Here is a 288,358-nt window from a genome sequence, read left to right as displayed (position 1 = left end):
TTTCCTGGCCTTTAAGAGGTCAGCCAAGGTTTGAGAATTGTGGGTATGCTTATGATCTAGCTCCAGCTTTTGAATGCGTGTGAGTAGATCGTTGATTGCGAATGCTCTTTCTTTCTTTAACCGCGCTCCCTGTTGGATAAACACTCCTCTAATTACTCCCTTTAAAGCCTCCCACTGATAGGGAAAGGCTGTGTGGTCTGATTTGTGGAAGTCTATGAAGTCAGTGATGGCCGTTCCGATTGCTGTCTGGCATGTGGGGTCTTTAAGGAGGCCAGGGTGTAACGACCACGTCCATTCCGTAGGGGCCAGGTCCGGTAGTCGTATGGACAACAAAACGGAGGCATGATCTGACCAAATCATCGGTCCAATCTGAGTCTCTGGGTGACATGTTAATAGTTTGTGACTGATCAGGAAGAAGTCTATCCTACTATAGGAGTCATGTATAGCTGAGTAGTAGGTGTAGTCGCGTGTAGTGGGATGAGTCAGTCTCCAAACGTCCACTAGTCTAGACTCCACTAATTTGGTCTTTAGGCTCTCCAGTTGGGACGGGGGTATGGACGACCTACCAGACGATGAGTCCACGGACCTGTCAAGTACAAGATTGAAGTCCCCACCGGCAATCACCAAGCCCTCGGCGAACGTTGCGAGGCAATTCAAATATGCTCTACATGTCCGAGCCTGATCCTGATTAGGAAGATAAAAATTAGAAATAGTGAACACACCAGCAGCCATTTTCAATTTTAGAAATAAGAACCTGCCATGGGGGTCCAATTTAGAATCCAGTACCTGAGCCTGAAGGGATTTGTGAAGTGCAATACTGACCCCCTTTGATTTAGATTCTGGGTTGGTACCATGGAACCACTGTGTGTAGTACCTATTCTTAAGGGCCGGTATGCGGTCTGATCTGAAGTGGGTTTCCTGCAGCAGGAGTACATGGATATGTTTCTTATGCATATGGTAGAGCACTTGGGAGCGCTTTTCAGGAGTGTTAAATCCCCTAACATTCAGTGAACACAGATTTAAAGTTGCCATATCAATATGCTATCCGAGCCGAGGGAATAGTAACAGCGGTGGTTGGTAAAAGGTTGGAGGGGGAAGGTTTACACAAGAGGGAAGAAGAAAGATGGGAAGAAGTGGAAAGAAAAAAGAAGTAGTAGATATTAACAGACGAACAGCAAGAAATTTTCAGACAGGAGGAACTTTCCTGTCAAGACAGCTCCCAGGTCACTATGCCTGGGAACTGGAAACTATACAGAGGATACTCTGTAACGTAGTGTCCTTAGACACTCCCTAAAGTGGGGACTGACTGGGCCAGGGCACTGAGACTCAGCCAAGCCCCCGCAGCAATTCAATAAGACGTTTAAACATAAACACGATTAACTGTAGACCGGCATAAAGGCAAACTGTGTTAGTAACTGTTCCTATTAACAAATATCAGAGAGCTATGAAACAAAACCACAGTCTAAAGTAAGTAACGGGGCTGCAAGGTGATCTACAGATCATATTAGTATATGGAGACTATATAATAACCAGAAAATATAAAATTGGTAATAAGATAGCATAATAATAATTATCAGCTCTTCTCTGGTCACCAGCAGGAACAGAACATCTGTATTGCTCCCGATTTATTAGCCCAGGGTATAATTCCACCAAACAGAGCGTAGTTCGAGATCTTCAGGTAAGGTGGAGAAGAGGGGTCAATGGGGGGAGAATTCCCCTTGAGTCGATCTAAATAAAGTCAAGGGTCCCCATCTTGGGCTCCAAAATCGTGCCTCGGGCCACGTCTCCTCTTCCTATTAGGTCCCGATGGTGGTCTCCCCCCTCCCTGTCGTCCCCACAACAATAAAGGTGATGGTCGAGGCCACTCTCCCAGCTGCACCAAGGGTAAATCCAGAGCAGAAGAAAAGGTTGATAAGTCCGCCGGTGTCCTCAATATCACTGGGTCAGCTTCTCCGCGTACTTGTAGTTGAAAGGGGTATCCCCATGAGTAGTTGATGTCTTTAGTGCGAAGAGCCTCCAGGAGTGGCCTGAGCGCCCGTCGTTTGGCCAGGGTCAGGCGAGAGAGATCTGCCATAAGCTGAATGTTAGAGTCATTGAATTCAATAGCCTCTTTCTCCCTGGCCCTTTGCATAATTTCTTCCTTTTGTCGATAGAAGTGGATTCTGCATATCACATCTCTTGGTTTGTTGGAGTCAGGATTTTTGGGGCCAAGGGACCTATGTGCTCTGTCCATTTCAATATGATCGCCTCCAGGTTTGCCTAGAAGCGAATTAAAGATGTTTTGGATGGCAGGGACCAGGTTTCTATTAGTCACTGTTTCCGGAAGTCCACGGATACGAATATTATTCCTCCGGTTCCTATTTTCGGAGTCTTCCATCATATCAAACACCAGCTGGAATGTCTGGGAGTGATGATCTAGGAGTTCATGTTGGTTATGTAGTTGAGATGCAAGATCCTCCACTTTAGATTCCAAGGTAGTGATTGTACCCTTAAGCTGTGACACTTCCTCTTTAAGTGAGCTAATTTCACCTCTATATACTGCTTCAAGGAGCTGGATATAACCCTCCATGTCAGATTTAGTAGGTATAGCATTCAGCCGGGCATATAGAACCTCATAGCTCATGTCACAGGATGGGAGTCCTCGAGGTGTCTCTGGAGTGATTGAGGATAGCACCATCGGGTCCACAGACTGCATATCTGATATGTCGTGGTTAGGGGACTGTAAATTCTGCATCTCAGTGGTGTTTTGCAAATGAGCCAGGGCCCCAGTAGTGGGCTGAGGAGGCAAAGTTACCTCCTGCTGGACTGGGGAGGAAGGGGTTACACTGCTTGCTTCTTCAATTGCGAAATGGCTGCCTCCTCCCTCCTGCTCTCTGAGACCTGCTGCAGACAGTGAATGTTTAAGTGATGAATATGTGGCAAGGGGGGGATGGGAGCCCCCACTCACTTCATGGGGCTGTTGCTTACAAACTTCTCTGGCCTTTCCCGGGGAGAGCCCTGTCAGAAAGGAGGTCTCTGGGGACCCCCGTAGATCTGGGGAGGGTCGGGACATGCCGCTCACCTTTCCCTGCTTATGCTGAGCATTCTCCCCGAGCGATCCATAATGGGTTTCTCCAGTCACGATTGAGGTACGGCTGGTGACTTTTCCAGAGGACTGGCGTCGCTCTGCACTGCTGCGCTCCCCTGCTTTGTCCACAGGAGAGGAGCGGACCCCTCCTGTTTGTCCTGCTTTTAGTGTCGCTCCAGGAGCCATCATGGCCGCACGGGTAGTAGTTTTTCCCGCTCTCCCCGAGGATGCCAGAAAGCGGGTAATATCTCCATTTGTGGTCCCCGTCGGTGGTTCCTGTGATGCCTGGGATCTGAGGCCACCTTTGCCCTTCATTTGGGAAGGTTAATGTGTAAATTAGTGCTAGATTTCAGCTGCAGGGGCTCAGAAACTGAGGAGCTCTCAGAAGGCACGTCCTCCCAGCACCATGTCCAGGCCACGCCCCCTTACAATGCTATTTTAACATGAGTTTTTACATAGAGCAGTTCTCTATACGGATGTTCAGTGGAAAAATCGCATGGAAATCACATTACACTCGCATAGTACTCTTCCGTTTTTCGGTCCACAAAATCGACCGGTTTTTTTCTCGCAAATGGGTATGAGCCCTTAAAGGGGTTATCCAGGACTATAATATTTTTTTACTATGGGCCTAAGAACTAATGTAAGAAGAAGGACCATACCGCGGGTACCTGTTCTGTGCTGGTTCCGGATTTGTCTGGGCTGTCTCCTCTGATGTACGGGGGAAAGCTTAAGGGACCCGACCAATCCTTGCATGCGGAAGCAGGGGACATAGTTAAGGGGGTACAGCTTCAGCGCAGGCGGAAACAGGCAGACTTGGTGGGAACAGACAGAGCGCAGCAGGGACCAGTGAGTGCTCCGGCCCCGGAGCAACAATACAGTGCAGGCCCGCGCCCAAGCACCGCCACCACTGCCGCTGGCAGAGACTGTAAGGAGAGATGTGCAGTGTGCTCGTCGGTCACCGTGAAGCGAGGTGCCAGACGATACGGGCCTGTGAGTACCTTGTGCGGGACCATTATTTGCACCCTGATTCCCCAGTGTACATCCGTCGGACCATGGAGGGTGCAGACAGCGTGGTGGCCCACACTCTCCCGGCTGCATCAGTATATGGACTAGGGGCAGTGGAAGGTACCGGAGACCGATCGTTGCTGCCAGAAGACGGATCCGCATTAACTTCAGGATCCCCACTGGACAAGTACCACGCCAGCCATTGTGAACACCATCTCCTGCTACGTGATTCATGACATCCTGGGGAACGTCTAACAGGATAAGTGACCAAACAAGAACTGGGATTTCCTTTCTGCTGTTCTTTAACTCTGCATATTACTTATACTTAGAACTGCTTACGCCCCTGTTAACCATTTACCTCCCTGCGTGGAGTATTCCCTGTTCAAGTTATTAACCCTTGCTCTGCCTTCTGTCTGTCACTTCATCCCACTACCTGCTCACACTAACAGGCAGGTAGTTGCTGAATACCTGCTTGTTCCGCTCAGCATAGATCTTTGCCAGCTCAGGCCAGTCACACATCGTTCCTGCCAGTAATTCGGCAGCTTCCGTTGACGTCACAGTGACAGAGCAGTTGCTTGTCTTCCATTGTGCTCTGTTGACGGGCATAACTGCCAATGTCATGCTGACTGACAGCCGGCTCCCTGCTGCCTTGTTGCAGCAAGATAAAAATCATTGTTCTCAGCAGTCAGACCTAGTCAACAAAGCAGCCAGAAGAAGAGCTCCTCTGTTGGTGTGGTGCAGCTGATTTGTCAGCATGAGCAGTCAGTGACTGCTCTGAACTGATGCCGGATAGAACAGGCAGGTAATTCCTAACTAGACAGCAACTACGTGCCTGTTAGGCCACGGTCACATGTTCGTTCTTTGGTCAGTATTTTACCTCAGTATTTGCAAGCCAAAACCAGGAGTGGAACTCACAGGAAAAGCATAATAGAAACACGTCACCACAATTTTTCAAAATTCGGTTCTGATTATTGTCGGCGACAAATATTATTTTTGCAATATTCGCCGAACACAGCCGTATGTCATTGGAGTCAATGGCAGAAGAAATTACCGAATATGTTCGGAACCAATTATCAAACATAAATTCGTCACGAATAGGGTAGCAATATGGCACAAATATGGCAAATTCAGATTCAGCAACTGAATCCGAACATATTCACTCAACTCTACTTACAAATAATGAGGTAAAAAACTCATCAAATACTCAACCTCTGAATGTAGCCTTTATTTTTTTAAGCTCGTAGTAAAAAATAATAAATTAGTCCTGGATAATCACTTTAACCTTGTTCAGCTTGACGAAGTGTTCTTCCCCTGTCCTGACCATGGCATTGCAACTCTACCTGATCTGAAAAACAAAGGGGTCTGGCAGGAACACTACTACGCTTTACAGTTTGCATCACTGTCCCCGATGGGGCTCACAATCTACATTCCCTATCAGTATGCCTTTGGAATGTGGGAGGAAACCGGAGTACCCGGAGGAAACCCACACAAACACGGGGGAGAACATACAAACTCTTTGCAGATGTTGTCCTTGGTGGGATTCGAAGCCAGGACTCCAGCGCTGCAAGGCCAGAGTGCTATCCACTGAGCCACAGTGCTGCCCCGGTAATGATAAGACAGATATGCTCAATACTGGAGTGATAGAAATCAACAAAAGAAAATGGATAATAAATACATTGTATTCTGCACATTACAATCCAGGAGAAAGTATGCTTCATAACAAAACTGATAGAAAAAAGCAACAAAATAGCAGGAATGGATATGCACATTAAAAAACATTGAAAAATTATCAAAAGAAGAGCCCGAGGTCTCTGGCTATGATACAGCAAACAAGACAGCCCCATAGTATACGATATATTTGATGGATAATGTATCATACCTATACTGTACATCACAACAAAAATAAATGTTAAAGCCGTACTGGACACTGGAATAATGCTGTATAGAATATAGACAATAAATACTTTTATATAACATTATTCCAATGTGTCTATTGGGGCTTTAAGGTTTATTCTTGATTTGACTGACAAGTATGATAGTTTTTCCATCATATCTGTGTTTTGCAGTGTACGGAGTGGTCTTGTTTGCCATATCACGAGCAGAGACCTTGGGCTTTTGTTTTGTCATTTCATGATTTTTAGATATTTTTCATGTGTGAACCCATTCTTGTTATTTTGTTCTTTTTTTCCCATTTTGTAACAAGATGTAACCTTTCCTATATTTTCATGCGCGGCGTGCGATGTGTCTTTACTTTTTGTAGGTTTCTGAACTATATTGCAACGTACTTGAAATTCGATATAGTGGTGTTCACATTTCCATAACCACTACAAATCATTATAACTTGTGTTATTTCCCAAACCCCAGCCATAAAGTCCACTGAAATCTATATCTACAGAATATTTTTTATACTTCTGTGTTTGAACAATAAGCTGCCACTAAAAAGAAAGGACAAATAGTAGCTCTACGATAAATTAAAGAAAGGACAAATAGTAGTTCTACGATAAATTTTCATGATGATCCTTTCAATGACCCATTTAGCCGTATGCGGAGGTTGCATTCATATTGCTATAACTGGTGGTGAATATTGGTCAATTGATACAAAAATAAAAATGCATCAGTCTAAGAATACATGAATGTAATTGCATATCCCTGACACATAAATACAGTTGTGCTCAAAAGTTTACATACACTGGCAGAATTTTTGCTTTCTTGGCCTTTTTTCAGAGAATATGAATGATAACACCAAAACCTTTTCTCCTCTCATGGATAGTGGTTGGGTGAAGCCATTTATTGTCATACCACTGTGTTTTCTCTTTTTAAGTCATATTGACAGCCCAAAATATCCAAATGACCCTGATCAAAAATTCACATATTTACAGGGAAATATTGATAGAAGAACTGAGGTCATGAAGTGATTTTCCGCTCCAATAGTCATTGGTTTAACCCCAATCAGAGGAAAAGTATAATAGAAACACGTCACCACTTCTGTATTTATTGCCCAATTCTGGTTTTGGCTTAGGCTAGTTTCACACTAGCGTATGGCAGAGCTGCGGAGGGATGCAGACTTCCTTCGTGAAGCACCGCCACGGCCGCACCTCCTCCAGTTAGCTCCGCTTACGTCGGCATGCGGCCTGCGTACCCTATCTTTAACATTAGATACACAGGCCATGCCGATGTATGCGGATACCTCTGCATGCGTCGTTTTGATGGTGTGGTGACTGCAACAAAATGTAACTCATTGCCGTTCGCCACACCGTCAAAACGGCGCATGCGGAGGCATCCGCATTCATCGGCATGGCCTGTGTACCTGATATTAAAGATAGGGTACGCAGTCCTCATGCCGACGTAGGCGGAGCTGACCAGAGGAGGTGCAGCCATGGGCGGAGATTCACGGAGGAAGTCCGCATCCCTCCGCAGCTCTGCCATGCGCTAGTGTGAAACTAGCCTTACACATACTGATGTAATGCTGACCAAATACTGAATGTGGCCTAAAGGGCAAACTATAAGTTGTCATTTTCCAATAACTGGAGAACCACAGGTCGGGGAACATTGTAATACAACATCTAATAGTTGTTTCTACTTGAAGGAGTCAAATTCATTTGTTCACCTCAAAATTCCATTTTCAAGGCATAATATTACTCCATGCAATACTCTGCAAGCTGCTTCACTGAATTATTTCAATTGCAGTCATTTGTCATGAAAGGCTTTCTCCATTTTGAAGTTTCCTGTTTATGTTCTACAAATAATGTCAGACACCTTTTCTTTTGTGGCAGAATGATATGAATGAATTACTGCAGCATTAATACACAGTTAACCTTTTTTCTAACAATGCAGCAAAAGAGGTTTGCCAGCTGTTAAGCAGTAGGGGTGTCTGCATTATTGTAAGGAGCTTAGCTTCATGATTACAGAAGGGTTCTGCATAATATAGTTATCAGGATTGTGCCAAAGCATGACATAAGCCCAAAAGTGTACATGAAATATTTCTCATTATGTATTTATGTTGCTTTGTGTTATTAAGTATTATAATACTTTCTTGTAAACATTACTAATGTAGATTCTGGCTGCAAAATGAACGGAAACTGAATTTAATTTTTTATATGGAGTTGGATTTATTTCCATCCAAAGATAAAATATTCTTCAGTAATGAATTAATAAGAAAATCAGCCCATAAATTGGACACATATTACAAATCCATAACAGATAAATATAAAATGACCCTGACGCGTTTTGGGCAATACAGCTGAGCTGCGACTAAGAACATAGGTGTATTGCTTGAAACGCATCAGTGATCATTTTATATTTATCTATATTGGATTTTTAATACGTGCCCAAAATAAGGGTGGAAGATTTTTTTACTGTTTCATTGCTGGGGTACATTTTTTCTTTCGAGCTGTCACGATCGTGAAGGGGAAGAGACGTGGCTTAGCTTGGTTAGCTTAGCTAGCTTAGCTTACGCTCCCACGCCGTCAGGCCATGACGACGTGGGGCGTTCGTCCCAGGTGGTAATTGAATGTGGAACCAGTGGACCACAGAGGGGACCCTGGCCTACCCGGATTAGGGAAGGGCAGCGACCATGGTCTGTGGCAGCTGAGCATGCTGGCAAGGTGACGACATGCAGGACTAGACAACACCGCACAACTTCAGGTATGAAGAAACATATAGTTATCTTAAACAAAGTCACAGTACAAAGACAAGACATCACAATGACAGGTTCCCGATTCCGCACATCAAGGAAGGACACACATCCCAGGTTAGCAGACGATGGCAGGAGGTCATCATGGGTTGATGCAGTCCAGGGTCATCTGGCACGGGCTTTCCAGGAGAACCTCTCTCTCTCAGGCCTCTGACATAGCACAGGCACAGCAGGAGAACATCAGACACTGACCTGGGACAGACGTCATCACAGGGCGAACCCCTGGGAATCGCGGCAGGACATCGGGACACATGCAAGATACGGACAGCACAGGTCCAGGAACATCAGCATGGCAGCTCAGGACATCGGCTGGTCAGATCCAGGACTCACAGGCAGAGCAGTCATCGGGAAACAAGGCTGGAGACTCCCAAGGAGCACAGAGGAGGAGTCCAGGGCATCTGGACACCGGCTGGACATTGGGCAGCAGTCATCAGATTCCGGACATGAGACACGACCTCCAGGCACCAGACAGCGGTTGCCAGACCCCGGACATCAGATATGACCTCCATGCACCTCACAGCTATCATCAGGCTCCAGGCACCAGTCAGCGAACACCAGACTCCGGAAATCGGACATGACCTCCAGGCACCAAACAGCGATCGTCAGGCTCCAGACACCAGACGGTGATCACCAGACTCCGGACACGACCTCCAGGTACCAGACAGCAGTCATCAGCACCAGGCAGTGATCACCAGACTCCGGACATAGGACCTAGGAAGGAACTCAAGCGGGATGGTGCAAGTACCGCAGGATTGGACCGGGGCTGAACGGAGCTAGCGCCGCATAGTAGGCAGAGCACAGCGTAGTAGACGCTCAGCAGGAACACCGGACTCCATCTTCAACAGACCAACACAGGTTTAGTCACAGGTTACAGGAAACTCAGTCAATAGGTACATGTTTCAACACACAGAAAGACTTCAGGATTTTCACACAGCAGGAATCCACATTCAAGGCAAGGACTTTTGTACCAACACATAGACAGGGCAGGTCTAGGCACAAAAGACATCAGCTTTCATAGAACTGATCGCAGGCAGAACAGGAGCTGAACACAAGGCAGACCAGGAACAACATGGAGGACCAAACACACATGGCTAGGTTCAGGAACCTAATGTGAAGCTCTGGCAATGTCCAACAGGAAAGAGGAACTTTATATTGGAGCTGCCCCTCAGCAATAGGCTGGGGACAGCAATTCAAGTGCACACACTGCCCCTAACAAAAGCAGGGAAGGTGTGGCCGCACGCACCCTAAGCACAGACAGAAACAGTACAGCATGGCCAGCACAGGAACTGAGGCTTAAGGAACCTGGCAGCGGCTGCAAGCCTGGACACACATGGAAAGTCATGCACCAGCTGTAGAGGGCCTCGCAACCCGCGGATAGTTTCACAGCAGTAGCCAGGGACCGCACATGCGGATGGTCATGCAGCGGAGCAAAGACTCTACAACACATGTACATCTACGCAGCAGAGCAGGGAGCTGAGCAGCATCCATACAGGTAACAGACAACAGTATCCCAGCTGGTTAGGGGGAAAGGAGCAAAGGGTAAGAGCACAGACATGCAGAGTAACGCCGAGTAAACAGGCTACAGACAAGGATACAACGGACACATAAATAGGACTGAGTACAGAATAGGTCAGGTACAGGAATAGGTGCAAGAACTAAAGACGAAGGCCTAGGTATTCTGCCCCAAGGGTGGCGGACTAAGCAAGAACAGGAATCAGGCACGGAAACAGATCTGGGTATACAGCCCCCAGAGAAGGCACCAATACACCGGCGTTACATGAGCACTATCTGAGGTACCAGGACTGCCTCGTGCATGCTGATGGAGGTAAATTAGCAAATAATCTATGTTGGATTTATTTCTAACCCTATCTTCCCAAATGATATTTTCTAGGGTCCTGTGACACTATAAAAGATTACTTTTATCAATATACCATAACAGGCATTTTATGGAGTTTCTAGTTCATGAGACATTAGTTGTCAGGGCTGCATAAAGGTGTTTCTTTTGCTCAATTGCAATGTAAACACTGTAGCCAATCAGCAGCCTCTGACTGGCTGCAGCGCTCCCCCGTTGGATACTGGAACCAGTAGACTGTTAGAGATGTAGCACTAAGTACAGGGGAGCAGTGTCAGGGCAGGAGGTGAGTATTGTCTTTTTTCTTATTTATTCACATCTATAGGTTCCTTATTAAAGGTTTTGACCATTAATTGACAACACTTTTAAGTATTGCCTAGATTACATACATTTATCAGATATGCTAAGTTATTAAAAGTATTCAATTAGTATTTAGAGACTCTAAATGTAAGCAAGACAGCCACATGAGGTTTCAATTTATGGAAAGAAAAGCAGGGGCTTGATAATGGCGAAAACTGAATGAAACAGAAAATTAGGAAGTTGCAATTATTTTTGCTATTCACATCACAGAAAATAATGGCATAATGATAGGATAGGACATTTTGATGCATTAAGATTTTTAGGTGGACGGTCGACCCACACAAATCCTATGATTGAATGGGCCATAGTGCTGTTTTAAAGTGAACTGGTCAGCAGGATTGTGCATAGTAACCTACAGGCAGTGTCAAGCTGGTGCCGTCATACTGATTAAAATGATACATGGGGGTTATAAAATCCATCCTGTGGTTCCTGTGATAGAGATAACCCTCTAAGTTATGTAAATTAAAAGTGTAATGAAAGTCTTCTTTGCACAGGTTTGTGGATGGCATTGAGACTGACTGCAGCTCTCCCACAACTCAGACGTTTGACTTCAATACCAAACCGCTAAGCCAGGAAAACTCGCCGAGATGTTCTAACTCAGGTATGGTAAAACACATAAATGTAACATCTAGTGCACATTCTTAGTCAGCAGCATCCATTATAATCCATTTATAGCATCCATTGCAACCCTATTTTATTACTTCCCAAATAACGTCCCTAAGTAATATAACAGTTCTGACAATCCAGGGGTAAGTACCAACAGCAGAGAATCGCATGTAACAGTGGTACAATAATGCCCCAGATATGCCCAATGGGAGACAAGTCCGGAGACACTGCAAGCCATGGTCACACATTTAGGCCATACAGGCTGCTCACAGTAACATGAGAAACATGTTTCCTGGCACTGCTATACTAAAAAAACAGCGCTTCAGACACTTTCACGATTCCTTGTGTGTTGCCCATGTGGTCTCCACACCAATCTCTGGCTATCATTGCATTCAAGACAAAAGCAGGACTTCTTGGTGAAGAGGATAGATCTCCATTCCAGCCTCCATTGCCATTTTGCTCTGCATTATGAAAACTTTTGAGATCGGTGGCATGAGGTCAGTGGATCAACTGGACATCAGGCTCTTAACCCAATGTCATGCAAACGCCTTCTGATGGGTTGCTTGGACACTGGTTAATGCCTTAAGCCCCCCTTACACACTGTGATATCGCTAGCAATATCGCTGTAAAGTCACCGATTTTGTGACGTTGCAGCGATATTACTAGCGATATCGCTGCATGTGATACTTACCTCCGACCGGCTCCCCCGCTGGTAATCGCTGATCGCGCGAGAAGCTGCTGGACCATTCCTCGTCGGTCACTTCCTGCGGCGCTTCCTGCTGTGACGACGAGCGATGCGTGGAGCCGGGCGGGAGGATGCAGGATCGCCGCGTCTGACAGGTAAGTAGCGATCCCTGTCCCCAGCGATGTCGCTGGTGAGATCTGCCTGAGTGGCAGCTCACTAGCGACCACCTAGCGATGCACCAGCGATCCTGACAGCGTCATATCGCTAGTCGGGATCGCTGGTGCATCGCTAGGTGTAACGGTACCCTTAGGCTTGGTATGTCACGTCTAATGTCACTTTGAGCACAGAATAGATTATTACATGCCATTCTTTGAATTTGATAAGATCACGTGGCTAATCCCTTGAAGGAGGCCTTCTCGAAGGAACGTCACACCGTTCCTTCTCCCAGAATTATGATGTGGTGTAGCATTATGTACAGCAGTTGGACCCTTTAGTCTTCATTCCAAGTAAAATAACAAATCGCCTTTACATTGATTTGGTGGTGGAACCAGTGGTACGAACATTTCTAAAAAGTGAGACTGTGTTAGTGTTACTTCTCTTGAAAGTTTTCAGGAACTGTCTCATGAAGACAACCTTTTCTAAACTGAAGCTGGTTTGGCATTTCTAACCCATGGCAGCCAGCTGTGTGGCAGATCTTTGCTCTCACCTGAGGAAACAAGAGCAAGTGTATGTAAGGCCAAAAAACTTTAACAGCACCTTCTTTGAAAGTTTGATAGAAAGTCTGGTGCTGGGCTCCTAGGAGAATCCTCTGATACACCAGAGCCACTGTGATACAGTTCCTCCAATTCATGTAAACCAGTGCAAGAAGCATCAGGATGTTTTATCATGACTCAAAGAATGCAATTATGTGACCCATCTTGGTATGGCTGCCTACTCAGGAGGGATAACTGATGAGAAGAAAGGGTCCGCCATCATGCACACAGCAAGGGCAAGTGGAGCTGTGGCTCTTTTTTATAGCACTCTATATATTGCCATGTGGTGCTTGTGGACAATGCTGCATTATGGAGATTTTATTGGGCAATGTTAAGGAGAGAATACCTTTATGGTACATCATGTGATGGAACATAGCAAAATACAAAATGAAATCACAGGTATGAAGAGATTCCGTAATATCCAACACAAATCTATCGGCTCTGTATTACAGCTCCGTACTGCGCTGTGAATGATCAGTGACTTTTCCAATGCAGATTATACAATTATTCCATTGATCTGATGACCAGCACCTTTATGTGTGCACATAGTGTTAGAGGGCTGAATTCCACCCACACCAATTACTGATATTCTTTTGTAAGGATATGGTGAAATATTTAATTGTCTGAGTTGCTGCACATACAATGGATTTTGGTCTCTAAGAGACAACCCTGAGATTGCACAGTTATGATGTAATTCATTTACTAAATGTAATTTCTCTTCTTCTCCTTAAAGCGGAAAGTGCGGAGACTAGGAAAAGCATTGTGAAATTAAATCAGGAGGTGAGTTCTCTTTAATATTCACTGAAGTATATGCCATTCGTCTAGTATTATATGGCAGATTTGCCCTTGTTGCACCAGGTGCTCAGCTTTGGGGAAGAAATAAAAGATATTTTGCCCATTTCTCTATTCACGTTGGACCTTTATATGTGACTGATTTTTCAAAAAGTTGATAACCAAAGAGAGAAAACTCAATTTATTTTTTTCAGAAATAGCGCCACTCTTATCTGTGGGCTATGTATGGTGTAAGACTAAGCTGCATTGCCAGACACAGCCCACGGACAAGAGAGGCGCTCTTTTTTGAAAGAAATCAGCAATATTTTCTAATCCCTTAAATCGCCTTTCAGCAACAGTTAAATTTTTTAAAGGGGATATTGAGGATTATTAAAAAATTTTTAACTATGGGCCTAAGAAATAACAGGCAGTTAGGTTGCTAATTTACTGTCTGTTTTGCCTGCCGCCGATTTCTACTAGCACAAAGTGGTCACAGATCGCTCCTGCCGGCGACTGAGCATCTTCCACTGATGTCATGTTGACAGGGCAGCGTTTTTTCTTAGATGCTACTGTGTTGACAGGGCGTGACTGCCGACAACATACTGACAGGGAGCTGCCTGCTGCCTAACAGCGGGGAGCCGTCTGTCAATCAGCATGACAGCAGCCCGGAAGAGGAGCTCTGCTGATGTGGAGCAGCTGAATCACCGGCAGGAGTGGTCAGTGACCCCTCTGTGCCAGTGCCAGGTGGAACAGGCATGTAGTTGCTTGTTAGCATTTAGGCCCATAGTAGAAAAAAAACAATAAAATAGTCCTGGACAACCACGCAACCACTTTAAGGCTATGTGCACAGGGTGCGGATTCTGCTGCGGATCCGCAGCGTTTCAGGCTCTGCAGCAGATTTAGCTGCGTTGTACAGTAACACTGTTTTCAATGGTAAACTGAAAAAACATTGTGCATATGCTGCGGATTTTTCCGCGCGGATTTGCTGCAGGTTCAAATCCGCAGCATGTCAATTCTTTGTGCGGATTCTGCTGCGATTTCACACCTTCTCCATTGTAGAGGTGTGAAACCGCAGGGCTAAGCTGCAGGCTAATTCGCAGGTAAACTGCAGGTCTTTTGACCTGAGAATTTACCTGCGGACTTTTCCAAATCCGCGCTGAAAAATCAGCAGGACCTCAAACTACGTGTGCACATAGCCTTATTAGCATTAGGCTTAGCTTGCATTTTAATATAGATTAATCACCAATCTAATCACTAGCGCAAAGAGTGATTTTATTAAAAGCAGCCCAGTAAGTGACACATCACTGAAACCAGGGTCTCTGCCCCTGCGTCATGCTGCTGTCAGATGGAGAAGCAAGAACCTGGTGACAGATTCCTTTAAGAAATAATACAGCATTGATAAGGAAATGGTTAGACAGACATATGAAGCCTAACCTCATCAAAGAAGCTTTCAGCCATGTTAAATGGATTTTTCCAGGAGATTAACAATCATGGGTGCAGAGGTTGTAGTTATACCCAAGTCTTGGAGTCTACGGTTCCCAAGTGTCCCTTTGGCTCATTTGATAATTATACACTGCTGTTAAAGTCCTGTCATAGATTCTGCATTGTAGCTTCCCGGTATTGCCACTTAGTATTGACTTATTATCATTGTTATTATTGGTTATTTCCATATTATCTTAGGTAGTGTCCTCTGTTCATAACTTATATAGATATTTATGGTGAACAATGAAGTTTATGGAGAGTGCGGTGTCCAGGAACTGTAGTACTGGAACTACCAGATCCCCAATTTTCCCCATAAGCAGGCTAGTAGTGGTTTTGAGAACGTACACTCGCAAATATAGATATATATAGATATATCATGTATTCCTAACAGGGGAATAACCACTTGAAGGAACCATGCAGAGACCATAGATATGTATATGCTTGATTTATTGTATTTATTCTTACCATGTTTTATGTCCTTTTTGTAGATGACCGTCCTTTCTCAACAAGTGACACAGTTAAGTAAGGACCTGAATGAAATGCTTCAGCTTATGAGGCCTGTTCTCATAAACCAGAGCTACATGCAATCTCCCTCTGCTGGCCTCCTTACCCCAACCCTGAATAACACCTACAGCAACAGCAGCGGCTTTTGCAGTGGACAGCAGTCCCAAATTACCATTCCCAGCCTTGTTGGAACATCCTGTCCTGGTCAGACACGGGCAGATGTAGCACAACCTAACACAGCTTGGATGGAGGCCTTAAATCAGCCTACTAAGGCTGCCCAGCCAGAGAATTCATGCAGGAAAAATGTCCACCCTGCCCTTTCTCTGGATTCATTCCTCAGACATTCATGTACTCACCACAGACAGCACAAGAGTTGTGGCCCTATGACTGTGAACCAAACACTGTCCCCTTGCCATAGCCATTTCCCTCAAACACAAATGAACCATGTGAGCCAGGTAATGCATAGTAATTCATCTCCAGTGATGGCTTCTCATCAGTCATCCAGCAAACAAACAGAAGTGCAGAAGCCCAGCCCTAGTTTCACATCCAGCAGATCATTCTGTAGCCCTCAAGACGCTGACCTCTTGGGATTGATGTCGCGCGACTATCGAGAGCCATCTTCAGCAGCTCTCGAACTGGTACGTACTTCTTCTGGAGAATCACAAGGGGACATCATCAGGTTTATAGATGATGAGGGCACAAATGTGTAATACTGGAGATTGTGAAGCCAAAGCACTGACCATGGGGATATTTACCAAAGTGAAGCTCTCCAAGGCTGGACCAAGCTACTGTAGGATAATATTATCTTGTTGACAAGAGAATGTCTAGAATGTCTAACTACTGCCAGATTTTATTCTCCTTGCCACAATACTGCTCAGCAGGCAATGAGAGACTCAATTTCCATCAGTTTTATTTTGTTTTTGTTTGTTTTTTTTACCTAAACTTGCAATTTATAGTGAAATAAAACCATCACTTTCTAAAGTTCGGTCTTTTGGCTGCTAGTATCTCCAGCTGCATCATTTGAGCAGCTTGTGCACATGGACTTTAAACAATTTATTTGTAGCGACTATAGATCGATTTTTATGAAAGGGACCAGATCCAGTACACAAATGGTTAACGGGAACAAAGGTGTCAACGTGCATGGAACTTAAACAGAAAACCATTTCTTATAGCATGATCTTAATATTGTTAATACTGACTTATTAGAAGAATGACTACAAATTTGAGCCAAATATTTTAAAAGGGAACATTTCTGGATGGTTTTCGTTTTTCTTTACCTTATTTTCTGTTTTTGAGTATAAAAGGACCTTATTTTTCTATATTTGCTACTTGAACGTTTATACTGAACTTTTTTTGTTCTGATTTTTTCTTTGTCATTCCAAAGCAGAGAGATTTATTTAACCCTTTCATTGCTAGAGGGGACTTTAAAAAAAAAAGAAAAAAAAGCACATTAATTTGCTATGAGACTGGACCCTCTGGCAGGGAAACATTTACAAAATAAAAGGGATCAAATTAAAGGTGCATGCTGTGCAACGCATGGAGCATTTTCTGGAAAGAGGTATACCTGAGCAACTGGAAGAATCTATTTATTTTGCTTTAATAAAGATAATGTGTTACAAAAAAACTGTTTCTTGTTGATATTCAACTGCAATTCAAGTATAAAATAAATCTACACTGACCACAGCATTCATTCACCGTCAGGCATGCTTCTTTATGTTTTACCACTAGGGATGAGCGAACCTGTGGAAGTTCGGGTTTGGCTGAAATTGAGAAAAAACTTTGGTTCTTTGGTTCTGGTCCGAACTTGACCCAGAACACAATAGAAGTCAGTGGGGACCTGAATTTTTGGTGCTATAAAATGGTTGTAGTAAGGGCTGGGGGTCTACAAAAGGAAGCAAAATGGGGGTAAGAAGAGGACAATCGCAATGCAAACAATTGTGGATAGGAAAATGACTTAAAATAACATAAAATTTTAAAAAATAATGTTGACCCAGGAGGCGGAGGTCCAAGTGGAGCAGTGTGTGTAGTTTACTGTACTTGTTAATAACTGAGAAAAATGATCGGAGTCCCTCCTATTTTTAATAACCAGCCGATAAAAGCAGACAGATGTGAGCTGGTCTTACTATGCTGGGAAGGGGACAACATCCATTTAGCTTCCCAGCCTATTAATATCAACACCCAGCTGTCTGCATGGCCTTAGCCAGTTATTAAAAATGGGGCCAGACTAAAAAAAAATGAGGTGGGGTCCCCCCCCTTTTAATAAGTAGCTAAGGAAAAGCAGACAGGTGAAGGCTGAAATTAATAGGCTGGGAAGGGACCAAGGATATTGGTCCCCTTCCAAACTAATTACATCAGCCCTCAGCTGCCACAGAAATGGCGCATCCATTAGATGCCCCAATTCTGGCTCTTACTCTCAGCTGGTGCAACGGCAAGTAGGGTAATGGTTTTGAGTTGATGCTAGCTGCTGACATCAAGCCCAGGAGTTACTAATGGAGAGTATAATTATAATTAATAACCCCAAAAGAAAAGGTCTAGGTAAATCGCCCTTCCTAACTAACATAAGAATCCAAACAAGCCGGAAGAAATAGCCGAACATCAATTGAAAATAAGTGCAATAAATTTATTAATGCCCACAAATTATTTTTTTTAAAAAGGAGAAGAAACAAACAGGTGTAACAGCGCCATGTACATCACAGTCAAGTTCACAACTTGTGAGCTGTAGAGATATAATTACATATGTGCAATTTGCACAGTATCACATATACAATCAATAAAAAACTCTGGCAAAAGTACAAAATACTGTTTATACAATATAGCATCCAACAACTCCTAGCAATGGGGGGCGTATAAAAACAGATATGCAACCTCTAATGAGGTATATCCCCCCAAAGATACGGTAGTTACTGACAAATGTCATAGGAGAAATCTGGGATAAATTTATTAGAAGGAAAAATCCCACATAATGTAAAGCCAATACACAGATTATTGCACAAACACCAGTTTAAAGTGCAGCCCAAAATGAAGTAAACATGATAATCTAGTAGCAAAGTGTTGTGTGCATACCAGGCGATGAAAAACAGAACCCCGATGGAGGCAGAGCATGGGTTAAAGGGGGTTTAATAATACAGTGGATACTCCACACAGGGAGAAGTTGGGAAAGGGCTTACTTCAGCCGGGGTATTATAACAAAGAAAAACAAGTTTAGGTAAATAAGGCAAGCAGTTCAGAGGTAATAAACTTATTAAACCAGCAACTTCAGCAGTTGGAGTCCTGGGTGTAAACGTTGGTGCCAAGGCCATGGCGCGTATAGGGTCAGGTATAGTCGTGGAGAAGATGGCGTCCAGGATCCTGGTGATGGTGATGATTCCTTGTGGTCCTGGTGAGGGTCTTGGGTCCAGAGGATAAAGGGATGGGGTGGATAAAGTCTCTATCCTGGGCAGAGTTAATCACTGCGCAGCAACTGTATGCGGACTTATCAGGGCACAGTTCAAAACGGGTCACCTGGCTTTCCTGCCAGTATTGTCATGTGTCTATGTTCCTCCCAAATGCCTGTCAGCGGTATAAGAGGCGTCAGCGGTGGCAGCGGTGTCGCTGGACATGGGACAAGAGTCCATCAGCAGTCTCTGGTCATGGCACTGCGGTCCCTCGGGCTTGGGCCTGCACCAACATGATGCTCCAAGGTCTAAGCACTCACAGTGTTCACCTGCGAGCCGTGCTTTCCCGCACGCTGCGGCTTTTTAAGCTTAGCCACGCCCCCTATCACTGAGTGCAAATTCCGGTCTGGAGCCTTAACCTTTCCCTCATGCAACAAAGGTGACAGGCCCGACAGTTCCGGATCCGTCACGGAAAAGATACACCTGACCTGGTTCTTCTCCTTAGACCTGCACCACTCCTGGCAGTTTAATCCACTAAATTCTGCAATCGATAGCGATCACATAATTTAGAAGGCAGGCAGAGGGAGGGGGCCCCCTCTACTCTCTGATCAGCACCCCCGCAATTTCATTGCGGATGCCTGATCAGGTCAATACCCAAAGGCATCATGACAATATCTGGGTCACCAGAGTTAGCAAGCTTGTTACACCATGTTCAGAGCATGGTGTGTCAAGCTTGTATGTCATGGCATCACTGACAGTTCATGACCTAAAACTGAAACGCACTTAGGTTATGCAGCAGGACAATGATCAAAAAAAAAAATCAGCAAGTCAACCTTTGAATGGCTTTAGAAAAGCAAAGTTAAGACTTTGAAGTTGCTTAGTCAAAATCCTGACCTTAGTCCGATTGTGATGCTGTGGCATGACCTTAAAAAGTCAGTTTATGCTGGAAACCCTCCAATTTAGCTGAATTACAACAATTCTGCAAAGATGAGTGGGCCAAAATTCCTCCAGAGCATTGTAAGACTGATTTCAGTTGTTGCTGTTAAGGGTGGCCCGACCAGTTATTAGGTTTAGGGGGCAATCACTTTTTCACACAGGGCCCTGTAGGTTTGGATTTCTTTTTTCCCTTAATAATAAAGACTTTCATTTAAAAACTGCATTTTGTGTTTACTTGTGTTATCTTTGTCTAACATTTAAGTTTGTTTGCTGATCTGAAACATTTAAATGTGACAAACATGCAAAAGAATAGGAAATCAGGAAGGGGGGCAAACACTTTTTCACACAGCTGTATATAAATAATATGACACCCTAGATTATGTATAGGATGTGAAAGATAATGAATAGATAGATAGAGCGATCTGAGTTAGATAGAGAAATATATAGATATCCCCACCAATTAAAATGGCGAAACTGACACTTGGCCAGAGGTGAAGCAGGGGAATTTTTTTTTTTTACTGATTTAATGGTGGCATTGCCCCCTGCAGCCTTCTGCCCTAGACACCTGCCCTCTGGTGCCTAGTGGCAAATATGGCCCTGCTCAGGTAACATTTGCGATCCCAAATGTTATGTAAACTGTTCCTAATGAAAACTTCAAATCAATCCACAAAGAAAAAAAAGTCGCCACTCAGGACCATCATCTGCTATCAGAAATATAGGGGGCTTCCACTGTACTGGTAGTACAAAGGCTCTGGAAAAGTGAAATGGCTCCTCACCCCTCCCCCCACAAAAAGAAATTATGCGCTCCCAAATCCAAAAGCCCTCCTTGCCTTCTGTACCCCAGTGTGCACCTAAACCACATTTAGGGTCCACATGTATGGCATTTTTGTAGTGATGAAAGCCCGCCTAATTTACAGGTACATTTTTCCAGAAGCACTACAACATACCGGTGACTACAACGTCTGTTCACTACAATAGCAGATTTGCAATTTTCACTTAGCAACATTCACTGTTGCTTGTTTCTAGTAAACATCCATGGAGTCAAAATTATATTTACATACCTATAAATAAATTCCTAAAGGTATATAATTTAAAAAATGGGGTCACTTGAGGGGGATTCTGCTCGTCTAGCACTTAGGAGCTCTGTATATGGAGTTTGCAAACTATTCTAGGAAAATCTGCACTCCAGGAGACAAATCGCGCTCAGTCTGTCCCTAGCCTCGCTGTGTGACTAAGTAGTACAGTATAGGCACATATGGGTTATTTCTACGTTTTTCCCCTATATTTAACATGGGTGCACATACGTGCGCATTGGCTTGCGTATGTATGTGTTTTTCGTGCACTGCGTTTTTTTATGGTGTGCGTCCTTAATTTCCAGACGCTACATGTTGCATTTTTTGGTCTGGACAACCACTTAAAAAAACGCATGCGCACGTTTTGCGCAAAAAATTACCATTGTGGTCTATGGGTGCGCATGCGCATGTATGCGTTTTTTTGCGCATGCGTTTTTTTGGTGTCCATTGGTTAGACTAGTTATAAAAATCCCCACCAACAAAACCCTCATGTCTATATGAAAGCAGGTGTCTGCCAGCACTGTACCATAACTATGATGACAGCCTGGAGAGCAGAAAGACTGCAAAAGAAGACCATTTTCAATTCCAGCTTCAGCGGCAAGAATGTGAGTATTATTAAATCTAATAATGTATGCCTTTCCTTTTAAATTGTATATGTACTAATGCTTTGTATTATTTTTACATGCAGTATGTCTTCGGAATCGGAATATTCACCATCCCGGCAGGAACTGGCGCAAGCAGACCGTGAGGTGATTATTTTCGTGCGATTGGTAAGTATATCTGCTGCTTCTCAAAATCTCTAACGTTTGTTGTTTTTTTTCAGACATCGTTATCTTCAGCGGACGCGACTAGTGAGGGCGAACAGCATGAGCAGCCAAGCCAAGTCCCGGTGGTGATATGGAATGTAAGTATCAAATGATTTGTAATGTTCTTTATTTTTTATCTTCTATATTTCCTCTTTTCTGGATCTTTTTTGTAACTTTTTATTCACACAAAATTTGAATATTCTAATGAATGTGTTTTGTCTAGGTTCCACAACGGGAAGAAGACGTCTACCTGGATAATGAGCACCTTATCCGCCTGGTCCAGGAGCGTGCCCCGTTGTGGGACAGCCGTGACCGGCTGTACAAGGACAATGTGGTGACCCGGCGGCTATGGAATGAGGTGGCCACAGCGTTGATGGATGGCTGGGACAGCGCCACTGCATCCTCCAAAAAGGCGTTTAGTAAGTATTTCCCTGCTCTGTTATGCCGCAGTGACTATTGTCCTTGATGGCACTGTTGGGTTTTGTGCTAGATATATTCTAGCAGGAAACCCAACAGTGTCATCTGGCTCAACAGTGACTGCTTTGGGCATTGTATTGCTGTATTGTGCTGCAGTGACTATTGTCCTTGATGGCACTGTTGGGTTTGGTGCTAGATATATTCTAGCACAAAACCCTACAGTGTCATCTGGCTCAACAGTGACTGCTTTGGGTATTGCTGTATTGTGCCGCAATGACTATTGTCCTTGATGGCACTGTTGGGTTTCGTGCTAGATATATTCTAGCACGAAACCCTACAGTGTCATCTGGCTCAATAGTGACTGCTTTGGGTATTGTATTGCTGTATTGTGCCACATTGACTCTTGTTCGTGATGGTACTGTTGGGTTTAGTGATAGCATATGTCGTGCATCATACACAATTGTTAAATGTTGTTTGTTTGTTTTTCCAACAGTGGACAAAGTCCGAACACGTTGGCGCTCGATCAAGGACCGCTTCAACAGTGATGTTTGTGTTGAGGGCCAGGTTCACAGTGGTTCTGCGTCAAGGACAAGAACAAGATGCCGGTACTATCAAGCGTTGCAGTTCCTAAGACCGGTCCTTGCCACCAGATCGTAAGTATTATAATTTTTTGGTTTTTATTTTTATTTATCTGTGTTTTTCTAATCCACAGCTGATGCTTCTTGTAAAGGCATGACAGTAATAATTTTCCTTTCTTCCACAGCACCTGGAGCAGCACCCTGCAACCTGGCCCTGGAACGGTCCTTCATCGGACGACCTCGGACCAATCTCAGCCATCCGACAGCCAGGAAGCACCTTGCACGTCAGCAACACAAACAGCTGCTGACCAGGAAGCTGGTCAATCAGGTGTTCCCCTGTCCCAGGTCTCTGCCTCTGGTTATGTGGGCACTACCCGCCAGCGGCAGAGGGCCTTGGACAGGAATGTCTTGCCCGAGTTTATGCACTTGAGCGAGGCCTTTAATGCCAGCCTCAAGTCACTGTCAGAGAGTGGAAAGCGGTTTTTCACTCATGGAACGTTGTTTTAACCACATGGAGCACCGCTTCCATTCTGTCGAACAGCGCCTTGACTGTCTGGAGGCCGACCTCAACAGACCAGCGCACCTTTTTTTAGTAAGATTGAAAAGGGCATGGCGGAACACCTTAGTCCTAAGCAACAGCTGAGTGTGCTGCAGGCCTGCAACAATGCTTTCTTGCAGGCTATGCAGCATAATCGGTACGGGCAGCTGTCAGTGGTGTCATTTCCAACTGCACGAACACCTCTATTCAAAGCCAGGACACCCACCATTACACCACCACAAGTCTGAGTGCTGCTGGTCACTTCACCGACACCACCATAGCAAGTGCTGCTCCTGTCTGGAGCACCACCGCCACCCCCATGCATGCTTGGAGCACAGCCACAGTAACCACTCCTCAAACGTGGAACAGCCCTGCCGCAAACACTACAACATGTACTAGCCCTGCCACCACCACTCCGCAAACCTGGTCCATCACTGCCACCACCAGTCTTCCTGCAAGGACGAGCACTGCCACCGCCACCACAGAGCATCAGCAGCAGCCACAACAGCAGCAGCAGCCACAGCAGCAGACGGGGGATCCACATTCCTTATTTGCCCCAAGTTCCAGGCAGTGCCAACAATCAAGGCGGGCAGTTTAAGGAGACAAACAGTTAGGACCACTGTAGCTGAACCTCTATCCTCTCCCCCTAGTGTGTCTAGTCCCATTCCCATAACTGGACTCCCTTCCCCCACAAGTTTTGTTGCCCCTTCCCCTAGAACACCTTCATCGACTATAAGCTGTTCATCTTCGGCTAATTTCACACTTGCTTTTTTTTGCAGCGCGTTTTTCCCGCAAAAAAACGCATTGAAAAAACGCATACAAACGCATACAACTGCTGCGTTTTTTTCAAGCATTTTTATGAGCATGCATGAAAAAAAGCAGCGTTTTTATGCGTTTGTATGCGTTTTTAGTGCGTTTTTACCGCGTTTGCGTTTTTTCCAAACATTAGGTGGCCCCTCACACTAACCCAAACCATGACTTTACTAACCCTAACCCTGACCCTAACCCTATCCCTGACCCTAACCCTAACCCTGACCCTAACCCTGACCCTAACCCTTAGCCAAACCATACTAACCCAAACCCTAAACCCTAACTAACCCTAACCCTGACCCTAACCCTGACCCTAACCCTTAACCAAACCATACTAACCCAAACCCTAAACCCTAACTAACCCTAACCCTGACCCTAACCCTATCCCTGACCCTAACCCTGACCCTAACCCTGACCCTAACCCTAACCCTATCCCTGACCCTAACCCTAACCCTGACCCTAACCCTTAACCAAACCATACTAACCCTAACCCAAACCCTAAACCCTAACTAACCCTAACCCTGACCCTAACCCTGACCCTAACCCTAACCCTGACCCTAACCCTTAACCAAACCATACTAACCCTAACCCAAACCCTAACTAACCCTAACCCTGACCCTAACCCAAACCCTGACCCTAACCCAAACCCTGACCCTAACCCTGACCCTAACCCTTAACCAAACCATACTAACCCAAACCCTAAACCCTAACTAACCCTAACCCAAACCCTAACCCTGACCCTAAACCCCCTTAACTAACCCTAACTCTAACCCAAACCCCTAAATTCCATGGTTAACAAAAAAAAACGCATGTGCAAAAAAACGCATACATAAGCATGCCAATGCGCACCCATAGACTTATAATGGGTGTCTTGCTGTAAAAAAACGCATTGCGCGCGCATGCTTTTTTTGAGGCAAGTCGGAAGCCCAAAAAATGCAACAGGATGCATTTTGTGCGCCCAAGCGCATACCGCAAAAAAACGCATGCGCGCAAAAACGCATACAAACGCGTGTGTATGCGCACATAAGCGCATCCCATGCAAAGTATAGGAAAAAAAATCGCATGCGTTTTTTAGCGCTAAAATACCGTGAAAAAAAACGCAAGTGTGAAACCAGCCTTCACTGCACACCCCCAACTTGCAACCATCTGCCCCCAAACGCAGAAAAAAATAAAGTTTTATTATTATTTTTTTGGTTAAAAATAAATTTAAATTTCTGGTTCACCATAACAAAGTTTGATTAATGTTTTTGGCGCCGCCTACACACTGCGCCATACACACAATGCGCCTTAAACTTTGCAAGGTGTCATAAAATGTGTTTTGAGGATTGGCTGTTTTTACCATCCTCATTTCACTTATTGTGATACTAGGCAAGGGGGATTATAGATATACCTTGTAATTAACAACATACTCTTATTACGTGTGTGTTGAATCTACTGATGGGTAAAATACACGTCATATGTTCAATACCAAGGCCTAGTATAATAACTAGAGTTGACCGACTAGGATCTAGTTTCATGAAACACAAACTGGTCAAACTAGGGCAAAAAAAGTCGGAGTTTCATTCAAAACCCTACCACAATGTTAGTTAATGGGAAATAAAAGTCGGCATTGAGCAGATTACATTCATCCACTCAATGCAGACTTTTATTCCCCATTGACTTGCATTGGGGTCGGGTTTTGAACGAAACTCCGACTTTTTTTCCACTAGTCGGACCAGTTTCATTTGAAATGAATTTGGTTTCATGAAACCCGATCCTACCAAAGTCGCTCAACTCTAATCATAACTATTTATCAATCATAACCTGGTTAATACACATCATATTTAACCTGCAGCGTTGCTTACGTACCAATATATTTCACGCAGACTAGCGATGCTGCAGTTTAACTCATATGTGTATTTACCTGTCCAGGTGTGAGAACATCATGAATTCACAGGTATACATGGGAAGTTTTTTATTTTATTGGAGTGTAAAAAACAATGCACTCGGTACTGGTATCAAAACAGGTTTTTTATTAACATACACACGAAAACATTTTTACACCATTTCATCTTGCCAGTGCACCCGTCCTACATCAGAGATAAAGTAGGCCGCAAATTGGTCCCTCATTTGTCCAACTTCAACGGATGACTTGAGAGGGTGCTGAGTGAATTCAGGCAATGGGTTAGGAGCAGCATCATCGTGTTCAAAGGTCGGGTGCTCTTTAGCCATCACAAAATTATGTAGAACCACACACGCCTTCACCACCTCATCCACTGTTTCAAGTTTAAGATTAATGGCTGTGCCGAGAATTCGCTATCTGGAGACAAGAATCCCAAAAGCACACTCGACAGTTCCTCTGGCCCTGGTCAGCCTGTAAATAAAGATTTTTTTGGTGTGGTCCAAGTCACGGCTGGAGTAGGGTTTCAGTAGGTTTGTGCACATTTGAAAAGCCTCATCCCCAACCATTACAAAGGGCAGTGGCGGAGCTTCGGTGTGGGGAAGAGGCCGTGGCATAGGGAAATTAAATTGGTTGCCATACAACTTCCGGCCCATTTCTGAGTTTTTAAAAGCCTGGGAGTCATTACCACAGCCAAATGCTCCAATGTCCACTGCTACAAACATACATCCGGCATCCACAATGGCCATGAGTACTATTGAAAAGTACTTTTTGCCTATGATATGTTATGTCGTTGCACTGTCTCTTCTGATCCGTGTATCTTTATGACTTTATGATACTGCTATTTGTCAAGGGATGATTCCCTTGCTTTTCAGGCTAAAATGTTGCTAGCCTTTAACTATATGTTATGTTATGTATATTCTGTTTTGAGTTCTCCTTCCCCTTTCCTTCCCTCTTTCCTCGTTCCTTCCCCCCCTCCCTGCCCTTCCTTCTCTGTCCCTCCCTACACTTTAAATTTAAAAACCCAATAAACTGTTGGAAAAGAAAAGTACTTTTTGCAATTATAGTACTCAGATACAGTTCTTTTGGGTTTGATGATCCGTATGTGTTTACCATCAACAGCTCCCAAACAGTTGGGGAAATTGCAGACTGTCCAGAATTTGTCAGCAATTTCCATCCACTTTTCAGCGGTGAGCAGGGGCATAAATTCTGGACAAAGAACGTTCCAGAGAGCCCGGCAGGTGTCCGCAACAATTCCAGACAAGGTAGAGATTCCAATACGGTACTGGAAGTGTAGTGAAGATAGGGTCTCCTCAGTCGCCAGTAATCTGCGAAACAGAGAAAGAAGTAAAATTAATATTTCTGTATATGGTTTTTTAAAACTATAAAATAAAAAAATTAGTACATTCACGAAAAATGATTGGCCCAGGTTTTGAATAGTACATGTAAAAAAAAAAAAAACCCATCAGACCCCACCCCTTGGTTTTTAAATATTACGTACCGTAATGTCACCAGGAGCCGTTCCTCAAGAGGAATCGCACGACGGAGCTGTGTGTCCTGTCTCTGGATGGATTCTTGGACACGAGCAAGCAAATCCCTGAAGCTTTCTTGGGACATCCGGATATAATCTGTAAATTTCTCCGGGTTTGCCTGTAGCTCACTGTAGAGGGTGTGGTACGCCCCACGGCTCTCCCGGAGTTCAACAATCAGATGTATCCACATACACCGCCGCTGCCGTCTTCGCTGTCTCTCTCTCTTCCTTTGTTCATGGCAAGCAACTGCATATGTCCTAGCCATCGCGATGTCCAAATCCAAGTTGAAGTGAAAACTCTTCCAGCGCAGATCCATGTTGACACGAGAAAAATCAAGCAAATGTGAAGAATACTGTATACAGGGTCTATATATTAACATACCAAACCGCCACTGACGTCACATTGGTCGTGTGTGGTGCGTTTTTTTCCTGCATGTGCATAGAAATGCTTGAAAAAAACGCAGCGTTTGTATGCATTTTTTTCATGCGTTTGTGTGCGCAAAAAACGCACCACAAAAAAACGCAAGTGTGAAAGTAGCCTTAAACAAAATTTTGGTGGTAAAAAATGTAATTTTGTTTTCTTCACTGCACAATGGTATAAAATTCAGTGACACACCTGTGGTGTCAATATGATCACTGCACCCCTAGATGAATTCATTGAGAGGTGTAGTTTGTAAAATGTGGACATTTATGGGGCGTTCTGCTGTTCTGGCACTTCAAGTGCTCTCCCGGTCAGTCATGGCACCCTGAAACCATAATAGTAAAATCTGTACAAGAGTATGGCTCTTCTCCCCTTCTGAGGTTTGCACTGTGCCTGAAAAGTATTTCCAGATTGCCTGTAGGCTCAATCAGGAGAGATTTTATAACAAACTAAGGTCCATTTTTTCCTACTAGCCCTTAGAATACTTAAAAACTTGGGGCTAAAACAACATTTTAGTGGTAAAAATGTAATTATTCATTCTTCACCGCCCAGTCATAGAAAATTCTGTGAGGCACATGTGATGTCAATATGATCACTGAACCACTAGATGAATTCATTGGGGGAGTGTAGATTGTAAAATTAGGTTTCTGCTGTTCTGGCACCTCAAGGGCTCTGCCAATGTGACATGGTACCGTCAAAGCAGTCCAGCAAAATCTGAACTCCAATATGACGCTTCTTCCATTCTGAGCATTGCTCTGTGCCTCAAAAGTATTTTTTGACCACATATGGGGTATTGATATAGTGAACAGAAATTGCACAGCAAATTTAGGGGTCCATTTTCTCCTGCTATCCTTGTGAAAATAAGAAAATTTGGGGCTAAAACAAAATTTTTGTGGGAAAAATATATTTTTAATTTTCACAGATCAACTTCATGAAATTCTGTAAAGCACCTGTGGGTTCAAGGTGCTCATCACATATCTGAATAAATTCCGTGAGGGATCTAGTTTCCAAAATCTGGTCACTTGTGACGGGTTCCACTGTTTAGACACATCAGGGGCTCTCCAAACATAACACCACCAGACCATTCTATCAAACTCTGTATTCTAAAATGTCACTCCTTCCTTTCTGAGTCCTGCCATGAATCCAAACAGTAGTATCCCCACCACATATGGGGTATCTGCATATGATGCACCACTTCTGGTGCAGCTGCAGGCTGTATTTGTAGGTTGGGAATGTCCCAATTTCCAATGGCGTTTCCAGCCTATTAATATCAGCCCACAGCTGTCTGCTTTGCCTTAGCTTGTTATTAAAGAGGGGGACACTATGTTTTTTTATTTATTAGCTTCCAGCTGGAACCACCTGAAGGCTGTGAACTAAGGTTACCTTGCAGTTATATTTTACTGTACTTGTTAATAAATGGAAAAAATGACATGGGTTCCCCTCCTTTTATAAGGGAAAGCAGACAGTTGTGAGCTGGTCTTATTATTCTGGGAAGGGGAAAATATCCATTGACCTACTTAACCTATTAATATCAGCCCCCTGTCTGCTTTGTTTTTGCTGGTTATGGGTGGACCCTAATAACAAAATGAAGAAGTGGGGTCCCCCCCAGTTTTTAATAACAAGCTAAGGAAAGTAGACAGCTTGAGGCTGATATTAATAGGCTGGAAAGGACCCCTTCCCAGAATAATAAGATCAGCCCACAGCTGTCTGCTTTGTCTTAACTGGTTATTACAAATAGTGGAAACCCCATTTTTTTCAATTCTTTATTAACAAGTACAGTAAAATACACACCCAAGGCACTGCTCCACTTGAACCTCCACCTCCTGGTTCAAAATGATTATTTTTAATTCTATGTTATTTTAAGTCATTTTCCTATCCACATTTGTTTGCTGGGGAATTGTCCTGTTCTTACCACCATTTTGCTTCTATCAGACACCCCCATTACTAACCCAGTAAGCAAAAAGATAAGAAAACACAATGAAAAAAACACTCTCTAACTACTAAAAATAGAGGAAGCCCATGTCATTTTTAGGGGGATTCCCCCTGTGAAGGATGACACCAGAGAGATCATGCAGAATCCCTCCACTGCCTCCATATGACGAACTCGCACCTCATCTGACGTCACTATGCCATTGAGACCGCATGGTATGGTCTCCTCATTTGCACCAATGTAATGTTCCGCACCACCTGGGGACAGGTAAGGTCAGTTTGGCACACACACCCTGTCCACACGGATCCAGGGAGGCACTGGGAGTGAGAGGTTGTGGCCCAAGCAGTCACTGATGTGGCACCATGCTCACTCACAACCCTGACAAGCTGAGAGTCCCCTTTCACTAGCACCAGTGAAATAGAATACTGCCAGTTCATTTGGAATGCCACGATTTCTTCCTTGGATATACGTTCGGTCTGTTAACAGGATTATATTGGGCCAGAAACCAGCCCCGGAAGCGTGAAAAGTTAAACTGAGAAACAGACATATGGATTTGTGAATTGAGGTAAAAGAGCAAACCAAGATGAAATTATATATTTAATCAGAGAAGGAAGATCCGGCACTGAAGACTTGATAAAATCCACAGGAAACTTTATTCACATATTTTCATAATAAAAACAGAAAGGGGAGGAAGACCCCCACGCCTTACGCGTTTCGAACCCCACAACAGGTTCTTCTTCAGAGACATAAAGCAAAATAAATTGCAAACTAGTTATAAACATTCTCAACCAACCGAGAGACTCCACACATGTGTATAATCAAGGAGGCAGGCAATTAAGCCCTCAGATTACCGGTGAAGTCACTCCCTTGCTTGAAAAGACACCTGAAAACCAATAGAAAAAACACACAAAAATATGTATGCATTACGTACGTATAAATATGCAAATACATGACAAATTACAGATAACACATTAATCTTATTCATAATACATAGAAATCCACAATCCTCAAAAGAAAGAGAGAAAAAAAAAACACCTCAGTGCTCAGTAAAAATACATGAGATCATTCCTATAATTTAAACCTTGCGGGTACCGTGCATCAAGCGCAAGTATCCAGAATGCTTCCCGACAATGTAATATATGTTCCCAGTCACCCCCTCTGCTGGGTTTCGCTACCCATTCTATTCCCTTTACTTTGAGACTACATAAATTTCCCCCATGTATTTCTAAAAAAGGTTTAGATAAACCAGACACATTCTTGCGACTGGACATGGACTCTGGATTAGAGGCAGTAATGTGCTCACTTAATCTCCTCTTCAAGCTGCGTGTGGTACAACCAATATAATAAATACCGCACAATGTGCACTCTGCCATATACACTAAATGAGTGGTATTGCAGTTCATATAGGTTTTAATTTTATAAGATTGTTGTGTGCTATAATTAAAAAAATCTATCTGTGATATCCATATAACGGCGAAAGCCGCACAATTTATCGCCACACATGTAATTACCCAAATAATTTAACCACGTGGGTTTAGTGCGATCAGACAAATACAACAAGGGGGACAAAAAAATGACTCCAATTTTTAGCCCTCTTTGGAACACACCTGTATCCTCCAGCTAATATTTGCGATAAGACCGGATCTTGGTGCAGCAGGGGAAGATGTTTACGAACACCCTTGTAATCTGAACTAAAAGCGGTTGAGAAAGTAGGGATATTTTTGTTTTGATATATGATGTATTACTTTGCAATAAACTATTCCTAGTTTCCACTTTCTTAATGACCCTGTCCAACATCCAGTCCTTGTAACCCCTTTTTGATAACCTGGTGCAAATATTGCAGCTTTCAGATTTATAAAGAGCATCATTAGAACACGTTCTCTCAGCACGGATTAGTTCACCCAACGGTAAATTACGTATCACATGTGGCGGGGGTCAACTCTCCGCATGCAATATAGCATTGCCACTAGTTTCCTTTCTAAATATGGAGGTATATATATTCCCTGTGTTAACATCTCCTGTAATGTTAACATCAAGATATGTGGCACAAGCACCATGTATTTCATAGGTGAACCTGATATTTAAGGTGTTATTTCCAATGTAACTGAAAAAATCAAGCATGCCTGGAGAGGGAGATACATCGCTGCGACCGAACCATAACAGGATCACATCATCATTGTATCTCCCCCACCACAGTACATTATCCAAAAAAGGATTATCCATAGTATATATGTATTTAGTTTCCCAAAAGGACATATATAAATTGGTTAAAGTAGGAGAAAATTTAGACCCCATCGGGCAACCACACACCTGAAGATAATACTGAGTATCAAATTTAAAAAAATTTGTGCTCAAAAGATGTTGCAATCTCCATTCAATGTCAGCAAGCAGTTAATCCTAAATGCTATCTCTGTATTTTCAACTCTGCAAGCTTATATCTGGTAATCAGCTTTTCCAATCTCTGCTCTGAATCCACTCCTGTGTCTCCATTCAATGTCAGCAAGCAGTTAATCCTGAATGCTATCTCTGTATTTTCAACTCTGCAAGGTTATATCTGGTATATAGTTTTTTCAACTTACTCTGCTTGTCCCCTTATGTTGTGAGGTCAAGAAACTGTTCAAAGTGCTTTATGATCCATGTAGTGCTGGACATGTGTTTATTTGATCACAACACTTTATTGGGTCCTGGTGTCTCAATTTAGTGTGATTGATTAACGAGAAGAGAGAGAGCCAAAAAAAAAAAAAAACATCCTTAGCCTCCTATATATTCAGACATAGTTTGGGGAAAGCATTTATGCAGGGGGCATTTATGCACACTTTATCGAAGTACAGTTTATCAAAGTACTGGCAGTTATAACATGGCAGTGAGACAGGTAAGACATTTATATACATCTACTCCCTGTACATTTGGAGTACAACAAATATATACCATATGCATTTGTGTAATTTTTATTCTGGCCGCTGCATTCACACACATCCACCGCCCTGGCATTAACTCTCTACACTCCATCCATATCGGCCCCTCGCTCCTTTCCTCTCCTATGTATAGCACTCACGCTCTTTTCACATTGCTAAATTGCACAGATCCAGTCAGTCCCACCATTCAACATCAGAGACGCTCTCACAAATCACTTAACCATCTGCTCACTCTTTCTATCCTCCTTCTCCTAGTCGCAGGAGACATTGCTCCCAACCCTGGTCCCCCATGTTATAGAAAGTCAAACACCCCGACTGCTACACTCAGAATCCCCTCTAATCTTATTAATATTCCCTGCATGCCATCTGTCTCTCTTAATTGTGCACTTTGGAATTCTCGCTCAGTGTGTAACAAACTCTCCTTCATCCATGACTTCTTCCTTTCTAATTCTCTCAACCTCCTGGCTCTTACTGAAACCTGGATCCAGCAGTCAGACACTACCGCTGCTGCTGCTCTTTCATACGGGGGGCTACACTTCTCTCATACCCCAAGATCAGACAATAGAGCAGGTGGAGGGTTGGTCTGCTCCTATCACCAAAATGTACCTTTCAGGTTATCCCTCAAGTACCCTCACTAGTCTTCCCTTCTTTTGAGGTCCATGCCGTCAGACTCTACACCCCCTTCTCCATGCGAGTGGCGGTGGTGTATCGTCCTCCCGGCCCCTCCCATCAGTTCCTGGATCATTTTGCCACTTGGCTTCCACATTTTCTCTCCTGTGACATCCCTACCCTCATCATGGGAGATTTCAACATCCCCATTGCTCTTCCCCTCTCACCATCTGCTACTCACCTTTTATCTCTAACCTCCTCATTTGGCCTTTCGCAGCTTACTAATTCTCCAACGCATGAAGACGGAAACTCCCTCGACTTGGTCTTCTCTCGGCTTTGTGCAGTGGATGATTTTGCAAACTCCCCTCTCCCACTCTCTGACCACAATCTTCTTTCATTCTCTATCAAGAACTGCCAGGCTGTTCAGGTCACCCCCACTGTCCAGACTTATAGAAACATACAGGCCATTAACACCCAGAAACTTATGAAGAACTTGCAGTCTTCATTGGCCCCTATCTCCTCCCTCTCATGTCCTGATTCTGCATTGAAGCATTACAATGAAACACTTCAAAGTGCCCTGGATGAAATTGCACCCCCTATAAATAGAACACCACAACGCAGATGGCGACAACCCTGGCACACGGTGCAAACACGTTTCCTGCAGTGGTGCTCCAGGTGCGTCGAACGTCTGTGGAGAAAATCCAATCTACACGAAGATTTCATCCATTTTAAGTTTATGCTTAGAACATACAACACTGCCCTTCACCTCTCCAAACAAGCCTATTTCAACACCCTCATCACCTCACTGTCCAATAACCCGAAACGTCTCTTTGACACTTTTCATTCTCTACTCAATCCAAGAGTACAGGCCCCAACCACGGAGCTCCGAACTGACGATCTGGCCAATTACTTCAAAGAAAAAATTGACCAGATTCGACAGGAAATTATCTCCCAATCACCTCATACCATGCACTGTCCTCCCTCCCCCACAGCATCTAACTTACTCTCTGATTTTGAACCAGTCACAGAAGAAGTAAGCAGGCTCCTTGCATCTTCTCGCCCAACTACTTGCACCAGTGACCCATTTCCGTCACATCTCCTCCAGTCCCTTTCCCCTCCTGTCACCCCTCACCTAACTAAAATATTTAACCTCTCTCTCTCTTCTGGTATTTTTCCCTCCTCATTTAAGCATGCCATCATACATCCACTACTTAAAAAAACATCCCTCGACCAAAACTGTGCCGCTAACTATAGACCTGTCTCTAATCTTCCCTTCATCTCTAAACTCCTGGAACGCCTGGTCCACTCCCGTCTTATCCGCTATCTCTCAGAAAACTCTGTTCTCGACCCTCTCCAATCCGGTTTCCGGTCTTTACACTCCACTAAAACTGCCCTCACTAAAGTCTCTAATGATCTGCTAACAGCTAAATCAAATGGTCATTACTCCATGCTAATTCTCTTGGATCTCTCTGCAGCATTCGACACTGTGGATCATCAGCTCCTCCTCACTATGCTCCATTCCATTGGCCTCAAGGACACCGTTCTCTCCTGGTTCTCCTCCTATCTCTCCGACTGCTCCTTTACGGTATCTTTTGCCGATTCCTCCTCCTCTCATCTTCCCCTTACTGTTGGGGTCCCCCAAGGATCGGTTCTTGGCCCCCTCCTCTTCTCCTTGTACACTGCCCCTATTGGTCAAACAATCAGTAGATTTGGTTTCCAGAACCATCTCTATGCTGATGACACCCAATTATACGCTTCTTCTCCTGACATCACGCCAGCCTTTCTAGAAAACACCGGCGATTGTCTAAACGCTGTGTCTAATATCATGTCCTCACTATATCTGAAACTGAACCTGTCAAAGACTGAACTCCTGGTGTTTCCTCCCTCTACTAATGTACCTATACCCGACATTGCCATTTCTGTGTGTGGTTCCATTATTACTCCCCAGCAACAGGCCCGCTGTCTTGGGGTCATACTTGATTCCGAGCTTTCCTTTGCCCCCCACATTCGATCACTGGCTCGCTCTTGTCATCTGCACCTCAAAAACATTTCTAGAATTCAACCTTTTCTTACTTTTGACTCTGCAAAAACTCTTACTGTTTCTCTTATTCATTCTCGTCTCGACTATTGTAACTCTCTTCTAATCGGTCTCCCTCTTACCAAACTCTCCCCTCTCCAATCTGTCTTGAATGCTGCAGCCAGGATCATATTCCTCACCAATCGTTACACCGATGCCTCTACCTTGTGCCAGTCATTACACTGGCTACCCATCCACTCCAGAATTCAGTATAAACTTATTACCCTCACCCACAAAGCCCTCCATGGCTCAGCACCACCCTACATCTCCTCCCTTGTTTCAGTATACCACCCTACCCGCGCCCTCCGTTCTGCTGATGACATGATGTGAGATCGTCCCACAACGATCTCACATGTAGAACAGTCACATCTGGAGATGTGACCGCTCTACACGGCTCCAGTGATACACTGACAGGAGGTATCCTCCCACAGTATATCACTGCGCCGCCGTCAGAGGTCACCGGAGTTCATGCTGTCACTTGAGACACCTCTGCATGAGAAAATTCTCACACAGCGGTAGTGCCATAAAGTGAGAGCATGAACTCCAGTGACCTCTCAGTGATGCACTGCAGGAGCAAATATCTCATGTCAGTGTGTCACCGGGAGGTCGGGAAGAGCAGTTTCATCTCCCAATGTGACTGCTGTACACGCGAAATCGTCGTGGGACATTCATTAATTAGGACTACGTCGAACAGGGAGTATTTGTGTTGGTTTATTATTTTATTTTTGTTGCAGAAGATTGAAGGATTTGGGGATTAGGCGATGCAATAAGTATGGTTAATTAAGAGTATTAAAGGACTTTATTCTGGCTGTGTCTTTATTTATCATATAACTATAGGATTAATAATGGATAGGAGTCTTATTGACGCCTCTCCATTACTAATCCGTGGGCTTGATGTCACCGGACAATACAAAGGTGACATCAACCCCACAAATATTACTCCACTTGCCACCGCGCTACAGGGCAAGTGGGAAGAGCGGAGGCTAAGTGCCAGAATTGGCGCATCTATAAGATGCACCATTTCTGGGGCGGCTGAGAGCTGATGTTTTTAGCCAGGGGGGTGTCGATATACATGGTCCCTTCCCAGGCTATTAATATCAGCCCGCAGCTGTCTGCCTAACCTTTGCTGGTTCGATTTTGTAGGGGGATCCCATGTCAATTTTTTTCTGGGGTTCCCCTGTAAACTAGCCAGTAAAGGCTAAGCAAACATCTGTGAGATGTTATTAATAGCCTGGGTACCTTTATATTAACATCAGCCTTTGTCAGCTTTCCCTCTGCTGGTTATGAAAATTACGGGGGGAGCCCCACAATTTTTTTCAATTTTTTTTATTTGAAAAATAAACAGATATTGCGATTCACGCAATATAAGGTGGTAAGTGAGCACTATATGGCAGTATGTAAGTGCTATATGGCAGTATATGAACACTGGCAATATATAAGCACTATATGGCAGTATATGCACTCTATATGGCAGTGTGTGTTCACTATATGGCAGTATATGAGCAGTATTTGGCGGTATATGAGAACTATATGGCAGTATATGCGCACTATATGCGGATATGGTGCTATATCAAATGTTAGAGGAAATATATATATTATATTCACTTATTTTTGTTTTGTGTGTGTAAACATTATATTTGAACATGGTATGTAATATTATGATCTTCAATGGAGAATATAAAAGAAGATGTTGGACAAGGAAATGACATCACAATTTTTTTGTTAAATAATATATCTTTATTTAGCTTACAAAAATGCATACAAATTAGCATGAAAATCCGCATCAAATCTGCATAAAAAACGTGCGGATTTTCAATTGCGTTTTCTGCCAAGAGAGAAAGAATCCACACAGATTTTTACAAGAGCAAAACATGTGCACATACCCTTAATGTGTTTATGTACTGCAATGTGAATGTATTTGATATGTGCTATGCACAGAATTAGGGATAGAATAGAAGGTAGTATAGAACAATAGTGGGATTAAAATAAAGGGGGCAAACTAGAGATAGGGAATAAGAGTATTAGCTTAGGTATAGTCAGCATAGGGGTTTTCCAGACTGGGAGGAATTACACAGTAGTGTAGTGCAGAACAGTGGGGATATAGTGTAGACACTTCCTGGTTAGAGAGCAGAGCCCGGGCAGCCTTGCCCAGGGCAAGAAATGCAGATGCAGCAGTGAGTAAGGACAGTCGGACAGCCGTGAGGATAGAGTTGCTTTGGCAAGAAGGGGCCCCAGGCTGAATGGCATGCAGGTGGTCACCAGCTTGAATAGTAACTAACCTAAAGAGGAACCAGGGACTACGACCGGGGCAGGTGAAGCTGAGACGACGAGCCTGGCAACTTTTCCCAGACAAGCGAATGGTAGGAAGCTGGTGGGCCTAAAGACACGGACGGGACAGGGATTGTTCAGGAAGAGCAGAGATTGCCAAGACGGGACAGGGATTGTTTGGGAAGAGCAGAGATTGCTAAGACAGGACAGAGATTGTCCAGGAAGAGCAGGGAGTAGTTGGAAGACAGGAAAGCCCAAGAAATGTCACTCTGTATGCATTGTGCCGCCTCTGTTTTGAAAATCCTGCTGATAAGTAAAGTTAACCTGTTAGGAATGGACACTGTCTCTGGAGTTGTTTATGAGACGCATGCAGCTGAAGCTAGAATGAGTGAAGAAGAGGCAGTGTCAGACAGGGTGCCAAGGGCCCACCAGTAACATTGACTTTAGGGGACCAAATTTTCACTTCCCTCATTCACAAATTTACCTATGTTTCTTATAGAATAATACACTGGTTAGTTTGGTTAATGAATGATGATATCCTGTTTTTTTCTGTACAGAGTAAATCAAGTGAATTATGCCAAGTATTGCCCATACAGTGAGGTTGGGGGCCCATATCTACACAAGGGCCCACCGGGGGATTCCCCTGTTCCCCTCTGGGCCAGTCCGAGCCTGAGCAGAGGCGACTCCGGTGATTGACCTGAGTGTTCTATTGTGCACGTTACACATACAACAGAAGGGACATTATGTTTCATCTGTGGGGTGCCACGGTGTGGGAATACTACAACCCGCTGCCACGACTACCACCCTGGCTGCCTTACATCTTGACAGAGAAGCTCTTTTCCTTATGCTCTGATGTGCCAGCGGGCGTCACTGCCAACGTAATGCTGATTGACAGCTGGCTCTCAGCAGTTAAGGTACTGTCACACTTAGCGATGCACCAGCGATATGACGCGAACAGGATCGCTGGTGCATCGCTAAGTGGTCGCTAGTGAGCTGCCACACAGGCAGATCTCACCAGCGACATAGCAGCGGTCGGGGGTGGTTACTTACCTGTCAGACGAGGCGATCCTGACATCCTCCCGCCCGCGTCCACACGTCGCTCGTCGGTGCCACAGGAAGCTGACGACGAGAAACCGCCCAGGATGTTCTCGCGCGATCAGCGATAACCAGCTGGGGAGAAGGTCGGAGGTAAGTATCAGACATAGCGATATCGCTAGTAATATCGCTATAACGTTACAAAAACCAGTGACATTAAGGCGATATTGCTAGCGATATCGCTTAGTGTGACAGGCCCTTTAGAAAGAAGGTAGCTGGCTGCCAATCAGCATAACAATGGCAGTGACACCCTGATAGAGCAGAGTAGATGAAAAGGAACTGCTCTTTTGATGTGAAGTCACAGGAAACATGAGATTCCTCAGCAGGAGCAATCCATGACTGCTCTGAGCTCAACAGATTGTCGCAGGGCAGAACAGGCAGGTAGTGGAAGCTATCTGTGGATAAGTTCTTAATCCTATTGAGGAAAAAACCCTTTAACCCTTTTAAATCTAACATCTGGCCATTAGGCCAAGGCAGCATCTTTGAGAGGGTATAAAATAGATGTACTTTCTTCTTTATATTTGGATCCAAACTAATGTCCACTTGTTTCTGGCGCAAGTAGATTACAGGTAATGTATTTAAACCTTGAACCCACACCCAAATTCTAATTTATTTTATTGCCAATTGAGATCAATAGGGAATTTTGCATCACTGTATTAGGTCCTTTCTTCAAATTATGACCTACGTTACAGCCCTAAAAATAGAAAAAATACCAAAATTAATCTTTGTATTAGTAACATTATATAATTTGTAAATAAATTCTTTTTTTTTTTTTACTTTTCTACAAGGGTGTATGTCTGGAAAACAGTATTCCTTATTATAGTGAAAGAAAATGCTTTAGCTTAATATTTGGGCATTTAAAGTTAACTAATTTTTTTTTAATAATTTCATCAAGCATGGAAAGTTATAAAACTTAGCAAGAAAAATATTCAGAATTGAGAGTCCTCAGTGATTGATACCTTTTAATGGCTAACTGAAAAGATGGTAACACATTGCAAGCTTTCGAGACTACTCAGGTCTCTTCATCAGGCATAGACTAATACAAAATCTGAAGGGTCACATATTTATGCACAATACAGCACAGAAAAAATGCAATAGATGAGACAAGTGACGTGAAGCAGAATTATGATTATGGGAGAGGGAGAAACATAAATATTGCTCCAGTTCATAGATAAGGAGTCCGGATGTTTTATTGTCCTCCGATTGGGGTCTCCTAATGTGTTGTGATGCCCCCACAAGGTCTTAGGAGCAAATTCCTTAATTGATGGAAAAAGACATAAATCCATGCGACTCATTCATTCCAGCATTGAGAGTGTCAAAGGTAGTCATAAATTTATACTCACAGACTCTTCTCTCTCTCTGAGATGTGAAGTTACCTTTCAATACCAGTAATTTCATATCCCTGGTGTTGTGGTCCATCATACAAAAATGTTTTGCCACAGGTAGATCCATTCTTTTTTCTCTTATTGTGTGACGATGAGCATTCATCCTTGTTCTAAGCTTTGCCCTGTCTCCCCCACATACAGACCCCCCAGTTGGACATTTAGTACAAATAATTAAGTACACCACATTAGATGTAATGCAGCTGAAAGTACATGGGATCTTGTAGTCCTGATGTGAATTGGGGATACAAGATCCCAGGTACTTTCAGCTGCATTACATCTAGTGTGGTGTCTTTAATTATTTGTACTAAATGTCCAACTGGGGGTCTGTATGTGGGGGAGACAGGGCAAAAGCTTAGAACAAGGATGAATGCTCATCGTCACACAATAAGAGAAAAAAGAATGGATCTACCTGTGGCAAAACATTTTTATATGATGGACCACAACACCAGGGATATGAAATTACTGGTATTGAAAGGTAACTTCACATCTCAGAGAGAGAGAAGAGTCTGTGAGTATAAATTTATGATGAATTTGACACTCTCAATGCTGGAATGAATGTGTCACATGGATTTATGTCTTTTTACATCAATTAAGGAATTTGCTCCTAAGACCTTGTGGGGGCATCACAACACATTAGGAGACCCCAATCAGAGGACAATAAAACATCCGGACTCCTTATCTATGAACTGGAGCAATATTTATGTTTCTCCCTCTCCCATAATCATAATTCTGCTTCATGTCACTTGTCTCATCTATTGCATTTTTTCTGTGCTGTATTGTGCATAAATATGTGACCCTTCAGATTTTGAATTAGTCTAGCCTGATGAAGAGACATGAGTAGTCTGGAAAGCTTGCAATGTGTTACCATCTTTTCAGTTAGCCATTAAAAGGTATCAACCACTGAGGACTCTCAATTCTGAATATTTTTCTATCTACTGGCTAACACAGTACAAAGATATACATCTTTCCTGTATCGTAAAAGATGGTCATTTGGAGAGGTTTCCTTTTATAGTCACTGTATTTATTTTTTTAATTGTCTCTGGAGGTTTTTTGCTATATAAAATTCTTTGTTACACTCTTAGCTGATCCTAGGCGGTACCAATAGGAATTATTTAAGACATACCAGTAATAAGGTGCAGCCGAGCTCCTGTAAGCTTGCTCTCATGCTAAGCCATTGAGCTAAATGCTGTCATTACAACAAACTGATTTAAGAAGACTCAGAAAATTCCCTCAGGGAGAAACGCTTGGCTGCCTTTCCTCCTCTATTTATATTTAATGCGAATCTCCCAGAGAGCTGAAGATTGACGGGATACACTGTGATGTGAACAAATTAGACCAATTTAATAAATATCCACTTTGAAGGTGTCAGACAGGTCTGCAGCGAGTTGCTGAGCATGAGTTGCTAATTCAGGTTTTAATTACCTTAGCTCTCCGAAGTTCTTCATATATGGTGAATGCAACATAACCCTTTAATTGCAAGAAAAAGCTTTTTTTCTTCTTATTTTCCTATCCACATTGTTCTATGGACATGTGAGGGGCTCCAGGGCCGTAGTCGTGGCCCGCAATGGAGGCTGCATCAACACACCCTGGCCGCCCACTCCATACACATAAAGTCCCTTAGAGAGCGTACCTTTTGAATCGTTGCCTGCCCTTCAGGTACCTTTCTGATTCGGCGAGGGTTTCTTTCTTCCTTTACTTGACAAAGACAGGCAGAGTCCAGGTTGAACTTTAAACAGATAAATTTACTCAGTACTTGGCACAGCTTGTTCAGTCCACACACAGGTACAGCACACAGTTCCTTACATAGTATGACTTTTTCTGTCCCTGTGCTGTCCCCCACTTCCTTTGGAACACCGCCGGGTCGCATCGTACCCTTCAGCACTGCAGCATTCTGTCTGACCAGTTTGACTAGGTTTAGGAGTTCCCAGTCCGTTTCACCCCAGACACTCAGGCGTCTGCCTATGTAGCTGACAGTCATCATGACGAAGCTGTCCTGCATTCTTTCCTTCACCTTCTCGGTGATCCGATACTCTTAGGCCCTGGACAAGTTGTGCTTCTTTTTTCCAAATGTTTTGTGGCCCACTGCCCTGCCTGGGCTCCCAGGCCCAACTGACTAAAATGCAGGAAATTCTTTGCCTTACCCCAGTTGGCCCCTCCTAATTTAACTAGTTCCTATCTTATTATTATTTGGTCCTAATGTGCCCCCTCTAGTAGGCTAAACTTATCATTACACTTTCCCTATAATACAATATGCATTTAGCAGCATTGTGAGACATCATAATATAAACAAGCAAATTAGATATACGTAGTAATACATTCAGCATTTACCCAACTTTTAACCGGGACGTGTTTAGGGCATAAGTCAGTCTCTGTATTCCCATACAGACACATACAGAGATTTTATTCTTACGCCACATGCACACGTTGAGTATTTGGTGAGTTTTTTACCTCAGTGTTTACCAGGAGTGGGTGATAAATGCAGAAGTGGTGACGTGTTTCAATTATACTTTACCTCCGACTGTTTCACTCCTGGATTTGACTTACAAATACTGAGGTAAAAAACTCACCAAATACTGAATGTGCAAACACGGCCTTATAGTTTTATTACAAATATGCAAGTAAACAATTGTAAGGGTCAGCCAGGACCATAATCATGGCCGAGGACACCAGGGCTTCTGTGTCCTGGCCTTCCCTCACAAACATACAGTGGGGCAAAAAAGTATTTAGTCAGTCAGCAATAGTGCAAGTTCCACCACTTAAAAAGATGAGAGGCGTCTGTAATTTACATCATAGGTAGACCTCAACTATGGGAGACAAACTGAGAAAAAAAAATCAAGAAAATCACATTGTCTGTTTTTTTTCATTTTATTTGCATATTATGGTGGAAAATAAGTATTTGGTCAGAAACAAGCAATCAAGATTTCTGGCTCTCACAGACCTGTAACTTCTTCTTTAAGAGTCTCCTCTTTCCTCCACTCATTACCTGTAGTAATGGCACCTGTTTAAACTTGTTATCAGTATAAAAAGACACCTGTGCACACCCTCAAACAGTCTGACTCCAAACTCCACTATGGTGAAGACAAAAGAGCTGTCAAAGGACACCAGAAACAAAATTGTAGCCCTGCACCAGGCTGGGAAGACTGAATCTGCAATAGCCAACCAGCTTGGAGTGAAGAAATCAACTGTGGGAGCAATAATTAGAAAATGGAAGACATACAAGACCACTGATAATCTCCCTCGATCTGGTGCTCCACGCAAAATCCCACCCCGTGGGGTCAGAATGATCACAAGAACGGTGAGCAAAAATCCCAGAACCACGCGGGGGGACCTAGTGAATGAACTGCAGAGAGCTGGGACCAATGTAACAAGGCCTACCATAAGTAACACACTACGCCACCATGGACTCAGATCCTGCAGTGCCAGACGTGTCCCACTGCTTAAGCCTGTACATGTCCGGGCCCGTCTGAAGTTTGCTAGAGAGCATTTGGATGATCCAGAGGAGTTTTGGGAGAATGTCCTTTGGTCTGATGAAACCAAACTGGAACTGTTTGGTAGAAACACAACTTGTCGTGTTTGGAGGAAAAAGAATACTGAGTTGCATCCATCAAACACCATACTTACTGTAAAGCATGGTGGTGGAAACATCATGCTTTGGGGCTGTTTCTCTGCAAAGGGGCCAGGACGACTGATCCGGGTACATGAAAGAATGAATGGGGCCATGTATCGTGAGATTTTGAGTGCAAACCTCCTTCCATCAGCAAGGGCATTGATGATGAAACGTGGCTGGGTCTTTCAACATGACAATGATCCAAAGCACACCGCCAGGGCAATGAAGGAGTGGCTTCGTAAGAAGCATTTCAAGGTCCTGGAGTGGCCTAGCCAGTCTCCAGATCTCAACCCTATAGAAAACCTTTGGAGGGAGTTGAAAGTCCGTGTTGCCAAGCGAAAAGCCAAAAACATCACTGCTCTAGAGGAGATCTGCATGGAGGAATGGGCCAACATACCAACAACAGTGTGTGGCAACCTTGTGAAGACTTACAGAAAACGTTTGACCTCTGTCATTGCCAACAAAGGATATATCACAAAGTATTGAGATGAAATTTTGTTTCTGACCAAATACTTATTTTCCACCATAATATGCAAATAAAATGAAAAAAAAACAGACAATGTGATTTTCTGGATTTTTTTTTCTCAGTTTGTCTCCCATAGTTGAGGTCTACCTATGATGTAAATTACAGACGCCTCTCATCTTTTTAAGTGGTGGAACTTGCACTATTGCTGACTGACTAAATACTTTTTTGCCCCACTGTATTTCCTCATGGTCCACATACCTGTGCCTTCTGGTCCAGCTCCTTCTGTTTCTCCTCTGTGCTGTAGGAGTCCCTTTTCAGGCGACATAGCAATAATTGAGGCACAGTCCACTTTCACTTCAACAAGAACAACTTAACTGGGTATTCTACACAGCTCATCCACAATCATCACAGCTTTTACAACAGGCTTCACACAATATTGTTCCTTGCCTTTCCCTACACTTCGTTCATGGTTACATAGCATGGACCTGGGTCGGACCTCCCCTAACGGTTCCTCAGTTTCCTCTCTGTTCAGCCCCGCTACGGATATGCATCCCTTGGCCTGTTTTGCCCCAGACAAGAGATCATTAATTCCCGGAGTAGAAAGCCACTGGGAGAGGGTACTGCCTTTCTGTAATGTACTCCGCACTTGTTCCACATCTTTCCCGTCTGTACTCACTGTATCTGCAGAGTTCCCTGGCCATTTCACCCCAGTCCTAAGTATGTCTGCCCAAGCAATGAATTGCCACATTCTGGATCCACTTTGGTCCCCTGGCTGTACTGACCCTTTGCTGTACTGTTTCTGGTAAAGTGGAAAGCTGGGCTTCACTTCGCTTAACGTTGCGAGACTGCTGTAGTGTCCTGGGCTTATAGCCCATGTGGACCCTTCGGGCGCCCCCGGTCCTTTTCCCAAACTTAGGAATGTCTCCCTGGCTTCTCAGCAGCAGCCCCTCCTACAATTAACCATGTGTGTGATTATGTACATTATCTAGTCTCATGGACAATATGACAATAGGATGCCCCCCACCTAGTGGCCAAACCTGCCACCTACACTGTCCCTGACCTAAAGCACAACAGTGTAGCATTAGCATAACAATAAAGATCTTTTTTCATTATCCTTGTTTTCAATGCCTGTTTATATGAAATACAGTCTCCAGTGTATATATTTTTAAAGAAATGTGTACATATTTAAAAATTTGTTTATATCATTACTAATACACATTTATTTATCTTTCAGCGTTGTTTGAGAAAGACTGTGCACGCTCTTTGATTCTTTTGCCGCATAAGTTCAGATCATTTTTTCCTTTTTCATGTGATATCAAAATTTTTTTTCGTGTATTAAATAATTTTCTGCAAACAATTTGAATGCAGCTGTTTGAACATTTCTCCTGACCTAAAGCACAACAATGTAGCATTAGCAGAGCAATAACAGTATACATGACCGTATAAAACAAGTCATAAGAAATATACATTTAACACTTAATAGTAATACACTTAAGACGTGTAGCAGTACCACAAATATACCTGGGTAATACACCAAATGATGTAGCAATACCCGCATAAAGAAATACCATACAAATTTTACTATTCCCTTACACAATCATGGCACACTCTGCATGTTAGAATGTGCAGATATTACAAAGGCATCATACGGGGCAAATAGAGGCTGCTTGCCTCCATACAGTGGGTGTGTCCCATCATACAGAGCATGCGGGCCGTCAGATAGAGTGTGCGGGCCATCATACAGAGCGTGCGTCCCGTCATACAGAGCATGCGGGCCGTCAGATAGAGCGTGCGGGCCATCATACAGAGCGTGCGGGCCGTCATACAGAGCGTGCGGGCCGTCATACAGAGCGTGCGGGCCATCATACAGAGTGTGCATCCCGTCATACAGAGTGTGTGTCCCGTCACACAGAGCATGCAGGCCATCAGTTAGAGCATGCGGGCCATCATACAGAGCATGCGTCCCGTCAGATAGAGAGTGCGGGCCATCATACAGAGCGTGCGGGCTATCATACAGAGCGTGCGGGCCAACATACAGAGCGTGCGGGCCAACATACAGAGCGTGCGGGACGTCAGATAGAAGGTGCGGGCCATCATACAGAGCGTGCGGGCCGTCATACAGAGCGTGCGGGCCATCATACAGAGCGTGCGGGCCGTCAGATAGAAGGTGCGGGCCATCATACAGAGCGTGCGGGCCGTCATACAGAGCGTGCGGGCCGTCATACAGAGCGTGCGGGCCATCATACAGAGCGTGCGGGCCGTCAGATAGAAGGTGCGGGCCATCATACAGAGCGTGCGGGCCGTCATACAGAGCGTGCGGGCCATCATACAGAGCGTGCGGGCCATCATACAGAGCGTGCGGGCCATCATACAGAGCGTGCGGGCCGTCATACAGAGCATGCGGGCCATCATACAGTGCGTGCAGGCTGTCATACAGAGCGTGCGTCCCGTCATACAGAGCCTGTGTCCCGTCATACAGAGCATGCGGGCCATCAGTTAGAGCATGCGGGCCATCATACAGAGCGTGCGGGCAATCATACAGAGTGTGCGTCCCGTCATACAGAGCATGCGGGCCATCATACAGTGCGTGCGGGCTGTCATACAGAGTGTGCGTCCCGTTATACAGAGCGTGCGTCCCATCATACAGAGCGTGCGTCCCGTCATACAGAGCGTGCGTCCCGTCATACAGAGCGTGCGTCCCGTCATACAGAGCGTGCGTCCCGTCATACAGAGCGTGCGTCCCGTCATACAGAGCATGCGGGCCATCAGTTAGAGCATGAGGGCCATCATACAGAGCGTGCGGGCCATCATACAGAGAGTGCGGGCCATCATACAGAGCATGCGTCCCGTCATACAGAGCATGCGGGCCATTAGATAGAGAGTGCGGGCCATCAGATAGAGCGTGCGGGCCATCATACAGAGCGTGCGGGCCACCATACAGAGTGTGCGTGTCGTCATACAGAGTGTGCTCAACTTTTGCTGAATGGCAGAGAACAAACAGTTGATTTCTGAAGGAAAGCTCTGGGCGCCACATAATAGATGAGGAAATGGACTCCGCTCCAACAAGAAGGGAGTCAATGGTACATGTAAGGTTGCCACCTGTTTGGTAGATTTCTAGCAATTATACTTGGAGACTAGTAAAAGTAAAATACTGTTATGGACAACAGCGAGTGTCTGTATTTTTGCATTATAAACCAGTCTGTGTATAATCAAGAGGCTTCCGATTTGAATCACCATTTCTTTGCCATAACATCCGGTTTTCTAAACATCAGCCATGGCAGGACTAGATTGAGTGTGGGATTGGCACCAGGAAGAAACTAACGGGCAAGGCGACAAAGAGCCAGAAGCCTCACACTGACTGTCTATACAGTCATATGACTGGAAAGCAGAGGAGGATAGCCACTGGAAGGGACTCTGACAACACAGCATTGTGCATCACGTGACCAAACATTTAAGTGTACACTCGCTTTTACTTATTTTCCCTCTGCCTCCACTCCCATCTTTGATTGACAGCTCTAGGTGTGACCTCAAATGTTTGACCACGCAAGGGGTACATTGAGCGCCTGTATTTGGTTTCAACAGTCTTTGTGTGCCAACAAACTCCCTTTTAGTTACTTTTACACTGTGCGATATAGTCCATTAGCTGAATTCATCCTATTAGCTCCTATCACCGGTATACTTTTAACTCCTGTAAGGAGGTTTTTTTTTGCACCAGATGCGTAATAAAAAATCACCCAAAACCAGCTGGTGTAAAACACCCTTAGCTCGGGCAATATTTCCAGGTGGCATATGTGACAAACCAGGATATAAACGGACAAAATTGTCAGTGACAATAATTCACAGATCAAGGTGTAAGAATCGCTCTCCTTACTAATCCTCACCCCAAAACCCTTTTTGACCCTGGACAGTATTTTTGGGTGAAGAACCAGACAATCATAGTTGGGAAAATTCAGAGCAAAGCTGGAATGAAGTTGATCGAAAGATGGCAGAGTTTATGAAGAAATGGAAAGTCACAGAAATAGAGTGGAACATGGAGTCTGTGGCTTCCTGGTTCTGTTGTGGCACATTTATGGTAAGTTCTGCAAAGCTCATAGACACCCAAGTCAATCTACATGCTCTCTTGGGGCTGGGAGTCAGGCAGCAGGGATCACCGTGCAGGAGTAAAGAGGGCGACTGTAGTTGGATACCAAGAAACAGGAGCAGTGCAAAGAGAGCAGCCAGTGTGGAGGAATGATTGAGACTGAGCGTTACAAATACAGAGAAAATACACAGACTGTAGTAATTCCTGCACTTGAGGCCATACTCGCATGCACCAAATCAAAGGAGTTACAATTGGAGACTGAGCCAAATATTGTTAGGTACAATCGAAGTTGCCATACTATTGCGGTCTGACAATCATGGTATGACTATGTTACTTGACTGCCTTGTTCCTAAACTGTTGCCGAGTCTGTAACCAAAAGGCAGCAGTTAGCCACTGTGGGGTCGGAGTTCACTGTCAGTGCAGATTCTGTGCTGGTCGAGGATTGCCCCTTCATGTCCCATATAGGCACTTAGGTGGCGATAGATGGGTGTCTAGGGGTGTCAAACTCTGGCCTTGATAACATTTGGCCTGCAAGGAAGGCAGCCCTCCCACTTCTGTCCTGTAGTCTGAATGAGCTGTGAAAGAGACATGCAAGTGCCCTGTGCACAGTGAGTGTAATGTTACTTTCCCGCCACTTCTTCAGACCGCCCACTGCACTGTCCAATCAGAAAAGAGAAGTCTTACCCTGCTCACTGTGAGGATTCTCAGCTGTCAGCGCTGGGAACAGTGATCACGTGACTACAAGTCTGCGATATGCAAACTCCTGGCCAGAACCTGAATAGATTGTTTTTGGCTTGCTCAATATTAGTACATTGCACGAGGATGGAAACAATCTAGTCAGGTTCTGGCCAGGAGTTTGCATATTGCAGTAAGCAGTGTGCACTGGGTGGATTCAGAAGTCTGCTATCACACGGAGTGGCTACATACTTGTTATTTTAGACCAAGCAACACCTTTTACTCCTTCACAACATACAACATACTTAGTTTTGTTGATAAGGAAAAACATCCTCAATTGTAGACATTGTTTTAATAAATAACAAGGTCGGCCCGCGACTTTGTCCAAGTTTTTCATTTTGGCTCTATGTGTATTTGAGTTTGACATCCCTGAATTATGGTGATACCCAACGTGTCCAGGTTTTTTTTTATTATTTTAGTGGTGAAAAAAAATCATACGTTTGCCCAAAAAAATGTGGGGGTTTGAGTCATCATTATCCGAGACCCGTAACATTTTTATTTTCGGCTGATGGAACTGTGTGACAGTTTATATTTTGCAGGGAGACACGCTGTTTTAATTCGCACCATTTTGGGATAGATGTGACTTTTTGATGTTTGTTATAGCGGCAACCAAAAAAACGTAAATTTGGCGTTCTTAAATCTTTTTCCGCTTACAGTGTTCACTGATCGGGTTGCACGGCCTGACTGCACCGTGAATTCGCTGGAGCAGCCAATCCTGGGAAGGTTGTTCGCTGTCTTGAATGTTTTTCACTTGTGAATAATCTTTCTCACTGTAAAATGATGGATTATGAACTGTTTGAAAATGTCTTTGTAATCCTTGCTTGATGATAAGCAACAACTGCTTCTCTAAGAGCATGACTAATGTCTTTCCTCCTTGGCATTGTGTTGACAAACACCCAATTGCTCCAGGATAGCAAACAGCCAAAATTTGTGCTTTTACAAATGTGGTCACACTTGCTGGATGAACAACTAACCCCTTCATGACGCGGCCAATTTAAACTTTTGCGTTTTCGTTTTTTTCTCACCTTCCCAGAACCATAATCATTTTTCCATCCACAAAGATGTATGAGGGCTTGTTTTTTTTTTGTGGGACGAGTTGTACTTTTGAATGACACCATTTATTTTACCACATAGTGTATTGGAACATGGGAAAAACATTCCAAGTGGGGAGAAAATGTCAAAAGAAAACCCCCGCAATTTTGACATTGTTTTTTTGAGAACTGTTTTTACGGTGTACACTGTGGTACAAATGACCTTGCAATAGGATTCTCCTCATCAGGACGATTACAGCGATATGAAAAATGTCCTTATTTTCTTTATTGTTTTAGAACTGAAAAAAATCAGAAGTTTAAAAAAAAAAATTTGTGGGGTTGTGGCATTATTTTCTGAGACCTATAAGATTTTCAATTTTCGGTCGATGGAGCTGTGTGATGGCTTATTTTTTGAGGGGCGAGACTTTGTTTTTAGTGATACCATTTTGTGATAGATATAATGTTTTGGTCACTTGTTACAGCATTTTTTGTTTACCGATCAAATTAATTACTTTTTGATAGCTCAAACTATCCTGAACATGGCTATATCACGTGTATTTTTTCATCTTTATTTTTAATGGGAGGTAATTTGATACTTAATTTTTTTATATTAAAAACCCTTTTTTAAAAAAAAATTTTCATTGTACTTATTAGTCCCGTTAAGGGGACTTGAAGCTTCAATCTTCTGATCGATTGTGCTATAGACAGCAATGCTGTTTTTAGCAAAAATCACGGTCTCCTTTGAAGCCTGACCAAAGACAGGGTTTAAAGGAGCTCCATAATGACAAGCACGGTGGTCTTCAATAGACGCCCCCCACCAACTGTCAAAGCAACTCATCAAAGACTGGCGATCACATAAAATGACATGCCCCCATGACGGCGCTCTTAATGAGGTTTTCAGAGTTTAAAAGTTAGAGGCAGGTCCTGGCTGCAACACACAGACTTGCTGTTGATAATCAAAAGATGTTTTTACCCAATTTTAAGACTTTCTAGACATTTTTTTTTATTTCGTCCACATTTGGAACAGCATAGAATGCAGAGATGATGTACGGTACTTACTCCATTTTTCCTTATGACTGCACATATGTGCTTAAATGAATGTGTATTGCTATTTGGCAATACCAGGCATCACAGAAATGTAGATCATCCACCCTAAATTCATTTACTTCAATAAGCTAATGCTATTCAGGAACTCAGTAAATCTGTATAATCACACACTGGTGTACTTAATAGACATCTATCCATTGTAGGATAGATATAATGCTGCATACATGCTACATACCTGATGAAAGATCACATAACCCGTACACCATAATCACTGCGTCTCCCACACGATGTTTACATAGGCACGGGTTAGGATAGCCGCTGTCTTTGCCGCCAGGTGCGCTCACAAAATCTGGCAATTTGCCTGATGAAACAGATTGCTGTATGCTGATAAAGCCACTAACCAGAATTAACAATCACAAACATGAACTGATGATACTGGGTATTTACAGGACATCTGGCAGAAAAGAAAATTTAACATCGAGAAAAGCCGACTGAGAAATTTAGTCTTTCACAGCTAGGGGTTTTCGGACAGTGTTCACACTTCTGACATACACTCAAAAAACTGCAGTTATAAATATCAGACAAACATACTTTATCCTCAAGTCCATACATATATTTTTTTAAAAAGGGAAACATCTGGCACATTGTGAAAAAGACACATAACCCTATTTACATTAATGGGAGTCTTCATGAAATTTTGTATGAAATGTAACACTGACACATAAGTGCAGAAGACTTCCGATCAAGAGCAGTGCGCGTCTCTGACCCTGGGATGCATACACTCAATGTAGAGAGGGAAAGAAGTCAAGCGCATGCGCGAGGTTTGTATAATGATGGCGCCAGCGCTTGTAAGTCAGGTTTATACGTCAATAAGGGACTGAAAACATGCTTAGTGGCCGACTAGTCTAGGGAAGCTAACGCCCCATCGCTAAGTCAAAGGCTTCATTTACTTTTTTTTTCTAAAGATGTGTTTGTGTGTAATGTAATACAAGGACTGTTAGGAAGGGAATTTACATATGCAGACACAACTGCTGGAGGCTGTGGGGGCACGCGGGACCTGACAAGTTCCTTTTAAAGGGTAAGGGTGCAGTAGTGTTCAAAATAATAGCAGTGTGTTCAAAAACATGAGATAATCACAAAATCTTTATGCTAGTTTTTATTTCCCGCATTGGAACCATTGTACACCGTTTTCTAATTCAAAATGTCAATAGAAACAGATAATTTTTAATTACTTTACAGAAAACAACAAAATATGAATATTAGGGTGATTAAAAAATAGCAGTGTCTGCATTTGTCTTTACAAACTCACAATATTTTACTTTATTTTTGTGGATTTAGCATTCCTGAGAATCACTAACCTAATATTTAGTTGTATACCCAACAGATTTTTTGAAAAATAAAATGCAAAGAGAGGCGCAATGAGTGTACCTGTGTTTAAATTAATTCCCTAACTGAATCGACAGGGTGCTCACCTTACAGGGTTGTGCCACCCTTGCACAATCACGGTGTGAACGTGAATGGTAGTTGGGGAGCGTGTCCTCACAACCCAGAAGGGCACTGTACGTGGCTGTCAGCAACCTCCGCTCTCCTGGTCAGTCCATCTCTCACCGACTTCCGGATGTGAAGTTGAGACCGATCCCAGCCGTAAGTGAACACCAAGGATCCCGGAGCTTCCCAGCACCGCCCAGCAAATGCAGGTTCTCCCACAAGCAACTGCCCTCCAAGCTGCTTCTGCCGCTGATCCTCAGAGAGGAAAATTCAATGAGAAGCAACAACAAAAAAAGCGGTTCCACCTGAGGAAGACGGCTGTGACAGTAGAAACGCGTTGTGGGTATTGGAGGAAGAATTAAAGCGGAGCTTTTTACCCTTTTTTTGGTTTCTGCCTCTCCTTTAGCGCTCCTATAGACCGCTTTTTTGTTGTTGCTTCACAACAGATTTTTTGAACTGCTTCACATCTATGTTACATAGAGTCAACCAACTTCTGGCCCCGATCACCTGTTATTGCAGCCCAGGATGCTTGGATTATATCTCACAATTATTTGGCATTTGCTGGCTTTGCCTCTGAAACAACTTTTTTTATGTCACTCCACAAGTGTTCTATTGGATTAAGGTCTGGGAATTGGTCTGGAGACTCCATAACTTGAATTTTGTTGGACTAAAACCAAGGTTTTGCTCATTTACTGGTGTGTTTAGGGTCACTGTCTTGCTGAAACCTCCATTTCAAGGGCATTTCCTCTTCAGCGTAAGGCAACATGACCTCTTCAAGCATTTTAATATCTGCAAACTGGTCCGTGATCCCTGGTATGCGGTACATAGGTCCAGCACCATAGTAAGGGTACTATGGCCATATCATGATCCTTGCCCTACCATGCTTCACTGTCTTCAGAGTGTACTGTGGCTTGAATGCAGAGTTTGGGGGACGTCTGATGAACTGTCTGCGGCCCTTGGACCCAAATAGAACAATTTTAAATTTCATCAGTCCATAAAATGTTTCTCCATTTCTCTTTAGGCCAGTTGATTTGTTCTTTGGCAAACTGTATCCGCTTCTGTACATGTCTCTTTTTTAACAATGGGACTTTGCAGGGTCTTCTTGCTAAGAGAATAGCGCCACACAGGCGTCTTCTGTCACAGTACTCACAGGTCACTTGAGCCTGTCTTTGATCATCCTGGAGCTTATCACTGGCTGAGCCTTTGCCATTCCGGCTATTCTTTCATCCATTTGAATGGTAGTCTTCAGTTTTCTTCCACGTCTCTCTGGTTTGGATTTCCATTTTAAAGCATTGGAGATCATTTTAGCTGAACAGCCTATCATTGTCTCCACTTCTTTATAACGTTTACCCTCTCCAATCAACTTTGTAATCAAGGTACGCTGTTCTTCTGGACAATGTCTCGAACAACCCACAATTCTCAGGCTTTCAAGGAGAAATGCATGTACAACATGTCCTGGCTCCACCCTTAAATAAGGGCCACCTGATTCACACCTGTGTCTTCACAGAATGATTGACCTCACTAATTGATCTCCTCGCTGCTATTATTTTGAACACACCGCCTTTCAATTAATTATTCTAATAGACTCAAAAACCTGTAGATCATGAATGCGGAGTTGGTTGATTTTCTACTGCACCAACTAGTCAATTGTTTGACACGTGGTAATATAATTTATACTAAAATCAGTGATTAATCTGGTCATATTGGACTGCTATTATTTTGAACACTACTGTATGTTCACAAGTGGTGGTTTTCCAGAATTTTTTATGCTCAATCAGTATGCGATGTTTGGCATGGTCTCTCCTTGCTAGTTATACATTGCTTCATACACTCTGTTGAGCCCCTTGTTAGTCTCAGAGTAAACAGGCCCCTGCAGACGAGTGTATGAGAAATTGCACCAGTTTCATCCAGAAAACTCGTTACTTTTATTTCTAGTTTTCAAATGATTTTCATCTGTGTCTCATTATTTTACCTCCGAGTGACATCCATGTGCAAACGGTTTTCATACATCTATACTAAAAAATATACATGATCAAAAAGTTTTCAGGTTCATAATAGAAATGTATCCTTAAAAATCGGATGCCACTCAGATAGTCCTTGTGGAATCCATTTTTTTTTTACGCTCCTATAGACTCGAATCGGTGAGTCTCATTGAAGACTCGAAAGAAAGTACACGGAGAGATTTTTTTCCTCACAGATAGTTGTACAGAGAAAAAAGATTGTTAATCTGAACAGCACTGTCAAAGAAAGGTAACAGCCAGGGGGTGTCACACAGAGCCCACCACTGCCACCAGTTTGTCACGGATAACACCGGGGGTCGCACAGATCTCACTGCTGTCACTAGTTTATTAGGGGATGCAACTCTGCTGCCTCCAAGAGTAGACAAGTGCGTAATTGGTAGATGAGTGATGGACGAGGCCGCAGCTGCTTCCACTACTGGGCCGATTATAGGGGAATTCAGTGAGCGTATGGTATATACAACTCTCATTCCAGAGCATGGAATATGAATATGTACGCGCACACACCTTGGTGCATTGTAATATTACAATATTCCATGCGTTGGAATCATACGCTACCTGGTAACAGGTGTCTAATCGGCCTGTATAAATAGACAACTCCACGATAACAAAATGAACAGTTGCCACCACCAATCGTTTATACAGGCCGATTGGCAACCCAATACAAGTAGCTTATGGCTTCAGGAGTGCGGTTTACAGAGCAAGAGGAACAGAGCTATTACATTTTATATATTTAATCCAGAAATGTTGGCCGTGTTTATAAAAAAAATATACAAAGATGACAAAAATGGGAAGAGTACAGTACGATATATACATTTAAATAAAATGGTGGTGCTTCTTATAATCCTTAATTTTTTCTTTCTGGGGGGTGGTCGCTACTAAAGAGGTAGGAGTGGGGTGATGCTGCAGGCTGGGATGAGGGGGTGTTCCGATTTGCAGTGCGCCGCTGCGGGTGTCTGGTGCTGGTGTCCTGCTGCGGGTGTCTCCGCTGCTGCTGGGGCTCTGCTGACATTTTGTGAAAGGCCAGAGCCCCGGCAGTTCTGGTTTCCTGGGGAAAATGGCCACCGGGGGCGGTGCATGTGCAGATGGAGATCTCAGCACCAAGATCTCGGGAGATGCGTTTTCAGCGCTGAGATCTTCTGCGGCCATTTTTCCCCAGAGTTCACCGCACAGAAAACCATGGAAGAACTGCCAGGGCTCTGGTCTTTCACAAAATGTTGGCAGAGCACCGGCAGCAGCGGAGACACCCGCAGCAGCACCAGGCACCCCAATTTTCCCCTCAAATTTGGAGGAAAAAAGGGCATCTTATAATATGAAAAATATGGTACATAAAAGGGTTCACTAAACCTGATGTTGCAGGAATGGCGTTCATCTTTATGGAGGGAATAGCTCCGATTAGGAAAATGGAACGCTCTCACAGAGAACTAGGTCTTCCAGAATGAATGACAGACAGCTAAACTCTTATTTTTATTAGATCATGGTTACACTCTTATACCTCCCATTGGTGAGCTCATATGGGGGCTGGTCATGGGATGTGCTAGGTCACTTAGAATTTTATGAGATCCCTAACTTTCAGGATATCTTCATCCCTGGGGGTCTCATGAGGTAAATATTGTCATCAGGTTTCCTATTGCTATTTTACTTTTCTAGAGATGAAACATGGCGTGGATAGCATTACTCATCGGGCCAATATTAAGTAGGTGGGGTTAAAATGGCATTATGGTGATGTGAGTGAATTCATTATGTTCATCCATTTGCTATGACGCTGAAAATACATCTCCCACAAATATCGAATCGATGCAAACTCTAATATTCATCACTGACCACAGGCTCCAAAACGTCTGGGGACCAGTGCTTTGATCAGAGGAAGCTCATGCCTGGGAAACGTACTTCTCTACCCCTGGATGAACAAATCACAAGCTTAATGTCTGGCTCTCAGAGTGGATCTTTGCCATCATTACCTGGTCACTGCAGGAGGTCCCTATTTCAATAATTGAGATTGAACTGTTAGCTATTTTTCACGTTCCCAGTTATAATTAATCTCATATGTTCAATGTGAAGGCCTACTCCAATGGAGGTTGAAGTGTCAGTTCTTTCTCACCTCACTATAGTTAATCCCATGCGTTCAATGTGAGGGTGATATGTCTCCACTCTGGAGAGGTCTTTATGGATTTAATTTTTGTCTACGACAAGCACCATTGAATAACACGGGTCAGGGTGCCATCCGATTTTAGATCCGATAGTTCGATTTATACGATTGTCTGCATGAGCAGTAAACCAGAGCTCGGCTGAGCGTTTCTGCTCCTCAGTAATCGGCAGGAAATTTATTTCCTGAAACAACAACCAATAAAAACATCTAAAACATCATGGTTTTATGAGGAATGTTTTTTGAAAGTTTAAGTATTCTTCAAACATGGAGACAATGTATTTGTTTAGTTAATCTCCTATAGTAACAGTTTCACTTGGACAACGATGGCAACGCAATGCTCGGACTTGTCCATTGACTCTCACGGCCCAAGCATGACAGCATGCATTTCTATTCAGCTGTCATTCGGGTCAGGAGAGCGGACAGCCAGTCTGAGCACTGCCTTGCGATCCTCGGCCGAATTATATAGTCATGTGACACTTACCTTACATTTCAAGTGATTCCAGATCCACCCAAAAGATGATGTGTCGGCCGGATGGTCATAACTATGGTCATGTGGTGTAGAAAAAGATCAGAACAATGCTGCGAATGGAAGGCAGTGATCGTTAAGTATTTTAATATGCACACTTTACGCACAATAACTACGGCAAAGGGGGGTCGAGAATAAGCGTAAAATGAAAGAGCAGTGATTATTTTGGCACATTTTTTATCTTTAGTTTTTAGACAAATTTATAAAGTTGTGAACCATTTTTAAAGCCTTTTGTGCCAAGTCCGTCATTTTTATTTTTAATTTATCAAAAGAGGAGGGTCCCCAGCCTTTTCATAGCTTTAGCCATACTTATGACATGTAACTCTAAAAATGGAGCAAAATCTCTCATGAGGATGGCAGAAAAACTGGAAAATCAGCTCTAAATACAAGTCTTAAATCTAAAGACGCGCCAGATTTCTCAAACTTCACGTACAATTTAAATTTGGTGCAGATAATGACAACGCAAGCAGAAGCAAAGAAAATTCCCCTCAATGTGTACAGAACGAACACAGAACACGTGTCCTGTAGGTTCACACACAAATCTCTCTGCTCTCTCCATATCACTGGGACAGCGAATGGCATTGGAGGTCATGATCCATTCAGCCATGCTCTATGTATGTCAGCATTGTCTTTTGATTCCTCCCCTGCCCAGGAGATGTGGTATGCTCCGTACACGGTCAGCCGAATGATTCACTGCACCTGAGCGGAATTCACATAAGTGCTTGCTTATGTGTAGATCAGCGATTTGTTATTTCAGTGAAAAATTCAGAATATACTGTTTCAGAAAAAGTTCATATATGAGTTTTTAGAATTATAACACAATATTATGTTTTGATATAATTTCTCAAAAACCTTACGTGCTAGGAAAAATCTGAAGTCATTTCTGAAATCAGCATGAAAAAAATCTATCAGGAACACTCAAAATTGTCTGAGGGACAAAACCTTGGTAACACAGGGGAAATGTGGCCATTGGAGAGAGCCAGTCTGATGTACCGGCCTTATATTGATAAAGCGTAAAAATCGAGTTGCTAGCATCATCAACAGATATGTATGTAAATGTTTTTGGAAGTCCATGAAAATCTGAGATTTTGGAGATAACGGCAATATTTTTTGCTTCCTATGATAAAGCTTATTAAAGGGAACCTAACACTCTTAGCTTGTCCCACAGCACCAATGGTTGTGGTGAAGAATCCAGGTCTTACCCAGATGACCGCATTATGGTCTACTTGCAATGCTAGGGACCTGAACTAACAGCATCATTGATCTCTATTGTGCTATTTTGGATCATAAACTTCACAGACGGAATGTGTCATGAGGATGCAATGTCACATTACGAGGATCTGAAAGAGGCCCAAGTCTGCATAAAAATCTGCAGGGGTAAGCATGAAGAATTTGAAATAGATTTCACGCTTTGTAATAAGAAAAAGGGAACCCATAGCAGAATAGAACAGTAAAGCTATGATCATTCATAGTATGTTCCTATATCAGCACATTTTCTGCATTGTTTAAAAATCCCATTCGCTTTATTTGTAGTGTATGTACCCTTGGGCTTGTATTGGGGACAGCAGAGAGGCCATTCAGAGATACACAAACCCGGCATGACCAGCTCTAAGCATCTGCATGACTGCATCTTCCATTCACCCAGGCATCCTCTCTTCTAATGCTTTGCCTGTAAAAGTAGTTCAGGCAATTCTTCCATTATATTCCAAAGCCATGAAACTTAAGAGGATTAGCGATATTGGTACCTTAAATGGGAGACTGATACAGTGCACAATATTGTGGGAAGACAAATGATGAGCATTTACAATACAAGACTGATTTGCTGCATTTGTGATCTACTGATTAACCATGATTATTTGCAAACCACTCCATGCGCCAAGTACCTTCATTTTTTAACATTTTCCATAGCAGTAATGCAGTTACATTTTCATATATTCAATGTTTGCATATTATAGGTTTACACAGTGCAGCTGGATTTTCTTGGTTACACTGAATAGTCGTGACGGCTTGCACCTGTTCACACTTGCCATATTCTGTTTGGAGGTGCTGGTCAGTTTTTTTTATACTTTTAATATACGCCTTCTTATTGCGCTCAGCTCAAGGTGTTTTTAATCAGAGCTGGATCCTGCCTGTCTTTAAAATGTTAGGCTTTTAGCCCAGGAGAGGCATTTTAAGTTAGGCTCCCATCAAAGGGTATGACTTGTCGGGGCTGATGGGCTCTCTTGAATTGGGCAATTTGTGCGCCAAGTACCTTCATTTTTTTAACATTTTCTATAGTAGTAATGTCATTCTAATTTCATATATTCAATGTTTGCATATTATAGCATTTCCGAGTGCAGATTTATTTTCTTGGTTACACTCCTTTTATCAGTACTGTAAGAGAGCATAAACCATGGCATGTGCAGCAACGACACTTTCTAAACTGGCAAATTGTTTTTATTTCATTAAAACACTGGCAATAATTAGAACCAAAAACAGGATTTTTAGTTGCTTACCGTAAAATCTGTTTCTCTGAGCCTTCATTGGGGGACATAGGAAACCATGAAGGTGTATGCTGCTGCCACTAGGAGGCTGACACTATGCAGAAAAAAAGTTAGCTCCTCCTCCGCAGTGTACACCCCACCGACAGGAAGTAGGATGTTCAGTTAGTGAGAAAGCAGTAGGAGAAGCAATCTGTAAACGATATAAAACCACAGAAACACAAATCCACACTGTAACAATATTATACAGTAAACGGAGCTGTTCAACTTGGGAGGGTGCTGTGTCCCCCAATAAAGGTTCAGAGAAACAGATTTTACGTAAGCAACAAAAAATCCTGTTTTCTATATCACTTCATTGGGGGACACGGGAAACCATGGGACGTCCCAAAGCAGTCCCCAAGGGGAGGGAACAGCAAACAACTCCAATCAGGACGAGGAAGTCACCCTCGTCACCTGCAAGGTCACTTGCGAGGTCTTTTCACCCTGACCGGCACCTGCCGAAGCTAGGCATAGGCTCTGAAAAATCTCATGGACCTGTGGAGGACATATCATCGCACTGCAGAGGTGCCAGACAAAGGCCCAAAGAGTACCGCCAGGAGGACACACACTGCCTGGGCAGAGTGCGTCGTACTGAAAAGAACGCAGTCCTTCCTGAGCCGGCAACCCTACTGTCGACCATATTCCGCGAGCAGACGCTGACCTGGAGGCCAGAGGACCTCTATACTTCAAGCCCGAGCTTGATAAGTACCGTTGCTGTAGCCAGGTAGCCTGATGAGAGAGCGCCATGAAGGAAAAGTCCGAGGCGGACGAAAGAAAGGGAATCCAGAATGATGGAGAGTGGACCCGTGCACCACAGCTGCTACAGAGTCTGTGAGGCCCTAGCAGCGGTGGAGAGCCTGAAAGGGAAGGCTACCAACTGAAAAGGAAAATTAACCCGTCCGTTGCAAAAGCAGATATCGCCAAAGCCCTGAAGAAATCAGGACTTGGATAAGAGCTTCATGGAAAAATCATGCGATTCACAGGAGGCAAATGCTGAACGAAGCAAAATTTTCTTCCTGAGAAAAACAAGAATGGATTCAATCCTAGATCCAGAAAAGGCATGCTGAGGAAAATGCGCTGAAGAACGACGAGGATCAGCCTGAGGAAGGAGAGCGCTTGTCCTTCCAGTGACCTCCTCAATTATTTGGCATATTGGAGCCACACGGAAGGAACGGAAAGTTGGTGAGGGACTTCTTTGGGGATAGTTTCGCTCATGAAACCCAAAGCCAAATGAACCCCTAGATGGGAATGATGAGGCGAAAACCAATGTTTCCATGCAAGAGAAAATTTTTGGACAGTGAGGAAGGTCAAATCTTCTGACCGGTCTCCAGAAAGAATGCTCTGATGAGCAAGCTAGGCCACGTGACTATAGAACTTTGCAACACGGGTGGAGACTAAGGCAGGACACGATATAGCGGCGGGTGGTTTCAAGGTTGACCTTGCCAACTACTGTGTGAATTCGCCGTTGGAATCTCTGAGGGATGCACTTCTGGGAGAGGAAGGACCGTAGTAGTGGAAGACTTAGAACTGGAGGGTTCGTAGTCGCAGAAGTAGTCTAATTTGCGAAGCGCTCAGGAGAAGAGAGATATACTAAGCGCCCTCTTGTTTGGAAACGGCTGAAGTCCGTTCTGTGAAAAATGACAAGACCCGAGAGCAGGCCACTGAGAACCTGCGAAAGAGCCGAACACTGAAAACGTACTGAATGGAACATGGGGATAATCTGGGTCTCATCGCCGCAATGTAGGCTCAGGATGGCTAAGGCGATAGAACGAAGACTACTGGATGACTTTTGAGATCAAAAGGAAGATAAACCCAGCGTACAGGGATAAGGGTGGATTTGGAAAAAAAAAAGTTAGTCTAGCTGGACTTAGAAAAGTGATTAGTCGAGCAAGAAAAGTCCATGCAAAACATGTATGTCAACTGTAAGGAAAGTTGGCTCTAGGTATATCAAATAGACACCAGAAGACAACTAGTCTGACGAAAGGCAAGTCAATCCGTATGACGATGTAAACGACCGAATCCATCCTGGACTTTCTGGAGCAGGGAGGGGATTACGGTGTGTAGACCCGCTTGCCCAAGTCTAAGACAACACACGTCCGAGGATAACAGTGAAAAGATACAATTGTAGCAGAAGGAAGAAACACGTTATCACCAGACTCATCCTTAGATCGAAGACCGGAGCAGCTTTCTACCCTGGTCGATACTTGCGCAGAGTGAGATCCCACTCCTGTCTGAGGTGGGATACTTAAAGGAAGGGAAAAAAGGCACCACTGCAATAAGCGCACACTAAACCACATAGAATAAATTTTATTGATGCAAAAGGTAATACATTAAAACCACAATAAAACATGGTAAACCACCCACAATGTATATAAGGTCAAACATGGCACATATAACATATCAGACCCAATACAATAATCCATATGCAATCTAACCCCACTATAATACCCATGACCAATGCCCTATATTTAGGCTCATGGAGACCAAGGGCAATTGTTGCACAGTAATACAATGTTTAATGCAACAAGCCCTGCATAACACCTGATAATGAATGTATACCACATGCGGCCACAACACAAGGTGGCCCAATATATAACCAACATTCAATTATGCCCCATAAACACTAAAGGTACCACTAGGGGAAAGTGAGGCTGCAATAAGAGATATAAAGAAGTGGGTGCTACCCCAGGACCATACCCCACGCATATCGCCACAACCCGTGTGGCTTCGTCAGGGGAAGTAACTAACCATGGTCCAAGCTCCTTAAATACCCTGCTAAGATCCAGGTGGAAAGAACATGCGTCACAGGGGGGGCCGCCACCCCCATCTGGAAGTCCATCGGTAAACAGAGGGAAAGCATAGACCGGCGTCCCGGTCACATGAAAGAAGATGGCCGCCACGCATGCGCGGTGTGCTCTGCACGTGACCCTGAGCACAAAATAAAAACCGATCCACCGCGCATGCGCCCAGTGGGACGCAAAAGCTTTCCCATGGAACGCAAGCCGCATAGTAAAAATGGCCACCACGCATGCGCAGTCTGCTATGTAGAACCGAGCATACAATACGCAAGCTATGCCGCGCCTACGTCCAGCGGGACGTAACAGGCCTGCCCATAGCACGCATGGCCTCACACCAATGCCGTGTCCATCAACACGGCGCAGAAAGCAGTGACACCAGGGCCATAACGCCACGAGACACAAAATGCTCCCAAGAGCGGGATGGGATGGGATTCCGGTTGGGCAGTTTCTGCGGGTGCGCAGAAATTGCACATCGGATGATGTGTTTCGGGAGGAAGCCCTTAATCTCACCAAACGCTTTAAGAAGAGGAACTACCCTCGGGGGAGTATTTCACGAGCGTACCAACGAGCAATTGGATGTACACAGGATTCCCTTTTGGCTCCACGGGAGAGGACTCGAGATTCGATGCCTCGGTTCATCACGCAATACAATAACCAATGGTCACAGGTGAGAGAAATCCTTGGGAGACATTGGGGCATACTTACAACGGACTTGCAGACATCCGCTCTTGTATCGGAGCGGCCTTGCATCACAGCAAGAAGGGCTCCGAATTTTAGGGATATTTTGACGAAGAGTCATTACATGAGGCCAACTGTTGGGTTGGATAGGGGAATAACATTAAGGGGGTCATTTGCATGTGGCAATTGTACCATATGTCCCCATATGCATTCTACCCGGAACTATTTTGTGAATCCAAGAGATGGTACCAGACACAGATTAATGTCATATATTAATTGTAAAACTACTTGTGTGGTTTATGCGTTGATCTGTCCATGTCATCAGGTATACATTGGCCAAACCTCCCAGGAGTTACGTAGGATTCAGAAACACTTCTCGACAATCAATTTGGCACGTATTGATCATGCTAAGGGTAAGACCTTGACATCTGTGGCGGCCCATTTCCTGACCCACCATGCCGGTAAGGTTGCTGGCACCATGGTGGTTGGATTGGAGAGGGTAGTGTTATCAAGTAGGGGGGTTCACCCAAGAAATTACTACTGCAAAGAGAGTCCAGATGGATCTTTAGCTTGGACTCATTGAGTCCGAGGGGGTTAAATGAGGATCTCTTATTCACGGGGTTTTTAGGTTGACTATCTTGTCTCCCCCTTTCCTCTTTCCTTCCCCCATGCAGTCATTTGGTCTGGATGTCACCACCAATGCCGAGGATGGTTGGTTCCTTACTCCCCTGGATCACCTTCGGGATTTGCTGGGACTGGATCCTGTTTTCCCTATATGTACTATTAATACTAATAAAGTTTTGGTTACCGGCTGCTTCCCTTTTGTCCTGTTAGATATGTTATTGGATGTTCTGAATTTTGGATGGGGGGGTCCTGGGGTTGTTATGCTGGCTCTGCTGATGCCGGGCCAGTTGGATCTCCGCAGTTGATACCTACATTATTGGGATTTTTGTACTGTGGGGTTGCTGTAGAGATCTATTACTATTGTTTCAGTAATTATATTGGACCGAATTGCGCTTTATAAACATTAGATTTGGGCTCATGGGGACTGTTTGGTTGGTTTTGGTTTTTTGATTGTTCATCATGGGGGTCTTGTGTTGATTGGTACAGGGTTGTATCTTGTGGGGGGTGATTGAATATGTTGGTCATGCACAATGATGTATATATGCTTCATGCGTATTTATCCCCTTCTCATTTTGGGGGTAGTTTATGTATGCCCAGTATTGGGGACTAAGATGGTGACATGGATGCTCTATGGACCACAAGTTCGTTTCGTGCATGGGTCTCTGTTATTGATCCATGTGGATTTTGCTAATGGGGACGTATATGTATTAAAGTGGTTGGTAGTTGCTGGCTGGTCTATTCTAGTCTACCTTTTATTGTAGATTGGGGTCTAGGTTATGCCTCGACTTGGGCCCTTTTTTTTGCCCACCCCTCATACCATCGAACAATTTTGTATCATGCTCTTGTTGCTACTATACTATCATGCCCTCCTTCTTTGTACATTTGGAGGTTAGTGCCATTTATTGGCCTTCTCATTTCTTTCCCCTCAGGCTGCATGTTCTTTGTCTCTTTGTTTCCCCCCCTTATGTACCTGTGCATGTGGTGTTGTCTGTGTCTGTCCCTATATGTCGCGCTCTTGGGAGCATTTTGTGTCTCGTGGCGTTATGGCCCTGGTGTCACTGCTTTCTGCGCCGTGTTGATGGACACGGCATTGGTGTGAGGCCATGCGTGCTATGGGCAGGCCTGTTACGTCCCGCTGGACGTAGGCGCGGCATAGCTTGCGTATTGTATGCTCGGTTCTACATAGCAGACTGCGCATGCATGGTGGCCATTTTTACTATGCGGCTTGCGTTCCATGGGAAAGCTTTTGCGTCCCACTGGGCGCATGCGCGGTGGATCGGTTTTTATTTTGTGCTCAGGGTCGCGTGCAGAGCACACCGCGCATGCGTGGCGGCCATCTTCTTTCATGTGACCGGGACGCCGGTCTATGCTTTCCCTCTGTTTACCGATGGACTTCCAGATGGGGGTGGCGGCCCCCCCTGTGACGCATGTTCTTTCCACCTGGATCTTAGCAGGGTATTTAAGGAGCTTGGACCATGGTTAGTTACTTCCCCTGACGAAGCCACACGGGTTGTGGCGATACGCGTGGGGTATGGTCCTGGGGTAGCACCCACTTCTTTATCTCTCTTATTGCAGCCTCACTTTCCCCTAGTGGTACCTTTAGTGTTTATGGGGCATAATTGAATGTTGGTTATATATTGGGCCACCTTGTGTTGTGGCCGCATGTGGTATACATTCATTATCAGGTGTTATGCAGGGCTTGTTGCATTAAACATTGTATTACTGTGCAACAATTGCCCTTGGTCTCCATGAGCCTAAATATAGGGCATTGGTCATGGGTATTATAGTGGGGTTAGATTGCATATGGATTATATATGGATTATTGTATTGGGTCTGATATGTTATATGTGCCATGTTTGACCTTATATACATTGTGGGTGGTTTACCATGTTTTATTGTGGTTTTAATGTATTACCTTTTGCATCAATAAAATTTATTCTATGTGGTTTAGTGTGCACTTATTGCAGTGGTGCCTTTTTTCCCTTCCTTTACTGATTGTTTTTCCCACTGTTGCAGCACCTAGGCCTTGCAATTATATACTGGCTTATTCACACAGCTGGTGCGCCCTATTGGTTATATTATCTTTGAGGTGGGATACTTGCCGCAGTCACGGTCAGAAGACACATGTCTGAGCTGCTGGAGGCTTTACTCGGCGTCTGTAAGAAATAGTTAAGTTCCGACAGATAAGGAGCTTAGGTATTGTGGTAGCTCGAAGGCCCTTAGTAGTTTATAAGTTCTAGCCTGTCCTATTTGCCAAACATTAAAGATAGGCGGAACACACCGGCAGTAAGGCTAGCCTTTGGACAGTACTGTAAACTGATCAGAAGGTGTGGCTAAAACTCCTGTGGAGCAACTCACACTTAGGGTACAGAGCATGCCGCAGTAAAACCGCGACCATCCGTACCTGACACGAGAGAGTCTGACCCACCTGAAGGTGGAGTATCCAGTTATGTTGCTACCGAGATCTGCTCTGTGGGACAGAGATCTGTTCCGTTTGGACATGGTAGTGCTTACGTTTAACTGTAAACAAACCACAGATGTTATTGACAATGAAATATGCAGCTGAAAGATGCCTTTGACTCACCTGGACGCGGCCTGTAACCGCAGCTGCAGCCCGCCATGAGCAATAAATGCCGGCACCTCACGTCGAGTGGTGATTAGACGGGAGCTTAAGCAAAAGCTGCAAAAGACCGTGAGGAACGAGAGAGAGGACACTCCTGACTCACCTGAAAATGGGACAGTAGAGCCGGGTCGGTGTAGTTGATGGCCTCGGGTACGTTTGAGTTACCAGAAAGACGGCATGTATTGACTAAACATGTCTGGTAGAGGACTATTCAGGTGCTCGACAAAGGATAGAATACTGCTGCAATAGAACGCGAGGAACCTGAAGGCGAGAGCGTCTGACTCACCTGAATACAGTACAGAACACCAGTACCACTGAAGCAGTCAACCCCAGACATGTCTTCACAGTAATACGGCCGTTTGAACTACTGTACCTGGCAGGTGATGCGTCTGAAGCCTGGATAGCGGATATAGCACAGCTGCAATCGGCTCTAAGTATCCTGTGCACAAATCAGCGTGGAGAGAACCCAGAAAAGGGAGACAGCCATTTCTGAGTTGCGGTGCGGTCTAGGTCTGGATACCTGGCGACATTAGGCAGAATAACGGCTTGTGTGTTGCGGTCTAGGAACCTGACGGCATTAGGCAGAATAATGGCTTCTGTGTAGCGGTCTAGGTGTGAAAACCTGACGGCATTAGGCAGAATAATAGCTTCTGTGTTGCGGTCTAGGTCTGGGTACCTGACGACATCAGGTAGAATAACGGCTTCACGTGTAATAAGCCGTGCCACGAAGTCTGTAGTAAAGTAGATTCTGACCAGTCAATTCTTCTAACGGTAGAACAGTAGGCCTGGGATCAGAAAGAGACTAAACACTACTCTCTGTTGCGCGCCAGGGTTCCAACTCCTGGTCTGCGAGATGTGGTCAGCTTCTTTATCCACTGAGCCACAGCAGATAATTACCAGGTAACACGGACTTCTATCCAGCTGGAAGTCCGGCCCAAACACTGGAGACGTGAAGAGATAGAAGCAGCTCATTATTCTGCTTATAGCAGTATGAAACCAGCGTCTGGAGGGGGCTGCAGAACAAATGAAGGGCGAGTGCCTGAGAGCAGTAGCTATACCAGGGCTCCAACATCTTTATGTGAAGCAATGGTTGAGACTTGTTCTGCTGAAAATCAAGGCACCTATCTGTAATGGCCGAAAACACAACAACCGTGTGACAAAATCAGATCTCCGAGGAAAAAAACGTGTGAGTGAAACCTCCTACCAGGCCAACGCCATGCGGCAAATACAGAAGACAGCCGCGTGGCTCTACAAGGCTCTGTGTGCTATGACACCAGACATACTGATGCACTAGAGACTGCGCGGCAGAAGATCACAATTACGCCAGTAAATTACACGACTCTAGAGTACTACAAGTCCGTGACTGTACAGCTCTAGAGTACAACTGGGGGCTCCTGGACGGTGGGAGAGGACCACAGTGGAGGAAGAGGAGGAAGATGGAGAACGAAGTGGCTTAGAATTAGACATGAGAACAATCCCACTAAACGCTGCCAGAAGGTTAGGGGACAGGAGAGCAGAGGAGGGTGCCAGTCTGCAGTGCAGAGCTACTTACGGCAGATGTCCTGTAGGAGACTTCCTGGCTGTAGAGTACAGGCAGGTCCCATAGATTTAAGGAAGCGACTGATGTCATGCCTCAGGTTTCGATTCGGCAGTCCTTCGGCTTACCTGTACACCAGCCGGAAAATGGCGTCTGCCAGGAGATGCAGGGCAGAACGCACGCGCTGAGAGGGGAGAGGGCGGCCAGAAACTGGGAAGCCCGCTCTCAGCTAAACGCGGGGCCCGGAGGAGCAATATGGCGGCGGCTCCAGCCCACAGTGGAGGCTGCGGGTAGTGGGCGGAGCTTGACGCCACACAGGAAGAGGGGAGAGAGGGAGACACAGGCGGGAAAAAAGCCCGCCCAGAGCCGAGAGGAAGGGGGGCAGAGGCAGCTCTGTAACTAGGCCCAAGATGAAGCCGGGACCCAGATTACAGCCGGTGGCCGCCGGAGCGGGAGGGGGGGCCCGCGGAGGTCATAAAATAGAGCCAAACGTGTCTCCACAGTGGCGTCAGGGTGCTAAAAGTGGCACAAACAAAGCGTCATGACGCCGCTTAGACAGGCTGCAAGGGAGCACAAAGAACAGGAAGCCTCTGTGTGCCAAAACACCCTCTCTTCCCCAAAGGTTCTGCAAAGCAGTGCTGAGGCCCCCTAAACCAGCCGGAAGGTATGAACTGCGCTAGCCGCTTGAATAAAGGGTTTTTTATTTTTCTCTTCTTCTTCTTTTCCTGTTTTCTTCTCCTCTTCAGCACCTGAGGAGAAAAGAGGGAAAGTACCTCCCCATTCGCGAAAATCGGACGTTATAAAGAAAAAAGGTTAACATTAATAGGGGTGCCCAAACTTTAACATATGACTGTATTACTCAGCATTATACGGATTAAGTTATTGCATAAGTCATAAAATTTGGACTAGTCTAGTGGAGCAAAGACTGTAAAACAAATAAACGCCATAGTGCAAACAATTTCTTTTAATTTAATTTCTTTAATTTATGTACCACATCACAAATGTTCAGTATATATGAAAGTCTGACTTCAGAATGGATATCCAAATCTTTATCTGACAGTTTCAGCCCACATCATTGCAGAACAGAAAACATAAGATTCATCCAACTATGCTTATTCCTAGAAGTCTTAGGAGAACAGCTGAACATAGCGTGATCCAAAAAAAAAATTACATAAAAAGTTTACATAATGTGCATGAGAATAGTAGATAAATTAGCACCACATAGAAATTAAAATGTCTAGTGCAACAACAAGCAGTCTTGATTTAGGGTTTCTCCAGCTCTGCTTCTCCTAGAGTACTAGAGAAAAAACAATTTTTTTAAGGGGTGTTATTCAAGTGGTTGTGGAACCACTGACACACAGTCCGGGAAGAGCCTGGAGGGGCGTAACTAAGAGAACACCTGGTTCTTCATTGTAGCCTGATAGTGTGTTTAGACTTAAACCCAATGGACGCCAGGTGCTACTCCAGGACAGAACCCGGAGCCATGGGAGCTGACCTTCAAAAGGGGCAGGGAAGAAAGACCGGCCATGAACTGGTTAACAGAAAGACGTGCGGCTGGTAGAAAGAACTGGTTCAGCAACAGGACTATATGGCTGGTAGGCAGAACAGGTTCTGGATCAGGAACAGACACGATAGGTTCAGAAACACAGGGCGGACTCGGGTTCAGGATCGCAGGTTCAGTTTGGATGGGTGAGGATAGTGGTACATGTGCGTACAAGTAAGATCAGACTCACGACTGTGTAGAAGCAGGATAGACAAGGATCAGGTGGGGACAGGTACCTTACAACTAGGTAGCAGGATACACACTGATAACTATAGTTGATAAGACATCTTCCAATAGGGGGAGGGTGCCTTAAATAACAGGCTTCTACCAGCCATTGGCTGGGGATGTTTTACAGAAGCGAGCGTGCTGCCCCTTTAAAAGATAAAGAGCGAGCGTGCCCTACGCATGCTCCCAAGAGACCTGCATGCTGTGTGTAGGTCCTGAGAGGAGACCAACGCTGCTGGGTGCGGGCGAATAAATGAACAGGCTGGGAGGAGGAAGGGGACTCATGCAGGGGCGCTGTCATTTTTCTAACACGGGATCACACTGTGTTCAGCTGTCTTTCTTAGCTATGCAGAAATAAGCATTGTGGGATGAATCTTATGGCGTCTGTTTTCGTATGAGGTGGAGTGAGACTGTCTTATGAGGATTTGGATATGTATTCAGTAGTAATACTTTCACATACAGTGGAGTTTTGTGAAGTCGAGCATTAGTGGTTATAAAATAGAGCTTTTGTGTGGAGTAATCGTGACTATATAATCAATAAGTAGAACCAGACATATAAATCATCTTTACAAGCTTAAAAAGAAAATCAGCGAAAAAAGATCGTAAAGAAATTTTTTTTTAATGAATTCAACAGGCAAACAGTCACCCATTTATCTGTAGAAAACCAAAAATATATACAAAGACTCACTTCAGAAATGCATATAGTTTACTTACAAATATCTGCACGCTCAAAAATTTAACATAAATTTTAGGGGCACTTATTGTCCTGCACGTCTGTGCATGTATATATTTATATATATTTATATTTTTACACTTTTTTTTTAAATAACATTTTTACAAACTTAAAAGGTCTTTTTTTTTTTTAAAGCAAATTCTTTGCTCTGGTAAATTAAAGTGGGACAACAAAAATAATGAGAGGGTCCATGTTTCCTCAAGTTCTCAAGAAGTGTGCAAGTATATAAGAAAATGAAAGGGTTGAGGTATTTAGCCACGCCAAAAGGTTGCAGCAACAGCATTAAAAATCTGTAGCTCAGAAAATCCCAAAATGAGAAATAAAAAGAAATTAATACTAATAACCCACTCGGGGCAGGGTCGTTATATAGGAAGTAGTCAGTTCTGCTGAGGCAGCTTATATCCACTTTACATGCTCTATAGAGCAGTCCAAGGTGACTGTGTGCACTAAAGAGACAGACTAGTTGCTTGCTCATCCATAGGTGAAAATGTGAAAATGGAGGCGATGTAAGAAAAAAGTCAAACGGAGACGATTCTTGTCCAAGATCATGCAAAATATTGCTGTAGTGCCGTTTTTGCCCTAGGAGAAAGAAAAATTACAATTTATATATGAATTTCACATAAAACCACACAAAGCTTAGGAATACTAGGTATGCTGAAACACAAGCTCTAATGGAAAGATTGTTACCACCCATTGTAATCCTAATGGGTGATCGCTAAAGAAGAGCTGTCACTTGTTCAACTGAGATAGATAACTTGTAAAACTCCCGCCGAGTCTGACAATCTTTACTGCTTTGCGCTGCATCGCTCTGTTGCAGAGATATTCACATTTGTATCTTTTGGAGCACAGTATGTGAAATCTCTGCTGTGCAATTCAGCTGGGTGTTTCTTTTCTGGGGTGCATGCACTTTCACTTCTCCCTCCCACATGGTGACAATCACAGCTTAACAGCTTCCTAGACTGCTAGATCAGCTGCTGAACTGACTGACAACATCTAGGAGTGAAAGTGCATGCCCCCAGAGAAGAAACACCTAGCTGGACTACATAGGAGAGAATTCACATACTGTGCCCCAGAAGAAACAAATGTGAATATTTGTGCAATGTAGTGACGCATTGCAAAAAGGAAAAAAGAGAGAATCATAGGAGCTCAGAGGTTTTTAGAAGGTATTTGATTTGCTATTTTTGAGCAAATGACAGATCCTCAGTGAAATTTTGGTGTACCCTGCGGTCTACAAATCCTACATTTTAACACCTTGAGATACAATCATTTATAGTTTAATTTGCTTTCTCCTTTCCTTTCAAGAGCCATAGCTTTTTTATTTTTCCATGTATATAGCTGTTTGAGATTCTGTTTCGGCAAAAAATTCAAAGTGGGATGGAATTAAAAAAAAAAAAAAAAAAAAAGTTTTAACAATATCTTGAAAGATTTAGATTTTCTTATTCAGCATTCACCACATGAAATAAATATTCTATTTGTTTGGTCAATTACGCATGTAGCGATACAAAATATGTTACCTTTTAAACTTTTCAATTTACGTTTGGGGAAAAGGAGACTGATTTCTATTTGCTGAGTTTTAGGTTTTTTTTTTTTTGTTTTTTTAACTAAAACCTGCAATCGCTTGATTGCCTGTAGACTGTTATACTTTATATTGCAGGGTACTGTAAAATTGACAATCTCCTTCAAGGGTGCACTAACATAGAAGTCACAGTGGACTTCAGTAGACCATTAAGGATACATTGCAGGGGCTCACAGGTCCTGGCTGTCTGTATAACACAACTGGCACCCATGCACTAGGGAATGTGTGCAGCGCCAGAGCCTGCTCCATACATGAAGAGCACTTATTCGCCGTACCTACACGGTGGATGTTTTTAAAGGGATTTACAAAATCGTGCCACCAAGGCAGCAATCAGGATATGGTGTCACTTTCTGATATATTCCCTGCCCTACATCAAAAATGTAGAGGCCTCCAGATAGCGGTAAGCCAACGTGTCCATTATTTTACTGCATGTTTTCCACATTCATGGTAAAAAAATAAAAAACATAATTGGGATAGAAATTTTAATTACATGAAACAAGCTTCTTATAGAACAAATCTGTGTATAGAGATCCAATCATGATTTACAGCTATAAGAAAATGTATCTTTCTATATTGTGCATCTAGCATTAAATGGCCATCATTAAAGGGATTATTCCCCTGTAGTTAAATTTCTCCCTTGGTTGCAGTTTACTACTAAAAAAAAAACAAAGCAAAACAAAACTGTGCTGTACTTGCCTTCCCTGGGTCCATCGGTAAATCTCAGCCGGTGTTCCTGGTGTCTAGCACTGGCTGTGGTACTGACGTCACCATTGCGCATCAGCCAATTATTGAGCTCAACAGCTTAAGTGGAGTGTTCGCTTGGAGTCAGAACGCCCCATTCAGAGCTGCTGAGCTCACAGATCGACTGTCGCGTTGTCGATGCGATGTCAGAGCTGCAGCCAATGCCAAACACTGTGAACAGCGGCAGAGACTTGCCGGTGAAGGTTAGTAAAGCCCACTATTGTTTTTCAGCAAACTCAGGGATACAATTAATTGAAAGGAAACAACCTCTGTAAGATGAATGAGCATCTATTATAAGTACAGCTGGACTATGCCAGAGCTACTTACTTGTCACATAGGTTTGGATCTGTTGACTGACTCAACTTATGGAGGATTTCAACAATTCCGATTTCACGGAGCTTGTCTTGTCGTTCTTGTGAACCTTCCAGAGCAAGAAAACCAAAAACAGTTCTAATGAGATTAGCAGATGTTTTGCACACTTATGGGGTCCAGTGATCTACTCTGGGTATAATTAAAGAATAGCTATCACTTTAAGAAACGCCTGACATGTTCAAGGAACAGATGAAAAGTTTTTACGGTTGAGGGACTTGGTGGACTTTCAGCTGTCATTGGCATTTTCTCCTTGCAGAGCCATCAAGAGGTTTTTCAAAATTATTAGTAAATCTCTATATATTTCAGGTCTATAGACAAAAGATGGGATATTCCATGCGGTCTGCGTAGCTACAGTATTGTTTTATCAGCAGACAGTGGGGGAGATTGCTCAAGCCAGATGTGACAGAATTCTGGTATAATTTGCACCAAAAGTGAAAACTGTCTTTCAGGACTTGCACCACATTTCTGATGTGTTTATTTAGACACTTTTGGACCCATTCCGACATTGGTGCACAATCTTGAAGATGAGGGCTCATTCAGACATCCATGCAAATCAGTCCGAGATTGGCTGCAGTGCTCTCGAACAGAACAGCTTCATGTATTTCTATGGAGCGGACAAGCTCGGGTCGCTAGAGCCGTGGCCAGTCTATGCATTAGCAGTCTGGCCTCGGACTGTTTTGCACAGATGTTTGAATGAGCCATAAGGTAAAAAGTAATAATTTATACAAGACTGTAGCGTGACAAACCTCAGCATTAAACCAGACAGTGTCTATGGACTGACTGACCAAATGGTTTACAGAAAACGATGTGCTGTACGTTCTGCCTACCTGCAGCCAATATTTAAGGGAGTGCAGCAGCTTATTGCCTAGTGCAGCAGCTGATTGCCTAGTGCAGCAGCTGATTGCATACTGTTTTACATGAATCTGAATGATACCACAGTGTACAGAGACCTCCTATGCGCCTTCTGTAAGGCCCCATTCACACATCTGTATAAAACCTGTCCTGGAAAAAATAGTACCGGTGTCATCAGCATTTGGATCAGTGTGCCATCAGTATTTTTCCGGTATGGATAACGAAAGAAAGAAATTACAAAGCTTCTCCTAGACTTTGCAATGTTAAACCTTTACAGCACACGGATGGGACACTGATGCCATCCATGTGCTGTTCGTGTTTTTCACGGACCCATAGACCTGTATTGGCTTTATCATCTGTGCTGCCAGAAAAAAATGGACATGTCTGTGTGACTTACACGGACACGCGATCCATGTAAAAAATATGAACATGTGCAGCATAGGTTATAAAGAGAACATGTGGCATTCGTGAAAAAAAATGTATGCCATATGCACTGGAAACACGGACATGTGATGGGACCTAAAACAGTGAGAATGACTAAGGTGGTTTTCATTACCTTCGTCTTCATTCCATGTGAGGTTTGCTATGCAGAACATTGCAGCCAGCTGAAGCTTCAGGTTGGAATGACCCTGAGAAGAGGGAGCAGAATACCAGAACGTATGAGCAAGTGTTTCCAAATGCTTCACATTTTGCTTTTTATAAACTACTTAGGGGGAACCGATAATTGCACAGAAAGGTTATATTTAAATCAAAACACAAATCATATACAGTGCTGGCGTCTAACAAAAACTGAGAAAAATCACAATACTTAAAGGGAACCTGTCATCTGATTCATGCTGCCCAAACTGCGAAAAGCATTAATCAGACACGCTGCACGACTGCAGCCAGGTATACTTTTCTCTGAAATGTTCCGGCGTTTCAGAGAAAATACACACTTTCAAGATCTGGCCAGGGACTATAGCTAGAGAACAGATTAGTCTGGCTCTGGTCTAAGTGATTGACAGGTCTTGACTTCATGCGTCCAAAGGGAGAGACCTGGCAATCACCTGCACCTGTGCTGGGAAAAGCCGAACTAGTTTGGTCTCCGGCAATAGTCCCCAGCCAGATCTTTAAAATATACTTTTTTGGAAAAGCAGGAGTGTTTCAGATTACCAGTTCTCTTTCAGGAAAACTCCGATACTCCCTTGTTAAAGGTTCATTACTCTCAGTATTTATGGCAGTTGCCTAAATAATCATCTTCTCACGACTGACTTACTAATATCAACCTGTCCTAACGGTAAGAGGCACCTATTAACCTATGTAGACAGGCAGACTTCACTTCCATGTACAGAACGAGTATCAGTGTAATTGTTCTGTGGGCATAAAACACCAAGGTTACTTACCAGTAGCCTTTCTTTCCAGAACCCATGACAGCACACCAGAGAGGCATCCACCCACCAATGACAAGAAACCTATGGAAATAAAAGGGTCGCACCAGTAGCCTAGCTACCAGGGGGGGGAGGGGGTCAGAGGGGGCGGTGGCCCTGGGCCCCGCACTCTGGGGCCCACCCGGAGCTACGCTATGCAACTGTATCGCGTCAATACAGTTACACTCTGCGGCAGAGCAGGGAGAATCGATCTCCCTGTTCTGCCTCCCGGCCGCTATGGAACCCCTGAGGAGGCGGTGGGAGGCCCGGTGCCAGCAGTAGGCCCCCCGCTCGTCATCGCAGGGTCAGCTGTATCAGCTGGATGCCGATACAGTTGACCGCATTGATGAGAAGGAGCGTTACGCTCCCTCTCCCATGATCCCCTCTCAGCGTCTGACATCACCGACGCTGACACTGACAGAGGGTCGCAATGGCTTCAGTACTCAGCGCCCACTGTCAGGAGATGAGCGGGCACTCAGAGCACCGCGGGAACAAAGAGGAAGAGAGGGGAGTATTGGATTTATTTTTTTTCCATCGGGGTGCATTATACTGTACTGGCATCCTATGGGGGTGCATTATACTGAAATGGCAGCCTATGGGGGTGCATTATACTGTACTGGCAGCCTATGGGGGTGGATTAAACTGTACTGGCAGCCTATGGGAGTGCATTATACTGTAATGGCAGCCTATGGGGGTGCATTATACTGTACTGGCAGCATATGGGGGTGCACTATACTGTACTGGCACCCTATGGGGGTGCACTATACTGTACTGGCACCCTATGGGGGTGAATTATACTGTACTGGCACCCTATGGGGGTGCATTATACTGAACTGGCAGCCTATGGGGTTGCATTATACTGTACAGGCAGCCTATGAGGGTGCATTATACTATACTGGCTGCCTATGGGGGTGCAACATACTGTTCTGGCTGCCTATGGGGGTGCATTATAGTGTTCTGGTTGCCTATGGGGGTGCATTATAGAGTTCTGGCTGCCTATGGGGGTGCATTATACTGTACAGGCCTATGTGGAAGCGCATTATACTGTACAGGCCTATGGGGAGCACATTATACTATACTGAGGACTAGCTGGTACATTATACTATACGGAGGCCATCTAGGGGCCATCATACAGTGCGGGGATTACAGTGAAGGGGCCATCACACAGGGGCTACTAAAGGGTCAGTATACTGTGTGGGGGTACATTACAGTGAGGAGGCATCATATATGTATAAGAAAGCATCATACTGTGTATAGGGGAGCTGTCCAGGGGGGAGACTCGGGACATTATTTAATGTTAAGTGGGCACGCATTGTTATAGGGGAACGCAGGTACTGTGCCTATCAAAGGGGCACACAGAGCACTATTACTTTCTAGGGGGCAAATTGTAGGCACTGTTTTCTAGGGCACTTGCACCTGTCATTACTATATTCTAGTGAGTTGCTTTAGAATTTAGAGGGCACAAAGAACCACACAATAGGTGCAGTAATAGGGACATATACGGCAGCAGCATTGGGGTACCAGTAGGATGAGAAGTTTGTGCAGGTTGGGAATAGATTGTGACATGCTGAAAATATGAGAAGTGATGTGTCTTTGTTGTAATCTCTGCAGACGAGTTCTGGGTGGAAGAAGTTGTGTCGGTCTGGGACAGATGGAAAAGAATGGAAAAGTGAACAACTCCATCAGAAAGAACGTCAGCTGTAAAACCCTATCTGTAACTCTGCTGTAATCACTTATATGTTCTGCAAGACTGGTATCTACCACTGACCATATGGCGGTAATATCAATGTTGGTCTTTGTATAGAGATTATTTATCAGCAACAATGCAGTCATTTGCTGAGGTTCTCCTCCACTATTGTGTCACCCAGTTGTAATCAAGGTTACCTTTTTAAGGCCCACTCAGAAGCTTCACCCCCCCCCGACGAATCAAAACCCTAGCTACGCCTCTGGGTGGCACCTCTCCCACACATCAGTTGGGTTACAGATCATGAGAAGACCTCCTACAACATTATATACATAACCGACACCACATCCAATCTATAGTGCACACCCATATATGGTGAGAAAAGGGGGGGGGGGGATATGGGTGCGGTCATGGGTTCTGGAAAACTGGCCACATGTAAGTAACCTTGGTGTTTTCCCTTCACCCGTGACAACACACCTGAGAAATTTATGGAGAAATGAAACACTTTAGGGAGGTTCCTAAAGAAAGTAGAGGGTGAAGACCAGGAAGTAGCCTTACAAATCTGACAATGGATACCTCAGTTTTCTCTGTCCAAAAGGTCGCCACAGTTCTGGTGGAGTGAGTCTTGATGCCATCAGGAACCAGAGCACCGCTAGCAGAATAGGATAAATGAATGGCGTCCCTGATCCATCTTGCAATGGTACATTTGGATACACCGTACCACTTTCTGCTACCCTGAAAGGCTACAAACAACTAACAAGGACTGGGCTTTCCTCCACTTACTAGTTAAAGATATGTACTCTAACATATCAACTGTGAAATATTTCCTTCCTTTCCTTCCTTGTTCCTCCCTAGTGGTCTGACATGACACGGACGTGGGGACCAAGGAGGGAAGGAAGATAGCCCGTTAGCTCTCTTTCTACAGCCCACAGTTCTTTCAGGTTTGACGATTGATCCCTCTTGAAGAGTGACCAAGAATCCTGAATTGTACAATCCCTGAGGAGTGCCCTCCCCCCCCAACCAAAATTGCTTGAATCTGTTGTGACCATATTGCTTACCGATTTTAAGCATTGGACCCCTGATCCTAGGTTTGCCCTATTTGCTCACCATGTCCTTTTAGCAACCACTGTGCAGACAGAATTTCCCATAGAAGCTGCCTCGTGTGGAGCTGGGCCCATGTCACTGCTGGGATGCAGAATGTTAGGGTTCCTAACCGGGACACTGCCTTCCTAAGGCTAGTTTCACACTTGCTTTTTTTTGCAGCGCGTTTTTCCCGCAAAAAAACGCATTGAAAAAACGCATACAAAAGCATACAACTGCTGCGTTTTTTTCAAGCATTTTTATGAGCATGCATGAAAAAAACGCAGCGTTTTTATGCGTTTGTATGCGTTTTTAGTGCGTTTTTACCGCGTTTGCGTTTTTTCCAACATTAGGTGGCCCCTCACACTAACCCAAACCATGACTTTACTAACCCTAACCCTAACCCTGACCCTGACCCTAACCCTTAACCAAATCATACTTAACCCTAACCCAAACCCTAAACCCTAACTAACCCTAACCCTAACCCTGACCCTAACCCTGACCCTAACCCTGACCCTAACCCTGACCCTAACCCTAACCCTGACCCTAACCCTTAACAAAACCATACTTAACCCTAACCCTGACCCTGACCCTGACCCTAACCCTTAACCAAACCATACTTAACCCTAATCCTGACCCTAACCCTGACCCTAACCCTTAACAAAACCATACTTAACCCTAACCCTGACCCTAACCCTAACCCTGACCCTAACCCTTAACCAAACCATACTTAACCCTAATCCTGACCCTAACCCTGACCCTAACCCTTAACAAAACCATACTTAACCCTAACCCTGACCCTAACCCTAACCCTGACCCTAACCCTTAACCCTAAGCCTGACCCTAACCCTGACCCTAACCCTTAACAAAACCATACTTAACCCTAACCCTGACCCTAACCCTAACCCTGACCCTAACCCTAACCCTGGCCCTAACCCTTAACCAAACCATACTTAACCCTAATCCTGACCCTAACCCTGACCCTAACCCTTAACCAAACCATACTTAACCCTAACCCTGACCCAAACCCCAACCCTAACCCTGACCCTGACCCTAACCCTAAACCCCCTTAACTAACCCTAACTCTAACCCAAACCCCTAAATTCCATGGTTAAAAAAAAAAAACGCATATGCAAAAAAACGCATACATGAGCATGCCAGTGCGCACATATGCGCATCCATAGGCTATAATGGCCATTTTTAGCGCAAAACGTGCGCATGCGCTTTTTTGCAGGGCCAAAAAATGCAACATGCTGCGTCTGGAAAATAGACGCACACCCCAAAAAACGCAGCACATGAAAATCGCATACATGCGCTTACAAGCGCGCAGGTATGCGCACCCATGTTAAATATAGGGGAAAAAACGCATGCGCACATATGCGTTTTTTTCCAGCGCTAAAAAACGCAAATGTGAAACCAGCCTTAGGGTCATTTTTGGAGGTTCTATCACTGCCGAGGCAAGGTTTACTACTTTGTCTATTTTCTCTTCGGGTAAGAGACAAGCCTTAAATTCAGAATTTAGAATGAGGCACAGGAATTACTGTACTCTTACAGGTTTTTGCCTCGACTTATGAGTGTTCACCATCCAGCTAAGATCTTCTAGTATAACTCTTACATTTCTCAGTTGTGTTGCACAGTGATTCTCAGATTTCCCCACTATAAGGAAGTCATCCAGGTAAGGAACGATAATGGTGTTCCGGATGTAAAGGTAGGTAGTCATTTCAGCCATTATCTTGGTGAAGATCCTTGGAGCCACTGAAACTAAACTGAATTGGTAATGCTTGATTTCCCCCTGTACGTACAAGGACCAATTTCAGGTACCTCTGATGGCCAGGATGAATCGGGATGTGATAAGTATCATTTAAGTCGACGACCACCATGAAACAATTGTGAAACAGCAGTTTTATGGCTGTGCTCACCGATCCGATCTTGAAGGTCTGATCTTTTTTATCCATCAGTTGAGGTTCTTCATATTGATGATGGTTCTGAATGAAGTTTTTTTTTTGGTTTTTTTTTTAACAAAAAGAGGGGGGATTGAAATCCCCTTCCCTTTTCTTCCTCTGGAACCTCGCACAGAACCTGTTTCCCCACCAAGTCCGAGATCTCAGTCTGTAGGGATAGCTGTTCTTCTGATTACTTCCTGGGGTGTGTCACTACAAAGGTCTGACACAGAAGATGATAAAACTATTTTTAGACCTTTCCTGATTAGGTCCAGAATACAGCAGCTGAAAGATGTTCTCCCATGTCTGGATGAAGATGGAAAGCCTTCCCTCTATTCAGAGTCTGGTGTCATTGAACAGGACTTTTTGGATGCTGAAGAGGGAACGCCTAACATAAATCCGGGCTCTTTCCTACTTTTGAACTCCCACTTTCTTCTCTCCCCCAGAGGACGTCCCCTGTTACACGATTTCCTCTGAAAGGAAGTCTTCCTTGTGTAACCTGTGAACTCAGGAAAGCCCCTAATAATAATAATAATAATCTTTATTTTTATATAGCGCTAACATATTCCGCAGCGCTTTACAATTTGCACATATTATCATCACTGTCCCCGATGGGGCTCACAATCTAAATTCCCTATCAGTATGTCTTTAGAATGTGGGAGGAAACCGGAGTACCCGGAGGAAACCCACGCAAACACGGGGAGAACATACAAACTCCTTGCAGATGTTGTCCTTGGTGGGATTCGAACCCAGGACAACACTGGACACCACTGAGCCACCGTGCCGCCCTAAAGATATCGTCCAATTTCTTCCCGAACAAAAATTGGCCATCACACAGGATAGAGCATTGTTTGTTTTTAGACTGACGGTCTCATGGACAGAGCCACAAAGCCCATCTTGCCGCATTTGACAAACCAGCAAACCTAGTTACTAGCCGCACAGAGTGTGCAGAAGTGTGTGCCAGAAATGCTGTGGCTCCTAAGGCTGGGGTCACACTGCGTTATGGCAGTCCGTTAACGCTGCCATAGACCCCCATCATGTGGCGCATCGCGACACATGCCGTAAAGCGGCACGCGTTCGCGACGTGCCGTCATTCACTGACGGAGCCTCGGATGTGGGCTGCAGCGTCCGAGACTCCGTCACCGCATATCGCTTTATGCTATAGCGTTAACGCAGCCCGTCAACGCTATGCGTTGAATGGGCTGTGTTAACGCTATGTGAACCTGGCCTTATAATAAAGTCAGGTTGGCCAAAATCTTATCCGTGGAGTTTTATTTCTGAGCTGTTCCTTCACGTGTTACATCCAGATCATAAGGGAAAGGGCGGTGCAGGTTCCAGCAATCACTGGCTTCAGACCCCGTGTTGCTGCTTCCCACGTATGTTTCAGATATCCATCCGCTTTTTTTTTTTTTCAAAGGGATCTCTAAAGGTACTGTCACACTAAGCGATATCGCTAGCAATATCGCTATAACTTGTGACGTTATAGCGATATTGCTAGCGATATCGCTGTGTGTGATACTTACCTACGATCCGCTCCCCCGCTGGTTATCGCTGATCGCGCGAGAACGTTCAGGACTGCTTCTCGTCATCAGCTTCCTGCGGCGCTTCCTGTGGATAGACGAGCGACGAGCGTGGAGCCGGGCGGGAGGACGCAGGATCGCCTAGTGTGACAGGTAAGTAGCGACCCCCGGCCCCAGCGATGTCGCTGGTGAGATCTGCCTGTGTGGCAGCTCACTAGCGACCATTTAGCGATGTACCAGCGATCCTGACTGCGTCATATCGCTGGTCGGGATCGCTGGTACATCGCTAAGGTGTTATTTAATTTGTGCACCTGTGTTAAGCCTGCATCGCCCTTCATCTGTGTTTGCTGGTCGGGCAGTGTGTGGAGGTTTAACCTGAGATGTTCAGACCTGGTTGGCCTTTATCTGCACTTGTTTCATCTGGCTGCATGGGAGCGATTCAGACATGTTTCAGGTACATTTGCAATAGATATGGTCTTGTTTTTAAAATATTCAGGAGGCCGTAATGGCACAGTGAATAATAAAAATGTAGAGTAGGACCCCCCACATGAGATTGCCTTGGTGCGGCGGCTCAATTTATTGATCAATATTTTGCCAAATGTCTCATATTGAATACAGTTAGATGTTAATATGTGCATTGCACTTCATGTTATGCGTTCTGACCACCGGCAGCGCTGGCTTCTCTCTTTTTATATTTGCATATTGCGTCGTGGCTGACCACCACTGTTGCCGTGCGCGCTGGGTTATGTTCGCCATTTTTGCTGTGTTCGCTATATTTGCTGTGTTCATTGTGATGGATCTAGGCTGCTGTGCACACACACAGCAGCCCCGCCCTGCCCCCGGCTTTATTTAATTTGTGCACCTGTGTCTGAGCCTGCATCGCCCTTCATCTGTGTTTGCTGGTCGGGCAGTGTGTGGAGGTTTAACCTGAGATGTCTGTGTTCAGACCTGGTTGGCCTTTATCTGCACTTGTTTCATCTGGCTGCACGGGAGCGATTCAGACATGTTTCAGGTACATTTGCAATAGATATGGTCTTGCTTTTAAAATATTCAGGAGGCCGTAATGGCACAGTGAATAATAAAAATGTAGAGTAGGACCCCCCACATGAGATTGCCTTGGCGTGGTGGGGTGGCTCAATTTATTGATCAATATTTTGCCAAATGTCTCATATTGAATACAGTTAGATGTTAATATGTGCATTGCACTTCATGTTATGCGTTCTGACCACCGGCAGCGCTGGCTTCTCTCTTTTTATATTTGCACATCGCTAAGTGTGACAGTACCTTTAGTATCCCAGAATGTTCAACAGGTAAGGTCAACCTTTGAGGATTTTGATACAGCCCCATCAATCCTAGGGAACTTATCACATAGCTTTGAGTCCTTCTCCTCGTACAAAGGATATCTCCTTTTTGAAAATGAGGGCAAGGCATCGGTTTTCTCAGGTTTTTTTTTCACTCTTTGTTAATGAGTGCCTGGATCTTACTATTAACAGGAAAGGTAAGTTTCATTCTCTGCTCTAAAGGTACTGTCACACTTAGCGATGTACCAGCGATCCCGACCAGCGATATGACGTGGTCAGGATCGCTGGTACATCGCTAAGTGGTCGCTAGTGAGCTGCCACACAGGCAGATCTCACCAGCGACATCGCTGGGGACGGGGATCGCTACTTACCTGTCAGACGCGGCGATCCTGCGTCTTCCCGCCCGGCTCCACGCGTCGCTCGTCCTCACAGCAGGAAGCGCCGCAGGAAGCTGACGACGAGAAACAGTCCAGGACGTTCTCGCGCGATCAGCGATAACCAGCGGGGGAGCCGGTCGTAGGTAAGTATCACACATAGCGATATCGCTAGCAATATCGCTATAACGTCACTAGTTATAGCGATATTGCTAGCGATATCTCTTAGTGTGACATGCCCTTAACCCTCCAAATATCACATCTTCTAGGGATTTAGCCATATTCTCCTCTTAAGCCCATTGTTGACCTAACAACATTAACTAGTCTATCTGTATCTTCCACTGGAAAAAAACATGGTCTGCCCCCCATGTCCCTGCCCGAGGTGGATAAGGATGAAGACTCACTGAGATATTCCCCTTCTGATAAGAGAAATGTCAGATTCAGAAGAGAATGCTCTAGATTTTTTCTTCTCTTTTTTAAATAGGGAATTTAGAAAGCCTTACACCTGAGCCCTGATGACAGATCTGAGGCTTATGGCAAAGTCCAGAGTCTGCTCACTAATTGTGTTGTGAATGCAATCCTCCCAGCGTATTGAGCCCATAACGTTAGCGAAGGGCGCCGTCATTACCTGTGAGTTCTGGCAGCCTTCAGCATGCCACACAGAGCGGGGGGTGGTGGTGAGGGTGACGCATGCCGGCATTACTTTGTGGCTTGTGCTATAATTGGAAGCCACACTGTAAAAGTGAACAGAGCATTCCTGGTATAATAATGAAGCGCTTTGAGGGAAGATTACCCAAGTATGTTACTTACCACGTAATACTTGATTTTCTGTAGGATATCATCATTTGTCATGATGAGGTCCTTAGCCGTTGTTCCATCAGCAATGTTTGCAAGGATGCATAATGTCTGAAATACAAACAATGTAGGTAAAGGTAAAGCTTTTTCCAGTTTTGTTCCTGTGATATCTTCTTCAGGAGTGTACTGATCCCCTGCCTTACTGCTTCCCAGGGGCAATGTGCTCCATAATGATCGATTGCTTTGACCAACAGCATTATTGTACTGTCCTAAACTTTGCACTCTACCAATGCTGCTAGCAGAGGCAACTTTACCTCTGCAGCACCAGGGGAGCACATGAATATTTGTTGGCCAGGTCCAAGAATCTGGACAGCTTCAGAGCAGCGCTACAAGCTCTGTAGCAAAGAGCTTGCAAAGGCGCTCCTTGCCTAGGATATCGGCCACCTTTGACAGATTGCAAATTGGCTGGTAACTAACAAGCTGAAGCTAAAACAGAATAATTTTTAATAAGCAGTAAATGGCAAAGTTTTTTTTTTTTTACAAGCACTTTACAATGTAACCATTTACGATAATAAGTAAACCTCTTTACTGTCAATAGGACTGAACTGCAAAATCCTAGCCAGTAGTCAAGAGCCATTACTACGGTCTCACAATGTTATTAACCCTATCCAGTAAAATGAATGCACTCACTTGAATTATTACTTTAGATTACATTTCTTAAAAGGTCTTCATAGTCTGGCATGGGCTCTGTTGGCAGGAAACTGATGACATACCTGTTCCTTGACCTCTATATTATGCTCCCCTTCTAGAATGAAGGTCACTGCTTGCATTATCTGCTTTCCATGCGTGCTCATTATCTGGTCTATATGCTTAAAGTTCACAAAAAAGAAAAAGATGAAAAAAAAAATTAGAAAGAAAAAGCCTGCAGGTGCTAGAGTTACATTGTATACATAGCCTAGCAGAAATAACCATAATGACTGAAATAATTAAAAAAGACACCACATGCATGAAAACACATGGATATCCTCAGGTAATGAGATTACATCCACTGAAATGAATCCATTGCTAATATACATATAGTGTTAATTGTAGGACAGATGTAATTGCTTAGAAATCGTTCTTCATTCACCCATGACAGCACCACCTGAGAGAGGGGATCCGCCCTTCATGGACAGGAAACCTACAGAATAAAAGGGAGGAACCCCCCGTTTCCTGTCCTTGATGGTGAGCCCACACACAGTGTCCATTGCAGAATAAACAAAATAAATCTCCAGGTTGGATCAGAGAGGCCATTAATTTATCCTATTCTTCAGGTGATAGGGTAGTGCCAGGGGACCTGAAGGCTCACTCCACTTGGGCCACTGCAGCTTCCTGCATGAAGAAAGCATATGTTTCTATTGATCATATATGTAAGGCTGCAACATGGCCCTCTCCTTCTACATCCTATAAGCACTATTGGCTTGATTTATCCTGCACCACAGATTTATCCTCTGGGAGCAAGGTACTACAGGTGCTGGTCTCTCCCTAAGGGGATTCAATTCTCAATGAATCTCTTAGGTGGTGCTGTCATGGGGGAAAGAAAACGACAAATTCACTTGCTGGTAATAGGATTTTGTAGAACCCATGACAGCACCCTAGTACACCTCCCCCCATCACAGATAATGGGTGTACACCAACTGAAGTGTAGGTGTAGTTCAAAGTATAAGAAAAAAAAAGTTGTTGGTAATGGTATTTATGTTGATGTTTAACTGTTGATGGAGGTTCTCTCATGCTCTGTAACCCAGCTGATTCAGGGGGAGAGGTTTTGCCCTTTTATTCTGTAGGCTTCCTCTCCTTGAGTGGATCCCCTCTCTCAGGTGGTGCCGTCATGAGTTCTGGAAAATCATATTACCGGTACGTAATTTAGTCTTTTCCATGTTTTAATATTTATAAGACATTTAATTATCATGTCTTATCAGAAAGGAGGATCCATACTGGAATAAAAAAATGGCAAAAATTAATAAGTAATTAACCCATTAGCTTCGGGGCCATTTTTTTTTTTTTTTTAAGGCATCCAATGTGCGGTAAAAGTTAGCTAGTAACTTGAGTCTTCAGGTCTGTACGATTACAGCAATACTAAATCTGTATAGTCTTTAAATATTTACATATAAACTGTTTTTCCCCAAAAATAAGACCGGGTATTATATTATTCTTTGCTCTGAAAGACGGGAGGCCTATTTTTGGGGATGTCTTTTTTTCTCCATGAACAACAATCCACATTTATCATAAAAAAAATAAAATTATGTCATCAGACATGCACACAGACTGCACGCGCACACAAGTGTATATATACACACACTACGCATCCACATGTATACACACAATCTGCACATACCAGCCTGCCTCTTCAGTTCCTCTAGACTCCCGCAGTTAAAGTATCTTTAGTGGCGCCCCCAACGCCGGCCCTGACTGTTACTAGAGCTTGTATTTCAAGCGTACTCCAAAAATCCTGCAAAATTATGCTAGGGTTTATTTTCGGGGTAGGTCTTATCTTCAGGGAAAAACGACACACACGTAACCATTTTCACACATATACTGTACATAAACACACACACATTTATTTTCAGAGTTGTTTTTTTAATACACATTTGTTAAAAAATAAAAAATGGAGTCCTGTAGCTATTTTCTGAGATCCATAACTGTTTTTTATATATATTTCTGTCTGTGGAGGTATGATTTGTGCTACTTTTTGCATTTATTTTTGTTGGGGGGGGTGGGGTGCAAGTGGGGACATACACATCAGCACCCCAACCAGTTAAAGTCATGTAGAACTTACTGGCAGACTTTGCTCAGGATCTAACCCCTTAGGTGCGACTGTGATTCTGAGCGGCATTTAAGTGGTTAAACAAAAGAAAGCTAGTTGGCGGCGTATTACACAGATTTTGGTGGTACACTTACAGGACGTGTAGATAACAAGTTTCTGAGAAGTCCTAATGTTTTCATCAACACATTAACATCCGAGTCAGAGAGTAGTCGAAACAATTGTTCTGTGCTCAAACCTCTTAAAATGTCTGATTTAATCTTCTGGTCGGCTTGAAACGCCATGTTCTAGAAAACACAACATATTGTTGGTAAAATGCAATAATTCGTCACTCGCTTGTGATGAGAAACACTTACCATTAAAGCCCAGATCCCATTGACTCGCAGAGCTGGATTCTCACTAAGCGTCAGACTACACAGCAGGTCTATAGCTCCGGACTCCAGAATCGGCTGCAGGCAGAAAAATACGACATTGGACATAGCTATATTACGTGTGTAATTTTTTTGGGATTTCTTTTATCTTCAAACAGGAGAAAAAAAAAAGTGATTTGAATTTATTTTTTAAAAACATGCATAAAGTGAGTGTTTCAATGCAATCCTATGGCGGCGGAATCGCCGCAATTCCGCAAAACTAATGGACATGCTGCGGATTTTTCTGCAATGCAATTCCGCAGCGGAAAAATCCACAGCATTGGCATAGCAAATGTGGAATCCCATAGGATTGCATGGGATGCGTTTTAACTAGCGTTTAAGCGTTTCCGCAGTGGCAAAAACGCAGCGGAAATGCTTAAAAAACGCAATGTGGGCACACAGCCTTAAAGTCTTCTTTACTCTAAAAGCAAACAATGTAAATAACACAAAAAGCAACGCACAACTGGCCAGTGCCATGTGGGGCTACAGGCCAAGCTGAAAGGTCGCTACTGATGGATCGCCAGCAGTAACGGAATACCGCTTTGGATTAGCATTTTTTTGAAGTAACAAAAAAGGAAAAGTTTTTGCAAATTTACTTCTTAATAAAAAGTCACCATGTTTAAAGTAGATCTCTATGGATATCCAGAGGTAACCTGCAAAATGATGTTCAAAATGAAGCTACACTTTCATACCATAGGTAATGGGATAAAAGTAATAGAAATTGTGCAGGAATGAACCATGGGCATTATCCAGTGTGTGAGAACGCTGAACTATCGGTCTTCAAATCTGTGTCTACGTTCGATGTAACCTGGTTACCATCCAACTAATGCTCAATGTGGATTGGTCAGCAATGATGTAAGGAAACAGGAGTTTATTGTAAAGCGACGCTAATACATGATGCACACTGTCCCGCTTTGTATGCAGCATACATTCATAAGAGCAGCAGCATGGACTGGTCCATATACTCATCGAGACTGTAGTAAATGAACCCACACTAACGAAAGGGTTAAATGGGAAACGGCTGACTCACGCAGATGGCTTCCATTAATTTTCCCTACCCAATTCACTAATTTAATTTATCATAAAAACAAAAGTACAGGATGTCTCATGATGAATGTTACTCGTAATAATGGAAAACAAGATGGTGATGTAGTCATAGTGCTCACTGGGGAGTCATTAGAGGTCTCTACACGCGTCATTCCTGCAGCTCCTTCCCAAAAAGCACAGGGATGTGTGGTTCACCTGGGTCGTGAATTTTTCATACTGTCAAACCCATTTTCTTCCAGATGCTTTTGTAATATTCAGAAATTAAGCTCTGGATTTCATGGGAGTTTCATAAAACAAAATCACTTTTTGCTTTGTACAGTGATTTATAAAAAACAAAAAGAAAAAAAAAAAAAAAAGGTTGGGTCAGAAAACTCACATCCCCACGGCGCTCACACTCTCAGGAATGTACAACTCAAACCCAAGCACAATATATATACACTGTACACTCACTGGCCACTTTATTAGGTACACCTGTCCAACTGTGTGTTAAGACTTAATTTCTAATCAGCCAATCACATGGCGGCAACTCAGTGCATTTAGGCATGTAGACATGGTCAAGACAATCTCCTGCAGTTCAAACCGAGCATCAGTATGGGGAAGAAAGGTGATTTGAGTGCCTTTGAACGTGGCATGATTGTTGGTGCCAGAAGGGCTGGTCTGAGTATTTCAGAAACTGCTGATCTACTGGGATTTTCACGCACAACCATCTCTAGGGTTTACAGAGAATGGTCCGAAAAAGAAAAAAAATCCAGTGAGCGGCAGTTCTGTGGCCGGAAATGCCTTGTTGATGCCAGAGGTCAGAGGAGAATGGGCAGACTGGTTCGAGCTGATAGAAAGGCAACAGTGACTCAAATTGCCACCCGTTACAACCAAGGTAGGCAGAAGAGCATCTCTGAACGCACAGTGCGTCGAACTTTGAGGCAGATGGGCTACAGCAGCAGAAGACCACACTGGGTACCACTCCTCTCAGCTAAGAACAGGAAACTGAGGCTACAATTTGCACAAGCTCATCGAAATTGGACAGTAGAAGATTGGAAAAACGTTGCCTGGTCTGATGAGTCTCGATTTCTGCTGCGACATTCGGATGGTAGGGTCAGAATTTGGCGTAAACAACATGAAAGCATGGATCCATCCTGCCTTGTATCAACGGTTCAGGCTGGTGGTGGTGGTGTCATGGTGTGGGGAATTTGTTCTTGGCACTCTTTGGGCCCCTTGGTACCAATTGAGCATCGTTGCAACGCCACAGCCTACCTGAGTATTGATGCTGACCATGTCCATCCCTTTATGACCACAATGTACCCAACATCTGATGGCTACTTTCAGCAGGATAATGCGCCATGTCATAAAGCGCGAATCATCTCAGATTGGTTTCTTGAACATGACAATGAGTTCACTGTACTCAAATGGCCTCCTCAGTCACCAGATCTCAATCCAATAGAGCATCTTTGGGATGTGGTGGAACGGGAGATTCGCATCAGGGATGTGCAGCCGACAAATCTGCGCCAACTGTGTGATGCCATCATGTCAATATGGTCAAAAATCTCTGAGGAATGCTTCCAGCACCTTGTTGAATCTCTGCCACGAAGAATTGAGGCAGTTCTGAAGGCAAAAGGGGGTCCAACCCCTTACTAGCATGGTGTACCTAATAAAGTGGCCAGTGAGTGTATATGTTACTATCAAACCCAGCAGAGGTGTATGTGCATGTATACCGCACACTGTCCTGGGAGAAGGGGATTATACCAAGGACTACAGGTCTTTCAAACGAAACGTGTTATATACTTAATTCTAGTTTTATTAAGAGGGGCTGTATGACGATTAAATAAAAGAAACAGAACAAGTCTCATCAAATCCCATCACGCCAGTCTCAGAGGGTGGGGGGGTAGGTATAGTTTTTATTTATGTTTTTTTTTTTACTTTTATAAAGACTTCCAACAGTAAATTTAAGAAGAGCAGAAATCCCCTTTAATACCGTGTCTGGGAAGGGAAGTAAAGAACTTTGTATAAAAGGTAGCTAGCTAATGTGCCATCTAGACCTCTCAGAGTACAAGAGAGTCTCTGTGCCATTAAATCTGGTCCCTTTAATAATGAAATGACTGATCACTTTAGCGATAAGCCGCCATCAGGGAGGTCTGTAAGGGCTCAACTGGAAGAGCGAGGCAAAATAACTACTGGCCGAACCACTGCCCAGGTGACAGCGTTATAAAGCGCATGGAGGGCTGAACACAGGCATGTGTGTTATATACCATTTGTCTACATATGGTACAATATATAACATTCCCTGTAAAACCTCCATGCAACACTGCTGCTTCTACCGTCATCGTCTTCTATTATAAGCAAAATGTAGGGATTTGGGGCTCCCCCATAGTATCTCAGTAGGCGACTGCGATGACATTATACACTTTGGGATGATTCTGTTAAATGTTATCAGAAATCATCTCATTTGCAAGCCTTACGACGCGGCATAGGGAGCGGACACAAACTGTAGCATTAATGTTAATGGGGTGGGCTTCTGCAGGGACATGTCAAACTAAAAGAGGGTAGGCAAGTGCTGGCGCATTGGATGCTTTCATTAATTCCTCCCTTTGGCGCAGCTGCAGGGGCACGGAGCATTTCTACAATCTCCCGGTAATACACTGCAGCGATAGCAGCGATCAGCGCACGCTTCACGTAGTGCGGCCTCATTTACTTGCAATACAATTATGTTGTCTTCATTTCTCATACAGATAAGCAGCTCAACGTTAATTTGGTTTCCAGAGGAAACATTAGAGGGGGGAAGAAAAAAAATAATCTTTCCGTAAGACTCCAACCCACAGTCCGTCAGAGTAGACACATTAATCTAAGAAAACCACTGTGTGTCAGGGGCACGTAACAAGGGTGCAGGACGACGACATGTCTAGGGAAGTCTGATGTGGAGGTTGGGAACTAAAAGAGAATGTGTCACCTACACGTTTTTCCTAAATAAACCCAGGTAGAAAATAACAGATATGGAAATTAGAACATGTTTCCTTGCTCATAATATTTTTAATTCTATTTTCTGGGTAGCTTTTCTTTTTTGCCTGGGCTGCTAACCGCATTCAGGGCAGAGTAACAACAGACATGGTTTCCAGCCTTGCAAGCCATTTACTGCGACTGTGCATGTGTGACCAGCAGCTTCCGGCGATAACATATGGACCTTCTTCCAAGGGGCATCACTTTTTTGAGGACTTTTTTTTTTCCGGGACGAGTTGAACAGCACCATTGATTTTACTATATATTGCAGTGGAAAAAGGGGAAAAAAAATTCCATGACAACCAATCGACGCAAAATCCCACCCCAAGCTCACATGACGGGAGAGCCGATGGATGGGATTAAAGATGCGCTTCTGGCCGGTGCATATTAAATATTGCTGTGAGTAATTGACGGTGAGATTTAACAAGCTAACAGACACCCGCGGCTGTTAAAGGCACTTAACGGCTTACTAAAATCAGCCATGAAGGGCGGGGAAAGATATGGGCTCGGCGTGCCCGCATCAAAGGAAGGAACACTACCTTTGATGTAAATATACGCCAAAGGTTGTGAAGGGGTTAATGGAAAAAATGTTCCCTCAGAGACCTTGTATGATCACTTAGAGGACACATGATGTAAGAAATAAAAATATAAAATGTCTGCAAAAGAAATAAAAAAAAATAAAAAAATGAAAGTCCAGTGAGCAAAAAGAAAAAAAAAAATTTTTTTTTTCCATATAAAATACATTTTCGTACATACAAGAAAACTAAAAACCATAGTAATTACCATGCTAACATAAAAACCTGCTGGAGAATTCAACGCGTTATTTAGTGTGAAAAGTGAACACTCAAATACATAAAAAAAAATGTTTCACAGAAAAATAACACCAGCTCACAGCGGTCTGCTTTCTCTCAGTTGGGTAATAAAAATAAGGGCGACCCCATGCCATTTTTTTTTTCTTTGATTTCTTTAATTTATTAGATAAAAACATGTATACAAAAATACACATGGATTAGATATCTCACTCACATATTGCTTTCTATCATCTATCTATATCTGTATTTAAGATTGCTTTATTACTTTGTAAACTAGTTTGAAATGACAAAATTCCTGTCTGTAAAAGCTGACGTCACGGTGCTTGCGCTGACGTAAGCGAGATGAATGGAGTTTATTTTTTTGTGGGGGTCCCCCCATTTTAAAACCAGTAAAGGTTTAGTATACAGCTATGAGCTGATATTCATAGCCTGGGAAGTTCCATGTGTATTACCCCCTTCCCAGGCTAAACACATCTGCCCCAGCTGTCTGCTTTCCATCTGCTGGTTAAGAAAATTTCAGGGGATCCCACGAAAAATGTTTTCAGAAATGTATTTATTACTAAATTACATGTACAGCAAGCTAAACAAGCACTGTGATAATTATAAATGTCACTGACATCTTTATATCTACTTATTCTATGCAAAATATACAGCTCTGACAAAAATGAAGAGACAGCCACAACAAAACCCTGTCATGGGCAGCCCATTCTCCAGACCTGAACCCCATTGAAAACCTCTGGAATGTAATCACGAGGATTATGGATAGTCACAAGCCATCAAACAAAGAAGAACTGCTTACATTTTTGCGCCAGAAGTAGTGTGAAAAACTGGTGGCAAGCATGCCATGACGCCTGAAAGCGGTTTTTAAAAATCACGGTTATTCCACAAAATATTGATTTCTGAACTCTTCCCGAGTTAAAACATTAGTATTGTTGTTTCTAAATGATTATGAACTTGTTTTCTTTGCATTATTTGAGGTCTGAAAGCACTGGGTTTATTTATTTATTTATTTTTAATTTTGACCATTTTTCTTTGTCAGAAAAAAAATACAAAATTTATTGCTTGGATATTCAGACACATGTTGTCAGTAGTTTATAGACTAAAAGTACAATTAACATTTTACCCAAAAATATACCTATAGAGAGAAAAATCAGACAAACTGAACATTTGAGAGGGGTCTCTTAATTTTTGCCAGAGCTGTATACAGTGGGGAAAAAAAGTATTTAGTCAGTCAGCAATAGTGCAAGTTCCACCACTTAAAAAGATGAGAGGCGTCTGTAATTTACATCATAGGTAGACCTCAACTATGGGAGACAAACTGAGGGAAAAAAAATCCAGAAAATCACATTGTCTGTTTTTTTTTCATTTTATTTGCATATTATGGTGGAAAATAAGTATTTGGTCAGAAACAAGCAATCAAGATTTCTGGCTCTCACAGACCTGTAACTTCTTCTTTAAGAGTCTCCTCTTTCCTCCACTCATTACCTGTAGTAATGGCACCTGTTTAAACTTGTTATCAGTATAAAAAGACACCTGATCACACCCTCAAACAGTCTGACTCCAAACTCCACTATGGTGAAGACCAAAGAGCTGTCAAAGGACACTAGAAACAAAATTGTAGCCCTGCACCAGGCTGGGAAGACTGAATCTGCAATAGCCAACCAGCTTGGAGTGAAGAAATCAACTGTGGGAGCAATAATTAGAAAATGGAAGACATACAAGACCACTGATAATCTCCCTCGATTTGGTGCTCCACGCAAAATCCCACCCCGTGGGGTCAGAATGATCACAAGAACGGTGAGCAAAAATCCCAGAACCACGCGGGGGGACCTAGTGAATGAACTGCAGAGAGCTGGGACCAATGTAACAAGGCCTACCATAAGTAACACACTACGCCACCATGGACTCAGATCCTGCAGTGCCAGACGTGTCCCACTGCTTAAGCCTGTACATGTCCGGGCCCGTCTGAAGTTTGCTAGAGAGCATTTGGATGATCCAGAGGAGTTTTGGGAGAATGTCCTATGGTCTGATGAAACCAAACTGGAACTGTTTGGTAGGAACACAACTTGTCGTGTTTGGAGGAAAAAGAATACTGAGTTGCATCCATCAAACACCATACCTACTGTAAAGCATGGTGGTGGAAACATCATGCTTTGGGGCTGTTTCTCTGCAAAGGGGCCAGGACGACTGATCCGGGTACATGAAAGAATGAACGGGGCCATGTATCGTGAGATTTTGAGTGCAAACCTCCTTCCATCAGCAAGGGCATTGAAGATGAAACGTGGCTGGGTCTTTCAACATGACAATGATCCAAAGTAAACCGCCAGGGCAACGAAGGAGTGGCTTCGTAAGAAGCATTTCAAGGTCCTGGAGTGGCCTAGCCAGTCTCCAGATCTCAACCCTATAGAAAACCTTTGGAGGGAGTTGAAAGTCCGTGTTGCCAAGCGAAAAGCCAAAAACATCACTGCTCTAGAGGAGATCTGCATGGAGGAATGGGCCAACATACCAACAACAGTGTGTGGCAACCTTGTGAAGACTTACAGAAAACGTTTGACCTCTGTCATTGCCAACAAAGGATATATCACAAAGTATTGAGATGAAATTTTGTTTCTGACCAAATACTTATTTTCCACCATAATATGCAAATAAAATGAAAAAAAAACAGACAATGTGATTTTCTGGATTTTTTTTTCTCAGTTTGTCTCCCATATTTGAGGTCTACCTATGATGTAAATTACAGACGCCTCTCATCTTTTTAAGTGGTGGAACTTGCACTATTGCTGACTGACTAAATACTTTTTTTCCCCACTGTATATCTATTCCATCTTGACTTGTCACAGTGATTTTACTGTACGCGGCTGATGAAATGTTGGGTTTTCAAGGAGATGGGCGAGTAAAAATCTGAAGGCACTCGCATGATCCGAATGCCGTGTGATTTTTAATCGCACCCATTGACTTGATTTGGTAAATCTCGGCCAATAAACGAGGACAATCGCAGCATGCTGCTATTTTTTTCTCAGCCCGATCTGAGAAAAAGAAAAAAAAAAAAAACCGCAGATGACCAAGGAATCAAAGAATAACATTAGTCAGAGTGCAATCCGATTTTTTTATAGAATTGCACTTGTCCGTTTTTCTCGCAAATGAGTATGAGCCCTTACAATGAGGGACAAATCACAAACCTCTTTACTAGGTGAGAACTCAAGTAGAAGGTTGCATAACGTTGATGAAGCCACCACGAGAATATCATCAGGAGCATTCTGTAAGACCTACATAAAAAGAAAAAAATACTGAGTTTATTAATGTTTGGTTTGTTGAAGGGGGTTTCCCACAAACAAAAGCTCATTTTATTCACTAAATCTTGGAATAAAAATAAGTTATGCGCCCTTGCTGTGTACTGTGTAATGGCTGTGTCTTACCGTTACTGCACAAGGACATGGTCTGATCATGCCACAGCTCCTGGGCAGGGGACGAAAGAAAAGGAGTACACAGACAGGACAGCACTGGATCACAGCTGATTCTTTTTTTTATAGGTAAAATATTGCAGTGAAATGTTTTACCTCAAAATAAGAACCAGCTGTGATCCCGTGCTATAATGTCTGTATACTATAATATCTGTATATTCTCTTTTCCTTCCTCCCCTGCCCAGGAGCTGTGGTGTGATCAGACCATGTTCCTGTACGGTCAGACACAGCCATTACACAGCAGGGGCACATTTATAAGATTATCTCAGCACAGCAAGATTTTTTTTTAACTGCTTCCTATTGTGGAACTTAAGCCCCCGTCACACACCGCGATCTCGCTAGCGAGATTGCTGTGGAGTCACAAGTTTTGTGATGCAACAGCGATGTCACCAGCGAGATCGCTGTGTGTGACACTTATCAGCGACCGCCCCCCCCTGCTGGGTATCGCTGATCGTGCTGGAATGGCCAGGACATTTTTTTGATCGTTGGTCTCCCACTGGCCAGCACGCATCGCTGCGTGTGGCAGGCGGGAGACCAGCGATCAGCGAGCTGGAGCTGATAACCAAGGTAAACATCGGGTTTCTAAGCAACGCACGGCGCTTCGGAACCTGATGTGTATGTTAGATACCAGCGTGCTGGTGCAGGGAGCTGGTAAACATCGGGTTTCTAAGCGCTGCGCGGTGCTTAGAAACCCGATGTTTACCTTGGTTACCAGCTCCCTGCACCAGCACGCTGGTATCTTAACGTACACTGCGGGTAACTAAGCGACGTGCGTCGCTTGTTACCCGCGTGTCGCTGTCCTGATTGCTGCGGAGATCTGTCTGTTTGGCAGCTCACCAGCGATCATGTAGCGACTTACCAGCAATCCTGACAAGGTCATATCGTTGTCGGGATCGCTGGTGAGTCGCTATGTGTGATGGGGCCCATATTCTCATTCCAAGATCTAGTGAATAAAATGAACTTTTGTTTGTGGGAAGACCCTTTTAAGGGCACAAAATAAAACTTATTTACTGGAGACAAAATTTACAGAATGAGGAAATTTGTAAATACAACAATTAGGCATCCTACTGTATTTATGTCCAAGTAAATGTCTTATTACCGTAATTGCTATATGAAAAGGAAAAAAAAAACAAAACACAATTTTGTTAATGAGGAATTACCTTCATTAGCGGCTTCCAAACTGCATGATCCTGAAAACTGGTACGAAGTTGTTGGACTGATCTGGATAAACTATGTAAACATCTAGAGAGAAATCTACAATTAGATGGTTTCCAAGGGTGCGCTATGCTATATGGTGAAGGCATTTCATAAACTGGGCTGCACTATGGTCTCAAAGACAATACAGCCTGAAGAAAAGTAAAAGGATATTCCCAGATGCCTCGCCGTAATTTATGATATTAGACATTTTGTTTGTTATAGCCGCCTAATAAATTAACTTAGAGTTCGGATTAGTGATGAGCGAGTATACTCGTTGCTCGGGTTTTCCCCAGCATGCTCGAGTGTCCTCTGAGTATTCGGATGTGCTCGGAGATTTAGTTTTTGTTGACGCAGCTGCATGACTTGCGGCTGCTAGACAGCCTGAATACATGTGGGGGTTGCCCGTTACGGAATCCCCACATGTATTCAGGCTGTCTAGCAGCCGCAAGTCATGCAGCTGCGCCGACAAAAACTAAATCTCCAAGCACTCCAAAATACTCGGAGGACACCCGAGCAACGAGTATACTCGCTCATCACTAATTAAGACCATTAAGTGCAATTAAGATTCCTGTTTAATATTTGCTATGAAGCTATTGTGTTCATAGGATAGAATCTAGTAGTGATGAGCAAGCATGCTTGGATGCTGAATGACTTCGGTGTGCTTGAATAATATGTTTGTGTCCCCGCACCTGCATATCTCACGGCTGTTCGACAGACACTCGGCTAGCACCCGAGCATGCTCGGATAACAGCTTATCCCAGCACGTTCGCTCATCACTAATAGAATCCAATGCACTAGATTTGCTGCAGAGAATTTTAGCTGCAATCTGGCGAAAGTCAAGAGAAATCCACATTAATTTGTGCGGTGCAGATTTGTCTGGTTTTCCAGCCATGATTGGCGGGGTTTTTTTACACTATTATTTTAGACCAATCTATACCATTTCTCAATTTTATGCTACTCAAATAGTAATGGTAGTGTGATCCGATGGCGATTACTAATGACCACTGAAGACTATGACTGTCTGCAGCGGTCACGTGTCTACAAGATATGTCCTCGCTATAACCCGGGTTGTAGAAACTGGTCACGCACCAGGTCAGCATCAGCATGGGAACTGCAGACGTTTTTAAAGATATTTAACACTGTCCTGATCCTACAGGTTTTGTTGCAGATCCACAGTAGAGTTAAGCAAATCTTTTGGGTTCCCTGCTTATTCGGCAAGCTATATCACTTGCCTAATAAGCTACAGCGAGACTCCGGCTTCCTGGATCGCGCCGGCTGAATAGCTGATCGCTGCCGCAGCTGCATGTGTTGCGGCTGTATCACTGTCACAGCACAGGCATGGAGAGCTTGTGTGTTGGGTTCTCCATACATTTGCTGCAACAGTGATACAGCCACGACACATGTAGCTGCGGCAGCGTTCAGCTGTTCAGCCGGCGCAATCCAGGAAGTCGGGCTCCCGCTGTAGCTTATTCGGCAAGTGCTATAGCTTGCTGAATAAGCGGGGAACCGAAGATATTCACTCAACTCTAATCCACGGTTCCTGTATTCTGTAGCAACATTTCAACAATTTGATTTCTAAATTGTGGATGCTGACCTTTTACTAAATGAGGGCGAGAGGGAAAAAAAAAAAAAAAAAAAAAGCAAAAAAACAAGTAGCCATGCTGTGGATTCACAAATCTCCACTGCAGGTCAATTTCAGCTCAGAACATTTCTTTACCAAGTGGCTGAGATGTATCCACTGTTACTGCTATATTTTGCTGCAGATTTTATGTTGGGCTACGTTCCCACGATGAGTATTTGATGTTGCAGATTTTCAGCAACACTTCTGCACCTATTAAACTGTGTTCCAAATTATAATGCAAAAAGAGTTTAGGAGTGATAAGGTTAGAATTTTTTTGTTTGTCATTTATACTTATTTAAATTTAAATTGTGGAGTATTTAGGTCAAGGCATGACTACAATCAACATTGCCAAGACACTTCATTGTGATCATCGCACAATCAAGAAGTATGTAGCTGATTCCCAGCACACACGTGTGCGTGCTGATAAGGAAAAATTGAGGACTCTTTCCAACAGGCAATTGCGTCAGGTTAAGAGAGCAGCTGCAAAAATGCCTTGTCATAGCAGCAGACAAGTTTTTGAAGCTGCTGGTGCCTCCAACGTCCCCCGATCAACAAGATGCAGGGGTCCTTCAGAGGTTTGCAGCTGTGCGTAAGCCATCCTGTCGACCACCTCTATCCACTGCACACAAGCAGAAACGGCTCCAGTGGGCCAAACGATACATGAAGACTGACTTCCAAACTGTTTTGTTCACCGATGAGTGCCGTGCAACGCTTGATGGTCCAGATGAATGGAGTGGAGGATGGCTGGTTGATGGACACCCCATGAAAACACGGCTAAGGCGCCAACAAGGAGGTGGAGGAGTAATGTTTTGGGCTGGAATCATGGGGAGAGAGATTTTCGGCCCCTTTAGGATCCCTGAAGGGGTAAAGATGAACTCCATAATCTATGCGGAGTTTCTAAAACAGCACTTCCTGCCATGGTTCAAGAGGAAGAACCGTGCTTTCCGCAGCAAGACCATTTTCATGCATGATAATGCACCGTCTCATGCTGCAAATAACACATCTGCATCTCTGGCTGCTATGGGCATAAAAGAGGACAAACTTATGGTGTGGCCACCATCTTCCCCTGACCTCAACCCCATTGAGAACCTCTGGAGCATCATCAAAAGGAGTGTCTATGATGGCGGGAGGCAGTTCACATCTAAGCAGCAGCTCTGGGAGGGTATTCTGTCCACAGGCAAAACAATTGAAGCATAAGCCATCCAAAAACTGACAAATTCAATGGACGAGAGAGTTCAGAAGCTTCTTTCCAACAAGGGGTCCTATGTGCAAATGTAACATCACCTAGAATAAAGTTTTGACTTGAAAAATGTTGGATTTCATTTTGTAATAAGCTGATAATGCTTATAATTTCACAATTGACCATTTTTTTGTTCAAAATAAAAAAGGTTGAAAACTCTGCTGTGCATAATAATTTGGAACATGCATTTTGAGTGTTTCTTATTTTTAAAAATATACTGTTTTCATAGGCAGTGGCTTTGTTTTTGACACTTTAGTATATGGCTTTGGCAAAAACTTTATTGCTACAGTACTCTTCAGTGAAAGTACACTAAAAACACATGTGTTTTTTTTTTTAATTTAATATGTGGATCATCTGCATCTAGTTTAATTCTTCGGGGAAAATCGTCACATAGCTTAGTGTACCCACAAGAGAAACTGACATGTCGCAGCTTTGAAACATGCACCACAAGTCAGTTTGCTGTGCAATAAAAAAAAAAAATAAAAAAAAGCGGGGGCCTGAGACTTCTATAACTCCCATCTAGTTTACTGGAACTGTAAGGCCACATTCACACATTCAGTATTTGGTATTTTATATCAGTATGTGTAAGCAAAAACCAGGAGTGGAACAGTCAGAGGAAAAAGTATAATAGAAACACGTCACCACCTCTGTATTTATCACCCACTCCTGGTTTTGGCTTAGGCCGGTTTCACATTTGCGCTTCCGGGCGCAGCGACTGCCTGCGCACAGCCGCCAAGCCCCGCCCCCGCCAGTAGCTCCGCCTCTCGGCGCATGACGCGTCATGCGTCCCCTATCTTTATCACTGAGGACGCAGGCAGTGCGCAGTATGCGTTTGGCGGCGCCTGCGTCCTTTTGACGCTGCGCCGAGCGCAACCAAATTGCAACAGGTTACGTTTGGCGCTGGTTGGCGCACTGTCAAAAGGACGTAGGCGCCGCCAAACACATACTGCGTATGGCCTGCGTCCTCAGTGATAAAGATAGGGGACGCATGACGCATGTAGCGTCATGCGTCGGGAGGCGGCGCTACCGGCGGGGAGCGGGGCTTAGCGGCGGCCGTGCGCAGGCCGTCGCTGCGCCCGGAAACGCAAATGTGAAACCGGCCTTACAAATACTGATATAGAATACTGACCAAACACTGAACATGACGATAGGCCAGGATCACACTTGCGAGAAACTCGCACAAATCTCTGGTCTCAATACCCGGCACTCGGGACCGGAGTGTGCAGCTGCAGGTATTTCTATTCCGCTGAGCACTCTGGTTCCGAGTGCCGGGTATTGAGATGTGAGACTCGGACAAGTTTTTCTCAAGTGTGACCCTGGCTTTATACTGATTATGTATTTTCATTGCACAAAACAAAGACTCATTGTGGGAATTTAACCTAAGATCCCATTCAGAAGATCCACAGTGATTCCTATATGTGGGAACGCACCCATAGTTTCCAATGGTAGAATGCAACCAATGACCTTTCAGCCTCCGTATCATTGGATCTGCTTTCCTTTGAAACATGCAACATGAGTTCAAAAGACAAATGAGTAGACGGAGAGCATGTACTGTGAGAACCATACCTTACTGCAGCTAATCGCACCTTGACACTAGTCTCAGACAAGCCATTCACAATCCGGTCCATCATATGCTCGGCCTCAATGATCTAGAGGGAGATGTCAATGCAGGATCAATAACATCATGGACGCCTGCTGTACACATGCCTATCCTGCTTGGGAAATTTCATCCACTTTCACGTTATGAAATCGGTAAGGAAGGTACATGCCTATTTGCTCATTTCTACTAAAGCTTTTTGGTATTGAGGCTTTTCACACTTTTTGTTACCGAAAGCACATTGTTAGAATTAATACACAATCAAAAGCAAGCAATAAAAAGAAAATTAATATAACTAATTAATATCCAAATAATACAGTAATGCCATAATTACATTTTTTTTCTCAAAACTCTTGGGCTGCTTGCCCACGATCAAGAGCTGCTGCAGGTTTGATGCTGCGTATTTATGCAGCGTCAAATCCGCAGCCGCCAAATGTCACAGCACAGTGGATGGGATTTCTGCCGCCTACAGATCACCCGCGGACACCGTCATGTGGCGCATCTATCAAGACCACAGCATGTCAATTTCTCTTGCAGAGACATAAGTCATCGCAAGAGAAATGATACTCATAGAACGTATTGGACGCGGTGAATCCGCACGGTTCAGTGAACACATGCGGATTTATAGACGGCAGCGCTTTAGATGCAGGGAACATGCTCTGCGTCTAGAGTGCTGCTACTTCCGGATCGTGTGCACCCGGCCTTATGAGTTGGTCACAAAAGCCATGAATACAAAATTCACGTGGGGACCAGTATAAGTGCAACCTCCAGAATAAGACAGAGTCCCGCATCCTTGAGCTATGTTGCGGCTTACAGCTATTCAACTGATCTGAAAACTCAATGAAAAGGAAAAAGAAAAACCAAAACAAATTGCTGCAAAAAAACAAAAAACAAACAGGTTCTTGATATGGTAAATATTTTTGTAACAAAATTAAAAAGGGATTGTCTTGTTTTCCTTCTCCAGGAGCGCACCCAGGACACAAGCTGTGCCCTATAGAATGACAGCCATCCATTCTTGAGAACAAAGAGGATTTTTAATAGGTTGATTGTAATGTCGCTTGTTTTTACAAACACTTTGCAAAGTTAACCACATAAGAACTTCAGATAATTCCTTTAAACTAAATTGTAATACGAGGCTTCTTTACACCCAGTGTTATCATTAGTATAACGAATTGTATAACATTAGCCACAAAATAATATTGCTTTAATAGAAGTGTAGCAAATATTCGCTGGATTACCCTTTGTGTCTGTTTTATTTTATCGCCAGAGTAATATCAAGATCTAGACTCCAGATCTGGAGATGGATTTAATAATAACCTTATTTCACTGTCAAGAAGAATGGATACAGGCAGACAAAGCTATAGAAGATGTAAAGTTAGTAGTCACAACTGAGCCCTAGTGTTTGCTAAATATGAAGGTGCCAGTATTAGAAATGGCATATAGTAGATGAGAGTCTAGAAATTCATATTAAATGGTCAATGTTTGTGTTAAAGAAGCACTGATCCTCCCATCAAAGTTTTTATCCTCTTAATATATTGCAGTCATCATATATAGCACTGTGTACTCACTATTGCTCATTCTGCCTTTCTACCCAGTTAATTCTTCTCTTTTCTATGCTCTATGTAGAAACAGGAAGTCTCTTGTCCCTGCAGAAATCATTCCTCTCTTTAACTCGTGCCCCTGCTCCTTCCTCCTCCTCCTGGCAGGGACTTTTTGCAGTGACCCATGACTTATACAGGGAAGATTGACCTGCTGTTTCTACAAGAGAATTTAGAAGGATTCAACTTTTCTGTTTTTAATCGTGTGAGGTCATTGACCCAATGGAAAAGAGAATAATTAAATATGTGGAAAAGCAAAATGAGCAATTGGAAGTCCACAGTTATGGATAATATAATTACTGAAATATAGTAAGAGGATAAAGACTTTGGTGGGAGGAGTGATCCTTTAACGTTCATAAATCAACAGTACAAGCAATTAACAAAATGAAAAAATAGAAACCCTAAACTTTTAAACTTTATAATATACTTTATCAGCGCGCTATGTTTCTTTCTCCACTCCAGACACTTCTCACCCTCATTCTTAGGGCTTGTGAACACAACCGATTAAATCGGACGAGTGCTAGCCGTGGATTTTATGAATAGCACTTGTACACCCATGTTATTCTATGGAGCTGTCAAAACGTCTAATTTTCACAGACCGATATAATGGAGAAGATGGAGGAATTTTTCTCTTCGCCTCTGAGAAAATGGGATTCCACTCTGATCAGCATGATTAGCATAACCATATCAGTTTTCTCAAATGGAGAAAAAAACATCCGTCCCTTCAACAAACAAATCAGTCTTGGTCAAAATAAGAAAAGAAGACTAACTGCTAGGTCACTGAGGGATCGGGCTGCACCTTCTATTATACTCTATGACAAGTGGAAGGAGGAGGAGAGTGTTGCGCAGGCAGGGAAGCATGCGCACATATCGAACAGCTTTCTAGCCAGTGGTTTAGCTGAATCAGCAGTGCAGTTTCTTTATTCTCAGGTATTGGGCAATCACCGATCTCCTAGCAATAAGCCATCACGTTTAAGCAGATGAATATAGCCCTTTAAACGTTAACTGTATAGTGTATAAAGAAGGGGCCGATCTGGAAGTGTAAAAATACATTGAGATGACTTCCCCAAAAACACCAGTGAAAATGTATTGTAGATTAAGGCCGGGGTCACACTTGCGAGAGTGATGCGAGAAACTTGTGCAAGTCTCTCGCACCAATACCCGGCACTGTGGACCGGAGTGTGCAGCTGCATAGGAATACATGCAGCCGCACACTCCGGTCCCGAGTTTCGGGTATTGATGCGGGTTTCTCACATCATACTTGCAAGTGTGACCCCAGCCTTATACCAAGAACTCTAGATGTGTCCTAATTCACTATGGTCTTAGAATTCCAGTGCAATGAAATCCTATACCCATATTTATGGAAAGCAATGGGACATTGGCAATAGTATGTTGAATACACATGTTTACACATATATTGCAATGTTAGTTGCTACTCGTGTGATCTTATCCATAATATACCACAACCGTCTGAAAAGGTCTGGGGAAAATACTGAGAAAGCACAAGACGTCCAGAGTTGTTCAGTGGGGTTCACTCTTTATTTCATTCTCCTCAGACATACATTGAGCACATTTAATCAAAGATAAGTTTTGCAATTTACAAAATGGTAAAATCCATAAAAAAGGACAATGTGCAAGGCAAGCATTAATAACGGATATTGTTATTTAGAGCATTATTATACAAAATTAAGGAAGCAAGTTAATAGGACATCTAAATGGAAGCTGTACACTTTGTTCCCAGTTCAAAGCATTATGTCATGAAGTTTCTGCTTGCTTGGACCTATTGACACAGTGTAAAGTAGGCTTGTCTTGTAATTATGGCTTTCCAGCAAGCATAAATGTACAGCTACCCGAGAGTTGTAAAGCCTTCTGTTTTAAAGAAAAACCAAAATCGAAAGCAGGTGTATTTTCTGAAATTGTCTCATTCTCTAGTTTGCCAAGACCCAAAATAATGTAACTTGGAGATTCAAAAAAGGTTAATTTTCCAATGAAAGACTCGCTGCCCGGAGGGAAAGAGCCCAAACCTGCTCCGAAATTATACTTACGTGGTCCCCGCCAATCAAAGGCTGTTGTTTTCTGGCAGTCAGCTATTAGCACAAGTTATAGATAATAGAGTCTTATGAGAACAATAACAAGTGGCAAGTTGTATTTTCAGTCTTTGCCAATGTGATCACTTTAAGGCTGCACTCGCACATCCGTGTGACACGTCAGAGAGCTACAGAATTGTTTTAATCTGACTTCACGCGACTCATTGAACAGAATGGATTTATTCAGACATCTGTTAAAATGACGGATCTGAGAGTGAGATCCGTGAAACTCCGAGCATGGCCTGTCCTGATCAGGCTTTTGAGGCCCAGAATTGGACATGCTCGATTGGTCTGCGAGCTCTCAGACAAAACAATAGATAAAATATCGGACAGCACTCAGGCTGCATTCACACATCTGTGTGAAATGTCTAAGGGCCCCATCACACATAGCGATCTCGCTAGCGAGATCGCTGCTGAGTCACAAGTTTTGTGACAACAGCGATCTCACCAGCGAGATCTGGGTGATACCCCCCTGCCGGTATCGCTGATCGCTGTAAGAAACCTCTGGACATTTCTTTTGTCGCTGGTCTCCCACTGGCCAGCACGCATCGCTATGTGTGACAGGCGGGAGATCAGCGATCAGCTGGTAACTAACGTACACATCGGGTATCTAAGGGACGCATGTCCCTTGGATATCCGATGTGTACCTTAGTTACCAGCTTCCTGCATCAGCGCGCTGGTAACTAACGTACACAGCGATGTCGTGCACTCGGCGTCGCTGGTGCTAATCGCTGGTGAAGCTGTCTGATTGACAGCTCACCAGCGATCACATAGCAACTCACCAGCGATCCTGACACGTTGATATCGTTGTCGGGATCGCTGGTGAGTCGCTATATGTGACTACAGCTTAAGTGTGGGATTTATGGAGAACATTTACTTTATTTCCTTTTCAATCTTTTGATAAATCTCCCCACTGGGATCCACTGTGGTCTCTGAGCCCTTAAATGAACTGTTGTTATTTATGAGCTTTAATTGCATTCATTGCAAATGGTTTACCAGGGGCTGCATTGATTTGTTGTGACAAATCTGAGAAACTGGCACAGATTTGTCCAATTTGTTCCCAAATATATTGGATCTGTTTTTGTGAAAAACTTGCTGCATTTTTCTATGTCATCTTATTTGTTTTCAAAATGAATAATTTATTTTTTACATGTGGTTTGAAGGTGTTTTTTGTAGGTGTCCATCTGCTCTATCTAAATAACACATGTGCAACTGGATAAATTAAAAGGACACACTATTTATACCCTTGTCAGACACACCTGTAGAAAAAAAATTGTCCTTCTCACACAGCCTCCGCAATTCCACTAATAAAATCGCTAATATCACATCTACTTCCTAACCATACATCTTCTCACTTGCCTACTACTGCAGATGCTCCATTTCTCCTCTCATTACCACTTCTTCACTATTCACTTATGAGCACGAGCCGGGAAAGCTGCTGAGCACGTGCGGAGAAGCTGCTGAGCATGAGTGTCCACCAACCTTCCATGCAATAAAGGAGGGGACACGACTACAGATATAAATGTAATGTATTTACAGACCTGCATACTATTTTTAATGGAACTATATTGTAAATACTCTTTTTTTGATAAGCTGTAGAGTTTTTTCTTTTTTTAAGAATACTTTTTATGGGACAACAACTTTCCATTTCACGAAAAGGTTTGCTCCCTTCTGATGAGCCATGCTGGTGCCCTCAGATAGGCGTGAGCAAGCACAGCCGAATCAACAAATGTGACTTTACATACGTCAGAATATACAGTGCGGCTTTCCATGGGCTCCAGATACAGTCTCAGCTATGTGTTATGTGTCTGGCTGTATTCTCTGTGCTACAGGAACCAGGGCTGTGGAGTCGGTAAGCCAAACCTGCGACTCCAACTCCTCAATTTCCCTTACACCGACTCCAACTCTGACTCCACGACTCCGACTCCCACATATATTGCTTATATTTAAGTGAAAAATTTATTGTAGTACAATGTGAACATCAGACATTTAATCATTTCTAGGATACAATAATGAAGATATTTAGATAGAACATAATATCTATTTATTGGAATACAACTTTAGAACACAAAAAACTGTAATAAATTGTAAATATGTAACAATGTATAATATCGATTACATACATACGGTACACACCAAAGTTTGGACACACCTTCTCATTCAAAGAGTTTTCTTTATTTTCATGACTATGAAAATTGTAGATTCACTCTGAAGGCATCAAAACAATGAATTAACACATGTGGAATTATATAATTAACAAAAAAGTATGAAACAACTGAAAATATGTCTTATATTCTAGGTTCTTCAAAGAAGCCACCTTTTGCTTTGATTACTGCTCTGCACACTCTTGGCATTCTCTTGATGAGCTTCAAGAGGTAGTCACCGGAAATGGTCTTCCAACAGTCTTGAAGGAGTTCCCAGAGATGCTTAGCACTTGTTGGCCCTTTTGTCTTCACTCTGCGGTCCAGCTCACCCCAAACCATCTCGATTGGGTTCAGGTCTGGTGACTGTGGAGGCCAGGTCATCTGGCGTAGCACCCCATCTCTCTCCTTCTTGGTCATATAGCCCTTACACAGCCTGGAGGTGAGTTTGAGGTCATTGTCCTGTGAAAAATAAATGATGGTCCAACTAAACACAAACCGGATGGAATAGCATGCCGCTGCAAGATGCTGTGGTAGACATGCTGGTTCAGTATGCCTTCAATTTTGAATAAATCCCCAACAGTGTCACCAGCAAAGCACCCCCACACCATCACACCTCCTCCATGCTTCACGGTGGGAACCAGGCATGTAGAGTCCATCCGTTCACCTTTTCTGCGTCGCACAGACATGGTGGTTGGAACCAAAGATCTCAAATTTGGACTTATCAGACCAAAGCACAGATTTCCACTGTTCTAATGTCCATTCCTTGTGTTCTTTAGCCCAAACAAGTCTCTTGTTGCCTGTCCTTAACAGTGGTTTCCTAGCAGCTATTTTACCATGAAGGCCTGCTGCACAAAGTCTCCTCTTAACAGTTGTTGTAGAGATGTGTCTGCTGCTAGAACTCTGTGTGGCATTGACCTGGTCTCTAATCTGAGCTGCTGTTAACCTGCGATTTCTGAGGCTGGTGACTCGGATGAACTTATCCTCTGCAGCAGAGGTGACTCTTGGTCTTCCTTTCCTGGGGCGGTCCTCATGTGAGCCAGTTTCTTTGTAGCGCTTGATGGTTTTTGCCAATGCACTTGAGGACACTTTCAAAGTTTTCCCAATTTTTCGGACTGACTGACCTTCATTTCTTAAAGTAATGATGGCCACTCCTTTTTCTTTACTCAGCTGCTTTTTTCTTGCCATAATACAAATTCTAACAGTCTATTCAGTAGGACTATCACCTGTGTATCCACCAGACTTCTGCACAACACAACTGATGGTCCCAACCTCATTTATAAGGCAAGAAATCCCACTTATTAAACCTGACAGGGCACACCTGTGAAGTGAAAACCATTTCCGGTGACTACCTCTTGAAGCTCATCAAGAGAATGCCAAGAGTGTGCAAAGCAGAAATCAAAGCAAAAGGTGGCTACTTTAAAGAACCTAGAATATAAGACACAGTATTTTCAGTTGTTTCACACTTTTTTGTTAATTATATAATTCCACGTGTTAATTCATAGTTTTGATGCCTTCAGAGTGAATCTACAATTTTCATAGTCATGAAAATAAAGAAAACGCTTTGATTGAGAAGGTGTATCCAAACTTTTGGTCTGTACTGTGTGTGTGTGTGTATATATATTATATATATATATATATATATATATATATATATATATATATATATATATATATATATATATACACACAAACACATATACACATACACACACAGAAACACACACTATGACTTATCTCGGCTAAGATAAAGCCTAGATCCTCAGTCTAGATTCACACTATGGGTGTAGCCAGGATCAAACCTGTGGGGGGGCAGAACCTCATACTGTTCCGCAGAATTTCATACTGCACACCTCAGCTGCTGCAGAACCTCATACTGCACACCCCTACACTTGAAAATAAAGCCTGCACCTTAAGACGATGTGGTGATGAATGCAATCTATTTATTCCAACTATCAGTTGATGTTGATGTTACAGAAGACGAGCAATGCCTGTCCTGGGCGTCCTTTTGGGCAGCTATGAGGTGTACCTGACCGATGCTAAAAAAAAAAAAGGAGTGGTAGTCTGTGTGCTATCCGGCTTTCATTCTTTTTGGTACAGATATGATATGGATAAATGGATATATAGATAGCGCAGATTTCTAATCTGCTTTTGCAATTGAAAACATTATCTATGAGCTCAAAAACCTTTCAGGTGATGGGGTTTTTTAAAAAGCTGATCTGCTTTTGCAACTGAAAAACGTATCTCAAAAAATGCAGGAAAAATGCTGTGTGTGAATGTAGCCTTAGATCAGGAATAGAACAGTCATTTATAGGACATTTCCCAAATTCCTATGAAAAAATATTCAGCACATTCTGCATTGAACTACTGTACCCAATTTATTATATATTTTAGGAGTCGGAGTCGGTCCATTTTATACTGACTCCAACTCCGACTCCACAGCCCTGACAGGAACAAACTGTTTTGGCACAGACATTAAGGTATGACATCACAGTTCCAATTGGAGCTTCACAGTCGATGTTGTCCATGTTTTGGAAGACTGAATAGTTAATGTGATGTAATTATTCAAGATGGAAAAATCAGATTTGTGCCTTTAAAAGAAAGTCACTTATCTTTACGCTTCGGAATTTCCACAATGAATTTACATTTCAGGTGAGGCACCATCAGATGTCTTTCTCCGCAAGGCTAGCTCTATACAGCACTACACGGTTTAAACTGATGTAACTGGGAACAATGCCACGTAGATTATGAGCCCCAATGGGGACAGTGCCAATAATGTCTGTAAAGCGCTGTGGAATTAATGGCGCTATATAAATGAGTAAAATAAATAAAAAAACTTAGATACCTGTATATTACTGGTAGTACAGGAAAAAAAGAACATGCATCTCAAAATAGAACGGCACTTTACACAGGTTTAGTCTTGTGCCGCGGAGATACCTACACACTATTTTCTTAGGCATTTTCAGTTACTGACTTCTTTTTTCACTTTGGGCAACATTATATATTACAAAGATGAATATACATCTTATAGAATGAATACTCACGCAACCCTAGAGGAGAAGCAGGGAAAGAGAGAAAGCTAAATGTACACCTCCCAACCAGAGAATGGCCTCCGAATCAAGTTTTCCACAGAGTTTGATACTCTGTCATTACAGAATGTGATATTCTTACCCAAACTTCATATTGGACAAAAAGTATTCACACACTACAGGACATCAGATAGGTTTGATTTCCTACGTGCCAAGACTGAGCTTCCCACAATCTAGAATTTAACCCACCACCTACCTTCCATTCTTAGATTTAAAAAAAAATAAATAAATAAAAAAAAATTCAATGAAATCTCCAGAATCGAGGCTGCCTCACTTTTGACAACGTGAAAATTTCACCCCAGAATTGAAGGAATGATTCACATCACTATAAAGGATGAAGCAGATCCCTAGACATCACACAGCCCCGGCTCCGCCAGTGCTCTGGCACAGCCCCGGCTCCGCCAGCACTATCACAGCCCCTCCAACAGCGCTCTGTTACAAAAATACGTGCTCAACGGCAAAATATATATATTATTTTCTTACTAGATGTGTGCCCGATGCTATCGCATTGGGAGGGCAGTAGCATCACGATGAGGGCAGCTTTGTGGCGCTGGGGGTGGCGGCCAACCCACCTCCGTGCAGTCACAACCGGCAGGAAAGACTGTGTTTTGCGTCCTGTGCTGGAGATGGTGTGCGGCGCCACCAGAGGGTGGCCACACCCAATCTCCAGCACAGGCCTCAAGCCGCGGTCTTTCCTGCCGGTTGTGACTGCACGAAGGTAGGTGGGTGGGCAAGCAGCGGCGGGATCCAGCGCGTGTAGTAAGGCGGTGGGTCCTGGCGGGGGTCCGGCGGCGTCATCCTTCTCATTACTCCCCCCCTCATTACACCCTCTCATTACACCCCTCTCGTTACACCCCTTTCACAGCCTCGTGATCGCAGTGGCGGCCTAGATCTGAGCAGCAGCTGGGATCTGAGCGGCGGCTGGGATCCAAGCAGCGGCCGGGATCGCAGCGGCAGCCTGGTTCCGAGCAGCAGCTGGGATCGCAGTGGTGGCCTGGATCCGAGCAGCATCACTTGGGTGTTCCAAAATGGCGGTTGGCGTACTTCCGATGCGGCGCAGTGGATTGTGGGATTCAGGGACATCCAGACGGAAGTGGATGACAGACAATTTAAGGCAAATTATATATATATATATATATATATATATATATATATATATATATATATATATATATAAGACATGGGGAAGACAGCAAGTATTTTTGACATATCCATGCCAAGACCAGCTCTCACTTCTTTTTGTGAATTCCTGGTGGAGATCACTTTCCCAAATGTATTTCAGTTTTTCTCTGGGGTTCTTTAGAAGTAACTGCCTATGTTATATTGAGGGTGTTTGTGCCCCCAAACACCCCATTCCCATAATGCCCAATCCCCCCTCCTGTCACATCTATTTAACTTGCTTTGGCAATGCTAAATGTATTTTGGTCCAGCCAACAAAGCCTATTTGAGTTTGAGAGAGTTCTTGTTTGCTGGGCTGAATTGCTGCCACATTACATAGTATAGGGTTAATGGCACAGTTTGATTCTACCACTTTAATATTCTTATTTTCAGCACCGATTTAGCCTTTTGATACCAAGGAGTGCATGGTACCCAGGTACAATGACATTCCAAAGCGTTGATCTCAGGGTTATCGCAAACTGATAAGACCACTGTTTAATCAGAGTATTCAACACAAGGGGGACATTATAAGGTGTGAAGGGTATAAAGCTCTGCCAGATAATGAAAAGGTTCAGTCCAACTGAAGACTGCAAAATGGAAAGTCTACTCTTATGTCCATCTGGGTCCAGGCATCGAGTGGCGGCCCCGGATGTAAAGGCTGAGTATAATACAAGTTTGTTGTCTGTTTGAGGTCGTGCTTCTTTTGATATCCTGTATAATTTGTATTGCATACATCTTTTTCTATCTTCAATGAATACTATATATATATATATATATATATATATATATATTTTATTATTATTATTATTATTTATTGTTATAGCGCCATTTATTCCATGGCGCTTTACATGTGAGGGGGGTATACATAAAAACAAGTACAATAATCTTAAACAATACAAGTCATAACTGGTACAGGAGGAGAGAGGACCCTGCCCGCGAGGGCTCACAATCTTCAAATATATATATATATATATATATATATATATATATATATATATATATATATATACACACACACACTCTTGGGTGTAAATTCTCATTATTTCAGTTCTGTATTTCATTGAGCCATTGACTGTGAATCTATTTATCTTGCATCTTCAAATTCATTATAAAACAAAACATACAAAGTTATTTTCTAGGGGATTTTCATAACTAACTTTTATAGCCACTCTACACTTAAACTGTACCTTTATTTTCTGGGTATTTAAAGGGATCGTCACACTGGTAATAGTGTACGGAAGACAAGCTTGTGGCTTTCATTACAGTTAGTAGCTGGTTAATTTTGTTTAGGAATTTTAACATTGTATAATCTCCAAGATGGGAAACAAAAAATCAACTTGCTTGCTTAATATCTTATTTCCATATCCTAATTGCATTTCTACCTTACTAAACCGTTTTGATGGGATAGAAAGATCCCGTAATGTAAAAGGAAACATTGGTTTACGAGACCTTTCCTGTGACAGAGATGCTTGTTCCCTGGGACTAATAAGGTTTTCTATAAACCATCTCCACCTCGGAGACTATTAAATACCACGCTTTATCCTTCGGCCCTATACCACCAGCACATACTGGTAGCCTGAATATCTGTCCGATCTTTCTAGCAAATGTGACACTAGTTATTAAAGGAAAAGATCATATAGCTTTCAAATGAAACAGGATTTTGGGGAGCATATGTATTGCAAACGTATGGATGTTATCTACCCAATACACTTTGGAGAATCAATAAGAATCCTTTCTGACGGCACATAGTAGGAGAGACTGGTGCAGTACGATCATCTCCATGGGATTAGCCGATATAGTAAGCCAAGGTAGGCCATTAATTTACTGAGGCCATTGATATAATAGTTGGTTACATTTTGATATGAATATGGAAATTAATTGCAAATATGTCACAATTGGAATAAGGGCCCCGTCACATATAGCAATCTCGCTAGCGAGATCGCTGCTGAGTCACAAGTTTTGTGACACAACAGCGATCTCACCAGCGAGATCTCTGTGTGTGACAGCGATCGGCCCCACTGCCGGTATCGCTGATCGCTGTAGGAAACCGCTGGACATTACTTTTGTCGCTGGTCTCCCGCTGGCCAGGCAGGAGACCAGCGATCAGCTGGTATCTAACGTACACATCGGGTATCTAAGGGATGTGTGTCCCATAGATACCCGATGTGTACCTTAGTTACCAGCTCCCTGCATCAGCGCACTGGTAACTAATGTACACAGCGACGCAGCGCGCTCGGCGTCGCTGTGCTGATCGCTGTGAAGCTGTCTGTTTGGCAGCTCACCAGCGACCACATAGCGACTCACCAGCGATCCTGACACGTTGATATCATTGTCGGGATTGCTGGTGAGTTGCTATGTGTGACTCCAGCTTAATGGCCTTTACCTAATAATCCTTTGTTTTATCAACAAATAATAATTTTTGATTTGAACAAGAAGTTACAATATTACCTGCATAGAGGGCGAAGATAGAAATATTAGAAATATGTAACAAGCCTTAGCAGTCCAATGTATGTAAAACTATGGTTTGGCACTTCCATCAGCCATAGATTAATGTAGTGGATCATAGCATTAGTTTACAATCTGGAGACTCGGCTACTTCTATAACTTAGTAGGAGTGCTACGCAAATTTATAAAGAGCTTGAAGAATCCAGAAAAAAAAAAAAAAAAGTAGGAAAAAAAAAAGCATGCAGTACTCTCAATCAATAATAAAAGGTCCTTCAAGTTAGGCATGTCAGTATACATAAAGGCGGCAACAGGCGTTTCACATGTATTAATGCTTCATCCAGGTCTGGTTGAGGTGTTGATGCATGCAGAATGGCCAGGCCCTGATGTAACCATGCGAAACAATCATTGCTTAGTGTTAGTAATCAGTGTCAGGTATACCCAAATAAAATATATTTTACTATCAATGATGAATGCCGCATACTTTCTTCTACTTTTGCTGGACATGTTGGGATCTCTCTCTTCAGGAACATCTTAATTTGGAATTATTTGTCTCAGCATGTTGGAAGCAGATATTTTCTTCATTGGTTTTGACTGCTTTCTAAGACTTTAATGAACGTTGTCTTTGTGCAAACGGTTTCATCACGGTCATGGCGTAGCTCCGTTGTACCCATGCTCCTGCAATCCGTGAACCCTGCTGTCTGATCACAGCTGATTAACTTCTTAGATGGTACGGTCATTTGTTACTTCTACCTCTCGTTTGCTTAAGCTTACACATAATGACCAAAATGTGGCTAAGTAAAATTTAACTTTCTGTGTGTTCTTACTATAAAGGCCACTATTGTATCTATTATTAAGAAATGTACTAGTAACACATAGTGATGAACGAGTATACTCGTTGCTCTGGTTTTTCCGAGCATGCTCGGGTGATCTCCGAGTATTTTGGCGTGCCCGGAGATTTAGTTTTCGTCGTCTCAGATGCATGATTTGCGTCTGCTAGACAGCCTGAACACATGTGGCGATTCCCTAACAAACAGGCATTCCTCACATGTATGCAGCCTGTCTAGCAGCCATAAATCATGCAGCTGCGTGACACAAACTAAATCTCCGAGCACATCCAAATACTCGGAGATCACCCGAGCATGCTCGGAAAAACCAGAGCAACGAGTACACTCACTCATCACCATTCACACATACGACACATGCAGGCACTGTAAATAATCAAATAAAGAATGTAGACCACTGCTGAGGAAATCTGCTGGGAGAAATGCATGCGCAAAATATCCCATTTACAGCACGTTCCTGCCAGCCCTCAAATTCACTAGCACAGAATGGAGAGGTCGAATTCGGTTTTACCATGTACCCATTGGACTGCAATAGAGAACAGATTCAAGGATATATGAGGATATAATGGCAATGCTAGGCGGGTTGTCTCATCTCGTACGTTTATAGCACATCCGGAGGTGGGACTCACATTGATCAGGCACATCCTTTAGGTTATCTGGATTTGGAAACCCTTGTAAAACTATGTAAAAATATAGATTTTTGCATTCTTAAATAATGAAAAAGGTGGAATTTGGAAAGGTTTTGAAAAAGTAACCACAGGCTGTTGTGTTCTGGGTAACAAAGTGTGGTAACTTAATAGTGGGCCAGTTTTAGTGTTGCCTAAGCAGCCTCTCTCCTCCACCTAGGGCGCTGATGTTTGCACAGCTACTTCCAAGCAGACAGTGTAATCTTACACAAGGCTCTTATGCGCCACTAGCCCTGCACCTTGGGATTCATAATGTCTGTAGAAATCCCTACTCAGACAGTTGATAATAGGTCTGTAGAGCACTTTATGGTAATTGAAAATATAAGTGCAACATTAAAGATTTGCAGAATACAAAAATGACAGGAAAAAAATTAAACAAAAAACAAGCATGCACATTTTGTGTCGCTACAAATCGGAATACAAACACTGTCCATTACAAGGTCATAAACAACAAGTTTTAATTGCACAAGAAATATTAACGGAAAATAGCAAAAATTGCTCACAAACAAAGCAAACATCCAGGAAAGGCCAGACCAGAAGTACACAATCCTGCACGTCTCATAATAAACGGTTTCTATTGTCATAACACGTTATAACACAGGCAATCAAAGCAGGTCTCTTATAGAAAATACTGATAAAACGAGATACAAAATCATAACACCAAGTGCTAGAAAGAATTCATGGTAAGAACCTGTAAAATCACCTAGTACGGAATATGGAAGTCATACTTCATGTGTCAGCAAATCAATGACGCCGGTTAATAAACCCGTGCTACAATCATGAATCTGAGGCAGCGAAGAGTGAGATCACACAACAATTTAAAAAGAGATAAGCGGCTTTAGAAAATCCCATATTAAGCCCCCGTCACACACAGCGAGATCGCTGTGTGTGACACTTAGGGTACCGTTACACTTAGCGATACACCAGCGATCCCGACCAGCGATATGACGCGGTCAGGATCGCTGGTGCATCGCTAGGTGGTCGCTAGTGAGCTGCCACACAGGCAGATCTCACTAGCGACATCGCTGGGGACGGGGATCGCTACTTACCCGTCAGATGAGGCGATCCTGCATCCTTCCACGAGTCGCTCGTCGGCGCCACAGGAAGCCTAGCAGGAAGTGGCCGACGAGGAATGGTCCAGGAGCTTCTCGCACGATCAGCGATAACCAGCGGGGGAGCCGGTCAGAGGTAAGTATCACATGCAGCGATATCGCTAGCAATATCGCTATAACGTCACAAAATCGGTGACTTTACAGCGATATTGCTAGCGATATCGCAGTGTGTAACGGGGGCTTTATCAGCGACCGGCCCCCCTGCCGGGTATCGCTGATCGTGCTGGAATGGCCAGGACATTTTTTTGATCGCTGGTCTCCCACTGGCCAGCAGGCATCGCTGCGTGTGACAGGCGAGAGACCAGCGATCAGCGAGATGGAGCTGGTAACTAAGGTACACTTCGGGTTTATAAGTGCTGCGCAGCGCTTAGAAACCCAATGTTTACCTTGGTTACCAGCTCCCTGCACCAGCGCACTGGTATCGTGCGTCGCTTGTTACCCGCGTGTCGCTGGTGCTGATCGCTGGTGAAGCTGCCTGTTTGGCAGTTCACAAGAGATCATGTAGTGACACACCAGCGATCCTGACAAGGTCATATCATTGTCGGGATCGCTGGTGCATCGCTATGTGTGACGGGGCCCTTAGACTGACCCAGACTAAAATCATTGAACGCTTATGTCCTACGTTATCAGAGTTGCTATCTGGTGTCCTACTTAGACGGTGGGGCCGCCAATCTATTAGATGGTACAGGCTGATCCCACCCCTTCCCAGCAGGTATCGGCACATGCGATGTATCCGCTCACCCACTCACCATCTGATGTGGAAGTGAGCAGAGCAGGACCAACGTTTTAACCCACAAATTTTATAACAGGGCATTTCATGTGTCCTTAATAGCCAAACCATCTTAAGGCTATGTTCACATGTTGAAACACAGAAAAACACAGTATAACAAATAAAAATACTCTGTTGTAAAAGAGTAACAGTAAACAGCAAGTGCCAGTTACTTTTTTTGACGTTTGGTAGAGCGGCTTAGTATACATTTTTTGGAAAAAACGTATCAACCAAATACTCTGTTTTGTTATCTTTTTACTGGCACTTGCTGTTTACTGTTACATTTTTACAACAGGGTATTTTTATACGTTTCTTATACTGTGTTTTTCTATGTTTCAGTCTTTTGGTGGTGTAAACACTGTCCCACAGACTTGTTCACTGTGTGCATGGCCCATGTGTTTATATGTTCACATGTTGTGGGTTTTTTTCTGCATTTTCCAGGCACATCTGTCTCTTCTGCATGCTGATACAGTTCAGTGATGCTACTCCTAGAGTTTTCGGCACCAAAAATGCAGCAAAACCTGATACCTTTTGCACTTACTCATTGCTTTCTATGGGTGAAAAAAAACACTCAAATTCAGAAAGAAGTGACATGCTGCAGTTTTAAAGACAGCAGTTTTCCAATTCAGTCAGTAAAAAAAAAAAACTGCATGAAATTTAAAGTAGTCACATAGCTTTTGCTGGTACTGCTTTTAAAATTGCATAAAAAACCGCAGCAAAAATGCAAAGTGTGAACATAGGCTATCTCATTATTGAGAATGTATTCATGTAGTGAATAAAACCTTGTGGGCAATTTCTGTATCTAAGCAGCCACACACAGGTGCTTCTCACAAAATTAGATAATCAAAAAGTTATTTTATTTCAGTTCTTCAATACAAAAAATGAAACTCATATTATATATAAAGTCATTACAGAGTGATCTATTTCAAGTGCTTATTTCTGTTAATGTTGATGATTATGGCTTACAGCCAATGAAAACCCAAAAGTCATTATCTCAGTAAATTAGAATAATTAACAAAAACACCTGGAAAGGCTTCCTAAGCGTTTATAATGGTCCCTTAGTCTGTTTGAGTAGCTCCACAATCATGGGGAAGACTGCTGACTTGACAGATGTCCAGAAGGCAGTCACTAACACACTCCATGAGGAAAGTAAATTTTTAATTTCATTTGGAAATCAAGGTCCCAGAGTCTGGAGGAAGAGTGGAGAGACCACAATCCAAGCTGCTGGAGGTCTAGTATGAAGTTTGCACAATCAGTGATGGTTTGGGGAGCCATGTCATCTGTTGGTGTAGGTCCACTGTGTTTTATCAACACTAAAGTCAACACAGCCGTCTACCAGGAAATTTTAGAGCACTTCATGCTTCCCTCTGCCGATAGGCTTTTTGGAGATGGAAATTTCATTCTCCAGCAGGACTTGGCACCAGTCCACACTGCCAAAAGTACCAACACCTGGTTTAAAAACAACAGTATCACTGTGCTTGATTGACCAGCAAACTCGCCTGACCTTAACCCTGTAGAGAATCTATGGGGTATTGTGAAGAGGAAGATGAAAGACACCAGACCCAACAATGCAGACAAGCTGAAGGCTGCTATCAAAGCAACCTGGGCTTCCATAACACCTCAGCAGTGCCACAGGCTGATCGCCTCCATGCCACGCCACATTGATGCAGTAATTGATGCAAAAGGAGCCCCGACCAAGTATTGAGTACATTTACTGAACAGACATTTCAGTAGGCCAACATTTTGGATTTTCATATAAATTTTCAAGCTGATGTTATAAAATATTCTAATTTACAGAGATAATGACTTTTGGGTTTTCATTGGCTGTAAGCCATAATCATCAACATTAACAGAAATAAACACTTGAAATAGATCATTCTGTTTGTAATGACTCTATATAATATACGAGTTTCACTTTTTGTATTGAAGAACTGAAATAAATTATCTTTTGGATGATCTTCTAATTTTGTGAGAAGCACCTGAATAAGCCTGAGATTCTCCATTTCCATCTCCTTTTGCTGAAACTCTGCTTTTATGTTAGGGGACTGTACTTGAAAGTCTAACATGCAGGAACATACTGTGTTATAGAAATATTTGAGTTATGGTAAAGGATCAGTTGAGCATTAATGTCCCCCCTGCCAATCAAGCATACCTAGAAAACCCTGCTAATCCCTTTATATCTTGAACTGTACCTGATGGAAAGGAGTTTGTTGGACGCATGTGTATGGAGCGGGCTCAGGAACTCCATATGTGGTAAGTAGAGTTGAGCGACTTTGGTCAGATCGGGTTTCATGAAACAAAATTTGTTTCAGATGAAACTGGTCCGACTTGGGCAAAAAAAAGTCAGAGCTTCGTCCGAAACCCGACCCCAATGCAAGTCAATGGGAAATAAAAGCTGGCATTCAGCGGATGACATTCATCCACTCAATGCCGAAAATTTTATTTCATGAAATCCGATCCGACCAAAGTCGCTCAACTTTAATGGTAAGTGCAGGCGGTGTAGGAACTCCATATGTGGCAAGTGCTGGCGGTGTTATACAGCTGGTACTTGCCTCTAAAAGCAGCAACTTGAGCTAGCTCCATTCAATACTCTATAGCCACTTAAATTTCCCTGCCACGTGAAATGCCAGCATTTAACTTCAGCGCTCAGAAGGGGAAGGGATCTCATTCTGCAGTGATTGGCAAACCATCGGCACCCTGCAAAGCAGATGGCCACCTACTGAAGCCTCCTGTCGTCACCATCATTCTCCTCCTTTGAAGCCCAGGCTGTGGCTGGACTTCATAAGAAACCATTAGTTTCACCAGGGCTGTGGAGCCTGCAAGTCAAATCACCGACTCAGACTCCTCAATTTCCCCAACTTCTGACTCCACCACACTGGTCACTACTGAGTATGTACCGTATATAAAGTGCAGCACAGATTCATCTCAACTAAAAGCCCAGATCCTTAGATCAGGAACAGAACAGACATTTATAGGACATTTCATCACTTTCCCAAATTCTTATGAAAACATTTACCACACATCCTGCATTGAACCTAATTTATTATATATTTTAGGAGATGGTCCATTTTATACCGACTCCAACTTCACCAAAATCAACACCAACTCCACAGCCCTGATTTTCACCATGTACTGAAACACTGAAGTATTGCTGTGATGTACATAGTGCAAGCATCAAACCTGTTTGATGTATTTCAAGTGCCATTTTGGAAACTTTACAGCCAGTATTAACCCCTTAATGTCCAATGACAAACCTTTTCCAGCACATGACAGCTGATCTGCACAGCTGGCATGTGCCCTGAACAGCCACAGGTGGAATTGCGATTCACCAACGGCTGTTAACATGTTAAATGCCGTTGTCAAACTCTGACAGCGGCATTTAACATGCACGTCCAGGAAGCGCGTCAGTACCTCCTCCCATTGTAGCAGAGACGATCAGATGATCGCAGCTTCTAGTCTCCCATGGAGACTACTGAAGCAATTAAAAAAAAATGTTTTAAAAAATAGTAAAAAAAATAAATAAATAAATAATATAATATAAAAAGTTCAAATCACCCCTCCTTTCGCCCCATTCAAAATAAAACAATGAAAAAAGAATCAAATAAATATACACATATTTGGTATTGCTGCTTTCAGAATCGCCTGATCAATATATAAAACAATTAATCCAATCGGTAAACAGCATAGCGAGAAAAAAAAAATCTAAATGCCAGAATTACGTTTTTTGGGTGGCTGCAACATTGCAATAAAATGCAATAATGAGCAATCAAAAGATCGTATGCACACCACAATGGTATCAATAAAAAAATCAGATTGGCTCACAAAAAGTAAGCCCTCACCCAGCCCCAGACCTCGAAAAATGGAGATGTTACAGGTGGTCTTAAAATGGCAATTTTTTTTTGTATACAAACTGGATTGTTTTCCACGACCTAAATAAAAAAAGAACATAGACAGGTTTCGTGTCTATAAACTCGTAATGACCTGGAGAATCATAATGGCGGATCCATTTTAGCATTTAGTGAATATGGTAAATAAAAATCAAAAAAACAATTGTGGAATTGCACTTTTTTTGCAATTTCACAGCAATTGGAATTTTTTTCCCCATTTTCCATGACATGATCAGTGATGCCATTCAAAAGTACAACTCGTCTCCCGCAAAAAAAAACAAGCCCTCACATGGCCATATTAATCGAAAAATAAAAAAAGTTATGGCCGTGGGAAGAAGGGGAGCAAAAAACAAATGCAAAAACGGAAATACTCCCGGGATAAACTGAGGTTTGCACATTGCCACACTAGGATTGAAGCTATAAAGATCATAATTTAAAATTTGGTCTACAAAAAAAAAATAAAAAAAAATAAAACAGCTTTAACTTTAAGAAAATTCACCATAGGATGGCCCCCCTTATGGTAGATAAAAAATATCAGATTGATTGGAGTCTGACAGCAAAAAAAACAGCCCTTACAACATCAAGAAGTTCAGTGTAGCCAGATCACCACTTCCCCATATACCAACAGGTGACTATTTTTGGGCACTGCAGCTCAGCTTCAAGACGTTTTCATTCATGCATGGACCTTTTGAAGGAACACTGAATCTCTGAAGTGCTCATGTTTTTTTTCTTTTTTGCAAATTTTTATTGTGCAATATAAACATGGAAGCAATTTACTATAAATCAGTGACATCACTAAGACACAGACGAGTCATGGCAAATTCATCTAACACCTCCCATTGGGGTCTGAGAAGGCATAAAATAATGTCAGTTGGGTAGATCAACTTATAAGTTCATGTTCTATCAAAAAATAGAAGTGTTGTCCTGGCGGCAGCAGGTTTGGACAGTCATCACTCAGAGGTACTAGATGCCGTAAACCTCTAGAGTAAAAGGTGCACTTAGACGGGATTATGCGGCACGTACAGGGTTAAAGCCAAAACGAGGGCACAGAAGGCATTATTCTCTCGCTGTCACACTATTCTACCTGTCTATCAGCAAGAAACATTCATTAGTCATTCACTTTTCTGTTACCCTCTTGGTCGCGGATTTGGGCTTTACACACGACAGTCACTGTTCGTTCTCTTCCTGGAGACTTTTCTCAGGTGGGTGTCACACCTTGCCTGCTGGCAGACAGAACTGGAGGCCGTCCCTCTCCCAGACTCACCTTCTTCCGGATGTCTTCATCATTGGCTCCCAGGGATGCATATAGCTTGAAGGCCGCCTGGCGCAGCTCGTGGGCATGTTTTAAGTCATGGTCAAGCTGAGATTAGAAAATAAAAGGATAACAAAGAATAAAGTAAGACAGTGTGCTGAACTCTATCCTAACCGAGCACTCACAAATCTGAGAAGACATCCACACAAACAATTTTATGGTGGTAAGGCAGTAATATGGAGTTTTGGGTTATAGCTGCGTATTATTAGGACTTAAATCCGCAATTTTTGTCCCTTTAAATTTAAAGAGACGATTGCTTATAAAAGCCACTATGCATACATGTAGGCATACTAGAGAGGTCACTGCACCCTTAATACCCCATAAAAAGAGTAAAAAAAAGCTTGTATGGACATCAGCTAAAGCAAATATCACGCCTGCAATAAAAAGATACAGCGCACACACACACACGAAGCGCAAGTGATATTTGGACATTGTCAGGCCGTAAGAGAATGAAACGCTTTCCGTCGCCAATAGCGAGGTTTTTTAAATGCAGCGAGTTATTGAGTACGACATCGGCACAATGTGAGCGTTTAGCAACACATCGAGACGTGAAGTGTTTATTTTTTTATGTGCCAGAAGGGAAACCGCAGATGCGGATCCACAAAAAGAACTGACATGCTGTGGAAAATAAAACGCTGTGATTCCACGCGGAATTGTCCGCAGGATGTGCACAGCATTTTTGCATTTGCCATTCATTAACATTGTGTGCACGCTGCACTGCGGATTTGAGGCAATTCCGCGCGTCCAAAAACACTGCGGAAACGCATCAAAATCCGCAACGTGGGCACATACCCTTACACAAACTTGAATGGTCAGCTTTCGGCTGCAAACCTGGATCAAAGTAGGGTTGGTCTCAATTTGGTGTTGACAGTGAGACAAGAACAAAAAAAATAAAAATAAAAATGTGAAAAGGCACATTTTATTGTAATTGGTCTGTGAGCTAGCCAGTATAAACGGTTATGAGAACGATCCTCTATAGCACATTTTTTAATCATTTTCATGACTGGGCTAGTGCAAGTCTCGCCTGTTTTCTGACCCATACACCCACGCATGAAATGAGCCAAACTTTAATCAACTTTGTAAAAGGTGTGTGATTCACTGACATCTTAAGTTAATTCATATTTAAAGAGGACCAATGTCACCAATGTTCCTATATGGATCTGGACTCACAATGTAAAAGGCGCTGCAGCAGAGAAGCATAATACGTTTTAGTTTTTTCTTAAAGCACCCCTCCAATGTTTTTTTTTTTTTCAGCCAGTGGCGGACTCAGAAAAGGGCCCTTGTGCAAGAAAATAATTTGCAGTACAATATCTGGATAATCATTAGGAATTGTTCGAGGTCGAAATGGGCCCCCTTACCTCGTGGGCAGGTTGCACCAATGGTATTGTCTGCCCCCGATTTCAGTGCTGGAGGTTCCTAAACTCAGCATTATACTCACCAGCCGCCGACTTCAGCTCTTCCCTGCGCCGCTCTGCTCCTATGTCACCATCTTGTGACCACAACTTGTGACTGACTGGAAATCAGAGGTAATGGTCACGAGTTTCAAATCTAAGGGTCCCGTTACACTAAACGATGCACCAGCGATCCTGACAATGATACGACCTTGTCAGGATCGCTGGTGCCGCGCTACATGTTCGCTGGTGAGCTGTCAAACAGGCAGATTTCACCAGCGATCAGGACCAGCGAAGACGCTGGTATCCAAGGTAAATATCGGGTAACAAAGCGCGCGCAGCACTTAGTTACCCACTGTGTACCTTGGATATCAGCTCCCAGTGCGAGCACGCAGGTATCCAAGGTACACAGCGGGTAACTAAGCAACGTGCGCACTTAGTTACCCGATATTTACTTGGATACCAGCTCCAGCGTCTGCTTACAGCGCTGGGAGCTCACTGACCGTAGGTCTCCCGCAGCCACACACAGCGATGCGTGCTGGCCAGCGGGAGACCAACGATCGAAAAATGTCCCAGGACATTGCTGCAGGATCAGCGATACCCGGTGGGGGGGGGTCGCTGATGCATGTCACACACAGCGATATCGCTGGCGCATCAAAAAATCAGCGATCTCGCTGTGTGTGAAAGGGCCTTAAGTCTACGAGAGTCTTGTTCTGGCTCTCACAAACTTATGTTAAAAGGGTTGTCCGGTCACAGCAGGATATACAGCTCTGCGTCACTATGAGCAAATATAGGAATGGCCTCCACTTTCTTTGAGTTGTACATTACGTTTAAAAAGCTCCACATTGCTGGGTGTCCATTAGTTGGGGCCTCAATCCTTCTCTGCCCTTAAACACATGGTAAGGTTTTAACATAACAGGTTAGGACCATCTCGAATAGTGTCATCGTGGCGTAGGGGGATGGTTTTTATGTTTTTGTGATGAAAAATAGGTTATACAATTACCCTATATTATTTTCATGCACTATTGCTATTTATTTACTGCAGGGCATGTGCTCATTTTGTTTTGGGTTTTATCTGTTTGGTGGCTAGTTTGAGTGTACGCCTGTATGCCACATGTGTATTCTGCTTCATTGCTTGTGATATTGCAGCTGGAGTGATCTGGCAGGTCAAAAGCTGCAGAAGCGCGAGCAAAGCAGCAACAATAACAGATGAAGATACAATACTAGGGGCAGGGTGCTTAGGTTAGTGATATCACTCCGAGGGGGGGGGGGGGCGGACACACTGGAGTGGTGCTTTAAATTTGGCCTCTCTGCTGTGGAGACATTAGTTATCAAAATATTTGGCACCTAAACAGTTATTGTGTTATCCAAGTGGGAATTAACAGAGAGATTTAAATGTGGGTATGTACGTTTTTGGCTGATTATAATTGGTCAGCGTGAGATAGAGGAAGCAGAACATATCCCCCACAATAGCACTGACGATCGGTCTGCTCTCCTCACTATACACTGATGATGTGCTGGAGCGCAGCAGAGCCGAGTGTGATTAACAGCTTCCAGCTCTCTTCTCTGACAGTCAGTGTGGTTGGAGTAGCAGTGCTACAGAGCTAAGTCTCATAACAAACACTTCTTGTAGCTTTCCACTCAAAGTGCTGCCAGCTCTGCCAATTCCTGCATGCCATTGCTCTTCAGACTGTTTGTCATTGCTATTTTGGGGCAGTGTTCTTCTTTCCCCAGTGTGTTACAGCCTGCTTATGACTGGTCAATGTTTAGATGTACACGCCTCCAGTAAAATCTCTCTGGTACTGCCCTTAGGATTTAAAAAAAAAAAAAAAAAATTAACTTTACATACAAAATTATTGGATAGGGAATATTTTTGCAACGGAGTGACTTTTTTTTTTTAAAGAAGCTTTATTCTGCTTGGCAGCTCTTTTTATAGTGTGTGTCCATTTCAACTGAAAGCATGATAAATGTAGACACTATAAAGAATGTGATAAAAGGTCCTCTGTAAGGTGCAGCTCCATTTAATATAATAATAAAAAGGTTAAGTGTTGAATACTTCATGTCATTAACTTACCTTCTTTTCTTGTAATAGATCACTTTAATCTGTCATTAAACTACAAATCCCAAAGAGCTCTGCTCAGCTCACTTTAATGACCCTCCAACTATAACCAGACTGAGCATTCAGGTGAAGTGTCACATGCCATGCCCAAAAGAGGAGAAGTTTCTTTTACAACCATTCCACCAAAACATGGCTACAAAACTGATCAAGTACATACATAAAAACCATGCCCAACACACGGACTGACTTCTGTTGATGTATGCCTACATTCATGTCATACTTTCTATGCACTGTATCGAGAAACACAGCATTCTGCACTTTAATGAAAATCCCCCAACATATGGAGCTCCTTGTATATGCCTGCCTACAAAGCCTATAAGCAAATAGATATGCAAGTTGCGATGTGCAGTGAGTGAAGCCTAAATTGTTACTATATTAATTTGCTTGTTTCATTATTTATACCAAAAAGTGGTTGACAAGTGGAGCTCTACTTTAAAGTGAACCTAAACCAGACAGGCTGCAGGGTAAAACTCAATAAAAACACTCAAGATCTCATTATCTATAAATATTAAACTAAGGAAAAGTAGGCCTACAATTTACCATAATGCATGGCCTGGTACCTGCGGTGCACAACATGCCATAGAGAAATGACTCTAGAGAAGCAGTATAATATATTTTAATGGATTTTAACTTTTGCTTTTTCTGATGATCGTTTACGCTGCAGCTGCAATGATGCCACATACACTCAAGCACCTACCTAGCACACTGTACAAGTAACACATACTTACCTTTTCATCTGAAGTCGGTGGCGAGACAAGTTGTGTTTGCTGGGTCATTTGTGACAGTGGAAAGGTTAGAAAAGCTGCAGTGCACTGGGATTCCTCTATAGCCCCTCTGGAGTCTGCGTCCTCAGTGTCAGATTGCTCTGTTTCATGGTGCTGTAAAACACCCGGGAAAGAAGAGGGGGAAAGAGGACAGGTTTGTGCTGACTACGGAGCAGAAACCCAGGGGACTAAAGAGCACCCTCTATGCACTGCAGTCTAAACATACAAGCACAAATAAGCAAAAACCTCTGCAAACGGTGGAACATGAGGATACATCTAGTGCCTTACCGTAAACTACTTGTAATACCTTTGTGGACTGCTCTGCCGCTCGTACCTTTTATATATTGATGGTAGGAGTAACTCATGTACTGTAAGCTCTTGCAGCCCATGGGCTTACAGGAATGACTAGACTCCAATTCTTAAAAGGTTCTGTCCTAAGCTTGGGTTTTACTCGCCCTCCCCAGAGTCCAGAGCCGAGTCTCTCCTGCTGCTCCTAGTATGTGTTATTGTTTGGCAGTGCTCCCATCACGTCACCAGGGCTGCAGCCAATCAGTGAGCTCAGCAGCTCTGCTGAAGTTAACAGCACAAGCCTCTCAGCTCACCGATTGTCTGCAGCGCTCCCAACGTGAAATCAGGGAGGTAGACAATAACTGAGAATTGAAGCATTGGAGAAGGCTCTGAGCTAGACCCGGGTAGGTGACCACAGCACAGTTATTTCAGGTAAAACAAACTGCATCTGGGGTACCGGGGATTCAGAAACTGGAAAATGGCTATGTGCTATATATTACGTACTGGCAAGCCTCCTCCTGTGTATGAGGAAACTGCAATGTAAACAATTCCCGGTCTGTGAAAATGACAATGATTAAGGTAAAGGGGAGTGGAGTGTCAGGGAAATCAAACTGCTCCCACTGCCTCAATGGAGGGATTAGAGGGGCATCAGAATGAGTCTCTGATCTTCTACATTGAGAAGATAATCATCGGGTAAGGAGCCCGATTTCTCCAAGGCTGCGGTAACTTATTACCTAACTCACTGCTGTTTGCAAAAGGGAGCAATTTCTATCATGAGTAACCGACTGTGGGGGAGATGAATACTGGAATACTTGATGCATGTTGGCAAACGCTGGAAAATTACATCAACTCTAGCCATTGGCTGGAATTGATCTGCAATTGAATTTCGGACAAATCTGACTTTAAGAATAATAAATTTGTCAGTCCGTGCTTGGCCCTCCTCTCTTCCACTAAACACTGATGTTTACTTTTTTATTTCATTATTTTTTTAGCTAGATGGCGTGAGCAATGAAAAAAAAAAAGTTGCAAATCATAGAATAATATGGCATGCACCATAATTTGCAACTTTTTTGTGCCAGCTTCTGGCATAACTGCAATTAAAAACGTCCCACAACATGCTTAAAGGGATTGTTTGCTGCTCAGACAACCCCTTCTCAATTACTATGGTCCTCCCAAGTAATGTAATGACCCTTATATACTCCCCTCCTATGCCATTCCAGCTCTGACTCTTCCAGGGATCCTTGCAGTCGATCAGCGCTCGCCCTCACTCTCCTCTCCTTCGGACAAATAAGACATTTGAAGGAAGTGAGAGCTGCCGCTGGTTGCTCATTTCCTCTGGGTGTCAGAGTGAAGGGGAGCCCCAGGAGAGCCAGTGCAGACAACGCTGAAACGGCGCTCGCACCCAGGGGATAGCTGTACAGAATAGCTGCTATTTTATAAGGGGGGCACATGGTGATTGAGAAGGCGTTGTCAGAGTAGTATATATTGTATTGCTCCAATGCATAGTAAAAATGCACTCACTTTGAAAATAGTTTTGATAAAAAAATACAACTGTGTGTAACCCACAGACCAGTTTTCATTGTTAGATAACGGGGAGGAAAAAAAAAACACCCCGTATGTAGTCCGATTCAGGAGACATTTTGCCAGTCTCTTCCAACAGACCCCGGCTTTTTGCTGCAGGCCTATAATTTGGGAGTAGAACGTACATGAGACAAAGGAGGGATTTATGAAGAAAAGTGCAACAGAACTCTGTCACAAGCTGCACCAAAAAACACCAAAACCAACTTTTTTCCTTGTACTTAGCTGACAAGAGGGAGTGGACTTGATGAAAAACAGAATGGTTAACAATGATAGGGGTCTGGCCTACACTGAAGCACTGTCCACCAAAAATCAAGCCAAAATTGTTGGCAAAAAATATGTCAACTAAACATGTAGTATGAACTTACACTTCACTGCCCCAACCACTGTGATAAATCTGCCACACAGTGTAAGAATTAGACAGTATCGATAGGTGTGTATTTTTATAGTAGATGCACTGGAGCAAGATTAGTTGCAAATATACAGAAGAGCATAAGGGTGATCTCCTGCAGACCACCACTTATACAACAGGCGCTCCACTGGCGATCAGCTGATTGCCCCCCCAGTCCACTGGGGATTGTTTAGGCGTCTGCACATTTCTACCAGAGCAGCCAATTTCAGAACAAATGTGGTATCACATGGGGACCATTGAAATGAGCGTAACACATGGTTTCCCACTGAGGATATGGACAGGGATTTTTCTAATTGTGTTTTTTGCATAAGGCCTCAAAACACTATAGATGTAAACAATTAATACATATTTTTGCATAGCACAGATAGTTCACTTGAAAACTAGGACTATACACACCCTCTTGATATCAGTGATGGCACTAACTGAGCTTGGGTACTTAAAGTAGTCGGCCAGCATGGAGATGAGGTGGTCTGTAATGCTTGCGATCCGCTGCAGCTCCACATCAGGCTCGATGAGATAAGCGAGAGTTTCTGCTCCTTCCACTCTCTCCTCCAGAAGGTGTTCTTTGCTGCACATTCGTACCAAACAGGGAAGAGTCTGAAAGATTTTGAAAAATTTTTATTTTCAGTAAAAAACATTCATTTCAGTAATTTTATAACTTAAAAGTTTACATTAATTAAAGGCAATCTGTCAGCAGGCTTTTGCTATTTAATCTGAGGGCGATATAAGGTATGGGCTGTGACACCAATTTCAACGATGTGTCACATAGGGCAAGTTCACTTGTCACAAGAGGTGGTGAGTTCTCCTTCAATGGAAGTCTTCAAACAGAGGCTGTACAGACATCTGTCTGAGATGGTTCAGTGAATCCTGCATTGAGCAAGGAGTGGACACGTTGTCCCTGGAGGTCCCCTCCAACTCTACAATTCTAGGATTCTAAGTAATAATCCTTTAGAACTGATGAAGCAGCAATCCGTTCACAAAAAAAATAAATTATTCAGACAACTTTGTCAGCCTGAAAAAAAAAAAGACTGATTTCAGCTGGATCTGTTTATTTTTTTAACAATGAAGTCTGTGGAAAACACAGAAAACCATGGATGTATGCTGCTGTCACTAGGAGGCTGACGCTATACATAAAAAAAAAAGTTTGCTCCTCCTCCGCAGTGTACACCCCACCAACCAGCTATAGGTTAAAATCAGTTCGTGAGAAAGCAGTAGGAGAAGCAAACATATAAAAAGAGAAAGAACACACAAACTCAAACTGTAACATTATAATACAGTAAACAGAGCTGTTAAACTTAGGAACACGCTGTGTCCCCCAATGAAGGTTCGGAGAAACAGATTTTAAGGTGAGTAACCAAAAATCCTGTTTTGTCAATCGCTTCATTGGGGGACACAGGAAACCATGGGACGTCTCAAAGCAGTACCCAAGGGAAGTTAACAGCAGACAACTCCATTCAGGTCAGAGAACGCACCACTGCCGCCTGCAAGATCATTTTATCTAAGCCAGCATCTGCCAAAGCGTAGGTATGGACCCTGTAAAATTTGGCTACATGTGGATGGGTTGCCACTCTGCAGAGATGCAGGGTGGAGGTGCTATGGCGTACAGCCAGGAGGCGACCACTGCCCGGGTAGAGTGCCTTAAACTCAGGAGAAGGCGCTGTGCTCTGACCTGGCATGTCTCCAAATTGCTGTCTGGATCCAGCAAGCAATCGTTGCTCTGGAGGTAGGAAGGCCTCTGTGCGCACCCTCAGGAGAAAGAAAGAGTCCAACTTCCGAAAGGGTGGCGGCCTTACCCAGATTGACGTACATCGGTCTGACAAGGTCAGAGTCCGACTTCCGACCTGACCAGGTGTAACCTGATGAGAGAACGCTACCGAGGATGAGTCAAAGCAGGACGAGAAGGGAGGGAAGATAACATTCTCATTTAGGCGAAAGTGGAACACCAAGCTGGTAAGGAAAGAAGGCATTAGATCGCAAAGCCACCTCACCCTGGTGGAAAAAAAGCTAGGAAAAAAAAAAAAAAAAACGGGGAGGCGACAGGAAAGAGCCGCCAACTCTTAGATGCGCCTAAAGGAGATGATGGTCACAAGAAACATCACCATCCAAGACAGAGAGCCTTCTCGAAGTGATTCAAAGTGTGAACTCCTAAGGGCCTCCAGGACTAATTGAGGTCCCAGAAAACCACAGAAGTCAGATACAGGGGCGCAGCATGCGCCATCGAGAATTATGGTGAAAGATCGGCCCTTGGGAAAGAGAATCCAGTCTAACTGGGAACCTACAGGGTGTGTCCGCAAGAAGATTGATGACGACTTACATGAAACAAGATCCACTGAGCCAGTCCGGTGCTAAAAGAAAAACCGGCACCCCTTGAAAACAAGAATTCGAGAACGATGGACAGGACTTCCTGAACCCAGAAAAGGGACGGAGCAATGATGACAATGTCGGAGAGGTACGGAAAGAGCACTGGACCTCTGATCCTCAGAATGGGCAAAACTGCTGCCACGATCTCTGCGAGGACCCCGGGAGTGGTCCTGAGCCCGAAAGGGAAGGCGACAAACTGAAAATGGTCCTGTCCACCGCAAAATGCAGGCATCTCTAATCCCCTGAAGAAAACAAGGACATGGATAAAGGCTTCCCTGGAGAACAATAACTCCTGCAGTTCCAAGGAAGCAATTACTGAACGAAGAGATTCCATCCTGAAATGATAAGACAGACTTCTTTTGTTCAGTAATCTTAGAACCAAGATGGGTCATGCGGAAGAAAATCTACCAGGACTGGTACTGGGGGATCTACCCTGCGCATTTGCGCATTACAGGAACGCCCAGAGGAGGGGGAACCTTTTTCCTAACCCAGCGAGCCTGTGGCTTCTCTTGATGGGAGAACTCATCCGTCGAAGGGAACCGGTGAAGGGGCTGAAAGTACCATTACTCAGGCATCAAAGGAAAACGGCGAGGTTTGGCCTGAGGAAGGAGAGAGCTCTTCCCTCCGGTGGGCTCATTAACAATTTGGTCCAACTTGGATCCAAACAGACGGTAACCCTGGAAAGACAAGTTTGTAAGGGACTTCTTTGAGGATAAGTCTGTCTGCCACGCCTTAAGCCAAATGGTCCTTCAGATGGCCACTATATTGCTAGACGCATGTGCAGCACATGCAGTAGCGTCCAGGGAGGCGGATACCATGTATGTTATGAATGAGTCACCGTAGGAGGCAAAAGCAGAAATACAAGCTAAGTCCAGAAAACCAGAGAAGTTGGCAACTATCAGATTGCAGACCCCTGAACCTATCAACACAACTAGCAGTAGCCGTGGGGGGTTCCTACAATGCCCTAGACCCCTCGATCACAGCCGGAGAATTACATAGGCCTAAAGAAAGAAAGGGGAAATCTAAACTGCCCCAGAGCAGACCCAAAAGCAATAGGCAGCCCCCAACATATAATGACGGTGAAGCAAGATGAAAATACTAACACAGACAGAAAGATAGACTGAGCAAAGACGGGGCCCAAAACTACCTAGATAGGAAAGGACAGGAAGGCTGCTGTCTGCAATCTGCCAAAACCCTATCAAAGACATAAGCCAACAAGCTGATATGAAAAAGGCCCTGAAGCAGCTAGGCTTCAAAAACTAAATCAGCACTCAGGTATTTTCAGAAGACAGAGCTAAATGAATTCAGCAAACCCCAGCAGGGAATGGCAGAAATCCAGAAAAACAAAGCAAAACAAAGTCAAGGCACCAAAGCAAAAGGCCGAGCAGCAAACTTAGCTTTAGAGGAGGAGGAATTCAGACTGGTCTCCAAGGATCCCACAGAGAAATCACCCGCAGGGCAGAAGGGCGTCGACAGCCTTATATCCAGTCAGTAACTTCACTCAGCCAGTCATCATCATCAGCCTCAGGTGTTTCATAATCAGGCTCACTACCTTTCTTTACCAGAAGAGGGAGTTCCTCGGGCCTCAGTAATGAAGGGGAAAATGAACTCACAACACATGTACCTCCCTGCATGAACAATTTGGTTCGCAAGGTCAGCCAGTTCCTATGGACAGGCTCCAGAAAGAATGCCCTGACAGAGCCGCTTAGCCCAAGTGGCTATAGACTTTGCGACCAAAGTAGAGGCAAAGGCAGGGCACAAGGTAGAAGCGGCTGTTTCAAAGGCTAACCTTGCAATAGACTCTATGAGTTTCTCATTGGTTTCATTGAGGGATGCTCCATTCGGAAGAGGAAGAACCGTGTTGGTGGACAGTCTGGAAACTGGAGGGTCCACAGTCGGAGAAGTGGTCCAGTTCGCAGTGAGCTCAGGGGAGAAGGGATATAGGATGCAGAGTCGCTTCCCTCTTTGGAAGCGGCTGGTTGGGTTGTCCCATTCCTTGGAAAGTACCTACTCAAATTCCCTATGAGGGGCAAAGACCTTAGAAGTTGATCTCAACCGTCTAAACAAAATCACCTGTTCTGCAGGTACCGTAGTGGTATCCTTAATGTTAAAGGTCTGGTTAACTGCCACAATGAGGTTCTGGACCATGTCTCTCCTATTAGAGGCCCGGTCAGAATCTGGGTCTGAGTAATCCTCGGACAGTACATCCGAAATCGCCACGGCTAACTTCGGGGGAAGAGGATCGGGAAGAAGTTGCCCGTCGACAATGGCCAGGGGGAGAGAGGGAGCAGGAGGAAGACCTAGAACGACGCTCCTGCCTAGATCTATTACGTCCCATGTTGGAAGACACAGCCGGTGAGATTGGGCAATCTGTCAAAAAAGGATACCAGGGTCTGCGACACCCTGGTGAGGTCCATCACAGACTGCGACAGAGAGGTAGCCCACACAGGGATCGGGGCACCACTCTCTCCTGGGGCAGAAGGGGACTCCTGGGTAGCAGGCATGGGGGGGCTGCTGCAGACTTGACAGAGAGGAGAGTACTGACCTGAAGCGAGTTTGCATTTACATGAATAGCAGACAAAGTGCCTGACAAGAGCAGAAAAAAAAGCAGGAGAGTGAGAGCACTCTCCCTTATATAATTAGGCATGGTAAGAAGCAGACCCACTAACTAATGCCAGAAGGTTAGGGGACAGAAAGATATATGCTGAGGAGAGTGTCAGTCTGCAGAGCAGAGCTACTCACAGCAAGATGCAGGTCCTCAAGTCAGCTTCCAGGCTGCAGAGGGGAGCAAGCAGGGCTGCAAGGAGAGATGCAGTCTGCAGAGCAGCCGAGAACCCTGTAGAGAGAGGTCACCATCTGGGTGCAGAAGCTGACAAATGGCGCCCGCAGGGAGAAAGAGAAGGGCAGAGAGGAACAGCGTGCGGAGGTGGCACCACTAAGAGGAGAGGAGGGGGCAAGTTCAAAAGGGCCCACGATTGAGGTGAAGAGGGCGGGTCTAACTGCAGGGGGTGGAGCTAACCGCCGGAGACAGGGAGAGGAGGCATGCTATTGACGGGCAGGAGAAAGACCGCCAGAGACAAACGGGGCGGGCTAACTGCCGGAGCTAAGAGAAGAGTCAGTCCAAAGACGGATGGGAGAAAGCCCGTCAAAGTTAGAAAAGCCCACCAAAGATGAAGGGAAGAGGGGGCGGAGCTAATTGCCTGGACTAGGCCACGCTGAAGCCAGGGCCTAGATTTAGAAACAGCGGCCGCCGAAACAGGGGATGATAGTGTGGAGGCCAAGAAATTACCTGTAAGGTAAACCGGCGCCCCCAGTGTAGATGGAACTAAAAGGGAAACCAGCCCCTCATACTGTAGAACAATATAGGTCTATAGAGAGTTAAAGATTAACAGGGATTTGGGGGGGATAGAAAGACTTCCTCCTTACTATTGTTCTCCGTATTCACCCTTGTGTTTATTTTTTCTTCATCTTCCTCCGTCTCTATCATCTTTTTTTTTTCTTCTTCTTCAATATCTTCTTTACCAGGGTCTTCTCTATCACCTCTGGAAAACCTGATGAGAGAAGGGAGATGTGCCTTTCCAGAAGGTGCATCTCTGTCTCCTAAAACCGACAGCCTCCGGTGGGCGAGTGGGTAGGAGATGGGGGCCAGGACCACAATCGGATCACCTAAACATTCTTCTGTGCTAGGATCCTGCCGGCTAGACATATGAGAATATGGGGTGGCAGTACACGCCGTACTCATAGTCTCTACGTGGGAGTACAGTTGTGACTGTTCACACTGTATCCTTCCAGAGGTAAAGGAGAAGAGCCCTCTGAAAAGGATGAGACGTTACTTGAAAACAACAAAAAGCGAGGTAGATATGGGTCTAATGAAAGTCCCGTGTCCACCTCCTACTGACACTAAGCTAAACTGATTAACCTAGTGCCGGTCAGTGGGGTGTACACTGCGAAGGAGGAGCTAACTTTTTTTGTGCATAGTGTCAGCTTCCTAGTGGCAGCAGCATACACCCATGGTTTCCTGTGTCCCCCCAATGAATCGATAGAGAAAACTCTGATTGTATTGCAACTGCTGCACCCAGTAGAGTAAGTGACACATTGCTGGAATCACATTATGCTGCTTGCAGATGAGGTAGCAAAAACCTGCTGATCGACGCCCATTAACCCAAAAATAAAGCGCTAACCCTTCCAAGAAATTGAGACAGTAAGATGCTTTTTATACTGGTGTTACAAGAGAATTTAAACAATCCAGCAACACTCATGCTAATTTTTTTCATGGGGACTTTCAAAAGCCGCCCTTAAAATGTTTCACAATTCAAACTGCATACGTTACTAAATAGATCTCAGTATTCAATATAAACCCACCCAGCCACCCCACCTGACCGACAGCTGCAGCTTGTATTGAGGTGAGATTTCAGCAGCAGAGGAAGGGCACAGATGAGCTGTCAATCAGGCCAGATTATGAATCATCTGACTCCGATCTTTCACTCGTATTCTGGACTCAAACTTTCCAAATACATCACCCAGGCATTCTGATGAGGATTTTTAAAGTAATAACGTATACCAGTTACACTGAAAAAAGATCACATGTAAGGCAGGAACGTGCATTTACTTGTTTGACACATACGATAATCTCCACCCCTGAAAAAAAAAATTGTTTACCTGTAGCCTTCATGGTAATCTACCGGTAAACACTATGTTAAACATGTACAGCAGTTTCATTACAATTCTGCCTGTAGGGAGAGATTGAGTTTATATTTTGCCTTCAGATGCTTGCTCTCAATCATTGGGGTGCTGCCAAAGGTGGTGAATAATCAGTGCAAACTACATAGGTCATGCACTGTAATCAAGACCCCTCTTTGACTGACATCCTGCTCTGGAGTTTGTGCATCGCGTGTGCAGAGTAAGAAGTCAGTCAAGGAACAGTGAGAGTGACTGCACCACACTTGCTGTGTAGAGAGCGTCGACTGATCACTGCCCCAATTACTGGCAGCGAGCAGCTGCAGGGGTAATAGAACTTAATTTTCTCCCTGCAGCTGAGCTTTCAGTTAGTTTACTGTGCACGTTTAAAACAGTATTCACCTGCATATAACCACCATATTTGCAGTTAAATACACATGATCTCCTTTAAACATAAAGAAAAAAAAAAAAGGAGAATGAATTCTATTCTCACCAATCAGCAACCATTTAAAAGATCCTGTAGAAAACTTGAACTTACTTTTAACACAATGCAGTTGTCATCTGTTCTTATAGAGCCCGCTCTGCACATATACGTTAAGCTGAAAGAAAAGGATCTTTGATGTAAAGATTTACGTTACGAATAAGTGTAAGTCATGGAGGATATTATATTTTTAAAAAAACGCATTATATGTTTTTAACTGATCAGTTATTAATACAATATGCTACAGATGTTTTAAAAGAACAGATCTGGTGCACTGCGCTGATATTGGAGTAGGACCACACAATTCCAGAGGATCAGTCATTTACTTTGTGTAAAACTTGCATTGCGATTGCTGCACAATTTACACTGAGTAATTAACTATCTGGAAATCTGCATTTGTATTTCGCTTTTCTCTTATATCCTAAAATACTTATGCCAATGTATTGCTTAAGTCAATTTTTTTTCTGATGTGTTCTTTATCCAACTAGAAGCAGAAGTGTTTTTCAAATGGATATTTTTAGTCAAGAGACTTAAATTTGACTAAAAAAAACCCTCCACAATCTTTAGTCCCTTAACAATGCGCACCTCCACTACACTCCAAGGATTCTGCAAAGTCTGGGTCCCAGGATCAATAATATATCCCCTATTTTACCCAATGGGGAGAACTTTGGATTCTGCAAATACCCGTTTGACAAACAAATTTAAAGCAAGTTTTGCAAAGACTGTCCAGTAATAAACTAATAAGGTAACGTCCAGGGCCATCCAAAAGAAATCTGTGACAGAAGCTAAAGGTTCTGTACAATACTCTTAAATCTGAAAATATATTTCTCCACTTGCACTACACTGTATATTGCTGCACATTATCAGTAGGAAATCAGCATGCAAACACACGCAGCTCAGTGACTCACGATGACGTGATCAAGTTGAGTTGAGTTCATATCCAATGAACTCCTTTCCCCTCCTGGACGTCACCGCGAGCATGAGAAAGTTTTCATGCTTGTGGTGCCGTCAGAAAAGTCATCAGAGTTCAGAGCCAATGAACTACTTTTCACCTCAATTACGTCAGCGCCGTGAGAAAAGTTCTAACAGCGCTCGCACTGACATAATTGAGATGAACAGAGTTTATTGGCTCTGAGTTCCGATGACCTTTCTGATGGCACCACAAGCACGAGAACTTTCTCACGCCTGCGGTGACATGAGGTAGGTGAAAGGAGCTCATTGGATATGAACTCCGCTAAACTTTATCACGTTATTGTGAGTCACAGAGCTGTGCGTGCTTGTGCAGCTCAGTGTCTCTGCTGGATGGCCCGCTGTATTGTCGCATCATGCAATAATTCAGCCTGCCATCTAGATGTAGCAGAGCTAGACGCGTCTATGAACAAACTGATTATCTTCATGTCAGGGTCAGGTGAGTGTGATGTTGCTTTATTTTTTTTTTTTTTACATGGGATTCAATGGATTCGACGTTAAGACAGTTTTAAGTGTTCTTGGTTAATTTTAACTCAATAAAGAAGTCTGTCATTTTTTTCAAATAAAGGACTTATCTGAGTGAAATATTTTTGACAATTTGACTATAGGAATAGTAATGGGGGCATTTTATAGACGCCTCTCCATTACTAACCCCTGGGCTTGATGTCAGCTGCCAATACATAGCTGACATCAACCCCAATACCATCACCCCACTTGCCAGCGCACCAGGGCAAGTGGGAAGACTGAGGCTAAGCACCAGAATTGGCGAAACTTATGGATGTGCCTTTTCAGCGATGGCTGAGAGCTGATGTTGTCTGGGACGGGGACAATATTCATTGCCCCTTCCTAGTGTATTAATATGATCCCACAGCTGTTTCCTAGCCTTTGCTTGTTATTAATTAACAGGGGGACCTTGCGTCATTTTTGGGTCCCCCATTTTAATAGCCTTTATTGGTTAAGTACACTGCCGTGAGCGGATATTAATAGTCTAGGAAGCTGCATGGATATTAACCCCCTTTGCCAGGCTATAAACATATGTCCCCAGCTGTCCGCTTTCCCTCTGCTGGAGATATATAATATTTGCTTGGAAAACTATGTTTAAATGACTGAGTAATCCTCTATGTAAAAGCTCATGTTAGAATTGCATTGCAATCAGATCGCATTTGCAAGTCAAATCGGATGTAAATCGGATGCAAGGTGATAAAAAACGCATTGCACTGTTATGGAAATCGCATGACACTTGTCTCACTTTTCTGGACCAGTATCGGACTTTTTTTATGGCATTCGATAGAAACTTTAAGACCGAGATTATGTACTATGGTGCCCATTCGGGGCTTCCATTTTCTTAATTTACACAGCATGAGAAAAAAAATAAATTATGCATGTCGGCCATTATTACCATTTTGCAGCTGTTAGTTGCATCTCAATTGGTTTGTCACGCTGTAACATCTTCACAAAAATCTGTGGCAAGAGTTCCCCATCGACCAATACTAGAAAACAAAAAAAACACAATGGAGACTGTCAATGATAAAAACAATTGTACATAGTTATTAAAGGGGTTTTTCACTTTTAGAAAATGGACCCCAAATGATTCCAGAAAAGTAAGACAGGTAGTACTCTCCCTCCCCCACTCAAGAATCAGCAGGCAATACAGCAGAAAAAGGATTCAGTAGCTGTAGTTTTACATGATGGCCATGGTATACACAGACGGTTCAAGTTTACTAGAAATACACCATACGACATTGATATACCATAATACTCACTATGTTATGTAACCACCATATTTTTTGGTACTATAAGACGCACTTTCTTCCTCCAAAAATGTGGAGGAAAATTGGGGGTGCGTCTTATAGTCCAGATGAACTGGCTGCTGTGGCTAACTCCTGTGCCCGCTGCTAAAGAGAAATGAATATTCACTACGTTCCACGCCCATGGGTGTGGAAGGAAATGTATATTAATTTCTCTTTAATAGCGTCTTGGTATGATTGGCCCCCAAACGTCGATCCTAGTATGCATGGCCCCATCCTTATTTCAGCTCCCACCCCCATCCTGGTATGCATGGCCCCATCAGAAAACATTAAAAAAAACACACCATTACTCATACCTTCCCTGCGCTCCCGAAGAGCAATGAATACTCACTGCTCTCTGCGTACACAGTCCTGGCGTGCAGAGCATTGAGTATTCTGGCAGCTGAGCACTGCACATAAAGCGCATAAAGATTAGGGGGCCACGCATACCAGGATAACGATGAGAGGGCCACGCATACCAGGATAAAGATGAGGGGGACCATGCATACCAGGGTAGGGATGAGAGGGACCATGCATACCAGGGTAGGGATGAGGGGGACCATGCATACCAGAATAAGGATGAGGGAACCATGCATACCAGGGTAGGGATGAGGGGGCCATGCATACCAGGGTAGGGATGAGGGGGCCATGCATACCAGGATAGGGATGAAGGGGCCATGCATACCAGGGTAGGGATGAGGGGTACCATGCATACCAGGATAGGGATGAGGGCGCCATGCATACCAGGTTAGGGATGAGGGGGCCATGCATACCAGGGTAGGGATGAAGGGGCCATGCATACCAGGGTAGGGATGAAGGGGCCACGCATACCAGGATAAAGATGAGGGGGCCATGCATACCAGGTTAGGGATGAGGGGTACCATGCATACCAGGATAGGGATGAGGGGGCCATGTGTATCAGGATGGGGATGAAGGGACCATGCATACCAGGATAGGGATGAGGGCGCCATGCATACCAGGATAGGGATAAGGGCACCATGCATACCAGAATAGGGATGAGGGGGCCATGCATACCAGGATAGGGATGAGGGCGCCATGCATACCAGGATAGGGATGAGGGCGCCATGCATACCAGGATAGGGATGAGGAGGCCATGCATACCAGGTTAGGGATGAGGAGGCCATGCATACCAGGATGGGGATGAGGGGCTATGCATACCAAGATGAGGATGAGGGAGCCATGTGTATCAGGATAGGGAATATTAAATACAGAATTAACCACATTTTTCATCAATTTTCTTTTTCCTAATCTCCTCCTCTAAAACCTAGGTGCGCCTTATGGTCCGGTGCGCCTTATAGTCTGAAAAATACGGTACTTCTCTGTTGATTAAAAAGTGGCTATGGTTTATGTATTAACCCCTTCTTTCGGTGACAAATTTTCATTTTTGCACTCTTTAAAAGGGCATCTGTCAGAAGCATCATCCCTCATAAGCCCGGGCATGTAGGTCATAGGAAGCCAAATAAAATGGTACCTTGATATGTGTTTCGATGTCTTAGAGACAGCCAGGTTTGTTAATCTGTAAATGAGATGTTAAGATATATGGGCGCGACATAAATCTCCATGAGAATCTGCCTCCAGAGCTCATTTTAAAAGAAGGAGGCATTTACATATTAAGAAACAAGTGGATTTCTCTGGAATAAGACATCAGATGGCAGATATCAAGGCATCATTTTATCCAGCATCCTATGACCTACATGCCCGCATAGAGGGGGTGACCTACTGACACATTCCCTTACATTTTTCCCTCCCCTTCCACTTTTTTTTTTAATATTTTTGCAAGCATAGCTGTGTGAGGGCTTGTATTTTGCTAGAAAAACAGGATTTTTGGGTTGCTTACCGTAAAATCTGTTTCTCGGAGCCTTCATTGGGGGACACAGAGACCATGGGTGTATGCTGCTGCCACTAGGAGGCTGACACAAAAAAAGGTTAGCTCCTCCGCAGTGTACACCCCACCGACCGGCAGGAAATTCCTCAGTTAGTGAGAAAGCAGTAGGAGAAGTAACAGAATAGATTGAAAAACAGGACAACTCAACTGTAAATAACCAACAAACATAAGAACAGGAGTTGTAGAACATGGGAGGGTGCTGTGTCCCCCAATGAAGGCTCCGAGAAACAGATTTTACGGTAAGCAACCCAAAAATCCTGTTTTCTCTATCGCTTCATTGGGGGACACAGAGACCATGGGACGTCCCAAAGCAGTCCATGGGGAGGGAGAACAAACTTCCATCAGACCAGCGGACTCACCACCGCTGCCTGCAGGATCCTTCTACCTAGGCTGGCATCCGCCGAAGCGTAGGTGTGGACTTTGTTGAATTTCAAAAGTGGGAACCGATGACCAGGTTGCAGCTTTGCAAAGCTGCAGCGCGGAAGCTCTGTGGCACACCGCCCAGGAGGCACCCACTGCCCGGGTAGAGTGAGCTCTAATTCCCGGAGGGGCCAATCAATGTTTGACCCGGTAGGCCTCCAAAATTGCCGATCTGATCCAGCGAGCAATAGTAGCTTTGTAGGCTAGCTGACCTTTCCGCGCCCCATCTGGAATGATGAAGAGAGAGTCTGTCTTCCGCAAAGGAGTCGTCCTAGCTAGGTAGACCTTCATCGCCCTGACCAAGTCCAGCTTGTTCAAGGAGCACTCCCGAGGGGGAGTTGGACCCAGACAAAAGGACGGGAGAACAATATCCTCATTCAGGTGGAAAGTGGACAACACTTTAGGAAGGAAAGAGGGCGGAGGCCGCAGAACTACCTTGTCCTGGTGGAGTACCAAGAAAGGAGAGTGGCAAGAGGGCCACCAATTCCGACACGCGCCGGATGGAGGTGATGGCTACTAGGAAGGCTACTTTCCATAAAAGGAGAGATAGGGAAGCTTCCCTGAGAGGTTCAAAGGGAGGACCTTGCAGAACCTCGAGAACCAGATTAAGATCCCAAGGAACTACGGGCGCTCGGTACGGAGGAGCCGTATGAGCCACTCCTTGTAGGAAGGTTTTGACCTGAGGACGGGAGGCCAACGTCTTCTGAAATAAAATGGACAGTGCCGAAACCAGACCTTTTAAAGAGCTGAGGGCAAGGCCTGCATCAAGCCCTGCCTGAAGAAAGGCCAGGACAGAAGTGAGCGAAAAACGCATGGGCGGAATGTCGTTGGCCTCGCACCAAGTGAAATAGGCTTTCCAAGTACGGTAATAAATTTTGGAAGACGATGGCTTTCTGGCCCGGATCATGGTATGAATAACTCGATCCGAAAAGCCTGATCGTTTCAAAACCTCGGTCTCAACAGCCACGCCGTTAAATTGAGCGGCCGAGAATTGTGGTGGCAAATCGGACCTTGAGACAGCAGATCTGCCCTGTCTGGAAGCTTCCAGGGGGCGTCCGCGAGAAGGTTGACGATGTCCGCGAACCAAGACCTTCTGGGCCAATTCGGGGCGATGAGGATGACTGGAATTCCTTCCGCCTTGATTTTCTTCAACAGCCTGGGAAGAAGAGGCAGGGGAGGGAACAGGTAGGGGAGCTCGAACTGCGACCAAGGAATGGCCAGAGCGTCGGCGCCCACTGCGAGAGGATCTCGAGCCCTGGATACAAACTGTGGGACTTTCCTGTTGAGGCGAGAAGCTAGCAGATCTACGTCCGGGGTTCCCCAACGACGGCAAAGCTGAAGAAATACCTCCGGATGTAGGGACCACTCTCCCGCCGCGAGACCCTCGCGGCTGAGAAAATCGGCGGCCCAGTTGTCCACGCCGAGAATGTGCACCGCGGATATTGCCGGGACTGAAACCTCTGCTCAATGACGAATCTTGGACACTTCTGCCAGGGCTGAGAAACTAAGTGTCCCCCCCTGGCGGTTGACATATGCCACCGCTGTGGCATTGTCTGTCTGAATCCGGATAGGCAGGCCCCTGAGAAGTCTCTCCCAGTGAACGAGAGACAGATAAATCACTCGTATCTCGAGGACGTTGATCGGCAGGGCTGACTCCTGAGTCGACCATCGACCCTGAACAGTGTAATTGCGGAACACTGCCCCCAGCCCAGGAGGCTGGCATCCGTTGTCACAATCTGCCAGTGAATGGGAAGGAATGACCGCCCTAGGGAAATGAGAGGAGACGTCAGCCACAAATTGAGGGACTGCTTGACCCGGTATGAAAGACAAAATGTGCGATCCAGGTAAAGAACAGACCTGTTCCACTGAGACAGGATGGCATGTTGGAGAGGTCTGGAGTGAAATTGGGCAAAGGGAACCGCCTCTGTCGCCGCCACCATCTTTCCCAGGACTTTCATGGTTGTCCGGAGAGATGGAAGTCGTATGATCTGCAGCGATCGTACATCCCGCTGCAGGGAGCCAATCTTCTCTTGTGGGAGAAAAACCCTCGATCGACGAGTGTCGAACAATAGACCCAGAAACACAAGACGTTGTGTCGGAACAAGGCAGGACTTTTTGTTGATGAGCCACCCGAATTTGGACAGGGTGTCGAGGACGATGGTAAGACTTTGGCGAGCTTGATGAAAGGATGGAGCTTTGATCAGAATGTCGTCGAGGTACGGAAAAAGAACGAGACCACTGATTCTCAACAAGGCCATCAACGCCGCCATGATCTTTGTAAATACTCTGGGTGCAGTGGCGAGACTGAACGGCAGTGCAACGAACTGGTAATGTTCCTGGCGAATCGCGAAACGCAGGAATTTCTGATGCCCGGAGAATATCGGAACATGTAGATAGGCATCTTGAAGGTCTATTGAACACATGAACTCCTGCGTCTCCATGGAAGCGATTACCGACCGAAGAGACTCCATTCGGAAATAACGCAGTCGGACTCTCTTGTTGAGTAACTTGAGGTCCAAGATGGGGCGAACTGTACCGCCTTTTTCGGCACTATAAACAGGTTTGAATAAAACCCTGTGAAACGTTCTGATTCAGGAACGGGCACAATCACTCCAGAACTGAGGAGAGAGGCGATGGACGCAAAGAACCTCAGAACTAAGGCAGGATCTTTTGGAGGTCGGGACTCGAAGAAACGATCCCGGGGACGAGAAACGAACTCTATCTTGTATCCTGATGATAAAAACTTCCCTGACCCAAGCATCCTCTACTGAGGCAAGCCAGACGTCTCTGAAGAAAAGGAGTCAACCTCCCAATTAGGAAGGACCCTCGGGAGTTCGTTGATAGTCATGCTGATGTGGACCGTCCAGATCTGGACCTGGAGGATTTGCCCTGGGAAGAGTGAGATCGCCAGGAGGGAGTGGGTCTGAAAGACACCTTTTTTCTATCCTGGCGTGCCTGCGCTCTCTGTTGGTTAGAGAAGTTGTCTGCCGTATTGAAGCGGCGGAAAGTCCGAAAGGGCCGAAACTGACGTCTTAGCGGAGGTCTACGAGGCTTGGACTGAGGGAGGAGGAAACTCGTGCCTCCAGTGGCGTCCTTAATAATCTGGTCCAGCTGGGATCCGAAGAGACGCGCTCCCTGAAAAGGCAGATTGGTAAGGGACTTTTTTGAAGACAAATCCGCCTGCCAAGCCGTGAGCCAAATTGTACGTCGGATTGCCACCACGTTGCTTGACGCCTGAACTGCGCAAGACGTGGCATCCAAGGAGGCAGAGAGCAGATAATCCCCTGCATGGGAGATCTGGTTGGCCAGTTCGGCCAATTGCTCTGGATGGGCCTTATCTAGGATGCCCTTGCGGAGATCCTCTGCCCAAGTGGTTATGGCCTTCGCTACCCAAGATGAAGCGAAGGCTGAGCTTAGCACCGCTGCAGCCGCTTCGAATGTTGACTTTGCTAAAGATTCTATAATTCTATCATTAGAATCCTTTAGTGACGCCACACCTGAAATCGGGAGGACCGTGTTGTTAGAAAGTCTGGACACGGGTGCGTCTACCGAGGGGGAAGCAGACCAATTGTCAGTGAGCTCTTTGGCAAACAGGTACAGCACACCGAGGCGCTCTTTGAAAGCGCCTGCTCGGATTTTCTCTTTCCCTGGTAAGGATCTTGCCAAACTCCGAGTGGGAGGCGAAGACCCTGGAAGGTGTTTCTGCCCATCTGAACGAAACCTCCTGTTCTGAGGATTTCGCAGGGGAGTCGGAGATTTCGAAGGTGTGGTTAATCGCAGCAATGAGGTTCTGTACCGTAATCATGTCCGCGTCCTGGTCCGAATCCAGCTCTAAGATCTCTTCGGATGACACATCCGAGAACGCTTCACCTGACTCTGGTGAGGAGGCACGGGAGGGCAACTGCTGGAGAAGGACTATGTGGGGATGTGAGGCCAGGAGAGGATCCCGGCCGGAGATCCTGTCTGGGCCTTTTGCGGCTTCTGCTGGTTGGCTCAGATGGAGCTTCATGTGACCTGCTGGACCCTGCAGAAGTGTGCAGGGGCAACTTATCGAGGACGGCTACTAGGGACTGAGACAGCCTGGTGAGGTCTGCCACAGATTGTGAAAGAGACGAGGCCCAACCAGGAATGGGGGATTCGCTTTCACGTGGCGCAATGGATGGCTCCTGGACGGGGTCATGCTGAATGGGATTGCTGCAGTCCAGGCAGAGGGGAGTAGGCTGACCTGAGGGAAGTTTGCGATTGCAAGAGGAGCAAGCGAAGAACTGGACTAGAGAGCCCGTGGGGGCCGGCGGACGGCCACACTTAGCCTTAGAGTTCGGTATAATGAAGGATGAAAAGAAGGACCCTGAAGGAATGCAGGAAGGTTGGGGGACAGAAAGGCAGAGGAGGGTGTCAGTCTGCAGTTGCAGAACTACTCACGGTCCGGTGTCCCCAAAGCGATGTACCAGGCTCGTGAAAATTGCAGGGCCCCAGCAGGGGGTAACTGACATCCGTTTTTCGTCTCCGGCTGACAGGCTGCAAAGATGGCGGCAGCCTGAGGCGAAGGAAAAAGCGCGGTACAGGAAGGACAAGAAGAAAGGCGGAGCTAGCCGCCTGAACCAAGGGAAACCGCCCCCCCTACCCAGCCACAGGTCAAGAGGTGGTGGGAGGGCCTAGGAACGGGCGGGAGCGCGGCCGGCCTATGTGAGTGAACGGGGGGGGCGTGGCCGCGACGAGCGCGAAGGCCCAAAATGAAGCCGGGGACTAAATTTGAGACGGCGGCCACCTGTCAGCACGGGGCGGCGCGGAAGTCCTGCAACGCTGCCGCCCACAAAGAAGACACCGCCAGAACCGTGCTCTAAGATGAAGCCCCCGATGAATACAGGCGGGGGGACAAGGCCCGCACCGCAGCCGGGGCCTAGATGAAATGGGGCGACCGTCGGGAGGCGCGGGCAGCGTATAAGAACCTGTGGCGCTGCCTTGGCGGCGCTGCCTTGGCACCGCTCCATAAAGGTACCTTCTTAATCCAACGCTGTCTGTAATCTTTCCCGTGTCCGCGCCTCGTCCGACCGACAGGCTCTGGTGGGCGAGTGGGTGGGAGGCGGGGGGCAAGGACCATCCGTTGCTGGCACGCACCTGTGCTGAGCTTCTGGTCCGCACGGAGAGCTATGAGGATATGGGGTGGCAGTACACGCCATACTCATAGCCTCTTTGTGGGAGTACAGTTGTGACTCTTCACACAGTATCCCTCCGGAAACCTGAAAAGGAACGACGCACATCGAGGTAGATATGGGTCTAATGAAAGACCCGTGTCCACCTCCTACTGACACTAAGCTAAACTGAGGAATTTCCTGCCGGTCGGTGGGGTGTACAATGCGGAGGAGGAGCTAACCTTTTTAGTGCATAGGGTCAGCCTCCTAGTGGCAGCAGCATACACCCATTGTCTCTGTGTCCCCCAATGAAGCGATAGAGAAAGTTACATTTTTTAATTACACCATTCATTTGCTTTTAACGGTCAGTACGATAACATTAATTCTATTTTTTTTTTTCCACATTGAGCTAATATTTTGATTTGATAGCTATTTGGGGTACAGACGATATTTTGATAGCTTTATATTGCATTTTTTAGGGAGGTGTGAAGACTGACACACTGGAATTCTGCAGCGTTGACCTACTTTTCACATCGTTAACACTTATGTAAATTAATTTTATATTTTGATAGATTGGACTTTAACAATGAGGTGATACCAAATATGATTTTTTTTTATTCCTTTATTTTTACCAGGGAAAGGGGGGGGTGATTAAAAACGTTTTTTGACATCTAACTTTTTTTTTTTTTTTAAGTACTAAACAATGAAATAATCAAGGTTAAGGGACTAAAAACTACAGTATTGCAGTATATAGTGGAAATGACTTTCCGCAGCTGGGCTTTACAGGAGGAGTAAGATGGAAGCCATGGGGCCTTCGTGACAACCTGTCAGCGCCCGGGTTATCACGTCATGGTGGGCAGATGGGAGCTCATGTGCTCACATCAGAAATCGTTAAATTTAAATAAGTTTGTCAGTGATTAACAGTAGCATTTAAATGGTTAAGATGGCAGCGTTCATCCTACGCTCCCGGTCACTGCTGTACCAGACAGATGCCGGCTGTGTGACACTGCCAGGTTTTCTGCAGGCCCAGCTCTTGAGCCCGCTCTATATAAGGCCATAAGATGCAAGACATACTATTATAATCTTGGATGGGAAGTGGTTAAATAATAAATCATTTTTAGTCAGCTGCTATGGGCAAGAAATACCATGCGGCCTGCTAAAAATCTGTCCATCAATATTAGATATTTGGGGGTCTGATTGCCTGTCGATCAGCTGTATGAGAGAGTCCTGGCACTACATGTGGACTTTTCATGGTTCACATTGCTTTTACTGCACTTTTGCTAGCGGCTGTGCTAGGGACTGCACTATAGCCCCATTCACTTGAACGATTGTGAGATATATGTCCACATCCAATAATGCACAAAAATAAAAGAAAATCAGAATCGAAATAACAAGAGAGATGAAAACGCTATGGAAATCTAAGAAAATGAAGGCATTATTGTATGCAATAATACAACCACTTACCATTTACAAGGGTCATGGATACCTGGGGATTGTCAAATGCTAAAACTGAAAAGCACTTTAATGCTTGCATGCGGACCTAGGAGGAAAAGGACAATTTAGTTAGAAGTGAATATTAAGGGGTAATGTAAAGCGTGAATTATTTTCTACAGGAATATTCTATTCCTTATTGGCTATATACTCCTGGCACTTAAACCTTTTTTGGATAATTTCCTCTGGGTTTAAATTGAAGTTTCTAAGATAGAATTAAAGAATTGAGGAAAAGGATGACAGAATGGCTCAGTTTCCCGTTTAATCCTGTGTCGGACGATGATCTGGGATTTCTTTCACAGACTTATATTGACCTTGTAAACCTATCAGGTTCAGTAAGACATTATAAACCTTTTTCTGCCCATCAGTGAAATCCATTACGGCCTAACAGAAGTTAGTAGTACGGTACTTCAAGTCAGGAAACTTCTGTGGTTAAAAGCCACCAACTTACTTTATATGACACCGATGTAAGCAGATGTGCAATATTTTGGACCACCCCATGATTAAACAAAATTGTCTGATGATCTGGAGCCTGTAACAAACAAAAGACGCCTTCAGCCAATGTAACGCCTGACCAATGCATTGCAACTTATTACAGCCTGCAATGGCAAGGCCAAAAATGAAGAATAAAAGAGCATTACTTTGCAGCAGTGAGCGAAGATCTGGCAGATGTATTCCTGTGAGTGCAAAGATCTGCTGAGCAACAACATAAGGTGTGGGATTACAGTCGCGTCCTAGGAAAGGAGGACACAACATGAAGATGCACCAGTGAATAACAATATAAATACACTGCATTACATAGCAGAACAATAAAGCCATAACCGGCGGTAGTTTGTATGGCAGCAGCAATTATTGTTAAAGGTGTTGTCAAGACCTTTTACCTTATGGTCTAGGTTTAAAAGTGGCTACCAATGAATAAAAGCTGACGATCTGTTAGTACAGGAACGTGACATGGCATACATACAACTCTGGTTGTTGCCGCTCAGCCATATTTATTTTAATGAACTAAAGGGGTTATCTAGGACTATTTATTTAGGTAACTACCTGTCTGTTACCAGTCTACACTAGCACAGCGATCACAGACCACTACTGCTGGCGATTCAGTGGCTTCCAGTTATGTCACATCAGCAGAGCAGAGGCTTCTCTTCCGCTCTGTTGATGGACGAGAGAGCAGACATCATGCTGATTGACAGCCGGCTCCCCGCTGCCTAGCTCAAGGAAGAAGGCTGTCGGTCAGCATGACGGTGGCATTCACACCCCATCAACAGAGTAACCTGGAAGAAGGAAAGCTGCTCTGCTGATGTGGTGCAGCAGAATTGCCAGCAGGAGCGGTCAATAGCTGCTCCGTGCCAGCGCCGGATAGAACAAGCAGGTAGTTAGGAACTATATGTCCCCTTTAAAGGGGTTGTCCACTACTTTAAATTAACCCCCCAATGTATCCCCCCGGGGCCCCTAATGAATTTTGTAAATACCTTATGTTGTCTATACTGCCTGTGAGCAGCGCTATCCGTAGCCGCTCACAGGCAGCACGTGAACAGTGTTTGTGCTGCTGCAATCATGGGCAAAGAATTACAAGGGCACCAAAAAAAGGGGTCACATGTGCCTTCCACAATAGAAAACATTCCTGCCTAACCTTGGAGATCATTCTCTGAAAATAAACTGAAACACGAACACATTTTCACATCTGATTTGTACAAGGCCACTCCAGCCATGCTCGTACTGTACTGGTTTAAAGGGAAGTGCTTACTGTGTACAAGAGTTCCACTGGAGTGACGGGGCTGGTGAAAACCGTTCGGAGACATCGCAAACAAGCTTCAATGAATCGGATGTCTGCTGACAGTAAGCCTACAAAAGGCAGAGCCGTGTGTGTCAGAAGGAGAAATGTCAGGCGGGTCAGTACAACGTAGGAGCGCGCGGCAGAGTAGGTCACCACTACCTTGCAGAAGGGCTGGGATTATGTGGCAGTCTAGCAGGGATTTCACGTTGTTTTCTGTGCCCATAGACAGGCTGCCCAGGACCACAGCACATTCGCTCTTCAAGTCTATGCTTGACGTCTCTTGCTGGAGTAAATACAATAATCTGTCAAAGTAGACGATAATGTTAGATTACAAAAAAAAACAACAGTAATAATAAGCAAAGAAAACAGAGGATCTCCCACAATAAGAGTCTTTTTCCGGCTTTGAGAAACTGCTCTCTACCAGGCACAGTTTGTTTTTGTGTTTTTTTAAAAACCCACACATACAAGATGTGGTTTACTTATCCTCCCCAGGTCCAGCATTAAATCTCCACTGCTGCTCCTGGTATCACATCAACAGTGCTGTAAGCCAATCATTGAGCTCAGCGGCTCTTGCCATCTACTCGAGTCGATGAGCTCAGTTAATGGAGTTAGCACAGTCACTGTGATGTGATCAACTCCACTCCACACTAGGCACTGTCCAATCAGAGGAATGCAATGGAAAAGCTTCAGAAGAAGGAAAACTCCTGAAATAAGAAGCATGTCTGGAAACTGTTCCTACAAGACTATGGGTTTAAACAATAACACTTCATGATTGGTGACGCATATTTACGTCATCAGCCGTATCCCGGACTGTCCAGCGCCGAAGCCCGCATCTTTCCCTGCACATGACAGCTGATTTAATCAGCCATCAAGTGCCTCTAACAGCTGCAGGTGGATCCAAGATCCACCCGCAGCTATTAACACGTTAAATGCCATTGTCAATCACTGACAGAAGCATTTAACACAAGCTGGCCAGAAGTGTGTCATAAGTCTAGCCCATCGGCGTCTGTTACATAATCGTGGGGCATCGATGGGTTGGCATAACAGCTGGGGGTCTGCAGAACACCACCGGTCATTGCGAATCTCCAGTGAATGCTGGACTGTGGCCGGTGTTCGTATGAGCTCGTGATTTCTGCTAATACATATCAGGGCTGAAGCACTACTATGTACAGGCGATCGGACAATAGCAGCTTAAAGTCTGTTAAGAGGACTCCTAAATAAAGTAAAAAAAAAAAAAAAAAAAAATTATATATACAGTGGGGCAAAAAAGTATTTAGTCAGTCAGCAATAGTGCAAGTTCCACCACTTAAAAAGATGAGAGGCGTCTGTAATTTACATCATAGGTAGACCTCAACTATGGGAGACAAACTGAGAAAAAAAAATCCAGAAAATCACATTGTCTGTTTTTTTTTCATTTTATTTGCATATTATGGTGGAAAATAAGTATTTGGTCAGAAACAAAATTTCATCTCAATACTTTGTGATATATTCTTTGTTGGCAATGACAGAGGTCAAACGTTTTCTGTAAGTCTTCACAAGGTTGCCACACACTGTTGTTGGTATGTTGGCCCATTCCTCCATGCAGATCTCATCTAGAGCAGTGATGTTTTTGGCTTTTCGCTTGGCAACACGGACTTTCAACTCCCTCCAAAGGTTTTCTATAGGGTTGAGATCTGGAGACTGGCTAGGCCACTCCAGGACCTTGAAATGCTTCTTACGAAGCCACTCCTTCGTTGCCCTGGCGGTGTGCTTTGGATCATTGTCATGTTGAAAGACCCAGCCACGTTTCATCTTCAATGCCCTTGCTGATGGAAGGAGGTTTGCACTCAAAATCTCACGATACATGGCCCCATTCATTCTTTCATGTACCCGGATCAGTCGTCCTGGCCCCTTTGCGGGAGAAACAGCCCCAAAGCATGATGTTTCCACCACCATGCTTTACAGTAGGTATGGTGTTTGATGGATGCAACTCAGTATTCTTTTTCCTCCAAACACGACAAGTTGTGTTTCTACCAAACAGTTCCAGTTTGGTTTCATCAGACCATAGGACATTCTCCCAAAACTCCTCTGGATCATCCAAATGCTCTCTAGCAAACTTCAGACGGGCCCGGACATGTACAGGCTTAAGCAGTGGGACACGTCTGGCACTGCAGGATCTGAGTCCATGGTGGCGTAGTGTGTTACTTATGGTAGGCCTTGTTACATTGGTCCCAGCTCTCTGCAGTTCATTCACTAGGTCCCCCCGCGTGGTTCTGGGATTTTTGCTCACCGTTCTTGTGATCATTCTGACCCCACGGGGTGGGATTTTGCGTGGAGCACCAGATCGAGGGAGATTATCAGTGGTCTTGTATGTCTTCCATTTTCTAATTATTGCTCCCACAGTTGATTTCTTCACTCCAAGCTGGTTGGCTATTGCAGATTCAGTCTTCCCAGCCTGGTGCAGGGCTACAATTTTGTTTCTAGTGTCCTTTGACAGCTCTTTGGTCTTCACCATAGTGGAGTTTGGAGTCAGACTGTTTGAGGGTGTGCACAGGTGTCTTTTTATACTGATAACAGGTTTAAACAGGTGCCATTACTACAGGTAATGAGTGGAGGAAAGAGGAGACTCTTAAAGAAGAAGTTACAGGTCTGTGAGAGCCAGAAATCTTGATTGCTTGTTTCTGACCAAATACTTATTTTCCACCATAATATGCAAATAAAATGAAAAAAAACCAGACAATGTGATTTTCTGGATTTTTTTTTCTCAGTTTGTCTCCCATAGTTGAGGTCTACCTATGATGTAAATTACAGACGCCTCTCATCTTTTTAAGTGGTGGAACTTGCACTATTGCTGACTGACTAAATACTTTTTTGCCCCACTGTGTGTGTGTGTGTGTGTGTATGTATGTGTGTGTGTATATATATATATATATATATATATATATATATATATATATATATATATATATATATATATATATATATATATATATATATATTTTTTTTTTTTTTTTTTTTGACATGTCAATTCTTTCTGCGGATTCCGCAGCGGTTTACCGTCTCCTCCATTGTAGAGGTGATAAACCGCAGGCTAATCCACAGATAAACCTGCGGATTTTGCAAAATCCGCGCGGATCAAACCGTAGCAGAATCCACAGCGTGCACACACCCTCACTTGCAGTACGGTAATTGTTTTCTGTGTGACCATCAGTCTCTCATCATTTTGGAGGAATTGCTGCCCACACAATGCGTGACTGTTCCAGACCAGAAAACCGCTCACATTTCTGCTTTTAGTGAGATGGGAACATTTGCTTATCAACAATTAATCCAGGGCATTGGATTAGCAGCCGCCGCTGAGACTCACTTGCTCCTAATTCCTATAGAAACAGTAGTTTTGTTAAATGAATAAGGACACTGTAATTTGTCCTGTGTAGTATTTCCTCCGAGGTTGGATTCACTCAATTTTAAGACTTTCTAAGGAGCAGATTTTTTTTTCCTTTTCTTATTATATTCTGATGCGTAAAACCAGAGAATCAAAAAAAAAAAATGTATTTAAATTTTTCTCATGACTTTATATCCAGTCCACTACATTGAAATTGCAACATCAATAAGAAAAGTCAGGAGTTATGGAAATTATAGGATGGATAGACGTTTAGTGATATAAAAACAGAAACAACATTTTCAAAATAGAAGTAGGAGGGCCACGCACAGAAGCCTCCGCATTTACACACCTTGGCTGCTATCAATGAGGTTATTAAAGGGAATCTGTCAGCAGGTTTTTGCTATGTAATCTGAGAACAGCATGAGGTAAGGGTTAAAACACAGATTTCTATGATGTCTCACATGTCAGGCAGTTTGCGGTTTTTCTTTTACTTACACCGAAGGTTTTATCACCTGGTGATTGTCATTGACTGGACTAGAGCTGAGTGTGTATGCTAGTCCAATTCCACCCCTTCCTGTGATAACCAGCTCACTGTTTACAGACAATGTAAATATGGGGCCTGGCGGGGGCGGGGTTAGCCTACTCAGCTCTGCTAAAAACTGTGTCAGAACCGCTGAGGGTCTCTGCCTACATCATTCTGCTCTCAGATGAGGTCGCAAAAATCTGGTTACAGATTCCCTTTAATGGTTGTCTGAGTAACACTCCGCCATGCTGAATTCACTTGGGCAGATAAATCATCAAGATCCACTGCTGGCAGCTCCCTTTGCAACTGCTGACCAATGATGTCCCAATGTGCTCATTGGGAGACAAGTCCGGAGACGCTATTGGCCATGGATGTACGTTTAGGCCACGCAGGATGCTTACAATCGCATGATGAAATATGCACCCTGGCGTCATAGTAATGAAGAGCGACTCCTAGCCCACTATGAAGAAATGGCTGTATCAATGGGTTACATGATTAATACATTCTGTACTGCAAGTGAAATTGGATATTATATGTCAAACCTAAGGGATAAAAGTCTACACAAACCATCAAAAGGTGTTAAAAACTGCATTATGCTAGGCTAGTCAGGCATACAACTATTCAAGTGACATGACACTACTGCTCAGCGGCCATCATGGTGCAGAGCAACACCACAAAGAGGCCTTCATAAGGGAACACAACACTGGGCCTACTTCTGGGATTCTTATGTGTGGTGGCAAAATATATGGTAGCTGGAGCCTCTCCATGTACACCAACTGCTCAGCATTACATTGATTTGGTGGTGGAACCAGTGGTACAGCACTTTTCCAGCATGTCCAAAAGACATTTTTCAACAAGAAAAACACCAGGCTGCACATTGCCTGTGCTACTGTGAGCAGCCTGTATGATCTAAACATGCTACGGTGGCCTGCAGTGTCTCCACCAGGCTGGCAACAGCAATAAGAGCTGCCAGCAGCAGATCTTGATGATTTTTGTGGCCAAATGCATTCAATGTGGCAGAAAATTCCACAAACAACCATTTATAACCTCCCTGATAGCAACAAAAAGTGTGCGAGAGTGTGTATTTCTGCGCATGGTGCTCTTACTTGATACTGAAAAGGTTTCCAAAATTTGGTTTACATTATCTGCACAAAATTAACATTTCGAAAATCCCGTGATTTGCATAAATCCACGTCTTTACCTTCTCCATGTTACAATTTCAAAGTTGAGGAGTGTGTGTATACACACACACTTGTAAAAACTTGAAATAATGTTATTTTGTGATGACACATTCCCTTTAAGTCTAGGGGCCCAGTACACTGCAGCAATTGTGCCTACTTTTTACAGTTGTTCATTTAAGCTGTTATTTGACTTACACCAGATTCCTTTAAGTCGCGCCTATTCTGAAGTCTATTTCTTTCCTACCTGGTCGCTTATTTTTTTTATTTTTGTTTGGGGGCTTGGTTTTTGTTTTCCAGATGTATGCGGCCGATTCATCATTTGAATGTACTCCTGTCCCCTCCTGGAATTATCTTTTGCTCGTCGGTAATCTTTGTTCAAATCTTAGTGGTAGATGCGACGTTCAACCCGCATGCGTCATTTTGCAGAATTTAGTGTAAAATTAGAAAAAAGTCACTTAAAAACTCAAAATGATGAACTGAAGCCAATGAATCCACAGCACGGTTTTTCTTTTAAAAACATAAATATAAGGACATATTTAAAAAATCTGTTTCTCTATCGCTTCATTGGGGGACACAGGAACCATGGGGTGTATGCTGCTGCCACTAGGAGGCTGACACTATGCAAATAAGAAAGTTAGCTCCTCCACAGTATACACCCCACCGACTGGCGCTCAAATATTCAGTTAGTGAGAAAGCAGTAGGAGAAGCAATAGAATATAAAGTATACCAACAATTCAACTAGAACTATATCACATAGAACAAAGTAAAGAAGTTGAAAACATGGGAGTGTGCTGTGTCCCCCAATGAAGGCTCCGAGAAACAGATTTTACGGTAAGCAACTAAAAATCCTGTTATCTCTATCGCTTCATTGGGGGACACAGGAACCATGGGACATCCCAAAGCAGTCCCTGGGTGGGAAATAAACTTCCATCAGGTCAGCAGACTCACCACCGCCGCCTGCAAGATCCTTCTTCCTAGGCTGGCATCCGCCGAAGCGTAGGTGTGGACCTTGTAAAATTTTACAAAAGTGTGAACAGAGGACCAGGTTGCAGCTTTACAAAGCTGCATCGCAGAAGCCCTGTGGTGCACCGCCCAGGATGCGCCCACTGCCCGAGTGGAGTGAGCCTTAATCCCAGAAGGGGGCACTCTGTTCTTTGTCCGGTAAGCCTCTAAGATAGCCAATCTGATCTAGCGCGCAATAGTCTCCTTGGAGGCCGACAAGCCTTTTCGAGCCCCGTCTGGGATGACAAAAAGAGAGTCTGTCTAACGGAACGCATCGGTTCTAGCCAAGTAGACCTTCGTCGCCCTGACCAGGTCTAGTCTGTTCAAGGAGCGTTCCCGGGGATGAACTAGAGCCGGGCAGAAAGAAGGTAGAACGATGTCTTCATTCAAGTGGAAAGCAGATACCACCTTGGGAAGAAAGGACGGCGGAGGCAGTAGAACAACTTTATCTTGATGAATCACTAAAAAAGGAGGTGGACAAGAAAGAGCTGCCAACTCCGAGACACGTCGGATGGAAGTAATGGCAACTAGAAAGGCCACTTTCCAAGAGAGAAGAGATAGAGAAACCACCTTGAGAGGCTCAAAGGGGGAACCTTGTAGAGCCTCTAGGACTAAATTGAGATCCCAGGGATCCACTGGAGCCCAATACAGAGGAACTGCATGGGCCCCCCTTGTAAAAAGGCTTTTACCTGCGGCCGAGAGGATAGCGTCTTCTGGAAAAGAATTGAAAGCGCCGAAACTTGCCCCTTTAGAGAACTAAGGGCCAGACCCTGTCCAGGCCTACCTGGAGGAATGCTAGAATCGAAGGGAGCGAGAAAGACATTGACGGAACGCGATTGGACTCACACCAACGAAAATATGCCTTCCACGTTCTATAGTATATTTTGGAAGACAAAGGCTTCCTAGCCCGGATCATTGTGTAAATTACCCGATCTGAAAACCCTGACTTTTTCAGTACCGCGGTCTCAATGGCCACGCCGTCAAATTGAGTGACCGAGAATTGGGGTGGTAAATCGGACACAGACAGCAGATCTGGTCTGTCTGGAAGTGTCCAAGGAGCATCAGCGAGAAGGTTGACGATGTCCGTTAACCAAGACCTTCTGGGCTAATCCGGCGCGTTGACGATGACTGGTACCCCTTTCTGCCTTGATGACCTTCAACAGCTTGGGAAGAGGAAGAGGAGGGAACAGATAGGGGAGAGCGAACTGTGATCAAGGAATGGTCAAAGCATTGGCGCCCACCGCGAGGGGATCGCGGGCCCTGGATACGAACCGTGGAACTTTCTTGTTCAGACGGGACGCCATCAGATCCACGTCCGGAGTACCCCAACGAAGGGAAATCTGTTGGAAGACTTCCTGATGCAGGGACCATTCCCCTGCCGCGAGGCCTTTGCGGCTGAGAAAAATCGGCGGCCTCGTTTTCCACACCCGGAATGTGTACAGCGGATATCGCTGGGACTGACATTTCTGCCCAATGAAGTATTTTGGATACTTCGGCCAACGCCGAGGAACTCCGAGTCCCTCCCTGGTGGTTGATATATGCCACCGCTGTGGCATTGTCTGTCTGAATCCGCATTGGCAGACCTTTGAGCAGCTTGTCCCAATGAATCAGGGACAGGAAAATAGCCCTTATCTCTAGGACGTTGATCGGAAGAGTCGCTTCCTGCCTTGACCAACGGCCCTGTACTGTGAGCTGGCGAAACACTGCGCCCCAGCCCAGAAAACTGTATAGAAGTAGAAAAGCTACTGACCAAAAACAAGCAGGGATCACCAAAACAGTATAGTAAATTTTATTAGACAACCATAAACAACACCAACATAAAAACAATTAAAAGTCATAACACATGACAAATTGTACACTAGGCTCCTAATAAAGCCAAAAAGGCATCCCCCCATATACGTAAGAAAATGGCTAGGCAGTTAAATGTAATATGAAAATGGTACAAATAACCTAAAGAGAGCAGTGTGTAATTTGATGTAAAAATTGTAGTAATTGAGTCAAAAAAACAACAATGTCAACATCCCCTATCACTAACAATTATGACAGTAGTACAGAACAATCACAATTCAATTTAATATAAATACCACTAATGAAGATAAGAGGACAAGCTGAAATAAAGCCAAGGTAAATAAGACCCATGTATTACATCATCTAACGATAGAGGCACAAAATGCTCTGCAAGAGATAAATAAAAAATACTGCCCGCAATGTCCTGATAACATTCTTACATATGGGGGAGCTTGTGGAGTGCCCTGCCCAAGAGTCGCTTCCTGCCTTGACCAACGGCCCTGTACTGTGAGCTGGCGAAACACTGCGCCCCAGCCCAGAAGACTGGCGTCTGTCGTCACCACTTCCCAATGTACCTGAAGGAACGATCGGCCCTGGGCGATAAGAGGAGATGTTAGCCACCAATTGAGGGACAGCTTGACCTGAAATGAGAGTCGAATTGGAAGATCCAGTGAGGAGACAGACTTGTTCCACTGCGACAGAATGGCCCGCTGAAACGGTCTTGAGTGGAATTGGGCGAAGGGAATCGCCTCCGACGTTGCAACTATCCTCCCTAGAACTCTCATGGCTGATCGGAGGGAAATGAGTCGGGGGCCCTGAAGCAAACGAACATCCCGCCGAAGAGTTACTCTCTTGTCGTCGGGAAGGAAGACCTTTGCCTGACCAGTGTCGAAAAGTATGCCTAGAAACACAAGGCATTGTGTTGGAACTAGGCAGGACTTTATGTTGATGATCCACCCAAATCGAGCAAGAGTGTCGCAGACAATGGTCAGACTTTCGAGAGCCTGGGGCAAGGATGGAGCTTTGATGAGGATGTCGTCGAGGTACGGGAAGAGCATGAGACCTCTGATCCTCAAAATGGCCATCAACGCTGCCATGATTTTTGTAAAAACCCTGGGGACGGTGGCGAGCCCGAATGGCAGGGCGACAAACTGAAAGTGATCCTGATGTATCGCGAAACGCAGGACTTTTTGATGACCCAGGAAGATTGGGACATGTAGATAGGCGTCTTGAATGTCTATGGAGCACAGGAATTCTTGTGCCTCCATGGAAGCAATTACTGAACGAAGGGACTCCATCCTGAAATGTCGCACACGGACCCTTTTGTTCAGTAGTTTTAAGCCCAGAATGGGCCAAACCATGCCTCCTTTTTTCGGCACTACAAACAGGTTCGAATAGAAACCTGTGAATCGCTCTTTTTCTGGTACTGGATCACTCCCGACTTGAGAAGAGAGTCGATGGCTGTAAAGAAACCCGGAACCAAGGCGGGGTCTTTCGGGGGTCGGGATTCTAAGAATCGATCCCGAGGACGAGAAACAAATTCTATTTTGTATCCTGAAGATACAACTTTCCTGACCCAAGCGTCTTCCACCGAGGCAAGCCATACGTCCCTGAAGGCAAGAAGACGGCCGCACACCTGGGAGTATGCTCCGGTGTTCTGATTCCAGTCATGCGGAGGAAGATCTTCCAGGTCTAGGTCTGGTAGATCTACCCTGGGAAGAAGGAGATCGCCAGGAAGGAGTGGGCCTAAAGGAGACTCTCTTCCTATCTTGGCGCGGTTGAGGCCTCTGCTGGTGGGAAGTCGTATCTGCTGTCGTGAAGTGACGAAAAGGGCGAAAGGGTCGAAACTGACGTTTCGGAGGTGGCCGACAAGATTTTGACTGGGGAAGAAGGGAGCTTGTGCCCCCAGTGGCATGCTTAATGATCTGGTCCATCCTATCGCCGAAAAGACGCGATCCCTGAAACGGTAAACTGGTGCGGGACTTTTTTGACGATAAGTCCGCTTGCCAAGCCTTAAGCCAAACTGTGCGCCTAATAGCCACCAAGTTGCTTGATGCCTGAGCTGCGCAGGATGCGGCATCCAGGGAGGCCGAGACCAAATATTCGCCTGCATGCGAAATTTGGTCGGCGAGATCTGCCAGCTGCTCTGGCTGGTCTCCAGCCAAAATGCCTTGTCGGAGGTCCTTAGCCCATTTCGCTATGGCCTTAGAAGCCCAAATAGAAGCGAAGGCCGGGCTTAGAACAGAAGACGCCGCTTCGAAGCCTTACTTAGCAAAAGATTCTATGACTCTGTCATTAGTGTCTGCTAGAGATGCTTCCCCAGAAATCGGAAGGACCGTGCTGTTAGATAGTCTTGAAACCGGAGGGTCCACAGTCGGTGAAGCTGACCAGTCTGCAATGGGGTCCAGCGAGAAAGGATATAACACCCCAAGGCGTTTTCCTCTTTGAAAACGCCTGGTCGGATTTTCTCTCTATCTTGAAAGAATTTTCTGGAACTCCGAATGATGAGCGAAGACCTTGGAAGGTTGTTTCGACCGTCTGAAAGAAACCTCCTGGTCCGCGGGTTCCGCAGGAGAATCTTTGATATTGAAGGACTGGTTAATCGTTGCAATGAGGCTCTGAACTATATCCCTCATATCAGCGAATTGGTCCAAGTCCAGCTCCAAAACATCCTCGGAGGGTCCATCCGAGAAAATCTCGCCTGGCTCAGGGGAGGAAGATCTTGATAAGGGAGGCTGTTTGGACGGACTATGGGGCGATGCGGAACGGGAAGAGGAACAGGACCAGTGCTCCCGTCTGGCTCTTTTGCGGCTAATATTAACAGGCTCGACCGGAGCATCCTGTGACCTGCTGGGTCCTGCAGAAGTCTGTAGTGGCAACTTATCCAGTATGGACACCTAGGTCTGGGACACCATGGTGAGATCCACCACAGATTGAGACAGAGAGGAAGCCCACCCTGGGATAGGGGCCTCAACCTCACTCGGGACAACCGGGGGCTCCTGGGCGGTGGGTTCAGTGGGCTTGCTGCAGTCCTGACAGAGGGGAGAGGACTGACCTGATGGAAACTTGCGTTTGCAAGAACATGCAAAATGACTGACTACCACAGAGGAAGAAGCAGAGCAAATTGGTTTAGAATTAGACATTATGAGCTAACCCACTAACAGTGCCAGACGGTTAGGGGACGGAGAGCTGAGGAGGGTGTCCGTCTGCAGCGCAGAGCTACTCACGGAACCTGTGTACACAGCACGCTGAAGCGGAGTCAAGCAGCTCACAGGCTGAGGAAAAAACTGTGAGGTAAAAACGCGCTCCTGAATGCTGTGGGCGGGAATCGGCTCACCAGAGAGGGGGCCGAGCTAACCGCTCTGTCAGGAGCATAAGAAAACTCCCCTCCTATACTGGGAGGAGTGGGCGGGCCCATGCGACACCTCTAGCCCTCAGAGAAGCGATGGGCGGCGCCAGACGGGCGGGAATGTTCCTCACAAGATAAAGCCCGCCTGAAAATGGGGGTGTGGCCTCGCCTCAGAACTAAGTCCGAACTGAAGCCTGGGCCTCGATTAGAAACTGCGGCCGCCGGAGAGTGCAGGGCGGCGCAGAGGTCTAAAGAGAACTGCAGTTTTGCAGCGCTGGGCTAAATACAGGTAATGCCGCTTAAGGAAGCTTGCCCGTTCCCCACCGCCCAGGGGGATTACTATCATGGGAAGGAGAGAGGGGTTCAGCCTGCTGATACTTACCTCCTGCAGTCCTGACTTACCCCATTTCCAGTTGCAGACCGTGTCTCCATCCACCGACAGGCTCTGGTAGGCGAGTGAGTGAGAGACAGAAGGCGAACACGCATACGTGTTCCTGGCCAGTAGAACATATGAGGATACGGGCTGGCAGGTACTTATAGTCTCTTTGTGGGAGTACAGATGTGACTATTCACTCTGTATCCCTCCGGAACCTGTAAAGAAACGACGCACACTGAGGTAGATAAGGGTCTAATGAAAGACCCGTGTCCACCTCCTACTGACACTAAGCTAAACTGAGGAACTGAGCGCCAGTCGGTGGGGTGTATACTGTGGAGGAGGAGCTATCTTTCTTATTTGCATAGTGTCAGCAGCATAAACCCCATGGTTCCTGTGTCCCCCAATGAAGCGATAGAGAAATTCTTCTTATATCCTCATGTGAGCTCACATCCCACTCCTAAAAGGAACATTCTTATAATATAAAAATGACCCTCAGAAGCTGCCAGCCAGTTATAACTTTCTGTCATATAGTGTAGGTATACTGTATATATAAAAAAAAGAAGAAAAAAAAAAAACACAAAATTTCACAAAACACAAGAATGTACCTTGGCACGGCACCCAAAACTATCAAGTTGGCTTTTTGCTTGTTGTTTCCGATAACGGCATTTTTCATATCTCTGTAAATATACAATACAGAATGAGCAATATTGGGAGATAAGTGCAACAATCCACTCCTGAGAACAGAACACAGCTGAATGTATGGGAGAATAGGCAAGATCAAGCTATATAGCAACTAGCGATGTGCTCAGATAAGGTGTTATCTGAGCATGCTCGGGTGCTGAGTGTCTTCTGCGTGCTCGAATAATACATCTGTGAGACATGCAGCCGCGGGGACTCAAACACATTTTTTGAGCACGCCGAAGGCACTGTTAGCACCCGAGCATGCTCAGATAACACCTTATCACGTTCTCTAATCACTAATAGCAACCCCACCTTATTTTAACCAATACAGACACTTTTTGGCAGCGTTTTTCATAATTAATGTGTTTGCATCCCTGCCTTTTCTGGTTGCTGATTTTTCTTGCAGTTTTAACATAACGAGCCCTGTGATTTATAGATCTTGTGAATCCAAGATTCCTAAAATCATCACACAATTTTTGAAGTCAAGAAAACACATGAAAAAAAGCTTTAAAAAAATGGATTGTACATTAATACATGCATGGTGAAAAGGAAGGCAAATAAAAATAACACAACATTAAAAAGTCTAGAGGACAGAAGGTGGTAAATAAAATCATACCTCGCGTATGACGTAATTATAGGCACAGTGAAAAAAAATAAATAAATAAAATCACTATAAAAACCCAGTGGAGGTCTTGGTGCGTAAACTGAAGGGGACGCACCAAGACTGACAGTCATCACTTGTCCACAGGATGGGAGTGATAACTAGAGATGAGCGGGTCACTTTGCACAACTAAGGCCCACGGTCCAGGTCAGAGCTCTCTAGCGGTGAACACGAGCGGCACAATTTCCTAAGCTGGCGGTATTCGACTCGCCAGCCTGGCATGACATCATCCGTGCATGATGTGGCACACAGGAAATGACAAGCCAGCCCAGCAAATCATAAAATGAGCCCATGATTCGAGATGACTGCAGATAGGGTGGAGCAAAAAAATGAATTTTTGATTTTGGCAAAAGTAAAAATGATGACGACCACCAAAATGCGAATAAATCAAATTAATAGAATTAAAGGGAATCTGTCACCCTTTTTTTCGGCTTGTGGCTGCCGTAATAGACATTGGGGGCTTATCTACAGCAGTCTGTAATGCTGTAGATAAGCCTCCGATGTAAAATTAACTATCAAATGTAGAGGGTCTCAAGCCAAAAAATCATATGAAAAAACCCTAAAAACGATGCTTTATTATTAAAAGACCAAAGGTCACACCACAAAGTGAACAAAACAAAACAACAACGTGTCCAAATTAGTACCCAAATACAAAAAACATGTAATGGGGGTTTCCTAGGAGTCCCTATTGACGTCTAATGCTCAATCCTTCCTTGCCGCGGAGGTTGGCACCCTAGGGGGAACGTTGTGGCGCCCCCGCTCAACGGTGGCTGTCCCTATGGACCCTGATGAACCCTGCAGCCACTAGGGATCCCTTCCCCGATGCTAAAGGGGCCCCTATCATTAGACAGAGATCAACTATAGTAAGGAGGACCCTAATCCCCAAAAGGATTAAAATCAAAGGAACACATTAATGTACTGGCATAAAAGTGATGGCATCTCAGTGACATGAGTCAAATAGATACAGTAGAGAAAGTCCACAGCATATAGGGTATCCAATATCATTTACATGAGGTTAGATCAAAATGGCACAAAGATGCAAACTCCACAAATGGTCAATCACTAAATAGCCAAAGATTTGCATGCATAGTGACAATGAACATGCCACCTGACTAGAAATACGGTGCCAATAGATACATAATTCAAACACTCAATGATCAATGCTGCAGATACTCATCATGTCAAACGCCTTCTGCCATGTACGTGAAGCGCCTCGACGCGTTTCGCCCCATCTGGGCTCATCAGGAGGGCCGGTCTCAATAAAAATAGTGTCCTGATGTGGTATAGTAGATGTGCTGGCACGATAACCCTTATTTTATAGTTACCGCCACAGCGTTCGCCAGCTCCGGACGCTATGAAGGGACACACCCCCTTTACACTACTGCGCATGTCCCGACTAGAAAAGAGACTCACCCATTGGTTGTAGAGTGTCTCATTCATTTCCTCACATCGAGTGCGCCTGTCATGATTTAGATAACGCCCCTGTCACGGATGTAAAGACAATCCCACCCTACCCCCGTATTATACTGCGTTTGATGATAGACGCGCAAAGTCACGGGGGGTGGGTATGTGTTAATAAGAACAACATGTATTGATATTTAGTGTGACCTAGTTCCTAACACGCATGTCGCTCATCAATATACCACAATAAGGGGCTTGCGTATATACAACCCGGAACTGATTGTATTATTTCCGGGTAGGTCAAAGGTGGATCTCACCGTGCAGAGCCACGGTCTCTCAAAAGCGCATTCACTGCATCCATAACCCGAAAGTGTCCACCGGGCGGGTTCCAGCTGGGAGACACCACCATCATGAATCCCTATTACTGCGCATGTCCACCACCGGCCATTCAAAGCCCGCATACGTAGCGGGTACATAGCACTCAATGGAAGCCGGCAGCAAGCATCCCGAACAAAGGCACAATAGGGACAGATGAACCCGATCCTCCAGTCCAGCAGAGCAGAGGCAATATATAACGCTAGCACCACAAACGACATACAATGAATGCCCATGTTCATCTCTTTGATTATAGTACGAGATGAAACACATTCAATGTAGATCCATGATAGAAATCATCATGTTAGTAGGTGCATTCTGTCCTCTATTCATATATATATATTTGGCCAATGTGTACATCTATAATTGAACACCATATTTTATATTAGCAGAGCAGAGGCAATATATACTACTATCCTCATGGGTAAACATGCATTTTAAATGCCCGTGTTCATCTCTTAAATATGGTGCCAAATAGGACACCCTGTTAGTAGGTGCATTGAATCCTTTATTAGTGTATGTTACGCCAATACATAAATCTGTGATTGGCCAATATCAGACCTCAAACTACCTTGATCATCTGGGTGGTCTCAAGGCGGGGTGTCAAGTCCCTAGTAGTATAAGGGGGAATTTTTAAGTCATCAAAATAATTTGTCATGGTAGATCCATGTAGGTCTTAAACCTAGACCTTAACAAGAATTTGGAAAACAGTCCAGTCTTACATTTGGTCCTCATAGGAATTATATCTGGGTTTAATGCAAAATTTAATATATAACAGACCCGTGAACAAGGATGAAGAATCACAAAAAACAGGCAAAGGATAGTTGTTCATTTAGTCCCCTTGGTTCACGACTCTCCATCCTGAATATCCATTCACACTCTCTTTTTAGGATGGTTTTATCTGTGTTGCCTCCTCTAGGGTTAATATTCACTACCTCAATAATCGTGAACCTGACCTGGGGACTGTAGCCTCTGTAGATGGATGAAGCCCAACAAATTCTTTTGTAGTGCTGCCACGGGGAAAACCTTCTACCAATGCAATTTCTCAAACTGTAAGACCACTGGAGTGATCTATCTAGCCACTTGCTCTTGCCCTAAGGATTATATAGGGAAGACGAAGAGGGAATTCAGACGTAGAGTAGGCGAGCACATGGGAGATATCAGGAATGGTAGAGACACCCCTTTGGCTAAACACATGCTATTGGTCCACAATAATTCCCTTGCTGAGGTCAGGTTCACGATTATTGAGGTAGTGAATATTAACCCTAGAGGAGGCAACACAGATAAAACCATCCTAAAAAGAGAGTGTCCTATGAGGACCAAATGTAAGACTGGACTGTTTTCCAAATTCTTGTTAAGGTCTAGGTTTAAGACCTACATGGATCTACCATGACAAATTATTTTGATGACTTAAAAATTCCCCCTTATACTACTAGGGACTTGACACCCCGCCTTGAGACCACCCAGATGATCAAGGTAGTTTGAGGTCTGATATTGGCCAATCACAGATTTATGTATTGGCGTAACATACACTAATAAAGGATTCAATGCACCTACTAACAGGGTGTCCTATTTGGCACCATATTTAAGAGATGAACACGGGCATTTAAAATGCATGTTTACCCATGAGGATAGTAGTATATATTGCCTCTGCTCTGCTAATATAAAATATGGTGTTCAATTATAGATGTACACATTGGCCAAATATATATATATGAATAGAGGACAGAATGCACCTACTAACATGATGATTTCTATCATGGATCTACATTGAATGTGTTTCATCTCGTACTATAATCAAAGAGATGAACATGGGCATTCATTGTATGTCGTTTGTGGTGCTAGCGTTATATATTGCCTCTGCTCTGCTGGACTGGAGGATCGGGTTCATCTGTCCCTATTGTGCCTTTGTTCGGGATGCTTGCTGCCGGCTTCCATTGAGTGCTATGTACCCGCTACGTATGCGGGCTTTGAATGGCCGGTAGTGGACATGCGCAGTAATAGGGATTCATGATGGTGGTGTCTCCCAGCTGGAACCCGCCCGGTGGACACTTTCGGGTTATGGATGCAGTGAATGCGCTTTTGAGAGACCGTGGCTCTGCACGGTGAGATCCACCTTTGACCTACCCGGAAATAATACAATCAGTTCCGGGTTGTATATACGCAAGCCCCTTATTGTGGTATATTGATGAGCGACATGCGTGTTAGGAACTAGGTCACACTAAATATCAATACATGTTGTTCTTATTAACACATACCCACCCCCCGTGACTTTGCGCGTCTATCATCAAACGCAGTATAATACGGGGGTAGGGTGGGATTGTCTTTACATCCGTGACAGGGGCGTTATCTAAATCATGACAGGCGCACTCGATGTGAGGAAATGAATGAGACACTCTACAACCAATGGGTGAGTCTCTTTTCTAGTCGGGACATGCGCAGTAGTGTAAAGGGGGTGTGTCCCTTCATAGCGTCCGGAGCTGGCGAACGCTGTGGCGGTAACTATAAAATAAGGGTTATCGTGCCAGCACATCTACTATACCACATCAGGACACTATTTTTATTGAGACCGGCCCTCCTGATGAGCCCAGATGGGGCGAAACGCGTCGAGGCGCTTCACGTACATGGCAGAAGGCGTTTGACATGATGAGTATCTGCAGCATTGATCATTGAGTGTTTGAATTATGTATCTATTGGCACCGTATTTCTAGTCAGGTGGCATGTTCATTGTCACTATGCATGCAAATCTTTGGCTATTTAGTGATTGACCATTTGTGGAGTTTGCATCTTTGTGCCATTTTGATCTAACCTCATGTAAATGATATTGGATACCCTATATGCTGTGGACTTTCTCTACTGTATCTATTTGACTCATGTCACTGAGATGCCATCACTTTTATGCCAGTACATTAATGTGTTCCTTTGATTTTAATCCTTTTGGGGATTAGGGTCCTCCTTACTATAGTTGATCTCTGTCTAATGATAGGGGCCCCTTTAGCATCGGGGAAGGGATCCCTAGTGGCTGCAGGGTTCATCAGGGTCCATAGGGACAGCCACCGTTGAGCGGGGGCGCCACAACGTTCCCCCTAGGGTGCCAACCTCCGCGGCAAGGAAGGATTGAGCATTAGACGTCAATAGGGACTCCTAGGAAACCCCCATTACATGTTTTTTGTATTTGGGTACTAATTTGGACACGTTGTTGTTTTGTTTTGTTCACTTTGTGGTGTGACCTTTGGTCTTTTAATAATAAAGCATCGTTTTTAGGGTTTTTTCATATGATTTTTTAGATAAGCCTCCGATGTAACCTGAAAGAGAAGAAAAACACGTTATATTATACTCACCGGGGTGGGCGGTCCGGTCTGGTGGGCGTTGCGGTCCAGTCCGCCCTGTTGAGGGCAGAGCAGAGTCCTGCAGTGCGCAGGCGTCAGGAGAGTTCCGGCGCCTGCACACTGCAGAATTCTACTCTGCCCTCAACAGGGCAGAGCAGTGCGCTTGCGCCGCAGCCATTACAGGACGGGAGAAGAGGATGTCATCGCATGAAGAAGGGAGGCGTCGGACCGGACCGCAACGCCCACCGGACCGTCCACCCCGGTGAGTATAATATAACGTGTTTTTCTTCTCTTTCAGGTTATATCGGAGGCTTATCTATAGCATTACAGAATGCTGTAGAATGCTGTAGATAAGCCCCCGATGTCTATGCCGGCAGCTGCAAGCCGAAAAAAAGGGTGACAGATTCCCTTTAATCTCCCAGCTCTAGAGGGAGGATCATACTTTTATAGCTGAGAACAGAGATACTGATAGGAGAATAAAGATTTAGTGTGCATGCTCAGGGATCAAAGAAAGAGGAGACAGAACTATAGGGCTCCTTCCTAATAAAGCATAAATATCTTTATAGCCAATGTTTTCAATAGAAGTTAACTGAAATAAAGTCTATAGTCCAATTTTCTTCATAAATAAATATAAAGTGGTGGCACAACCCCTTTAAATACACTGTCACACCCAGAGCACTTAACACCTCATTTCAATATGAACGAATACAATTTCTAAGAACAGATCACATATAAAGTGTCCTGCATGTCCACATGTGCGATTTGCCAGGTTGATCTTCATGACTAACGTTGATCCTAGCCATTGAAGCTCAAAGCCACTGGACACGACAGCAACATCCCTGTGCCATAATAGTATGGCATGCTGTAGGAAGGGGTTAAAAGATTTTGGAAACAAAATGCAGTTTCCAAAAATTAATTACCAGTAACATTCCTGATAATGAAAATATGTACTTACACAACACCCTGTAGAACTTTTTGTGGATCGGGATCAAAAAGTCTGTCCACATAATGGCGACTGCTAGCTGTAACCTCCTAAAAGCAACAAAAGATAGAAATCAGTTTCTCACAGCACAGAGACACCGATATGGATTTATATATTCTAGACATTATGACTTTATCATTAGCTGTATTTCTTTAAATATTACCAAAACCATTACATTTTCTCAAAAAACACACAAAAAAAATTAAATTTTCCATATTTTTGTAACAATGGGGCCATTTAATCTATTATTTTTGTGGGTCAGGCAGCAACTTATTCCCCTCTCCCCATTGATATAAATGTTAACCATTTAAAATGACGCACCTGAACGTCAACCCTGGGGTCACAGTCTGTGGAGAGGGTCAGGAGCTGAGCTCCCTCCACACATGGCTGATGCCAGCTACATACGGTGCTAAGCATAAGTGACTACACCCCAACAGATTTGTCAGAAAAACTTTAAGCTGTGTGCACACGATGCGGATTTTGCTGCGGTTCCGCAGCGGATTTGGCCACTGCGGACCCGTAGCAGTTTTTGCTGCGGTGTACAGTACCATGATTCCCTATGGGAATCAAAAACCGCAGTGCAGACGGTGCGGAATTTTCCGCGTGGATTATCTGCGGTTTTCCATCCACAGAAAGAATTGACATGTCAATTCTTTCTGCGGATTCCCCTGCGGTTTGCCGTCTCCTCCATTGAGGAGATGAAAAACCGCAGGGCAAAACCGCAGAGCAATCCGCAGGTCTTTTGACCTGCGGTTTCACCTGCGGATTTTACAAAATCCGGGCGGATGAATCCGCATCGTGTGCACGTAGCCTAAGTTTCCATTCAGAATCAACATTTTGTATGGGATACTATAATACCAAATACCCCCACAAATATGGGACCAGTGATTGAAAAACAAGAGGTGTTTTGCACGTTGTAAAAATCATATTGTAAAAATGAGTAAGAGCAAAGTTAAAGTTTAGACTACAAATTCTAATCAACAAGAACGCAATCGCAGGTAATTATTCATTAAAGGGAATCTGTCACCCTGTTTTTGGACTACGAGTTGCCGGCACCGACATCAGGGGCTTATCTACAGGGGCCCTACTAAAATTTAAGAAGGGACTGGATGCCTTTCTTGAAAAGTATAATATTACAGGGTATATACACTAGTTTCCTTAATATTGCGTTGATCCAGGGAGCAAGTCTGATTGCCGTATGTGGAGTCAGGAAGGAATTTTTTTCCCCAATTTGAAGATTACTTGTTGCCACATGGGTTTTTTTTTGCCTTCCTCTGGATCAACATGTTAGGGCAAGTTAGGATAGGATATGGGTTGAACTAGATGGACTTAAAGTCTCCCTTCAACCTTAATAACTATGTTACTATGTTACAGCATTCTGTAATGCTGTATATAGGCCTCCGATGTAACCTGAAAGAGAAGAAAAAAAGAGTTATATTATACTCACTGAGCGGCGGTCCGGTCTTGGTCCGATGGGTGTCGCAGTCCGGTCCGGCGCCTCCCATCTTCATACAATGCCGTCCTCTTCTTCCCTTCCTGTCGTGGCTCCGGCGCACTGCTCTGCCCTGTTGAGGGCAGAACAGAATACTGCAGTGTGCAGGAGCCGGACCTTTCTGACCTCTCCCGGCGCCTGCAAACTGCAGGACACTGCTCTGCCCTCAAGAAGGCAGAGCAGTGCGCCTGCGCTGGAGCCACGACAGGAAGGGAAGAAGAGGACTGCAACATATGAAGATGGGAGGCGCCGGACCGGACCGCGACACCCATCGGACCGGACGCCAGAGTGAGCATAATCTAACTCTTTTTTCTTATCCTTCAGGTTACATCGGAGGCTTATCTACAGCGTTACAGAATGCTGTAGATAAGCCCCTGATGTCTATGCCGGCAACTTATATTCCAAAAAAAGGGTGACAGATTCCCTTTAAACAGATGACCAGCAGAAAGTTGACTATAAAAGGGTGTTATTAAAGTAAAACCCATTCCCGCTTCATGCTGTCAGCAAAGGCACCACATAGAAGAGAAATGATAGAAGACCTGAGAAAGAAAATAATTTCTTTACACAAGAAAAGTAAAAGCTACAAGAAGATCAACAAAGCTTTACTATACTGACCACAGAATTCAACACCTAAACAGTAGTCTTCCAATGCGAAAACTGACAAGCAAGTTCACTGCGTTACCTACAGAAGTAGAAAAATCAAAATCGGGACGAGTGTTTCCTATGACACAATACAACGTACACTGCAGAGGAATGGCATGCATGAGTGTCATCCACAAAGGAAGTCTCTTCTAAAGTCCATACACAAAATAGCCCCCTACTATTTGCCAGTCGCTATGCTGAAAAATGTGACGATTACAGGGACTCCATTATTTGGAGCGATGAGAACAAGACAAACGTTTTTGGAATCGATGGCTTCAAATCTGTACAGAACTGGAAGGTGAGTAATACAAAGAAAAATACATGGTGCCTACAGTGACATATGGTGGCGGCAGTGTACTTATGTGTGGTTGCTTAAAAGGGAATCTGTCACCCCATTTTTGGCCTATAAGCTGCGGCCACAGCCATCAGGGGCTTATCTACAGCATTCTGTAATGCTGTAGATAAGCCCCCGATGTAACCTGAAAGATAACAAAAAAAAGTTATATTATACTCACCCTGGCATTCGGTCCGGTCTGATGGGTGTCGATGTTCTGTCCGGCGCCTCCCATCTTCATACGATGATGATGTCCTCCTCACTGCTTCTCCCTCGGCTCCTGCGCAGGCGTACTTTATCTGCCCTGTTGAGGGCAGAGCAGAGTACTGCAGTGCGCAGGCGCTGGATCTCTCTGACTTTTCCTGGCGCCTGCGCACTGCAGTACTTTAGTCTGCCCTCAACAGGGCAGATAAAGTACGCCTGCGCAGGAGCTGAGGGAGAAACAAGGAGGAGGACATCATCATATGAAGATGGGAGGCGCCGGATCGGACCGCGACACCCACTTGCACCCAACTTCGCCCCCCCAGTGAGTATAATCTAACGTGTTTTTCTTATCTTTCAGGTTTTATTGGGGGCTTATCTACAGCATTACAGAATGCTGTAGATAAGCTCGATGGCGGTGGCCGCAGCTTATAGGGCTAAAATGGGGTGACATATTCCCTTTAAGTGCTTCTGGTGTCAAGGAGCTACATTTCATGAATTCACAGATGTACTGTTCTTTACTAAAAAAAAATGCTGCCATCGCTCCGTGCCCTAAGGCCTCTTTCACACTTCAGTTATTTGTGTCAGTTAAAATCTGCCAAAAAGGCGGAAAAGCGGATCCGTTCTTTACTGATGTGAACGGATGCCACCGGATCAGTTTTTTTACGGATCCGCCGAATGAAGAATTTTAAAGGAACCGCTGGCCGGGGAGGAGAGAGGAGAGAGAGGATAGAGGAGAGAGCGGAGAGAGAGAGAGGAGAGAGAGGAGAGGAGAGAGAGGAGAGGAGAGGAGAGAAGAGAGGAGAGAGAATTTTTTTTCCACCACCAGAAAGGATTTCAGGGTTAAATTCCCGGATGACTTCCTTTCTCCGGGCATGAGCATTGTAAAATGCGGATCCTACAGCAAAAAAAAAAAAAACGTTGCAGGGTCCGCCCAGGCATGCCGGCGGACGCAAACATTTTGGCGGATCCGCAAAAAAACATCCAACGGAAGGCCATCCGTCAAGATCCGCCGGTAATGCAATTCAATGGGGAAAAAAAAACGGATCCGCCAAAAAAAAAATGGTGGATCCGTTTTTTTCAAGAACTGGCGGATTTTGACTGATGGTCAAAAACGGAAGTGTGAAAGAGGCCTCAGTAGACGTGCACTTTTCCAACATGACAATGATCCAAAAAATTCATCTGTTGCACTTCTGACGAAGAACAGGGTGAAAGTAATTCAGTGGCCAAGTGTCTCCTGATCTGAACCCAATCGAACACTTATGGAAATTCTGAAGAGACAATTTGATCATCATTCTCCATCCAGCATCTAAAAAGAGGTCACTCTTGAAAAATAGAGTAAGCTAGACACTGAAAAATGTTGCCAACTTGTCCATTCCATGCCAAGAGGACTTGGTGCGGTCCCTAAAAATCATTGAGATCATACAAAATACTAGATGTAAGTTTTTGGTGTGGGGTGTATTTATTTTTGCATCAATTAGAGTAAAAGTGAAGGTTTTGTAATGAAAGTTAGATTATTAACTTGACTTTCATGTTATGGGTTTAAAATGTTCTATGAAACGCCATCTTGTCCAAATTTTTGGCAATTGTTCTCATGTTCTGCAGATTCCGGCACTGAGCTCTGATCGCTGCTCCTAACCATTAAGATGCCACTGTAAATCTTTAACAGTGGCATTTAAATGGAGCAATCGCGTAGGCATTCCCGTTGGCCTGTTGCGATGAGATTGCAGCACACCCATGGACAACCATGGCAGCCAAAGGCTCCTGGCGTTACCATCCTCGCATAACTGTGAGGGCTCAGCCACAGGCCAGGATCACACTTGTGAGTGCAATCCGAGAAACTCGCGCATCTATACCCGGCACTGCCACCGGCACTAGGGACCGGCGTGTGCGACTGCATGTATTTATATGCATCTGAACGCTTTGGTCGCGAGTGCTGGTGGCAGTGCCGGGTATTGAGACGCGAGTTTCTCGCATTGCACTCACAAGTGTGACCACGGCTATAGGCTGAGCTTCAAAGGAGATCTTCATTTTCCCTATATATTGCAATACTGTGGTATTACTGTATGTAGCATAAGGGATCAAATGATTGCAGGTTCACGGTCTCTAAGGGAACTAAAAATGTACTGTAAATATTAAAAAAAAACTCTTTAGAAAAAAAGGTATAAAAATGAATATTGTTTTTATTTTATATATCAAATGTACACTTGAACACAATGAACTTGTATTACATCATACAGAAAAGTGCTTCTCTCCTCCAGGACTGATCATTTTTTCTAAAAATTCTCAATTGTGGAGTAAAATCTGCATTCAGTGAAGACTCTGTCCTATTACTGATGAGATCCCATGTAGAAGGACTTAAGGGGGTTTTACACCAAGCGATATCGCTAGCAATATCGCTAAAACGTCATTGGTTTTGTGACGTTATAGTGATATTGCTAGCGATATCGCTATGTGTGATACTTACCAACGACCGGCTCCCCCGCTGTCCATCGCTGATCGCACGAGAATGTCCGGCTCCATTTCTCGTCGGGCGCTTCCTGCTGAGACTTCCTGCTGTGACGACGAGCGACGCGTGGACGCGGGCGGGAGGACGTCAGGATCGCTGTGTGTGAATGGTAAGTATCGTGCGCTGCGTCGCTGCTGCATCGCTGTGAGGTCTTTCTGTATGAAAGCTCACTAGCGATCATTTAGCGATGCACCAGCGATCCTGACCGGGTGGGATCGCTGGTCGGATCGCTGGTGCATCGCTAAATGTAAAAGGGCCTTTAGACGCTCTGCCTCTAGTTGATCCTTACCCACCACAATTTCCCTTCTACATAGAATCTTATCAGTAGCAGCTGCCATCTCCTCTCACAGTAATGGGACAGTCTGTCTTCACCGAAAATACATTTTACCCTAGAATGGAGAATGAATGGTGAGTCCTGGCCAAGAGAAAAATAAGCAGATTTCCCCAATAAGACCTATTACAAAGCTGCTTATTTTCATGTGCACTATTGATTAATGAAATAAAAATTAACACTGTTAAAAATTTCTCCAAAACCAAGAAAATGGTTCTATTATCCCAATCAGGGTTTATGGCTATGTGCACACGTTGCGGATTCCGCTGCGGGTTTTTCCGCGCGGAAACGCAGGTAAAACCGCAGGTAAAGTGACCTGCGGTTTTCCTGCAGTTTGGTCTGCGGTTTTGCCCTGCGGCTTCACACCTCTACTATGGTAAAGGTGTGAAACCGCACAAACAATTGACATGCTGCGGATTGTAAACCGCAGCAAAACTGCGCGGAAAAATCCGCACCGTCAGCACAGCGTTTATGAAACCCCATAGGGTTTCATGGGCAGCACGGTGGCTCAGTGGTTAGCGCTGCAGCCTTGCAGCGCTGGGGTCCTGGGTTCGAATCCCACCAAGGACAACATCTGCAAGGAGTTTGTATGTTCTCCCCGTGTTTGCGTGGGTTTCCTCCGGGTACTCCGGTTTCCTCCCACACTTCAAAGACATACTGATAGGGAATTTAGATTGTGAGCCCCCATCGGGGACAGTGATGAAAATGTGTGCAAACTGTAAAGCGCTGCGGAATATGTTAGCGCTATATAAAAAATAAAGATTATTATAAAAAATAAAGATTATTATACTGTACATGGTCAGCGGAACTGCTGCGTTTCCGCAGGGCCAAAACCGCTGCAAACGCAGCAGAATCCGCAACGTGTGCACATAGTCTAAGACAAGTGGCACCAGTTTCTCTCAGACATGGAGTAAGAAAAAAAAAAAAAAAAAAAGTTTCCCAATTTTTTCAGTCTGTGAGCACTGGACTGCACTCAGATGTCAGAGTGCGGCCCGTTGTTTTTTTTTTCCCAGAAACTCATAGACTTGCATGGCCGAGTGCGATCCAATACTTAGATCAGACATGTGCAAAGCCCCATAGGTAAGAGTCCTACCCATGACACCACGGCTAGCACTCCTCTGAGAAAAATGGATTGTCGTAAACACGAGCCCTTAGGCAAATACAGACAGAGAGATTCAGATGTTAGTGGAAGGGCAGCTTTAGTTCTTTTACCTTCAGATTCCTCCGTATAATAGACATTTGAAAAGCAACGCATTGCCTCTCTGAAGTGATGAAATATACAGAAGTGACAAACTCACAAATATCAAAAGGCTCTTGGATGTTTTGTAAGATCCATTCATAATATTTTCTCATGTGAAACGAGAGTGTAGGGTTATACTGTCCAATCCATCAAACCAAGGCAATCCCCATAAGCCAGGTAGGGAATGCTCCTAGAAACATGCAACTGAGCTTTTAGGTTATTTTCTAATAATTTCCACTGCTTTTCCCATTGAATGACCATTCTAAGAGGTAAAATTGCTCCTGTTATGGTATAACTGGCTCCTACAGTGTTCAGCAGTGCTTTCTAATGACATTAGATCAGCAATTCGGGCAAGCCGAGAGTTGTGGTCTCTGGACAGTTGGGAGGGCCACCGGATGTAGATCAGTAATTGACCGCATTTGCCCCATCAATCATTTTATTACGTGTCCGGTAGCAGAGAGGCGCGGATCTTCCTGTTGAAGTCGTATGTATAGGAAGTTCTGCAGTCCTGTGGCTACAAAATATGGAATCAAATATGGAAAGGGAACTAGCAAAAGAAACCACATAACAGCCGGGAAACATGAGAACCTTGAATTAATAATGTTGAGTGCAAATCAAAATCTAACAAATGATATTTAAGAGTTTCCTGATGGATGATTGCAGATAATGCTGCTACTTTATAGGAAACCCTGAATCCATTTCCTTTCCATACAATGGATACAGTGTAATCATATTTGGCTGCGAGATATTACAAAGCCCGAAACTGACTTTCTTGAAAATTTACTTGGACCTTCGTCAATTACCAGAGGAAATACAAAACTGATTTCTTCAATTATAAAGGTCTAAACAAGTAACATAAAAAGCAATCAGGTATACACAGACATCCGTGCAGTGTTGGTTGATCATGCGGGTCTCCTGGCCGGAGCATGAAAGCTTCATGTAATTTTATGAGGCCGTCACATTCTGGTTGGGAGACCAGTGGCCATTCCAAAAGCGAACAGAGATCTATGGACGTTTGCGCGAGCCCTAAGGCTGCCACCTCACCTGAATACGAAAGTAAAAGTTTTATTGATAAGTAAGGACATGGAAACATAAAAGACTGCTAACGTTTCTGTCTGTCCAAGACCTTGATCACAGCCCATGTCCTGTGGTTCATAGCAGACTCATAGAACATAGGTGGTGATCAACGGAACACTGGCCATCCCTTCTGTATCCATAAGACTGACTTACTAATAAAACGTAATTGCATGTTTAAGAGTGTGTTGTGGAATTTTGCACTATAGGTTCGGTAATGGATCAGACCTGGGAAAAGAAAAACAAAGAAGAACCCATGCAGAACTTTTTCCATTCTAAACTCGGACATAACAGAACCCAGAAAGATCCCACCGGAGGTAATCTGCCTCTCTGCTTTCATTTGCATCAGTTATGCAATGGATCCGTTTTGGACATGAATTTCATTGGTCTGGTCCTAAAATGTAAGACACAAACATTTCCAAACACAAGTGTGAACACAGCCTAACCATCACCATCAGAGCGCATCTACTTCTGCTGTATAATGTAATGCTGTTCAACCCCTAACCTCGCCAACATGTAATCTACGTCCTAGGGAGGGGGTAATGTATGGTGCTGAATCCACTTTATAGAGAAGGTGTCAACAGACGGCAGCATTCAAGCTGTGCGATCCCACTGGGGAGTCAATTCCAGCTCTCACAAATAAAAGCCAAGCTCACACACCGCTCCATCATTGGAGAAAGAAAAACGTCAAGGTTCTTGGACAATGTCGACTAGCAAAAAATGTTTTACACAGCCACTAAGAAGAACAAAAAATAAACAAACTATAACATATGGTATCACCTTAATATTTATCCCCTATCCACAAGGTTGCAGATAAATATATAATCTCTTGGGGTTCACCTGCCAGGTCCCCACCAATTCCACAACTCCACTGTGTAAATGGAGAAGTGTGCATGAAAATGGTTTTCTACAAAATAATAAAAGTACACACTTTCTGCATTGGAGGCTCTCTTTTGAGCCAAATTTGGCTTGCCCAGAGGGCCCTACTTACCTGCCCTGTGCCCAAAAAGTGTGCTTTTGCCCAAGCCTGGCTACTGTATAGAGTAGCATGATAAAATATGCCGTAGAGAGTATACAGTAAAGATGTATATCAATAGTATAATTTTTATATCTTTCTTTATAATAGGGTTTCATCCACAGAATGACTATAGTGACAACACCGCCATCCATCTATAAATCCTCCTGATACATACAACTCCACGTAAGTAGAGCATAACATTTTCTCTTGTATTTGATAACAATTATCAAAATTTTCCAACTATATCTAATAATTTCTGTCCTGATTTCTTGGTCTCCTGTATACAGGACTATAAAAGTTTGACATTAGTCTGATGACCTATAGAGAGCACTATTTTTTTTTTTGTTTATACATTTAGATCATAAATCTTTCTGACAAGAATGACCACAATCCAACAAAATAGAACAGATTACAGAACGACTATTGCTTTATCATCTTGTAGGAAATTAAAGATTCACGCAGGGAGTTTGACGTTGTCACATAGGTTCACCATCACTGATATAACCTAACTCAATTCCGGGCTATGCTCTAAACCAGAGGTCCCCAACCTTTCTGACCTTGAGTCACATCCAGCTCTGACCCCACTCACAGTAGCAACACCTAGACCCCCCATTACCGGTATAATGACAGCCAAAGCTTTTCCATTAAAGTCACACCAAGGCAGTATACCAAGCTCCAGGGTCTCCTATCTTACCCCCATCCAGATCTGCTCTTCTGTGCCGAGCTACACACAAAAATCACCATCTAGAGATCTACTCTTAATTGCTGCTTGCTACAGCTGGTGCTAAAGCGCTGAGAACCACACATCACAGGCTCTCGAGCTACAATTTGGGGACCCCTGATCTCAAAACTTAGCAAAAGAGCAAACCTTGCACAATTCATCATTCAGCTCTGCACCTGCCATTCCATAATGTGGCTTGTTAACATGGCAAACTGGTGAAAGGTCCTAGTTAAGGCCTCATACACATGTCCGTGTTTAAACACGTGCGTGAAAAAACGGTGTCGGTGTCATCAGTGTTGTACATGAGTGTGTCAGCCGAGTGTCCATTTTTAACATCAGTGTTTTTCACGGATGGATAAAGAAATAAATTAACTTACAAAGTTTATCCTATCCTTTACAATGGAGGGGAAGGCTGCTGGAGGGGAAGAATTCATTACTGTGTGATGAGGGCTGCTTCATGTGGACGGGAGGGCCTGGAGCTACAGAGGGTGGGGTTGTTGCTATAGAGGGCATGTTTGGAGTAGAGTAGGAGGTTACGACTAGTTCTCATTTCATTCCAATAACACCCCCCCCCCCTTGGACGTTTTGTTCAGAATATCTAGAAAACTGTGCAAACTAGTGACAGAAAGTAAATTACTTATTGTCATAATTCTGCAGCCCAGATATGTACTGAGATTATGTGAAAAGCCCGGACAACCCCTTTAACTAAGCGGCTGCCAGGTCCGTGGCATCTGCCAGGTGCCATTCCCAGGGTTGTTGAGAGTCTTGCTGCTATAGTCCTCTGCAGCACGGGGATCCTGTATACAAGTTCAGGCTAAGTCCAGCCAAGTTCCTGTAACTTCCAGACACACTCACCATGTGCCAAACACCAACCTCCATTACATAGCCCATAACCCCTCCCATCACGTGACCATGACATCATCGCATGTCCTGTCTTTAGGGAAAAACCCAGCCAAACATTAATCTGCTGGGAGAAATGTATCTCCCATCCAGTAAAACACCCTTTACTGTACCACATACCTCCCTCCTATGTTCAACCCTAAGGGGGTGGACACATGACATACAGTGAACTCTGGACAGGGCATCTGCATTCCCCTGTAGTCTGCCTGCCCGATGTTCTACTGAAAATTTAAAATTTTGCAGGGACGGAAACCACCTGGTGACTCGGGCATTCCTCTCCTTAGCCTGACTCATCCACGTAAGAGGGGAATGATCTGTCACCAACTGAAATGTTCTCCCCAGTAAATAGTAGCGCAATGACTCCAGTGCCCACTTGATGGTCAGGCACTCTCTCTCCACAATACTGTACCTGGTTTCAACTGGGGTAAGCTTCCAGCTTAGGAAACTAACGGGATGCTCTTCCCCGTTAACCTCCTGAGACAGCACAGCACGGCACTGAGCCCCATCTCAGAGGCATCTGTCTGTACAACAAACTCTTTTTTGAAATTTGGAGTGATCAGGACTGGTGTACCACACAGTACCCCTTTTAACTTTGTAAAGGCCTCCTCTAACTGATCATTCCAGTGGACCATCACAGATTTCCTCCCTTTTAAGCAGTCTGTTAAAGGCGCGGACAGGGTTGCAAAGTTGGGAATGAACCGCCTGTAATATCCCACCAAACCTAAAAAGGCTTTTACCTGTTTTGTTGTGAGGGGGCGGGGCCAGTTCTGAATTGCCTCCACTTTGTTCACTTGAGGCTTGAGAACTCCTCTCCCAATGACATAACCCAAATACCGAGCTTCTTCCAACCCTATGGAACACTTCTTTGGGTTGGCAGTTAGCCCTGCTTGTCGCAGAGAGTCTATCACTGCTTGTACTTCTGCTAAGTGACTTTCCCAGTCGGTACTGTACACAGTAATATCATCTAGATAGGCTGAGGCATAGCGGCAATGGGGACGGAGAACAACATCCATTAATCGCTGGAACGTTGCTGGTGCGCCATGCAACCCAAAGGGTAACACCTTATACTGGAACAGCCCCTCGGGTGTTACAAAAGCCGTTTTTTCCTTTGCCGCCTCTGTTAGGGGTACCTGCCAATAACCTTTTGTGAGGTCCAGAGTTTTAAAATACCGTGCCTGCCCAAATCGCTCTATCAACTCGTCAACCCGGGGCATAGGGTAGGCGTCAAACTTTGAAATGTCATTAAGTTTTCTAAAATCATTACAGAATCTTAGAGACCCATCAGGCTTGGGTATTAGGACTATTGGGCTGGCCCACTCTCTTTGGGACTCTTCTTTGACCCCTAACTGTAGCATAGTTTTTACCTCTTCCGAGATGGCTTGTCACCGGGCCTCAGGCACCAGATATGGCTTTAGTCGGACTTTGGCCTGTGGCTCCGTGACAATGTCATGTTGGATTAGGGAGGTGCATCCGGGGAGCTCCGAAAAAACATCTGTATTTCGGCTAATGAACTCCCGGACCTCCTGAACCTGTCTAGGAGACAAAGTGTCTGCAGTTTTGACTGCGGGATGGGCTTCTCCTGCCTCGCCCAGAGGTGATGGAGCCTTCTCCATCTGAAACGCAGGCAGCGGACTATCCCCACCAAGGTTTTCTCTGTCTTTCCATGGTTTAAGCAATTTAACATGGTAAACCTGTTCTGGCTTTCTCCGTCCTGGCTGGTGTACCTTGTAGTCTACTGGCCCCACCTTTTCCATGATCTGGTAGGGTCCCTGCCACCTTGCTATCTACGGTAGGCACAAGTACCAACACCCGATCCCCAGGGCTAAAGGTTCTTACCCGAGCCCCCCGGTTATAGACCTGAGTCTGTGACTGTTGTGCTGCCTCCATATGTTCCCGGACTAAGGGTAGGACTGTCTCCATTCTTTCTTGCATTTTTGCAACATGTTCTATCACACTTTTGTGGGGGGTAGGTTGGTTCTCCCAGGCCTCTTTGGCTATATCGAGTAAGCCCCATGGATGCCTGCTGTACAATAGTTCAAAGGGCGAGAACCCCATAGATGCCTGAGGCACCTCCCGCACTGCAAACAACAAATATGGCAATAAGAGATCCCAGTCCTTCCCATCTTTGGAAACTGCCTTTTTTAACATATTCTTCAGCGTCTTATTGAATCTTTCTATGAACATAAGGATGAGTGACCTCATGGAGATCAACATCCAACACTGCGGAGACACCATCACATGTTTCTCAACGCAGTGATCTAGAGCAATGCCCCCATCCCTTATGGGAAATATGCAAAAGCATGTAAATCAACAGCCGCGGAGACACCATCACATGTTTCTCAACGCAAGCAATGACTAGCCAGGTCTTTCCCCGGGAAGGAACAACCACGGGAAGGGCAGTCTCCAATGAAGGAAACCACCTATGCCAAAACATGGTATCCATCCACAGACAGCTGTTTCGGGGTATTGCCCCTCATCAGTGTGGAGTAGGAAACTGGCTAGTAGGAGCAATGCCTAGTGAAAGGCTATGAACATAAGGATGAGTGACCTCATGGAGATCAACATCCAACACTGCGGAGACACCATCACATGTTTCTCAACGCAGTGATCTAGAGCAATGCCCCCATCCCTTATGGGAAATATGCAAAAGCATGTAAATCAACAGCCGCGGAGACACCATCACATGTTTCTCAACGCAAGCAATGACTAGCCAGGTCTTTCCCCGGGAAGGAACAACCACGGGAAGGGCAGTCTCCAATGAAGGAAACCACCTATGCCAAAACATGGTATCCATCCACAGACAGCTGTTTCGGGGTATTGCCCCTCATCAGTGTGGAGTAGGAAACTGGCTAGTAGGAGCAATGCCTAGTGAAAGGCTATGAACATAAGGATGAGTGACCTCATGGAGATCAACATCCAACACTGCGGAGACACCATCACATGTTTCTCAACGCAGTGATCTAGAGCAATTGAATCTTTCTATCAGACCATCTGTTTGAGGATGATAGACCGATGTGCGCAACTGTTTAACATTTAGCAAAAGGCAGAGTTCCTTCATAATTTTTGACATAAAGGGGGTTCCCTGGTCTGTTAAAATTTCTTGAGGAATTCCCACCCGCGAAAACATACCCATGAGTTCCTTTGCTATAAGCTTAGCTTATGTGTGGCGTAGAGCAATGGCCTCAGGATATCGGGTAGCATAATCTAAAACTACCAAGATGTGTTGGTGTCCCCTTGCCGACTTATTGAGAGGCCCGACCAGATCCATTGCCACTCTCTCAAAGAGTACCTCTATGATTGGTAAAGGCACCAAAGGACTCCGAAAGTGAGGCTGGGGACTGGTTACCTGGCACACTGGACAGGAATTATAGTACCTTTTAACTTCTTCATGGACCCATAGCCAGTAGAACCGCTGCAGAATTCGATCTAGGGTTTTCTTTTGGCCCAAATGCCCCCCCAAGTACATGCGCATGTGCCAAGTCCATTACCAGCCTACGATATGCCTGAGGTACCAGTAACTGTTCTACCATTTCCCCACGTATTTTCTCCACTCACAGTACATTTTCTTTGACCCGGGCCAAAGTAGGGTCTTGGAGTTGCGCCGTTCCAAAATTGTCACCTGCTACATTTAAGTCTGACAACTCGGGTCCCGGCGGCCAGTCTTCCACTTCTCCAGCCAATACTTCTATGGGAGAATTCTTCCCCTCCTCCACCGAAGGGAAGGTTACCCCTACCGCCAGCACTTCTTCCTCCAGGCCACCAGGTTCATGCCCTACTTCTGGAGAATGTAACCTGGTTGCCTCTGGTGCCGGCAGTTGCTCCGTGGGTGGGACAACAGATGGCTACAGCACAGAAAATAAGGGAAAGTCTCTTCCAATTATCACTTCATAATGCAGATTAGTCACAACCCCCACCTTGTGGTACTGCCTTCCCGCTGGCGTGTTTATCACCACTAGTGCGGTGGGATAGTCTTAAGTCCCCATGTATACATAACACCCCTATTTTCTGACCCATATACTCGCTGGTTTGTATCCAGCTGGCTCGTACCAGGGTTACAAGACTCCCTGAGTCCAATAGCGCCACAGCCGGGGTGCCTTCCAATTCAACCCAACACAAATGTTCCATATTGGGACTTTTCAGGGTGCCCATTGCACACATCTGTTCGGCATAGTGAGACTGGCGGTACCCAAAGTTTGTGTCCATGGGCTCAGCTAGGTGGGGGCAATCAGCTCTCATATGACCTGGTTCCTGGCACCGCCAGCAGATTATGGGGCTCCTTACTTCCCCAGATAAGTGCTGAGAGGCCTTCCTGGGCTCTGCTCGCCGAACCAGGGGTGAAGACTTAGGGAACCTGCCTGTTACCTTCTGGGGAGTCCCACCCTGTAGCTCTTTGGTAGCCCCATACCTTTCTATGAGGTCTATCATCTGCATGGCATTAGTAGAGGATGCCTGTCCGACCCATGTCTGGAGGGAGGGAGGCAAAGCCCTCCAAAACTTATCAGTCACTACGCGGTCCAGCATCGCTGTGGGGGACAACACCTCAGGCTGCAACCACTTTCGTAACAGGTGCATCAGGTCGTAATACTGGGACCGAGCCGGCTTGGAGGGGGTAAACTCCCACTGGGCCCGAACTAATACATTTACAACAAGACGTGCCAGTATCTCACCCTTGACGACCGTGTAGTCCGCCCTTTGCTCCGTGGGTAGGTCCTGATACGCTTTCAAAGGTCCTGAGGCCAGAAACGGAGCAATGATTTCTGCCCACTGGTCCCGGGGTAGCTTCTCTCTCTAAGCGGCTCTTTCGAACATCTCCAGGTAAATCTCCACATCGTCCGACTTCTCCATTTTGGGAACCGCTGTATGAACCGCTTTCCGGACATCATGGATTCCCCGATTAGTTCCTTTTGTCTGCACTGTCGTGATATGCTGTATCAACAGCTGATTGGTTTCCTGCTGCATAGCCTGCTGTCGCATGGCCTCCTGCTGCTGCCGTCGCATGGCCTCTATGAGCGTTTTTAGTGTGGCCTCCATTTCTGGAAAGTTCCCCACCTGGGTCTGCCACTCGTTTCACCCAGGACATAGGCTGGGGTACAAATCAAAAAATAAGAAAAACAGCCTGGCCTGACTGCGTTTGCCCGCATTCAGTCCACCAATTGTAGGGATTCGCTCTGGTAGGTAATGGCAGGGCTGCAGTAACGAGGCAACACACAGGCTTAAAGTCCAATTTCAGTGGTTTAATGTCACAAATACACTCCAGCTTGGAGAACCACTGGTCCCAGAATCGCCCCTTGCATGGGACGGGCTTAACTACGCAGCTGCCAGGTTCACGGCATCTGCCAGGTGCTATTGCCAGGGTTGTTGAGAGTCTTGCTGCTATAGTCCTGCAGCACAGGGATTCTGTATACAAGTTCTGGCTAAGTCCAGCCAAGTTCCTGTAACTTCCAGACACACTCAACATATGCCAAACATCAACCTCCATTACATAGCCCATAACCCCTCCCACAAGTAAGGTAGACATCACATGGGCTGACCACGTGACCATGACATCATCGCAGGTCCTGTCTTTAGGGAAAAACCCGGCCAAACATTAATCTGCTGGGAGAAATGTATCTCCCATCCAGTAAAACACCCTTTACTGTACCACAGTGCTAACAGCAATTATACTAATTCTTGAGTAGAACTGAGCTGTAGAGAATATTCTGACCCGATAGCTAAGGGAATAAATGAATAATTAACTGCACAAATATTGTTAATATTCTAATAATTGTGATTTGCGGAATAACTGAACATCCCTAAATACAAAGATTGGAAAACCTTTAGTCACCAGAGGGCTATGTGGCTGCCGGGCTCCTGGAATCTGCTTATCCCAAAGTAATATCTGAAAGCAATAAGTAACTGTCAGGTTATGGTCGTCTTTACAACCGCAATGGAGGCAAAGATGGATACAGATCCTGCCAAAATATCACTTCATGCTGCTCTATGTTGTCCAAGAAATGCTAGACACTATGACAAGACTAGACACACCCAATTCTGCCATGTCATTTTTTTCATGCATTTTGATATTTTTTTTTTTAGAAGGGAAGGAGGGAGGGAATTTTTAACCAGAATCAGGTGTAAAATAGGAAAAAAACAAAAAACATACATAGCCACAAACACACAAAACTGCAAGTGTGAGCAAATCCTGACCAGCAACACAAGCGGAGCATGTCTGCCCGTCACCCGCTGTAATATTAGGCAGTGGTGACTGCAGTGCGGAGCGCTCTAGAACACTGACTACAGCGCATTCTTTATTGTAGTGAATGAACAACTGTCTGAATAATGAAAAAAGCTGTAATAGAAAAGCAGTGATGCAAGCAGACGAAGGCGAAAACACAAGGGGAGATTTCTAGCCATCTATTCCCACTAGATTACTACTGATGCTGCATTGTTTCTAGAAGATTATATGGGTTTTTGTAAACTGACTGCAAAAAAACTTGAAAATCCACCTGTAAGCATCACCACCATATCCCATTACAGTCAATCGTGTGACAATTCTCAGCATTAGCAGAAATCAATGGGAGCAGCACAGCAATTCCCCAACATCTAATCACAAGGCAAAGAACGACGGGTCTGAAAGAAGAAACATTACAGTCGCATTCCAAAATATAAAAATGCATGCCAAGCTTTATTTCAGTACAATTAAAAAGGACATTCCCAGGCACTTCCAAAAACATGAGACTCCATGGATTATTAGCCATGAAAAAGGACCGTTTTAGTTTGCAACAAGTAGGGAGTTTCACATATTTCTGGATGTACGGTTCCTGAGACTGTCATTTTCAATGCTACTGGAATAAAGGTGTAAAGTTTGTTTATTTTTACATCAGGTCATCATTTTATCCCATCGGGCAGTAGTGGTCTCTTTCATGTCACGGATCCCTAAACTCTCACCTAGGGTGGGCTGGCTCGCACGTGTCTGCACATAATGAATGACTGGGCATGCAGGATTTAACGCTTTCCCTTGAAGAAAGCGGCACCAGTGGTGTCTGTTGCACTTACCGGCAGAGAAGCATTAACAAGACTGATCGATGTTCCGACCAACAGCCCTCTAATTTAATGTCAAAAGCACCATCAATCGCTGTTTAACCCTCTAGATCATGCATGTCAAACTCTGGCCTGCAGGATGATTATATTTGGCCCGCAACACCATATGGAGGACTATGTGGGGCCATTATTCTGGATGGAGGACTATGTGGGGCCCATTATACTGTGTGGAGGGCTGCATGGGGATCACAGTTTGGGCATCATACCATGCGTGTGGAGTGTAATGTGAAGGAATTCACTGTGGGGGTATCATACAGTATTTGGGGGCACTTTAGTTGACATCACACTTTATCAGGGCAATAATAGGAGGAAAATTACTTTATAATGGCTGCAAAGTTGTGAATTATACTTTTCTATGATCCCACCAAATATTAAAGTTTGCTGTTTTTTTTTTTTTGTTTTTTTTTTTTTTGGGGGGGGCACTATTATAACTTCTGCTATGGGACCCTATGATTTCTATGTACACACCTGCCCAAGAGGACACTTCAGTCATGTGGTCTGTCTCTTGAGATTTATTTATTAAAATGTACATTGTGGATAACCCCTTCAAGTTTGTTTCCATATTTGATAAGGAAAAACCTCAACTGTACATTTTTTTTTAATATAAATGTTAGCCCGTGACTTTGTCCAAGTTTTAATATAGCCCTGTGTGTATTTTACATCCCCGCTCTAGATGTTATGGTCAATAGCGAAGGAAACATTTAAAAGGTTGTGGGCGGTATGGGGCTCCCTCTCTTGTCACATGTCATCCCCTGACACAAGATCACAGGGTGAGAGACCGGCGATCAGATTGATTAAGCTAAAACAAAATTTAAAAAATTTAAAAAAAAATTATATGAGAAAATAAAGAACAGAAAAATGTTCCACCAATAAAAGAGCACTTAAAAATTACACTCACTTGGTATCCCAGCACCAGAAATGACCTGAGATATAAAACGGTCACAGTATGTAACCCTTAGGGCTCATTCCCTCTTGCGATAAAATCAGACAAATGCAATCTGATAAAAAAATTATTTAAAAAAAAAAAAAAAAAAATCGGATTGCATTCGGACTAATGTTATTATTATAGGATTGTGTGCTCATCTGCGTTTTTTTTTCCAGCTCGGATCGGATCAGGATCGGACTGGAAAGAAGTCGCAGCATGCTGCGATTGTAATCGGAAATCGGATCGCATCCCACAATAGAAGTCAATGGGTGTGAGGGGGAAAAAAAAAAAAAAAAAATCACAGCACTCAGACTATACCAGTGCTGTCCAAATCTTACACACCGATCGCATTTGAAAAGCCAACAATTCATGTGCCGCGTACAGTAATAACACTGACAGGTTATAATAGGATATATAAACACATAGGATAGGTAGAAATACAGATGTCAGTGGCACACACGTATATGAATATTTATTACATAGATCGATAGAAGAAACGCCGGCAATTCAGCAGCCGCATAGTGTAAAGTCACTGCAGGAGCTAACAGGATAGGAGAGATGGATTACACACAGTAAGTACATATACAATATGTAGATATATAGATGTCTGTGACAAATACAATTGGTACAGTGTGAGTGCAGCTTACTGTACATGCACTTCATAAAAGATTATTTTTCGGAAAACAATGGCGTGGCCTCCCACGCAATATTCGTAATCAGCAGAGGGAAAATCGATGGCTGGGGGCAGATGTTTATAGCCTGGTGAGGGGTTAATACCCATGGAGCTTCCCAGGCTATTAATATTAGCTCACAGCTGTATGCTTAATGCTTAGCCTTTACTGGCTATTAAAATGGGGGACCCCTCCCAAAAAAAAAATAATATGGGGGGGTTCCCCTATAATTAAAAAAAACACAAGTGTTTCCTTGGGGGGTCTATTTTCCAAAATGGGGTCACTTGTGGGGGTTTCTACTGTTTAGGTACATAAGGGGCTCTGCAAACGTAACATGACGCCCGCAGACCATTCCATCAAGTCGGCATTTCAAAATGTCACTACTTCCCTTCCGAGCCCCGATGTGTGCCCAAACAGTGGTTCCCCCCCACATATGGGGTACCAGCATACTCAGGAGAACCTGAACAACAACTTTAGGGGTCCAGTTTCTCCTGTTACCATTGTGAAAATAAAAATTAGCGGGCTAAAAAATCATTTTTTGAGGAAAAAAAATGATTTTTATTTTCACGGGTCTGCGTTATAAACTTCTGTGAAGCACCTGGGGGTCCAAAGTGTTCAATATGCATCTAGATAAGTTCCTTTGGGGGCCTAGTTTCCAAAATGGGGTCATTTGTAGGGGAGCTCCAAAGTTTAGGCACACAGGGGCTCTCCAAACACATGGAGTCCGCTAAAGATAGGAGCTAATTTTCCATTCAAAAAGGCAAATGGCGCTCCTTCCCTTCTGAGCCCTGCCGTGCACCCAAACAGTGGTTCCCCCGACATATGAGGTACCAGCGTACTCAGGACAAACTGGACAACAACGTTTGGGGTCCAATTTCTCCTGTTACACTCGTGAAAATAAAAAAAAAAGCGGGCTAAAAAAATCATTTTTGAGGAAAAAAAATGATTTTTTTATTTTCTCTGCTCTCCGTTATAATCTTCTGTGAAGCACCTGGGGGTTCAAAGTGCACACCACACATCTAGATAAGTTCCTTCAGGGGTTTAGTTTCCAAAATGGGGTCACTTGTGGGGGAGCTCCAATGTTTAGGCACACAGGGGCTCTCCAAACGCGACATGGTGTCCGCTAACGATTGGAGCTAATTTTCTATTCAAAAAGGCAAATGGTGCTCCTTCCCTTCCGGGCCCTGCCGTGCACCCAAACAGTGGTTTATGACCACATATGAGGTATTGGAGTACTCAGGAGAAATTGCCCAACAAATTTTAGGATCCATTTTACCCTGTTGCCCATGTGAAAATCAAAAAAAGTGAGGCTAAAAGAAAATTTTTGTGAAAAAAACTTACTTTTTTTACGGATCAATTTGTGAAGCACCTGGGGGTTCAAAGTGCTCACTATGCATCTAGATAAGTTCCTTGGAGGGTCTAGTTTCCAAAATGGAGTCACTTGTGGGGGAGCTCCAATGTTTAGGCACACAGGGACTCTCCAAACGCGACATGGCAACCGCTAAATATTCCAGCATATTTTCCATTCAAAAAGTCAAATGGCGCTCCTTCTCTTCTGAGCCCTGCCGTGCGCCCAAACAGTGGTTTATGACCACATATGAGGTATCGGTGTACTCAGGAGAAATTGCCCAACAAATTTTAGGATCCATTTTACCCTGTTGCCCATGTGAAAATCAAAAAAGTGAGGCTAAAAGAAAATTTTTGTTGGAAGAATTAAAATGTCAATTTTTTCCTTCCATGTTGCTTTAATTCCTGTGAAGCACCTGAAGGGTTAATAATCTTCTTGAATGTAGTTTTGAGTAGCTTGAGTGCAGTTTTTAGAATGGTGTCACTTTTGGGTATTTTCTGCCATATAGACCCCTCAAAGTGACTTCAAATGTGAGGTGGTCCCTAAAAAAAACGGTTTTGTAAATTTTGTTGTAAAAATGAGAAATCGCTCGTCAACTTTTAACCCTTATAACTTCCTAACGAAAAAAAATTTTGTTTCCAAAATTGTGCTGATGTAAAGTAGACATGTGGGAAATGTTATTTGTTAACTATTTTGTGTTATAACTCTCTGGTTTAACAGAATAAAAATTCAAAATTTGAAAATTGTGAAATTTTCAAAATTTTCGCCAAATTTCCATTTTTTTCACAAATAAACGCAGAAATTATCGACCTAAATTTACCACTAACATGAAGCCCAATATGTCACGAAAAAACAGTCTCAGAATCGCTAGGATGCGTTGAAGCGTTCCTGAGTTATTACCTCATAAAGGGACACTGGTCAGAATTGCAAAAAATGGCCAGGTCATTAAGGTCAAAATAGGCTGGATCATGAAGGGGTTAATAATCTTAATTAAACCATACTTATGACCTTGCCTAATGCCACCGAAGCCCTCGATCTCCTGTAATAAAACAAACAATATACCATACCTGTCAGTCGTTCTGCCCCACGCCGTAATCCATATCTGGGGTAGAAATAGTTTTAAACCTGGACGGTGCCAAGATGCGACCGTCCAGGCTGAGAATCACTGAGCTGCTGCGAGTGGAGCCTCAGTGACCTCGGTGAGATCCCCATTAGCACCGTGAGAAAGTCGCATGGTGCAGAGGCGAGTTCACCGCAGTGAAATTCTCCCGGAGGTCACAACTTAGGCTGTGTGCCCACGATGCGATTTTTAAGCGTTTTTGCCGCTTTCTTTAGCGCGAAAACGTTTAAAAATCTTGTACAGAACGCCCCCCATGCATTCCGCACATGCTGTGCTAATGCTGCGCTTTTTTCCGTGGCGGAATCACATCGCGGAAAAAAAATTGCAGCATGCTCATTCTTTTGTGCGGAATCGCAAAGAATTGCCGCGATTCCGCACCCATAGGAATGCATGAGAACCGCTTACTTCCCGCATGTGGCTATGCCCACCATGCGGGAAGTTAAGCGTCTCATGTGCGGTTGGTACCCACGGTGTGGAGGAGAGGAGACTGTCCTCCAGGCCCTGGGTACCATACCCCTGTAAAAAAAAAAAAAAGAATAAAAAATAAAAAAATCGGGGTATATTTACCTTCCGACGTCCCGCGCTGCATTCCCGGCCTCAGCCTTCTCAGTAATGTCTTGCCGCAAGGTCCTGTGATGACGTATTCTCGTGAGATCGCTGTAGAAACGCGAGACCAACGTCATCACAGGTCTCGCAAGGCATTACTGAGAACGCTGAGGCCCGGGATGGCAGCGCGGGACGTCGGAAGGTAAATATACCCCGATTTTTTAATTATTTTTTACATTCTTTCTTTTACTATTGATGCCGCATAGGCGGCCTCAATAGTAAAAACCTGGTCACACTTATCAAACACTATGTTTGACCAGTGTGACCAGCCTGTCAATCACTTTCCAAGCGATGCTTCAAATCACTTGGAAAGTGCTTGAATATCGCACGCGAAAATCGCGCGGGGAAAAAAAACGTGCGATTTCTGGGAAGGAGTCCGGTTTTCAGTGTCCGGATTTAAACGCTGCGTGGGCACATAGCCTAAATGTAAGTCTAGAACAGTGAGAATGAGGACAGGACAAGGGTCTCATAAACTTACACTGAGAGCTTGTGACTGTTACCTCTGACTTCCGGTCAACCAGAAGTCGTGGTCACAAGATGGTGGCACCGGGAAGAGCAGAAGACAGCAGCTGGTACATTTAATAATATGGGTAGGGAATTTACATCAGTGGCACCACTCCAGCACTGAAATTAAAACAAAACTGCTGGAATTGTGCTTTAACCCCCGGAGCTTTTTTCGGTTTTGAATTTTCTTTTTTAGCTCCCTTCCATCCCAGAGCCATAACTTCATTTTTCAGTCAATATGGCCATGAGAGGGCTTGTTGTTTTTGGCAACGTTGTACTTTTGAACGACACCATTGGTTTTACCATGACGTACTAGAAAACAGGAAAAAAATTACAAGTGTGGTGAAGCTGCAAAAAAAGTGCAATCCCACACTTTTTTTTTTTTTTTTTTATTTTTCATGATCTCGGGTTGGGTGAAGGCTTATTTTTTGCTCACCGAGCTGACGTTTTTAATGATACCATTTTGGTGCAGATACGTTCTTCTGATTTCCCGTTATTGCATTTTAATGCAATGTCGTAAAATGCAATGTTGCAGTGACCAAAAAAAAACCTTAATTCTGGCGTTTTGACTTTTTTTTCCTGGTTACGCTGTTTAGCTATCAGGTTAATCCTTTTTCTTTGTATTGACAGATCGGGCGATTTTGAAAGCGGCGATACCTAATATGTGTAGGTTTGATTTTTATTGTTTTATTTTGAATGGGGCGAAAGGGGGGTGATTTGAACTTTTATTTTTTTTTATATTCTTAAACACTTTTTTTTTTTTACTTTTGCTATGTTTCAATAGCCTCCATGGGAGACTAGAAGCTGGCACAACTCGATCGGCTCAGCTACATAGAGGCGATGAGCATATGACCTCTATGTAGCTGACCTACTGAGTTTCTATGAGTGGCGTCCACTGGGTGGTGCTCATAGCAATCCGCCACTGACAACCATAGAGGTCTCCAGGAGACATCCGGTTGTCATGCCGACACACCGGTGACCCGCGATCATGTGACGAGGGTCACTGGTGTGCATATTTCCGGACCGATGGCCGGAAGCGGCATTTAACTAGTTAATAGCCGTGGGTGGATCACGATTCCACCCGTGGGTATTGCGGGCACGTCAGCTGTTTTGAACATGTCCCGGGAAAGAAGTGGGCTCTGGCGGTGAGGGATACCGACATCGGCATAATTATATGTCAGATGTCAGTAAGGGATTAATGTTCCAGATGGAAAACCTATTTAATTTGCAGTCTGAGTACTGTCCTGGAAAAAAAAATGGACAGCACATTAACTGACAATCTGCGTGGAAAAAAAAAAATCAGCATGCACTAGTGTCTTCCGTAAATCAGATGAGAATGGCATTCAAGTCTACGAATGTGCAAAAAAAAAATATATATATATCATGCCTTACAGCTCCAGAGTATAGCATCTGATTTTCACAGAAAAATTGCAATTCTGTTACATAGGAAACTGTAAATGGTCCTGGAAATTAATGGCTGACCACTTTTTTCTCGTTCATCAAGTGATCGGTAGCCTGTTTACACTGCAAGATTATCGTGGATTAGTGTTCCATGGTACGCTCGTTAATGATACTCTTAGGCTATGTTCCCATGTTGCGCTATTGCTCTCTTTTTTTTTTATGGTAAATTTAAGGTGCGTTTAAGCTGCTTACAAAAAGCAGGTTTTAGTTTTTAGTGCTTTTTTTCTGCATTTTTGGCAGGGTACATTTATCTCTTGTGCATGCTGATAAAGTTTTGTGCATAAAAAAATGTAACTCACAAAACAGTCAGCAAAAATTAAAAAAAAAAAAAAAAAAAAAAAAAAGTGTGTATGAGATTTGTGAAGCCTCATACACTTTGCTGGTACTGTGAGACAGCTGAAAATTTACATAAAAAAAGCTGAAAAAAATTTAAAAAAACTACCATGCTGCAAAAACGCAACATGTGAACATAGGCCGGCGTCAGACTTGCAGGAAACTCACCCGAGTCTCACATCTCGATACCAAGTACTGCCGCCGGCTCATCTGCATAGAAATACCTGCAGCCACACACTCCGGTCCAGAGTGCCGGCGGCAGTGCAGGGTATCGAGAAGCGAGACTCGGGCGAGTTTCTCGCAAGTCTGACCCCAGCCTTACAGTGTAAATGCCTTTTTAATTTCTTTGGCCGCCCAATGTATTAGCAACTCAGACAGACATTAATCCAGCATGCAATACTACTATCAAGGAGGCCAACCATACAGCAAATGTCATGAAGGATTCAGCAATGTTTTCTTTTCTGTTTTTATAGGTTTAACAATAAAAAAATAAGCATCACAATAATAACACACAATGCAGTGAGATGCCCTGATGTGAATACACTTAAAAACAGCTACAAAAATTATAAAACTGGCGCAAAAATAGGCATCAAAGTGGACACCAAAGGGCGTTAATCAAAGGGTTAAATGACTTTGGGACACTGATAACACACTGCAACATATAGAGCAGGGAGCCCCACATCAAAACCATGTCCCTCCAGCCTGGCCCAAATGGGTTCTGGGCATCAGAACTGGCATCAATGCGGGCAGTCAATTTTGGCCATTTGAATAAGTAACCGGTGTTTTTAAGGGGTTAAATGACTTTGTTCCACTGATTTCACACTAAAGCTGGAGTCACACATAGCAATCTCGCTAGCGAGATCGCTGCTGAGTCACAACTTTTGTGACGCAACAGCGATCTCACCAGCGAGATCGCTGTGTGTGACAGCGATCAGCCCCCCTGCCGGAATCGCTGATCGCTGTAAGAAACCTCTGGACATTTTTTTGGTCGCTGGGCTCCCGCTGGCCAGCACGCATCGCTGCGTGTGACAGGCGGGAGACCAGCGATCAGCTATAAAAAATAGAATTAAAATAAAACATGTTGTTCTCACCTTCCGACGTCCCGCGCAGCATTCCTCTCTCCACGCTCTGGTCCCAGTAATCCTTTGCACGAATGACCGCGAGACTTCGTGCTCCCGCGAGACCGTGACTCTCGCGGTCATTCTCGCAAAGGATTACTGGGACCAGAGCGTGGAGAGAGGAATGCTGCGCGGGACGTCGGAAGGTGAGAACAACAATATTTTTTATTTTAATTCTACTTTTTACCGGGATGGCAAGCGAAGCCGGGTGCTCGGCATCGCTGTGCTGATCGCTGGTGAAGCTGTCTGTGTGACAGCTCACCAGCGATCACATAGCGACTTACCAGCGATCCTGACACCTTGATATCAGTGTCGGTATCGCTGGTAAGTTGCTATGTGTGACTCCAGCTTAAGAATACATAGACAATGATGACACGCATCAAACCCAGGACCCTCCAGTCTGACCCAAAAGGGTTCTGGGCATCAGAATTGGCATCAAAGTGGGCAAACAACCAATTTTCACTGATTTTACACCAGTTTCTTCAAATGGCCAAAATTGACTGCCACTTTGATGCCAGTTCTGATGCCCATAACCCATTTGGGCCAGACTGGAGGGCCTTCGGTTTGATGCGCGTCATCATTGTCTATGTATTCTTAGTGTGAAATCAGTGGAACAAAGTCATTTAACCCCTTAAAAACACCAGTTACTTATTCAAATGGCCAAAATTGACTTCCCGCATTGATGCCAGTTCCGATGCCCAGAACCCATTTAGGCCAGACTGGAGAGACCTGGTTTTGATGTGGGGCTCCCTGCTCTATATGTCTGCAGTATGATATCAGTGGCCCAAAGTCATTTAACCCTTTCATTAATGACCTTTGGTGCCCATTTTTGTGCCAGTTTTATAATTTTTGCAGCTGTTAAGTGTATTCACATCAGGGCACCTCGCTGCATTGTATGTTATTATTGTGATGCTTATTTTTTGTTGTCAAACCTATAAAAAACAGAAAGGAAAAAATTGCTGAATAAGAAACCAACTTCAGCTTCGTCTTTGCTTATACAACGCCATTAATTCCCCAACACTTTACAGACATCATCATCACTCTCCATAGGGAATCTAGATTGTGAGGGCCTATCAGTATGTGTTTGGAGTATGGGAGGAAACCGAAAAACACAGGGAGAACATACAAACTCCTTGCAGATTGTGTACTTGGGATTTGAACCCAAAACCCCAGGGACACAAGAATAACCACTGGGCCACCATGCTGCCCATGAAAAGACTGAAGGATGTGCACAAGCCTGCTTCCACAGATCTGGGATTAGTTCTCCACACCGTTTGGAACAACCTCCCTGCTGAATTCCTTCAAACACTGTAAGAGTAAACCTAGAAGACTGGATCCTGTTTTGAAGGCAAAGGTCACACCAAAATATTGATTCAAATTGGATTCCTCTTGTTCGTTCATTCTGTCTTGGGTGCACCGCTTATAGAAGCACTCCTCCCATGAAAGTTTTTATCCTCTTAATATATTGCAATCATGATATTATATAGCACTGTTTACATACAATTGCTCATTTTGCCTTTCTACTATTCTCTCTTTTCCATTAGATCAATGACATCACGTGTTTAACAACTGGCTAGATGAATTCATCTAAGCTCTATGCAGAAACAAGAAGTACATTTTCCCAGTATGAGTCATAAGTCACTGCAAAAGTCACTGGCAGGGGAGGAATCTTCTGTGTAGAAAGGCAAATTGATCAATAGTTAAGTGCACAGTGCTATATAATATGATGACTGCAATATATTAAGAGGAGTTGAACTTTGATGGGAGGAGCGCTTCATTAATGAATCAGACTCCTCTTACGCCATCACAAACGTTCCCTAAGACTAGAACTCAAACATGTGAGGTTGTTAGGACTTGTGAACCTTGCACCCACTCACTGCTGGCGTCACTCTCCGCGTCTTCGGACGCAAGTATACCTAATTAAGAAGAAGTGAGCGGCCAGCAGCGATTACTTTTATGTCTGAAGGCATGGCGAGTGACGCCATTGGCGATTGCGTGCAGGGCTCGCATGACAGAACCGCACAGGAGCCCCGTGACCACAAGTGCTGACACCCCTGGTACAGCACAGGAGGCGAGTACAGAGCTTTTACTTTAAAGGGATCAAACATTCAGATTTAGAAGAGGTTGTCCTAGCAGTGGACACTCTGTAATGAATCAGCGCCAATGTTCCGTACTCCTCATATCACAATAAACCTGATATGAACGATATATACACACAAGATCCCCGGTCACCACCTGTACGACATATACACAGGATCCCCCTGCGTCACCACATGTACGACATATACACAGGATCCCCCTGCGTCACCACATGTACGACATATACACAGGATCCCCCTGCGTCGCCACATGTACGACATATACACAGGATCCCCCTCCGTCGCCACATGTACGACATATACACAGGATCCCCCTCCGTCGCCACATGTACGACATATACACAGGATCCCCCTCCGTCGCCACATGTACGACATATACACAGGATCCCCCTCCGTCGCCACATGTACGACATATACACAGGATCTCCCTGCGTCGCCACATGTACGACATATACACAGGATCCCCCTGCGTCGCCACATGTACGACATATACACAGGATCCCCCTGCGTCGCCACATGTACGACATATACACAGGATCCCCCTGCGTCGCCACATGTACGACATATACACAGGATCCCCCTGCGTCGCCACATGTACGACATATACACAGGATCCCCCTGCGTCGCCACATGTACGACATATACACAGGATCCCCCTGCGTCGCCACATGTACGACATATACACAGGATCCCCCTGCGTCGCCACATGTACGACATATACACAGGATCCCCCTGCGTCGCCACATGTACGACATATACACAGGATCCCCCTCCGTCGCCACATGTACGACATATACACAGGATCCCCCTGCGTCGCCACATGTACGACATATACACAGGATCCCCCTGCGTCGCCACATGTACGACATATACACAGGATCCCCCTGCGTCGCCACATGTACGACATATACACAGGATCCCCCTGCGTCGCCACATGTACGACATATACACAGGATCCCCCTCCGTCGCCACATGTACGACATATACACAGGATCCCCCTCCGTCGCCACATGTACGACATATACACAGGATCCCCCTCCGTCACCACATGTACGACATATACACAGGATCCCCCTCCGTCACCACATGTACGACATATACACAGGATCCCCCTCCGTCACCACATGTACGACATATACACAGGATCCCCCTCCGTCACCACATGTACGACATATACACAGGATCCCCCTCCGTCGCCACATGTACGACATATACACAGGATCCCCCTCCGTCGCCACATGTACGACATATACACAGGATCCCCCTGCGTCGCCACATGTACGACATATACACAGGATCCCCCTCCGTCGCCACATGTACGACATATACACAGGATCCCCCTCCGTCGCCACATGTACGACATATACACAGGATCCCCCTCCGTCGCCACATGTACGACATATACACAGGATCCCCCTCCGTCGCCACATGTACGACATATACACAGGATCCCCCTCCGTCGCCACATGTACGACATATACACAGGATCCCCCTCCGTCGCCACATGTACGACATATACACAGGATCCCCCTGCGTCGCCACATGTACGACATATACACAGGATCCCCCTGCGTCACCACATGTACGACATATACACAGGATCCCCCTGCGTCACCACATGTACGACATATACACAGGATCCCCCTGCGTCACCACATGTACGACGTATACACAGGATCCCCCTCCGTCACCACATGTACGACGTATACACAGGATCCCCCTGCGTCACCACATGTACGACATATACACAGGATCCCCCTGCGTCACCACATGTACGACATATACACAGGATCCCCCTCCGTCACCACATGTACGACATATACACAGGATCCCCCTCCGTCACCACATGTACGACATATACACAGGATCCCCCTCCGTCACCACATGTACGACATATACACAGGATCCCCCTCCGTCACCACATGTACGACATATACACAGGATCCCCCTGCGTCACCACATGTACGACATATACACAGGATCCCCCTCCGTCACCACATGTACGACGTATACACAGGATCCCCCTCCGTCACATGTACGGTGTATACACAGGATCCCCCGTCACCACATGTACGGTGTATAGACACACACGTCAGCCCCCGAGACCACCTATCTGCGACACTTCCCCTTTCACATGTACAACTTTCCATGAACACAGAGCAATGTGGGGCAGCGCTGTAACCTAGCAACACAGGCAGTGCGCCCCAACCCCCACGGAAACTTTCCGTGGCCACCGTGCAGGCAGCCTGACACACAATGTGCGCTCTCCCTGGGAGTTGTGGTGCTGCTATGTGGGGAAATTACACTGACGCCCTCCCATCACACCTCAGCCCCTACCCACTACTGATGGCAGAATGCGCACTTGTACGAGCCCGGGGCACAGAGACCATCGTCCCACAAGCCCACCCTCCCCGGTCGGTGCCATGCTCCCACACAGAGGCGCTGCCCGGGCTGGGTGCGGCCTGACCCCGGTGACATACTCACAGACAGCACGCTCATCCGGAGCGGAGGCTCCAGCACACACGCCATCTTGGTCATCCCGCCTACAGTCGCATATTCCACTCGGATAGTGGCATAGACACGAGCCCTCTTCGCGTACATGGCGGTGGTCGTCACGATACCGGTTGGGATAGAAAATAATCAGATATTTTTTTTATATTTCACTTATTTTATTTTAACGAGGCGGAGACCCGTCTGCTGTGTGGAAAGTGCGGGCTGGGAGCGAGCGCAGGTTTACGTGAAGTGACAGCTGCTGAGTGCGGCGCCGCGCACGCTCCTGACGTGGGATTATTTACACGCAGATAACGAGGCGCGAAAGGATATTTCTATGCGGTGACCTCAGGCCGTGCGCTCACTGCGGGGATGAATGGGCGGCGTGTGTGTCCGCACCAGTGTTTGTGCACGCTCCATATTCACAAACTTGCGGAAAAGAAGGTTTTTTTGTAAAGTTGCAAAATGGGAGTTTTGAAAATTGCTTAACCCCTTAAGAACTGAGCAATTTTTAGTTTTTTTGCACTTCCATTTTTCCCCTCCCCTTCTTCCAAGAGCCATAACGTTCTTCTTTTGCAGCTGATGGAGCCACGTGGGGGTTTTCGGGTTTTTAAGGGTCTTAGGCTCGTTTCACATCTGCGTCTTTGTGCGCAGCGCATCGTGCACAAGTAGAAACGCATACAAGAAATGCACATGTGTTTGCGTTTTTATGCGCATGCGTTTTAACCAGTGTCTAGACATGTTTACTCTTAAAACGCATGTGTACGCATGTCCATGTGCACGCCTGCGTTCCCATAGACTGTAATGCGTTGTTTTGACGCATTCCGTGCGGAAGCGTACGCATGCGGGGGGTTTTTACGCCTTTGGATGGACCCAAAAATGCAACGTTGCGTTGGGCGCATCTAGATGCACACCTTGAAAAAACGCATGCACATGAAAACGCAGACGAACGCATGCAAACCATGCGTACGCCATGTTAAACATAGGGATGCATAACGCATGCGCACGATGCGCTGCGCAAAAAAAACCGCTAATGTGAAACCAGTCATAGTTGAAGTTCTGGATGACGCCATTCATTTTACCTCACGGTGTACAGGAAAAGAGGGAACACGTTCCGAGTGAAGGGAAATCGCGGAAAACAACATTATAAAAGATGTAATTCCTCAATTTGTCTTTTAGATTTTGTTTTCTCTGAGTTCATTCTGCAGAATAATGATCTGGAAATCTGAGTGTTCGGGTCGGTACGAGGCCGTCGGCGCCAAACTCGCATTTTTTTTTTTTCATTGAAAGAGGTTGTCCACTACATTCTCATTCATGACCTATTAGGCGAGGACAGGACACCAATGTCTGATTGGTCGGGGTCCAACCCCCAGCGCCTCCACTGATCAGCTGTGCTCAGTGTCAGCCTTGGTTGTGGAGCTCGCTCTCCTGATAGTGGCAGCGGCTGGTACTGCAAATCAGTCAGTTACACGTGCTGCGCCAATTCTTTGGAATGCACTTCCCAGGTCAGTACGATTAGTCCCCAATCCCCACAATTTTAAGCGTGCCGTGAAAACGCCTTTATTCAGACTGGCCTACCGCCTCAACACATTAACCTAATCTATCCCTGTGTGGCACAGTCAAAAGTTTTACCATAACCGGGTCCCCGCATCATGTTCCCACATGCTTTATGCATCCATTAGCCCTCTGTGTCTGTACTGTTACACACTTAACATTATGGCTGGTCCATACAATCAGGGCAATTGTTACCACCCACCTTTCGTGTCTACCTCTTTCCTCATAGACTGTAAGCTTGTGAGCAGGGCCCTCATTCCTCTTGGTATTTGTTATGATCTATGTGATTACTGTTTTGCTGTTATGTCTATCGTCTGTACAATTCCCCTCTGAAATGTAAAGTGCTGTGGAATATGTCAGCGCTATAGAAATAACATTTATTATTATAAATTTATTATCTGTCTCCTATTCAGATCAATAATGAGATGTGCAGGACCGGCTATGGCCACTATCAGGAGAGGCCGGCTCCACACTCCAGTACTTTCAGGAGGATATGGTAGGTCATCAATGAAAAAGTAGTGGAGAACCTTTTTCAGTGGTGAACTTTTTTTTTTTTCAAAAAAGAAAAACAGCTTGAGTCGCCATTTTTCAAACCCCATAACTAGAGATGAGCGACTTTGCCTTTTTTAGGGTCGAGTCGGGTTTCATGAAACCCGACTTTCTCAAAAGTCGAGTCGAACGAAATTGGCCGACGACAGGGAAAAGTCGGGATCCGACTGAAACACGAAACCCAATGCAAGTCAATGGGGAAGCAAAGTCGGCAGTGAGTGGAGGACAGTAAACACACCTTCATGCCGGAACGTTTTTTTAAAGTGCGCAAAACCTCTCTCCCTCTCCCTCACGTTGCCCACAGTGTACGTTCTTGCTCAGTGGCTGAAAAAAGTCACGTGCAAGCATTCTGGGAACGCTATGGTTGGGTTTTGCGCGGCGAAACCCGACTTTAGCGAAAGTCGACGACTTTTGAATTTGACCGACCCGTTTCGCTCAACTCTACCCTTAACCTTTTTATTTTTTTCAGTTGATGGAGCTGTGTGAGAGCTTGTTTTTCGCGTGGTGAACGTATGCTTTTATCGACGGTAGATGTGACTCTTTGATCATTTCTCGTGGAGACCAAACATCTGCAATTCTGGGATCTTGATTTTTTTTTCTTTAGTTTTACAGAGCCGGTCAATTGATTCTTCTATTTTTGTAGATCAGATTTTTCTCCAAATATGTGGTTTTTTTTGTTTTTACATTTCTGTACTGTGAACTGTGGAAAAGGGTGTGATTTAGAAAAAAATAAAAATATCTATAATTTTATTTTTTTTTTTTTACTTTTTTATTACCCTTAGGGACTTAATCCTGTAATTTACAAAAAAAAATGCACTCTATCCTGCTAAAGCATGTCAGTATGAAATATGAATAGCAATACGGCTTTTGAATATTGGGGGAAAAAATTGAGACGCTTAGCATAAAATTAGGCCAAATTATATCTGTCCATCAACCATCGTCAAGGTGGCCTCAAAAACTGATGGGTCCCTTCGTGTGTGAATACTTCTCCTACCTAGGCTGTTGTCTGAATTCCTGGGTGAATGTGGAGTGGAGTGTGCGGCTCCATGTATTTCTATGCAGCTGAACACTCCGATCCGAGTGCCGGGTATTGAGGTGCGAGACTCGTCCGACTTACATGTAAGTAAGTATGAGCCCCTAGGCAAATGATAATAGGTTCCTACTTACCCATAAATGCAGGCATTTCTGAGAGAGGAGTCCACATTCACCCTGGAATTCAGATATCAGCCTAGTAGAGGTATTCACACACGTAGGAACCCATCAGTTTTTGAGGCCGCCTTGACCGGCAGATATAATTTGGCCAAATGTTATGCTATGCGTCTCAATTTTTTTTTCCCTAATACTCCAAAGCTGTATTGATATTCATATATCATATATTTCATACTGAAATGCTTTAGCATGATAGAAGAGTGCAACCTTTTTGTGTATATTGTATATGGAGGTAGCACCTCCTGGTATGCACCTATTCACACTAGTCTGCTTGTGCCAGTCAGTTTTTTTTGTCATTCGATCCTGTTATTGTCTAATCACGTTTGCCTTCCTCTTAACTGGAAGTCCGCTGCTGCAGAATAATCCTTCCCTCTGCCCAGTCCTTCGAACCACACATCCAAGCTCTTGCCACCTCCAACTCAAAAATGTTTCCTGCACCCTCCCTTCCTCATCTTCTGTTCTATTAAAATGTATGTGCGTTACCCACTCAGTCCCAGGAGAAAATCAGACACATAATGGTCTGTGCACACGGTGTGGATTCCAGTGCGGATCCGCAGCGGATTTGATGCTGCGGATCCACAGGCGTCTTCCAAGTGATTTAAAGTACAATGTAAATCAATGGAAAACAAAAACTGCTGTGCACATCCTGCGGAAAAATCCGTGCGGAAACGTGGCGGTTTATTTTCCGCAGCATGTCAATTCTTTGTGCGGATTCCACAGGGTTTTTACACCTATTCCATTATAGTAATCCGCAGGTGTCAAAATGCAGGGGAAATCCGCACAAAAACCGCAGTGAATCCGATTCAGCAGACTCCGTGCGGAAAATTCTGCATTGGAATCCGCGACGTGTGCACATACCGTAATGGGTACACGTGCTATCGGAGAAAATCACAGCACTTGTACGCAAACGTTGAGTGTCTGAATGAAATCTAAGGCAGTGCGCCCATGATGAGTTTTTGGTGAGTTTTGACTCTTGGTATTTCTGCTGCATCAAAAATGCAGCATCAGTTCTAGCAAAGTGAATGGAGTCATAGAAATTTCTTGCCCCTGTGCTTTGTTACTCAGCATAAGCTGACCTGCGGTGCACGTTTCAAGTCTGCAACATGTCAATTTCTCTTGTGTATACGCTGAATTTTTTGTGCGCAATTTCCCCATAGACTTACAATAGATAGGGAAAATCTTCAGATAAAAAAAAACAAACATGTGTTTCAAAAAAGCATGTAATCTGCAGATGAAGCTTTATCAAAGCAAAATACCAGGAAGTATCAAAAAGAAAGCAGCTTTATTTAAAACGTGACATGCCAAGAAGAAGCAAAGTTCTGCATGAAGGGCGCAATTAAAACGCATGTAAAAAAAACCTCTCAAAATGCAATGAAACACACATAAAGTAATTTACTTAGTAGGTGCAGAAAACCTGCAACATTAGTTACTGATCATTGAACCTCGTCTTAGGATCCACTTCAAAGAACGGACATGCGCTTAGTTTTTGTCCCCCAGACTTTTTTTTTTTTTATAAAAAAAACGCTCAAAATACTCTTGATATGAACGGCAAAGTGTGTCTTCTACAAAAATGAAGTTTTTTAGGTATTTTAAAAGGAGTTTATGAGGAGGATTTTAGAGATGATCCACTCTAAAAAGAAAAAAAAAAATGAATACAAAAATACTTATGAAGATGGTGTTAGCGAGCATGCACACTGCTAGATTACAGCTCTGTTTTTATTGAGATGTAAGTAGGCTGATTTGTTCCGGAGGGTTATTTGTTCTGTTCGGCCCCTCTGTATGCCTCCAATTTCATAAAGATCCTATAAAAAAATTCACAGCACACTTCAACGGACCATACATGCAGAGGTAAAGTATTGCTTCTAGGGCAGTATATCTCCATGCAACCTGAGTGTATTGTAGCCTGTACAAGCTCCACGTCAATGTGCATGAGTCCTAATGTAAACTGAAAGTCTATTTTATAGTGATCAGAAAACATATTGCTTCTTTACAAACCACTGTATAGTCAGACAGGAGTCCTTTCATATCTGAGACAAAAAAATTCTATTATTTTGTTAAAGGGTTAGTCTCCAAATCTCAAGTTATCCCCTATCTATGGAATAGAGGGTGACTTGTTGATCTCTAGAGGTCCGGCTGATGATACCCACAGTGATCCGGATATGGCCGAGAATGTTGCTTAGCAGCACCGTTTCAAATGGATTGGAAATGCATATAGTCAGCTTCCATGTTTACTGCCAATGACGCTATCCTAAGCAGCTGAGTGCAGCGCTTTGGTTTCTCCCATAGCCCCACAGAGAACGAGCAAGGCAGAGGTCAACATGCACATCTCTGATCCATTCATAACACGGCTGCAGGAGCCCATATCTTAAAATTGCTGTAATTCCCAGTGTTTGGACCCCCAAAGGTACCAAATAACCTAGATTGGAGTTAACTTGTGATTTTGGGAATAAAGATCCAAGGCTTGATGCTGTTGCTGTATATCTAATATATAAAGCTCAAAGTGTGTATGTATGTGTATGTCCGGGATAGGCATCCGCACCGTCACAGCTACAGCCACAAAATTTGGCACAGTCACACGTCTGGACCCCGAGAGCGTCCTAAGCTATGTAGTGAGGTGAAATTTTAACCCCGCGCGTTCCAATTCACCAAACAATTTTGCCCCTATCTACATACTGGGGAAAAAGTGTGTGCGCATCAAGCCCCGCCCCTCATTATGATGTCATAATGCCCCTATTTGCTTAATGGGGAAGCAGTGTGTGCGTATCAAGCCCCGCCCCTCATTATGATGTCACAAAGGTTGCCATGGCGACGCTGATGTCATCATAGGTTGCAAGCCCCGCCGCCGCTCATTATGATGTCATAATGGTTGACTATGGGATGGAGGATGTGTGATGGGTATATGGGCAGTAGACTATGGGATGGAGGATATGTATGACGGGTATATGGGCACGGGACTATGGGATGGCGGATGTGTGATGGGTATATGGGCACGGGACTATGGGATGGAGGATATGTATGACGGGTATATGGGCACGGGACTATGAGATGGCGGATATGTATGATTGGTATATGGGCACGGGACTATGGGATGGAGGATATGTATGATCGGTATATGGGCATGGGACTATGAGATGAAGGATGTATGATGGGTATATGGACACTCGACTATAGGATGGAGGATATGTATGATGGGTATATGGGCACGGGCCTATGGGATCGTGGATATGTATGATGGGTATATGGGCACGAGACTATGGGATGGAGGATAATTATAATTTGCTATAACTAACCACAGTTAGTTACTATGCCCGGGCAGCGCCAGGCTCTTCAGCTAGTTGCAAATAAAATTTATTCTTTAGATGACATCACATAAGCTTCTTTTCTTACATTGTTCAAAAACGGACCATTTTCCTTCCACGTGTCGTCCTTTTTTAACCACTTCACAACCTTTGACGTACCCATTCGTTATGGTCAGATATAGGTTCTTGACCTTTGACGTATGGGTATATCATGGTGATTGTGTGTGGCAGAAGAGCAGTGACCACACGACTACCTCTGTCCAGCGGTGTTCTTTTTCAGAGGAGCACAAAACTGTGGCCCAACCACGCTTTTATGCAAGCTTAAAAGACAGAAGTATGGGTATGTCACGACGATCGTGCGTGGCACAAAAACAATGCTTTTTCATCATACTTTCAAACAAAAAGTTGAATAAAACACAATCAAAAAGTCAAATGGAAATAAAAATTGTATTGGTGAAAATGCCATCTTGTACTGCAAAAAATAAACTGTCATACAGCTTCATCAGAGTAAAAATAAAGTTATAGCTCTCAGAATAAAGTGATTCAAAATTAATAATTTTCTATATAAAATAGGTTTTATTGTGTAAAAGCGCCAAACATAAAAACATTATATTCATGTGGTATCATTGTAATCATACTGACCCAAAGAATAAAGCTGTCTTACCAATTTTACCACACACAGAATGGCATAAAAAAAAAATTCCTAAATTGCTGGTTTTTATTCATTCCGCCTACCAAAAACCAGACTAGAAAGTGGTCAAAAACGTCATGTGCCCGAAAATGGTACCAGTAAAGACGTCAACTCATCCCTCAAAATACAAGCCCTCATATAATTCTGTTAGCAGAAGTATGGAAAAATTATAGCTCAAAATATGGTGATGCAAAAACTGGCTTTAGCAAAAAAAAGCATCTTTTAGTGTGTGACAGCAGCCAAACATGAAAAAACGATACAAATCTGGTATCTCTGTAATCGCACCGACCCGAAGTGTAAAGTTGTCTAATCACTTATATCGCACAAGGAATGGTTTAAAAAATAAATCCAATTCTTCACCTGCCGTTGATTTTTTTCTTTCTGCTGCCCAAAGATCTCATTAAGGCTCGGCGCACATTTATCCTGCATTCTGCGCTGAGCTCACACCGATGTTTCCATGTAAATCTCTGACATACGTGAATCAGACAGAACCTCTGGTGGAAGATTCCAATAATGAGGCAGATGGAGGCACTGTGGACGCCATCTGACCTGTGATCAAGCGGTGTCCCTCTTTTAGGATTGCATAAAAGTGCCGTCAGAAGCAGTTTTGTGCACTTCTGAAAAGGACACCGCTGAACAGAGGCCAGACGGAACCCAGAGTACCTCTGCTGCCTCATTATAGTGAGCGGATCCTTCGGGGTCTTCACCTGAATCACGCCATTTGGAGATTTAGATGTAAACCCCGGCATAAGTGCTCAGCTTATAGTGCTGGATAAATGTGATCCCAAATGTTATGCAAAATGTTCCCAATAAAAGCTTCAACTCAATCTGCTAAAAAAGCAAGTCCCTACTCAGGTCTGTCATTTGTAAACGGCAATATAGGGGGCTTCCACTTTGCTAGTAAGGCCGGGATCACACTACTGTGTGTCATGCAAGAAACTTGCACGAGTCTTTTGCATCAACACCTGGGGCTTCTGCCAGCACTCAGAACCGAAGCTGCTGCTTTGTGTATTTCTATGCAGCCGCAGCTCCGGTCCTGAGTACCGGCGGCAGTGCCGGGTGTTGATGCAAGAGACTCCTGCAAGTTTCTCGCATCACACACGGAAGTGTGATCCCGGCCTAACACTAAGGCTCTGCAGAAGCATTATGGCTTACACGAAAAGGAAAAAAAAAATCCAACAAATTCTGCGCTCTTAAATGCCTCCTCTTTTCTGAGCCCCAGTGTCACGGGTTTACCAAGACAGAGAGGAGCCAGTAGACTGCAGTGTCTGATTTCTCCTACTCCTGCACTGATTACAAGCACTTCACCTTCATATTAAATAGTGCAGGTTTCTTTTAGCAGTGCAGGGGTTAATCTGCTCAGTTGAGAGCTCTTGGAAGCTTTCCTGCATTAAGGTTCAGCTGTGCACTGTTAGCCACCTCCATATCCTATAAAATCTGGGCCCTTGCTAGCACTCATTGTCTGAATAGCTTATGGTTGTTGTTTGAAAAGGCGTTTGGTGGATTTTTCTGAGACTTGGTAGGTTTTGGGTGTGTGCTAATTCCCCTCCTTATCCTACCTTGGTTTTACCCCATCCTCCAGTGCTTACATCTGTTGTTTGTGTGAGTATATTGGTATGAATGGAATTTTCCTTTTTCCCTGTTGGTATTAACTTGTTAGACTGGTTGGTGTATTACGGTATACTTCTTTCCTGGGTGGGAGAAGGATGCAGACTGAGGATGGATTCAGGAGCTAAGGCAAGGTACTTGGCACATGCGTCTTCACCATCAGAAGTAATCTGGGGAACAGGGCGAGCTAGGGTGCCCCTAGCATTAGGAACAAGGAAGGAGCACATGGTCCCAGGACACCTGACTGTAACACTCAGTGTACCTAAACCACATATAGCGTCCACATGTTTAAAATTTCTGTAACGATGAGAGCTCACTTAATTTATGGGGTGCATGTTTCCAGAAGCACAAGATGGGAATAATGTACTGGGCATTACAATGACAGATTTTAAATTTTCACTCCACAACATCAACTACTGTTTGTTTCTGAGAATGGAGTCAAAAATCTTCACTCCCCCTTTAGATAAATTCCCAGAGGTGTGTAATGGGGTCAATTGAAGGTGGATTCTGCTCTTCTGGCACTTAGAGGCTTTGTATATGGAGTCCGCAAACGATTCAACAATAATTTGTTCTCTGAGCGTCAACTAGCGCTCCTTCCCTCCCCAAGCCCTGAATATGGCTAAGCAGTACTGTACAGTCACATATGGGCTATTGCCACGTTCAGCATCAATTGGGTGACCTATTTTGGTGCCATTTTTACCTGTGAGGCACATGTGATGTCAATATGATCACTGCACCCCTAGATGGATTCATTGGGGAGTGTAGTTTGTAAAATGAGGTCATTTATTGGGGGTTTCTGCTGTTCTGGCACATCAAGGGCTCTACCAATGTGACATGGCACCCACAAACCATTCTAGCAAAATTCAAACTCCAATTTGGTGCTTCCCTTCTGAGCTTTCACTGTGCATCAAAAGTAGTTTTTGACCACATATTCGTTATTGTATGACAGATTGTGGGGTTCATTTTCTCCTATTATCCCTTTTGAAAATTGAAAAATTGGGGCCAAAGCAACATTTTAGGGGAAAAAATGGTGATTTTCCAATGACTGAGCCCAATGTTATATTATTTTGTGAATCACCTGAGGGTTAAAAATGCTCACTATACCGCTAGATGAATTCCACAAAAAGTATACTTTGCAAAATGGGGTCACTTGTGTCAGGTTTAAGGTGTTTTGGCATGTCAGGGGCTCATCAAATTTGACATGACATCCGCTCAAGAAGTCAATTGGTGCTCCTTCCCTTCTGAGCCCTGACGGACACCCAAACAGTAGTTTTCCACCACATATAGGGTGTCACGACTCTATTGTAGGGTGTCCCAGAACCAGGGACTCCTTCCCTGTCTCTTATGCTAGGGGCGCCCTAGCTTTCCCTGTTCACCGGATTACTTCTGATGGTGAAAATGCCGGGACCACGTACCTTGCCTTAGCTCTTGAATCTGCCCTCGGTGTAACCTTCCTCCACCCAGGGAAGAGGGGAGTATTAGCGTACCGTAATACATCAGACAAACAAAATAATACAAACAGGGATAAATGAAAATACCAATCATACAAATATACACACAAACAACAGCGGTAACCACCGGGGAGTGAAGGATAGGGTAAAACCAGAGACTTAGGGGAACAAGCACACAACCAATACCTAGCAGCAGTCTCCGATAAATTCACCAAATGTCTTCTCAAACAACAAGCCACCATCTCGTAACCATGCAGCATGAAGCTAGTCTGCCAATGAGTGCTAGCCAGGGCCCAGTTTATATAGGAGATGGGAGTGGCTAACAGTGGACAGCTGAGACTTTAAGGGAATCTGTCACCTATTTTTTCAAGGATCAGCTTCCAGCAGGAGCCACAACGGGAAGCAAAGAAGAGGACGTCACCATTAGAAGATGGGAGGCACCGGACCGCGATATCCATTGGACCAAAACCAGACCCGGACCGCCCCTGGGTGAGTATAATATAACTCATTTACAGAATGCTGTAGATAAGCCACTGATGGCGGCGCCGGCTGCTGATACTCTAAAAAAATAGGTGACAGATTCCCTTTAATGCAGGAAAGCTTCCAACGCTCTCAACTGAGCAGATTAACCCTTGCACTGCTAAATCCCTGCACCGTTTAATATGAAAGTGAAGTGCTTTTAAATAGTGCAGGAGTAGGAGAAATCAGACGCTGCGTTCTTCTGGCTCCTCTATGCTGTGGTAAACCAGTGACATGGGATATTGGCATACTCAGTAGAAATCTTAAAACAGAGTTTGGGTTCCATTTTCTCTTGTTACCTTTGTGAAAAGGAAGAATTTGAGGCTAAAGCAACAATTTTGTGGGAAAAATGTATTTGTTCATTTTTTTGACTCAACATTACAAAATTGTGTGAAGCACCTCTGGGTTCACAGTGCTCACTGCACATCTAGATAAGTTCTGAAGGGATGTAGTTTACAAAATGGGGTCACTTGTGTGGGGGGGGGTTCTACTACTTAGGCACATCAGGGGCCCTGCAAACACAACATGGTATCTGCTATCCCAGCCAATTTTGCTCTCCAAAAGTGAAACGGTGCTCTTTCCCTTCCGAGCCCCAACGTTCACCCAAATAGTAATTTTCCACCACATATGGGGTATCAGTGTACTCAGGAGAAATTGCACAGTCCTTTTTCTGCTGTTTTCCTTTAGAAAATGTAACATTTGAGGTTAAAGCAAAGCTTTTGTGGGAAAAAGAAAATTTTTCATATTTTTTCCTTCTACATTGCTTTAATTGTGGTGAATCTCCTAAAGGGTTAAACTTCTTGAATGTGGTTTTGATTATTTTCAAGGGTGCAGTTTTTAAAATGTTGTCACTTTTGGGTATTTTCTGTCACACAGGCCCAGAGTTACGTCAAATGGGGTGTGGTCCCTAAAAAATTGGTATTGTAAATTTTGTTGGAAAAATGAGAAATTGCTGATACTTTTTTTTTTTTTTTACATCCTAACAAAAAAAAATGGTGTTTAAAAAATGATGCAGATGTGAAGTAGACATGTGTTGTATGTTATTTATTAACTATTTTGGGTGGCATAACTCTCTGGTTTTGAGGACATAATTCAAAGTTTGAAAATTGCAAAATGTTCAAAATTTTTTTTTTTCACATTTTCAATATATTCATATATAAACACAAAATTTACCACCGTCACTTTATGTTGCCACATAAAGTGACAGTGGTCAAAATTGAAAAAATTGGCCTGGTCAGGAAGGTGAAAACGGGTTGGGGGGGTGAAGGGGTTAAAAATTGATGGAGGTAAACAAACTTTTATTTCTATTGACACTTCATACTGATGGAAGACTGATGCAAACCGGATGCGGTCAAAACCTCAAAGGCTGAATCTAATATGCAAAAATGGATGAGAACTGAGTATAGGACATGCACTGAGTTTAATGGAAGAGATGCACAGAACACGGATAAGTGAATGAATCCATTCAACCATATAAGTCAATGTGCTGTGCTTAAAAATGTGCAACACTCAAATGAGGAAAAACAGATGTGTGACTGTTGCTTAAAGGAGTAGTCTCAAGCTTGGAAGTTGTCCATGGGATATTTCCCTGATTGCTGGGGATTCAACCGCTTACACCCCTGCTAATACAGAGAACCGGGGTTCTGACCTGCCCCATGTGACTGGAGTAGTGGTCGATCATATACACCACTGCTACATTCATTCTCACAGCTATCACCTATGGTCCCATTAAGAATGAATGGAGTAATGGCAGTGTGCATGATCAACCACCACCCCATTTACATTGGGCTTTTCAGAACCCCAATTCTTGGTATCGAAAGGGGAACCCAGCAGTTGGGAAGTTATTCCCTATTTATATCCAACTTCCACAACATGAGAATATCCCTTTAAGGCTGATCCTGATTAGTGCATAGCATCCAAGAAGATATTTGAATAGTGTAAGAGCGCCTCCTAGTGCATGAAATGAAAATATACACATTTTACACTGCAACTATCCAGGAGTGACACTGGTTTCTTGGATGTATTTGATGAAAGTTTTTTGTATTGCGAAGCTCTACAGATGTATCTCAGCACAGTATTCGGGAGGAGAGGGGTATGCCTTTTCTTCTGCTGATAGGCAAGTATCTTAGTTTCTGGCAGCAAGACAGTAACGGCGCTGCAATGTTTTTCTTTCCTTTTGTAGTTTTACATAATTTGGTGACCATTTTGCAAATGGATTTTCCTATTGTCTCTTGGAAGGTTCATCATCGACCCCATTCTTGCCCATATTTACGCTTGTTCAAACTTGCTGGCGTAACCCCATTCTCAATGGAAAAAAAACCCCAGGAGTATCCGACCGCAACCACTAAACGGCTGCTGGAACGGTATTAGAAACAAATCCAGTTGCATAATAATGCCGGGAAAAATTACACCACGTGGTGCATCTCCCTACAGAAAAACTGCACCAACTCCAAAAATCATGATTGAACCAAAGAACAAGGTAGTACAAGGTGAAAAAATTAGAAAAATTAGAAAATATATTTAATTTTTATTCAAAGTAGAAAACACTTAGTGCTCTAAAATATAATAACAACCAAAGTGACCATAGTGCACACAAGAACGTTCAGTCAATAACAGGGACAGCTACTCTGAACAATCCACCCTATATTTGTCAAATCGCCCTAATTATGTAATCCAAATTGGTAAGGCATATTGCTGGTGCAAACCGCAATTAAGCCAAAAGTAATAATAGCAGGGCTTACCAGAGTAAAGAGGGGGCCAGAGAAGGTGCCCACCACCAGACGTCCGCCCCCGACGCGCGTTTCGCTGGCGCTAGGGCCGCTTTCTCAAGGGGGTTGCTGGAACGGCGCAGCTCCACAACTGATTACATCCCACCAGGACCTGATTGGTGAGGTGCAGAGTGCCGCATCCCCACTGATCTGACGTTGATGACCTATCCTAAGGAACAGATAGGGCAATCTGTCACAAAGACAGGGATCGTCGAACGGTGTGCTGCCTACCTGGCGCTCGAGTTCGACACATCGCTGATCGGGTTGACAGATTACTGGGAGGGGCTGGTGAGGATCCAGCGGTCATGGTGCACATTGGCACAAATGACAAAGTTAGAGGTAGGTGGAAGGTCCTTAAAGATGATTTCAGGGAATTAGGCTGTAAGTTTAAAGCAAGGACCTCCAAGGTGGTATTTTCGGAAATACTTCCTGTACCACGTGCCACGCCAGAGAGGCAACCGGAGACTAGGGAGGTTAATAAGTGGCTCAGGAATTGGTGTAGGAAGGAGGTTTGGGTTCCTGCAGAACTGGGCCGACTTCTCAGTTGGCTACAGGTTCTACGCTAGGGACGGGCTGCACCTCAATGGGGAGGGTGCAGCTGTGCTGGGGGAGAAAATGGCTAGAAGGTTGGAGGAGTGTTTAAACTAGGGATGGGGGGGGAGGGTATTCCTTTTATAGGAGGGGAAGACAGTGCAGATAGAGACCTGGGCACAAATAATAACATTGGGGGTGGAGGTGGCATGGGGGGTGGGGTTAGAACAGTTAATAATTTAAGAAAGAATAGAGGTACAGAGAGATACATAAAGTGCATGTATACTAATGCCAGAAGCCTCGCCAACAAAATGGAGGAATTGGAGTTAATGTTGTTGGAGCATAATTATGACATGGTGGGGATATCGGAGACATGGCTGGACGAGAGCCATGACTGGGCTGTTAATGTACAGGGCTATAGTCTGTTCAGAAATGACCAAACAAATAAGCGAGGGGGAGGTGTGTGTTTATGTGTAAAATCATCCTTAAAACCCATCCTTCGTGATAATATATATGAATCTAATGAAAATGTAGAGTCTCTGTGGGTGGAGATAAGGGGAGGGGGGAAAAATAATAAATTACTGATATGGGTTTGTTAGAAGTCTCCAAAAATAATGGAAGCAACAGAGAATATCCTCATAAAGCAAATAGATGAAGCTGCGACTCAAGGAGAAGTCATTATTATGGGGGACTTCAACTACCCTGAAATACATTGGGGAACAGAAACCTGCAGTTCCAGCAAAGGTAATAGGTTTTTGACTACTATGAGAGACAATTACCTTTCACAACTGGTTCAGGACCCAACAAGAGGGGGGGCACTGCTAGACCTAATATTAACCAACAGGCCAGACCGCATATCAAATGTAAGGGTTGGGGGTCACTTGGGTAATAGTGATCACAAATTAATAAGTTTTCATGTATCCTTTAATAAAATGTGTAGTAGAGGGGTTACAAGGACACTAAACTTCAGGAAGGCAAATTTCCAACGGATGAGAGATGATCTTGGTGCAATTAACTGGGACGATATCCTGAGACATAAAAATACACAAAGAAAATGGGAGACGTTTATTAGCATCCTGAATAGGACCTGTGCACAATATATACCGTATGGGAATAAACATGCGATAAATAGGAGGAAACCACTATGGCTAAATAGAGCTGTAAGGGGAGCAATAAGAGATAAAAATAAAGCATTTAGAGAATTAAAGCAAGTAGGTAGTGATGAGGCATTAAATAAATACAGAAGATTAACCCCTTCCTGACATCCGACGTACTATCCCGTCCATGGGACCCGGGCCCCTATGCCCATGGACGGGATAGTACGTCTACCGCGATCAGCGGCGCCCACGTGGTGAGCGCCGCTGATTGCGGCCGGGTGTCAGCTGATTATCACAGCTGACACCCGGCACAATGTGTCAGGGGCGGTCACGGACCGCCCCGACACGTTAACCCCTTGCACACCGCGATCAAACATGATCGTGGTGTACCGGGAGTTAAAGGGAAGCATCGGCAGGGAGGGGGCTCCCTCCGTGCTTCCCTGAGCCCCCCACGGCAGCGCAATGTGCAGCGCTGCTGCGGGGGGCTCCTTTCCTCCAGGCCCCCGAATCCAAGATGGCGACAGGGGCCTTCGGGGGCCTGGAGGAAGCTGGCTTCCTCAGTGCCTGCAAAGCGCAGGCAAGAGGAAGTCTTCAATGCCTGTGACAGATTGCTGATCGGTCACAGTGATCTGTGATGTGACAGATCAGCGATCTGTCACAGGACAGTGATGTCCCACCTGGGACTATGTAATAAAGTAAAAAAAAAATTAAAAAAAAGTGCAAAAATAATTTAAAAAAAAAAAAATCGCCAAATAAATTAGTAAAAAAAAAAAAAAATTCCCCAATAAATTCATTTTTTAAAAATAAAAAAAACCCAAAACAATAAAAGTATACATATTAGGTATCGCCGCGTCCGTAACGACCCGCCCTTTAAAACTGTCCCATTAGTTATCCCCTTTAGCGAACCCCTTAAAAAATAAAAATAAAAAACGAAGCAAAAAATAATGATTTATTATCATACTGCCAAACAAAAAGTGTAATAATGCGCGATTAAAAAGACACATATAAATATCCATGGTACCGCTGAAAACGTCATCTTGTCCCGCAAAAAACGAGCCGCCACACAGCATCATCAGCGAAAAAATAAAAAAGTTATAGCTCGCAGAATAAAGCGATGCAAAAATAATTATTTTTTTATATAAAATAGTTTTCATTGCATAAAACCGACAAAACATAAAAAAACGACCTAAATGAGGCATCGCTGTAACCGTACTGACCCGAAGAATAAAACCGCTTTATCAATTTTACCGCACGCGGAACGGTGTAAACGCACTCCCCCAAAAGAAATTCATGAAACGCTGGTTTTTGTTCCTTCTGCGTCCCAAAAATCGGAATAAAAAGCGATCAAAAAATGTCACGTGCCCGAAAATGGTACCAATAAAAACGTCAACTCGTCCCGCAAAAATTAAGACCTCACATTACTCGGTGGGTCAAAATACGGAAAAATTATAGCTCTCAATATGTGGTGATGCAAAAACTATTTTTACAATAAAAAGCGTCTTTTAGCGTGCGACAGCTGCCAAAAATAAAAACCGCCATAAATAGTAAATCAAACCCCCCGTTATCACCCCCTTAGTTAGGGAAAAATAATAAAATTAAAAAAATGTATTTATTTCCATTTTTCCATTAGGGCTAGGGTTAGGGCTAGGGCTTGGGTTAGGGCTGAGATTAGGGTTAGGGGTGTGTTGGGGTTCGGGTTGGAGTTAGAATTGGGGGTTTCCACTGTTTGGGCACATCAGGGGCTCTCCAAATGCAACACTGCGTCTGATCTCAATTCCAGCCAATTCTGAGTTGAAAAAGTCATATGGTGCTCCTTCCCTTCCAAGCTCTGCCATGCGCCCAAACAGTGTTTTACCCCCACATGTAGGGTATCAGCCTACTCAGGACAAATTGCAAAACAATTTTTGGGGTCCAATTTCTCCTGTTACCCTTAGGAAAATAAAAAATTGGGGGCAAAAATATCATTTTTGTGGAAAAAAATGATTTTTTTATTTTCACGTCCGAGCGTTATAAACTTCTGTGAAGCACTTGGGGGTTCAAAGTGCTCACCACACATCTAGATAAGTTCCGTGGGGGGGGGTCTAGTGTCCAAAATGGGGTCACTTGTTGGGAGTTTCAATAGTTTAGGTACATCAGGGGCTTCTCCAAACGCACATGACACCCGCAGACCATTCCATCAAAGTCTGCATTCCAAAATGGCACTGCTTCCCTTCCGAGCCCCGACGTGTGTCCATACAGTAGTTTTCTACCACATATGGGGTGTCAGCGTACTCATGACAAATTGGACAACAACTTTTGCGGTCCAATTTCTCCTGTTACCCTTGGGAAAATAAAAAAAATTGGGGACTAATTGATCATGTTTGTGGAAAAAATACGATTTTTTTATTTTCATGCCCTGGCATTATAAACTTCTGTGAAGCCCTTGGGGGTTCAAAGTGCTCACCTCACATCTAGATAAGTTCCTTAGGGGGTCTAGTTTTCAAAATGGGGTCATTTGTGGGGGGTTTCCACTGTTTAGGTACATTAGGGGCTCTCCAAAGGCAACATGACACCAGACCATTCCATCAATGTCTGCATTCCAAAACGTCACTACTTTCCTTTCCGAGCCCTGACGTGTGTCCATACAGTAGTTCTCTCCCACATATGGGGTGTCAGCTTACTCAGGACAAATTGGACAACAACTTTTGGAGTTCAATTTCTCCTGTTACCCTTGGGAAAATAAAAAAATTGGGGAATAATTGATCATGTTTGTGGAAAAAATACGATTTTTTTATTTTCATGCCCTGGCATTATAAACTTCTGTGAAGCCCTTGGGGGTTCAAAGTGCTCACCTCACATCTAGATAAGTTCCTTAGGGGGTCTAGTTTTCAAAATGGGGTCATTTGTGGGGGGTTTCCACTGTTTAGGTACATTAGGGGCTCTCCAAAGGCAACATGACACCCGCAGACCATTCCATCAATGTCTGCATTCCAAAACATCACTACTTCCCTTCCGATCACCCGACGTGTGCCCATACAGTAGTTTTCTCCCACATATGGGGTATCAGCATACTCAGGACAAATTGGACAACAACTTTTGGGGTCCAATTTCTCCTGTTACCCTTGGGAAAATAAAAAAAATGGTGACTAAAAGATCATGTTTGTGGAAAAAATACAATTTTTTTATTTTCACGCCCGGGCGTTATAAACTTCTGTGAAGCACTGGGGGGTTCAAAGTGCTCACCACACATCTAGATAAGTTCCTTGGGGGGTCTAGTTTACAAAATGGTGTCATTTGTGGGGGGTTTCCACTGTTTAGGTACATCAGGGGTTTTCCAATCGCGACATGGTGTCCGATCTCAATTCCAGCCAAAAACGTCAAATGGCGCTGCTTCCCTTCCGAGCTCTGCCATGCGCCCAAATAGTGGTTTACCCCCACATGTGGGGTATCAGCATACTCAGGACAAATTGCACAATAACTTTTAGCATCCTGTTACCCTTGGGAAAATAAAAATTGGGGTGAAAAGATCATTTTTGTGGAAAAAAATATGATTTTTTAATTGTACCGCTGTACATTATAAACTTCTGTAAAGCCCTTGTGGGTTCAAAGTTCTCACCACATATCTAGATAAGTTCCTTGGGGGGTCTAGTTTCCAAAATGGGGTCACTTGTGGGGGGCTTCCACTGTTTAGGTACATCAGGGACTCTCCAAACGTGACATGGTGTCCGATCTGAATTCCAGCCAATTTTGCATTGAAAAAGTCAAACGGCGCTCCTTCCATTCTGAGCTCTGCCATGCGCCGAAACAGTCGTTCCCCCCCACATATCAGGTATCAGCGTACTAAGGACAAATTGCACAATAACTTTTGCAGTCCAATTTCTCCTGTTACCCTTGGTAAAATAAAAAAAATTGAACCTGAAGTATTTTTTTTGTGAAAAAAAGTTAGATGTTCATTTTTTTTTTAAATATTCAAAAAAATTCCTGTGACGCACCTAAAGGGTTAATAAACTTCTTGAATGTGGTTTTGAGCACCTTAAGGGGTGCAGTTTTTAGAATGGTGTCACTTTTGGGTATTTTCTATCATATAGACCCCTCAAAGTGGCTTCAAATGTGATGTGGTTATAAAAATAAAATGGTGTTGTAAAAATGAGAAATCGCTGGTCAACTTTTAACCCTTATAACTTCCTAACAAAAAAAAATTTTGGTTCCAAAATTGTGCTGATGTAAAGTAAACATGTGGGAAATGTTAGTTATCAAGTTTTTTGTGTGCCGTATCTCTGTGATTTAAGGGCATAAAAATTCAAAGTTGGAAAATTGCGAAATTTTCAAAATTTTCGCCAAATTTCCTTTTTTTTCACAAATAAACGCAAGTTATTTGAATGAAATTTTACCACTAACATGAAGTACAATATGTCACGAGAAAAAAATGTCAGAATCACCGGGATCCATAGAAGCGTTCCAGAGTTATGACCTCATAAAGGTAGTGTGGTCAGAATTGTAAAAATTGGCCCGGTCAAGAACGTGCAAACCACCCTTGGGGGTGAAGGGGTTAAATAAATTCTGTAAAAAGCAAATCAAGACAGCAAAGATTGAGACAGAGAGACTCATTGCCAGAGAAAGTAAAAATAATCCCAAAATATTCTTTAACTACATAAATAGTAAGAAACTAAAAAATGATAGTGTTGGCCCCCTAAAAAATAGTCTGGGTGAAATGGTGGATGAGGATGAGGAAAAATCCAATATGCTAAATGACTTTTTTTCAACAGTATTTACACAAGAAAATCCCATGACGGATAACATGATCAGGGATAAAAATTCTCCATTAAATGTCACCTGCTTAACCCAGCAGGAAGTACGGCGGCGTCTAAAAATCACTAAAATTGACAAATCCCCGGGCCCGGATGGGATACACCCCCGAGAACTGCAGGAATTAAGCACAGTCATAGATAGATCATTATTTTTAATCTTTAAATATTCCATAATAACAGGGTCTGTACCACAGGACTGGCATATAGCAAATGTGGTGCCAATATTCAAAAAGGGGACAAAAACTGAACTTGGAAATTATAGGCCAGTAAGTTTAACCTCAACTGTGGGTAAAATCCTGGAGGGTTTTCTAAGAGATACTATACTAGAGTATCTGAAGAATAACCTCATGACCCAATATCAACATGGGTTTATGAGGGACCGTTCCTGTGAGACTAATCTGATAAGCTTTTATGAAGAGGTAAGTTCTGGACTGGACCAAGGGAACACAGTGGACATGGTGTACATGGACTTTTCAAAAGCTTTTGATAAGGTGCCACAAAAAGGTTGATACATAAAATGAGAACAATGGGGATAGGGGAAAATATGTGTAGGTGGGTTAAGAACTGGCTCAGGGATAGGAAACAAAGGGTGGTTATTAATGGAGCACACTCAGACTGGGTCACGGTTAGCAGTGGGGTACCACAGGGGTCAGTTTTGGGCCCGCTTCTTTTTAACATATTTATTAATGACCTTGTAGGGGGCATAGAGAGTAGAATTTCAATATTTGCAGATGACACTAAACTCTGCAGGGTAATCAATACAGAGGAGGACAATTTTATATTACAGGAGGATTTATGTAAACTAGAAGCTTGGGCTGATAAATGGCAAATGAGCTTTAATGGGGATAAATGTAAGGTCATGCACTTGGGTAGAACGAACAAGATGTATAATTATGTGCTTAATTGTAAAACATTGGGCAAAACAGTCACTGAAAAAGACCTGGGTGTATGGGTGGACGACAAACTCACATTTAGCGGCCAGTGTCAGGCAGCTGCTGCAAATGCAAATAAAATAATGGGATGCATTAAAAGAGGCATAGATGCTCATGAGGAGAACATAATTTTACCTCTATATAAGTCACTAGTGCGACCACACTTAGAATACTGTGTACAGTTCTGGTCTCCGGTGTATAAGAAAGACATAGCTGAACTGGAGCGGGTGCAGAGAAGAGCGACCAAGGTTATTAGGGAACTAGGGGGTCTGCAATACCAAGACAGGTTATTACACTTGGGGTTATTTAGTTTGGAGAATCGAAGGCTTAGGGGTGATCTTATTACAATGTATAAATATGTGCGGGGACAATACCAAGACCTTTCTAATGATCTTTTTACTCTTAGACCTGTGACGGGGACAAGGGGGCATCCTCTACGTCTGGAGGAAAGGTTTAAGCATACTCACAGGCGCGGATTCTTTACTGTAAGAGCAGTGAGACTATGGAACTCTCTGCCATATGATGTTGTAATGAGTGATTCCCTACTAAAATTTAAGAAGGGACTGGATGCCTTTCTTGAAAAGTATAATATTACATGGTATATACACTAGTATCCTTAATATTGCGTTGATCCAGGGAGCTAGTCTGATTGCCGTATGTGGAGTCGGGAAGGAATTTTTTTCCCCAATGTGAAGCTTACTGTTTGCCACATGGGTTTTTTTTGCCTTCCTCTGGATCAACATGTTAGGGCAAGTTAGGATAGGATATGGGTTGAACTAGATGGACTTAATGTCTCCCTTCAACCTTAATTATGTTACTAAGGAAGAGGGTGTTATCAGTGGGAGATATGTATTTCAGAACAGATCGTCGGCCATTACATGTCTCACATTGAAAACACACCGTTTGTTTAAAATAAGCTCTGGAGGCAGATTCTCAGTGAGATCTATGTCCGGCCCATAGTTCTGAACAGCTCATTTTCATATAAGAAAAAGGATTTCTCTGGAATAAGACATCAGAGCTCAAGGTTTCATTTTCTTCAGCTTACGGTGATCTTCATTTAGGCGGATTAGGAGGGTTGCTTTTACTTTTAGTTTTCCTTTAAATGCCTTGTAGAATGATGGGGAGCCAGTTATTGGGCTGCTCTGTATGCTTACCCTGTGAGCAAAGAACCTTGGTAAAGATCAAAAAAATTAGTACTATACAAAAAAAGGCCCATGTCTCAGTAAGCGAAGCAGGTATCACAAAAGAGCAAAATCCGTCCACTTATGACCTAGTGTTCAGGTCCTTTTTTAATTAAGAATTTTGCACTTTATATGTAACTAGCTGAAGAGCGCGGCGCTGCCCGGGCATAGTAACTAACTGTGGTTAGTTATAACAAATTATAATTATCCTCCATCCCATAGGCCCGTGCCCATATACCCATCATGCATATCCACGATCCCATAGTCCCGTGCCCATATACCCATCACACATCCTCCATCCCATAGAGCCGTGCCCATATACCCATCATACATATCCTCCATCCCATAGTCCAGTGCCCATATACCCATCACACATCCTCCATCCCATAGAGCCGTGCCCATATACCCATCATACATATCCTCCATCCCATAGTCCAGTGCCCATATACCCATCACACATCCTCCATCTCATAGCCAGCCATTATGACATCATAATGAGCGGCGGGGCTTGCAACCTATGACGACATCAGCATCGCCATGGCAACCATTGTGACATCATAATGAGGGGCGGGGCTTGACACGCACACACTTTTTCCCCAGTATGTAGATAGGGGCAAAATTGTTTGGTGAATTGGAACGCGCGGGGTTAAAATTTCGCCTCACAACATAGCTTAGGACGCTCTCGGGGTCCAGACGTGTGACTGGGCCAAATTTTGTGGCTGTAGCTGCGACGGTGCAGATGTCTATCCCGGACATACACACACATACATACATACACACTTTGAGCTTTATATATTAGATGAGTAGAGATTGGCGGATCCCTGGATCTTCGGGTCTGGCAGATTCGGCCGAACAGTTATATATACAAAAAAAAGTTTGGTTATCAGAACAGTACCCAAACCCGGATCCCATTTGCTTGAATGGGGGCCCGAACATCCAGTGTTTGCCACGCTGTCATGTGCATGACACCGCGGCACACACTACTTCGGATAGGCGGTAAAATCATTAACACTGGTTAGACAGCCATGGTTCCCACGCTGTCAAATGACAGTATGAGCTTGCAGCTGTGATTGGAGGTATAAAGTTTACCTCAAGTCACTGGTGTCAGCTGATGGGACTACTGATCCCATCATCCAACACCTGCTGCCACTAATAACAGTGAGAGTAGAAGCGGCTGATGGGCATATTCGTCAGCCCATGACTGCGCTCTAAATAAATTAAAAAAAAAAAAAAAACTGCGTGGGTTCCTCTGTATTTTTGATAACCAGCCAGGCAAAAACTGACAGCTGGGGACTGCCACCCTCAGCTGGCACCTTCAGCAAAGCTGGTAATCAATAACAGAGGGGTCCCCACGCAGTTTTTTTAAATTTAAATGATTAAAAAAATCTGGCGTAGGGTCCTCCCCAAATTTTGACAAGCAACCTTGCTAAAGCAGAGCTGGGGGCTGGTATGTGGGGTTCATATTTGTGGGTATGTCACCTTTGTACTGTCTGGTGACATCAAGCTCACTGCAGTGACCTCCCTCTGGTGAGCTCCCCGCTAACCCAGTGACAAAAAGTCTAACGGTGCAGAGGAGAGTTCACCGCAGCTCGCTGGGAGAATTTCACTCCGGTGAATATGCCTCTGCACCATGAGACTTTCTTTCTCACTGTGATAGTGGTGATCTCACCAATCAGAGGTCACCGCAGTTCATTGGGACAGCTGGGAATGCAGCCTCAGTGTTTACACATGACAGCACAACAAACACCCGGCGTTCGGGGGGCCGAACCCAAACAGTGACATGGACTTCCTGGTGAAGTCTGTGCCCGAACAGTAGGTGTTTGGTATGAACACCAAACTTTACTATTTGGGTTTGCCCATCTCTAGTAAGGAGTTCACATACAGAAGGATAGCACATGATGTAAAATCCCTTTAACTTCCGGGACATTGTGTTGTGCTTGGTTGTGAGGGATCTGCAACAAATACACTGTCATGATATTAAAGGGGCTAGTCCAGCACATAATGACTTATCAAACTAAGTCCCACCGCTTGAAGCTTCATTGCAGAGCCAATCATTTCTGTACCCCTTCCCACCTGCTTGTTTCCCCTCTATCTCCACCCTCCCCTCTTCTTTGATTGACAGCTCTGGCTTCATAGGGCCAGGGAAGGGTGACGATAGATGGAAACCAAGAAGGTGGGAAGGTGTATGTAAATGACTGGCCTTGCCATGGTGCATTGAGTGGCAGGACTTTGAAACCAAGACCCTCTAAAAGGGCTGTTCAAAACATAAGTTAATATTAATGTCTAACAATTTAGTTTTAAAAACTAGCCAGCTCTTGCCGAATCGTCACTTCTCTTTATAGCCAGCAGGGGCATGTAGTGTCAGTGCCCATTGAAAGTAATAGGACGGGGAGCAGGGACTAGCCCGGCACCTGACAAGGACATTCCTAATAACGTCCTATTTCAATGTGGGGACAGCTGTTGTGGGAGTCACTGCAGCGCTGCCCCCTGATAAATCCGAATCCCCAGTGAATGCTGGGAGACAAATGAAGTGTCATTGGAAAAAAACACAGTAAGTTAGAAAAGAGGGCACGGTAGGGAATTTTTAAATGAAGTACAGCAGATAACTTGTTACTTTCTGAAATTAAGCTGCTAAATATTAAAAAGAGGCACTCAAGTCAGTTTTTCTCCTATTAATATATTGCGATCATATTGCACTGCACTGTGTACTCACTATTGCTCATTTTGCCTTTCTACCCAGTAAATTGTTCTCTTTTCTCTGCTCTGTGTAGAAACAAGAAGTCTCTTGTCCCTGCATTTATCATTCCCCTCTTCAACTCCTGACCCAGCTGCTCCCTGGATGGAGAGCCTGTGTGCTGTGACTGTCACAGAGCCACGACACCGGATACTTGATTATCAGGAGCGCTCCAGGTATCCGGGTTCCCACCATAGCGTCTTCAGTATGCGCTATAGCTTGCCGAATAAGGAGAGAGATGAACATCTCTATTCAGGAACATTACAATAAGGTAAGGCTATGCTCACATACAAGTTAGAACAGATCCAGCAGGACAGAAAAATTGTGCAGACAACTTTCAACTAGATCAGTTTTTGTAACATTGAAGTCTATGGAGAACTGATCTGATAAATATCTACAGTTGTGGCCAAAAGTATTGACACCCCTGCAATTTTATCAGATAATACTCAGTTTCTTCCTGAGAATGATTGCAAACACAAGTTCTTTGGTATTTTCATTTAATTTGTCTTAAATGAAAAAAAACACAAAAGAGAATGAAGCAAAAAGCAAAACATTGATCATTTCACACAAAAATCCAAAAATGGGCCAGACAAAAGTATTGACACCCTCAGCCTAATACTTTGGTTGCACAACTTTTAGCCAAAATAACTGCGACCAACCACTTCCGGTAACCATCAATGAGTTTCTTACAATGCTCTGCTGGAATTTTAGACCATTCTTCTTTGGAAAACTGCTCCTGGTCCCTGATATTAGAAGGGTGCCTTCTCCAAACTGCCATTTTTAGATCTCTCCACAGGTGCTCTATGGGATTCAGGTCTGGACTCAATGCTGGCCACCTTAGAAGTCTCCAGTGCTTTCTCTCAAACTATTTTCTAGTGCTTTTTGAAGTGTGTTTTGGGTCATTGTCCTGCTGGAAGACCCAGCTTTCTCACACTGGGCCCTACATTATGCTGCAAAATTTGTTGGTAGTCTTCAGACTTCATAATTCCATGCACACGGTCAAGCAGTCCAGTGCCAGAGGCAGCAAAGCAACCCCAAAACATCAGGGAACCCCCGCCATGTTTGACCATGTTTTTTTCTTTGAATGCCTCTTTTTTTCTCCTGTAAACTCTGTTGATGCCTTTGCCCAAAAAGCTCTACTTTTGTCTCATCTGACCAGAGAACATTCTTCCAAAACGTTTTAGGCTTTTTCAGCTAAGTTTTGGCAAACTCCAGCCTGGCTTTTTTGTGTCTCGGGGTAAGAAGTGGGGTCTTCCTGGGTCTCCTACCATACAGTCCCTTTTCATTCAGACGCTGACGGATAGTACGGGTTGACACTGTTGTACCCTCGGACTGCAGGGCAGCTTGAACTTGTTTGGATGTTAGTCAAGGTTCTTTATCCAACATCCGCACAATCTTGCGTTGAAATCTCTTGTCAATTTTTCTTTTCCGTCCACATCTAGGGAGGTTAGCCACAGTGCCATGGGCTTTAAACTTCTTGATGACACTGCGCACAGTAGACACAGGAACATTCAGGTCTTTGGAGATGGACTTGTAGCCTTGAGATTTCTCATGCTTCCTCACAATTTGGTTTCTCAAGTCCTCAGACAGTTCCTTGGTCTTCTTTCTTTTCCCCATGCTCAATGTGGTACACAAAAGCACACAGGACAGAGGTTGAGTCAACTTTAATCCATGTCAACTGGCAGCAAGTGTGATTTAGTCATTGCCAACATCTGTTAGGTGCCACAGGTAAGTTACAGGTGCTGTTAATTACACAAATTAGAGAAGCATCACATGATTTTTCGAACAGTGCCAATACTTTTGTCCATCCTCTTATGTTTGGTGTGGAATTATATCCAATTTGGCTTTAGGACAATTCTTTTTGTGTTTTTTCATTTAAGACAAATTAAATGAAGATAATAATACCAAAGAATTTGTGTTTGCAATCATTTTCAGGAAGAAACTGAGTATTATCTGACAAAATTGCAGGGGTGTCAATACTTTTGGCCACAATTGTATCCGTTTTCTTCCATTTGAAACTGATCCAGTTAGCAAAAAACAGATCTTTTTCAAATGAAAGAAAAACGCATCCAGTTGAAATCAGTTTTTATTTAACGGGATAAAAAAAAAAGTTCTGTCTGCACAACTTTTTTTCTTGTTGAAGGACTGACACTGGATCCATTCTGATTACTGGATATGTGAACATCGCCTAAATCCAATATTGGCGGGTGCAGGCATCCAACGGGGTAACCCAAGCAGGTAGCTTAGAATAAACCATTTTCAATGTGCCCTTTGTAAAATGTTGTGTGGGTCATCAAATCGATGTCTCCAGTGCAGGAACCTCCAAAAAAAACACACAGATACATAATATGACTACATTCTAAAGATAGCCACAAAACGCAAAGCCACGCGCTTCAGTTTCTCCTTGCTTTAATGTTACGTTAAAAATCAGTATTTTAGGATTCAAGTAAAACATTATCTGAAGGTGCAAATACAAAAGTTCTGTTCAGAGCAGGATCTATCACTTTGTTGTTCTCCTTACGATGAGAGAATCAGGTACGCTTGTGTTGGTGAGGGAAGGGCGAGGAGGCTGAAAAAAAAAATCGGTGTTTTCAGGATAAATACAAATGGATGGAAGGTAAAGTGCAAAGAGGTCCACAGTGTTTTGTTCTTCTGCAGAGGAGAGGGCGATCACATCAAAGTAACAGACCAGCCATAGTGGGATGAGAAGAGCTGAGAGGCAGTAAGTCTCCTGATCGGCTGAGGCTAGTCACACACGCAGCGGCTAGGTTTTTATTTGTAAAACTGTACATGTCAGCTGCTCAGAAGCCTCATTAGTGCGGAATAGTCCATCAGCTTCAGAACTGTCCAGGTTCAGCTACATGCAGATTGCAGGTGATTTCCTTAAGTGCTTGCAGAATATTGCTTCAGACATGTAATTCTTGATGCAGACAGCGGAGCGTGGGGTGCACAGGTCTGTGTCCTCTAAAGCCTGCAGCGTGTGACAGCGGGTTATTAACAGTCATCTGGACATGCTTAGAGAAAAGCATATAAGACGTCACACCGTCAGTCGTCCGGCAAGGATCGCGACTAGAGCAGAAAATTAGCACTGGATTCCCGCAGATTTTTGCATTTCGGAAATTGAGCCGGTTTTCTTTTGCTCTTTTTTTTTTTTTTTTACGGTTTTGTGGTTTCTTACTTTTAACACTATGATAAAAGGGTTGGAAAAAAAAAAAAAAAAAAAAGAGCCAAATTCCCTCCAGCTGTAAAGATACAGAGGCGGCGTCCTAGACGGTGTTCACAAGAATTTGCGTAGAAAAACGCATACTGGAGAGGCTTTTCTTGTTCGTCGTGGGATCAATTGCTGCAGCACCCGCTTCTTGGCTGCTGGTCCGAACCCTGCAGATTTACACCTCTATTACGGGCAGCATGAGTTGGGTTTTGGGCATCCGATTTGGGCATTTTCTTTGCTACATGAGAAGAAAAAAGAAAATACCGTAGTTAGGTTATTTAGAAAGAGTTAAAACAATATTTCTCGTACAAATACCCTATAGTGCTGATCACAAAGATAAACCCCGGCCCAAATCACATATATGGGGTGTAGATGCAGATCTCTGAAAGCTAAAATCGATCAGCACCTTTATATCTTCTATCTGTTGCAGCATTCTCAAGTGTGTCATCATTCATATACGAATGAGCTGTTACAGACTCTGGGTGTGACAAAGCACTTCCCGAGCCTCAGGCTAACAAGGTTATTTCCCCACTCAGCACTCGTCTGTCACTTTAGCTTGATTGATAGATCACTGCCTGTGTGGCAGTCAAGGGAATCAAACGGGGAAGAAACACCAAGGTGAGGATGAGATTTGGAACGTGCTCTGACACGCCCAAAGCACTTAAAACTTCCTTTGCATGTTAATTAAAATGTAGTTTCCAAGAGAAAAAGGTCGCACTCTGCGGGATAATGATGAATGTTTATTGACACTGAATTACATGTCACGTCGGAGATGTGAAGGAGAGTGTGTCAAATGGCTGACTACGGCCGTTTCACGCTACTCGAGCGCTTCCACGGGTCAAAGTGCAGGAGGAAATGACGGATACTTATGCATACCAATCACTCCTCCTGCCAGCCACTAAAAAAATAACAAGTGAAACAGACAAGTGTTACGTGCAGACATATAAAAACATACAATTTACCGCCTCAGCGGGAACAATACCTTTACATATAAAATTACAAAGATTACAAGGAACAATAAATCATTATCAGTGTTACTGGTTAACCCCTATAATTAAGTTAACTCTTCTGGATAATCTATTCCGGACCAAATATGTGCTCCCATTAAATATAATATAATTGTGATATATTGCGACTATGTCGTAGCTCCTGTCTCCAGGATAAAAATCACTGACACCTATCTTATTGCCATTTATATTATAATAATATCCTAGAAAAACTATTTTCTCACGATCAAAACGGATTAAGACAAATTTAACTATGTAGTACAAAATTAAGCGAATAATAAACTGCCCCAATTTTATATAAATTTTTTTTATCAAGCAAAATACCACGCCGAATGTCATAAATTTATATACCTCCCAGACATGATTCTTGTGTTATAATCTCATAATATTAAGCAAAATACATTTATATGAATCAATTATCATAAAAAAATAGCCATATCTACTTTATCATTGAAACCTGCGGGACCTGTCGCCCGTGTATCCATGATCCATTTCGATTCCCGCTGCAATAATAATTTATGCAAGTTCCCCCCTTGTGGGGGTAACATCACTTTTTCAATACTCGCAAAAGTAAGGACACCCGGATCCATCCCATGTACAGTCCTGACGTGGTCAATGAGACGTGGCACTCCTTTCCCAGATTTTATCGACTTGAAGTGCTCCCGAAATCGAACATAAAGCGGGCGTATTGTCTTTCCTATATAAAAAAACCGACATGTACAGAAGATAACATAAACCACATGATCAGTCTTGCATGTAATAAAGCTGGACACCGTATGTCTAACTGCACCCATTTGCAGTGTACGATCAGTACAATGATACCTACAATAGGGACATTGTCCACATTTATAATTACCTTTAGGTATTCCTTGATTTAACCATGTGTCACGTTGAGTTATTAAACGATTCTGGACTAAAACGTCCCTAATCCTTGTACTGCGTCTATTGGAAATCAAAGGTCCTCTGGACACTATATCAATCAATTCCCTGTCTTGTTCCAAAACATGCCAATGTTTCCTTATTACGGATCTGATTTGTCTATCCATGGGGCCATAACGAAAACAAAAGGTAAATCTTTTTTCTTTCTTACTTTCTTTACTCTGTTGATTTATTATGCATCTCCTGTTATCATCCCATTGTGATTTCACTTTTTGAAGTGTAGTATCTAATAAATCGTCAGGGTACCCTCGTTGTCTCAATCTCTCATGTAATTCTCTGGATTGTCGTTCCCGACCCTCAACTGTATTATTGACACGAAATATTCGTAAAAATTGACTATATGGTAATGAATTAACAGTATGTGTGGGGTGATAACTGTCAAACCGCAATACGGAGTTGGTGGCTATAGGTTTCCTAAAAACCGATGTACATATAGTATCATCCTTGATCTCCAAAAGGACATCAAGAAACTCCAATTTGGTACCTCCAAAATTATATGTGAACACCATGTTCATGTGATTCATGTCATTTAAATAGTTAACAAATTCAACAAATGTCTCTTTTGTACCCTCCCAGATTATGAACACATCGTCCACATATCTGAGGTATAATCTGATATGTCTGAAATACCTCTGCATATTATAAACGTATTTCTCCTCAAAAGCTCCCAAGAACAAATTCGCAAACGTGCAAGATACCGGCGTGCCCATCACAGTTCCCACATTTTGACAATACCATTTTGAATCAAAAGTAAAAGCATTGTGTGTTAGAATAAAACTCAATGCATCACAAACGAAATCTATGAAACCTTGCTCTTTCCCTGTCGTACCTAAAATTTCCCTAATAGTGTCAACTCCCAATTGTTGAGGAATTCTTGTATAGAGACTTTCTACATCTATTGATGTTAAAAAGAAACTAGGTTGCCACCCAAACCCATGTATTACTTCTAGAAAAGCTTTAGTGTCTCTTATATAGGACGGGATCTGAATAAGCAATGGCCGTAATAGCCAATCTACATATTGTGAAAGTGCCTCCGTCACTGATCCTATCCCAGAAACAATGGGGCGACCTGGAGGACAGGATAGGGATTTGTGTATCTTAGGTACATGGTACCAATGGGGACGCGTAGGAAAATCAGGCAACAATTTTTCTGCCTTTTTTTCAGAAATAATATTTTTTATGACATATTGCCTGAGTAAGGACCTCAAATCTTTTATGAATTTGTGGGTAGGATCCCCCATCAATTTCGTATATGTGACTGTATCTGATAGATGTCGGTGGGCTTCTGCTAGGTACATATCTCTCGGCAATAACACTGTATTCCCTCCTTTATCTGATGGTCTCACCACTGTGTCTGTCCATTCTCTAATTTCTCTCAATGCTGACTTCTCTGCCACTGTCAAATTTGAGGGAGCTGTGGGATATACTAATGCCTCTACATCTTTAATGACTAACGTCTCAAATAAATCAATAAGATTTCCTGGGGAGACAGGGGGCATATATTGTGATGTTACCCCCCCCTAAAAAAGGTGTATAAATCGTTTGTGAGTAGTCACCCCTAGATTCAGTGATACTCAATAGGGCAGCATCTTCATGCCCTTCTGCCAATGTACCTACTCCTGCCATAAATCCCAAAGTCAGCATTGAGAGAAATTAGAGAATGGACAGACACAGTGGTGAGACGACCAGATAAAGGAGGGAATACAGTGTTATTGCCGAGAGATATGTACCTAGCAGAAGCCCACCGACATCTATCAGATACAGTCACATATACGAAATTGATGGGGGATCCTACCCACAAATTCATAAAAGATTTGAGGTCCTTACTCAGGCAATATGTCATAAAAAATATTATTTCTGAAAAAAAGGCAGAAAAATTGTTGCCTGATTTTCCTACGCGTCCCCATTGGTACCATGTACCTAAGATACACAAATCCCTATCCTGTCCTCCAGGTCGCCCCATTGTTTCTGGGATAGGATCAGTGACGGAGGCACTTTCACAATATGTAGATTGGCTATTACGGCCATTGCTTATTCAGATCCCGTCCTATATAAGAGACACTAAAGCTTTTCTAGAAGTAATACATGGGGTTGGGTGGCAACCTGGTTTCTTTTTAACATCAATAGATGTAGAAAGTCTCTATACAAGAATTCCTCAACAATTGGGAGTTGACACTATTAGGGAAATTTTAGGTACGACAGGGAAAGAGCAAGGTTTCATAGATTTCGTTTGTGATGCATTGAGTTTTATTCTAACACACAATGCTTTTACTTTTGATTCAAAATGGTATTGTCAAAATGTGGGAACTGCGATGGGCACGCCGGTATCTTGCACGTTTGCGAATTTGTTCTTGGGAGCTTTTGAGGAGAAATACGTTTATAATATGCAGAGGTATTTCAGACATATCAGATTATACCTCAGATATGTGGACGATGTGTTCATAATCTGGGAGGGTACAAAAGAGACATTTGTTGAATTTGTTAACTATTTAAATGACATGAATCACATGAACATGGTGTTCACATATAATTTTGGAGGTACCAAATTGGAGTTTCTTGATGTCCTTTTGGAGATCAAGGATGATACTATATGTACATCGGTTTTTAGGAAACCTATAGCCACCAACTCCGTATTGCGGTTTGACAGTTATCACCCCACACATACTGTTAATTCATTACCATATAGTCAATTTTTACGAATATTTCGTGTCAATAATACAGTTGAGGGTCGGGAACGACAGTCAAGAGAATTACATGAGAGATTGAGACAACGAGGGTACCCTGACCATTTATTAGATACTACACTTCAAAAAGTGAAATCACAATGGGATGATAACAGGAGATGCATAATAAATCAGAGTAAAGAAAGTAAGAAAGAAAAAAGATTTACCTTTTGTTTTCGTTATGGCCCCATGGATAGACAAATCAGATCCGTAATAAGGAAACATTGGCATGTTTTGGAACAAGACAGGGAATTGATTGATATAGTGTCCAGAGGACCTTTGATTTCCAATAGACGCAGTACAAGGATTAGGGACGTTTTAGTCCAGAATCGTTTAATAACTCAACGTGACACATGGTTAAATCAAGGAATACCTAAAGGTAATTATAAATGTGGACAATGTCCCTATTGCAGGTATCATTGTACTGATCGTACACTGCAAATGGGTGCAGTTAGACATACGGTGTCCAGCTTTATTACATGCAAGACTGATCATGTGGTTTATGTTATCTTCTGTACATGTCGGTTTTTTTATATAGGAAAGACAATACGCCCGCTTTATGTTCGATTTCGGGAGCACTTCAAGTCGATAAAATCTGGGAAAGGAGTGCCACGTCTCATTGACCACGTCAGGACTGTACATGGGACGGATCCGGGTGTCCTTACTTTTGCGGGTATTGAAAAAGTGATGTTACCCCCACAAGGGGGGGAACTTGCATAAATTATTATTGCAGCGGGAATCGAAATGGATCATGGATACACGGGCGACGGGTCCCGCAGGTTTCAATGATAAAGTAGATATGGCTATTTTTTTATGATAATTGATTCATATAAATGTATTTTGCTTAATATTATGAGATTATAACACAAGAATCATGTCTGGGAGGTATATAAATTTATGACATTCGGCGTGGTATTTTGCTTGATAAAAAAATTTATATAAAATTGGGGCAGTTTATTATTCGCTTAATTTTGTACTACAAAGTTAAATTTGTCTTAATCCGTTTTGATCGTGAGAAAATAGTTTTTCTAGGATATTATTATAATATAAATGGCAATAAGATAGGTGTCAGTGATTTTTATCCTGGAGACAGGAGCTACGACATAGTCGCAATATATCACAATTATATTATATTTAATGGGAGCACATATTTGGTCCGGAATAGATTATCCAGAAGAGTTAACTTAATTATAGGGGTTAACCAGTAACACTGATAATGATTTATTGTTCCTTGTAATCTTTGTAATTTTATATGTAAAGGTATTGTTCCCGCTGAGGCGGTAAATTGTATGTTTTTATATGTCTGCACGTAACACTTGTCTGTTTCACTTGTTACTTTTTTTAGTGGCTGGCAGGAGGAGTGATTGGTATGCATAAGTATCCGTCATTTCCTCCTGCACTTTGACCCGTGGAAGCGCTCGAGTAGCGTGAAACGGCCGTAGTCAGCCATTTGACACACTCTCCTTCACATCTCCGACGTGACATGTAATTCAGTGTCAATAAACATTCATCATTATCCCGCAGAGTGCGACCTTTTTCTCTTGGAAACTACATTCGTCTTGCTACGAGGTCAAGCACCCGGGAGTCCTGGATGTGAGCTCTCCGCCTGCTGCCAGCCATGGACCTTAGCACGGTTACAGCGGTGCCGTCCACTTTCTTGCATTGACTTCATGTTAATTAAAATGCTGATTTCTTGGGAATGCAACAAACAGAATATATAAAGAGTTGATGCATTACAATAATACAACTAATATTTTATAGATTCCTCGCTTGTTGCCAAAAGGTATGACTGTATAGTTGCTGATACACTGAGTAAATCAATAACTTTAGTAAAAATTCACCCTGCCGTTGCTGAGAAATCCACCATTGAAATTATATAAAAAAAAAAAAAAAGCTGTAAAGTACCGTACTTTGAGGAACATCAATACACACAGGTTGCCATAAATCTGACCACTGTCACTTTAAGAGGTAGTAACTCTGGAACGCTTCAACGGATCCCCCTGATTCTGAGAAAGCTTTTTATGTGACATATTGTACTTTATGATAGTGGTAACATTTCTTCAAAATTACTTGTGTTTATTTGTGGGGGAAAAAAAAAAAATTGGCAAAAATGCTGAAAATGTCACAATTTTCTAACTTATTTATTAACCATATTGTGGGGCATAAAAATTAACATTTTCCACATGTCTACTAAACATCAGCACAATTTTTCAAAACAATTTTTTTTGTTCGGAAGTTATAAGGGTTAAAAGTTGACCAGCGATTGCTCATTTTTCCAACAAAATTAAAGTCATTTTTTTAGGGACCATGTCACATTTGAAGTGACTTTGGGGGCCTATATGAAGAAAATTCCCAAAAGTGACACCATTCTAAAAACCACACCCCTCAAGGTGCTCAAAACCACATTCAAGAAGTTTATTAACCCTTCAAGTGCTTCACAAGAACTGAAGCAATGTGGAAGGAAAAAATGAATATAACTTTTTTTTTCACAAAATTTTTTTCTTCGGAAACAATTTTTTTTATTTTCTTAAGGGTATCAAGAGAAAATGAACCACAATAATTGCTGTCAAAGTTTCTCCTGAGTATGCTGATACCCCATGTGTGGTGGAGGAAGACTACTCTTTAGGCTAGTTTCACACTAGCGTTTTGGAGCGCAGCGATAGCCTGCGCACGGCCGCCGCTAAGCCCCGCCCCCTGCCGTGCCCCCGCCGGTAGCTCCGCCCACCGGCGCATGACGCTGCATGCGCCCTGCGTCCCCTATCTTTATCACAGGGGGCGCAGGCCGTGCGCAGTATGCGTTTGGCGGCGCATGCGTCCTTTTGACGGTGCGCCGACCTGCGCCAAACGCAACCTGCTGCATTTTGTTTGCGTCGGCGCGGCAGGGGGCGGGGCTTAGCGGCGGCCGTGCGCAGGCTATCGCTGCGCTCCAAAACGCTAGTGTGAAACTAGCCTTAGATGCACAACAGTGCTTGGAAGGTAAGGAGCACCATTTAAGGGTTTGAAAGTAAATTTGTATGGAATCAAGAGCAGATGCCATGTTGCATTTGGAGAGCCCCTGTGCCTAAACAGTGGAAACCCCGCCCCCCACAAGTGACCCCATTTTGGAAACTAGACACCTCAAGAGACTTATCTAGATGTTTGTTGAGCACCCTGAACCCTCAAGGTGCTTCACAGAAGTTTATAACTTTGAGCCGTAAAAATTAAAAATCACATTTTTGCCACAAAAATCATCTTTTAGCACCAGTTTTTTTAAATTTTAACAAAGGTAGCAGAAGAAAATGGACCCTAAAAATTTTTGTGCAATTTCTCCTGAGTTCGCCAATACCCCATGTGTAGATGGAGACCACTGTTTAGGAGCACAGCATGACCCGGAAGGGAAGGAGCAAGGTTTAACTTTTTTGAACACAATTGACTGGAATCGAAAGCCGACACCATGTTACATTTGGAGGGGCCCTGATGTGCCTAAACCGTGGAAACCCCCCACAATTGACGTTATTTTGGAAACTTGACCCGTCAAGGAATTTATCTAGATGTGTGGTGAGCATCTTGAACCACCAGGTGCTTTACAGAAGTTTATAAAATTGCTAAGAAAATTAAAAGAAAAAAAATATTTCCCACAAAGTTTTTCTTTTAGCCCCAAATTTTTTATTTTCTCAAGGGTAACAAGAGAAAAATGGACCCCAAAATGTATTGTGCAATTTCTCCTGAGTGTGCCAATACCCCATATGTGAGTGAAAACTACTTTTCAGGCACAGTTCAAAGCTCAAAATGGAAGGAGCGCCATACTATAGTGCAGATTTTACTATTAGGCTGTGTGCCCACATTGCGCTTTTTAAGCTTTTCCGCAACGTTTTTGCGGCAGCGGAAACGCTTAAAAAATGCATTCCCATGCAATTCCGCAGTTGCTGTGCCCATGCTGCAGATTTTTCTGCTGCGGAATCGCATAGCGGTAAAATCCTCAGCATGTCCATTAATTCTGCGGAATCGCGGCGATTCAGCAGCTATAGGATTGCATTGAAACGTTCACTTTACGCATGTGGCCATGCCCACCATGCGTAAAGTGAGCGCTTCATGTGCAGATGGTACCCAGGGTCTGGAGGAGAGGAGACTTTCCTCCATTACCTGGGTACCATATTCCTGTAAAAAATAAAAGTAAAAAATAGGGATATACTCACCCTCTGTTGGCCCCCGAAGTCCTCAGCAGTGCATGCGGCGCTGGCAGCATCTTCCGTTCCCAGGGATGCATTGCAAGAATCACCCCAGATGACCTCACAGTTGCGTGACCGCTACGTCATCTGAGGTGATTCTCGAATGCATCCCTGGGAACGGAGCTTGCCGGCAGCGTCGCTGAGGGGCGGGACAACTCCGGGGGCCGCCAGAAGGTGAGTATCTCTCTATTTTTTATTATTTTTAACATTCTATCTTTTACTCTTGAAGCTGCATAGGCAGCACCAATAGTAAAAAGTTGGTCACACTTGTCAAGCACTATGCTTGACAAGTGTGACCAACATGTCAGTTTTCCAAGCGATGCTTCAAATCACTTGGAAAAGCGCTAGCATTCTGCAAGCTACAAACGCTTGCAAAACGCATGCAAATTCCACATGTGTTTTACCCGCTGCGGGGAGTTGTGGAAATGCTGTGGAAAATTCCACAGCATTTCTGCAACGTGGGCACATAGCCTTATGGTTTGAGGGTGCCATGACCCACTGGGAGAGCTCCTGAGGTGACAGAACAGCAGAACTCCTCATAAGTGACCCCATTTTACAAAATACTTCTCTTGATGAATAAATCTAGAGGTGAAATGATCATTTTGACACTAATATAGAAATTCGCCATATGTGACTGCACAGTACTGCTTAGCCATATGGAGAGTCTCAGTAGGGATGGAGCGCCATTTGCCTCTTGAAGCGCAGATTTTCCTAGAATAGTTTGCAGACTCCATATACAGAGCCCCTATGTGCTAGAGAGCAAAATCGCTGCCCCCCTAAGTGACCCCATTTTGGAAATTACACTAACGGTGGTTTATGCACAATGGGGCTCAGAAGGGAGGGGGTGGGCATTTGGATTTGGGAGTGCAGAATTTGCTGAATGTCTTTTGGGGGGAAAGGACCCTTTTTGCTTTTCTAGAGCCTTTGTGCTACCAGTAACGTGGAAGCCCCCTATATTTCCATTAACAGATGGCAGACCTCAGTGGGCACTTGCTTTTTTTGTGGATTCAGTTAAAGCTTTTATTGGGAACACTTTTCATAACTTTTGGGATCACATTTATCCAGCGCTCTACGCTGAGCACTTTGGGGTTTCCATCTACGGTAAATCTCTGAGATCCCCTGAGGGATCCAATCACTATAATAAGGCAGCAGAGTTACTCTGGACTCCGTCTGGCCTCTGTTCAGCGTTGTCCTTCCTTTCAGAGGTGCACAAAACTATGGTGGACCGTGTTTTTATGCACGCCTAAAAAGACGGACACCGCTGGTCCACAGGGCCTATGGCATTCACAGTGCCTCCATCTGCCTCATTATAGGGAATCTTCTCTCAACAGTTCTGTCTGAATCCTGAATTTCAGGAGATTTACACAGAAACCCCGGTGTAAGCACTCAATGCAGAAAGCAGGATAATTGTGCGCAGAGCCTTACTGCGATCTTTGAGAGGCAGAAAGAAAAAATCCACAGCAGGTGAAGAATTGGTTTTATTTTTTTACGCCATTCCTCATGCGGTGTAAGTGATTAGGCGACTTTATTCTTTGGATTGGTGTGATTACAGCGATACCAGATCTAGTTCCCTTTTTTTACGTTTGGCTGCTGTCACTCACACTAAGAGACGCCTTTTTTTGCAAGAAGTTTTTGCATGGCCATACTTTTGAGAGCTATAATTTTTCCATATTTCGGACGATTGATTGACTGATCACAGTGATCTGGGTGCAGGGACAGATGGCATGAGTTCCCGCACCTCTTCTTGTGCCTCTCAGCTGTCGGCACTGAACTATCAATGCGTGTTAACACACAGTGAGTTTAAATGCATGACGGGCATAGCCTGTACTGGTGTGGGAACGGACACCCTGCCATGACGGGCTATGCCAGTAACTGGACCATATTATTGGGAAGTACTCAAATACCATTTATTCCCTAATCCTGGATATATCGGTATCTGCAGGTAAAGATCTCATAACTTTAGCTAGTCACTTCTCCGAAATTGTTAATTATTAGTAATCTCATCTGTTTAGACTTTTCAGCATATAACACTGCTACTATCCTCTACAAGTGTATCATATCCTATGCACATTATCATTATATGCTAATTAAAATTTTGCAGCAATTTGCCTTTCTAACATGTGTTTTGCCTTGCGGCATCATCAGGGGAATGAAGCTATAAGTGTAGCCTTATTTTCCGGATGACGCCGCAAGGCCAAACTTGTTGGGGAGGCAAATTGCTGCTAAATTTTCTGATTGTGGGAACATACCCCAAGATGAAGGTCCACATACTCATCACATCTCCAAAGTGTTAGAAGATGAAAAATAGTATCTTTTCCCATGACCTTTTAGAAGGCATCGCTTCCCTTTAGTCCTGCACAAGGGTATGTGACTTGATGCTCTCCTATCTGAGGATGGTATGTTACAGCTGAACATACCTTATAAAAGGATTGTGCTCATGATGGTATATTCTGTGTATAAGCGCTGAGTATAGCAATACCTGCAGAAGGAGCTAGCTCAGCCCAGAAACAAAATTATTTTATTGGAATAAATAGTTTATGTTTTGTGAAGCGCATAATCTGCATGGGCCTCACTGGGTGACATCTTGCGTCCTGGCATGCTCTGTGCATTATTTCATTTGCCCATGGAAACTGAATATACCGTATTTTACGGATTATAAAAGACGCACCCCAAATTTTGAGGAGAAATATAGAAAAAAAACACAAACTTTTTTTTAATAAAATGGTGGTGCCTCTTATAATCCATGCGTCTTATTGCTTACCGGGGGTGGTGGCTGCAGTGAAGAAGGGTCCCAGGGTCGCTGCAGGAGGAGGCAAGAGTGGCACGTTGCTGCAGGCCGGATGAGGGGGGTGTTGCACTGTGGGTGAAAATGGCTGCGGTGGTGCGGGTGGCTCCACCGGCATTTTGTGAATGCCTGGAGCCCTCCATACATCTATTACGGCGATGCAGTGGCCTCTGGGAAAATGGCTGCCGGGGGCGTCGCATGCTCAGATTGAGATCTCAGCAACGAGATCTCGGGTGCCAAGATCTCGTCTCCCGAGAACTTGGGACGAGATTTCGTTGCAGAGATCTCAATCTGAGCATGTTCCGCCCCTGGTGGTAGTTTTCCCGGAGGCCACAGCATCACAGTAATGGATATGCGGGGGGGGGGGGCGACAGGCTTTCAAAAATGGCGGTGAAGCCCCCCCTGCACCACAGAGCACCGCAGCCATTTTTCACCCACAGTGGCGCACATCGGAACACCCTCCCATTCCAGCCTGTGGCCTGCAGCAACGTGCCACTCTTGCCTCCTCCAGCAGCGACCCTGCTCTACCGCAGCCAGTAAGGTATATCCGCATTATAAGACGCACCCCCATATTTGGGGGAAAAAAGTGCGTCTTATAATCCGAAAACTACGGTATGTAAAAACAAGCAGAATCACTGAACTTACCAATTGCTAGAAACAATTCGTTTACATTCATTGCGGTTTTTGCTGACGTTTCCATGAATAATAGTCCGGTGTCTTCGGCATATGTCTGCGCCTCCTGCGGAAAAACGTACATTTCATTACGAGATATAAAAAAGGAAGCACCAGTGTAAATTCCCATATACAAGCTATCCATAGGTATTATATGTAGGATGGCCGTGGGTCTAACCAGTGAGACCCCCACCAATCTTGAGAACGGGGGGCCCCTGTTAGAGTCGATTACTAATGAATTTTTTGCTGGAGGTAGATGGGAGTGATGCTGGAAAACGATGGCAGGTGAGTATCAGACAGGGAAATTACATTTAAAGCACCACTACAGCCATGAAAAAAAAAAAAAAAAAGCTGGAACCTTGTTCTTTAGAACACTTGGCTTTATTTCTGGAAATAAGCTCATACAATAAGGCAGGGAGAAGCGGACTGGATTCCACGGCGACATAGGCCACTCAAGCTCCGGGGTTTGTATCCGAGTGCACTTTAGACTTAAGCTCCACTTAGTGTAAACGGCCATATAGGACAATGCATGGCACGGACAGGCTTCCCTTGGTGATCTCAGAGTTCCTCAGGATGGGCTCTCGCCATAACTTAGTGTCATATTTTGCCCGTAGTAGGTCTTTAAGGCTTTTACTGGTTTCTTGGTTATTCAAACAAGCGTCATTGACAAAGTAACCCACCTCAAATTCCACCATCCGCTTCTCAGATAAGTCGGACTTATTACCGGCCAACGCAATCACAATGTTAGGACTGGCTTGCCGTTGTAATTCTTTAACCCATGCTTTTGCCCGGTCAAACGTTTCCTAGAAATAAAGACAAAGATCTAAGAAATGATGGAAAAGGTATGAAGTATCCTGCCTGATATTCACAATTCTGTGCTGTTGACCTATCTACAGAACATCTCTCTTCAGCCGTTCTCCGCTGGGATGCGGTGGCATGTAGATGCAGGTCCCAGATCCTGTGGATATTATAATACACCAGTCAGAATTTGGGTCTGCTGATCATATTTCCTCCTTGATGGAATCCGCGACTTTGGTCAGACTTTATTATGTTATTCAAGCATTGCTGATTTAGAGCTGATACTCGGATAAAAATCAGACATGTCTCCAATTTTTATTTCCACTTGGTCCGTGGGAAACGAAAAATAAATATCAAATAAAAATCGGACATGTGCGCAGCCCCATAGAATATCTTACTAGGTACGAGTGCCATTCCTGAAGAGCCACGGATAGCACTCATATAAGAAAATCAGTCGTGTGCACGAGTCTGAACACTGCGCCGATTTCTTCATTATTTCGGCGCGTGTATATAGTATTATCGGCATTTGTTTGGGGTCCTATGAGGTTTTTCATGAACAAATAAATGTGACCTATTCTTGTGCACTTCCATTGTTTCAAGGCAGAATATCCTGTGGATATTGGATACATGGCCAAGACAGGAATACCTTCTTATAAATGCTTTGCTTTCAAAGTGCACAGCACATAATAACAAACACTTTACTCTGATACTTTTACTCCTTCCTTCATCTAGGTATAAAACTGGATGGTAAGAATCATTTTATATACAATGTTTCATTGATTTGTGTGTGTTGTGAGCACGTGATGTGACATGTGCAGAGAGCACAGGACTGGATTGTCCCCTTTCAGAGAAGTTTTTCCTATAAGCTCCGTTAGAAGAAAAAAAAAAAAAAAAAAAACTGGCTTAACTCATCCTCAGAGGGTCCAGCACTGAGTCTCTGCTAATACTTCTGGTGTCTGCAGCGCTGACACCAAGTCAGCAAAGCCAATCAGTGAACTCCTTGTTCAAAGTTTTTTGATTTTTTTTTTAAGAGTTTATCATTTTTTTTCTCCATTTTCAATAAATGTGTGGTCAAAACCAACGCTACCAATATCTGTCCCTTTCGAAACATTCGTAAAAATTAATTTGGTGACATGGCAATCACAAACCCTTGAATGATTAAACCTTTTTTTTTAGTTATTAAAAAGCAGGTTTGAATTAAGACACACAGTATTCAGGGAGTCACCAGCCACACCTGGATCAAGAATAACCTCAACCGACTTCAGAAAAACAAAAGGATCATTATGTATCAAAGCAGTAAACAGCCAGAACAGACAGACGACCGCGATGATGGCTGCTGACTCACCGCTTCCACTTCCCATTCACTAGAAATGTTCGGTATTTACTTCAAGACTACGCTGTATTCTTAGGGCCCATTTAGCTGGCAAGGCAACTGGAGTTTGTTTCATGCCTTGTTTAGACAGACTGACTTCACTTCCATGAACAATTAACAATCGTTAACACAAATGTTCTGTAGACGTAGACCCTCGTGGTCTCGGCAGCACAGAGACCCTCGTGGTCTCGGCAGCACACAGACCCTCGTGGTCTCGGCAGCACACAGACCCTCGTGGTCTCGGCAGCACACAGACCCTCGTGGTCTCGGCAGCACACAGACCCTCGTGGTCTCGGCAGCACACAGACCCTCGTGGTCTCGGCAGCACACAGACCCTCGTGGTCTCGGCAGCACACAGACCCTCGTGGTCTCGGCAGCACACAGACCCTCGTGGTCTCGGCAGCACACAGACCCTCGTGGTCTCGGCAGCACACAGACCCTCGTGGTCTCGGCAGCACACAGACCCTCGTGGTCTCGGCAGCACACAGACCCTCGTGGTCTCGGCAGCACACAGACCCTCGTGGTCTCGGCAGCACACAGACCCTCGTGGTCTCGGCAGCACACAGACCCTCGTGGTCTCGGCAGCACACAGACCCTCGTGGTCTCGGCAGCACACAGACCCTCGTGGTCTCGGCAGCACACAGACCCTCGTGGTCTCGGCAGCACACAGACCCTCGTGGTCTCGGCAGCACACAGACCCTCGTGGTCTCGGCAGCACACAGACCCTCGTGGTCTCGGCAGCACACAGACCCTCGTGGTCTCGGCAGCACACAGACCCTCGTGGTCTCGGCAGCACACAGACCCTCGTGGTCTCGGCAGCACACAGACCCTCGTGGTCTCGGCAGCACACAGACCCTCGTGGTCTCGGCAGCACACAGACCCTCGTGGTCTCGGCAGCACATGTCCCATTTTCCCATTTACACAAGATGTGTTGCCAAAAACAATGATTTTGGAAGACCGTTTAAAAATCGTTTCACTAAAGGAACATTTGGATTGTTGGTCGATTCTGGGTCTGTATAGACAGGATCCAGAAAGGAGCATTCCTACAAACTATCACTATCAATTATCGGCCTTTAGATCTGACAAAAGCTTACAAATTCCGCTGTAATTAATAGAAATGTATGAAATAAAATAATCCTTAAAAAAGACTAGGAGACACATGAATGATGGCTGGGGGTCCAATCTTTGAGACCCTCATAATCCTGAGAATAAGTGTCCCAAGATCTACCATGAATAGAGCAGTAGTGCGCATGTGTGACAACTGATCCGTTCACTATCTACTACTAAAGAGGTGGTCACACGTTAACTACAGCTTCCGTAAATCCAGAGTAGTCATTCACATTGGAAACTTTGGGACCACCTTTCTAGAGATCAGAAGGGTCCCAACAATCATACATTTATCACCTAGTCTGTGCATAGGTTATTAATTTAATTTTTGAGAAAACCCTTTTTAAAATACTCCCAACTATAGCCCAGTTCTGTCCAAATGTATATGTGGTTTAAGAGCAGTAGTATACCCACCGAATACCATCTTCCCCAACTTCCAGCACAGCTCCGCTCCTCTACTAAATCATGTGATGGCTATTCCATCTTCCCGGATCACACTGTGTCTTTGTGAGAGCCAGACGTCACTTTTTCACACGTCTTGTACTGAAGCTCCATAGGTTTACACTGTAAAAGCCGCTTCCCGGTAACATAGACCCGCCATTGTGTTCCAGCAAGTCGGACTATTCATTACATAACCCAGAAGAGGAGCGGAGCTGTGCTGGAAACGGGAAGACAGCAACTGGAAAGTATATTACCGCACTTCTCATACATATACATTCACATAGGTTTAGGCAATCATTATTGTGAGAGTGCTTATCTAAACCTGTCCTTTACAGAAGATCTGCAGCCTCTCCAAAGACTTTTCTTGTCAATTTCAACTTTTTAGTGCTGCATGATCTTACGCACACCACCCTTTATACGCCGTCAGACACCACTTAACATTCTACACAAAGAATGAAACAAGGATTGTGTACATTTGCAAAATTAATAGTTCACTTATTTTATACGGGTCCTGAGCCTCAGCCTTATAATACTCCAGAGCTGTATTCCCAATACTTCAGAGCTGAAGTCTCCCAGCATGCTCTGCAACTGAATGGCTGACATTTTTAACGTCCCTGCATCCTAAAAAAAAAAAAGATGCCTTAGGTTTTGGACGATCTTAAAGACCGAAAATCTGCTCCTGCTGTAAAATTTTAGATCTTGTCCACTTCCAATAAGCCAATGGGTGTACCATCATTTAGGACTTTTTTTTTAGGGGGGTGGGGGATGATTAATACAATTGAGTCCATGTCTTCACAAACCTTGCTATAATCCATACACCAGATACTGTATTACAAGACCTACGCTGGGATGCATCATTAATACAGGTTTGTTGATGGTTTCCAGCAACAATCAGCAGAACTATGAATGCAGCTCTGGCCTATAATACAAGCTGTAACCAGGGAGCTTATAAGTAATGTATTTGGTAAATAACTATGTAGAATGTATCTACAAATAGATAAAATTTTATCCAAAATGAACATATAGTACCCCATTGAGGACAAGTACCATCAGAGAAAACAGAGGAGGCAAATTACATGGACTCTAGCCTAAAAAGCGGCAAATCCTTACCGGTTTAGTGATGTCAAACACCACGATAGCGGCCTGCGCTCCTCTATAGTACATGGGTGCGAGACTGTGATACCGCTCCTGCCCGGCAGTGTCCCAGATTTCAAACTTCACTGTTGTATCGTCCAGACATACAGACTGAGCCAAGAAGGCAGCTGGTGACAATGGGAAAGGAAACATGGTCAATGCATTACTATGGGGAAGAAAAAATGTCAGCAGGCTTTTGCCACATAATATGAGAGCAGCATAATGTAGAGACAGAGAGGCTGATTCCTGTAATGTATCACTTACTGGGCTATTTGCTGCAGTTTTAATCTCATATATATATATCCCCTAAAAATGATACTTTATTAGTTAAAAACCACAAGGGTGGTAAACACACCAAAGAAAAAAGTGACAAGAAATAAACATAAATTGAAAAAGGTGTTCAGAGACCACTCTAAGGTGACACCTAGGAATCCCTGATGTGATCCTGAGCTTAAGTCTGCCTGTCCGCGGAGGTTGGCACCCTAGGGGGGAACGTTGTGGCGCCCCCGCTCAACGATGACTATCCCTAGGGGCCCTAGTATACCCTACAGCCACTAGTGGTCACCTCTACCCGATAATAAAGGGAACCTCTATTACTAGACAGAGACCAATCTGCTCTAAAGAGGGCCCTGTGTCCCACTTAGTAGGGACACCGCAATAGGCGCCTAGCGTTGTGGATATGCCATGTCACGAGAGTGGGCGGAGCATACGCGGTCTTAGCGGCGGGTTTAAAAAGAGGAACTGGGATGAGTATAGGTTGGCTTATGCACCGTTATGGGACACAAGATATTGCACTATCGGGCCTCCTGATGAGCCTACTCAGGCGAAACGCGTTGAGGCGTTAACCATTTGATGGCTGGTGGCGATAAACACAGATGAGTATCGCTGTGGCAGCTCTGTGTTTACTTTGCTAATGGGATGTTAATGGATTTAATAATGGGACACTATCCTCTATCCTGTGCTACACTGGTTAAATTGCCAGCTTTGGATATATTTTTCTCTCTATATGAAGACATTTTATACCTGTGAGATCGTGGCAACATGGAATCTATTTAAAGTGTCCGGTTTTTGACTCCCATTAATCTGTACATGGTGCCTCACTGTTGATATCGGATGTGGGGCATCATAATGCAAATGAGTATCTAATTATACCACCTGATGCCATGTGTGTTCTATTTTTAACCTCTTTCTTTGGGACACAGGGCCCTCTTTAGAGCAGATTGGTCTTTGTCTAGTAATAGAGGTTCCCTTTATTATCGGGTAGAGGTGACCACTAGTGGCTGTAGGGTATACTAGGGCCCCTAGGGATATTCATCGTTGAGCGGGGGCGCCACAACGTTCCCCCCTAGGGTGCCAACCTCCGCGGACAGGCAGACTCAAGCTCAGGATCACATCAGGGATTCCTAGGTGTCACCTTAGAGTGGTCTCTGTTTGAACACCTTTTTCAATTTATGTTTATTTCTTGTCACTTTTTTCTTTGGTGTGTTTACCACACTTGTGGTTTTTAACTAATAAAGTATCATTTTTAGGGGATATATATATATATATATATATATGAGATTACATTTGACCCTTTCTATAATTGTATGAGAGATTGCTGCAGTTTTACCAACAGGAGATCACTAAAGGACTATTAAACCTGCTGCCAGGTATTCCAATCACGCCTCAAAACGCTAGTTTACTGCCTATGCACAGCTTACACAGCAGTGTCAATCAGTGGTGAGGGCAAGGTTATACACAGTGCTCAGCATTCAGTACTGCTAGATATGCAGCAGATATAATCCATTTTACTAAAAATGCAACTTGCTGCCCAGTAAGTGATAGGGAATCCCCACATGTATTCAGGATGTCTAGCAGCCGTAAATCATGCAGCTGCTTCGACACAAACTAAATCTCTGAGCATGCCAAAATACTCGGAGGACACTCGAGCATGCTTGAGAAAACCTGAGCAACGAGTATACTCGCTCATCACTAGCTGACTATGTAAGACAGCTGTATTTAATGCAGGTAACGACTTGGCGTGTCTAACTGGTCTGTAGGAGCCAGAACTCTTAATGGTTGGTAGGGGATCAAATACTTATTTCTCACTGCAAAATGCAAATAAATTTATATAATTTTTACAATGATTTTCTGGATTTTATTTTTGATATTCTATCTCAGTATTAAAATGAACCTACCCTTAAAGGGAACCTGTCAGCAGCTTTGGCCGCTGTAAGATACAGCCACCGCCTTTCATGGCTTATATACAGCATTCTATAATGCTGTATATAAGCCCCCGGTCCGACCTGATAGATAAAAAAAAAAAAAACAACTTATTATCCTCACCCAGGGATGGGGGTCCGGTCCGATGGGTGTCGCAGGTCCGGGTCCTCCCATCTTCTTGCATTTGGTACAGGATGCTTTGTTTACAATTACAGAGGTCAGACATTTCCTGTAGGTCCTGACCAAGTTTGCACACACTGCAGCAGGGATTTTGGCCCCCTCCTCCATAAAGATCCTCTCCAGATCGTTCAGGTTTCGGGGCGGTCGCTGGGCAACATTGCTTTTCAGCTCCCTCCAAAGATTTTCTATTGGGTTCAGGTCTGGAGACTAGCTAGGCCACTCTATGACATTGAAATGTTTCTTATGGAGCCACTCCTTTGTTGCCCTGGCTGTGTGTTTAGGGTCTTTGTCATGCTGAAAGGCCCAGTCACGACCCATCTTCAATGTTCTTTCTAAGGGAAGGAAGTTGCTGGCCAAAATCTCACGATACATGACCCCATCCATCCTCCCTTCAATATGGTGCAGTCATCGTGTCCCCTTTGCAGAAATGCACCCCCAAAGTATGAGGTTTCACCACCATGCTTCATGGCTGGTACGGTGTTCTTGGGGTTGTACTCATTCTTCTTCCTCTAAACACGATGAGTGGAGTTGATACCAAAAAGTTCTATTTTGGTCTCAGCTGACCACAGCTGGTTGGCTTTTCAAAGGATATTTTCTCTGACCCACTGTAGCATTTCCAGGTAGGGATAGGGCAGATGTCGCATCGCTTCTAATGATTTCCTGCGGTGTATGGCACAGCACTGTAAGGCTATGTTCACACATTGCGCTTTTGCTGAGCTTTTTTATGCAAATTTTAAGCTGCGCTTAGGCTGGTTTCACATTAGAATTTTTTTTGCGCAGCGTATCGTGCGCACCTATGTTTAACCCCTTCACTACCAAGGGTGGTTTGCACGTTAACTCCCGGGCCAATTTTTACAATTCTGACCACTGTCCTTTTATGAGGCCATAACACTGGAATGCTTCCATGGATCCCTGTGATTCTGACATTGTTTTCTCGTGACATATTGTACTTCATATGTTAGTGGTAAAATTTAATTCATATAACTTGCGTTTATTTGTGAAAAAAACAGAAATTTGGTGAAAATTTCGCAATTTTCCAACTTTGAATTTTTATACCCTTAAATCACAGAGATATGGCACATAAAAAACTTGATAAGTAACATTTCCCACATGTTTACATCAGCACAATTTTGGAACCAAAATTTTTTTTGTTAGGAAGTTATAAGGGTTAAAAGTTGACCAGCGATTTCTAATTTTTGCAACACCATTTTATTTTTACGGACCACATCACATTTGAAGTCACTTTGAAGGGTCTATATGATAGAAAACACCCAAAGGTGACACCATTCTAAAAACTGCACCCCTTAAGGTGCTCAAAACCACATTCAAGAAGTTTATTAACCCTTCAGGTGCTTCACAGGAATTTTTTGAATATTTAAAAAAAAATGAACATTAACTTTTTTTCACAAAAAAAAATACTTCAGGTTCAATTTTTTTTTATTTTACCAAGGGCAACAGGAGAAATTGGACTGCAAAAATTATTGTGCAATTTGTCCTGAGTACGCTGATAAATGATATGTGGGGGGGACCACTGTTTCGGAGCATGGCAGAGCTCAGAAGGGAAGGCGCGCAGTTTGACTTTTACAATGCAAAATTGGCTGGAATTCAGATCGGACGCCATGTCACGTTTGGAGAGCCCCTGATGTACCTAAACAGTGGAAGCCCCCCACAAGTGACCCCATTTTGGAAACTAGACCCCCCAAGGAACCTATCTAGATATGTGGTGAGAACTTTGAACCCACAAGGGCTTCACAGAAGTTTATAACGTACAGCGGTACAATTAAAAAAATCATATTTTTTCCACAAAATGATCTTTTCACCCCCAATTTTTATTTTCCCAAGGGTAACAGGACCCTAAACGTTATTGTGCAATTTGTCCTGAGTACGCTGATACCCCACATGTTGGGGTAAACCACTATTTGGGTGCATGGCAGAGCTCGGAAGGGAAGCAGCGCCATTTGACTTTTTTGGCTGGAATTGAGATCGGACACCATGTCGCGTTTCCAAAGCCCCTGATGTACCAAAACAGTAGAAACCCCCCACAAATGACCCCATTTTGGAAACTAGACACCCCCAAGGAACTTATCTAGATTTGTGGTGAGAACTTTGAACCCCCAAGTGCTTCACAAAAGTTTATAAACGCCCAGGCGTGAAAATAAAAAAAATTTTTTTTCCACAAAAATGATATTTTTGCCCCCAATTTTTTATTTTTCTAAGGGCAACAGGAGAAATAGCACCCCAAAAGTTGTTTTGCAAATTGCCCTGAGTAGGCTGATACCCTATATGTGGGGGTAAAACACTGTTTGGGCGCATGGCAGAGCTTGGAAGGGAAGGAGCACCATTTGACTTTTTCAACGCAGAATTGACTGGAATTGAGATCAGACGCCATGTTGCGTTTGGAGAGCACCTGATGTGCCCAAACAGTGGAAACCCCCAATTCTAACTCCAACCCTAACCCCAACCACCCCTAGCCCTAACCCTAATGGGAAAATGGAAATAAATACAATTTTCTTTTGATTTTATTATTTTTCCCTAACTAAGGGGGTGATAACGGGGGGTTTGATTTACTATTTATGGCGTTTTTTATTTTTGGCAGCTGTCATACGCTAAAATATGCTTTTTATTGTAAAAATAGTTTTTGCATCACCACATATTGAGAGCTATAATTTTTCCATATTTTGACCCACCGAGTCATGTGAGGTCTTATTTTTTGTGGGACGAGTTGACGTTTTTATTGGTACCATGTTCGGGCATGTCACATTTTTTGATAGCTTTTAATTTCGTTTTTTGGGACGCAGAATTTACAAAAAACAGCGTTTCATGAATTTCTTTTGGGTGGTGCGTTTACGCCGTTCCGCATGCGATAAAATTGATAAAGCGGTTTTCTTCTTCGGGTCAGTTTTATAGGGCAGGTCGTTACGGACGCGGCGATACCAAATGTGTGTATTTTTGTTGTTTTTTTTTATTTCCAAAAAATGAGTTTATTGGGGAATATATTTTTTTTTAATTTAGCGATTTTTAAAAAATTTATTTATTTATTTTTTTTTACACACTTTATTACATTGTCCCAGGGGGGACATAACTGTCATGTGACAGATCAGCGATCTGTCACAGGCACTGCTGCAGGCTTCCTCATGCCTGCGCTCTGCAGGTAGTGAGGAAGCCAGCTTCCTGCAGGCCCCCAGAGGTCCCCGCCACCATATTGGATTCGGGGACCTGCAGGAAAGGAGCCCCCCCCCCGCAGCAGCGCTGCACATTGCGCTGCCGTGGGGGGCTCAGGGAAGCACAGAGGGAGCTCCCTCCCTGCCGATGCTTCCCTTTAACCCCCGGTACACCGCGATTGCGTTTGATCGCGGTGTACAAGGGGTTAACGTGTCGGGGGCGGTCCGTGACCGCCCCTGACACATTGTGCTGGGTGTCAGCTATGATAATTAGCCGACACCCGTCCGCGATAAGCGGCGCTCACCACGTGGGCGCCGCTGATCGCTATGATGTAATATTCCGTCCATGGTAATTAGGGCCCAGGGCACATGGATGGAATATTACGTCCAATGAAGGAAAGGAGTTAACATGGGGGGGGGGGCGCATGGTCTTGCGTTTGTATGCGTTTTTGTGTGAATGTGTTTTTTTTAAGGTGTGCGCCTAGGCGTGCGAGACGCAACATGTTGCATTTTTGGGTCCGTCCAACTGCGTAAAAAAAAAAAAAAAAGCACTTGCGCATGGAATGCGACAAAATAATTCATTAGTCTATGGGAACGCAGGCGTGCGCATGGACATGCGCACGCATACGTTTTAAGAGTTAACAAGGCTAGAAACTGATTAAAATGCATGTGCCTAAAAAACGCAAACGCATGCTGCGTTTTTTGCATGCATTTCTATTGCGCACCAAGTGCAGTGCTAAAAAACACTAATGTGAAAGTAGCCTTAAGCCGCTTACAAAAAGCAGGTTTTGCTGCATTTTTTGCTGCGTTTTTGCAGTCTCTTGTGCATGTTGATAAAGTTTAGTTTAGTGGCCCCCCCAAAAAAATTTGATATCTGCGTTTTTTGCGGCGTTTCTGCACTTATTGTTTCCTATGGGTGAAAAACCGCTTCAAAGACGCTGACAGTAGTGACAGGCTGCAGTTTTAATAAACGCAGCAGTTTTATAAATCAGGAAAATAAAACCGATGTGTGCGCATGAGATTTCTGAAATCTCATAGAATTTGTTGTGCGTGTAAAATGCAGCTAAAAAAAAGCTGCAAAATGACTAAGTGTGAGCACAGCCTAAATGCTTCTGAACATTAGATTTCCACGTGCGACACACTTGCCATAGATTTCAATGCAAGCTACGCTTCACAGTGACTTGTCTGCGATTGGGTGGTGTTTCTACAGAATAATTGCAGCTCTAGAATAGTCATGAGGCGGCAAGTCACGGACAGGTTGCACAAGTGTTTTCATCCTGCCTGATGACTGCCGGCGGCTTCTCCTACCAACCAGTCAGTGACAAATGGACCATGCACGTCACAACCTTTCTTTCCCCGCATCCAATCACTTGAATGAGAGAGTTTGATCCAGATATCAGATCAAAATCATCAAAAAAAAAAAAAAAATATGAGGATCTGTCAGTGAGCTGACAGTCCAATGGGAAAGTCTCTAACTCTTATCTATCTTTTTGGAACTCCTTTCTGCTGATTTATGACCATTGACCACAACAATATTGAATGTGCAGGGAAGTAAAGGAAAATAGTGCAAAATAGTTAATGAAGCCCAATTGCAAAATTTTTTAGCCCCAGATATGTGCATTTAAGAAAGAAAAAAAGAAACATACAACACTGCTCACATTAGAGACCTGTAACTTTTTTGTGACAATGTAAGTTTCTGCTCCACTTAGGGTTTGCAAAAAGTAGAGTTGACAACCCTGAGGTCGCTACCACAACCCCTGGGGGTCACTGCCACTACACTAGTGCAAGCCCCCCAGCATATTGCTCAGAAGTTCTTAGTACAAGTTTATGCTCCAATATAGAACGGAGCCCGCGTCACATAAGAGTCAATGAGATTTTGTAATGCCATTAGCATTACAGCATTACTTTACATTACATTACTTTACATTCATCTTCAAAACGTGATCAGCAGATACGGCAGCGAGTAGGAGCGCAAGGATGGCACTTGTGTATTGCAAAATACAAAGCAGTCTGATCAAGCGGGGAGGTGAACGCAGCCGCCCTTGTCTGCAATCAGGAAGTCAGCCAAGCTTATTTCTGTCTGTAACATGTGATGTTTTGCAACAGTAGTGACGTCTGGGCCAATGCTTCCCTCCATCCTTGGCTGATGACAAGGTGAAATGCCGTCTCAGGGCCATTAGGAGATATATATATCTCTCTATCTATATATTTTTTTTTTGGCCATGACAGCTAATCCAGAATATACCTGTACATATGAGGTCACGATCCCATGAGGAGTATTTGGAGAGTTTTTGAGGTTGCAGATTTTCTGCACATATTGGGTAAATTATGTTACTAGTTTTTTTTTCATTGCACTTTTTTGGCTTTTTTTTGTTGTTTCACATTTTATGTAAAGCCGCTTTGTTTTCAGCATTGATTTGGTATTTGGCTATGATAAAACCTAGATATATAAATGCAGCCTCAAAGACGCATTGTGGGAAATGTAGCCCGTGAATTATTATTTTATTTATATAGCGCCACCTTATTCCTATACATCACTGTCCCCATTGGGGCTCACAATCTAAATTCAGAATCAAATCTAAGATGGCCACTGTAAATGATCAGCAGTTAGGGGGATCTCACCATAAGGCTATGTGCACACGTAGTTTTAGGTGCTGCGGATTTGGAAAAATCCACAGGTAAATTCTCAGGTCAAAAGACCTGCGGTTTACCTGCGGATTAGCCCTGCAGTTTCACACCTCACAATGGAGAAGGTGTGAAACCGCTGCGGATTCCACACAAAGAATTGACATGCTGCGGATTTGAACCAGCAGCAAATCCGCGCGGAAAAATCCACAGCATGCGCACTGCGTTTTTCAGAGTACCATTGAAAACAATGATACTGTACAACGCACCTAAATCTGCTGCGGACCCGCAGCTCCTGAAACGCTGCAGGTCCGCAGCAGAATCCGCAACGTGTGCACATGGCCTAAATACACCAAGAACTAAACCAAACTCTTATAACCTGGCAAAAATTTTTTCTTTAATTTATTACCAATTTGTGGAGTAAATTATAGTATAGTTATTGGGTAGTGCAGATGAGCAATTTTCTGAAATATTGCAAAAAAAAGTGATAGAAAACATAGATCTTTATGCCATGTGCCAAATTTTTCACACCAACTGAGAGCGACCAGTGAAAGAGCGCTGCAGTATACAGGCAGTGTGTTGTTAATAAGTATTGTACCGTGCTGCGATTTCAGATGGATCTCCAGAAATATTTCCGTAATTCCTGGTGCAGAGCTCTAGTTGTGCCAAAGGGAGAGGTCAATATATATTGGTGGCTTTTTCAAAAAGTGACAGTATTTATAGGTTATAGTGGAGCTAAAATTTTGGTCTGGATGAGGGAGGTCTCGATGTTTCTAATAATTTTCTGAATTTAATATTTAGAATATTAGAATGTAGCAAAAGTCACAAATGGTGAATTCTAAGGTCCAGTTAAAGGCGAAAATAATGAGAGTTATATCCAACTGATAACAGCAACAGCAGGTGTCAGCTGATGGGACTTACTCCTATTAGCCTTCTCCTGCTGCCACTAGTAACAGTGAGAGCAGTTGCGGCTGATGGGCGTAATGATCACCCGCCGAATGCGCTAAAAAAAAAAAAAAAAAAAAAAAAAAAAAATTGGCGCTGGTTCCCTTGTATTTTTGGATAACCAGCCAGGGAAAACTCACAGCTCGAGGCTGCAAACCTCAGCTGTCAGCCTCAGCAAGGCTGGTTATCAAGAATAAACTGTGTTCCAAATTATTATGCAAAAAGTTTAAGAGTGATAAGGTTAGAATTTTCTTGTTTGTCATTTAAACTCATTGATGGTGATGTGTGTCAGGGCTCTTTATATCACTGAAATCAATTGCAGATACCTGTGCAAATTAGTTTGGCAGGTGTGTCCAAATAAAGGCAAGACTACTTAAGAAGGCTGTTCCACATTATTAAGCAGCCTACATTTTTTGCCAAAATGGGAAAGAAAAAGGATGTGTCAGCTGCTGAGAAGCAGCAAATTGTGGAGTATTTAGGTCAAGGCATGACTACAATCAACATTGCCAAGACACTTCATGGTGATCATCGCACAATCAAGAAGTATGTCGCTGATTCCCAGCACACACGTGTGCGTGCTGATAAGGAAAAATTGAGGACTCTTTCCAACAGGCAATTGCGTCAGGTTAAGAGAGCAGCTGCAAAAATGCCTCGTCATAGCAGCAGACAAGTTTTTGAAGCTGCTGGTGCCTCCAACGTCCCCCGATCAACAAGATGCAGGGTCCTTAAGAGGTTTGCAGCTGTGCGTAAGCCATCCTGTCGACCACCTCTATCCACTGCACACAAGCAGAAACGGCTCCAGTGGGGGCCAAACGATACATGAAGACTGACTTCCAAACTGTTTTGTTTACCGATGAGTGCCGTGCAACGCTCGATGGTCCAGATGGATGGAGTGGAGGATGGCTGGTTGGTTGATGGACACCCCATGAAAACATGGCTAAGGCGCCAACAAGGAGGAGGTGGAGTAATGTTTTGGGCTGGAATCATGGGGAGAGAGATTGTCGGCCCCTTTAGGATCCCTGAAGGGGTAAAGATGAACTCCATAATCTGTGTGGAGTTTCTAAACAGCACTTCCTGCCATGGTTCAAGAGGAAGAACCGTGCTTTCCACAGCAAGATCATTTTCATGCATGATAATGCACCGTCTCATGCTGCAAATAACACATCTGCATCTCTGGCTGCTATGGGCATAAAAGAGGACAAACTTATGGTGTGGCCACCATCTTCCCCTGACCTCAACCCCATTGAGAACCTCTGGAGCATCATCAAAAGGAGTGTCTATGATGGCGGGAGGCAGTTCACATCTAAGCAACAGCTCTGGGAGGGTATTCTGTCCACATGCAAAACAATTGAAGCACAAACCATCCAAAAACTGACACATTCAATGGACGAGAGAGTTCAGAAGCTTCTTTCCAACAAGGGGTCCTATGTGCAAATGTAACATCACCTAGAATAAAGTTTTGACTTGAAAACTGTTTGATTTCATTTTGTAATAAGCTGATAATGCTTATTTCACAATTCACCATTTTTTTGTTCAAAATAAAAATACAAAGGTTGAAAACTCTGCTGTGCATAATAATTTGGAACATGCATTTTGAGTGTCTCTTATTTTTAAAAATATACTGTTTTCATAGGCAGTTTGTTCAAAAACATTGCAATTATACTAGAATATTAGATGACTGGAAAATAACAATGACTTCAATTCATATAGGTAATTTAGAGAAAATATGAGGAAATATTTTTTGCATAATTTGGAACACAGTAAAGGAGTCCCCATATTTTTTTTGTTTTAATTCTTTAAATAAATCATTAATAAAAAAAAAAAAAATGCATGGGGGGGTCCCCCCCCATTTTTGACAACAAGCCTTCCTACAACAGCTGAGGGCTGCAGACACCCAGAAAAGGCACATTTATTAAATGCGCCAATTCTGGCGCTGTGCCCAGCTTTTCCCACTTTTTGTGGGGTTGAGGTCACCTTTGTATTCTCTGGTGACATCAAGCCCACGGCTTAATAATGAAAATTGAGGAGGGCACCACTAAATAAGGGTAGGGATACTCCTGCGGTCAGTATAAATCAGAACAGCAAAAATGTGAAGAGAAAGCTACTGACCAAAAAACAGGGATCACCTCAATATGATAATTTTAGTAAGTACACAGACAACACCATATAAAAATATTTAAAAAGTCATAGACATGACATATACAACAGACACCAAAATAGGCTTAAGATAAAGCCCTAAAGACAAACCCCTAGGAGAGCAGTAATAAATATACTGTGAGTGGCTAGATATTCAAAAAGACAATAGGTTCAAACATATAATAAATATAGGGACGGCACCAATGAGAGTCACCAAAAAAAGGAATGAATGTCACACTAAATCTAAGTGTAAATCCTGCACACAATATCCCAGTGCAGTACCACTCAATAAACCAGACTTGTAAAGGTGCCCAGATACCCAAATCATTTACTAGCAATGCCCATAAAGATAGCTAAGCCACTAAGTTCATAAATAGAGCGCCACATGTATTGGTATATATGGACAGTCAAAAATATGTGCGGCATGCAGGTAAAAGGCACATAGAAATTAGATCAGGACACCGATAAGGGTTGCCTGCAAAAAGAGAAGATTATCCTAAGAAACCTCAAGAAGTAGATCCTGCACGCACTGTCCAATACAATACCGCTGTGATAGGGTGAGCTTGTGGAGATGCCCGCCGCGTGCCGCTTCGTCATTCCTTTTTTGGTGACTCATTGGTGCCCGTCCCTATATTTATTATATGTTTGCTTGTGCACGGTGCTTTTTGAATATTACATCAGCACATTTGGCTAATGTTCAAGGTCACGGTTGCCCATTGATCTCTATGGGCACTGTCAGCAAAAAACGGAGATTAGACCTACCGGTAATGTTATTTCCAGGAGTCCATCCTGACAGCACCATGGGGGTTGACCTTTCATCCTTGCAGGGACAGGAAATACACGAGAGGTTAAAAGGTCCCCTCCCACACCACACTCCAGTGATTTTCCAAGTACCACACTAGTATGGATGCAATTAAAATTTATTGAGATATAGTACAAGCATATTGACACCAGTACAAATCCTAGGGAGGGAACTACCAGTGCTGTCAGGATGGACTCCTGGAAATAACATTACCGGTAGGTCTAATCTCCGTTTTCCAGGACGTCCTATCCTGACAGCACCATGGGGAATACCAAAGTAGGAATTCGCTTAGGGTGGGACTACTGCTTGTAGCACTCTACGACCGAAGGTCGACTGGCTAGCTGTCAAAGTGTCCAACTTATAGTGTCTACAGAAAGTGTTCGGTGTAGACCAGGTGGCAGCCCTGCATATTTGATCTACTGAGGCCCCCGCCCTCTCTGCCCATGATGTCGCTATTGCCCTAGTGGAATGGGCCCTAAGTCCTACCGGTATAGGAAACCCTTCGGCCTCGTACGCCGGTGATAATTGTCTTAATCCACCTTGCCAGGGTCTGTGTAGCTGCGCTTTTACCCTTATTTTTACCGCCGTACTGGATAAATAGTTTTGTGTCCTGTCGCCAATCCCGGGTGACCTCTAGGTAGCGGATGACTGCACGTCTAACATCCAGGGAATGGAACAGTTTTTCTTTATCATTCTTTGGGTCTGGACAAAATGAGGGTAGGATTATCTCCTGGTTTAGATTTTGCGGAGATGCTGCTTTCGGGAGGAACCTCGGGTCTAGCTTGAGCACTATGTGATCCTCAAAGATCTGAATGTAGGGGTTCTGGACTGAGAGGGCCTGGATCTCGCCTAAGCGCTTGGCTGAGGTGATCGCTACCAGAAATACGTTTTTTTGTGTGAGCTTTGCAATGTCTACCTCTGATATTGGCTCATAAGGGGGTCTACACAGAGAGTTGAGGACTAGATTTAGGTCCCACGGGGGGACCGTCCTTCTTAATGTGGGTCTTAACCTCTGGGTGGCTTTGGTAAATCGCGCTATCCATGGATGGGAGGATAGGGAGAAATTGAAGAAAGTCCTTAGGCCGCTATCTGGACCTTGAGTGTGCTCGGGGTTTGGCCCTTATCAAATCCTGCCTGTAGGAAATCTAGGATTTGAGGGATATTGGGCCGAGACAGGTCTAAAGGGGCACTACCACTTTCTGAGCAGAACCTCTTCCAGACCTTACGATATATTGCCCGCGTGACAGGTGTACGGCTGGCCTGTAATGTAGAGATCACTTGGTCCGAGAGGCCACTGGACTTCAGGATGTCCCTCTCAGGATCCATGCTGCTAGTTGCAAACTTCCTGGGTTTGGGTGTTGAACTGGGCCCTGGGCAAGTAGGTCCGACGACGTTGGTAGATGGAGTGGTCCCTTCTGAGCCATTTTCTTGAGGAGGGGAAACCAACTCCGCCGGGGCCAAAAGGGTACGATTAGCATCACCCGAGCTCCCTCCTCCTGGATCTTTCTGAGAACCCTTGGTATTATGGCGATAGGGGGGAACCCGTATAGTAGTCCCCCTCTCCAGCTCTGGTTCAGGGCGTCGATCTCTTCCGGATGGTCCGCCGGATTGAGGGAGTAGAACCTCTCCAGCTTGGCGTTTCTTCTTGTCGCAAAGAGGTCCAGTTGGGGTGTCCCCCAGCGATGGCACAAGTCCATGAAGATCTCTTCTTTTAGCTCCCACTCGGTGGCCCGGACTTCTTGCCTGCTTAAGTAGTCGGCTATATTGTTTTGGGAGCCTTCCAGGTGTATTGCTGACAAGGAGTGGGTGTTTTCTGCCCAGGTGAGAATGCGAGCCGCAAGGTCCTGAAGCTTCCCATGCTTTGGACCCCCTTGGTGGCGTAGGAAGGCCACTGTGGTCACGTTGTCCGACATGATCTTTATATGCTGGTTCTGTAGGCATGACTTTTTTCTCTTCAGCGTTTCCCAAACTGCTCGTAGTTCTCGGTAGTTTGAGGACTGTAAGCTGATGTTCTTGGGCCATGTTCCTTGCAGGTATCTTCCCTCTAGGTGAGCTCCCCATCCTTCTCTGCTGGCATCCGTGGTGATGGTCACACAAGGAGACAGGATCCAAGGAACCCCGTCTGATATTTCTGTGGTTGGTCCACCACTTCAGGGATGATCTAAAAGCTGGAGACGGCCGGAACTTCTTGTCCAGTGAGGACTGTCGTCTGTCCCATCTTGACAGGATCTCCCTCTGCAGGATTCTTGTGTGGGCCTGGCTCCACATAACGCAGGGTATGCATGCGGTTAGGGTGCCCAGAATCTTCATCGCGGTCCTTATCGAAACCTGGTGCTGACCGAGCTGACGAACCTTGTCCATGATGGGCCTTTTCTTCTCTTCGGGTAAGAGTGAGATTCTTCTTCTGGAGTCCAACATGACCCCCAGGAATTTTTTCTGAGAACTGGGCCGAAGATCTGACTTTTCTCTGTTCAGGATCCAACCTAGGCTCTTGAGCCTGGAAATTACTGAAATGAGTTGTTCCTTCAACTCCTCCACTGTACGGAATACCACTAAAAAGTAGTCTAAGTAAGGCACGATGATTATGCCCTCCTGTCTTAAATTTGCCACGACTTCGGCGACCAGTTTCGTAAAAACTCGAGGTGCTGACGCCAAGCCGAACGGAAGGGCCTGGAACTGAAAGTGGTAGTATCTGCCGCCTTTCTTTAGGGCGAAACGTAGGAACCTCCGAGATTGAGGATGGATGGGCACGTGATAATACGCACTTTTTAAGTCTATAGTGCACATGGAAGCGTTCTGGTCTATCAGCGGGATGGCGGTCTTCAGGGATTCCATTCGGAATCTCTTGTACCGAATCCATTGATTTAATGGTTTTAAATTTATGATGGTTCGGCTTTCTCCCGACGGTTTTTTTATCGTGAAGAGAGTTGAATAGTGCCCCTGACATCTCTCTGTTTCTGGGACGGGAACCACTACCTCGGTCTTTAATAAATCTTCTATGTCGGCCCATATAGGATCTATCAGGGCTCTGGAACGGGGTTCTGTGACCACGAATCGTGCAGGGGGGGGTTTTTGTAAACTCGAGGGAATAACCCTGGGAAATTGTATTGAGGACCCATGGGTTTTGGGAGATGAGTCGCCAAGCCCCCGCAAAGTGTCTGAGACGCCCCCCTACCAGTATGGCGTCATTGTCTTCTGCTTCTGGAACTTTGCCCGGAACGAGACGGGGGAGCCCTACTTTTCCCCCCCTTCGAATATTCCCAGCGAGGAGATTTCCCCTTCCCTCTATATTCCTGCCTTTGGTAAGGACGGAATCTCTGAAAGGAAGACTGCTTTCTAGATTTCTCCTCTGGAAACCCTTTTTTGTCGTCAGAGGCACTCTCTAGAATCTTATCTAAAGCCGGCCCAAATACTTTCCCCCCCTGAGAAGGGTATGGAACATAATTTATTTTTAGACTGGTAGTCCCCCGACCAGGTTTTCATCCATATGGCTCGACGGGCCGCGTTGGATAAAGAGTTATTCCTGGCCGCAAATCTTACAGATTCCGCCGAAGCATCCGCCAGAAAACCAGTTGCGATCTTTAACAGGGGAATGCTCTCAAGGATATCGCCCCTAGGGGCTTTTTCCTTTAATTGTTGTTCCATCTGGTCGATCAATAGATGCATGGACCTAGCGACTGAAGTGGCGGCTATGTTTGCTTTCATCACCGCCACTGAGGCCTCCCAAGCCCTCTTCAAGAGCATGTCGGCCTTTTTGTCCATGGGTTCTCTGAGACTGGAAGAGTCCTCAAAGGGAATTGAGGTCTTCCTCGACACCTTAGCCACCTGGGAATCGATTTTAGGCACCTCATCCCAAGTGTTGATGTCTTCCGGGTTAAATGGAAGTCACAGTTTAAAGTCTCGCGGCACAATCAGTCTTTTCTCGGCATCCTCCCATTCCTCCAGGATCATCGCCCGGATATGGTCATTGACTGGGAAGACCTGACGGACCTTGGCTCTTAGCCCCCCGAACATCGCGTCCTGGATGGATTGCTCCTTCGGGGCTTCCTCGATCTGCATCGTACTCCTCACTGCCCTGAGGAGCTCGTCCGTATTCTCTGATGTGAAGAGGTACTTTTTCCCTGTCTCCAGGGGTTCAGAGGTGATCTCGCCTTCTTCCTCCGAGTCCGTACCCCGCATCTCCTCCTCTGAAGACTGGTCGGACTCCCATCTTGGTCTTTTGGATTGGGACCGGTCGGCCGACTGCGTGGGCAGCCATGCAGAGACGGAGGCCTGGACCTCCTCTCTGACCACTGTGCGCATCTCCGTGAGGAACGTGGCCTGCTCTCCTCTGATGATCCGCAGGGTACAGTCCTCACATAAGGGTTTCTTCCATGTGGTCGGCAGCTTGCTGGCACAGATGGGGCATTTGGGCTTGCTTGATCCCCTAGATGCTGCTGCTGCCGCCGCGGTCGGCGCTGACTTGTCCTAACAAAGAACAGGAGACCGTTTTACTCACAGCTCCCGTCTTTGAACTCACAGCCCACCCTGCCTCCTACTCACGGACGCTGGGTCTGGCTCGCTCCTGCGTCCGTGTTCTCCGTCCATGATGCCGCGCTGAAGGTGACCGGTCTGTACCGCTGCCCCCGCTTTCCCCCCGCTCTTATCCTACCTTATCTTGCGCTGGAAACGCTTCTCCCGTCCATGACGCTTCCTTCTGACGACGCAGGCCCAAACCGGAAGTCGTCATACCCGGCGACCGGAAGTGACGCGGCCGCCGGCTCTCGCGGGAGTCGCGCCGGGGGGAGCGCTACATCGTCCCGGAGCGACGCTCCACGGGACCGCAGGCGGGAAACTCTCATGCCTGTCCTTACAGGGACAGGAAAAACACTGGAGTGGTGTGGGAGGGGACCTTTTAACCTCTCATGTATTTCCAGTCCCTGCAAGGATGAAAGGTGAACCCCCATGGTGCTGTCAGGATAGGACGTCCTGGAAAATCCTTTTTGTTGGTTTCTCTTGCATAGCCACATTTTTTTATCAAGCATGCTAAGTTCCTTCATTTATATAAGGTGCTCTATTACATTCTGCACATGAATAATACATTGTATGGTGCTATTTTTGTACCTATTGTCTTTTTGAATATCTAGCCACTCACAGTATATTACTGCTCTCCTAGGGGTGTGTCTTTAGGGCTTTATCTTAAGCCTATTTTGGTGTCTGTTGTATATGTCATGTCTATGACTTTTTAAATGTTTTTATATGGTGTTGTCTATGTGTACCTAATAAAATTATCGTATTGAGGTGATCCCTGTTTTTTGGTCAGTAGCTTTCTCTTCATATTTTTCCCAAGCCCACGGCTTAGTAATGGAGAAGCGTCTATAAGACAGCTATCCATTAATAATCTTATAGTTACATGGTAAATAAAGAATTCCACTGAATCCCTCGTCTCCTGTAATAAAACAAAAATAAAAAAACAACCATATCTCTCACCTCTGTCGTTCTGTCCAATGCCGTAATTCATGTCTGGGGGAAAAATAACTTTCAACCTGGACGGTGTCAAGATGCGACCATCCAGGCTGAGAACCACTGGTGAATGAGCTGCTGCGAGTGCAGCATCAGTGACCCATGGTGATGTCATTGAGGTTACCGCCGCTCAGTGACGCTGCGCTCCCAGGACTGCTGTGACCTCAGCACCGTGGGAAAAAGTCAGTGATGAGGTCACCGCACTTCAGCTCAGTGTCTTCACAGCCGATGACGGTAAGAAATTCTCATTCTCCTAGGTGATCTAGGGTAGTGAATGGTTTGCTGGCAATACCCCTGGTTTACACTATTTACGTGTGTGTACAGCGTTACCAATCCTGCTTAAGGTTGAAGTGATTTCCAAGTGCAGATAGGGCATAGAGAAGGCTCTGCATCTGTAAATTAGGGAGGGGCGATTAATCAAGTTAATTTGAATATGCCATAATAGATTGGCACAATTCAAACTTTTATAGAATCAAAAAATGTATTTTTAGCCTTGCAAATTCTCCTCCCGGCAACGCAGTTTTTTGGTATTGGCTGCTGAGCTCCATGACTGGCAATAGCAGCTCAAACCTGAGCGGAGGTAACCATCAAGAGGCGAGAAGCGCCAGAGCTGTGATGTACTGCCAAGTCGCATCGACACTACCTGTATTAACCACCTCCATGGGAAAGCACTGTTCTAACAACAGTTCAAGTGCAGGGAGAGAGAGCAGCAGCTACATAGTCACTGCACCTCCCTGCAACTTCTCCTGTCAGCTCAGGCTGATAGGAGGTTAAATAGAATAATACCCCTGGTGTCGACTACATGCTTTCCAGGATAAAATCATAAGAAAAAAAATTATATATACGGTAAATATTTCTGGTGCATGTTATAGTAAATTTGCTGTGATTGCCCAATCCTTCCCCTTCCCTACATAATAGAGAAAGAAAATTAAGATTAAACACAAGTTCAGATAAAATAAAAAAATATCAAAGATTTTATTTTTTGCAAATTGCACACACAGCCCTGGCTGTAACTGAACATCTAAATGGCTGTCAGTCTGGAAAATGAAGCAGAATACATAATCCAAGCCATGCCTGATCTATAATGAAAGGACTCTCGTGTTTTGTGGGAGCAGCGACTGTAAATCATGTAAAGCAGTCTCAGGAGATACAGATGCCTAGTAAATTCCCCATAGGTGAGCAGTAAACAGGTTTATGTCGGAGTGCTTTCATCGGTAGTGCAAACCATCTTCTCACTCCACCTATAACTGAAACCAAACCTGTTATTACTCCGAGAGAGACTCCCAAGCAAAGAGGAAATTGGCCAGTCATCTAGCAAAGATACAAACCCTTATAGGGTGACAGCACCCATCAGTGAGGGCAGCATCGACAGATATCAAATGACTACACAAACGGGGGGGGGGGGGGGGACATGAGGACGCATCGCTTCTTACCTCCAATGGTGGTCTCCTGAAACTCATCAAACTGGCCCTTGACAAACCTCAGCACAAGACTGGACTTTCCTACAGCCATATCTCCAAGCAGCACCAGTTTGAACTGGCAGATTTTCGTCTGGCCCACTCCATTAGCCCGTGTACTTCCCAGGTTAGCCATGGTGCCGTCTGTCTCCAGTAATCAGTCTTTTCCAGTCCTCTGAAGGATAATATTGGCCGTTCAATTACGTGAAATCCTAAGTAACCTTCAGGAAACACTCTGCCAGGAAAAAAAAAAGTTGAGTTTTCTGGTTAGCGCACAAGTTAAATTATACAAATACGTGAGTACCGGCACTTGGGAGCCAGCGGCACCGCGCGTCCGACAGCTATGTTTGGATAACCTGACTGAATGGCAAATATGTAAGAAGTGGAATTTCCTAATGTTCCTAATGTTACAGTGGTAAGAAGCCAATGCAAAGAAAGGCATAAAGACAGCTGGAATTCACAGCCATCCAAAATTAATACATTAACCCCTTCACCCTCGGGCTATTTTTTTCCTTTCCTTCCCTTCTTCCAACTCATTTATTTTTCCGTCAACATAGCCATTTATATTACAGATTATGCACTGGAAAACAGGAAAAAAAAACTCCAAGTCCGGTGAAATTGCAAAGAAAAGTGCAATTCTACTTTTTTTTTTTTTTTTTCTATTTAGTTACCATGTTTACTAAAGGCCCCCCGTCTGTGTGTGACACGCATCAGCGACCGCCCCCACCCCGCCGGGTATCGCTGATTGCGCAGGATCGTCCTGGGCCATATTTTGATCGTTGGTCTCCCGCTGGCCAGCATGCATCGCTGTGTGTGGCAGCAGGAGACCAACGATCAGCGTGCTCCCAGCGCTGTAAGCAGACGCTGCGAGCTGGTATCCAAGGTAAATATCGGGTAACTAAATGCGCGCGTCGCTTAGTTACCCGATACTTACGGGGAAGTGATCAAACTGATGTGTGAAACAGGCCTTATACATTTTGGTGCAGATACAATGTTTTAATCGCCTGTTATTGCATTTTACTGCAACGTTACAGCAGCCAAAAAAAACCCAATTCTGGCATTTCTATTTTTTTTTCCGTTACACCGTTTACCAATCAGATTAACTTATTTTATATTTTGACAGATCAGACATTTCTAAACGTGGTGATACCAAATGTGTATTTTTGTTTACGTGTTATTTTTCCCTAGGTCAAAAGGGAGGTGATATGAACTTTTTATTATTAAAAACATTATTTTCACTTTTTACTGTATTTAACAGTCCCTTTGGGGGACTTGAAGCGGAGATCACCCGATCGCTTGTGCCATACATAGCAGGGCAGGCAGGTATGGGGGTTATCAGCAGACCCCCAGCTGTCATGGCAACCCATCAGTGCCCCACGATCCTGTCACAGGTGAGTGCTGATAGGAGCGTGAAATGCATGTTCCCTGCCAGTGCATGTTAAATGCCGCCGTCAGATATTGACAGTGATTTAACAGGTTAACGGCACATGATGGCTGATTAAATCAGACATCTTGTGCAGGGAAAAAAAGCAGGCTCAGCATGCGAGCCGACATCAAAGGCAGGGACACGGCATAAATATACGTCATATGTCGTGAAGGTGTTAATCTATACGACCTACTATGATCCGGCCCAGTAACAATTCATGGCAATATGACAAGAGTCGCTTTCTGACCATAAAAGTACACCATCTTGTGTCATTGTCACAGTGTGGACACATTAAGTAGTTTCAGTAGACGGTTGACTGTTAGGGTCCAGATTATTATTATTTATATAGAACCATTGATTCCATGGTGCTGTACATGAGAAGGGGTTACATACAAATTACAGATATCACTTACAGTAAACAAACTAACAATGACAGACTGATACAGAGGGAGATGACCCTACCCTTGCGGGCTTACATTCTACAGGATGGTGGGGAAGGAGACAGTAGGTTGGGGGTTGCAGCAGCTCTGATGATGGTGAGGTGGTAGCTCCGGTAGTGGTGATTCAAAACCATTGGCAGAATTAAGGTACCGTATGTCAGCACTTGCTGGTCCACTGTGGTTCCTTTAAAGTGTCTATCTGGGACTTTTATATAAAAATAAAAAAAAATTTATCCAAGCACTAACAGGCAGGTAATTGCAACTTGCCTGCCTGTTGTGTCCGATGCCGTCCTTCCCCATTACAGAGAGGTCACAGACCGCTCCTGCCGGGGATTCAGGATTATGTTCTAGTAATTTGTCAAACTGTGAAAAGTTCTACTCAGCCCTTATAAACACTGCGTGACATCCCCTACAACCTGCCACTATTGCAGTCACGTTCCAACAAATATTCTGACACATCTGACCAACTATTCAGCAACATGAGTAAAGCCCCCTTCACACATAGCGAGATCGCTAGCGATATCGCTAAAGAATCACCGCTACATGTGACACGTACCTGCGACCCCGGCCCCCCGCTGGATATCGCTGATCGAAGCGAACGCCCAGGGCCATTTTCTCCTCGCTGGCGTCCCGCTGGTGCCGACTAGCGACACATGGACGCAGGCAGAAGTCGTCATCATTGCTGCGACTGACAGGTAACGACCGCCGACGGACTGCTGCGTTGCTGGTGAGATCTGTCCGTTTGGCAGCGCACTAGCGACCATTTAGCGATGCACCAGCGATCCTGACTGGGTCATATCGTTGTCGGGATCGCTGGTGCATCGGTAAATGTACGGGAACCTTACATGAACACTGAGCTGATGGTCTGCTATGGATGACAATGGACATTCATACTGTAAGGCAGAAGTCTCCCTAATACCTTACTCCGTACTGTCATTATTAAAGTTCCAATTGTGATGTAAACTCTATGTTTCGGATCTAGGGAAGATCATATCCCCGACTGAATATTTGTAATAGTTTACCGACTAAACTATATTCATGAAAAATGTCCCATTATCTTGCTGCTTTAGAGCCACTGTAAAGGCCCCCTATAGAGAGTAGACAAATGTTGGACGAACCCACCGACATGTTCAGCTGGCAGTGTAATGCGCATGGGGGTGCCGGCCAACTGATGGTCGGAGAAGACCACGATCGTTTATGACCAATTTCGGACTGCCAAACTCTTGGTTTTCCCAGAGATAAGCCACTGGACAATATTACAACTGGCTGCTTTTTCATATGGAACACAGGAACACTCAACTGAACGCCTGCTTCTGTTTATGGGAGAGTCGGCTGAAGCACCTTTCAGCCAACTTCCATCTTATGTGCGTGGCTGGCATAAGTCCTTCACCTAGCTAGCCGGTCTACAAATTTACTATCGATCTGTGCAGGAGCTGTTAGCCACTTGCACATTGACAAACATTGGTCAGAGTCCAATCCGTATCTAGCCCCTTTGGCACACAGAACAATGACCCAAAAATATGCCAATATTAGAGATAGCAGAAGAGAAGATGAAGGCTATTGTACATGGCAAATCAAAAAGGAACAAGGATGGAAATCTTTCAAGTTAGATAGGGAAGCTCACACAGGCTGATGACTGGGAGTAACCCTTCAATAGTTGCAGAAGAGGAAATCATTCCAGAAATGAAGCTGTGCTGACACATGAGAGCTAGCGAAGCAACAGCGTCCTGGACACACAGCCCTCACTGTATTCCTGGGAGGATCACATCCACATGACAAAAGTCTGAAGCTAAGAGTAGGCTGCGTATCAGAGGGTTTTGTTTTTTTTTTTAACTAAAAGTTAAATATCTGAAAATCACCAGTACAGACCTGTATGCTATGGAATTTACCATAGTTCTAATGATGAAATGTTCTGCGCTGGGAACAAACAAGTCTGCTGTCATATAAACACGGCACATTTCTAGGCAAGTTAACACCTCCTGAGCCTTTTACATAAGAATCTAGTGAGGATAAATGGGCTGACATAGCGGGAAAAAATCCATCATGTGATATGAAAGCTAAAGTCAGGCTTGTGCTGTGACAACAATTACTGATTGATTTGTTTGCTCATGCACTAGGCAGCCCTTTCCTATTCTCCACACTAAAACATTACTAATCTGATTGCACTGCTTTCATTTAGAAAGGAAAAGAATGCAAAGTACAGATAAATATCTCCCAGTGACTTGTTCCCAAGGACTTTGCAAGACGACTCCCAAGAAAAACTGATCAATTGTGTTAAGGGGGCTTTACACATAGCGATATCGCTAGCAATATCGCTAAAGCGTCACCGATTTTGTGACGCAGCAGCGATATTGCTAGCGATATCGCTACATGTGATACTTACCTCCGACCGGCTCCCCCGCTGGTTATCGGTGATCGCGTGAGATCAGCCTGGTCCATTTCTCGTCGGCTGCTTCCTGCTGGCGCCGACGAGCCACGCGTGGACGTCATCATCACCGCATCTGACAGATAAGTAACGACCGCTGCTGAGATCTCCCTGTTTGACAGCTCACTAGCGACCTTTTAGCGATGCACCAGCAATCCTGACCGGGTCATATCGTGGTCAGGATCGCTGGTGCATCGCTAAATGTAAAGGGGCCCTTACACCTTGTACAGGGCCTGAGCTGGGCCATGAATTTGGTGCAATTCAATGAAATCAAACATTTTGTATTTTTATCTTGCATGGTGAATGCCATTAATAGAAGTACAAAATACACTGCTCAAAAAAATAAAGGGAACACTTAAACAACAGAATATAAATCCAAGTAAATCAAACTTCTGTGAAATCAAACTGTCCACTTAGGAAGCAACGCTGATTGACAATCAATTTCACATGCTGTTGTGCAAATGGAATAGACAACAGATGGAAATTATTGGCAATTATCAAGACACCGTCAATAAAGGAGTGGTTCTGCAGGCGGGGACCACAGACCACATCTCAGTACCAATGCTTTCTGGCTGTTTAGGTCACTTTTGAATGTTGGTTGTGCTTACACACTTGTGGTAGCATGAGACAAGACTCTACAACCCACAAAAGTGGCTCAGGTAGTGCAGCTCATCCAGGATGGCACATCAATGCGAGCTGTGGCAAGGTGGTTTGCTGTGTGTCAGCGTAGTGTCCAGAGGCTGGAGGCGCTACCAGGAGACAGGCCAGTAGATGTGGAGGGTGCCGTAGGAGGGCAACAACCCAGCAGCAGGACCGCTACCGCCGCCTTTGTGCAAGGAGGAACAGGAGGAGCACTGCCAGAGCCCTGCAAAATGACCTCCAGCAGGCTACAAATGGGCATGAGTCTGCACAAATGGTTAGAAACCGACTCCTTGAGAATGGTCTGAGGGTCCGATGTCCACAGATGGGGGTTGTACTCAAAGCCCAACAGGACGCTTGGCATTTGCCACAGAACACCAGGATTGGCAAATTCGCCACTGGCGCCCTGTGCTCTTCACAGATGAAAGCAGGTTCACACTGTGCACACGTGACAGAGTCTGGAGACGCCGTGGAGACAGATTTGCTGCCTGCAACATCCTTTAGCATGACCGGTTTGGCAGTGGGTCAGTAATGGTGTGGGATGGCATTTCTTTGGAGGGCCACACAGCCCTCCATGTGCTTGCCAGAGGTAGTCTGACTGCCATTAGGTACCGAGATGAGATCCTCAGACCCCTTATGAGACCATATGCTGGTGCGGTTGGCCCTGGGTTCCTCGTAATGTAGGACAATGCCAGACCTCATGTGGCTGGAGTGTGTCAGCAGTTCCTGCAAGATGAAGGCATTGAAGCTATGGACTGGGCCCGCCCATTCCCCAGACCTGAATCCAATTGAGCACATCATGTCTCGTTCCATCCACCAACGTCACGTTGCACCACAGACTGTCCAGGAGTTGGCAGATGCTTTAGTCCAGGTCTGGGAGAAGATCCCTCAGAAGACCATCCGCCAGCTCATGAGGAGCATGCCCAGGCGTTGTACAGTAGGGAGGTCATACAGGCACGTGGAGGCCACACACACAATACTGAGCATCTTTTCCTTGTCATGACATTTCCACTGAAGTTGGATCAGCCTGTAATTTGATTTTCCACTTTGATTTTGAGTATCATTCCAAATCCAGACCTCCATGGGATATTCATTTTGATTTACATTGATAATTATGTTTTATTGTTCTGAACACATTCCACTATGTAATGAATAAAAATTTGCAAATGGAATATTTCATTCAGAGATATCTAGGATGTGGTATTTTAGTGTTCCCTTTATTTTTTAGAGCAGTGTAAGTATACAGCTATCCCTGGAGAGTGACATGACAGCTTCATCACATGCAGGCTGCAGCCCACCAGCGGCCGCCCGTCAGCTGCAGCTCATCAACATTCCATCATGGCATACATCTGCTCTGACAAAATAGTAAAGGCTGCAGCCAAATAGGTTCCTACAGAGAAAAGGTTGGGGTTCCTGGTATATTCATTTCCAAAAACTAAGCCTCACTCAGATGGACGGGATGTGTTTAGGATGTGCCGTTATATTCTATGGAGCTGATCACATGTGCCTTAGTTCTTTTGTGACTACTCTATACTTTGACTATGTCCGTACAACACCTCTCCATCATAAGAGCTTGATTTTGTGGAATATATAACTTTCTGATCACTTATGAGTTTGTTTTTCAGCGAGAGAGAAACAATGCAATCATTTTTGTGTTCCCATTGTTATGGATGCAACAATACCAAATATGTGTGGTTCTTTTAACCAAACCAGTGTAAAATTGACAAGCAGCTAGATAGGCTTTGGTACATTACAGTCCTGGGGGGCATTGTAGGATCCCTAACTGCCAGAGCAATCTCTGTCTACCTATGTAACCATGTACAGTGGGTACGGAAAGTATTCAGACCCCTTTAAATTTTCACTGTTTCATTGCAGTCATTTGGTAAATTTTTTCTCATTAATGTACACTCTGCACCCCATCTTGACTGAAAAAAATACAGAAATTTAGACATTTTTACAAATTTATTAAAAGAAAAACTAAAATATTACATGGTCATAAGTATTCAGACCCTTTGCTCAGTATTGAGTAGAAGCACCCTTTTGAGCTAGTACAGCCATGAGTCTTCTTGGGAATGATGCAACAAGTTTCTCACACCTGGATTTGGGGATTCTCTGTGATTCTTCCTTGCAGATCCTTTACAGTTCCGTCAGGTTGGATGGTGAACGTTGGTGGACAGACATTTTCAGGTCTCTCCAGAGAGGCTCAATTGGGTTTAGGTCAGGGCTCTGGCTGGGCCAGTCAAGAATGGTCACAGAGTTGTTCTGAAGCCACGCCTTTGTTATTTTAGCTGTGTGGTTAGAGCTCATACTCACATGCGAGAAACTCGGACGAGTCTCGCACCTCAATACCCAGGCACTGCCTCCGGCACTCAGATCGGAGTGTTTAGCTGCATGTATTTCTATGCAGCTGAACGCTCCAATCCAAGTGCCGGCGGGAGTGCTGGGTATTGCGGTGCGAAACTCGTTCAAGTTTCTCGCATACGAGTATGAGCCCTTAGGGTCATTGTCTCGTTGGAAGGTGAACCTTCAGCCAAGTCTGAGGTCCAGAGCCCTCTGGAAGAGGTTTTCATCCAGGATATCTCTGTACTTGGCCTCATTCGTATTTCCTTCAATTGCAACCAGTCGTCCTGTCCCTGCAGCTGAAAAACACCCTCATAGCATGATGCTGCCACCACATTTCACTGTTGGGATTGTATTGGGCAGGTGATGCGTAGTGCCTGATTTTCTCCACACAGACCTTTTTGGTGATAATGCTAAGCGGTGTATCTTTGTCTCATCAGACCAGAGAATCTTATTTCTCATAGTCTTGGCGTCCTTCATGTGTTTTGTAGCAATCTCTATGTGGGCTTTCATATGTCTGGCACTGAGGAGAAGCTACCATCAGGCCACTCTGCCATAAAGGCCTGACTAGTGGAGGGCTGCAGTGATAGGAGAAAGTTCCACAAAGTCAACTATCTCCCTACTGCATCTGTGGAGCTCAGTCACAGTGATCTTGGGGTTCTTCTTTACCTCTCACCAAGGCTCTTCAGCTAAACTGAGCAATCGTGGGAAGACTTCTGGTGGTCCCAAACTTCTTCCATTTAAGGATTACTGAGGCCACTGTGCTCTTAGGAACCTTGAGTACTGCAGAAATTCTTTTGTAACCTTGGACAGATCTGTGCCTTACCACAATTCTGTCTCAGAGCGCCATGGCCAGTTCCTTTGATGCCATGATTCTCATTTGGTCTGACATGCACTGTGAGCTGTGAGGTCTTATATAGACAGGTGTGTAGCTTTACAAATCAAGTCCTATCAGTTTAATTAACCCCTTAAGCCCCAAGGGTGGTTTGCAAGTTCATGACCGGGCCAATTTTTACAATTCTGACCACTGTACCTTTATGACGTTTATAACTCTGAAACACTTCCATGGATCCCGGTGATTCTGACACTGTTTTCTCGTGACATTGTATTTCATGTTAGTGGTAAAATTTCATTCATATAACTTGCGTTTTTGTGAAAAAAATGGAAATTTGGCGAAAATTTCGCAATTTACTAAATTTGAATGTTTATGCCCTTAAATCACAGAGATACGGCACACAAAAAACTTAATAAATAACATTTCCCACATGTTTACTTTACATCAACACAATTTTGGAACCAAATTTTTTTTTGTTAGGAAGTTATAAGGGTTAAAAATTGACCAGCGATTTCTCATTTTTGCAACACCATTTTATTTTTACGGACCACATCACATTTGAAGCCACTTTGAGGGGTCTATATGATAGAAAATACCCAAAAGTGACACCATTCTAAAAACTGCACCCCTTAAGGTGCTCAAAACCACATTCAAGAAGTTTATTAACCCTTTAGGTGCGTCACAGGAATTTTTTGAATATTAAAAAAAAAAATAAAAAAAAAAAAAAAAAAAATGAACATTTAACTTTTTTTTTCACAAAAAAATACTTCAGGTTCAATTTTTTTTTTATTTTACCAAGGGTAACAGGAGAAATTGGACTGCAAACGTTATTGTGCAATTTGTCCTGAGTACGCTGATACCTGATATGTGGGGGGGGGGGGGGGGGACCACTGTTTCGGCGCATGGCAGACCTCAGAAGGGAAGGAGCGCCGTTTGACTTTTTCAATGCAAAATTGGCTGGAATTCAGATCGGACGTCATGTCACGTTTGGAGAGTCCCTGATGTACCTAAACAGTGGAAGCCCCCACAAGTGACCCCATTTTGGAAACTAGACCCCCCAAGGAACTTGTCTAGATATGTGGTGAGAACTTTGAATCCACAAGGGCTTCACAGAAGTTTATAAACGCCCAGGCGTGAAAATAAAAAAAATTTTTTTCCACAAAAATGATATTTTTGCCCCCAATTTTTTATTTTTCTAAGGGCAACAGGAGAAATAGGACCCCAAAAGTTGTTTTGCAAATTGTCCTGAGTAGGCTGATACCCAATATGTGGGAGAAAACTACTGTATGGGCACACGTCGGGGTTCGGAAGGGAAGTAGTAACGTTTTGGAATGCAGACTTTGATGGAATGGTCTGCAGGTGTCATGTTGCCTTTGGAGAGCCCCTAATGTACCTAAACAGTGGAAACCAGGGCTGTGGAGTCGGTAAGCCAAACCTGCGACTCCGACTCCTCAATTTCCCTTACACCGACTCCGACTCCAACTCCGACTCCCACACATATTGCTTATATTTAAGTGAAAAATTTATTGTAGTACAATGTGAACCTCAGACATTTAATCATTTTTATGATCCAATAATCAAGATATTTAGATAGAACAGAATATATATTGGTGTACTACCCGGTTTTCATTCTTTTTGGTACAGATACGATATGGATAGACAGATATGGATAAATGGATAGATAGAGCAGATTTCTAATCTGCTTTTGCTCTTGAAAACATTATCTATGAGCTCAAAAACCTTTCAGGTGATGCGGTTTTTTAAAAAGATGATCAGCTTTTGCAGCGGAAAAACGTATCCTCAAAAAACACAGGAAAAACGCTGTGTGTGAATGTAGCCTTAGATCAGGAATAGAACAGCCATTTATAGGATATTTTATAACTTTCCCAAACTCCTATTAAAAAATATTCAGCACATCCTGCATTGAATTATTTTACCCAATTTATTATATATTTTAGGAGTCGGAGTCGGTCCATTTTATACCAACTCCGACTCCACGAAAATGAGCACCGACTCCGACTCCACAGCCCTGGTGGAAACCCCCCACAAATGACCCCATTTTGGAAACTAGACGTCCTAAGGAACTTATCTAGGTGTGTGGTGAGCACTTTGAACCCCCAAGGGCTTCACAGAAGTTTATAATGCCCAGGCATGAAAATAAAAAAATCGTATTTTTTCCACAAACATGATCAATTAGTCCCCAATTTTTTTTTATTTTCCCAAGGGTAACAGGAGAAATTGGACCCCAAAAGTTGTTGTCCAATTTGTCCTGAGTACCCTGATACCTCATATGTGGGAGAAAACTACTGTATAGGCACACGTCGGGGCTCGGAAGGGAAGTAGTGACGTTTTGGAATGCAGACTTTGATGGATTGGTGTCTGCGGGTGTCATGTGCGTTTGGAGAGCCCCTGATGTACCTAAACTATTGAAACTCCCTACAAGTGACCCCATTTTGGAAACTAGACCCCCCCCCACGGAACTTATCTAGATGTGTGGTGAGCACTTTGAACCCCCAAGTGCTTCACAGAAGTTTATAACGCCTGGGCGTGAAATTAAAAAAATCATTTTTCTCCACAAAAATGATATTTTTGCCCCCAATTTTTTATTTTCCTAAGGGTAACAGGAGAAATTGGACCCCAAAAGTTGTTTTGCAATTTGTCCTGAGTATGCTGACACCCTATATGTGGGGGTAAAACACTGTTTGGGCGCATGGCAGAGCTTGGAAGGGAAGGAGCACCATTTGACTATTTCAACGCAGAATTGGCTGGAATTGAGATCAGACGCCATGTTGCATTTGGAGAGCCCCTGATGTGCCCAAACAGTGGAAACCCCCAATTCTAACTCCAACACTAACCCCAACACACCCCTAACCCTAATCTCAGCCCTAACCCTAGCCCTAACGGGAAAATGGAAAATACATTTTATTTTATTATTTTTCCCTAACTAAGGGGGTGATAACGGGGGGTTTTACTATTTATGGCGGTTTTTATGTTTGGCAGCTATCGCACGCTAAAAGACGCTTTTTATTGTAAAAATAGTTTTTGCATCACCACATATTGAGAGCTATAATTTTTCCGTATTTTGACCCACCGAGTCATGTGAGGTCTTATTCTTTGCTGGACGAGTTGACGTTTTTATTGGTACCATTTTCGGGCACCTGACATTTTTTGATCACTTTTTATTCCGATTTTTGGGACGCAGAATGAACAAAAACCAGCGTTTCATGAATTTCTTTTGGGGGGTGTGTTTACATAGTTCTGCGTGCGGTAAAATTGATAAAGCGGTTTTATTCTTCGGGTCAGTACGGTTACAGCGATACCTCATTTAGGTATTTTTTTATGTTTTGGCGGTTTTATGCAATGAAAACTATTTTATATAAAAAATAATTATTGCATTGCTTTATTCTACGAGCTATAACTTTTATTTTTTTGCGGATGACGCTGTATGGCGGCTCGTTTTTTGCGGGACAAGCTGACGTTTTCAGTGGTACCATGGATATTTATATGCGTCTTTTCGATCGCGCGTTAGTGCACTTTTTCTTCGGTGGTATGATAATAAATCATTTTTTGCTTCGTTTTTATTTTTATTTTTTAAGCGGTTCGCTAAAGGGGTTAACTAATGGGACAGTTTTATAGGGCGGGTCGTTACGGACGCGGCGATCAAAAAATGAATTTATTGGGGAATATTTTTTTTTTTTTTTTTTTACTAATTTATTTAGCGATTTTTTAAAAATTATTTTTACATTTTTTTTTTTTTAAACTTTTTTACATTGTCCCAGGTGGGACATCACTGTCCTGTGACAGATCGCTGATCTGTCACATCACAGATCAGCGATCTGTCACAGGCACTGCTGCAGACTTCCTCATGCCTGCGCTTTGCAGGCAGTGAGGAAGTCAGCTCCCTGCAGGCCCCCGTCGCCATCTTGGATCCGGGGGCCTGTAGGGAAAGAGCCCCCCGCAGCAGTGCTGCACATTGTGCTGCCGTGGGGGGCTCAGGGAAGCACGGAGGGAGCCCCCTCCCTGCCGATGCTTCCCTTTAACCCCCGGTACACCGCGATCGTGTTTGATCGCGGTGTACAAGGGGTTAACGTGTCGGGGGCGGTCCGTGACCGCCCCTGACACATTGTGCCGGGTGTCAGCTGTGATAATCAGCTGACACAGCGCCGCTGATCGCTATGACGTACTATCCCGTCCCTGGGAATTAAGTCCCAGGGCACATGGACGGGATAGTACGTCTCATGGCAGAAAGGGGTTAAACACAGCTGGACTCCAATGAAGGAGTAGAACCATCTCAAAGAGGATCACAAGGAAATGGACCGCATGTGACTTAAATATGAACGTCTGAGCAGAGGGTCTGAATATGACCATGTGCCATTTCAGTTTTTCTTTTTTAATAACTTTGCAAAAATTACTACATTTCTGTTTTTTTCAGTCAAGATGGGGTGCAGCGTGTACATTACTGAGAAAAAAAATGAACTTTTTTGAATTTACCAAATGGCTGCAAAGAAACAAAGTGAAAAATTTAAAAGGGGTCTGAATACTTTCCGTACCCACTGTAGATGCTGCAGTCAGCATGGACAGTAGAATCTAAGGGATTAAACAGGATGAGAGATACCTCCAATTCTCAGATCAAACAGTCGGGTGTTAGCTGTAAAAACAGTCATCACAATTCCTCCATATTATAATGACATGGGGTGTGAAAGCCATTGTGGCCATATATTTTGTTGTCGCACTGAATACATGATCTGGCACAAAGGGAAGTGGTAACCATGCTGGACACAGAGAAAGCCACCCATGAACACAATGCAGACATGGAACATTAGGAAAAGGGGTATTCTGGTTTCAGGTTATTTGTTTCATCATGAAATGTTACGAGTTCAGTTTTCAAGATCTCTGTTCGCTGCCATCTTATACAAGAACACAGGTAAGAAATACTGGGAAAAGGCAGCAGGATCCAAAAAAGGAAGGATTCCCTAGTATGATGTAAATAATCCTTGATCAGTATGTGATGAGAAGTTCTATTAAAACTCAGTTTTCATTTCTGCATGTCTGCTTACTGACCGCGCTTCCACCTCTATAGGCTATAAAGATGTGATGGTCGGTTGACCGCTATGCAGTTCATTAAATGGAAGCCCCCCCGATACACCTGCATAAGCAAAGCAACATTCAATGAAATTATAGCAAGCAAACACCGCACAATACTGCTTTCTATTAAACCTTGATCCTCTGCAATCAGGAGCCGTGTATGTAACACAGACGTGTCACCTGTGCTATCAGGAGCTGTATGTGTAACAGACGTGTGACCTGTATGATCAGGAGCCATATAAGTAACAGACGTGTCACCTGTGCGATCAGGAGCCGTATGTGTAACAGACGTGTGACCTGTATGATCAGGAGCCATATAAGTAACAGACGTGTCACCTGTGCGATCAGGAGCCATATATGTAACAGACATGTGACCTGTATGATCAGGAGCCATATATGTAACAGATGTCACCTGTGCGATCAGGAGCTGTATATGTAACATGGACGTGTCACCTGTGCGATCAGGAGCCGTGTATGCAACATAGACGTGTCACCTGTGCAATCAGGAGCCGTGTATGCAACATAGACGTGTCACCTGTGCAATCAGGAGCCGTGTATGTAACATAGATGTGTTACCTGTATGATCAGGAGCCATATATGCAACATAGACGTGTCACCTGTGCGATCAGGAGCCATATATGTAACAGATGTCACCTGTGCGATCAGGAGCTGTATATGTAACATGGACGTGTCACCTGTGCTATCAGGAGCCGTATGTGTAACAGACGTGTGACCTGTATGATCAGGAGCCATATATGCAACATAGATGTGTCACCTGTGCAATCAGGAGCCATATATGCAACATAGATGTGTTACCTGTATGATCAGGAGCCATATATGCAACATAGATGTGTCACCTGTGCGATCAGGAGCCATATATGTAACAGATGTCACCTGTGCGATCAGGAGCTGTATATGTAACATGGACGTGTCACCTGTGCTATCAGGAGCCGTATGTGTAACAGACGTGTGACCTGTATGATCAGGAGCCATATATGTAACAGATGTCACCTGTGCGATCAGGAGCTGTATATGTAACATGGACGAGTCACCTGTGCGATCAGGAGCCGTGTATGCAACATAGATGTGTCACCTGTGCAATCAGGAGCCGTGTATGTAACACAGACGTGTCACCTGTGCAATCAGGAGCCGTGTATGTAACATAGATGTGTTACCTGTATGATCAGGAGCCATATATGCAACATAGACGTGTCACCTGTGCGATCAGGAGCCGTGTATGTAACAGATGTCACCTGTGCAATCAGGAGCCGTGTATGTAACAGATGTCACCTGTGCGATCAGGAGCTGTATATGTAACATGGACGTGTCACCTGTGCGATCAGGAGCCGTGTATGTAACATAGACGTGTCACCTGTGCAATCAGGAGCCGTGTATGTAACAGATGTCACCTGTGCGATCAGGAGCTGTATATGTAACATGGACGTGTCACCTGTGCGATCAGGAGCCGTGTATGTAACATAGACGTGTCACCTGTGCAATCAGGAGCCGTGTATGTAACAGATGTGTCACCTGTATGATCAGGAGCCGTGTATGTAACAGATGTGTCACCTGTATGATCAGGAGCCGTGTATGTAACATAGATGTGTCACCTGTATGATCAGGAGCCGTGTATGTAACATAGACGTGTCACCTGTGCGATCAGGAGCCGTGTATGTAACAGATGTGTCACCTGTATGATCAGGAGCCGTGTATGTAACATAGATGCGTCACCTGTATGATCAGGAGCCGTGTATGTAACATAGATGCGTCACCTGTATGATCAGGAGCCGTGTATGTAACATAGATGCTTCACCTGTATGATCAGGAGCAGTGTATAACAGAAGGGCAGCTCAGTGGTTAGCACTGCAGACTTGCAGTGATGAAGACCTGGGTTCTAATCTCCCCAAGGACATCAGCAAGGAGTTTGTATGTTCTCTCTGTGTTTGTGTTGGTTTCCTCCCACATGCCAAAGACATACTGATAAGGAATCTAGATTGTTATTCCACACTTTACATTGGGGCTCACAAAGAATCAATCAGTACAATCAGCTCCCCGAAGCAGTCTATATGGGAACTCATAGGAAGCTGAATATAATTACACCTTGATCTCCAAGATCCAATATTTTATACCAGAGAACTCTACATTTGTCTTACATGTAAATGAGCTGCTCTAGGCGACGGGCCGGACACTGATCGCCCTGAGAATCTGCCTCCAGAGATTATGGTAAATGAAAGGGGTCATTAGCAGTGTGAGACTTGTAGACCAGGAGAGCAGACTGACAGTCATTACATGTCTCACACTGGTAACATCTCCTTTCAGCTGCAATAAACTCTGGAAGCAGAATCCATTAGAAGTTGGGTTATTAGCAATATTTACAATAAAAATTATGCTCTTTGTAATAAATCAAACAAGATAAAATGTTTATCACAACTAACATAACAAGAGGCTTCTCCAAATTCAGCACAAACTGTTCCATTTTATGGCTACTGCAGTGTCAGAATGGTTCAGCCCTTTCATGATCAGCATTTTTAGTACTTGGAGCACCTTTGGCTGTTATGAACTGCTGCTGATTTGATAACCAGACACCAGCTTCTGGTAGTGTTCCATAGGGATCTAAGCCCATTCCTCAGAGAGGACAGAAAGAGGCCCAAAGAGTTAAGAGGGCCATGCCTTGCACAAACATTGAATGTTCCTAGAGAGACAGGTGGAAACAGTTCACAAGTCAATATAAAAGGCAATGGCTGTGACAGAACCAAGACGTTATCACCGGCTGCCATCAGATTCCTGACAAGGCAAGAGATAAAAAACCCTCAAGTGACTGCAAAATAACTGCAGCAAGATTTTGTGGCAGCAGGTTCTCAGGTTTCCCACAGTAAATGATGAAGGGACGAAGGTCCTCGTGCCTGAACTTCAAGATTTACTGACCCAAAAGCACAAACAAGTGGATCTCATTAAGATCACAACCAGAACAAAAATCCACAGAAGTGGGAATTCTGTTCTTAGCAGTAATAAAACAAGACTTTGGGCCAACGAATCAGCGGTAAGTCTGGAGGAAAAAAAAAACTAAGAATACCCTAAAAAGAACTCCATGGCGGTGAATATGGCGGTGGCTTGGCGATGCTCCGAGGCTGTTAGTCTTACTCTGGCACCAGAAACCTGCAGTGTGCGGTTTGTAAGATGGATTCAATCAAGTCTCAGGAAATCCAAGGAGAAAATGACATGTGAGGAACATAAAGTCATTGGACCTGCCAACAGGACAGTGATCCCAAGAATTACTCAAAATCACCAAGGCTTGGTCTGAGAAGAAGTCCTGGAAGACTCTGGAGTGGCGCTCAGTCACCTGACGTGACCACATAGCAACGGACATGAAGAAGGCTGGTGCAGCACAGATCCAGGACCATTGGTGGCATGGAGGCTATGGGCCACGAGGTACGAAAGGCACTTGTCATGAAGAGGTGCAGAATCGGAAGACTGCAGTGGTCAGTAAACGAGGCATTATGTGCGAAAGTTAGAGAAACTACCGATTAGTGATGAGGAGTTACACTGTTATTGTCTCACTGATCTATTACAGCTCCCTCGACACCGCCGCACGCGCAGTGCACCCCTCCTCCGACACCAACACCGCCCCGCACCCCTCCTCCGACACCAACACCGCCCCGCACGCGCAGTGCACCCCTCCTCCGACACCAACACCGCCCCGCACGCGCAGTGCACCCCTCCTCCGACACCAGCACTGCCGCACATGTAGCACCCCGCCTCTGACACCGACGCAGCGCATTCCTCCGCCACACCCCAACTCCCCCCCAAGCACTGCCGCACGCCCAGCAGCACCCCAACTCCCCCCCAAGCACTGCCGCACGCCCAGCAGCACCCCAACTCCCCCCCAAGCACTGCCGCACGCCCAGCAGCACCCCAACTCCCCCCCAAGCACTGCCGCACGCCCAGCAGCACCCCAACTCCCCCCCAAGCACTGCCGCACGCCCAGCAGCACCCCAACTCCCCCCCAAGCACTGCCGCACGCCCAGCAGCACCCCAACTCCCCCCCAAGCACTGCCGCACGCCCAGCAGCACCCCAACTCCCCCCCAAGCACTGCCGCACGCCCAGCAGCACCCCAACTCCCCCCCAAGCACTGCCGCACGCCCAGCAGCACCCCAACTCCCCCCCAAGCACTGCCGCACGCCCAGCAGCACCCCAACTCCCCCCCAAGCACTGCCGCACGCCCAGCAGCACCCCAACTCCCCCCCAAGCACTGCCGCACGCCCAGCAGCACCCCAACTCCCCCCCAAGCACTGCCGCATGCCCAGCAGCACCCCAACTCCCCCCCAAGCACTGCCGCACGCCCAGCAGCACCCCAACTCCCCCAGCATTGCCGCACGCCCAGCAGCACCCCAACTCCCCCCCAAGCACTGCCGCACGCCCAGCAGCACCCCAACTCCCCCCCAAGCACTGCCGCATGCCCAGCAGCACCCCAACTCCCCCCCAAGCACTGCCGCACGCCCAGCAGCACCCCAACTCCCCCAGCATTGCCGCACGCCCAGCAGCAGAACCCCCCGGACACCAGCGCACGCTCAGTTGCTGCACACCCAGTCCCCGACAACAGCACTGGCCCCTGTACAATAAGGGGAGGCATAACGGAGGCTCAGGTACTCCAGATGTGACGCCTCCAGGACAGGAGCGGGGTCAGTACTGTGCCGCTGTTGGGGCTCTGCCACCTGCCCCATTACCGCAGAAGCTGTGCACACAGAGCCGCGCAGTGTAATCACGTCCCGCCGGAGCGGACCGCGCTGTAGCGTCCCAGCAGCCGGGCACTCAGCCGCACACACTCCCGGAGCCCGGTGTATCGGCCGGTGACTGGCAGCCCCGATTCTGTACACTACCAGTCCCCGGCACGTACTAGTCACGTGTGACAGCAGGCAGCGGCGCAGACAGGACAGAAGAGCTGCGCAGCTGGTGACGGGCAGGACTGATAGTTACCGGGCATCAGGCGGGGATCACTGACAGCTCCGCGCTCTGCCCGCTGTGGCCGCTGACTCTCCGGAGGGGGAGAACATCCTCCGCACACCAGAAAAGCTGGAAGCCACAGCTGACTGGTGGACGGGAGGTCACGTGATAGGACAGGAAGAGGCGGGGCTTATGCATGCTACATAACAATACAGCGCTGTGTCAGGAGACTGCGGCTGCGCGCCGGCAGCGGAGGCGGGGCCAGGTGTGCAGCACTCGGATGTGTTGGGGTGTGGGTCTTCGGCAGCACATTGATCGCAGCACACGTCCGCTGTGTCCAAAGCGCTGCCGACTTTTGAACGCAGATGAATGCGCATGTGGTCACTGGCTAGTTTCACATTAGCGTTTTTTTGCGCAGCGCATCGGGCGCAAAGAAAAACGCGAAACGAACGCGCGCTTTTTTTACGTCATGCGCACGCTGATGCGTCAAAAAAACGCAGCGTTGCTTGCGTTTTAGGCTAGTTTCACACTAGCGTTTATGAGCGCAGCGACGGCCTGCGCACGTCCGCTGCTAAGCCCCGCCCCCTGCCGTGCCCCGCCGGTAGCTCCGCCCACCGGTGCATGATGCTGCATGCGCCCTGCGTCCCCTATCTTTATCACAGGGGGCGCAGGCCGTGCGCAGTATGCGTTTGGCGGTGCATGCGCCTTTTTGACGGTGCGGCGACGCAACCAAACTGCAGCAGGTTGCTTTTGGCGCAGGTCTGCGCACCGTCAAAAGGACGCATGCGCTGCCAAACGCATACTGCGCAAGGCCTGCGCCCCCAGTGATAAAGATAGGGGACGCAGGGCGCATGCAGCATCATGCGCAGGTGGGCGGAGCTACCGGCGGAGGCGCTGCAGGGGCGGGGCTTAGCGGCGGCCGTGCGCAGGCCGTCGCTGCGCTCATAAACGCTAGGGTGAAACTAGCCTTGCATGCGTTTTTGCATGCGTTTGCGTTTTTTTATGCATATGCGTTTTTAGGTGTGTCATTTTTTCCATTGTGTAGAGAACATTCTAGACTTGTTTAATTCAAAAACGCATGCGCAAAAAAACGCAACCGTGCGCAAGACCATGCGCACGCATGCGTTCCCAAAGACTTCAATGTGTTTTTGCACATTCTGTGCGCAAGCGTGCGCATGCGTTTTTTTGCCGAGACAGGGCGCACCAAAAAATGCAACATGTTGCATCTGGCGCGAAAGACAAAAAAACGCATGCGCACGAAAACGCAAGTGTGCGCAAGACCATGCGCACGTCATGTTAAACATAGGTGCGCAGTGCGCATGCGCACGGGTGCGCACGATGCGCTGCGCACAAAAGCGCAAATGTGAAACCAGCCTGAGTCATGCAGAATCACCGCGTGCAATACATTGTATGGGTGAGATTTGTCCAGCAGAGACTTGCGATAAACAGCGACGCTGCGGTCTGGAGTCACACCGGATGTCCGTCTCTGGGTGACCCGCGGTCGTCAGTGCATGTATAGTGGGGTTTCTAGAACTACTCTCCGCTCTGCTGTAACATCTGGACGCTGCAGCAGTACACATCGTCCACCCCTCAGCGATTACTGACAGTGTGCACATACCTGCTACTGAACACAGTGAGGCTGCACGGTTCAGTGATCACATGGATTCACCTGCAACACCGTCAGCCCAGGATGACTGCTCACACTAAGTCCCGCCACTCGGTGCTTCACAGCGGGGACAATCATTTACATACACCATCCCATCTGCTCTCTTAACTTTTTTGACAGCTCTGCTGATTTTGCACATTGGTCATGTATTGTGAGATTTGGCCGACTACCTCCTTCCCTCAGGCTGAGTTCACACTTGTGTATGGCTGGTCCTCCCTTAAGCTCCGCCTACTTCTGCATGCGTCCTGCATACCTATCTTTAACATTGGGTATGCAGGGACATGCGTTGTATGTGGATGTGTCCACGTGTGGTATTTTGACGTGCCTGCCGACCGCATGGGAACGCAACATGTTGCATTTCTGTGTGTTCGGCGGGCACGTCAAAACGCCGCATGCATAGGCATCCACATACAACGCATGTCCCTGCATGCCCAATGTTAAAGATAGGTACGCAGGACACGTGGAAGTAGGCGGAGCTTAAGGCTATGTGCACACGTAACGGAACTCTCACGGAAATTACCGCGAGAATTCCGGAATTCCATTCCGCGGGAAAATCGCATTTTAAATTCCCGCGATTTTCCCGCGGAAAAACTAGCATTTTGCAAGCGTAATTAGCTTGCAAAATGCTAGCGTTCTCCAAGCGATCTATAGCATCGCTTGGAGAATCGATTGACAGGTTGGTCACACTCGTCAAACATAGTGTTTGACAAGTGTGACCAACTTTTTACTACTGAGGCCGCCTATGCGGCATCAGTAGTAAAAGATAGAATGTAAAAAAAAAAATAAAAAATACTGTTATTCTTACCTTCCGACGTCCCACGCATCCATTTCCAGTAATCCTTTGCAAAAATGCCCGCGATGACGTCTCGCGGTTATTCGCGCGAATGACCGCGAGACTTTGCGATCCCGCGAGATCGGACGCCATCGCGGGCATTTTCGCAAAGGATTACTGGGACCGGGAACGTGGAGAGAGGCGGGAAGGCTGCGGGGGACGCCGGAAGGTAAGAATAACAATATTTTTTATTTTATAATTCTATTTTTTACAGGGATATGGTACCCAGAGCTCGGAAGACAGTCTCCTCTCCTCCGGACCGTGGGTACCATCCGCAATTGTTCTGCTTACTTTCCGCATGGTGTGCACAGCCACATGCGGGAAGGAAGCGGAACAATACATTCCTATGGGTGCGGGATCGCCGCGATTCCGCTAAATAATGAGCATGCTGCGTTTTTTACCGCAAAGCGATTCCGCCGCGGTAAAAACCGCAGCATTAGCACAGCATTGCGGAATCCCATAGGAATGCATGGGATGCTTATTTTTCGCGGCAAAATCGCGCGGTTAAAACCGCCGCGGAAACGCGAAAAAAACGCCACGTGTGAACTCAGCCTAAGGGAGGACATATGCAGCCATCCGCAGAACAGCCATACGCAAGTGTGAACTTAGCCTTAGAGCATTGAAGATGAGTTGTGGTTGGGTCTTCTTCCAGCCTCACACTGACCCGAAACACACAGCCAGGGCAACTAAGGAGTGGCTCCGTAAGGCTGGAGTCACACACAATGTAGAAAAATACGGACCGTATTTTGTGGCCGTAATACGCAGAAATGGTCCCTAAATAGTGATCCGTATGTCATCCGTTGTCAGGGTGTGGCCGCGTATTTTTCTCATGTAAGCATCCGTATGTAATCCGTATAGCGTTTTTTTTCTCACAACCTTGCAAAATGGACATTTAACGGTTTTGAGGCCTGCACATAATTTAAATCATCAGCACCAACCCTATTTATTGCCTCAACATCAGGTGGCAGCCTCCAATCTGCCCATTTTGGTGCTGTGCTTGTGTTGGTGTCATGGTGGTTGTTATCAAACATGTCAGACACACTTCAGTTCACCCCAACTGACCATGTTCTGTTCAACTGGGTTTTGTCCCGACTCTTTGGCCAGCAACACCCAGTGATTGTGGATCCGAGGAGGAGGAGATAAATGTGGGTGCATCCGCATTTTGAGACATCGCCTCAATAAAAGCCATTTTCACAGGCTTTATGCAGCTCTGAGGACACATCCTGACAAGTTTTTCCTCTATTGTCGGATGACCGTTTCTACCTTTGATGTTTTGTTGGAGACAGTGCGCCCAGGGATCACCTTCCAGGACACCCGGATGCGCAAATGTATCTCTGCGGAGGAGCACCTTCTTACGTTACGGTATGTATTTCTCAGCTACAGAATGTATGTAGATGATTATTTTCTCAAATAATTCTCTTACTCAGTAACCCCCTTTTCGGCCAAGAAACATTACGTATTGTTACCAAATATATGATATGAAACTTAGAACACTTTGATGTGTTATTCCACATTACATAGCCGTGGGACATGTGTATATGTATTGTTCGCCTAGTTTCTTACTTACACACTGTTGTGGTGATCTATATGTAATGTGTGCATCCTTTATCAGTAATAATGTATATATTTTCTACATTTGTTTAATTGTAGGTTCCTCTCAACTGGCCTTTCTTATGCAGCACTCCATCTGGAGTTTTTGATTGGGCGATCGACAATATCCGGCATCGTTCGTGCTACATGTTCGGAAATCTGGTCCAGAGTTCATCATGTGGTCATGCCAGAGCCCAAGATGGGAGACTGGTTGAGGATTGCCAGGGGATTTGAGTTGCACTGCCAATTCCCCAATTGTATTGGAGCCCTGGATGGGAAGCACATCCGTGTGCGTAAGCCGCCAAACTCAGGGTCCCAATTCTATAATTATAAATAATATTTTTCTGTACTTTTGTTGGCTCTGGTTGACAGTAACTACAGGTTTATAATTGTAGACATTGGGGCTTATGGAAGAACTGGAGACTCTAGAGTCTTCAATTCTTCCATTATGGGTCGGCGGCTGCGCAATAACCTGTTGGACCTACCACCACCATGTCAGCTGCCTGGCTCAAATCAAGAAGCGGTGCCTTATGTCCTAGTGGGCGATGAAGCCTTCCAATTGACCAGGCATGTCATGAGGCCATACCCGCGCAGAAACCTTGACCACCGGCGCAGGATTTTTAATGTGCGCCTTTCACGTGCTCGAAGACTGGTGGAGTGCGCCTTCGGCATTCTTTGTGCCAAATGGCGTGTCCTCCAGTCTGCCATTCAGCTGAGTGAAGCCAACGTCAATGAGGTCATCAAAGCTTGTGTGGTCCTCCATAACTTCACTAGACTGCATGATTGCTCCTCATCTGATGTGACTGAAGGTGTGGAGGACAATGGGGTTAGGCCTAGGCCACATGTGCTCCCTTTACGGCGTCCTCTCTCAGGACTCAAAGTACGTGATGTGTTCACCCAGTATTTTGTTTCACATCATGGTTCTACTACCTGGCAAGATCAGGCTGTATCTATGTTGTGATGTGCTTATGTGTGTGTATATAATTTTTTTTGTTTGGTGTTCTATGATTTGTGTTGTCTGTTTATATGTAATAAAGACTTACTTTTTCGAATGCCTAAAATAATTCAGGAAGAAGGCCAAAGATGCATTTTCAAATGTTTTATAAATGCAAAAAATAGCTTACAATACGGTTTACCATATTTTTGTCATATGGCAGATATTGCCCAGGCCATTTAGCCTTTTCTGTATATAACATTGTCATTTTTGACACACAGCGGTAACAAGAAATGATAAATACCAACAAAAATAAATAAAAAAACAATTAGGTATTTTATAACTGCTGGTAGCTTGGCGGAGGTGATGGCGGGAGGCCTTCATCTCTTTGTTGGGGGTTGGGGTGCCCAGCTTAACCATCACCCTGTTGGGGTGGATGATCTTGGCCCTGTGGGAAGATGTGGCCATGTTCCTGCAGCTGCGCACCAAAGAGACCATAAGGATACTGTCGATTATAATCCTGTGGCTGATTGTAGCCATGTCCATCATACCCCCCAATATGAACATGTCGTCCAAACCCAGGTTGGGGCCAGCCTCCAACACCAGGTCTGTACAAGTGGCCATATTGGCCAGGTTGGTTATAGGCTGCCATTTGACCCTGTTGTTGCCAAGGTTGGCTTGGGGGGGGAATGGGTGGAGGTGTAGGCACACGTGCAGGCGGACACTCAGATCCTAATTGAGCATGCACAGCTGGTTGTCGGACAAGGCGGAGATGGTTACGGGTTGAGAGCTGCCACCTCTCAAGATACTCAAACAACTCATATGGGTCATTGGGGTGTGTGCATGCATCAATTAGAATCTGAATGGATCCATGCACACGTAGCCTCACCTCACAGGGTAGGGGACGGAGGTACCGGGCCAGACTTCGGGAATATGCCTCTTCACCCTCATCCTGGGCAGCCCTGGACAGGTAATTTAGGACACCTGTGTCTACATGCCTCCGGGTATCAGAGGCAGTGTTGTCCCTTCTCCGTCTCCCACGGCGACCTACGGTTGCAGGCTGGGGGGACCCCTCAACACGGCCAGTAGGGCTGCTGCTGTTGCCAGGGTCTTCTAAGTTGCTGGCTGCTGGTGGCTCTCCTGGGTCTGGGCCAGGTGCAGAACCTGATGCTGGTCCTGATGCTGGTGGAGCTTGGGGGTTGCAAAATCTCTGTTCAGAAGATGGGCCAGCCACCTCTTCACATCCCCCGTCCAGATCTATAATGGGCTCAGTATCCGACCCTGTCTCCGTCTCTGTGAGGTTGGACTGAGTTCTGTTAGG

At 44.4% G+C, this 288,358-nt stretch overlaps 3 protein-coding genes across 5 annotated transcripts in view; 1 reads left to right on the top strand and 2 right to left on the bottom strand.

The window, feature by feature from the left end:
- Window positions 1-17,469, top strand: part of LOC141054283 (voltage-gated delayed rectifier potassium channel KCNH8-like) — an 883,800-nt gene extending 866,331 nt beyond the window's left edge. The window contains exons 13-15 of the mRNA XM_073551561.1: window positions 11,472-11,578; window positions 13,754-13,800; window positions 15,762-17,469. Of these exons, the coding sequence (XP_073407662.1) occupies window positions 11,472-11,578; window positions 13,754-13,800; window positions 15,762-16,487 (880 nt within the window). The 3' untranslated portion in view covers window positions 16,488-17,469. The remainder of the gene's footprint in view (window positions 1-11,471; window positions 11,579-13,753; window positions 13,801-15,761) is intronic.
- A 53,248-nt stretch (window positions 17,470-70,717) lies between these two features.
- ARMC8 (armadillo repeat containing 8) lies at window positions 70,718-199,917 on the bottom strand. Of its 3 annotated transcripts, none has more exons than XM_073551558.1 (23): window positions 199,561-199,917; window positions 169,323-169,399; window positions 162,526-162,597; window positions 150,500-150,642; window positions 150,311-150,408; window positions 149,205-149,297; window positions 149,015-149,095; window positions 148,537-148,612; window positions 139,227-139,317; window positions 136,916-136,976; window positions 129,736-129,936; window positions 127,026-127,175; window positions 122,740-122,835; window positions 101,631-101,713; window positions 97,167-97,248; window positions 95,725-95,811; window positions 87,645-87,737; window positions 87,426-87,575; window positions 85,262-85,357; window positions 84,504-84,599; window positions 74,945-75,017; window positions 73,492-73,585; window positions 70,718-71,426 (listed from the first exon to the last, which is right to left on the bottom strand). In XM_073551558.1, the coding sequence occupies exons 1-23, from the start codon at window positions 199,675-199,677 to the stop codon at window positions 71,393-71,395; spliced, it is 2,244 nt and encodes a 747-aa protein (XP_073407659.1). In that variant the 5' UTR covers window positions 199,678-199,917; the 3' UTR covers window positions 70,718-71,392. The 3 variants fall into 3 exon arrangements, with proteins under 3 accessions (XP_073407659.1, XP_073407661.1, XP_073407660.1); XM_073551560.1 differs by lacking the exon at window positions 199,561-199,917 and adding an exon at window positions 171,457-171,509; XM_073551559.1 differs by lacking the exon at window positions 127,026-127,175 and having other exon boundaries at window positions 199,561-199,911.
- A 26,951-nt stretch (window positions 199,918-226,868) lies between these two features.
- Window positions 226,869-282,205, bottom strand: LOC141054280 (ras-related protein Rab-5B-like). The gene is made up of 6 exons (XM_073551557.1): window positions 282,049-282,205; window positions 263,860-264,118; window positions 244,850-245,001; window positions 240,702-240,824; window positions 239,995-240,088; window positions 226,869-227,925 (listed from the first exon to the last, which is right to left on the bottom strand). Exons 2-6 carry the CDS (start codon window positions 264,017-264,019, stop codon window positions 227,813-227,815), a joined length of 642 nt encoding a protein of 213 aa, XP_073407658.1. The 5' UTR covers window positions 264,020-264,118; window positions 282,049-282,205; the 3' UTR covers window positions 226,869-227,812.
- Between the last annotated feature and the right edge of the window lie 6,153 nt (window positions 282,206-288,358).

This window comes from Dendrobates tinctorius, unplaced genomic scaffold, assembly GCF_039654945.1.
Source record: "Dendrobates tinctorius isolate UK_male_01 unplaced genomic scaffold, ASM3965494v1 ptg000177l, whole genome shotgun sequence".
NCBI lineage: Eukaryota > Metazoa > Chordata > Amphibia > Anura > Dendrobatidae > Dendrobates > Dendrobates tinctorius.
Note: the sequence above shows the minus strand (reverse complement) of the source record. Positions and strands in the feature narration are given on the sequence as shown.

Bases quoted from the DNA above. Each gene is read 5' to 3' on its own strand.
- LOC141054280 (XM_073551557.1), bottom strand. From the start codon at position 264,019: ATGGCTAACCTGGGAAGTACACGGGCTAATGGAGTGGGCCAGACGAAA. The intron at 245,002-263,859 runs GTAAGAAGCGAT...CATTGTCACCAG, and splicing joins TCAGGAGACCACCATTGGAG to CTGCCTTCTTGGCTCAGTCT. The intron at 240,089-240,701 runs GTGGGTTACTTT...GTTTTTCCGCAG, and splicing joins AGCGGATGGTGGAATTTGAG to GAGGCGCAGACATATGCCGA.
- ARMC8 (XM_073551558.1), bottom strand. From the start codon at position 199,677: ATGTACGCGAAGAGGGCTCGTGTCTATGCCACTATCCGAGTGGAATAT. The intron at 148,613-149,014 runs GTAAGTTGGTGG...TTTTCCTCCTAG, and splicing joins TTACATCGGTGTCATATAAA to GTCCGCATGCAAGCATTAAA. The intron at 87,738-95,724 runs GTTTGTGATTTG...TTCTGCCTGCAG, and splicing joins AGTTCTCACCTAGTAAAGAG to CCGATTCTGGAGTCCGGAGC.